General features: G+C 51.9%; 1 protein-coding gene, 3 long non-coding RNA genes and 1 pseudogene across 4 annotated transcripts; 2 read left to right on the top strand and 3 right to left on the bottom strand.

Annotated features, from left to right (window-relative positions):
* Positions 1 to 19,336: 19,336 nt before the first annotated feature.
* On the bottom strand, positions 19,337 to 197,533 carry SNTG2 (syntrophin gamma 2). Its single transcript, XM_086699902.1, has 17 exons — positions 197,370 to 197,533; positions 147,313 to 147,450; positions 139,325 to 139,381; positions 139,179 to 139,236; positions 126,181 to 126,224; positions 126,035 to 126,076; positions 115,990 to 116,077; positions 109,129 to 109,220; positions 84,769 to 84,896; positions 70,630 to 70,759; positions 68,676 to 68,714; positions 63,941 to 64,057; positions 56,164 to 56,235; positions 48,021 to 48,221; positions 38,065 to 38,157; positions 35,868 to 35,978; positions 19,337 to 20,578 (listed from the first exon to the last, which is right to left on the bottom strand). The coding sequence occupies exons 1-17, from the start codon at positions 197,439 to 197,441 to the stop codon at positions 20,444 to 20,446; spliced, it is 1,617 nt and encodes a 538-aa protein (XP_086556028.1). The 5' UTR covers positions 197,442 to 197,533; the 3' UTR covers positions 19,337 to 20,443.
* LOC112864219 (mortality factor 4-like protein 1 pseudogene) lies at positions 30,668 to 34,357 on the bottom strand (annotated as a pseudogene).
* A 26,211-nt stretch (positions 197,534 to 223,744) lies between the features above and the next one.
* On the bottom strand, positions 223,745 to 229,360 carry LOC147582178 (uncharacterized). Its single transcript, XR_015248816.1, has 2 exons — positions 229,034 to 229,360; positions 223,745 to 227,897 (listed from the first exon to the last, which is right to left on the bottom strand). It is a non-coding gene; the product is annotated as an uncharacterized LOC147582178 (long non-coding RNA).
* Positions 229,180 to 231,455, top strand: LOC147582177 (uncharacterized). Its single transcript, XR_015248815.1, has 2 exons — positions 229,180 to 229,277; positions 231,038 to 231,455. It is a non-coding gene; the product is annotated as an uncharacterized LOC147582177 (long non-coding RNA).
* A 1,847-nt stretch (positions 231,456 to 233,302) lies between these two features.
* Positions 233,303 to 243,691, top strand: LOC147582176 (uncharacterized). Its single transcript, XR_015248657.1, has 3 exons — positions 233,303 to 233,664; positions 234,663 to 234,740; positions 243,422 to 243,691. It is a non-coding gene; the product is annotated as an uncharacterized LOC147582176 (long non-coding RNA).
* Positions 243,692 to 245,304: the final 1,613 nt, after the last annotated feature.

Below are 245,304 nucleotides of genomic sequence, written 5' to 3'. Positions count from 1 at the left end.
TCCAGTTCGTGCAGGGCTCTGAACGGGTTTGGGGAAGGGGGGTCGGGGTGGTCCTGAACGGGTCCCTGAAGGGGTTCGCACAGGGGCGTATGAGTAGGCAGGGCCAGTCATTCATGGGCCTTCTCGGGCCGGAACATGCCCTTCTGGCGACCAGGGGGCTCCCCTCACGTGGGACACATATTTCCTGCTTCCAGGGGGCAGAGGGGTTCCGAGTGCCCGGTCTTCACTAGCTTCTAGGTAGAACAGCAATATGCCCGAGTGGGGGGTTTGGGCCGGCCTGCCCTTGGCCCCCATGGACCCTACAGGAATGACAAAGGTTGCCTCCTATCCAGCCTGTGGGTTTATACTTGACAGAAAGTGAAAAATTCAGCCAGAATGAAAACCCACCAGATTTTCCCCTTGTGAAGGACCAGTTCTTGTGGTCAGTGTATTTAGTCCAAAGTGATGACATTGAGCAGGTCCAAAAATAACGGCGTTGGAAGAGGACGCCACCTGCCTTATTTCCTTCCACCCACTCTTACCTGATTGAGGCCCGTCCACAGGTGCTGGGGACGTGAGCGCGAGCCCCTGGGCCTTGTTCTCAGGGGCAGGAAGTACTTAGTGATAAAATCTGGGAGGAGCAGACGGTGCTCATGCCTGGTAACCTTGGGGGTGGGCTCTGGCCTAGGGTCACGCCCTCAGGGGACACGAGGCCCTGGATTCAGCGACTGGCCTACTCTGCAAATGCCCCCCTCCTATCAAAAAGAAATCTAAGTATCTTTCTCTGAAGCTACAAGGACATAGTGAAGGAAGCCGCTGGAAGTGAAGATAAGACATGCACGTAAATCATTACAATGCAAACCAGAAGTGACGAATGCCAGTGAGGCGGGTATAGCCCTGAGCTCTGGAGCCCACATGCCTTCGTACTATGGGTGACTCTGACCTCTGGTGCAAAAGCCATGGGACGCAGGGACACATGGGGCAGGAGACTGCACCCTCTGGGCGTGGGTCCTGTCATTGTCATCATGGGCACCATCGCCTGTGTGGGAGTAGGACCGAGGTCTGCCGGGCTCAGGGGGAAGAGGGTCTGCAAAGCCATCCCTGCCCTCGGGGTCTGTGCTGGACTACTGCCAGGAAGGATGCCCGGCGGGCACAGTTAGTGCTGGAGCCGGGGGTCTGGGGGCAGTGACATGGTGATGCGGATCCTCAGGTCACAGCCAGAGGGAGACGGCAGGACAAAGGTCACTCAGGTTGAGGCCCTGTGGCTGAAAGAATCACCCTGGACCCTGGGGCCGGGGGGTGGCAGGAGGCGACACTGGCTAGGGCTGGGGTGTGACACAGAAGGTGACAAAGGAAAGTTCGGAGGTCTGCACCGCCTGCTTGGTTCGCTGGCTCTACAGTTTGGCTTCTGCCACGCCCAGGAGGCCAGGTCCCCTTGCCACCTCTCGACAGTGGCTCCTTGTGGACTGGATCCACCCCTTGCTCTCCCAGGGTGCACTTTCAGTGGTCTTCGCATGCAGAGAGGACACAACCTGACTATGAAGTCAGAGAGGAACTCTGGTCCCGGACCCACCTCTTTCCAGCTGCGGTGGTCCCCCAAGGTCAGCGCTGAAACTCTGAGATTACGCATTTCTAAACGTAGCCACTGTCTTGTGCCACACACATCACACACCTGCACGCACACACGCACCTGGGTGCACACACACACCTGCACGCTCACACATCCACACATTTGCACACACACGCATGCTCGCACACAAACCCACAAGCACACACCTGTACACACACAGGCACGCACATGCACACCTGCACGCATAGAGGCACGCAGCTAATAGCACACACATACCTGCTTGCTCACACACACGCACACACACAGGTGTGCAGCCAGTAGCACACACACATGCATATTCACAGCTGTATGTGCACACACACGCACAGGCGTGCAGTCAGTACGTTGTGTCTGGGGCAACACACGTGTGATAGCAGGGAGAGCGGTGCAGACGCCCTTCCTCAGCGTCTCCTTGCCCCTGCCGAGCTCCCTGCATCTTGTGTGACATCTCCGACCTTCCTGATCCGGGCATGGCCTGCCACAGCCCATGTCTGCTCCTGTTCCACTGAAGCTGCCCTCGTTGTGCCCAACAGGAAGACGGTCACCGCGATGCGTGAGCACTTCTGGGGTCTGTAACACAGGACATCCTGAGCCTTGCAGAAGACAAGATTGTGGATTTTGTCATCAACGAACTCGTCGTGTCCTAAGAAAACTCACGTACGCGTTACTGACTTGCGCTGGGCGATTATTTGTACTTTGGGTGTCAACAAACTATTCAACAGAGTGGGCTTTGATTGACACTTTAGTGAATGTGTGACCACTAATTTTCAAAGAATCAGGCCACTGAAGACCATCCTCGCACCAGCCCTGCAACCCTTCTGTCTGCCCGTCCTCAGCTCTGCTGGCAGTGAGACGCTCCCCTCCTCCGGGCCCAGGGGAGCCCCCAGACACCAGCCCTGAGGCCACCTTCACCTTGACTCTGGGTTCAAAGCCACCCACCCCCTTTATTGCTGCGAACTGAGTGCCATTCTTGCCTCTTACCTTTAGTTGTGTTGTGTCCTTTGTTCTTTCATTTATAAACTTGTAAGTTAGTCTTTTTTAAAAGAAAGACTGTCCCCGATGGTGGGGGGGGGGGAGAAGGGCACTCGGTGACAGCATCACTGCAGCCTGGTGTGGGGCTGGGTCCTGAGGCTCAGCAAGGACGCTGGGGGAGACGAGGAAGCAGAGCGGCTCTGTGGCTCGGTCAGTAGGATACGGCTTCCAGAGGCCTGTCAGTGGCCCCAGGGGGGCTGGTGAGATGGGCACAGGAGCCTCCGACCGTCTTCCAACTTTGATGTAAACCTACAATCATTTTAGAATAAGCTCATTTATAAAAAGAAAAGAAAATTCTGCATTCAGACTCAGTTAATTTTCCTTATAAAATTTGAGTAATTGGGGTGCCTGGGTGGCGCAGTCGGTTAAGCGTCCGACTTCAGCCAGGTCACGATCTTGCGGTCCGGGAGTTCGAGCCCCGCGTCGGGCTCTGGGCTGATGGCTCAGAGCCTGGAGCCTGTTTCCGATTCTGTGTCTCCCTCTCTCTCTGCCCCTCCCCCGCTCATGCTCTGTCTCTCTCTGTCCCAAAAATAAATAAATGTTGAAAAAAAAAATTTGAGTAATTATTCAAGTTTGTTAAAACCTAAGTTTAGGTCAGCGGGTCACCTGACAATTCGTGCAAGTCTGACAAAACCAGGTGGGGACAGGAGGCTTTCAGCGCGAGACGCTCAGCAGGCACAGTGCCAACGCTCCCCAACCCCTGGAGTGGCCGCCTCCAGCTGCTGGCTCTGAGCCGGGGCCCGGCCTGGTCCCACTTTCCTGTGGGGGCGTCACGGGGCAGCAGCAGCAGCAGCAGAAACTAGGACTTTGGGGCCGGACTGTCGGCGTCTGTGGGCCCAGAGCTGGCTGCGGCCCTGGAAGTGAGGATGTGCACAGGAGGCACAGAGGTTCAGTAAGTAATTTGTTGCTTTAGTGAACAGCTCAGGTGCTATGTGCAGGGCATTTGCGAAGGGCCTGAGATGCTCTGCGGCAGGAACCGGTGCCTGGGTGGCTGCAGCGTTTGGCACGAGGCCTCATCTGGCGTCAGGCTACTGTGGAGTTTGCGCAGATGCCCCACGGAGGGTGAAGAAGGGTCCGCGGTCCGCTGAATCTTCTAGTAGTTTCCAGTTAATGGTCATTCCCCATCAGCTCTCCTGGGGGTATTCACAGCTTCGTCACGTTCAGCAAAAACATCAGAACTTCGCAGACCGGGGCCTGGACTCTCCCCACGTACTAGCACCTGCTTTAAGCTGGGTCCTCAAAGCCCTGTCCTGGGGGCTGGTGTCAGACAAACAATCTTCCCAGAGAGGAGAGACACGGGAAGGTTGCAGAATTATTCCTACTTTTCAGTGAATTTACATTGCTACAGGGATAAGAGAACAACTAGTGGATGTTAAGGGGGCACCATGGTTTTCTGGTTTGTTAAAGGTTCTTAGGAACTCAGTTTCATATCGTGCATCACACACTGAAGAAGCAATAAGGAAAACACTTTGGCATTTGTTAAAGTAAAGCAACACAGAGAGGCCTCCCTGTGAGGTTGGAAAGGCCCAAGATCATTTTTAGTGGTCTTTGGAAGCCCCAGGGCAAGAGTGTTGTCAGTGTTCACGTAGAATATTCTAGGACCCTGAGTAATGAGACGTGGCACCCCCACATTCCCATTGAGTTCAGAGCCCAGTCATTTTGGGGACAGTGAGGGCCTTTGGAATTTGGAAATGCACTTTGTTGACATGAAGTCTTTCTAAGGTACTTTGAAAGTAATGGTGCAAATATGATTTGCCAATGTTGACCTGAGTAGAAATCAGGCCCCAGAATGATCCAGCAGAAACAGGCATCCCAAAGTCTCTGAAGGTTGTGCGAACGTGTTGCCACATTAATAACTGCAACATGCAGCTTCCTGACCTACACTTGTCTTCAGTGACAATGTGTGTGGCACAGCGGATTTGTCCCTGTCACACGTAGTGCATTTATGGAACGGTGGGTGGGGACAATCAAATGCATGCAGTGTCCTTCCAGGTCCCCACCTTCACGAAGATCTCAGAATGATTCTGTCCTGAGAAGAGGTCCCATCCCCTCGACCATGGGCGAGAGGCAGCTCACCAGGTGCCGGGACCCTGGGATCTTGGACGGTCACACCTACCCCTCCCCAGTGTAACAGAAGGCAACTCGGCTTCCTATTCCTGAAAGAAAATGGACGCCTGCCCTTGCCGGAGGTCATTAGGAAGGTGACACACAAAATGACTCGCGGCCTGTTTCAAGCGTTGTTGCTACCCTGTCAAGAGAGGATGGATGGACCACGTCCTGTGCTGGTAACACTGTAGAGCACGGGGCGGGGAGGGCTGTGTGGGGAGAGCACATCGGAGTTTCTGTCACCGTCATTCTTGCAGAGGGATGGGCCCACAGGAAAGGTGATGAATTCAAGCCAGGTCCTGTCTGAGGACAGGAGGGACGTGGTTGGGAGACTATCAGGTGTGGCCTGATCTCTTGTTGGGCTGAGTTCCTCATGTGAAAAACACTTTCCCTGGAGATAGAGAAGAAAGACGCTGGAATTTTAAAGAAATGTTGCGTTGTTGAACACAACGGCTCAGCCAGCTTCAGAGTTAGTAGCTTATATAAAAGGCTCTGGCATCCATACGCAGTAAGATGCACACCTTCCCTCTCCAAGTGTATTTCTCTAATCCGAGCACTGAAGGTCAATAAATGCACTTGAAAGATTTCCAGACGAGGATGTAAATATCAGCAACTAGTGATCTTCAAGCACACGGCTTTTTCTCAGGAAAAGTGATGAGGTGTTTGTTCGTACTGACCTAGAGGGACAGCTCACATGAGGGCAAAACGGTCAATTCAATCAACTTAGGGAAACAACAAAACAGAACAAAAACTGTATATTCAATGTCGTTTTGACCAAATTCCAGTGTGAGAGAATATACAGCCTCTCCAGCTAGTTTTGGTCTGTGTGCATGTGTGTGTATGATGATAGTAAAAAAAAGTCTGCAAAGGTCACAAAAACAGAGGCCTAATTTAGAATACAGTACAGTTGAATTTTTTATATTGACTCCGTTAAATAAATGATGCATTTATTCTTGGATTTACCATTAACCATTGCAAACATCTTTAGGACGAAGTTCTACGCTGGACAGGTGTGAACAGAAGTAAGGTGTTCTCCCTGCATTCACCAGAGGTTTGATCTGGTTAGGGAGACACATGAGAGTATCATTTCTGTGGAGTGTGACACATTCTCTATTAGAATCCTGGACGTGAATCTCAGGAACACAGAAGAGGGTGTCCGACTGCAGCTGTGACAAGGAAAATCTGCTGCGGTAGACAATGCGCGGGTAGGAAGCCATCTGGGGGAGAGAGACTTCTGGCTAAAGGGAACAGCAGGAGGGCTCTGAGAGAAGTTGGTTTTGTCTCTGGTTCTGTCCCTAGTGCCCAGAAAAGCCTGGCATACGTTACCATCAATAAGTGTAAATGAAAGGCGGGGGGGGGGGGGGGGAGGGAGGGATGCGCGATGGGAGGGAGGGTAGAGGCAGGGATGCACGGATGGAGGGAGGACGGACGGGCGGGTGGATGAGTGGAATTAATGAATGTGTGGATGAACGACGGAATGGGAGAGTGACATGTGAAGAACTGATTGGATCTCCTGAGCGGCCAGGAGACTAGTCGTGTAAAACCAATCCTGGAAGGGAAATCAGGACCAGACTGCGAAGGACCTTAAGTTTTCTCATGACGGATTCAGTGAAAGGACTGAGTACGAGCAGGTCTGAAGCGGGGAGGCAGGAAAGTCTGGTTTGGTTTGCCGGGGCGGCAGTAATAAGTCACCTCGGATGGTGGCCTGAACAACAGGATGCATTCCTCTTGGCCCTGGGGCTGCAGGTCTGCAACCTGGGTGCGGGCAGGAAGCCCCTGGCGCGTCTCCTTGGGCCGTCTGCGCGTGGTGGTCCCTCCGTGGGTGTCCATCCGCGACAGCAAGTCCCATAAGGACACCAGCCCCACTGGGAACGTGGCCCATTCTGAAGACCTCACTTTCACTAACTCCCCCCTTAAGGACCTTGTCTCTAGCGCATCTGGAGCTACTGGGGTTGGGACTGTAACGTGTGACTCTCGAGGGGACACGGCTTAGCCCACAACTGGCTGCACCGAGGGGCAGCAAGGTCCTCCCTCGCCCAGGTCCCAGCGGGTGAGTACAGCTAGCTGGCCGTGGAGGACGGGAGGTGGGGACCGTGCATCGCAGTCCCGGCCCCTCCTCCCGCTCCCTCCAGAAGCACACGTGACCCACACTCAGCTTCGAGCAGGAGTTGTGCATGGAATGTGTGGCTTCCCGTGACCCGCAGGCAGGTTAGACTCTCCTGTCCGAGGGAAGGTGGGACCAATTACACGTGCCAGGGGCCAGGCGTCACAGAGGGACAGAATGCAATTAGGGTAAGCCAGATTCTGCTGTGCTGACACCCGGCCCACATTTCCACTGCTCTAACCACGCTCCGTGAGGTCTGTCGGGGGCCCTGCTGCTCACTGTCACCAGGACCAGGCTGCCGGGATGGGCACTCTGTGACTCCTGTCACTTCTGCCTGCGGGTGACATATTCCCACTGCTCAGGGCAGGTCCCCGGACTCTCCCCGCCTCCACCTGGCAGAGAGCAGAGGCCCAGGGACTCTGACCTCCGGCATCCAGAGGAGGGGGCTGGTGGCAGGAAGGTGGAGCACGCCTTGGGTCTTCACGTGGTCTGCGAGGCTGCACCCCCCGGGGTTTGCCCGCGCCCACTCTCTCCCTGAGGGCGTGCCGTCTACAGGGCACACCCGCAGGCAGCAATCCCAGGGTGGCCGAAACACGTCCAGGCCACCGGAGTGTCGGGCAGCTCCCCACTCGGGCTCTGGCGGGCCCCTGGTGGGGACGGACGCTGGCCCTGCAGATGATATGCTTCTCTGTCTCCACGGTGACAGCTGGGTGCCGGTCACAGGACCTCCACCCGGAGTCACCCCTGCCTCCTGATGGGTCCTGTTGTCACTCTGCAAAAGCCAGTGAGATGCACAGAGATGATGTTTGCATGGGACCAATTCGAAACCGCAGCAGTGTGCCACGGACGTGGGAGACAGCCCATCGCAGAGGCGGCGCAGGCAGAGGAGAGCACGGCTCTGCGGAGAGGAGCTGGCCGCACGTCTGTGAATCGGAGGCACGCAAGCAGCTGGCAAGGGGAGGAAACTCCCCCGGCCTTCCCACTTCTGCTTCTGGAGGGAGGAGGCTCGCACAGCCGGTCCACACGGGGCCCGGCCTCTCCTCCTAACTGGCCAGTCAGAGGGGCCAGCGGCCTGGCCACCGCGACGTCCACCCGCACTCGGGGTCACCGGGTGCCCCACCCAATTCTGGCCCCACTCGGGCCCAGGCGGAACCAGGCTTTACGGGACATCTGTTCCGGGTGAGGCCTGGGTCCTCCACACCCAGGGATCCCTTCAGGCGAAAGCACTCAGTGCCCACTTAGTGCAGACAGGACCAAGCACAGACCGGGTGATCGGGTCTGCCCTGCACTCCTCGATTTGCATCAGGAGTATCACGTCGCCTGTGCTCTCGGGCCCTCGCTACTGGCCTGTTCGCACAGGCGGCATCGTCTGTCACACTGCTCCCCATGGGGCTCTCGGGGTTAAGTGTTGGCTTTGGGCTCCCGGCTCCCAACCCTCCAGCCCACACCTGTGGACCCACAATCCCAGATCTGGAATTTATCCCAGTGACAAATACTCAGACGTGTGTGCGCAAGATATCCGTTGCGGAAGGGCTGAGATGACCTGAGTGGTGGTCGGAGTGGAGGGTGGGTTCGGGGGGGCGGGTGGTGCAGCCGTGCCCTCAGGCGGCCGGCTCCCCCAGGCAGGGCGTGGGGTGCCAGCAGGAGGGGGCAGGGGCAGCGGGTAGGGGGACCTCCCTGCAGTCTCAGCTTTGCTGGAGACCCACGGGCCTGGCCTCGGGGGGCTCACTGCCTGGGGGAGGCCACTGCTGACTCACCTGCGCCTTGGCCCCTCTCCAAGGTGCCTGGCCACGCTGCCCTCAGCATTTCAGACAAGGGCCAGAATGACGTGTGCAGACAGCAATGAGACCCCAGTCGTTTCTAGGTGTGCAAGGTGTGAGGGTCGGGGGAAGGGGCAGGAAAAGGAACACTTTTTCAAAGGGCTTTGTTTTTTACCTCTATGGCTTGAAATTTTGCCACGAGATTACGTGTTAGAAAACAATCTATATTTTTGTAAAGGATAAAAGGGATTTTGAAAAGATCTTCTGTAGCCTTAGTCGTTACTGACTGACTTGCCAAGACACGAAGAAGATAATGTGGAATATTTGATTCTTGCTAAAAATCGAGAGTAAATTCACACCTACGATAAAAGCTCGCGTCGGCTCCACAAATGTGCAATTTGCTTTCTCGCTTGCTCTGCTTGGTGATTTCACACATTGTGACAGAGAAGTTCTTTGCCTGAGACACGTGCAGACTTGAATCACAGATATTTCTGGTCGTTACGTAATAGCCCGTTACAGCATCGCGTGTCCTCTGTAACTCAGGAGTCTCCCTGCCGAGTTTTGATCATATTTCAAAAATTAGTTTTCTAGGTGTGAGATGCGTAGGACACAACGCTGAGGGCCCAGGCCATCCTGAATGACTGAAGGGCTGTGTGTCCAGCAGGGAGGGCGCCCCAGTGAGCCCTGTGGTGCAGCCATCTGCTTCCCTGTGGCAAAATGGGGTAACTCGCTCAGGAAGCAATAACAACCCCCCCGTTAAGAGAATTTATAGGACAACATACTGCACAAGATACGGGGGTAGTGGGGTTCCTCTGTGATAAGGTGCCCAGACATGAACGGTACGTATCAACAGACACTGAAGACACATGGCACCTGTGTGGTCACAGGAAGTCCTTATGACATCTTTACAGGGCACGTGCCACCATTTCCTTTTTCAGATGGGAATGCTGAGTCTCAGGAATGCGTTAAGTTCCTGCCACTAGCTGGGACCTAGTCGGTGTTGGGTTTTCAAAGCAGGGCAAGTCTTATTTCAAAGTAGCTTGCATTTGAGGGGCTCCTGGGTGGCTCGCTTGGCAGGCGCCGTCCAGCAGAGGTGACGCACCGGCCTGGCGGTGAGGGTGGCAATGGCTGCGCAGCAGCATGAACTGAAGGCAGACGGTGCCAGCCACAGCCTCAAAGGGGTTAAGACAGTAAAGCTCGTGTTTTGTGTATTTTGTTACAATTACAAACTCCAGGATCGGTGGTCTCTGCTTCCTGATCTCCGTCCTCACTGCGCTTCTGTGCTGCCTCACCACCTAGAGGCCCCCGCCCAGTCAGCCCGCCCCAGGCTGTCCTGGCCTCACCTGAGCTGGGCGTGGGCGGCCTCCCCCACGAGTCAGGTGCAGGCTTCCCGGCTGGAATGTGTGGCCACTGCTTTCTGCCAGTGGCGCCTGTGCTCCACAAGCTTCACGGTTGTGGTAAATCACATGGGAAACTTCTCGGAAGCATCGCCGGGCCTGTATCGGTTTGAAGAATGTCTTTCTTCCTGGGTTGGGGGCAGCCCTTTGGCCAGGGTGACGATATTCCCGTGGCGTGGCTTACAGCAGGCCCCTAAGAGCCACCCAGGCGCCAGCCCCTCCTGAATCCACCCACTCTATCGGATGTGCTGGAAGCTTCCAGAAACTTCCATCATGAGAGCCACTCACAGGCTCACTGATGCCAAGTGCCCCATGCCCCCCTCGGGTTGGCTTACATCCACCTGCCAAGTGGCACACACACACTCTTTTTTCCATGTTGTCACTGTGTTCCAGAACATTCTGTTTCTTCTAAGAAAACCTCTCAGACAGAGGTCATTGACCTTTCTGCTGGCATATTACTGACGCTGAGCGACAAAAGATAACAACTCTGGGGGCTGGTGCAAGGCACTCCTGGTGGGAGGCTCTGGAAATGAGTTTCTGGGCTGCTTCCCACACCTGTCAGGACAGGTGCTGAGAGTGTTTTACAGGGAAGGCCTGGGGTGAGTAAGCATAGATTTCTCCAAATTTGGGCTGCTTCACGAGCATGTCGACACTAAACAGGCCGCCTGTGATGGGGTGCTATGCTCAGTGTATGTGCCAGTCAAACCTCTAATGGTGTGGTTGCCGCGGACTTGCCCCTTGTGGCCTTCCAGCTTCACCTGAGCGCACACGCTCCACACTCACTAAATTATTATGGGACCCTCACGTCTCTGACACTTTTCTTCAAGGTCTTGTCAGGCATTTATCAGGTCCAGTTTGGGAGAAGACCCATTTCTGCATGCGGCTCACTGCCCAGACAGGCCAACCTCCCTCTGGCCTTGGTGTCTGATCTGAAGAGCCGTGCCCAGAGCAAACCTGTGGTCCAGGCTGATGCGGCTTAACCTCCGGGTTTGGGTTCAAGGTCTCGTGGCTGCAGCTGCTCAGGTCTGGCACCTCCAGCCACCACCTGCAGGTGACGTGGGCGTATGCGGGACTCCCATCAGCGGGGAAGCACCAAGCCCTGTGCCCTGGCTCTCGGACTCTGGAACAGACGGGCCCGAGCTGTGGTTTCTCCCACCTCCTAAGCGAGGACACCGGGGTGTAGAGAGGTCATCTGCCCCAGGCTGTGCAGCTCGTTAACCCTGCAACATGGGCTCAAACTCTGCATGGTTTTAAGGCACACACCGTAACCCATGTCCGGAACTCAGACAAGGATGTGATTTTCCAAATCAGAGCCTTTGCTCACCTTGTAGGGTGCCATGATGTCGGCCTCTGTGGGCTGACATGTCTTGCTTGAAGACATTAGTACACTAGTAAAATTTTACTAGTGTAGGTAAAAGGTAGACTTCAGGCTTTTACACAAAATAATCAAATTACCAAAAAAGTTATCTGTCTAGATACATTACGCTTTCTTCCCAGTGTGATCTGTCTCCCAGATGGAACCGTGTACTCTGTGAGGAGGAGTCGGTATGTCCTGGTGCAGCTGGGACCTCTGGCTGTGGGACTGGAGTTCTGGGGTAAATCCTGAAACTTGCATGGAATAAAACTGGAAGAATCAACTATTTTCCTTTGATGCTGTGCTCAGGTGCACAGGCAGGAATCCTTTGTGACCTCTGTGACCGTAAGGATGAACAGATACAGTGTCACGGCCACTGCGTGATGACCAACACGGCCATTTATTCTTGTCTCAGGTGAGACGAGGCACCCTTGAAGAAGTCATGGAACAGATCAGGCTTTCCTCCCTTGGAAAAATTACTTTTGAGTGTTCACAAATAAATGGAAAAACAAACAGATTTTTCCTTGACCTTTCGCGAATTCACATTGGACGTCTCTACAGAATCAATTTGTCAACAAACTATGAGCCCAGGCTGTTGATTCAACTCTCGACTCCCACGACTCTGTTCTTCAAGACATAGCGTCTGAGGTTCAGCGAGCGTGAGGCGGCCCTCACGGTGCCCCTGACGAGACTTCTATGAAGCCTGGTATCTCCACTTTTAAAGTTACTCCCTTAGGCTGACTTAAGAGATCATGGCCCAGACTCTTTATCAGACGTGAGCTTCTTGACCAGAAAGTTGTAATATTAACAGGCATCTTTAGGAGCTCCCGTGGAAATAAAAATAAGATCTGTGGGCTCAGGCGCAGCAGGCGCAGGCAGGTGCGGGCTGCTGGGGGGAGGAAGCCTGGAAGCGGGAAAAGCACCAAAGGGAAGATGTAGCAGACGGGGCTTCCCCTGCCCCCTCACGACTGCAATGGTGGCTAAGGCCGGCAGAGAGCGCCAGCAAGGGTGTCACAGCCGCCAAGGACAGCATCTGGGGTGTTCCCTAAATCCCTCTTTTCTGGCTCAGATTTGTCCCTTGTCCCTTGTCCACGCAGTTGCTGGAGGGCGGGTGCAGGAATCGGTGTGCCCTGGCCAAGCCACAGGTGGATGCCGCACCCAGGACGGGGCTGGGGTCACACCTGCTGAGAGTCCCCCTCACTGAGCCTGTTTAACCTCCTGGCCTTCACTCTGAACAAAATCCAATACCCCTGGTTTATGTCGCTTACCCCAGGCACTTTGGATTTCCAGAGTCAGTGCCAAGTGTCTGTGCTGAGTCATGCCCGGGGCGCTCAGATCTCAGTGTGCTGCCCTCAAAGACGAGGACGATTCCCACTTAAATTCCCCAGAAATCCTCCAGCCACCGAGGCACTGTCTACTCAGCCTCCACCTGTCCAAGGCGTGTAAGGCCCTCAGCTCTTCCAGAAACTTCTGATTCACACAGAGGTGTTCTTCACCCTCCTGGCAAGCAGAGGCTCACAAGCCACCCCCGGGGTGCCCAGAATTTCACGTGTCTGTCTTTCTCTCACATGTACTTCTGCACATTCCCACCTACTTGTCACTCCCGTGCAGGTCACATCTCAGAAGGGGAGTTACTCTCCCTGGGACGCGTGAGGCTCGGGGAGATTTAGGAAGTCCCCTTCCGCGGGAAGAACCAGCCGGCCACTCTGTGCTCTGAGGCCCCCTGCCCTGCTCTCCCCACATGTCCGTGGCTGGACGGCAAGGACTCTGTTATGTGAGTTCTAGCTCTCAGACTCTCAAGCCTAGAAAGTGGTCAAATCTGTGCTGAACAGCCCGATGGATGAACGAGGGGGCTGACGACAACATGACACCCAAGGAAGCCCAGCAGTCCCTGCACTTACCCCCTGACTCCTGGGCTCCTCCCTGGCCTCCCTGCCTGTCTGGGATTTGTAGCCTGAGACTGAGACACCCGAAGCCCCATCCACGCATCTTGCCCCCCCGAAGATCTCCGGTTTCCTGGTGTGCTCCACTGGGAACACCGCACCTGCCGGCTCCCCTGCCCACCCCCACATCCTGCAGGGCAGAGGACGGAACAGCCTCTCCGGGCTACCGGGGCCTTCTGCCTGGAATGGGAGGCGCGAGCATGCTGGGAATAACGAGCGGATACTCATCCTCTCCACAGATGCGGGAGGGTGCCACGTTCCAGGCACCTGTGTGTCCCCGGCCCCTGGGTATGTCTGTACACAGCAAATGCCCAGGGAATGTTTTCTGAATGCTATGGTTGGAAGGCAGAATAAGAACATGTTTGAGACCGCAGCTGATGGTGCCGGGTTACCACGGTCCAGATGAACGAACGCAGCCATGTTCTAATGAAGCCACATTTACAAAAACTGTCCACGGATCCGATGTGGCCCACGGGTTGTGGCTTGCTGACTCTTGCTTTCAAATAACTTTTTTTTACATTTATTTATTTTGAGAGAGGGAGAGACAGAGAAAGAGGGAGAGAGAGAATCCCAAGCAGGCTCTGTGCTGTCAGCTCAGAGCCCGACATGGGGCTCATCACAAACAATGAGATCATGACCTGAGCTGAAATCAGGAGTCGGACACTCAACCGACTGAGACACCGGGTTCCCTGTGCTCTCGAACAACTTAAAGATGCTTATTAATAATAATAATAAAAAAAAATGGAGACAACCACTCAAATTATTTACACCCTGAGTTTGAAATTAGAGGGAATGAGTCAAGAGTGACTGAATTATTCTCTGAATAAAATATACGTAAGTGAACACCAGCAATCACCCTGAAGTGCTCAACTGTGGGTCCGGCTGCACGTTCCGGGCACTTTCACGGTTGAGTCACTTCTTGAACTTTTCCTTTAGGGTGGGATCAAGGCTCTGGGGGCTAAGCTGGCAATAATTTCATCAGTTCTGAGGATGTCGGATCTGAAGCCAATAAGGCAGAGCCGTGGCCCAGGCCCGTGGCCTGACCTTGCATTTTTTAAATGCGTCTAGGCTCACTCTGAGCTCTTATGAAGGCACAGAAAATCCCTAACTCCTAAAGGAAGAAGGTCACGTGACATTCCATAAGGCCGCTGGCGAACCTCTCATCTCTGCCGCGGAGCGTCGGCGAGAGAGGGCTTTGCACAGAAATCCCCAGATTGCCTCAAAGCCGATTTATGAAAAGGCTTTTCACGAACCATGATGGGTGGTGGTCCCCACGTTACCTTCAGGGCTCCCGAAATCTAACCCCTCCCCCCAAACCTATGGGGATACGACTCTACTTCTGCGTAGGAGTCACAATAAACTGTAACCAGAGAGCCCACCTGAGGGCAAACAGGAACTCTGGTTTACCTGGAGGAAACACTGTGCATGTTCTTTGTGTTTTGCATTTACCTTGAATTCCGGTTTCAAAGGAAAAGTTTATTACTGGTGAAAAGTTTTTCTTGGGATAAACACATATTATTGAAGATTCTCATCTCAAGTAAACTTATTGTTAGGTACCAATAAAATATATATCCTTTCTCCCGGCCAAACTCTGTTTTGGACACACAAACTCAGTCAAATTGATGTTTCTCCTACTGCTCCGGACTAAAAACAGTTGTGTCCTCACGAAGTTCACGTGTTGAACCCGCCCCCCAGCGTGGCTGTGCGGGTGATGAGGGCAGGAGGGTGGCGCCTGCGTGATGGGGGAGCGGTGCTCGTGCAGCAGAGACCCCTGCCGGCCCCTGGCCCTGCACCACGTGAGGACACGGCGAGAAGTCGGCATCTGGGAACCAGAGCGGGTTCCCCCGAATCTTCTGGAGCCGTGACCTCGGACACGGAGCCTGCGGGACCGAGGAAGTGGACGTCGTTGTTCCCACGTCACCCAGTCTGTGGCTCCTGAGCGCAGCCCGAACATCTAAAATGCTCACTCCCCGGCAAACTTCCGCCGCCTTACCAAGACTCCGGAAATCAAGTGACGAGGTATCTGCCTTTGAGTTTTTAAACAAACACACAGAAACGAGAATTACCATCTAAGCCAGTTTAGGGAAAGCCTGCTAAGGCGGCGCGATTACAAACTGCCGAGCTATAAAACAAACCAGCTTCCTCAGCAGGACAGAAACATCCCTGAGTCCCAGCACGTGGTACAGACCTGGGTTTACTACAAAGCGTGTTGTATCACGGGGCGATTACCGGTTTGGAACCGCTCTGTCCATGTGCTTCTGAAAAGTGCAGCCGGAACGGGAAGTGCAGTCCCACCAGCACCGACACGTCGGGACCTGCTGTCACCTGTGTCCAGGTGCCTGACTTGGGGCCGGTTCCAGCCGTGCACGCGCGCTCTCCAGCAGAGCGTGCTCTCCAAACGTGTGCGTGCTCGCTCCAGGCGGGCACACTCTCCAGCCAGACGGGCTGGCTTCTCGCTGGCTCCTCCAGGCGTGTGCGCGTGCTCTCCAGCCCTCTGCGCGCGCCCTCCAGCCCTCTGCGCATGCTCTCCAGCCATGTGCGCATGCTCCTCCAGGCGTGTGCGCGCGCGCCTTCCAGCCCTCTGCGCATGCTCTCCAGCCATGTATGCGTTCTCCCGCTGGGCGCGCCCGCTCCTCCAGGCTCGTGAGCCGCACCGGGGCTTCGGGCTCCGCACCGCCCGGCACCGACGGATCATTCCACGGTATATGTTAAATAGTTGAATCCAGGGTCGTGCTTCCACCTCAGACTTCCACGTGTGTCTCATAGAAGCCTCTATGAGCCCGACTTGGATCTCCTTGGATTTACAGGGTGGGCTCTTCCTCAGGACGTAAGTCGGGTAGGTAGTGTCTTCTGAACCGTACACTGTCCTTTTGCCCCCCGGCTGAGGCCTGCTGAGAGCTTTACAGAGTTTTTGCTGTGCATTTCACCATTTCTGCTTGCGACTTAGCCGTGCTCATACCGTGTGGCTGTGCGTCCGTGCCCGGCGGTCAACCCGCGGAGCTTGCTGCGGCCAGGACCTGCCGGACACGCAGAACCTGCGCCCGTGGCAGCCTCCACGTCCTTCCGGGGTTTTGACACACACGGAAAACGCTTTTCCTCGGCGACGCCGTGCTGGCTGCCCCTGACCACGGCCGTGTCTGCGTAACGTGTGTGCAGGTGCACACGCCCACCAGGCGCGCCGTTTCGCGGGTAGGGGCGGGCGGCCAGCGGCGGGCACCTGTGGAAATGCGCCCCCGCCTGGCGGGGTTACGGAGTCCTCCCTCCTCCCTGCAGGCTGGTACTCGGGCTGCGGGGTCAGGCTGCTCCTGTCCGCACGCGGGAGGACACGGCGGCAAATTCTCCACTCGGGACCCAGCCTTGCTTGTTGTGAAGGCAGGACGGGGCCGGGCTCTCCGTCCTGGACCAGGTGTTCCAAACCGCAAGGCCCCGCGGTGACCCCCGCAGGTGCCCCGCAGCATCCGAGAGGCGCCGTGGCGGGATTGTATTCGTGCTACGGGGACGCCCGCGTGTGCACCGCATAAGGGACAGACGTCCAATCATGTTGTGATTACACCCGAAACTAGTGTAACATCGTGTGTCAGCTGCACCCCGCTTAAAAAGTAAATAACAGATGCATAAATAATTAGCCTGTGAAACCATGAGGACATAAGTCTGGTTCCCGAGTTGAATAAATCAGTTTTACTTCCAAAAAAACCCAAAAAAGTCCTGTTGGAATTGGGGAGGGATGGGTTAGGAACTGTCTTTGCCTGTTCTGTTGCTCCAAACTCTGGAAAAAACAAGATGATAATAATTGGTATAATCTCCAGTCTTACCCCTCCCCTATTTTTGTGCCTCTGGACAGAGGACATCAGATGGCCACCAGTCACTGAGTGGGAGGGAAGGGATTTACCCATGGCAGTCACCACAGGCCCCACTAAACGAGAGGTTTTACCGTCAGCTCCCACAAATCGTCCACAGGGACAGAAAAATAAACCAGGACCTTGTTGAGTGTTTAGGGTTCCACGGACACTCCTGTGATATGCTGAGCGTCCTGAAGGCAGAAAACAGTCATGAAAGCTCACCAGCAGGCGGAGAGTGCAAGTATTAGGTCCTGGGGGGGGGGGGGTGCCAGGAAGTTGCTGGTTATGACAAGGCCTCTGCTGGTTGGACCCCCAGGTCCACACACAGACAGAGCTCAACGAATATGGGAAGAGGTTCTCTGGCACTTGCCTGTGTGTAGAGGGATCCAAATGCAGCTGGATCCTTTCCTTACGTGGAAATGTCGTTTGAGGTCATGAAAATACAGACCACGAGGTGAGAAAAATAAAGTTTGTGTGAACCATGTAAAATTGTTCCTGACGCTCAAACCTGCTCACGGTCCTTCCTAGGACACCCGCCTCAGCATCCAGCTCCCTGGTCCCCACCAAGCGCCGCTGGCTCCTGTCACTTCTCAGCTGTGCCCCCACCCCCCCTCCGCCGTCTCCGCCACGTGCAGGTGTCTTTGCTTCTCCTCTGGTGTTAGCGGGTCACTTTTCCTGCCAGCTCAGAGCCCGCCGGGCCTGTGAGAGCAGTCTGGGCACGAGACCCGAACCCCAGTCACAGACCAACGCGGTATGTCCTCTGAGACACCGGTGATGATGTATTTGTCATTTCATTTCCTTGCCTTCAGGATGACGGACATTTCCTCCTCCTCCTCCGCCCAAGACTTAATAAACCTTCAAGATGAATGTTCAGCTAGCAGGGTCACTAACGGGATGCACCTACTCAACAGCGTCCTGCCAGATGCCCACGTGTGGATTGTAAATTAGGTCAGGATCCACGGCATGGATTGAGATACTTTCCAAGAGGATGTGTTTCCACTTTGACTACAATACTTCGTCACCGGGCAAGTTTTCTGCTGTTACTGTTGAAATGGGATAGAAAAACGTACAAAAATGGAACAAAGGGAAAACAGGCCACATTTAGAAGATACCGGTTACTACTCTCCAGGGACAGGCAAAGACAAAGTACGACCTTGGGGTTCCACAGGCCCTGGGCTGAAGCGTGTCTCACCAGCTCCACGGAATCCGTGCCGGGGGGCTCAGCCTGGGGATCCCAGGGCCTCGGCTCACCCAGCCCCACAAATAGCCCGGCCTTCGACCTGGGCTGAGGCCTGTTCCCTCACCTTCATGGTGAGAACGAAGTCAGACCTGTACCAGGTAGGGAGCAAGTTGAAAGGGGTCGTGTGTGTGCGGCCCTCAGCATGGTCTCCAGCACCAATGACTTTGCACACGAGATCAGCGGATGATTCCCACTGTTAATTAGGATGGTTACTGACAATTAGGAATTAGTGATAATTCCTAATTAGAATGCAAAACTGATATTTTAAGGTTAGCTGCACATCCCAAATGAAAATAAAATAATTTCTGACCCAGCACCCTGACAGCCTGGCGTGAGGAGCAGGCCCCGCCTTTGACGAGTCCTGTTTCCAAACCAAAGCCATAATTGTCGTTCCACCCCCACCCCCCACTGGTCCACAGGGGCCTGAGCAGCCTGACCCGTGTGGCCACGTGAGGGCGGGGATGACTCCCGTGGCCACTGGGCAGGTGCACAGAAATGCAAAGGGAAAGACAAGTGGGCACATGGCCACTGCTCATTTCAGAAAAAAAAAAAAGACTTTTGCTGTTTTTTAATTTTTAAAAAGTTGTGCATCTTTTCAAAGAATTGTATATTTATACAAATATAAAAATAAACTTTAGCATCAAATCTTCTTGGGAAAATATTAATCGTTATTATCCAGTAAAGGTACATTTTTTAAATCTCTGGTTTTAATGAAAATAAACAAAAAAAATTCCTCACAATTTCTTCACTCTGGTGAAGAATACCTTCTAGTTTTGAGTGAGCTTAGACTCTTTGGCTCCGGCGAGGAAACGGAGAACCCTTAAATGTGGAGGCCGGCACGCCCCCACGGAGGAGACGCCGCAGAGGGCTGTAACTTGGGTCTTCAGGTGGAAATGTTACTCCTGCTGCCGCGAATGTTGACATTAATGGGAAGCGTGACGTAAAGCAAGGGAACAGACGTCTGCAGAGAAAATTGTTGCCTCGTGCTCTGTGAACACCGTTCTCCGGAGTATTATTTAAAATTCACCTTAAACAGTCTGCTGCTGTTAGTTTTCCACAGAGGCCCTTGTGATGTAAACGGGAATTCTAGATATAATACCTATGATACACATGCTATGTACAGAGATCTTCTAGAAGGGAGATGCATTTCAAACACCTAAATATTAGTATGTGTTTAATATATGATTATAAATATTTGATGTGTATTACAAACCAAAACGGTTCTTCCAAAACACCGACCGACGAGAGGTGGGTGGGCTGCAGGGAACTGACGTAGCCGCTCAGGTCCACACCTGCGGGGCCATGGGGCTGTCAGCACTGCACACCTGCTTTCCTGCAGCTGTTTTCCCAGAACTGTTTTCCGGAACTTTACAGCCCGGTGGTTTATGTGCTTCCTGTCCTCACAACCATGAGAAATGAGGCTGTGACCTGGACTTTGAGAACAGTCTGTCTCCCTAAAAGAAGATTCAAGGGTTCATTAAGTTGCTTCCAATGACAAAAATAGAAAGCAGACCTTCTTAGAAGTGGTAAACAGTACAAAAACCAAGGAAACCATGATAAAGGCTATATTTCACAGGTTAGGAAAGTCGTTTAAATTAGCATTTAAGTGATGCATTATGTAATTACCCAGTTTATAAAAAGGTAGTATTGAAATTAATTTCCTTTCCCGCATACTTCTCACTTCTCACATTACACCCTTACTCAGCCCTCTGACAAAAAGGGAAGACAAAACCCTTCCCTGTCTGAGGACCGTAAAGCAGGGGATTCTCAGGATTTTCTCACATTTTATGAAAATACAATCTAGAGGATAGTGATGTGGGAGGCAGAGGGCGCGGTGCAGAGCCCACCGTGGCCTGACTCAGAGACTGGCCCGCGAGGTGCATCATCTCCCGGGACGCGGACGTGTGTGAACGCAGCTCCACCCAGCAGCGCCCTGGCCTCTCAGATCTAAGAAGCGTGATGCGTCTCTGGAAACTAGTGACATGTTTTATTGGTATCACAACTAGAGGCTCATTATAAAATCACACAGAGTTGTAATATTTGCAGGAAAGAGTCATTTCTTAAGAAAATAATTTAATGCTCAGCGCTCAGCAGAAGCACTTTTCCTCGCGAAGCTCTGGCTGTCCATGAATGCAGGGTCCACCGAGGCCACCTTTGCTGCTAGGAAGGCGTGAACACAGTGCAGGACGGCTGTCAGGTCCGGGAATTCGAGTTCCTGGAAGAAGAATAAGAAGATAAAATGAAACGCTGTGAGTCTTAGAAAAGCACATTACAAAAACACGTAACAGACTCTACGCTTTTTGAGCTCCCAGAAAATCACTCAAGTACAAACACACATGGAATAAGGATGGACTGAGGTCCAAGCAGACACCTGTGGTCTCACGGGACACAAACAGGAAGACACTACTTGTTTTGCAGGGACCCCTGACAGATCGGGCTGACGGCTTCATCTTCTTGCATCTCATACAGGTGATGCCCCTTCTGGGTGCCGCCCGGACCCCGTCTGCATCAGGTTGTGGGCTCCTGACCGGGTAGAGCGACTTCACTCAGGCCCCACTGACGCCTGGCCCGGTTGGTGCTTAGGCGAAGTTGTGACGGGGTCTCAGCATAGCAGGGCTCCTGGTGTTCAGAATTCAGTAGGACTGACCACTGTGCGTTAGCCGTGGTGTGTGTGTGCATGCCTGTGCATGCATATGTTATGTGTGCACACGTGTGTATGCCTGTGCGCGTGCAACCATTCGTGGAAGGAACCGCCAGCAGCGGGTGAGCAGAGCGCGTGGGGCTCCCGGGCACAGGCGGGACCGTGGCTCACCCTCAGGCTGTCACCAGCCCAACAGGAGAAAGAGGAAATGATGCCCAAGGGGCAGGTTTCCTACAGAGACAGAGGTGCCCCATCAGGTAAGAAAATAAAAGTAAAAACACTCCAACTCCTGGGTCCCTCCGTCCCCATGCGGAAGATCCCAGATGCACCTGAAACAAAAAGGAGTCACAGACGGCCTTCCCTGTTCCTGAAAGCCCCACCCAGGTGCCCACGACCCTCCAGTGCGCTCGTCAGCCACGGACCCGCACAAGTGGGCTGCCACGGGGTCATCAGTGTCCTAACATTGCTGATGGTGACATGTGTGTCCTCTCTGGCTGCCCTCCCCACCCCCATTCTACCCGTGGAGAGAAAGCTTTAAATGCATTACTCTTTTTTCTCTCCTACTTTGGCACAATAAAGTTCCAAAATAGTTGAAAACATCAAAATCCCTTTTAAGATGCTTGCTACCCGACTGACAGCTTAACTAAGTCTTGTCTACACCCCCTGTGCTCTACACTGTGGACACGGCTTCAGAAGGAGCCATGTCACTGTCCAGGATGACAGGCTGGCTCGTCTGTTCCACAGACCCACTCCTTTCCGCACCTCTGAAGACAGGATCTCTGAGATGCACGGAGGGCATCTGTAGGAAGGTGAACCCCGCCCAGAGGGGCACCTGCCATGGATGGGCCAATGAGGTCCCTGTGCTCAGAGCCACTGATTCCAGGTACAGGAACCAGAAGGGCCCCTTTTCTCTGTTCCACTTTGGATTAAGTTCCTTCTTTACAGGCAAATGAATCTGTACCTTGACAGCCGCATGACTGATTACTACTTACTTTCACCCTTTCTGAATAATGACCAGCAAGGTGTCTTAGTGGTCGAGGTGCACCCTCCTGCGACAGCGTGCTAACAGTTACGTGTTCCTGAGGAATCACCTCACTCCGCAGCCCTCGCGTCACCACAGGATCTAGAAGCTGCCTGGACCTCATGGCAGACCTCACCCCAAGCCAGCCCACCAGTGGTGCCCACACCTTGGGACTCAGTCATGGTGGTCTTCCTGGAGGAGAGGAACTAACGAGCCTCTCGCTAGAAGGAACACGAGGTTCTTGCAAATCTCACACAAACCTAATGCAATTTCTGCATTTACAAGTCATAATTACTGAGCTTCCTGAAGGGACATTTCAAAAGAAGAGCTGCCACGTCCACGCGATATGCCTCGAGGTCTTGGTTTAACATCTGCAAATTGGAAACTGCTTTTCAAGTTCCCAGAAGACTTGTCTGGAAGTGCATGGTGCCGAAACAAGGAGCCGGGCACCTCCAGCACGAAGGCCCGCTGAGGGCGACATCGATACTTTCTGGCCCCACGTGTCGAAGGCACACACAGAATCTCTGCTCACACCAGTAAATTCCACACAAAACCACAGTCGACGGGGTTGAAATCCAGGAGCCAATTTAAAGCCTCCACTCTAGGTTTTCCAGATACTGAGTAAGCAGGCGCCCCGTGAACCTGCAGCCAGAGACCCAGCTACCTCCGGCTGGTGTCCTATCCACGTGCCACCAGCAAGGCTCTCCGGTGACACTCATCGACCTGAGCAGTCATGTGTGGAGTTCTGACCTCATGCCCGCCAGGCAGTGAAGGCCCAGCCTGCACAGACGCCACGGAAAGCCACCCATGGAGAGCCCCCGACGGAGGAGCCCCTCCCCGCCCAGCCGCCAGGGAGAACCCTCCACAGAGAACCGCCACCCACGGACAGCTCCCCACGGGGAGCCGCCCACACTGGGGGAGAAGTGAAGCGTGACAGTATGCACAGAGCAGCGCCTCCCCAAGCTGTGTGACGGTGACAGGTGCTAAGGAGGCGTGGGTCACTGGGGGGGGGGGGGTCATCGTGCCCCCGAATCCACCAGGTCGTGTCTCTCGGAGTGCCATGCTGTGTGCTTTGTCTCTCAGATCTGCTTGACTTAGGATGGGGCATCGTGGAGGCCCCCTCAGCTGAGCAGATGAAGGAAATGGGGTCTATCCCCAACGGAGCATGTGCAGCCTTAAAAGGAAGGAACTTCTCCCACCTGCTTCAACAGGGATTAAGGACACGAGGTTGAGAGGAACGAGCCGGTCACAGAGAACACACCCTGTGTGATTCCCCTACACGAGGCGCCTGAAGTCACTGACACGGAGGGAGGACTGAGTGCTCGGTGAGGGCGCAGAAGGAAGCCCTCCCTGGCGGCTGCAGCGCCCGCGACACTGTCCCGGCTGTGCGGACCCTCAAGCCTGTCCTTCAGGCACGTTCTGTCCTCCTGCAACGTCGGTCACTCCCACTCACGTCCTGCAGCACCGTCAGGTGCAAATCGTGTGCATCTTACAGACAAGATTGGTGAGGTCCCCAGAGCCAGGCCGCACGTGCCTGGGGATGGACTCGCCTGCACTCAGCCCGTCTGCCGGCCCCCAGCACCTCGCCCACGCCTCTTTCTTTGGTGGCATGTTTGTCCCAATGACCTAGAGTTTTAGAAACTGTCGTTAAATATTTCACGGTGGCTGAAATAATGATTTGGACTACGACTCACATCTTATATAATCATCAACTTTTGAGTGTTTTAATACCTAGAACTTCTCCTTAACGAAGTAAAACTTCTTAGGGAGCCATGTGTGAATTCCAGGTGTGAATCATGAGGTCGCCCGGAGCTGAGACAACTCTTCTTCCTCAGTCCTTGCTCCAGGCCTGCGGCATCGATCGCAAGAGTGACGCGTCCAATCAGTGTACAGATGTCAGAATCACCTGTGTGTCCCCAGTAAACCTCCTCCAGTAGAAATCACATCGCTATCCGTATTTCCATCTCGGTGCACAAATCAGTGGCATTTGTCAGAAAGTGTGTGAGGTGACGGAAGTCCCTTCCAAAGCCCAGTGGCCAGCGTCAGGTGCCCTCTTTCCCTAATAGCCATGGGAGACCCCGTGCAAGGGGACAGTTGAACGTCCACCACCATCTAAGAGGACAGTTTCCACTCGGCCACAGCGATCCACACGCAGGTGGCACTTCCACGGGAGCCTCAGCCTGTCCCTTCCCCACGAAGGCAACACAGAGGCTACGGGGCTAGTGAGCAAAGCCACACGGGAATGGATGCTGGCAGAACACAAGGACGAACATCTGGGATAACAGACGCGCCTTGTAATCGTCCTGAGACGCACACAGGCGGGACTGGAGACCGCACCCACCTTCCAACCCTGCTCGGAATCTCCCCGGGCCGACCGCTCCCGTTCTCTGTTGGGTCCCCCCCTTCCTCGAGGAAAGCGCTCCCCGTGACCTTTGCCGCGTCCTCTGTGACTGCCCTCCTGACACTGCCGCCTCACGCCGGGAAGCCTGATTCTCTGGCTCATATCTGAAGCCACTTTTTCCTCTTCGGCAAACAGCAGAACGATAACTTCCTAAGTTTTATTTATGTGAAAGCTCGGCACTGTTACCTTGCCAGGACGTTGAGAACGTCTGAGTCTCCCAACAGCTCTGAGTGTGTCTGTCCCCCAGGGACACGTACTGGAAGGCCGAGCGTCTGCTCTGGGAAGGCTGTTTGCACGAGTGTGGTCTCGAGCCTGCAGCAAGTCCACAGGGGCTCACACGTGCCAAGGGGGGCTGCCAGGCTGTGAAGGCCACCTCCTTTTCTCTGCTGTTAGAAATGCTTTATTTGGAAATTCCCGTGTTCTGACAAGGACACATACTCTCTTAGGCATAAACAAAGTGAATTTCCCACAGAGCTGGTAAAGGTTTTCCCTGTGAAATTAATATAGAAAACTAAAATAGAAATAAGTGTATCAGATGGGGCGCCCGGGCGGCTCAATGGGTTAAGCGTCTGACTTCGGCTCAGGTCATGATCTCACAGTTTGTGAGTTCGAGCCCCACGTCAGGCTCTGTGCTGACAGCTGGGAGCCTGGAGCCTGCTTTGATTCTGTGTGTCTCTCTCTCTCTGCCCCTCCCCTGCTCCCACTCTGTCTCTCGCTCGCTCAAAAATAAACATTTAAAAAATTAAAAAAGATAAATACAGAAACCAAGAGGCCTCATCCTGGGCAGCCAGTGAGTCTGACCTTTGTCCCTTAATGGACTGGGGACAATTACAGAGGGGGACATGGGCCCGGGCTATGGGCTTGTGTCACTTGCCCACAGCACTTGGCGGGCTGGCCGGTTCTTGGGTCCTATTCTGTCATTCACAGGCTCAGGCCGGTTCTTTCTTTAACTCAGGATGTGCAGGCCCTGTGTTTAGACCACTGACCAGACACACCGGCAACTTGTGCTCACCGCTCCACACGGCCGGGTGTCCACACAGTGACGAACACGGAGGAGGCACCGTGGACGGAGGAGATGGTCTCTGAGGCGGGGCTGCCCGGGTCCTGGCTTTCATTCCACAACCAGTCGTCTGTGATCCTCAGCAAGTGCCCTGCCAGCGACCCCAGCACTGGCACCTGGGCCTCGGTGGGGATGCCCCTGTGCAGGTGCGCAGGTGAATAACGGCGCACGGCACCTGCTGTTATTGTCGACACGTGAAGGTTCGCTAGGGAAGACCCAACGAGACAGCTCGGTGCACAGACGCTACGTGAAGTCTGTTTCTGTTCAGCTACAACAAGCACCCATCCACCCATTAAATTCTTTTTTCACTTTTCGAGAGAGATCATGAGTAGGGGTGAGAGGAAGAGGGAGACGGAGAGAGAGAGAGAATCCCAAGCAGGCTCCGCACTCAGCACAGAGCCCCACATGGGGCTCGAACCCACAGAGTGTGAGATCATGACCTGAGCTGAAATCAATAGACGCTCAACCAACTGAGCCCCCAGGCGCCCTGGCACCTTTTAAAGAAAGCCTGTGCTCCTTCTGGGTGGGCACCGTCCGCAGCCCAGCCCTGTGAGGGCGGCCAGGGCACTAACGTCCACGTGAACAGGCGGTGAGGGCCGGACAGTGTCCTCTGAAGGCTCAGAAGAGGGACGTGTCAGCCCAGGCCTGGGCCAGGCTGAATGACACCTGCACTGTTTGTGTTTCAGGCAGAACCAATGGGTGCAGCTCGTCCTTAAAAACCACATTTGTCCCACTTAAGTTACATTCCTGCTACCTGAGCTGGTGGCCTTCAGCGCACTGGCTTCTGTGTTCCGTGTCCTCACGCCCAGGCCCGGGCGGCCACACCGACCTTTGCCCTCAAGCCCCATCCCTGGCCCCCTGCTCCTGCACACGCTCCCTCTCATTCCTTCCTTTCCTGTTTCCAGAAGGGTCCGCCACCTGCTGGCACAGCTCTGTGCTTGGGGACAGCGGCTATAAAACCCCTTTTTGCACCTTTACAGTTTCTGGTGGAGGTGATGCAGCCTCAGAAGTGAGTGAGCCTCCTATCACGACACAAGCTCATCGACGCCTCGGCACAGACCCCTGGAGCAGGAAGGGGTGAACCCGATCCAGCTGGACGCTGTGTGGCCTTCGGCAGATCCCTGTCTGTGCAGAATTTCCTGACTTGCCCCACCTGCACGCTGGGTCTGTCTTCCACCCACCCCCTGCCCTGCACATGGCAGGCCCTGAGACAAGGGACCAATGGAGAAGGTCCCCACGCAAGGCACGGCATCTGCCCTCTGCAGCAACTTCCCGTCTTCCCAAGGAGCGGGCGGGCCGTCACCGGGAGACAGCGCTGTCCTCTGTTGAGCGGGGACGGGGACAGGAGGATCCTGTTCTTGCAAGCAGTGGTGTGCTGATGTCCACCTTCCTGCGGGCCACAGTGCCCTGGCTCTCTGGGCCGCTTGGCGTGGGGTCCCCGCCACCGTCGTTGGCAGCAGCCGATGGCGGGGTGTCGTGGGAGCTGGGCTCCGGGGGCGCTGGCCTCTGCTCAGTGCCCGCACCACCTGTCACGGCCCAACCCTCTGGGTGTCACCAGCGTGCTCCTGTGCAGGACCCGCTGGTGGGGAAGCAGGACCTGTGAGAAGCCCATCCTCCAGCCTCAGAAACTCAGGGCAGCTCGGGCAGATCAAATTCCTGTCCCCGGGGACTGGCTCCTTTCGTGTGAGATGAACACGGAAAGTCTGAGTTTGAAGGCAAGTTGATCTCTTTCACTTTATTTTTTACACCAAGGTCTTGCAGAGGAAGTGTCTGGAAATCCCAAAGGCAGCCGTGGGTTCCCATAAGGTGATGGGGCAGCCCCGTCAGCGGCTCACGGCACTGGTAATGCCACGGCTGTTAGAAATCCACTCAGACTCTTCGGGAGAGAGGAGCCACCAGGGGTCACTGAGCCCCTTCCGAGAAAGCCCGTGGGCTCCCGTGGTGTCGTCACTGTGGGTTGACGCAGCTCGCTGAGCAGGCGGGGTGCAGCTCTGTATTCGTGGCCTCCTCTTGTTCCCACAGTTTAAAAATCAGAAACCAAAAATAACCTACTCCTTGCAATGTGCAGATTCTCTTACCTCTGGGACGTGAGCAGCCTGTGCTCGAGCAGAAGGCAGGCTTCCCAGAGGCCTCGAGCTGCCGTGAGGACAGCACACAACCAGCTGTGAACCCCGGCACACGCTTGCAGGCTGAGTCAGGAACTGGAGCTGCCCAGGGAACCGCCACGCAGGAGCCTGCCCACGGGAGCCGCCCCACGGGAGCCACTCCACGGGAGCCGTCCCACGGAGCCACTCCACAGGAGCCGCCCCACGAGAGCCTTCCCACGGAAGCCGCCCCACGAGAACCTTCCCACGGGAGCCGTCCCACGGGAGCCGTCCCACGGAAGCCGCCCCACGGGAGCCGTCCCACGAGAACCTTCCCACGGGAGCTGCCACTCTGGAGCCACCATGAAGTGTGGACTTGGAAGCTTAATACTCGGTTGCTGGGCAACAAGAAAATGGACACACTGGATTCATCAAAATTGAAACCTTTTGGCATCAAAGGACATTTTCACGGGAGTACAAGGTGAAGACAACCTACAGACGGGAGAGAACACCCGTAAGTCATGTTTCTGATGTGGGGTCAACACCCAGCATGTGTGGAGACAGAACTCACTCAGCTCAAACAGAGAGAGAAACACGGCTCTCCTAAAAGATGGGAAAGGACTTGAACTGACATCTCCCCAGAGAAGGTGCACAAGTGGCCAACAACCTCAGAAACGATGCTGTACTCCACTAGGCATCAGGGACATTCACATAAAAACCAGAGGAGACCCCGCCTCACACCCACGAGGGGGCTGGGATTTCACAAAACAGAAAATAACAGATGGGCGAGGGTGGGGAGGACACAGAGCTCTCGTGCGCTGGTGGGAAGTCAGCCCGGCGGCCCCCGGGACATGCCCAGAACCGCCGAGCACATGCTTGTGCACCAGCGCTCGCAGCAGCTGGAAGGCGGAACCAGCCATGTGTCTGTGGACAGGGGCTGAACACAACCTGGTGTGTCCACACAACAGGACACTGCTCATCTGTCCCACGTGGATGGACCCTGCACACAGGGCACTAAGGGAAGGAGGCCAGACACGAAGCCACTTCTGCGTGGTGCTCGGGACACATCCACGCAGACAGAAGGTAGACTCGGGGTGGGGGGTGAGGGATGGGGACCCTTCCCTCCCGTGTTTACTGGAAACAGGGCTTCCGTGGGGCATCATGGGAAGTGCTGGGGACAGGCAGAGGGGACGGCTGTGCACATGTTTCATTCTATCGTATAGAAGCTGAGTGACGTGAGCTTCACATTAAGCACCCTGGGCCTCAGTTTCCCCATGTCCACAGCCATGATGACATCCTCCCTCCACAGAGAAAGTGGCAGAGAGAACGCCCACTCTCTCAAGTCTCCTTGAAAAGATCACGTACAAGGAGCGCCTGGCTGCCTCAGTCGGGGGGAGCATGTGACTTTGATCTTGTGGTTGTGAGTTCAAGCCCCACACTGGGTATAGAGATTACTTTGAAAAAAAGGACGTGCACATCAGCAAAGCTTCCAGAAACCGCTAACTGCAGGGAGCATTCGTTAATGGACAGCCAGATGCTTGTGTGGGTGACGACCCACAGATGGAACCAGGCTTCCCAATGCCAGGAACCCAGGTCCAGTGTTGTTACGGCCATTGGAATGGCACCTACAGTTATGTAACCTCTTTAAGGAAAGGGCCGTCACCATGGCACAGCCATAATCAAGAAGAGGGAGTCTAATGGGACAGAAAGTTCTTAGGAAACAGTAACTCTGTGACGCTGGCACCCTCCGCCATGGGCTTGGGAGCACGAGCCATGCAGCACTGTGTGTTACATAGTTGTCCGTCCCTAGTCCCGAATATCTCATTCACCCCAGGTCCTGACACTAACGGAGATCTGTGCTCCAGCAAGAGGCCCGTGGACATGGCTGATGCTGGACCCAGGTCTTCCGAATGGAGTCGACAGGGAGGCTACCGCTTCCCTGGAGGAGGAGCGGACGACCACGGGGTCAGACTGAGGCCAGCGGACGAGAAGCCGGGGTGGCTTCATGGGGGTCAGGCTGGGACCGGTCTTAAGTCTGGAGACAGCGGGACCGTGGCTGGCACACCCTACTCGCCCCATGTGGGGGAGCGAGCGTTTCGCGGATCATGGAGGTGCCCTGGTGGCTGTGGGCCAGCTGGCTGCACTCCACGGGCAGGTTCGCCATAGCCTTTCTTCTGGAAATGGGAGTGCGATGACCTCCCAGCTGGAAGGAAGGCAGGTGAGCTGGAGAGTCCCATGCTCCTCACTGAGCTGCCGCAGCCACAAGCTGGGGCGCCAGGAGCCTTCCAGGAGCAGGCGTCCAACACTGTGCTGGGGGTCCCGTGATGACCCCAGACCTACCGACCTCACGGAGCCCCCCCACAGCTGGGCTCGCAGGGGTGGCGTGCCAGCGGCACATGACTGCTGTCTCTGCCCTGGTGACGTCCTCTCCACAGCATTGGGCCTGAGGGATGGGGCACAGCTCCCTGCACCGCTCAGAGATTCGGTTCAACTGCATCTTCCGTCAGTGTGAACACTAGCTCTGGACACGTGGCCCCCAACGGGCTCAAAACCAAGACAAGGACGTCACCTGGACCCCTGAAGGCTACTTCATTTTTTTTTTTTTTTTTGTTCTTTGAAATTTAAAGAAAAAATTTATTGAAGATCTGAAAAACAATTCCTAAAAGATTGCCTTTTCCAGAAAACTGTAGCTACACAATACATTGTGTCTATCATGTTAACACGTGCATTAGACACAAATACAAAACCATGAAACAGGCCACCGTTCTTCAGCAATCGGAGCAAAGGGACGATGCCTAAGGAACAGCATGGACGGCCTGCAGGATGGGCTCTTTAAGCACCACAAAAAAAGGAGCACAGACAGATGAGCGTGTTCAGGTATATACACTGAATTGAACCTTTGGCACTAGGAGTCAGAGCAGTTTGTCGTACGGCATTAACACGTATTATAAAACTGCATGGTGTCAAAGGGATAGAACCAGCAGCATTCGAAAGCAGCTTTGTTGTCTAGGCAATGAAACACTACAGTATGTCTCTCGCTGTCCATCACTGAATACGTTGGTAGTGACTTTGAAATGAAAAAAAAAGGAAAAAAGGGGCTATAACCCCTTTTATTTTCTCTGTTTAGGATCAAACAGAAAGCAAACACCAATTCTCTTGTACACTAACGTTTGCAAAGGACATCATTTGTATAAGAGGAGGACCGAACAAAAATGTGTTTACAGAAATCTAAACAGAGTGTCAGCGTCTCGCCTCACACAGCCTTCCGATGGTACTCGGGGCGGGGGGTGGGGGCGACTTCATAATCGCTAGCACTAAACAAGGTTGCAGAATTCTTTGCCAGCTACTTTAGGAAATCGTGAAGAGAATTCAGCAACAACGCGAGACTCTTGTCATCCAGAGGCGTATAGGCCAACACAGCTGCAGTTCGTACAAACCACCTCGGTGGATGCGGTGCCCTGCGCACCTGGGACGCGGGCGCGTCCGCGTGGCCTGCGAGCATCTCCGCGTACTGCGGCCTCTCAAATTTGTAGAGCAGCTGAGTCCCCAGCATCACATTGAGGTTCTCCTTTATCCCGCCAGCACCTCGTTCACAGCGGACTCCTTATTATCTGTGTTTCCTCGAGGTTTCTTGTAATTTGCATAATCCTCTGGAATGGAATCCACGTTCTTCTTGGCAGGAAGATAAAAGCTGTTTTTGCCGGGGAATTAAGTCCCAACCGTCCACAAGCCGTGGTTTCAGTTCTTCGGGAATCTTGACTTTCACTTCAACTCTGTTCATGGGTGTTTCCTCATTCTCTACCGAGTGGTAGGATCCACTCGGGCCCTTTTCTTGTGAGGAGGCTGAGGTGTCTCCGTTTCCAGGTGTTTTCTGTTTGTTCTTTTTGGTTTTCACTTCAACGCTTTTCTGCCGCAGGCCGGCCGTCTTCTTCCCCGGGGCAGTGCCTCTCGTCTCCTCTCTGCACACCACTCCTGTTCCCGCTGTTTCTGCCGACTGGAGTCCACGTGTTTGAGTGCTCCGCTTTCTGGAACCCGTTCGTCCCAGTTTTTATTCCAACCATTGTAACGTATAAAGCATGTCGCTTGTCTGTCCTTTATGGCGACCTTCATGCACTTTGCCTCACGGAGAAGAGGCCCGTGAAAGCACAGCACTCGCTCGCCCTCCTGGAATTTGGGCTCCTGTTTTGGCGCCGCTTGTAAGCGGTTCGCCCCCGCCTCCCCCTTCTCCCACCGCCTACTCTCTACCCCACCCAGCTCCGCGTCGGACGCACCATCAGGCACCACCAGCTCCACGTCCCGGGCCCGACCTGCCAGCGCCCGCGGACCTCACGCGCAGCCGAAGGCAACTTCATTTCTGGGATGAGCCACTCAGCAGGCCGATGGGGCAGCAAAGGGGTTGGGGGGGGGGAGATTGGGAGAGAGAGGGGTAGTAGGGAAGGGAGGAGACAGGGACTTAGGGGGAGAGAGGGTGCAGGGGAGACAGGGGGGGACAAAGGAAGAGAGGGGGAGGTTGGGAGAGCGAGGGGGCGTGGGGGGAAGAGACAGAGAGCGGGTGAGCCTGCTGTCGCTTGAGCGTCCCCGTCCCTGAGAACAGGTTGTGGAAGACAAGAGCACAGACGTCCTGGAAGGGGCTGCGGGCACACGTACCTCGGCTTGGCTCAGGTGCCTCCTGCTCACGCCGTCACGTGGAACACCCCGTGGCCCGTTCACGTGCCTCCCTCCCTCCGTTGTCCGCTCTCCACTCCACCGGGTCGGCTGTATGGACGACAAATGCCGTGGCACCAACACTCTTGGCCACGGAGCTCAGCAGCCACGCTTCAGTTTCAGAAACGCAACCTCCTTTACTCGCTCTCAGACGCCTCGAGTACACCTGCGTCCACGTCCGCCCTCGTCTTTCCTTCTGGGGCATGTTTGGCCCACACCCTGAGGCCGGGGAGGAGGTGTCACCACAGGGCTCCTCCCGAGGACGCACCTACCGTCCGTGGAGCCGTGCCCTGCCTTCCGCGGCCAGAGGCCCGGGTCCGTGTGTGTGGACAGGTGGCTCGGGCTCCTGAGTCTTTTACTTTAGGGATAATTCGAGCACCTTCCTCGTTGGAAACTGGTAACAGTTTCTGTGAGTGTCTCTGGAGGCTCCGTCAATACCGGTTTGCTCCTTCTTCGTGAACTTACTAACTGAGAACACGATTAAATGCCGGTTAAAAAGCTCACGTCCAGCTGCTTCTGGCGGCTCAGCCGAGGAGCAGATGTGGAATCACAGAGATGCGCCAAAAATTAAAAAATTATGCGTTAAAAAATTAAAAAAAAAAAGTAGACACAGAACATTATTTCATTAAACTCAACAAAAAGATGTTAGAAACTGACTTTTGGATTTAGCTGTGTCCCTGCGGCCACCAGGGCGAGGTTGGGACGAAGGAACCAGGGTGGGGGGGCACCGTGTCCCCTGTGGCACGCTCCTGACTTGGGCCTAACCCGCAGCCCGTTCGCGGAACGTGGCCTCGGAGCCGACAGGAGACGAGTTCCTTCACCTCGGCTTTTCCGGGAGAAGGAGGCAGGAAGAGGACAGGCATACCTTGCCGTCAGAAAGCGGTGGGATGCCAGCTTTGGAGCCGCGGGAGCATCGTGGAGTCCGGCACCTGCACGCAGGGGTGCAGAGCGCTCGCTGTGCCCGCAACCCTGCACCCCTCCGGTTCTCATGTGTGCTGGCTGGGGGGTCCAGAGACATTTTCAATGACTAATAAGGGAAAACTCATTCCTCAGTTATCACTCCCTTAACTAGAAAATTCGGTTAAGACGAACATAACTTTCTGGGAGGCAATTACCCGTTCCTGACTTGGAAGAAAAGGCACACAGTGCTCACACCCAGTATTTGCAAAAGCAAAAATAAATAAATAAATTCTCCATTCAGAGGTTAGTCCCCAGGGGCCTCGACCCTGAGAACTCTCCTGAGATGCAGATTCCCCGTCCGGTCTTTCCAACCTTTTCTGTGTCTCACGGCCTGTAATACACGTGGAGTGTCGGCTCAAAGGGGGTTTGTCGACAACCGCTGTGCCCCCGTCCTGCTACGGGAGGCCCTCTGCTCCGCTCCGCTCTCTCTCAGTCGTCACCGGCACAGACCGCACACGGCCCTGCCAGGGCCCCAAGCAACGTGCCCCTGGGCTCCCTACGTCACCTGCCCTCGTCTCTGCCCTGCTGCCCCGGAGGGAGGCTCGGGGAGGCCGTCAGCAGCTTCGGGGTCTGCGAAGGGGCAGGTCAGGTGGAGATGTGCTCAGTTGGGTTTGCTGGGACTTTTCTATGTGTCTCCCTCTCATCTCTGAGTGCAGGTGGGTTTTCGGATTCCCAACTGTATTGCTATCATGAAGGCAGCCCTGCAAACCGTCCAAGCTCCCAGCCTTTCAGAGCGTGTGTCCGCCCCTGTGACCCACCACCTCCTAGGTCTCTCTGTCCTCGTGGGAGGAAAATGAAACGCGTCCAGCCTGTACACGTGCCACCAAGATACTGAGATGAACGCCTGCCCCAAAGTCATGTGCCACATCTCACACTGTCTGGTTCAGATTTCCCAGCTCCTCCCGTCATTAACACAGACGACCAAAAGTTCACTAAACATTAACACACGAGAACAGATGCGTTTTGACCTGTTGAGAGCTGGCACCTGCCAAAAGCATACTCTGACATCACGTATGCGGTTGGGTGTTACGAAGGCACGAGCCCACGTCAGCAGGTACTCCAGCAGACGCTGCGAGAACACCCACCGTGTGAAATCCCGCTGCAGACTGGCTTCCCAAGGCATCGCCCACACTCCCACGGGACGCGCTGGGTTAGGAGGTTTGCGGGATTTAAGCAGGAAATGTTGCTCGTTCCTCCCCTGCCCCCCAAAGGCCAAAATATCAACCATCCAGAAGGAGTGGTAACGTGACCCATGGTCAACATATCAGTGCAGATAAAATGTCAGACACAAACGTAAAATTATCTCAAGTCCCCCCGCTCTCGGGATCCCTTCTCTGCTGGTGGCTAGAGTCCCCCGGATTCCGTACGCCTCCATCGCAGCCACCTGCTGTGTCTGTCCTAGATCGGCTGTCCCCTCCACTGCCCTGTCACACACCTCATGACCCACGCGCCTAGACAGCATTTACATTCAGGCTGTGATTTTATCACTCCCTGAAGATAAAAATGTCAACAGATTCTGACAATTTCAGTTGTACTTAAAAAGTAGACACAGATGGGGCGCCTGGGTGGCTCAGTCGGTTAAGCGGCCGATTTCGGCTCAGGTCATGATCTCGCGGTCCGTGAGTTCGAGCCCCGCATCGGGCTCTGTGCTGACAGCTCAGAGCCTGGAGCCTCTTTCAGATTCTGTGTCTCCCTCTCTCTGACCCTCCCCTGTTCATGCTCTGTCTCTCCGTCTCAAAAATAAATAAAACGTTAAAAAAAAATTAAAAAAAAAAAAGTAGACACAGAACATTATTTCATTAAACTCAACAAAAAGATGTTAGAAACTGACTTTTGGATTTAGCTGTGTCCCGTGTGGTGCGTCCTAATTTCATCAGAAAACCAGGCAAACTGTTGGATCTGTTTCCAAACAACATGTGCTCGTGGGTCCCATATTTTTGTTTTTTTCTTCCTTTTTCTATAGCGCATCAGACTGACATTTTGGTTTGTCTCTAGTTCCATTAAAACTGGGTGACAACACGTGTACATTAAACACGGAAAATCCCATCCTTTGTGGACAGTAAGCTGACCGCTCAGCGTGATGAGTCTGGAGGTTGTGTCCAAGCACCTGTTAATTGAGTCTGGTCATCATCTGAATTGTGCGTAATGCTGTTTGTAAAGCTCTTCCTTCCAATTTGGCCGCTCCTATTTGTTTGTTTGTTTATTGTTATTTGAGAGAGAGCACGAGCAGGGGAGAGGGGAGGAGGGAGAGAATGTTAAGCAGCTCTCATGCTCAATGCAGAGCCTGAGTCGGGGCTCAATCCCATGACCCTGGGATCATGACCTGAGCAGAAATCAAGAGTCAGGTGCCCAACCGTCGAAGCCACCCAGGCGCCCCTCAGGTATTTTTAAATATTGATTCCCTACTGACATTTATAAGGAACTTCTAATTTTCAGTAGGATGAATTCACATGGTTCAGGGATCACAACCCCAAGACAGAAGTGTCTCTGAGAGACACACACTACGGGCTGTGGTGATGTCCTGGCCATCTGGGCTTGGAGGCAGTGGCACATGGGACTGACGTGTTCATCCTCTGACCTCTGAGGTTTCACGTGGCACGTGGCCGGGTGGCAGCACAAACAAGGTTCCCTACCTTCACCTCTATTTGTTTGGTGTCTGGATGCTGGAACAGCAGCTTTACGCGAGCGTTTCCGTCATCCGAAGATCCCTTAAGCTGAGAAAATTTAAATCTCCAGAGCACATTCTGAAAAGGAATGAAATTAATCAGTTATTTAGAAACGGGAGCTCATTTATTTAATTCATATTTAGTCATACGTTAAATACTCTATGTATATAGATGCAGACATTTGCTTAATTTTCTTATCGGCCCTGAGCGTGTGATAACTTACCAGAATCCGCCTTCCCATCCTTCAGTCTGTGCACACGGACCACCTCTGTCCGTGCACTGGGCTCCAGGCGTCCACGGCCACCCTCCCCACCCGCCACCCCGACTTTCTCCTTCCTGTACTCCGGTGGCCAGCATCTTATGGTCAATGCTCCGTTCTCTGCCTGTAAGACTTAAAAATCCATTCAGAGGCCACTTGTAGCTACAGAGCATGAGACACGGTCAGGAGCACAGATGGTGAAAACCTTCGATCCCGTGGACATGTTCCCACCTGGGGCTATGTGCAAATCACTCCCCATTCGTTTCTCTGGAACCAACAAGAAGAAGGTGGATGGTCACCTGTTACTACTGTTTGCTAAGGTTCTCCAGACATGAGATGTGCTTTGTAAGTTCTTGTTGTTTAATAGAAGAAAAAGTCTGCAGCTAATAAAGACCCTGTGCCTGGCTCCTCTGACTGATGGACAGACAGACGGATGGCGAGCTCAAGGGCTCCTACCGGGGGGGGGGGGGTCATCCCCCAAGATGACACTCCCACACGCAGCCAGAGAGGGGTACGCGGGGCCTCGATGGGGCAGAGGGAGGACTCGAAACTGCTCTTCAGGTGAGAGCTGCAAAGTCTCGGCTCTGATCTCCTGGAACCCAGGATTTCGCGGAGCATGAGGCCAGAAAGACGAGTTCACAGCGGGGCTGACGGCTCCTCCTTGCTGCAGGCCAGCTGCTAAGTGGCTCACAGCGAGGACACGAGCACGGAGGTCACGCAGACCTGGCTGAAGGCTGAGCAGCGGCACCTGTACCACGGAGCCTGTCCACAGAGCCTGTCCACGGAGGTCTGTCCACGGAGCTCTGTGCACAGAGCCTGTCCACAGAGATCTGTGCACGGAGCCTGTCCACGGAGATCTGTCCACAGAGCTCTGTGCACAGAGCCTGTCCACGGAGGTCTGTGCACGGCCTCGCTGTGGCCTTGACGTTGGATGGAGCACACGGAATCCTTTTTGCATTCAGTGTTCCTGCAAATGGAGACTGCTACTGTTCTAAGCACCAGGACCCCTGTTGTCAAAGCTCCACCCAGTCTCCCGTGCTGCTGCGAGGAGGGCGACAGTGAGGTTCCGGCCGGGAGCCCCCCACTTAGATCACAGCTCCTGCTCTGCACCCCTGACTGTTGTCAGCCATCCTAGGCATCGCGGGCGTTTACAGCATCTGTGACCTCTGCCCACTAGAGGCTGGTGGAAACTCCCCTTCAAGTCATGACAATAAGAGACGCCCCCAGACATTTCCAGACGTCCTTGAGGACAAGCCCACCCCCGTGGGAGCTGCGAGGGGCTCCTGAAGGGGCTGCGGGGATTAATTCGTAGATGAGAGTATTCAAAGGTTTTAGAGCACAGGTCTGGAAACACACCCTTGAGAACATTCTGGAGATGAGGTGTCCCTGGCTCAGGGCCGACCCACTGCAGGCCACAGGCCAGGCACAGACAGTGCTGGTCCGGCTGATGCTCTCCCAGCCCTGCGCTCTGAACGAGCAGCTTGGACATTAAAATATTGTAAATGTTGTGTCACGAAATAATTGGCTAAGGTGACGACTCAGGCCTGTCAGAGGTGCTGGTGGAAACAGCTGCTCAGGACGTGGGTTTACATCCAGGATGAGGGAAACCAGCCACAGCTGTGCATCTGGGGAACCAGCACCCGATAAGCCCACCAGTAACAGGGGCCATACTCGCACCAGAATGTTCCGGTTTTACTCCAGGCGGTAATGTTCCCTCAGTGCGGGGGGGGGGGGGGGGGGGTCTTTCCCTGGAGCAGGACCCAGGAAACCCAGCCCCTGATGGTGCGGGTGCTGTTGCGGGCACCGTGTAGCCAGGGCTCCTGTGAGGGCACAACCCCGACGCCCGTGCCTCTGACCGTAACAGCGCGTCGCCCCGGCCCCCGGCAGCGCCTGCTGACCCCTTACCTTCGTCTTGCTGTCAGAGCAGGTGAATCCCAGCGCGAAATCCACCGTGAAACACAGCATTTCTCCTTGCCAGCTGCACGTGTATGTTTTGGACTAGAAAAGAGCATTAGTTTCAAGAAGACAGTCTTTAGCAATGGAGTTTAACATCAGTCAGCGAGTCGCAAACCCCCACGATCAGAAACGGCTGTTGTAAAAGTGCCAACGATCTGCACAGGCAGTGCTTTCTGCTCCTCGTCTACAGGCAAACATTTCCACGCGCGTAGGGCTCCACGTCACACCTGCCTTCCGCAGCGGGTTCTCAGGAGCGCTGTGCTCCGGGAAGCCCCGACTGCAGCTCAAGCCACGAACCCCCACGGCCATCGGCGCAGCCCATGCCGGCACCCGCCAAGTTACTCTGCCCGGCGGGGAGGTGGCACTGGCCGGACGCTCTCGGCACCCACCGCCCCAGCAGGTGGCAGCAACCTGACCCTCGGTGAGGGACAGGCCCAGCTGGACGGAAAGTGCTCCCGGACACTAGACGTGGGCTCCACACACCCTTCCCGCCAGCCCAAGCGCACCCACCAGCAGCGCGAAGTGGTCACTGGCACATTTCTGGGTTTGAACACACACGGACAACCATCACATATGCGACGCTTACGTAACACAGCAGTAAGCCTGATTGAAATCACATGCTAGTATCAGGATAATGGTCATCAGACCTTTCTAGAAAGTTTGTAAATGTATCAAATGAGTTTAATTGTGAGGTCACCGGTGAATACGTAAGTACAGAGATTATCCAACCAAACGAGTAACACTTTAAGAGTAAAGCTCGATTTGAACATGAATTCAGAGGAGGCCTGAAGATGGTGTGGTCCCACCTGACTGCCCTGATGCTCTGTCTGGCGAGGGGAGTGAAGACGCCTGAAGAGAGGCCAGTCCCCTCCAGGTCACTTGTGGAAATGTTGCGCATTTAGGGAAAATCAACATAAGCTACACAATTAGGTTGACCGTTTCAACCTAAATCTGACCAAAACCATAGCAGGTAAACTGAAATTCCAATAAGCTTCCTGCACACGACGGAAACAATCTGAAACTTAATTGTGCAATTAAACTGGTGCTTCTGGTAACGAACCAGTAACTACCTTTTAATGACCCCATAAATCTATCTCACCTAAGTGCTACTTAACATTCGCTCAGTTTTCTCTCGGGTCCTCTGGGCTTATTTTCTTCAGGAGACATAAATCCTATCTGTCCTACTCCACGTGGTGTCACAAAACTCTCACTGATGTGTTTCATTTTGAATACCGCAAGCTTGAGATTTCTTAAAAATGTATCTGGAAGATTGATTTAAGCATTTAAGGAAATTACGTGGTGCATATTTCAATGTCAAGTGCTTTACAAACATCAATTAATTACACGTCATGGCACCATTCCAGGACACGAAATAGCAATCATGTCGGAAAGAAAATCAATAAGAAGTTAAGTGACTTACTCAAGGTTACTTCTCAGTCTCCTACAAATTCAAAAAATATTAAAAGGGCAGAAAATCTCTCTCAGGTGAGTGCACACGCACACTGGTGAGGACTGGTGAAAACGCCTCTGTAACTTCACACTACCTGTGACACCCAGAAAACCTACGTCACAGCTGCCTGTCCAGCGAGAAGGGACGTTTGGGACTGGCCGGGCCCGGCCACCCCGTGGAGGAAGGCACCTTTCTGGGCCTCAGTTTCCCCAGATGAAAACATCTAAGGAAGTATGTGGCACGTGTGGGACGCCCCACCGGCAGAGTGAATACAAGAACACAGACGTGGTTGCAGGAAACCACAAGCCACACCCAGACACTTGGGAACAACCGAACAGCCCACACGAGACTTCCTGTGCCTCATTTATGTGAAGAGTCCTAAATCCCTCCCTGGACTCGTTTGCTCTTGCTTTGGACAAAACCCTAACGCGACCTGGATTTGTTCCGGGGCCACGGCGCACCGGAAGAGGCAGCCGGCCCGCGGGTCCTACGCGCAGGTCTATGCGGACCAGATGCAGCAGCAACACGGAAGCCACGAAGCTCTGGGGACGGAGGGACCGACGGCCCTAATGCGAGCGGCTCAAGCAGGTGGGCCCTGTGGGCCGGGGACGATGTGCCTCGGGACGCACCCCAGGTGAGGCAGGCGGACGCCTGAGTGTTGTGCCCAGCTGCCATGAAGCTGAGGTCATTTGAATGTTCTGGCGAACTGGGCGGAGAGGACATTTCGGAATTTACGCGCCAAAAAGCAATTACGGATTTGGCTGGAACTAAAGGGACGTGTGAGTATCTAAAAAATGTGCTGGTTAATGACATTCGATAAGTGAAATCATGATTTTGATAAAATCACCTGTAAATTAAATTCGTGTCGCCAAGTGTCAGAGGGTGTTACTAATTGGAAACCACTTCACCCCCTTCCGAACGGGTCGGCCTGGAAGGGGCCCCTCGTGCGGCCAGTGCTGTCGGGCCCCACCTGCTCCCAGCTTGCCCGGGGCTGCGCCCGCTTCTCCGAGGACAGCTCCTACCCGGGCCCTCCCCACCGCGCGGCCCCGACCGCCACACAAACGCCTGCCATCGCGGAGCCGTCCACAGCCACCTTTCCTTCTTTTCCCGGAAAGGCTGGCTCGCCGCGGAGCCTCGAGTGCGAGGGGCTCGCAGACGGGGAGACCCACGTCCCATCCACGTGGCACAGGTGACAGTGTAAACGGGAAACCTAGAAAGCTTTTAGAGGAAGACACGGGACGGAACCGCCCTGACCTAGAACGAAACCTGGAGATCTCAGAAACGACACCAAGGACAAGCCAGGAAAGAAGAAACCTTGAATCGGACCTCATCAGAACGAGAACTCTGCTCTGCGACCCACAGGAAACGTACTCTTCTCTCGTCAGGCGGAGTGCCTCCCATGTTGCTGGGGGTGCCCGACATTCGTGGACAGCCCTGACATCCCACGTATCTAACAGTCCCACGTCGATGCACAGGCGGGTTGTTTGAGGATTTGGACAGCAGCTGCCACCAAGGCTTCTGTGCACAACAAGGCAAGGAGCGGGATGTCTCCGTCTTAGGGTGGCTGTGCGTTTAATGCAGGGACTGGCCAGACTGGTCACGTCACTTTACATCACCGCCAGCCACGTGCCAGACTTCCCATCCCTCCACGTCCTCGCCTACGTGTGGTATCCGTCCTCGGGCGTCTAAGTTTCAGTCCTGCCAACAGGTGTGCAAGTTGCACTCCCCTCCTAACGACTCTGAGCGTATTCTCACGTGATGGTTTCCGGTCTGCACATCTTCTCTCATGGACTGTGTACTCAAATGCTTTGACCAAATTTTGTTGGTTTGGTTGTTTTCCTCATTATTGAGCTTCGAGATCTCTTTATAGGTTATGGCTGCAAAGCCCTTGGTGAGATCTACGCCTTGCGAGTATTTCCTCCCACATTTTGGCATCTTTTCCATGTTTCCTGACTCTTGTCTTTCAAATAATACCGGTTTTTTATTTTGATGAAGTCCAAATTATCATTGTTTTCCTTTTATGTGGATTGTGGTTTTGGTTTTATATCTGAGAAACATTTGCATCACTAAGGGTCAGAAAGATTTTACCTACTATTTTCTTCTAGAAGTTTTATAGTTTTGCATTTATACTTCTGTCTATGACCCATTTTTTTAAAATATGAAATTTGTTGTCAAATTGGTTTCCATATAACACCCAATGCTCATCCCAACAGGTGCCCTCCTCGATGCCCACCCCCACCCTCCCCTCCTTCCCACCCCCCATCAACCCTCAGTTTATTCTCAGTTTTTAAGAGTCTCTTATAGTTTGCCTCCCTCCCTTTTTTTCTCCTTCTCCTCCCCCACTGACCCATCTTTTTAAATGTTCATTTATTTTTGACAGAGAGAGAGAGAGACAGAGCCTGAGCAGGGGAGGGGCAGAGAGCGACACACACACAGAATCCGAAGCAGGGTCCAGGCTCTGAACCGTCAGCACAGAGCCCCACGTGGGGCTCGAACTCACGGACCGCGAGATCATGACCTGAGCCGAAGTCGGACGCTCCACCGAGTGAGCCACCCAGGCGCCCCTGTCTATGACCCATTTTGAGTCTATGTTCATAGATGGTGTGGGGTATGGATCAAAGTCCATTTTTTTGCATAAATGCCCAATTGTTCCAGCAGAACCTGTCCGAGACTCCCATCCTCCCCTGAAGGGCCGTTCCGTGCCAGAGGACATGGTCTATGTCTGTGCAGGTCTACTTCTGGATTCTGGATTCTGCTGGTCTTTGCGGCAACCGCACACGGTCGTGACGGCCCCAGCTTCTCCAGCTTTGGGATCAGGCAGCGATGGCCCCTGGGTTTGCTGTTCCTTTTCCAGTTACCTAAGACATCTTCTGTCCCTCCATTCCCAACATGAAGTTTAGAACCATCTTGTCAGAGTCCACATACGAGGCTGCTGGGACGGCACCTGGAATCTCATCGACGGATCGGCAGCAGGGTCACTAACCTTTTAGCATCTTTGTGACTTCTGGGCCGTGCACGAGTCTAGGTCTCCACTTACATGAGTTTCCTCTAACTTCTCTCTGAGCCACGCTTTGCAGTTTTGTTACAAGTCTTTTATGTGTTTCAGATTTGTCCACATTATTTCATATTTTTGATGCTGTTACAAGTATTTTTTGTTGTCTGCTCCTTATATCAGGAAACGAAATGGATGTTTGTATATTGACCTTGGATCTTGCAACTTTTTCTTGTAGCTGAACTCCCTTCTCTTGCAGATTCCGCCTGAGTTTCTAGTAGGAATGTCATGAAATCTGTGGGTAAAGACAGTTTTACTCTTTCCCTTCCAACCTGGTGTCTCTTATTCGTCTTTCTGGCTGAGGCCCTGGCTACTGCCTTCGGTAAATATCAATACAAGTGATGACAGCGGACAGCTTTGCCTATGCTCAGTCTTCGGGGACACAACCTCTGGCCACTAAGCAGGATGTTACCTGTGGGCACTTCTGTGCCTTTCTAGCAGGTTAAGGAAAGTTTCTTCCATTTCTAGTTTGCTGAGTTTGTTAGATCAGATACGAAGTTGGATTCTGTCAAATATTTTCCTGGGTCTGTTGAAATGATGATAGGATTTTTCTCTTTTAAATTGTCGGGGCGCCTGGGTGGTGCAGTCGGTTAAGTGTCCGACTTCAGCCAGGTCACGATCTCGCGGTCCGTGAGTTCGAGCCCCGCGTCAGGCTCTGGGCTGATGGCTCAGAGCCTGGAGCCTGTTTCCGATTCTGTGTCTCCCTCTCTCTCTGCCCCTCCCCCGTTCATGCTCTGTCTCTCTCTGTCCCAAAAATAAATAAACGTTGAAAAAAAAAATTTAAAAAAAAAATTTAAATTGTTAGCCTGATAGATTAATTTGATTGATTTTAGACATAAAACCAATGGTATTTTCCTAGGATAATTTTTTCTTAACTTGACATATTCGTCCTGTTATAGAAGAAGTTACTGGATTTTATTAGGTAAATCTGTGTTTAGAGTATTTATCTACACTCATAAAGGACGATGGTCCATAGCTGTGTTTACTTTGCACGACCTTGTCCAACACCGGCCATGGGGTGATGCTGGGCTCGTGGGAGCTTTAAAGCATCGCCTCCTACTTCCAATTTTCTGGGTTAGTTTGTATGATTAGTTTTTCCTTTTTTTAATGTTTAGTACAACTCATCGACTCCATTTGGGACTGGAATTTCCTTCGTGGGAAGGGACTTAGCAAAAACTCCACTTTTAAACCACAAATGGTATCATTTGGGTGACTCGTCTCCCCTTGAAGGAGGCTTGGTGGTTTGTGTCTTACAAGGACTGTGTCCATTCTGAGTTGTCAGATTTGTGTTAATTTTTAGAAATTATTTATGTAATGTTCCCTGTGTCTTTAAATATCTGGGTAGTGACATTTTGTCCCTCATTCTTAATGCTTTTCCTTTTCATCAGTCTGGCAAGACTTTCATTAATTTTTTGATCTTATAGAATCAAATTTCAGTTTCACTGATTTTCTGTTTTTTTTGGTTTTCTGTCTAGTTCACTGATTTCTACTCTGACTTATATTTCTTTGCTTACTTTGGGTCAGACTGCCTGTTGTTTGTTTCCAGTTCCTTAGAAGAAGTTCGTTCTCTGGCTTCAGCGGCTGCTCGAGGCCACAGGACGTCGGACCATAGAGTGACCCATGCTGCCCTGAGGTCGTCCGGGCTCCAGCCACGTCTCCCGTCAAGACAGACAGGAGAACAAGTGTGTGTGCACATGCGTGTGAGTGCAAGAATGATGTCTGGAGATTCTTTTCCAGCAAAAAAGGACAAATCATCGGCCGGGTGACGTTCACCTAACAAGCGGCAAAAGTTAACTCCGTTCTTTTTTGTCTGGTAGAGTCGGAAGATGCCTCTGTCTGGCGGGATGAACCACCTGAGGGCCGGTTTAGGAGGCTGCTATACCCCCCCCTCCCCGAGCAGGTTTTCCGTCTACCCAGCAGGGGCGTCTGGAAGCACCCGCATTACAGCGTCTGTGTTCGGTGGGTTTCCCGAGGGCTCTGTGGACTGTGCCAACAACCCCGACTTCCCTCATTAATAAAGGAACTAAATGACATCTTTGGGCACGTGTTCACCTTACGTTTCCTCAAGAGTCATGACCTCAGCTTTACACGGTCTCCGTTTACTGGAGCCGGACAGGCTGCAGGTGCGGAGGCTGGTGGGAGGGGCACCCGCTCTCGAGGGTTCGCAGAGTGCGGATGCCGGCCACACGCCCCATCTGAGCATCGTCCTGGCCCAACAACCAGCACAGTTATCTGTTGTGGAACCAAAATCTGTGAACGGAAAGCACCCCCCGCTGCTCCGGCAGGTGTCCCACGACCAGCAGGGGAGACGGTCTAAGCAGACACGGGGACCTCAAAGCTCAGCCGGTGGGGCCGGCAAGCCCTGGTTTGTCTGTAGGACGGCGAGGGTCTCGGTGCCTCGTCCTGTGAGCTCAGAAGCAGCCCACCCGATGCAGATACTCAGACCGCAGGCTGCTTCGAGGACACAGATTCTGTTTCGTTTTTCTTAAATTCCAACAGGATGTGGCTGGTATAGTTAAAATTTAGGTACACTGATGTGGACAAAACGCACAGCACTTTGCACGTCACCCAGCACCACGCGCACCCGATGCTGAGACAGGAGCAAATGTTGTTTGAAGAGTGGACGGCGGGACCATGGACCATGGCGGGACCACGGCACGGGGACAGGACAGTGGGACAGTCACGGCGGGACCCCGGCCTGCAGGCGACACGGCATGTACAGCCAGAGGACTTCCGTCTGGTGCCTGAGGGCACCTGTGGAGTTCTGTGACACAGGTGTCACTCGAAACGACTTTAGTTAAACGTGTTGAGCTGGAGACGGGCAGGGGTTGTAAACACCTGCTGGCACACCCCCGATTTGGAGGATTTCTCTGTGGGGTGCTGACCCCGCTGAGGTGCCCTGATTCGCTGCTGTGAGGAAACAGGCCACCAGTTCAAGTCCAGAACTTTCTTCCTGACGTCCTTATGGGGAAGCAGGGATGCGGTGACAGCCGGGGGGATGAAGCTCGCAGCCTGCCGCACACGGGAGGAGAACACGTCACAAACGTGTAAACCTTCTCGGGGTTTGGAGGCGGGGCCTCGGGAGGGGCGGAGTCCAAGCCAGGAGCAGGAGAGACGCTGAATCAGGCAGAAATGGACGGGGCTGCGGAGGGGCCACTGAGCCCTTCCAAACGTGAGTCTTCTCATCCGTGAAAGAAAGAACACAGAACACAGGGTCGCGTCTCAGATTTACTTTAAAAGATTAACACAGGGTACAAACCGCACACGGCCTGGCACGGGGGCACGTTAAGATTAGTATAATTCACAGGGGCGCCTGGGTGGCTCAGTTGGGTAAGCGTCTGACTTCCGCTCAGGTCATGATCTTGCGGTTTGTGGGTTCGAGCCCCTTGTCGGGCTCCATGTTGACAGCTCGGAGCCTGGAGCTGCTTCGGATTCTGTGTCTCCCTCTCTCTCTGCTCCTCCCCCGCTCGTGCTCTGTCTCTCTCTCTCAAAAATAAATAAACATTAAAAAAACCTTAAAAACAAATCAGTGTAATTCCCAGAGTGGCTCTCGTGTGCACGCTATAATCGTTAATTTGCAGAGGAAGTGAAGGAGTTTAGGGAAGTATTTTGCCCAAGTTCACGGAGGGAGAAACTGGCCACACAATTACAGAGCACGTCTGCCGTCCTTCCCGCCTCCGAGTCCAGAAAACTGAGAAATCGGGACAGAGTCCCCAGCACTGGACGCCACATCAGGGGGCAGGAATCGCGAAGGATCCTGCTTCGGAAAGTGGGTGTGACGATTCAGACTGGGGAGGTCTTGGGGGAACTTCCTGTCCTGTACACGGAGACCCCACCACAAAAGCCGACCCCTCATGCTCGTCCTCGCCTGCCCACGAAAGACCCTCGCCATCTCAACCCTGGGTTGTGGAGAGGCTCCCCGGAACCCAGCGGCACGCTGCCCTCCCGTCCTGATCCAGACCCGGCGTCCTCCCTTCTACCCGCTGCCCCGCCAGCCCGTCTCTGTCTCTCCCCTCTCCCTACTTGCCCAAATACCGAGGACTCTGCGAGGGGAGCCGCCGCCCCCCTCCGGAGGGACTTGCCGACCACGCAAGCACGGGTGTCCCGTCCCCACTCTGGACCCAGGGGAGAAAGTCTGTTCTTTAAGGAGAGGCACCGTAATCCACCCAGGGCGGTTCGGACCCTCGCTCTGCTCCGACCGGCAGGGGCGAGACCGGCCTGCAGCCTCCGTGGCCACGGGGCGTCAGGGTGCGTCTCCTGGGGTGCCCGTCTGCGACGTCTCCTTCCCCCACACGCTGGGATGTCCCCCTGCCTGCAGCACAGCTGGGGACGCTGGACACCAGCCGCCTGGCACACGCGGCGACGCGGGATGCCGTCTTCTTCCCACTTTCTGGGGCTGCAAGTGTGGTCACGATGAGTGTCCCTCAAGCTCCCATTTCTCCGCTGTCTGTGTTCAGGGCTCAGGGCTGTGAACAGTCGCCGGATGGGCCAACGAGTCCCCGTGACAGGGGAGCCGGTGTTCAGTGCCTCAGGACCCTTGCATCACCTGCCTGCTGGGGTCACGGAGCCGGCGCCTCTGGCACATGGCCGCTGGGCGCAACGGAACCACATCCGGGGGCCGCCCAGCCGGAGAGGGGGGCCGGGGGGAAGCCGTGACGTGTGTTTCTAGGAACATCTGAGTGTGATGTCGCCACGCAGACTGGCAGGTCGCAGTGACGCCCAGTCAGGGACCCCCAGGCCCGAGCAGCCGCTGGAGAGTCAAAGCCACGCGGGGCCTTCCATTGAGAACGCGCGCTCCCAGATGAGGCGTGATCTCCTCTGCACCAGGGCCGACGACACGGGGCTGGAGGTGGCCGCACGGTTGGCGGGAAGTCCCCTCCCTGACATCGCCACGTGGACCTTCTGCCTATGAGGGGTCCCACCGTTAACGACGCTGGGGGTCATGACCCCTGCCTGCTCACGCATTTGACAGACGCACGTTTCTGTACCCTGCCGACAAGGGCAGAACCTCAGTCACGTGAACCACGTCATACTCTCCCTTGGGTCCTGACGGCGGGAGCAAGGCCATCGGGCGCCTCGTCCGTGACAAACGCCCGGGGGACTTGACCGCAAATGAGCCACCTGCGCCGTCTGCTGGGAGCAGCCTATGGGCGGCGTGGCTCATCAGGGGCGTGGACGTGCCCCCCGCCCCCTCCGTGGAAAGCCCGTGGCTCTCTGCAAATGTGAAATGCGCCCCCTCGCACTCTCCCGTGGTGACCCGTCACCTGCCACGGACGCTGACCTGGTGGCTCAGGTCAGAATGCTCAGCTTTCAAAGATTCGTTTTCTTCTGGAATGGCGGCGCACCTGATGGCGAGGTCGCGCCCCACCCGAGTTCTCCCGCGGGAGGGTGGGAGGCACTTACCCTGCTTCTCTGAACTTCCTTGAAAGTGGCCCTCTGGAAAGACCTCTCCCAGGCGGCCAGCTCGCTCCCCAGGTCCACGCTGAAGACGCGACTCTGGCCGTGGCCGACCAGGACGCTGAAGCTGAACGGCCGCTGGGGCGCGAAGCCGGGAGGACCCAGGTGACAGTCTTCGTGGAGCCAGCCATCGTCCGCCAGCCAGAGCTGGAAAACAGAACGCGTCAGGGCGTTAGTGCGGGAGGGGGTGCCGGCCGAGGGCCGAGGCCCCACGGCCACCAGATGGGGACACGGAGCCACTGTGGACCCGGCCACACGGGGAGCCCCGTTCAGGGCAGGGCCGTCCTCCCACGTGGCAGCTGTGGAAATGAGCCCGAAACAGATTTAGGTAAATCCCACCCAAAGCAGCTTCCACTTAAAATAGCGGTAACCACAGCGTCTGCTTCAGCGTCTCACTGGAAGGTCAGGTCACGGGACCCGGGTGCCCCGGTCTGGCATGAACACGGCCCTAACCAGGCCCCTCGCCGCCGGGTCACGGGGCACCACCGGCTCTTCTGTCCTGGGCAAAAGGACCCTTGCTCAGAACCCCCCCAAGGCACCGCAGGACCCCCAGCCGTCCAAGGCGTACTCGTATCATCCCAGGGTCCTGGCCACACAGAACCCATGTCCAGAAACATCCCAAGAGCAAAGGTTAAGGCAGAGGAGCCCTGGATGCCGTGGGCTCTGCACATAGACATCGGGTGTGTGCACTTCCTTCCCGAGTCGGTGGCGGATGCAGCTAAGGAGAGGGTGACTCTGGGCCTCACTGGTCTCGGGTCAGCACAGCCCAGGACTGGACGCTCAGGGGACGCAGTGCTGCACGCAGCAGGCAGCACCCGGCGAGTCTCCCCTCCCTCTGTGTGCTGGCCTGCACACGCACCTCTTCTGCTCTCCACACGCACACACGTACTCGCACACGCCCCTCTTCCCGTCCACACACACACACACATACTTGCATACGCATACTCACACACGCACACACACACGCACACATGTACGTAAGCATGCACCTTCCTCTACTCACAGCGTGCTCCGGCCTGCACCTGCCCCTCATCCCTCTCTCCACACGCACACACATCTGCACACACACGTGCACACATAAGGCACACCCGCATCTGCACCCACATGCGCACCTGCACTGCCCAGGCGCTGATCCTCCACGTGGACTGTGCCTGAACCACCTTGTCCAGTGAAGGGGACGGAGGGCAGACTCCTCGCCAAGGGACCCCGGTGTTCACCGTGGCTCAGGTGTGCAGGTAAAAGAGACTACGGATGTGTGCAGGCGGCTCGTGGGTTCTGGGGGCTCCTGATTCTCCTCCGGCCTCGGGACGTCTCTGCAGGGTTCGCCTGTGCGCCCTCTCCCTGCTGTTGGTCCTCAGCGGTGTTTGCACCTGCACATGGTCAGATTCCTCCTGCCTCACGGGCGGGTGCACATGTGTGTGCGTGCCTGTGTACGTGCGGGTGTGGTGTGTGTTCCTAGCCCTAAACGAACCCTGGGCACAGAGACTGCGCCCTGATTTTGGACCCCCCCCCCCCCCCCCAGATCTTTCACATGAGACTGCCCGTCATAAACCACGAGTACGTCCTAGTCACCGACACGACGTCTCAGAAATCGGGTCTGCAAGTACTGAACTTAACTGTCTAGACCGCCGACCTAAGGAGACGGCTCGGGAAGCGTCTGTGTGGGCGATGCCGCCAGGGGGACGGCCAATCGTGCTCTCCTGTCCCTGGTTACACCGGGAGCTCGTATTTCCGCAGGAGGAAAACAGGACTTTCTGTGCCAAGGGTTAGCTGTCCGCCTCTGAGGCTGTTCTGGGCTTTAACACGCAGGCACAGGCGGGGGTCAGGCGCTTAGTGTGGCAGCACAGAGAAAGCACGAGCCCCCAGTGCCCCCCGTGCCTGTTAGGTCCTCACGCGTTTGCACAAAAGCACGTTGTGATTGAGGCGCTGCTGAGCGGAGAGACGGGGTCTGAGCTAATACGCGGCTGGCGGGGCCAGTCCTGGAGCAGGAGCGGACCCCCTGCCGGCCCCGTAAGCATACAGAACCCCGCACGTCCCCTTTTCTGACAACGAAACAAAAAGAGCACATTTAAAAATTACCTGGAGTTTTCCCACTCCTGTGTATTTACTCTATGTACTTATTTGCACATTTGTAATTATTGTATCAATGCAGAGAACGCGAAAGAGAAATAGTTCTGCTAGGGCTACTCTGTTTGCCGCCTGTGGGTTTTATCCCCTCCAAATGCAGTGTCTGCACATGTACCTCTGCACGTAGTGGGGTTTTTAATAGACTACTTAAATAGACGGTTTTAAGAGACTACTTAAAATACATAATGTTAGGTTTCTAAGTATTGCTCAGTGATATTGTTATAATTCTCCAAATGGCCACTACCTTAAGGAGCAGAATTTAGATTTTCACCTACATGGCGATCTGACTCTTGAATTACTTATTTAGATCAGTTGTGAGGAGCAAGGTCACTTTTCAAGGAGTAACGTGTTTGCCACTCAAACCAGTGAGCGGAGCTCTGCCTTTACAGACAAATACGAGGAAATACAGATCGCTCTGGGAGCAGCCTGGGAAGTCCCAGGGAAGAACACGGAAGGATTTCGGGGATGACATTACTTTCTGAAGCACAGAAAACAACATTAATGTCAGTGACCTTAGTGGTCCGTATGGAGCTCATTTCCACAGACATTTCTTGTGGCTCCCGTGTGAGACGATAACTCAGTCAACAGGGCTCGGAAATGAGCCACCAGGGTGGGAGGTGAGTGGCTCCCCCTCCCCGGCTGCACCCAACTTCTGGGCCTGGGCCTCCCCGCTGCACAGCATCTGCATTAGAACACCTGGTTTTAAGCCCCTCGGAGCTGCAAATCCCGTTAAGGGCCAGCTCCCTCCCCCCTCCCCCTACCCCCCAGGACCTGGACGTGTCTGAGGAACACAAACATCCAGGAACGCTGTGCCCCTGCAGGGTGTCAGGACTACTCCAAGTTGCAGAACTCTGTCCTACCGTTAAGACAGACAGCTCACTTTGACTCTGGGTCACACAGTGGCCCAGGCTCCCTCTCCCGACCCCACCCCAGCCCTCAGAGACCCCCTGCCCTTTGTAGCAAAGCCCTGGAGCCAACCCCCTCCCCCCCCCACCCTGTGCAGGGTCCTCCCTGATGCAGGTGCAAGTTCTCGGCTCAAGGGAGGGGCTTCCAGACATTCACGGAGGACAGGAGCCCCTTCCCTGGGGTCCCAGCTGCCTGGCGGGTCGCTGGAGAGCAGGCTGAAAATTCTTACTGCGGACTCTAGACAGATTCCAGGGACTCCAAGGGTCCCAAGGAGTGGAACAGAATAGGATTTAAGATGACCCCGGGTCGGGAACTTACTAGCCACCCTGTGCTTATGGGCTCTGAGCCCGAAGATAAGGAGGATTTGCTCCCCGTACGAGAGGATTAACTCCGATGTAAACGGGGGGCTTAGCAAGGCCCCGGGCAGGCACCCCACAGAGGTAGATGCTGCTATCTAGATCCTCTGCCAAACGTGAGTTAACTTAAATTTTAACCGAAAAATTTCAGGTTGGGTATTCTTCCGTTGGAGGACACATCCCCCTCCTCTCCCGCCAGACTGCCCAGAGTTGACTGGCGTTTCTGTTTGCCGCTGTCTGCGAGCCGCGTACAACCTACACGTGCAATCAAAGCCCATGGATGCAATTTTCTCATCTATTTCTGATGAGAGTTGAAAGAGAGAATACGTAATTGAAGAATCGGAAAAAGTAGGGGCGCCTGGGTGGCTCAGTCGGTTGAGCATCCAGCTTTGGCTCAGGTCACAATCTCACGGTCTGTGAGTTCGAGCCCCGCGTCGGGCTCTGTGCTGACAGCTCACAGCCTGGAGCTGCTTCGGATTCTGTGTCTCCCTCTCTCTCTACCCCTCCCACACTCGTGTTATGTCTCTCTCTCTCTCTCAAAAATGAATAAACTTAAAAAAAAAAAGAACCGGAAAAAGTAATTTCTTAGAAGAAAGTCAGAGAAACAAACCTACAACAACAGGATTCATTCCTGGATGGAATACTAATGGCCGTACTTGGAAACGGTCGTTCTGACACAAACCATTAACAACTGTTGCTGATGGTGCCAGTTCTTCTGATAGCGTACATTTATTTCAACCTTTGAAAAGCGAATTAAATGCTTATAAATAAGTTTAGATTTATATGTGCACAATGATCATCCACAACTAAAGGTGTGTTCCAAAGGGGGTATCATTTTGTAGAATCGCCATTTAGGACATCCAAATAAGACATTCGACTGACAGAATACGATCTCCTTTTTAAAGAAGTTCAATGCTACAAAGTTATCCTTATTATTATTATTTGCCCCAGATGGGATTAATATATGTGCTGTGGCTGTTCTCCCGACTAATGTAATGGTTTGCTAATCATTTCACAACATGTTTACTGATCAAAAATTTCTCAGTCTTCCGGGAAGAAATGCTGGATAAAAACAGAAACGGCTGCACAGTTATTAACGAAGCACGTCTGTACAAAATGACGGTCTTTGAAACACATCCCGACACCAAAAGAGCACCTCAGACGCGGGAAAGCCGTGTAAAAGCCAGACTGCGACAATGTGGAACTTTTGTAAAATAAAGGGAAAAGCCATAAAATTTTCCTCTACAATTATCTTGTGGAATATCGATGAATGAAAATCTACACGTATAAACTGTCACGAGAATCACTTCAACACAATGGTTCCTTCTACCACTGTGATAATAGTATTATGGGGACGTATTTCCCTCGTAGGTGTTATTATTACATGCAGCTTAAAATTCCAGACCTAAATTTAAAATTATTTTTGAGGACATTTTCCATTTAAGGAGGCATATCAAAATTTAAAACATTAAGTTTTCATTCAAAACTTCTAACTTTTGACTAATGACTCCTGGGGGTCAAATTCTCAGACAAAACACGTGAAAAACGGCATCGAATATATTTTTAATTTCCGCTTTCGTACAGACTTCCTACTTTGCTGTGCGCACTCCTGCGTGAGAAAGACACAGGAGCGTCCCACGCTGGGGCACAGCGCTCTCCCGTACCGGGACTCAGACACGGCTTCCTCCCCTTGCAGAGAGGCTCGGACCTCAAGGCTGTGCCTCTTACCCCTGACCTGGGCCTCATCTGCCACGAAGTCAAAGCTCTCCATCCATCTGGGCTGTTTTGTTGCTGGAAGAAATTAGTCCTTGACAGAAACGTCCCCAGAATGAAGGGAAGCCCCCAGCTGGTAGGACACGTCTCCCAGACTCGTGCCACAGATGATGTGGTCAAGGCTTAGCTGTTGGCCTCTTTAGGGGACGTCTGGAGACAGCTTCCCTCCAAGTGTATGTAACTCACTTCTGATACCTCACTGAAGCCCGAGGGTTGACCAGCCGCCCCCACCTCCAGCAACAAGCATGGTCTGGCCAAGGACAGTCTGCTCCCCACCACGCTGTGGCCAGTACGGTAGTGTGGGCTTCACGTGGTCTCTTCCTACGTGTGTATACCTACATACCATATAGAGGATGTGTATCACACGTCGTATGTGTCATGTATGTTTAGTGACCCGCTTCTCACCAACAGAATATGGTGGAAATGGCTGTCTCTGGTGGAGACGGTGGCCTCTGGCCAACTCAGCAAGGAGCCGAGCCCCCCCCCAGTCCAGCATCTTCCAGCAACCGAATTCCACTGACCTCCACTAGTGGGCCTGCAAGGAGACCTTCCACAGAGTGCGGTTCAGCTGGGGCCATAGACCTTAGGCTGAAATCGGACTCCTCTCGTGACCAGCTGTGGGACGGATGATTCCTGAGACAATGTGTGTTGTTTTACACGCCCAGATCATACTCACAGGTCTCTGACTTCACATTTCAGTGCGTGACTTACTAATGGAGCAAATGAGTTTCAACTACTGTGGAAAGGAGAGTGGAAAGGAAGGAAGAAACGGGCACCTGAGCGGCTCAGGAGGCTGAGCGTCTGACTCCTGATTTTGGCTCAGGTCATGATCTCACAGGTCGTGGGATCGAGCCCTGCGTTGGGCTCTGTGCCGACAGTGCAGAGCCTGCTTGGTATTCTCTCTCTCCCTCTCTCTGCCTCTCCCCTCCTCGCTCTCTCTCTCTCTCTCAAAATAAATAAGTAAACATTAAAAAATAAAAAAAAAAGGAGGTATAATTAACATACAATTATGATCCCTACTGGCATTATTAACAACTAATATTCTCATGGTTTTGTAAAGGTTGTTAATACAACCAGGCCTCTCATCACTAAGGTTCCATCCAATGACGCAGAGGAATTCATTAGTGTTGTAAAATGATACTTACTGACAAGGAGGTGTCAAAGCACAAATGCTGCACACACGACACGAGACTTAGCACCGCAGAATGTTAGCACCACATGTTAGCACCGCAGAAACTTCCAGAATGAACACAGGTGTCTGGGCCACATCTCAAATAAAATGAAACCATTAGCTCTGCTTTAAAGCTCCCTCCGGGTGATTTCCCCATAAGAGAAGGCTGAGAACCACCGGCAGGTGCATCCCTGGCCCTGTGGTGTGGGAGAATCACGGCTCCTGGGATGCAGAGGGCAGGAGGGGACCTCAAAAATGCCCTAAAACGGCCGTGTTCGGTGAGCACTTCCTTATGGCCGGGGCGTTTGGTCATCACACAATTAACACAACCCTGCAGAAGGTCACAAAATATAGACGACAACAGGTTATTATCACCCCATTTTACAGATAAGGAAACTGAGGCATAAAGAAACAAAGTAAAATTTCAGGTGGTAGAGTCAGCCCCGTCTACATCGAGAGCACGTGCTTCACACACAACAGCAGACCCTCTATGGCACATTCACTGGGTGCATTCATTTCCTGCCTGTGGACTGTGGGTCAGCCAGACGTCAGCAGGTCCGGGACAGCTGGCCGAGGGCACCGCCTCCCGTGTCTCCTCCCCTGTGATGGGTGGTGACGGCCCTGGCTTCTCACTGAGCAGGGGCAGGAGGCCAGAGACAAGCCTCCCCCCAAGCCTGGGCACAAGTCACAGCTGGGAGCACCCCTGGGCCCAAAGCAGGCGCCTCCGGGTCACCGGGATGGGGTGGGACTGACCTCTTCCCGCCTGGCGGAGTCCCCTGAGCCGCTCAGTGACCAGGTTTTGCACTTCAGGTTCCACTTCCCAACCTCTGTATCATTCAGTGTGACCTGAGGTCTGCTAAAAGCCCATCCGTGAGACGCCCGTGTCTCCTGGCTGGTGTAGCCTGGTGCAATCCCCACTCAAATCCCCAGTTGTCTTCTTCTCCGACATGTCAACGCGTGACAACTGCAAGCAAGCAGGAGTCGCACAGAGCGCTCCCGGGAAACCCCGACCCCTGACCTCATGAGTCCCAGATGAGGTGTCAGCCCAGGAGAAACGGAAAACTTGTTTCGTGGCAATGGGTTCGCTACTTTGGAACTGGGTGATTCTGAAAGCTTGGGATGGATGTTATTGGTAAAACTTTGCCCTTTCTTAGCCAGTGAATACTTTCCCTCTAATAGACGTGGAATATTTGATCAGTCATTCTGGTCCGCTTGGGCCAGACTTTGAAAGAAAAGCTGGGAAGCTGGGGTTTGTATCTGACCTGTTAAAAACAATGGCAATGACAACAATACACCAAAGATCCTGGAACATATTACTGTAAGAGGCAGTGACTAAAACACTCTCTCCCCAGTATGTGTGCACATACACACTTGTGCACACTCTATCGATCCACCGGTCCACCCACCCATCCACCCACCCACCAATCCACCAATCCATCCAACCATGCATCCTTCCTTCCTTCCATCCATCCACCCACCCACCAACTCATCCATCCATCTATCCATCCATCCATCCATCCATCCATCCATCCATCCGTGCATCCATGCATCCTTCCTTCCTTCCTTCCTATCCATCCATCCATCCATCCATCCATCCATCCATTCATCTGCGTGAACAGCAGGATGGCAAGTTTCAGGATGGGGAAATGTTATGAATACAGAAGATTTTCAGGTTATCTTACTATCTCAATGGACTCTTAAACCCAAAGGCACATCTTACTTCCATGAGTGCATCTCACGTGCAAAGGATACCTACCTTGTGAAGTTTAAATAGTACCTCACAGAGGTTGTAGGTTTTTTCTGCCCGTACCCAGTCTAATGTGCTTACCTGCAAGAAATATAAGATATATACATAAATCATAAACATTCTCTTGTTAAAAAAAAAGGCAACTATGTGAGGTAATGGATGTGCTCATTAGCTCAGCTGTGGGAATCATTTCACACATGCACATACATCAAACCATCATGTTGTTCACTTTAACTATTTACAATTTTATTTGTTAATTATACCTCATAAAGCTGGGAAGAATTTTAAAGTAGACACAAAAACAAGCATGCTTGTTGGGTTACTTTCAGTTGGATAAACTTAAACATTTACAGCAATGGAGTCAACGTGTCTTTACCTTAATTAAATTCTACACCATGAGTAGGGCAGTAGGACACCAAACCTCGCCTGTGGCAGGGGATTTGACAGAGAACTTGTGCTCACAGCACAAGTCGGTAACGTACGGGCTCATCTATTACACTCACTTGGGTACAGGTTTAGAATTCATTCTGGACTCCTCATACATTATGTTATGGACCAATTTTCGGTCCCGTCTGGGGAGCTTACTGAGAGGGTGGCTAGTTTGTGTGTGACAGTGTGCTGCGTGTCCAGTCCTGAGACTTAAGATAACTCACTAGTCTGCTCCATTCCAGAAACGAATACAAATTTGTTGACTTGCCAATTTAATCGAACATGTTTTTGATTGGCCTGATTGCATTTCACAACCATTTTAGCAATAATAATGAAGACATCGTCCAACTTTTGAATGGTGTTCTATGGACTGCAATTCGTGTTCACTTACATGCTGTACATGAAAATAATTCGTGTAGAAAAATCTGAAATACTCAACACTGTAACAAATTTTGACTGTGATTGCTTACCCGGTGGCTACCTTGCAGCCACTAAACACACAAATAAGAATGAAAATACTCAGAGGTTCACCGTGTCTTTGAAATGAAAGTACATGATGTACGTAGTTGGTGACCTTCTTGAAATTGTTCCGCCAAATAAATACTGGGACGTAATCAGGCATTTCGAGCCCATCACCTGAGAATGTTTCACCGAATAGTTAATGATGTGAAATTACACTGGCATGTTGCCACTTCATATTAACTGATCCAGAGGTAAGTAAGTCATTGCTCCTGTGATTAACAAAACAGGAAAATGGTAAAATACAAAGGTGGGAAGGTCAATCACAGTCATAATTGGAAGGTGATTTGGGGGCAAAGTAGAGCATTTAGGCTGCAGCAATGAAGGCAGACACAATTTTTAATTTTTCCAGTTATAACAATGCTGCCTATTTTTGGAGAACCGTGAAAAAGAAAAAAATGACATTATTCAGAATGTCCTTCCTTAGTAGTTCCCTGTTGCTGTAAATAGGCATGGCTACGCACACTCGTTCAGTGCGCGTGTTGGCCGTTGTCAAGCTTTGCTACGTGAACCCTTCTCTGGCTCAGCCAAAGCACAAACACAAAGTACTCCTAAGCTTCCGCTTGATGTAAATTATCTCCAGAATATTCGTGATGCCCATCAGGGCTGCCTCCACCTTCTATTTTATTAGTTACGACTCTAGACGCTATCTGGGCTGCACCAACCCAACACTAAAGCCAACAAGCTCCCAGGCAGGGGCCATCTAGGACGTGGCTGTCCCCAAGAAAACCAAGATGGGTGGCATCTACGTGTATTTGTATAATTAGAAGGGAAATAGAAAGTTCAGCCTTGGAGGTTTGTGGGACAGCAGTGAGTGATGGATGAAATCTCAGAAGTGGACATTCCTAGAGTTGTGAACTAACCCTGAATGCAGGCAGGTGTCACCTTCGAAGCAGGTTCCTGGCCCCGTGAGGGTGATTCAGACTTAGCCAGTGTGGGAAGGGGCTCAGAGATCCTGATTTTACATTTGAGTAAATTTACTACTGAGGCCATGTGAACCAGCAGCCTTGCCATCACCTGGGAACCTCAGGACCCACCACGGACTGGTCAGATCAGAATCTTGTCTCAAAAATACGCCCAGGTGGGGCACCTGGGGGGCTCGGCTGGTTGAGGGTCCAACTTGTGGTTTCAGCTCAGGCCATGATCCCAGGGTTGAGGGACCGAGCCCCACGTCCGGCTCCACGCTGAGCATGGAACGTTCTTGAGATTCTCTCTCTCCCGCTCTCTCTGCCCATCCGCACTGTTGGTGTGGGCTTGTTCTCTCTCTCTCAAAATAAATAAATAAACTTAAAAAAATATGTGCAGGCAATGACCCTGTTGTGATGATGTCTTAAGAAAATAATCCAAGGGTTACAAGCCTAACCCCTTTTAAAAGGAAAGGCAGACAGACAGGCGGTGGGGACTGGAGCAGACGCCTATTCAGTCAGAACTCCTTGCTTTGCGAACCAGATGCTCCACGACGTAACCTGCTGATTTCGGAGGCCCTCAGGTGGACGGACCCAGCTGAAGGATCTTCCCTGCCTCTCAGGAGGGACAAGGCCCTCTGATAGGAAGGGAGGGATGTGGAGTGACACTCGGAGCCGTCACCGTGCCTGCCTGTCTCCGGAGAAATACTTCCCTGGACGGGAATGAGATGTGATCCCCTGATCCTTACGCTCCTTCCTGGCGACTCAGAAATCAAGAAAGGGAAAAATGATCCACGATGAAATCTCAGCGTTTCCAGCCAGCAGGCAACAAAATGGAACTAAGCAGCCTTTGCAACGTGGAAGAAAAGCGTGAAGGTCTGTAACCCCAGGCCACTGATGCTTTTCCCAAGTCCTGAGAGTTGACAGTTTGTTTCCTCCGGCCACATCTGACTTGGAATGTAGCAGAAACTTTAGGCTGTAAATGTAGTATCTTGGTGTCCTTTAATCTTATTGGGGAACACCTACCGGGTAGCCTCAGAGGGGACACAGAATAATTCTGTATCAGACACACAATTATCTAGTGTTTCTTCAATCTACAAACCTTCAAATGAGTTATTTCTTTCCAGGTAAAAATTTTTAAACGATAGAATACATTTGCCTAATTGACATTCTTAAAGTTGCTTCTACTATTCCCTGCATATTCATAAGGAACTGCTACATAATTTATACGTTAATGCTGCACGATGCTGTAAAATTGACTTCATGACTGTTATTAACACATTTTAATGGTTTTTGAAAACACGTTGCTCACGTTTTCTCAGATGCCAATTTGCAAGTCAGAAATAACCTGCTGGCTGGAAGGAGAGCACAGTGATGAGAACAATCCGGCTTTCGTCGGCCCGTGTGAGCACCTAGGAGGGCCTGAGGCCGGGCCAGCCCCCACCCCTGGGCTCTGCCTCCTCCGGGCAGGACCTTGAGCCGGAAACTGCGGACGCCCCCTCTGCGCCTCTCTTCCACTTTCTGCCCTTCTTTTCCCTCCTCTGCTTCAACATCATTCCTTTGGCTCGACCTGATGAAGCCCAGAAGCCGTCCTTGAATACGGGACTTTCTCACGGGACAGCGACAGCGACTGGTGGGGGACATCTGCGAATTTACCTCCCCTGGGCCCTGCTCTCCCAAGAGGGTCCTCGTTTACCGAGTCGGAGAGATCGTCTCTCTCCTGTGCCCCCATCCCCCCTCTGCTCAGTGTCCGTGCGGAACACGGCGGTGCTCACTGCGCTGCCTGGGGGCCGGGGCGGGTAACCGGCCCGGAGGTGTGTGGGGCGTGACCAGTGGTCGTCTCGTGTCTTCTGTCACCAGAGCAAAAGTCACCGTGTACAGATGCTGCAGACGTAACATAGGGTTGTTACAGATTTGGGCAAAGTAGACACTGTGATCGGCTGCAGGATACAAGCCCCGGCCGGACCGAAATACTGCCAACACCGAGGTCAGATTCCCTTGCCATGTTCTGGGTACTGCTTTTACAACGAGACTTGCCGAGTACCGATACCAAAGTCCACCTGTTAACTTTAAATGCTCTGGCGTCTTCAAACACGTCTACGAACACGTAGGTGCGGTCTCTCGGGGCTCACAGTGACCCTGCGGGGGGGAGGGGGGCGGCGGCTGCCGTCTGCTGTCCCTGTCCCCAAAGCGAGCAGACTATCGAATGAAGGGGGAATAACACACCTAGTCCCACAGCCAGTGATTATAATGCACAACTTATTCTACCAAACCACTCTTTCCCTGGGGTTTTTCAGACTAAAACTTCTTCGTTGTCTTATAAAATCTTCCGAGTCCCCGCTTAAAAATATGCTTTTATTATTTGGGATAATGCATGAAAACGGTTTGTTTAAACAAGCATAATACCATTAAGTGATGGGAGAGTTTGATTTTTTTCTATTTAAAAAGTAAACATGTTTCTGCTTGTGCACAAGGACCTTGGAAGTCCCTGCTCCGAAGTAACAAGTGAGAACCTCAACAGACTCTTCACAGATCTGTGAGAGCCACAGGAGAGGACACAGGGTGCACCATGGCCCTGATACAGGTCAGGAGGTGTGGAGTCCACGGCGAGCACCAGGGCGGGCGGGAAAATCTGGCCTGTCATTAGCGAGCTGCTGAGAGTTAAAAACTGCAGGGCAACCCAGTCACAGGGTGGGGGAGACCCCCCAACAGTGTGAGATTTACCTGCAGGAGCTCAACCAGGTTCCCACAGAAAACACCGGGGAAAGTCCCTTCAGAGACGTTTGAAATGTCCCAGAGCCCAGCCCCGCACAGGGGAGCCTGCCCTCGGGGAGGCTGGTCAGCCAGACCGGAATCTGGTGGGGTTTCATCAGAACCTCCCTCCCCAGGGGAAGGGACATCCCAAGTCCAGTCCCCCACCCACCCTGCCCCACAGAAGGGGGTAGATAAACCAGAGAACGTTGGGGAGGCTCAGAGTCCAGGGGCTCAGACTCACGAGGGACTGAGACATCATCACAGGACCTCGTATCGCGGCCGTTTTTACCCGGAACATCGTGTCTGTTAAGAAAGTAACTTCCGTGAGAACTCAGCCTAGCCATTCCCAGGACGTTACTTTGTGGATGCAGACGTTCTAACCTTCATATGCATATGGAGGCAAAGGATCCCGACAGGCAGCCTGATATTGAGGGAGAAAGGTTGGAAAACTGACACCAACCAACTTCAAGACTTACTACAAAGCTACAGCGTTCACCGCAGGTGGTTTAGAGCCACACAGATCAATGGATCAGAGAGAGCTCCTAATCCCATATAGTCACCGACGGTTCACAAGGGAGCAAAGAAAACAGAACAGAGCCTAGACTGTCTTTCATCAAGTGACTGGGGAACAAGGGGACGTCCGTGTGCAAAATAATCAATCTCGACCCAGACCTTACACGCCTGACGAAAAGCTCAGAATCATAGTCAGAATCAAAATGCAAAATATAAGACTCCTAAAACATAACATCGGGGACACCTAGGTGACCTTGGGGGTGATGATGACCTTTTCGATCCAACACCACAGATGGTATCCATGAAGGGAAGAACCAATGAGCTGGACTCCATTAAGGTTAAAAACACTGCTCTGAGAAAGACAAAGAGAGAGGACGAGCCACAGACTGGGAGAAAATATTTGCCAAAGACACATCCAAGAAAGGACTGTTACCCAAAACATACAAAGAACTCTTAAAACTCAACAGTTAGCGAACAACCTGAGTAAAAAAATAGGCCAAAGACCTCAACAGATGCCTCCCCAGAGATGAGACAAAGGCAGCAGATGCCTCACTCGTCTTCCGTGAAACGCCAGTTAAAACCACACGGGGTCCCACTGCACACCCGCGAGAATGGCCACAATCCAGATCCCCGACAACGGCAGGTGCTGGCGAGGACGTGGGGCAGGAACGCCCACTCACGGCAGGTCGCGACGCAGAACGGTGCGGCCCCTCTGGAAGACAGTGTGGAGCCTCCTCACAAAACTAAACACCAGACGGTCCAGCGATCACACTCCTTGGAATTCAGTCAAAGGAGGTGAGAACTTACGTCCACGTGGAAACCCGCACGTGGATGTTTACAGCAGCTTTATTCGTAACTGCTAAGCTCGGAAGTAACCAAGATGCCCTTCAGTAGGTGACGGAAAAATAAACTGTGGTCCATCCAGACAACGGAATCTCATTCTGCACTACAAATACATGAACTACAAGCCACGAAAAGACGAGGAGGAATCTCAGATGTTACTGAGTGAGGGAAGCCAATGCGAAAAGGCCACGCACTAAGATTCCAACCACAGGACAACCTGGATAAGGGGAACCCACGGAGACAGTAAATGATCGGTGGTTTTGGGCCACAGGATGGGCGGGGGTTGGGCACAGAGGATGTTCAGGACAGCGAAACCACTCTGTAGGATGCTGTAATGGTGGACGTGCATCACCGCACCCTTGTCCAAACCCAGAGAATGGATGTTTAGCAACAAATGCTAAAAAACATTAGTACATTTGTTCTGAGTAGAATTCTATGATTTTTTTTTTTTTAATTCAGAAAACCCTTCGGCCTCAGTAAATTCACAGCATTGTTGGTTTAACAAAACACGTGCAGCTACACCCAAGCCGGTGTCCTGGGGGGGGGGGGGGGGTCCTGGGACAGGAAGAGCGTCAGTGGACAGGCTGGTGAGGACAGCAGTGTCTGTCTGGTTTAGTTACCAGGAGGGACCACTGTCCAGTTTCACTTTCAGCAAAGGGACCACAGTCACATTTGGTGCCAACCTTTGGGGAAACTGGGACCCACAACTCTCCATACCACACATGCGACTTTCGGTAAATCTAAAATTATTCCCAATTAAAAAGCTTATTAAAAAAACTATATTGATTAGTGAAAACTTGCATTATTGTCTTGATGCTTGGAGGTAAAATGTGATTCTGCCCTTTCATTATTCTTTATTTTTTTAAAACCACTTTCTTGGGATATGATCGCCATCCAACAAGAACACAAATTTAACGTATGCGGCCCGATGCGTTTGGAGGTGGGGCTCCACCCACGACACTGTCTTCCCACCACGCACCGCCCCCCCCAAGACAAAGACTGGGTGCTGGCGGGAACGTGCAGAAAGGGAGCCGCGTGCACTGTCGGTGAATGTGAGCTGGCAGGGCCACCACTGACAACAGTGCGGAGGGTCCTCAAAGCATCAACCCTGGAGCTACCACGTGATTCGGTATTTGTGCAAAGGAAATGAAATCCGGGCGTCCACACACTCAAATTTCCATCCAGTGCTATTCACAACAGCCGCACACGGACACAATTCAAGGTCCATCGCCCGGTGGGCAGAGAAAGAGTGTGGTGTGTGTGCACAATGGGACACGGCCCAGCCTTAAGAGGAAGGAAACCCGTTATTTACTTTCAACGGCAGAAAGTTCCATCGACACTGCACACAGCGCATCCAAAGTTCTGGACGCCTGAACCTCCCAGGTCCTGTGGTTCCTGGTCCTGATGCCCACAGAAGCTGCTTTGACTGATACCCGAGGCAGGGCACACGTTATGTACCTGGTTCGCTCAGGGAGAAAGGCGTCGTCGGTGCTAATTTGAAAACAAAATTGCAAACTATGGCATTTAGCGTCAGGTTTCTACGAGGGGCCCTGCTGAATCAGGCTGTTTGGTTATTTTCACAAAACTTGGGGGATGTGAAGGAAAGAGGAACTTTTAAAGTTTCATGACCTGTTCTGTTTCGTCTCTGGGTTCTCCGACCACATAACAGACGGGCTCTGTGCCCCCACCTCCGGGCCGGGGAGGGGGTGTGAGCGGGAGGGGCCGTGAGCGGGAGGGGCCGCCCTGGCCTCCCGCGAACACTGGATCCCATCGCTGCTTCTCATCAGCAACCCCTTGCCCGCGGAACGTCAAGGCGTCCTTACCGGAGCGGTGCTGAAAACATACAGCAAAGAGCCTTTCAGGGCCAAGAACTTGGATCTGAAGGTCTCACGGGAGCTGGTGCCTTCGAGTCTCTCCCTGACCCAGCCCATGTGCACAACCTGCAAAAGAAAGCCTGTGTAATTAAAGCAAAGCCTTCGCAGCGGGCACGGTCGCAGGGCTGGAAGCGGCAGAGACGGGCACGCCCAGAACCAGCAGGTGTCCTAACCCTGATCAAGCAGACGGATGTGAAAGGTAGTGTCCCGGGGCAGCCCCGGGGCTCTGCACCTGCCGGGCTCCGTGTGCGCGTCTGGGCACCACCGGACCCCTCGCCTGAGGCCGAGTTGTGCCTTCCACGCATCTTTAAAAACACAGTATTAAATCACATCCTCTCAGGGGCTAGGATTTCGGATTCGTCCATGAGTTTGCACAGAGCTGACGCACGTGGGAAAGGTGACTGTTTCTTTACCGTTCCACTTCCTGACGAGAGTGAAGAGAAGACAACGATATTTGACTCTTACGACTGGCATTTTGTGTGCAAGCTGTAACAAGTCAGAATAGGATCCAAAAAGCTGACGGAAGCAGTGATTTAACCTAAGTGTTCAGTGCATGAACACAAACTAATGTTAAGCTGAAGTCCCTGCGTCTTACCCCAAATTTTGATGTGACACATATTTTGTAGTAATTTCATTTTAATTTCCTCCTTTTGCCATGTTTACAAAAAAAAGTAAGTGTTTAAGCAGCTTCACGTGTAAGTAATACGAAGAGTGAATTACCACAGACATGCCAGGAAACCTTACGAAATAAAACCGTCCTACGAGCCGCTTCAAGGCGGTGCCCTGGGGCTCACTGGGGCGCCCAGCCTGGGCTCAGGTAGGTCCTCTCCGCTTCTGCGGTTTACGTGACAAATTCCTGACAGCTTTCACTCTTACGGCCGGTGAAAGACGTCCTAGGTCAAGATGCCAGATGAAGTTTTACAAAAAGAAATGTTTAAAAACCAGATTGTTAATCTGAAACATCTATAAATTGGATGTGAACTTAATGAAACTCCGTATGTATTTTAATTCCGCCTCGATTAATTAGCAAAGAAATAAGTTACAGCTTAGCTATTATTAGAAACGTTGCCTGCTTTGTGAATGTTTTTTGGGTATATGTAGTTCATAAATAATTTCAAGGGTAGCTAATATTATTTTTTACATTATGAATTTTCTAATGGCTTATTATGTGTTCCAAGAAACGTATAATTTTAGGAACACCTACCTGATTATGTCACTGTAAATTACATTAAGAGGACATAACCATTCATTATAATAAATGAGCACATTTTCATTTATCTCTTCTGATTCCATTTCTATAGGAAAGCCTTTTTTTTCACTTGACCGAGTCAAGATAATTAGGTAAGTGTTCGTGAGACGACGCCGTAGGGTTGGCCCTTTACACAGAAAATGCCCACATTATCTGAGATACTTAGGTTTCTTTTGGGTTTGATGAGCCAGGCATCCACATTTCCCTTTACTTCAGGTTTTCTAGAAAAAATGTAGTTTGGAAATGTACAGAACTGCTTGTTGTTTTAGCAGGGAGCGCATGTTTGGGTTCGCCCGGGACCATTTTAAAGGCACGTGTGTTGTTTTCAGGCTGGCCGGCATCCTGGAAGGACCCGCCTCTGTTTGGATGGCAACATCTACAGCTATCTCACTCGCTGAACGTGGGTCTAAAATCGTCTGTGCTGGGTTTTCTGTGTGATCTGCCAATTCTGTCTCGTAGTTGTTCTTGCAAATTGCAGTAATCCCCAAATACGTTTACTTTTAAAAGTATTTAACCAAATAGTATGTTTTTTCTACATACCAAAACCAGGAATTAACGGTTCAGAATGAAAAAAAGCATGCCTTCTCGTTCCTAAGGGCCCAACATCACAAATCTAAACTCCTATAATACATACAAAATGTTTAGTTTTTGGAGCACAAGTGAGATAATCTGTACCCAAAGCACACTGAGACAAGGCAGGGGTAGCTCTTCAGAAAGTCCACACAGTAAAGCTCGTCTCTAATATTTCCTTCCAAATGAACTAATTTGAGCCCCCGAGGGGAAAAAGAGTTCAGAGGCGCCTGGATGGCAGGCCAAGGTCTCCCAGTTTGTGGGTTCAAGCCCCGCGTCGGGCTCTGTGCTGACAGCTCGGAGCCTGGAGCCGGCTTCAGGGTCTGTCTCCCTCTCTCTGCCCCTCCCCCACTCGTGCGTGCGTGTGTGTGTGTGTGTGTGTGTGCGCGCGCGCGTGCACGTGCTCTCTCTCTCTCTCTCTCTCTCAAAATAAACAAACATTAAAAAAAGTTCAAAGTAATAAAGAAATTTTGAGGTTAGAAAAAGTCTTTAGATTTCCCATTACCGCTTGCTTATCTTATGGGAGAGAAAACTGTGGCTGAGATGTTAATTTGGCCAAAGTATGTCACCAGCGAAGGGATTACTTGGGATTAGAACCCAGGTGTTAGGGACACTGGCATCACACTGTGGTGGCTTAGCGTGTGACAACATCCTGCTAAGACCAAGCAGAGCACGATTACCCCACTGCCTCGAGGTCCCTGAGCCGTAACTACCTAGTGCTCTCAGCATCGGGAGTTTTGCTCCTCGGATGGCTTGAAGTTTCCCTGAACTGGTTCCTGATTTTCTGCTGTGACTCCCGATTTTCAGAGTGAAACACAGCGTGTTCTGAATCCCAGACCCGAGCTCTTCCTCACGTGCCAGGAGACACAGGTACATCCTGAAAGGCCAGTGCGTTCCTCCAAGCGCGGTAAGTTCAAGCCCCGTCAAAGCCACACGCTGCACGTGCCCACGTGTGCACAGCCCTGACCGCAGTGACCTGCCAGCAGGGTCCCGGGGAGGGTCCCCACCGAACGACTGAAAAGCTGAGTTCTGGGTCACCACCCGGACCATCCCTCTCTCCTGTGGTCTCGAGAGAGTCTCTGATTTACCATAAAAACAATTCCACAGACATTTTGCTAATTTTGAGATCCAATTTCAGAACGGTAAATTATTCCAGGAGAGAGCAGAACCGATTGGTCGGTTCCCCCCTCCCCCCCCCCCCCCCCAGCCTGGAGAAGACACGCTTTACGTGTGGACAGCGGAGCTCTGCCCTCAGTGGAAGAGTCCACAAGAGCCTCCACGTTAGAAACACAGCGCAGACTGAGAAAACGGTATTTTCTGTACAGGACTACGAAATGAATCCTGTATGAATTTGAAGGCATCTATGGAACTATCACCCATTAACAGCTCACCGCCCTCCTTCAGCTCCCTAAGGCAAAACAGATGATCGTGTATTCAGAAAAATGTTACAAGAAAAAGAAGTTACATTTAGAGCAGCTTTCCTTAGAGTTTCATTTCTTTCCGTTCTTTCCTTTCTTTCTTTCTTTCTTTCTTTCTTTCTTTCTTTTTCTTTCTTTCTTTCTTTCTTTTTTCCTTTCTCTCCCTTCCTTCCTTCCTTTTCTTTCTCTTTCTTTCTTTCTTTCTTTCTTTCTTTCTTTCTTTCTTTCCTTTCTCTCCCTTCCTTCCTTCCTTTTCTTTCTTTCTTTCTTTCTTTCTTTCTTTCTTTCTTTCTTTCTTTCTTTCTTTCTTTCTTTCTTTCTTTTTCTTTCTTTCCCTCCCTCCCTCCCTCCCTCCCTCCCTTCCTCCCTTCCTTTGATGTTTGTTTACTTTTGAGAGATAGAGTGCGAGCAGGGGAGGGGCAGAGAGAGGGAGACAGAATCCGAAGCAGGCTCCAGGCTCTGAGCTGTCAGCACAGAGCCCGACGCGGGGCTCGAACCCATGAACTGCAAGGTCATGACCTGAGCCGAAGTTGGATGCTCAACCGACTGGGCCACCCAGGTGCCCCTAGAGTTTCTTTTCTAATTACAAAACGTGCACTCGTGGATTGACTTAGACACAGGCCTAACTGTCCCTCTTGTGCAGCAAACACGGACCGGCACAGACGGACGAGTGCCCCCACCCTGCGCCCACGCCTGATCGCGAGCACCATCTAGAGCGTGTGCGGGCGCTACTTAAAGCAAACTGAGCTCACTCTTCTCGGTTTTCTGCACCTCAAACCTGAGAGAGGCAAATCAGAAGACTGATGGGCAGTGAATAAAAAGTCTGCCCTTACAGGACGGCTTCAACTGTGACGTTTCCAGAAAGAGCCAGTGACTTTGTGGCTTCACAGTGCAGGCACCTGGCGCTCAAACTAGTTGAGCGTGATGGGTCATTTGAGGTGCTCGCAGACCGAGCGAGTGAGGGCCCTGAGTCAGGGGGCAGCACCCAGCCCTGCGAAGGAAGGAGGTGTTGACTCCCCACGACGCGGCCCTGCAGGCGAGCCCGGGGCCCCGGGAGTGCTGTTCCCACGCACCTGCCGTAATTCCTGCTGGCCAGAGGCCGCCCCGGGGCAAGGCCCTCCAAGTGAGGACGTTCTCTAGGAAAATTACACCGTGCTCAGATCACGCAGGGAAAACCCTCTCGGCTTAAATACTCACACTGATACAGCTGTTTAATCGCACTTCCTCAGAGCACGTGCCGGCAGCTCGGTTATAACGTGGCACCGGGGACCAGAAGCCCCTCCGAAGCTGTTTCCGCTAAAACTGAGCAGTTTGGTGGAGCTGATACTGGGGGAAGGACCCCTGACTTCGGTCTGCTCGTCCTCCCCAGATTTCCAAATCAAGCTCCAAATCCAGAAGCTACTGTAGAGACTTGTTATAGGATCAACATGAAAAACACAAGCCCTACCTGGTCACAAGGAGAACAGCCCTCATTCACCATTTTCATCTGTGAAGAGAGGGAAGTGAGAAGTCACTATGACAAGAATATTAACGCCATCATTTCTTCGCCTGTCGAACTGGCAACTGAAATTAACTAGCTGCGGGAAGGGTCCTTGGGAACAAGTTTCTTTTACGATGTATTTCTAACCTAAAAACCAGACTACGTACAAATGTACAGCAGCAGTTCCCACAACGAAAAAAAAACAATATTAGCAAAAAACAATAGTAGCAAGAAACTACTAGCAAAAAACAAAACAAGCAAAAAACAAAACTAGCAAAAAACAATACTCGCAAAAAACAGTATTAGCATACTGAAGCTGTTCTTTTTCAAATATCAGCATCTTGTGTGAGTGAAGCTATGGGACCACAGATACTTGAATTTCAATATCTGAAAAAAGTGGGGAAGACACTTTCTGCTCTAACGATCTTAGAGTTTCACATCACACACATTCTCCCCCACACCCCCAGGAATCCCGCAAGGTGGTACTATCTCCAAACTTTACCGGTGAGGAAGTGGAGATCCCGGATAATAGCACACACGCTCGGAATGTGACTTCAGATCCACATTTCCGGCTTCCTCCCCTCTGCTCTGCCTACCGGCTGGGATGTGTAAAACTCACCCAGAACTGAGGGACACTCACGGTCACATGCACGCCTGCAAATACCAATCTACCACCAGCTGTCTGCTTTCTCCTTTCTTTTTATCCGTCCAGATACCTTTGGAATTCAAAATGTCAAGCCTGAAAACTAAGGGCTCATAGAGGCTCCTTATCTGACTGGAGAAAGAAGCCATGAGGTCTGCAGAATGGAAATCGAACACATCGCTCCTTCCCGAGTCTCCCAATGTGCTCGGTCAACCTGTCCAGTAGCTTCAGAACAAGGCAGTGTGTGTGGCCAAAGAGGGGCGGCGGGGGCCGGGGGGGCGCTGTGCACGTGTTGCTGCAGTGTCAGCCCCAGCGCTGGCCCCACTGGCCCTCCACTGCTCGCTCTAGCACAGAAGCTGGCCTCAGGATGCAAACGCAGTCACTGGGCAAGTCAAGGCCACGTCTGACCAGGAGTGAGTCCTTCCGTGAGTGTCCACAGCTCTGGCCACCAGCCCACTGCCAGCACACCGTGGTTCCCGTGGGAACGTACTACTTAGTTGGATTTTAACTCCCAGCCCATTTTGTTTTACTTTTAATTTTTTTTTTTTTTTTAAATTTTTTTTTCAACGTTTTTTATTTTTATTTTTGGGACAGAGAGAGACAGAGCATGAACGGGGGAGGGGCAGAGAGAGAGGGAGACACAGAATCGGAAACAGGCTCCAGGCTCCGAGCCATCAGCCCAGAGCCCGACGCGGGGCTCGAACTCACGGACCGCGAGATCGTGACCTGGCTGAAGTCGGACGCTTAACCGACTGCGCCACCCAGGCGCCCCTACTTTTAATTTTTTAATTTCATATTGACTTTGAACATCAAACAGATCGCTCGAGGAGACAGCACTGTCTCCTGGATACTTTCTCTGAATATTTGGGACCTAATCTTTTTGGTTGGATATGCCTCTTGTTTTCATAAAGTTACAGGGGGAATTCCATCTTTAACCCCATTAAGTTCCCCACATCACATCGATAAAGTATACGTAAATTATGTGCACATGAGTACATCTGTGTCTGTGCGGGACAGGAGTTGAGAGAGGAAGGTCCTCTCAGGGAGGGAAACGGCCCCTGGGCATCCAAACGTCTGACCTGGTCCAGACTCTCCTGCCAGGAGGCATCTGGACAACTTAACACAACCTGGTTACAGTCAGAGATGTGGTATGTTGGAAAAAAGTACATTTCCTTGTTTAATCTCGTAACCCACTATTTTAGAGTTAATCATAAATTAAAAGATCTCTATTTCTGTGGATTAAACACAAAAGCACTAAGTCACGGGACGTGTGCTCACGCTCTCCAGTGTCAGGTCACTGATGGTCGCGGACACTGCCCTCAGCCAGTCGGCGCTCTCCCGGGCCGTGTGAAACTGCAGGACTCCCGTGCGGACGCCGTCCACAGCCAGCACCTGGAACGCGCCGGACCTGCAAGGAGGGGAGAGCCACGCTGTGCACACCAGGCAGACAGTGTCATCCACGGCGCCTCCGGCCCGGCCGAGAGCCACACGCGGAGACACGTGACAGCGCCCTGACATGACCAACCTGCTTTTTTGTAAAAACCAACCTCCAGTTTGTAAGTTCATCAAAATTAAGTTCAGAACTTTGAGATCCATCACTAACAGACCATTTCTGCATCAATAGGAAACACGAGAGTCGTTCGTGGAGGACGCAACTCCTGCTCTTTTAGGAATTTGGGAGTTCTCGTTTTACAGAATCCTTGGTAAAGTTCGTCCAGAGACCATCCGTTGTGGCATCTGAGGCTCAAGACACGATGATGGCGGTGCCATTGCTACTCGACGTGGACAGCCTCTTACGACACACATCGAGTGACGTTGTGAGGGCTGAGCCCCGATCCTGCAGGACCGGAGTCCTTACGGGAAGAGACGCCAGAGCTCCCTCCCCACCCTGGAGGACACAGCAAGAAGACGGCCGTCTAGAAGCCAGGAAGAGGCTGTGATGCGCCCGATGTGGACATCTGGCCTCCGGAATGTGAGGATGTGAATTTGTGTTGTCTACGCGGCCCAGTGAGCGCTTGGCTGTGCAGCTCCACTGGACTACTGAAACTCGTACGAAAGGTAATGTCATCGACACTTCCGTTCACGTCTCCTTAAGAAAACCATGTATATCAGGGCACCTGGGGGGCTCAGTCGGTCGAGCGGCCGACTTCGGCTCAGGTCATGATCTCGCGGTCCGTGGGTTCCAGCCCCGCATCGAGCTCTGTGCCGACAGCTTGGAGCCTGGAGCCTGCTTCCGATTCTGTGTCTCCTCCTCTCTCTGCCCCTCCCATGCTCATGCTCTGTCTCTGTCTCCCAAAAATTAACAAACGTTGAAAAAAATTAAAGAAACAGACATGCGATGACTGTAGCACATCACAGGAGAAAACCAACAAAGGGACAGACGCTATGGAAGAGCCAGTGAATCTAGAGGAGTTAACGATATGAGAACTGAAATGCCGGAGAGGCTACACAGTGGACTTGAACTGGGTGGGTGGGCAGAGTCCCCCCAACCCACAGACCAGGCAGAAGAAAGAAGGAAGAAACCTGCCACAGGCTCTGAGAAGCAAGAGACGCTGGGGTGGGGGCACCAGCAGGAGGGAGACTGAGGGCAGAGGAAACGTCCCCAGGTTTTCTGGGGACGGCCGGTCAGCACACCGGGGACCTGGGGACGGCCGGTCAGCACACCGGGGACCTGGGGACGGCCGGTCAGCACACCCGGGACCTGGGGACGGCCGGTCAGCACACCGGGGACCTGGGGACGGCCGGTCAGCACACCCGGGACCTGGGGACGGCCGGTCAGCACACCCGGGACCTGGGGACGGCCGGTCAGCACACCCGGGACCTGGGGACGGCCGGTCAGCACACCGGGGACCTGGGGACGGCCGGTCAGCACACCCGGGACCTGGGACGGCCCGTCAGCACACCCGCCAAGGCCCAGGGGTGCAATCTGGATGCAGACTCACCCCTCCAGGGACGGACACCTTGGGTCAACGATGCGGGGAATCCCAGCCAAGGGGCACGTAGTAAAACAGCTCATTCCTCACAAGGAGGCCGCCAGCTATCAGCCGACCTGTTGCAGAGGCGGGGGCACAGGGGCACAGGGGCAGGAGGGCAGGGGGGCAGGGGGGCAGGGGGCAGGCACAGCACATCCCCAGTGCTCAAAGCCAGAGTGTCGGCCGAGCACCGTGTTGCCAGCCCACAGCCACCTCTCCACGCGGACGGAATACGGGCGTTCCCGGTGAAGGAAGCAGAGAAGCTGCTCCTGAAACCCCTGGGAAGTGCTGATGAGACTGTTAGGCTGAGAGCAGGCAGTTCCCGCCCGTAAAGTGGATCCACAGGAACACAGACCAGTGCGGTGACGACGGAATCACAAGACAGGATACATCTTTTTTCCTCCTTTCTTTGCTTGTGTTTTTCTTTTTTTAAAGTAGGCTTCATGCCCAACGTGAGGCTCGAACTCACGACTGAGAGGCACGCGCTCCACGGACTGAGCCAGCCAGGCGCCCATTTCCTCCTTATTACAAACAGTGTAGAAGCCGTTGTAGAAAACGCCATGTCTCTGACATACTGCTGGCCCCACAACGGGGAAACGTACATACCACGGGCTCGTATCTGTAACACACGTGATCCGTGGGTCACGTACGTGCTCGTGACAGGGCAGAGGACGTGCAATGCGCTAAGGAGTTGGTAACAAGGGTGAATTAATTAGTTAGCAAATTAGTGTTTACATGTGATGTATGTACAAGATTACTCATGGCTCTGGGGTTCAGCATATGCCCCTTTGCTAATCAGAATCCGGCCCTGCTGTGTCCCTTTAACCCCAGGGACACACGGACCGCACCTGCAGAGCTCTCTCTGCCCCTCCCCGCGTCCAGGACCAGGGGAGCGTCCTCAGTCCGACACAGCCCTCCACGGGTTAGGGTTAGGGCTGGGCTAAGGACCTCCAGCCTCCGACACCTGTCCCCCTTCCCCATGTGACGGGCTTCAAAACGCTGACCATGCGACAGAACACAAGCGTGGGAGAAGAGGCCGTAAGCAAGGTTATTGCAAACCCAGTTTCCCTGCAAAGAGCACCACTCAGAAACTCACCAGCAAAGAAAGCAACACAGATTGAAGATTATACAGACACCGACGTTAATGCTGATGACACATACACAGTAATAACGTTTGATCGGGACGTTCACACTGGCTAATTGTTAGGAAAGCAGTATGAACGACAGATTCCCACTCATTTCTTCCAGACAGACTCTGAGGGTTCACTGTGTCAGCATCTCGAGTGAACTGTGTTCGGGCTGGTGTACAAGGTTCCTCCCAGTGCACAGGAGGTGCCCGACCACGCGGCTCTGGAGTCAGAGCATCTGCTCACTCGGCCTTTTTGGGATTCTGCCCAACGGTCAAGGTCGTCGTCAGAGCTAAAGATCAGGGTACCCACCGCTCGGGGCCCAGCGCACTCTGTGACGGCCCTGCGTCACGTTTTGAGAATCCGCAGAAAAGCTACACTTGAGCTCCCACAGGGGGAGCGAAGCCTCGTCCAAACACCGTTTCAGCAGGAAGTCGAGGCCCGGCGATGCCCAGGCTTCCGGAAAGCCTCTCCTGCCCCTGGACAGGAGCCCCGGAGGAGAAGCGGGCTGCACACACACGGCTTGAGGCCCCCACGCTTTGGAGCTGAGGGACAGGGTGTGTGTTTATTCTGCTCGTGATGGGCATTCACCAAAAAAAAGCGAGAAGAACCTGTGCGTATGTCTCACTGTTTGAAAAGTGCGCTCGCAAACAGCCTTTCGAGACTGTCTCTGTAGCCTGCACATCACTTTTTAGCGGAAGGCAGAGGAAGATTCTCTCCCTACTCTCCCCATCAGGCAGCGGCATTCCTAACTAACCACGTTACACGGGGGCCCGGAGCGCCAGTCTGAACCCAGGCACCGTTCTCCCCAGGGCAGTTATTCTAAGGCACCACTCCTAGGAGAGCCAGGGACGACGAAAGCTGAGCAGGTCCAGAGGAGAAAACCAGCTTCTCCCTTGTGGTGCCGAACAGAGCAAGTTGGCGTCCTCCTGTCACCTCCTGTCACCTTCCCGAGACCAGGCCTGTGTCCGCCCAGCCCCTGGCCCCGCGGCGGTGTGAGTGGCACGGTGCCCCACGCGGGCTGAGCACCTGCACGGGGTCCCCCCTAAAGGAGGAGCAGAGATAGAACAGAACCACAAGGATCCTATGGTCACTCACCACTGTCTCCTTGCTCGACTCTCGTGTCTGCTCGCTGTCTGCCTGTGCCTCCCACCAGACGCTGAGCTCCATGAGCACTCACGCCGGGGTTCGTTTGTTTCCCACCTCCGGCACCTACGGGAGCACCTACAGTGTGATTGAGAACATCTGCCGCCTGAGCACGTGCAGCCCGATGCGTGAGGCGAGGTGCGCCCAACCCCCTGCCCACTGCGTGGGTGCTAGAGGACCGATCTGATGGATCGTGACGGCTTCCACACCCGCGACCCCAGCCCCCAGTCGGGTGGCGGCTTCCACACCCCCAAACAGGTGTGCTGATGGGCTGCGGGGCCGCGCTGTGTGGACCAGACTCGGCAGGTGCTAGCGTGGCCTGGCAGACGCAGGCACGTAATTACTCTAGTTACCATTTCTTCTGGAAAATCCACCAGGAGAGCCAGTGACACGGCACCGGTGACTTGTGCTTCTTGTGCGCATCTGTTCCCTGGGACGTCACCCCCTTTGTAGGAGGACGACACTCCGGGGCGTGAACGGTTCACACTGAGCATTAGCCGGGGCAGTGAGGGGACCGGAAGGTGACCATTTCCTCAGGCCTGGCTTTGCGCCAGCACCGTGCGGCCTGACTCACACTCTTCGTGTAACGCACGTCTCCTCTCAGCGACCTTGCAAAACAGGGTTACCGTTTCGGCTTCCCAGAGTGGCGTCGAGAGACCACGTCACCCGCCCAGCTCACAAGGTTGGAGACTGGATTTCAGCACCGCCTAGCTCCCTCCAGGTCTGTGCTCTGGACAGAGAGCCACGCTTCCTACAGGAACCAAGCTACCGTCCACGGTTAAGTCCACAAACACAAGCAGCTGAGTCTTGGGTTTCTGTCCTGCTTCGCCATTACCCGTGCCTAAGGAAGCCCGCTGCTTCGTCCGGGCCACCCCAAGTCGTCAGGAACAGTGGCCAACGGTCACCGAACCCGCCTGGCACCCACCTCACTGCTGCCACCCACCGTCCACCGAGCCCCGGCCCCCGCACGACCTCTCCTGTGTAAATGTCCCCTGCACCCTCCAGCCACCGCCCCCAAAGACGTGCAATCCGAGCGTCAGCTCGATTCAGAGCACTGACCGCGACACCACCCGGACCACGTGCACGTGGATCTCATCCGCCTTGTTTCCTCCTTCCGCTTCAGAAAGTAAACCCTCATGACTCAAACAGTACACCTGGGTCACAGAGCCTGGCACGAATCGGGCAGTGACAACTACCCAAAATATCCCACAGATCGTGGATAGAAAATCGCGTTTTCTGACTGTGGACAGAGAGGCCACAGGCGGTGGGCACCTCACACCAGGAGCTGAGGAATCTCCCGCCTCTTGTGTCCTAGGCCCTAACACAGGTGGGGGGCAGGGCAGGACCGAGCTGTCACGTGACCAAACCTGTGCGTTCGTTCGATTAAAAACCGGGCAGAGGACCTGAACGGACATCTTGCCGATGACGACATCCAGACGCCAACGGACACACGAGATGCTCGCCATCGCGCATCATCAAGCCACAAGGACACGTCACCTCACACCTGTCAGAGCGGCCAACGTGAACAACTCAGGAAACAACAGGTGTCGGTGAGGACGCGGAGAAAGGGGAGCCCTCGTGCACTGCTGGTGGGGGCGCCCCCGTGCAGCTGCTCTGGGAACGGTGTGGAGGCCCCTCGACAAGTTGCAAGTAGAACCACCCTCCGACCCCGGAGCCACGTGTGTCAGCATTTGTCAAAAGAAGGTGAAATCGCCACTCCCAAGACGTACGCACACCCTCACGTTCACAGCAGCCAAGACGTAGAAACCACCTTGGTGTCCATCCAGCCGTGAACGGATAAAGGAGACGTGGTGCATCGGGGGCGCCCAGGGGGCTCCGTCGGTTAACTGTCTGACCCTTGATCTCAGCGCAGGTCATGATCTCACACTCCGTGGGTTCGAGCCCCACGTCGGGCTCTGCGCTGACAGCGAGGGGCCTGCTTGGGATTCTCTCTCATCCTCTCTCTGCCACTTTCCTGCTTGCACTCTCTCTCTCAAAAAAGATAAGAAACATTTAGGGGCGCCTGGGTGGCTCAGTCGGTTAAGCGTCCGACTTCGACTCGGGTAACATTTAAAAGTTTTTAGAAAGGAAGCTGTGATACACGTATACAGTGGAATATTACTGAGTCGTAAAAAATAACGAGATCTTGCCATTTGCAGCAACACGGATGGACCTTGAGAGTACAACGTTCGGTGAAATAAGTCGGACAGAGAAAGACAAGTGCCAGCTGATCCCTCTCATACGTGGAACCCGAAAAACGAAACAAGTGAAAAACCAAAACCAAATGGAAACAGACTCCTGGATACAGAAGACAATCTGGTGGTCACTGGAGTGAGGGCGGGGGATGGGCAAAGCAGGCGAGGGGGGCGGGGGGGGGTATGGACTTCCAGCTCTCAGCAGTGAGTGACACAGAGGACAGCCACGCCCCAATGACACCACACGGGGGCATGTGGTACCTGGACTTGTGGGGATCACTTGCAACCTACAAAGACAGGAGATCCCTTCGATCCGGCCTGAAACGGAAAGGATACCGCGGGTCCCCTACACTGCAGTGGAAATCATCTTACGGTTTACTGCCAAAAAGGAAGCAGTGAGGCCCCCAAGCAGCTCAGGTCCCGGAAAGGTCAGCTTGCAGCACAGAATGCAGCTGGTGGGTCTGTAGGGCGCCCGCGAGTGTGGGGGCGCCCGGGAGCACAGGGTTTCTCTGCACGCCCGGGGCAGCTCCGCCGAGCACCGTGAGCATCGATGCTGTGCCTGAAACCCTGGCCCCCACGTACTTATCCTCAACGTGACCTCTGTCTCCACAGCAAGTCTAGGCCAGCGTACCAGAGTCACAGGCCGTGACAGCTCCCGGTCCCCCACATACCTGCATTTTCTGAATTTCCCAGAGTCAGTATTTGTAGCTGTGCGTATCCACGGGGGTGTGTGCGCACGCGTGCACAGGTGTGTGTGTCAGAGATGCCCCAACGGCTCCGATCCTCACCCCCGGCACAGGCTCCGCGTCCTTGCTGGCGGCCCCCCGCCCTCCAAGCGCTCACGACCCCTCTCCCCTCCCTAGGAAGCGTCGCCATCCTTCCTAGGTTTTGGACTCAGGACCCTTAAAGTTCCAATCTGATGGTTGTCGAACTGAATATACACACTTGCACACACACAACAGGGTCCCCGGAGCAGCACGTGGCACCGAGTCGTGTCAAGACACGCTTCCCGGGCAAAACTCCATCACGGAGATTTGACGTCTCAGGTCCTCAGGGACGGGGCAGGAAGGGACGGGGGCCGCAGGCAGAGGGGCAGGACCCTCCCTGGGCCCCGAGAGCTCCTGGAGGCCATCTGGAGTCTCAGCCGGCGACTCCTGACACACGGCACACATGGGACGCAGAGGCGCTACTGTGGAAGTGAGTCCCGGGCATGAAGGACGGCCCGGGTCCGGGACAAGGGAACGCCGAGGCTGTTCCCTGAAAGTCACTTGGCAAACCCACACCAAGCGTGCGGGTGATGGGGAGGCTGGCCTGGAGGGACTCCACTGACCTCGAACGTGGCCTCCCTGCCCATCGCGAGGTCTGCAGCAAACGTTCCCCAGACGGGCTCATTTCCGGCGGTCGTGGACTTTCCGCTCTGTCTGGCGTTTGTCAGCGAAGTGTTCGCAGTAACTTCTTGGTCCACATGGTGCTTAAATTGTGTCCCCAAAGAGGCTTTTGTCAACGATTTCCGGCTGACAGCATGTTAGTTGATTTTATGGAAGTCACCAAAATGCATCGAAAAGACTCTCAAGAGGGTGTAAAACATACGGCATCTCACGCTGTCTCCGCTTCTCAGACGGGCCAGGGACGCGTAATGAATCTTACGTTCTTTCAACGAGTGTATGGGTTATTTTCACAATCCTATGTAAGTCTTTCAAGCTAAATAAGTAACAAAGTTTAGAGGCCAAAGAGATACCTCGTGTGTTATAATGACACAACGAATGGTAAAGATAGCTCCCTGACGCTGCTTCCGACCTTGCAACCAGCACTGTGCACGACAGTTCGTAAACCGTAAAACCACTCTGGTTTAGACTCACTGTGACCCCACACAGAGGGTCCCCTTGGTGTCACCACCTGGAGACGAGGAGACGGAGGCCTGTGTAGATCGATCAACGTACCCAAGGTCACAAGGCCAGAAACTGGAAAGGCACACACACACAAACACACGCATATGCACACGCGTGCACACGTACGCACAGAACCCAGTCTCTGCTTCTACAACCTCGGCTCTTACGAGAGCATGCTGCCTGGCGGGGATCACAAGGGCATCTCCCTTGCGTTAGAACCACGCAGACCGCCGTCGTCACCGCTCGGCGCCCCTGCTTCCCACGCCTGCCTGCATCTTGCGCGTGCACTTGTTTGGTACAACCGGATGTGCTGGACGGTCCAGAAGGGCCGTGGCCACCCTGTGTGGCCACCCCGTGCGCTCTCTCCTGGGACGGAGACACTGCTGGAAGGCAGCGAGCATGCTGGGGCAGCCACAGAGCTTGACGACCTGCAGTGGTTCTGTCACCTTCCGTGCAGGAACGCCTGGGCCCCGGGCAGGGGTCCGTGCGCCCTGCGAATGCCCCCTGAGGGCCCCCGTCACCTTCTCACAGACTGGCAGACATGTGGCATCAGAAAGCATTTTGGGACACCTTCGGTCTCGGGGAGAAAATGGCCTCTGGGTAAGAGCAGGGCGGGACTGGCGGAGACAGGAGGTGCCCGTGGTGCCGTGGTCCTGGGAGGCAGGGTCCGTGTGGCGCACCCAGGCTTGCCCGCGAGGCCGAGGCAGGAATGGAAACCCAGATAGACCTGATTCGCTGGGTTTGTCCTCAAAAGTGATTAGAAAGCTGTTCGGATAAGTCAAGAGCAGGGTCCCCTTTTGTTCCCGGGGTCAGGGCCCAACCAGTGAGTGAACGTGGGAGGCCTGCCCGGAGCCACGTGGGAGCCTGTGGACCCCCTGCCGAGGGCGATGCAGATCCTCTGGGCGCCTGGAGAGCATTAGGTCGTCCAGGGCACAGCGCCCCCTCAGTGGCGTGGAGACCCTGTCCCTCCAGTTCCTGTATTTCCCTGTAAGGACGGGACCTTGATAAGTGAGGGCAGAGGCACGGGACTAAACACCCCTGCTCTGCGTGCAGCACTGGGGCGGCGGGGGCGGGGGGGGGTTCTGTTCTGGCTGAGGGACCCGTGCAGTGGGCGGGAAGCAGGCACGTGTGTCTCCAGCCACTTTAAGACCCCTCCTGATTGTTTTCATGTCCAGCTCTGGGTGCCTGTTCACCGCCCCCCCCGCCCACCCGGACGCATCCTGCTTGGAAGGACGACGACGTGCATGTGGGGACCCGCAGGCGGGGTGCTCGTGACCCTCAGAGTTCCGGGAGGTGCCACTTGGGGAAACCACCACTGGATCCGCGAAGACAGACACGGAGCGCTTCCGCGTCGGCACATACCGCGGGGGAGCGGCCCCCCAGGATCAGAGCCACGGAGCAAGTCCCAGCCACTGGCTCTGTTTACGTTGGGTACGGCTCAGGGTTCGAATCTCCAGGAGGGCACGGCCCGCCGTCCCTGGCCGGGGAGGCTGTCCAGCTTCGCGCTACACGTTTGATCAACGGGCAGTGTCTGCTCTACGCCAACCCCAGCCCACGCCAGGAACGGCAACTGGTCAGGTTAGCGGGGGGGTCACGAGGTGGGGGCGACTCTCCGTGGTTTCCACAGGCTTGTGCAGGCCACCCAGACCTGACCAGAGCTGACCACTGACGCAGGGGTCCCTGCTCCCCGAGGGACGGCCGAGACCCCGCCTTCCAGCCATGACGCGAAGCTCACCCCAGGGCCAGCGTGGAGGGGGCAGCACATCCACGCATGGTGAGGCTGCGGTCTGTGCTTTGGAAAAGCGCACAGAGAAAGCATGGCAGGCTTGTGTGGGCGTTAAAGCTGATAATTACGGACCAGGAACACAGGATGAAGAAGCACAGAATTCGCCGCTCGTGCAGGGACCTCACTTCCCTCTTGGGTAGGCGTCGGCTCTGAGGCAGGCTCGTCACCCAGGCCGGGCCAGTGACATACGGAATCATCGGGCAGAAGCCCGGGCCGGCACCGCATCAGGACCCCCGCTCTCCGGCGGCCGGGCTTGCCCGGCCGTCCCAGCAGGTCTGAGGCTCAGAAACACAGTTTGCGGGCACCGGCTCCCAGACCTCCCCATACCTGGACCAGCTCCAAGTCTGTAGGGACGCTTCCAGAATGGCATCGTTCTCTTTCAACAAATATGAGCACCCTAACTTTCTACCCCTAAAATGAAACTTCCAGAACCCTTATGGCCAGAGTGCTGGGATGGAGACCAGAGCCCTGGCTGTGAGCACTGCCAGCCGGCCTGCGGGGCACCGGGCTCCCTGTGGGCCCCATGGAGGAAGTCAGCACAAGGGTTCTTCACGATCCCCCCTGAGCAGAGACACGGACGCCGTCCAATGACGAACCTGACCGTGACGATGCCTCTCCCAGGACACGTCTGGCCCGCTCCTTCCCACTGTCCCCTGCCATCTTCCTAGATAAAAATTACACCAAGTGATGAGCACAGGAGCCCGATGCAGATCAGACCCTCAGTTCCCGACCGTCCTGCTGACCGCCGACTCCATCCACATCCTTTACAAGCCACTCCCCTCACTGAGACGCCACGGCTCCCGGGACGCGGGACGTGGTCTCCCAGCTCTGCTCGGCCACACCAGGCCCACAGGTGCCACGAGGCTGCACCCGCACGATTCCCAACCACAGAAAATCTGCTACAGAGGAGTCCGTTCCTGGCACGAAACCAACCTTGCGATAGAAATCAGAGTATTTAGCGGGATAATCCTGACAGCCCCTGTCGCTTCTCAAAATGTTCCCGTCTGCAAACCATCTGGCTCCCGACGTGCTCTTTCTTCCTCTTTTTTAAAGGTTTATTCACTTATTTTCTGGGGGGAGGGAAGGGCAGAGAGAAGGAGAGAGTCCCTAGCAGGCTCCACACTGTCAGCACAGAGCCCGACCTGGACCTTGAGCCCACAAACTCTGAGATCATGACCTGACTCAAGAGTCGGGCGCTTAACCGACTGACCCCCCGGGTGCCCTGCTCTCGACGGAAGAACACACACTCTGTGCTCTGGCTTCTAACGTAAGGTCGTCTCCCAGAAGAAAAATGGAATCTCTGCAGTGATAAGACACAATTTCACTCTTACTTTCAGAGACTCAACAGAAGTGAGGCAAAAAGGGCCAAAGTTACAGTTTAGCTCCTTCCTCCTCCTCCCTCCCCACCCCTCCTTCCTCGCTTCCAAGTTTCAGAAACAACTCTGTACTATCTTTTTCTTGGTCATTTTTTAATGTTAATTTATCTTTGAGAGAGAGGCACAGCACAATCAGGGAAGGGACAGAGAGAGAGGGAGACACAGAATCCGAAGCAGGCTCCAGGCTCCGAGCTATCAGCACAGAGCCTGACACGGGGCTCGAACTCACAAACCGCGAGATCCTGACCTGAACCGAAGTTGGCCACTTAACCGACTGAGCCACCCAGGCACCCCTACATTTATTCATTTTTGAGAGACAGAGAGAGATAGAGTGTGAACAGGGGAGAGGCAGAGAAAGAGGGAGACACAGACTCCAAAGCAGCTCCAGGCTCTGAACTATCAGCACAGAGCCCGACGCGGGGCTCGAACCCCCGAACCGCAAGATAATGACCTGAGCCGAAGTTGGATGCTTAACCGACTGAGCCACCCAGGTGCCCCGACCATACTGTCTTCGAGGCCAGCATTAAACCAGAGGCATGGAGAGGCTAGTCTGAGCAGGACCACGGAGATCTGTGCCCTGCAAACGAGTCCAGCTGTGCCCAGTGCCTGGGGACAGACTCAGACTACCTGACGCTCTTGGTGACATCTCTCAAATCGTGATTTTCTTCCTTCAGGTCAGGCATTCCTCTTCTGCAGAACTGAGGAATTCTGTAATCTCACAAGCCTTCAGGATACTTGAGAGCTCCTTTAAACCTACAGCGTTAGTTTACGTTACCTGCGCGAGACCTTAGGAGGCAGTGAGGTATTAACATCTTTCCCCACCTACTTGTTTAAACGCACGCCTCCCTGGGTGAAGCCACGGGGCCCTGGAAAGGCAAAGGGAAACCGGCAATATGTCGATTCCAGGACCCTTCCCCACCCAGGACTCTTCCCCATGCGCTGTGCGCCTCCCCAGCGGTCTGGCGGCTTGTCCGAGGAGAGCAAGGCTTCCCAGGGCGTATCCAGGCCATCTCCGGAAGCCTCCTGGGATGACCCTGGACACTCTGCATGCACAGTTCCCTTGGTCCTAAAGGCGTCCTCTCTGCCTTTACTTCCAAACCCCGGCACACGCACCTCGACTCAAACCCGGGTCCTGGAATCCCAAACCGGCGTCCTTTCGAAGGGACCAGGTGAAGCACAACCAAGCATGGACTGAGCCAATCGTGTGTTTAGAGGATGCGCCCCTGAGACGTCTCTGGACACGCACGTGCTGCCCGGGTGACACGGGGCCTTCAACCGACACGATTTTGTCTCCGGAAGAGTTGAGGGCTGTCCGTGGGCTGGCGGCTCTGTGGCCTCTCCCCCGGGACAGGAGACGGGGCGGCACCGAGGCGGCCAACGGGAGCCCTCCCGAACCGCGTGCTGTCCGCAGGCACAACGTGCTCATCCCAGCGGGCGCCTGCCGGAGGCCCGATGGGTTCGGCTCTCCCGTCGCCAGGAGCACCCGCTCGAACACCCCAGGCAGCGGAGCGGCTGGCAGGACCCAGTCAGGCGGTAGCGTTCTGTCACGCACCCCGCGGACGACACAGGGCACAGCCGCGGCCTGCGGGAAACGAGGGCGCTGGCCTTCCGACCAGAGGCTGGTCCGGGCCGCCCCTTCGTCCCGCGAGACAGCAGGTGCCTGAAGACGTCCAGTGGCCCTGGTTTTCCCAGAGCCTCTTATTCAAACAGGGGGATGGGCAGACACACACACACACACACACACACACACACTTTAAGAGGGATCTGTGGCCACGACTGCTGTCAGGCCTCCACATGGCTGTCTCCCGACGGGCCTATCTCGCCTGCCTACCTACCTACTCCTCCCTCTCTCTCCCTCTACCTACCTACCTTCCCACCTTCCTGTCCACCTACCTACCTACCTACCCACATATCCATCCATGTCTTCCCACCTCCCTAACTTCTCAGGTCTACTGACCTTCTCCAAACGGCCACACATGTAAAACTTAGACTCAGAGCTGGCGTGCACGCGATGGTGTCAAAAGTGCCCTCTCACGGACGTGCACATTGACTGTGAGAGGCTACGCAAGTAATGTCACTTGATACCGAACATGAAATGGTAGCCGTTCGTCAAAAGCGTCATCAGACAGACTCCCTCCTTCACCGAGGGACCAGAGAAGAGAACCTTGGACTCCTCTCTCCCCCACCCACACGTGAGCACGCACGAGGGCACACACTCACAGGCAGGTGCGGGCACGCACGTTTTATCAAAGATGGTGCTCAATTTGCAAACGGCAAACTCCTCCCTGGCTGACAGGCCACGGCTCACACAGGTGTCTGCACACCGGTCGTACAACCGAGAGGCAATTCACCAGCATCGTGCCGTCCCTGCCACGGTGGTTAGCCAGGGGACACGCTATGCCTGGGAAGAGAGCAAAACGCTGAGTCCGCAGAAACAGTTATGGAAACACAACCTTCACACATAAATCTTTGAAATGGATGAATTAACCGAGCTCGGAGACAAGGAGCCTTACTGGACATGGATGAACGTGTAACCCCTCATTTTATGAACAGCGACAACGAGGCCCACTGACTTTAAATGACTTCTCTGGAATCGTCTGCAACTTGGACACGAACGCACTCTTACTTCCTGTCTAATTCTACCGACACTTACACACGAACGTACGGTTTTTCCAGTGATCAACGATTCAGAAGAACTAACACGAATCACCTCACCACGGGAGGCCTGTTGCCAACAACAAATCCACTACTGCTCTGATTACGGTTTCTTTCCAGTGCCTACCTTTCCTCTGACTTGTTATTTATTTCGCAAATGCTCGCTCTACCAGAAGACATCACACACGCTTGCCTCACGACACAGACGCTCTGGGGCAGGCGGTGGCTGGGGGGTGTGCCAGCGTCCCGCTTTCCGACGGCGGTCACACACCTGCATTTTCCTGTTCCAGCCTTGCACCTGGAGATTCGGGCCATAGACAGAGGAACGGACAGCGTGTCCAGCCAGCGCTTCTCATACTGTGGCGCGTCAGCTGCGGGCGAGGAAGGTGATGGTGAATCCTGTGCACGATAAGCAAGAAGCAACAGTCACAGAGTCAGTCAGCACCGAATGCAGGGACAGCCACCAGCATCCTGTCCCCTAAAATTCAAAGGAAATACATTTCAACTGTTTAAAAAGCATGTGACAATTTTCTGAAAGATCTGGAAAGAAGTAAGTGCCCTCCCATGTGAATTTAAACTAATTCTCTCTTTTGTCAACAAAACACTGCACAGAAGAGAAAGGTCAAAGGGAAGCTTCAGGGAGAGAGACTGACGTGGGAAGGGGCAAGTCCAGGAGGCCGAGGGGCTGCGGCCACACCCACGTCAAATGTTGCAGTGGAGCGCCTCCGGGTCCGGAGACAGAAGCTACTAGTGCCGATCACACGCACAGAGGCCGGGTCAGGGGCCATGCTGACTGTCTGGTGGGCGCGAGCACAGCCCCTCCTCCGTGGAGCCTGCAGACCACAGGCAGGTGCGTGGGAAACGCGGAACCCACGCAAACGGGCTCGTGACCTGACCCCGCGCTGCCGGGTCCGTAGGCGGCAGGATCGGAAGTGGGCTCCAGGCAAGAGGACCCCCAAGTTCCCGTCTGGGTTCTGAGGGAGGGGCCGGTAGCAGCTTGACCCATCCTCCCGTGGAGCCCGCGGCCCAGCATGGAGACGGCAGCCCCGGGCAGGGGTGAGGGCAACCGGCCAGCACGCAGGCTCCCGAGCGCACAGCAGCCCCCGACTCAGCACCACCGGCTCCAAGGGCAAAGGGCCAATTCCCCGAGTTCCCTGCTGTCCAGGTTCCTGTAAGAAATGACAGCTGTGTGGGGGTACCTGGGGGGCTCAGTCGGTGGAACGTCCGACTTCGGCTCGGGTCACGATCTCGCGGTCTGTGGGTCCGAGCCCCATGTCGGGCTCTGCTGACGGCTCGGAGCCTGGAGCTGCTTCGGATTCTGTGTCTCCCTCTGTCTCTGCCCCTCCCCCGCCCACTCTCTGTCTCTCTCTCTCAAAACCCAATACACGTTAAAGAGAAAAAAGAAAAAGAAGGCAAGCAGAGCTGCTCCACCCTTCTACTTGTAGGAGCAAGGGGCCGCGTTCCCACAGCGGACCCGAGACGCCGCGGGCTGCGCCAGTCAGCGCCTCACAACCCGCACAGGTAAGGCAGGAGTCACGCGCCCACTGCAGGCGACGCAAAGCATGCCCTCCCCCGCTTGCTCTGTGACGCGCTGCCGAAGAGCTAAAGCGGAAAAGGCCGTCGTGAAACACCGCTGTGCGACTAACCGAGTCCCGGGACCTTTCCTGTTCGCTGCCGCAGTGCCCACGAGACGCATTCTGAACGGGTGGGAACCGCGGGAGCTGCGGGGGCGGCTGGAGGCGCAGCGTCGCGGCAGGTGCGTCAGGGGCGGGCGGCGGGCGGCCCCTCTGCGGGGGCCCCCGTGGGGAGGCCCTCACAGACCCTCCCCAGGGCAATCCATTCCCTCCGGTTCCCCGACGTGCCACACGACGGAGACATCTCAGAAACGCCAGGAAAACCAAGTACCTGTGATACAAAACACGGAAACCGTTTGGAAACGAGTGAGAGGAGATGAAGTAACACGCGTCCCGGCGTCTTGCCACGCATGGGCACGGAGAGCCACGCGTGGCACACGGCATGCCAGCGTGCCGGCTCTCCTCAGGCGTGCACGCACACGTGTCCACACGGAAGCACGAAAACACCACCTTCGCGGTGGAGACACGACCACACCCCACACAACTGGGAGATTCAAAACTGTAGAAAGAGGGAAAAAATTCGGTCCAAACCTCATCACACACTTGGTACATTTCCTGAGGACCTTCTTCCTATTCTCTTTCTGAAACTTAGTTAGAGCCGTACTGCCAATAGTCGCGATCGAGGGCACGGAAGAGTGAGAAGAACGTTTATGGGTCACAGTTGACACAGAGCGGGACTCACCCACAGACCTCGCGCTCGGAGGCAGAGCACCTTCTGTCTAATAGGAACCCGGGTCCTTGAGGGTGATTATGCTTTGTTCTATTTATCCCTTGTGTAGGGAGAGCTTCTCTTGCTCTAACTCCCTTGGAACGAAGTCTGTATCTAAATATAATTTAGCAGTTATCAGCACTTGCTCGAGGAGAACACGGTGTTCGCACGTTTTACAGGATTACCTAAGATGCCTGAGGCTTTGTCTGAAGAGCGGCCTACAGGCTGGCCCGAGACCCTGATGGCCTAGCGGGAACAGGGACGGCCGTGAGGGGTAAGGACGATTCTGTAGGAACGAGTGTCAGCAGGGGCGGCCCTGAGCGGCGACCCTAGTTTGCCGAGCGCGCGAGCAGGAGCCGAGAGCGAGGGGGAGCGGACCCCCGTTCTCTGCTGCGCCGACCCCACTCACGGGGGTCTCCATCTCTGCTGTATGCCGAAATACGTCTTTAAGGCATTTTTTTACCTTTATTAATTTATTTTGAGGGGCGGGGGGGGGGGGGGAGAGAATCCCGAGCAGGCTCTGTGCTGTCAGGGCAGAGCTCGATGCGGGGCTCGAACTCATGAACCATGAGATCACGACCTGGGCCGAAATCACGAGTCCAACACTTAACCGACTGAGCCACCCAGGTGCCCCTAAGTCATTTTTTTAAAAGAAAAAAAAATATTAGTCATCGTAATACTTTGAATAAGAGATTTGAAAGCAACTTTTCAGGTATTGCTGTCTTCTTCCTACTTTGGATAATTGTGGGCTTTGCAACTCCTTTTATTTTTACTGAGCAATCTTGAGGCATGAACCACCTACAACGTGTACTCACGTAGGAGCCCAGTTTGATGAGCTTTGACAAACAGATACACCCCACGCCAGAGCCTGAATCACGACACAGGCTAATTCTGCCCCATCCACACCCACACAAACCTTGTCCCCACAAAGTTCCCTGTGGCAGTTTGTAGGCAATTCCTGCCCTCCAGCCACGTCAGTCTGACAGAAGTCAGATCAGCTAGATTAGTTTTGACTCTTAGAACTTCTACAAATAGGACCACACGGGAAGTATATGCACAAGGCTCCATTCAGCAGGAAGTCTGAGATGTATCGGCAGAGGATTCGTTTTCATCAGTGAGTAGTATTCTACTGTTTGCGTATACCTGCATTTCTCATCCACTCACCTGCTAAAGGAGATCTGGGCTCCTTCCCGTTGGAGGATATTATCAGCACATTTGCTGTGTTATCAGTTAAGTCTGCACTTTGGATGTTGTGCCCGCTTGCGCTGCTGGGGCAAACATCACTTGCTCGTGATGTGCTACCCTTTGGGTTTTTTCACAGGTTGTTGACCATTTCTGCACCAGCATTCGTGAGGGTTGTTGTCTGTAACGTTCGTTACTTATAATGCCATCGAAAGGTTCCGGTACCCGTATTATCCTGGCCTCACACAATTAGTGGGATACATTCCATCTTCCTTTACTTCCTGAAAAACTGTGGAGGTCACATGTTATTTCTTTGACAGAATTCACCAATTACAGAATAGTTGAGTTACAGTCCTAAAGAGCCTATCACAGCCCTGCATGTGATCTTGGTGAACGTTCCATATTCACCCTGTAGGCTTGGGGTGTGGTTCCCTGTAAAAGGCAGTTAGGTTCCAGTTGGTTCATAAGGTTGATTATGTCCTTTATGTCCTTACTGATGTTCTGTCTACACGTCATATCAACTTCTGCATAAAGAGTATTAAAATCTCCATAGATGATGAGAGGCTTGTCTAATTCTCATTTCTGCCAGGTTTTGGTATATGTATTTGGAAGCTCTATTACCGGGTGTGTGCCATACTTAAGACTAGAATGTCTTCCTGATGAATTGATTCTTTAATCATAACGAAACACTTCTCTTTGTTTTTTGGACACTCCTTATCTTGAAGACTACTTTGTTAGACGTTAACAAAGCCACCTTTTTTGGTTACTGTTTATAAGATACATATTCTCTACTCTTTTAATCTCTACCCGTCTGCATCTTTACATTTAAACAGTACTTCCTGTGGTAAGCAGACTTGGGTCTAATTCAGTCTGATAATTTCTGTTTCAAATGGAACGTTTAGTTCGTTTACATTTAATATAATTCTCGTGTCACGGCGTTTAGTTATACATTGCTAATTTGTTATTTGTTCCTCTTGGGTTTTCTCCCAGTTCATTGAACATACTCTTTTAGAGGTTAATTTCTTTCATTATTCTTTTTTATCTCCTCATTGGCTATAGGGATCATAATACACACTCTTAATTTATCAGTGTTTACTCTGAGTCAGTACTGCATCACTTCAAACCTTGTAGCTGATACATCCTCCTTCCCATGCCTCCGTTCACCAGTGCCAGGATCTCACAGCAGAGCATCTCAATGTGCTTGGCCCCACCCTTGGTGCTATTTTTGCTGTCTCTTACATCCACATACATCACCACCTCCACTTTACTGTGCTATCATTCTGTCCTCTGAACTATCTAACTTCAAAGGAACTTCAGAGAAGGAAGCACAGACATCTTACACACGCATGCTCCTCCTGTGGTGCTCCTCACTCCCTGTATAAGCACGTCTCCCACTGGCATCCTGTCCTTTCATCTGGAAGACCACCTCTTAGGATTTCCTGTAGTGCAGCCCTCCTGGTGGCATTTTCTTAGCTTAGATTTACTTTAAAAAGTCTGTAAGTGCTGATGCGTAGGGGCACTTGTATCCCAATGTTTATAGCAGCACATTCAACAATAGCCAAATTATGGAAAGCGCCTAAATGTCCATCAACTGATGAATGGATAAAGAAACTGTGGTTTATATACATGATGGAATACTACGTGGCAATGAGAAAGAATGAAATTTGGCCTTTTGTAGCAACGTGGATGGAACTGGAGAGTGTTATGCTAAGTGAAATAAGTCATACAGAGAAGGACAGACTCCATATGTTTTCACTCCTATGTGGATCCTGAGAAACTTAACAGAAGACCATGGGGAAGGGGAAGGAAAAAAAAGAGGTTAGAGAGGGAGGGAGCCAAAACATAAGAGACTCTTATTAAAAACTGAGAACAAACTGAGCGTTGGTGGGGGGTGAGAGGAAGGGAGGGTGGGTGAGGGGCATTGAGGAGGGCACCTGATGGGATGAGCACTGGGTGTTGTATGGAAACCAGTTTGACAATAAATTTCATATTTAAAAAAAATAAAAAATAAAAAAATTTTTTTAAAAGTCTGTATCCCTTCATTTTTAAAGAATATTATCCCATGCATGTAAAATTCTTAATAAACACTCATGTACATCATTGTACCCGGGTAAGTAACGTCTTTTTAAAATCTGGCTGCTGCCTGAATTTCCTCTTTCGGTTTTCGACAGTTTGATTGGAATAGTTTTCTTTGTGTGCGTCGGGCTTATGACCATCCCCATCCTCATTCTGGGACTCGTCCACCTGATGTGTCCCACACATCACTGGGGCTCATTTGTCAGTCTCTCTGTCTCTGTTCTTGAGATGGGCAATTTTCCATTTGCCTCCTGGTCTCTCGAGCAGTCCTACTGCCATCTTCTATCCATGGGAAGACGAACTAGTAGGCATTGGATTCTAATTATTATGCTTCCAGTTCTATGGTTACCATTTGTTCACTTTCTGAAGTTTCAGATTCTTCACTGAGAGTCCCCATTTGTTCAGTCATTACGGCCATATTTTCCTCTAAGGCCTTAAACATATTTGAAAGTGCTGCATTAAGATCTTTGTCTGCTAAATTCCGTATTTTCACATGGGGTCTATTTCTACTGCTTGCGTGTTTTCTTAGCTTCATATCACTCGTTGTTTGTGTCACTAGTAGTTTCTGGCTGCAGACCAGACGTTATCAACGACACAAGGTAGTGACTATGGACTATGTTTTCTTCCAGGGCATTTCTGTTCAGCAGGTAGATCACTTACCGTAATCACCTTAAACGTAGGGAGTTTTAAACTATGTTGGGGTGGGTTTGCAGAAACCAAAGTGTTTACTAAACCCCTGTAACTTGAAGGGATTCAGCCTCCAGTGATGTCCCGTCCACACTTGTTTCCAAGGGTTGGTTTTAGAGACTCCGTTATGGCAGCTTTATGGTTGCCTCTGTGCCTGAGGCGCAGCCCTTCCGAATTCGCAGCTGCACATCTAGTTCAGTTTCTCCGGTTCGGCCGGGATGGAGCCGCAGTGTTACCAGCACGGCTAGACCTCTGGCATCTTTGCTTGTTGTGCCCTCAGCGCCTTGACTGGGGGGCACGGGGTAGTCTTTCCCTGCGCACTGGTATCCGGGCATTCGGCCAAGGACTTGTGCAAAACCTACGCAGACATGCTTCCAGCTCCCAAAGCCACCTCCTTCCGGGGACCCTGCTGCCCCACCCCACGGCTTCTAGCTGATCCAGAAGCCCTGCGTCCTTGTCCTTGTCTCCTTGGTGCGCCAGGACCACATGCTGTGTGTGAGTTGCACTGTCACCTTGTGGTGTCCCCTCCATCACGGCTCACGGTCTTATATGGCCGGCTGCCCAGCACCTGAAAACAAGCACCTTGCTTCTACTATTTAGGGCAGAGGTTAGCACTGCGGGAGATGTGCTGTGCGGGCTTCTTCAAGTGCACTTGGTTCTTCCTGTGCTCACGGATCTTCTTAGAACCCGTGCTGGACGGGAGGTCTGTGCCAACAGCTGCTTTGTCTTGTTTCACACATCCGATGTCTCGTGCAAGGACTTGAAAATGTCACTGTGCATACAAATCATAAAGGGAGTTTGTAAGAGATAAATTCTCAGGCCCCGTTCTTTGAGATTCGTGTCGTACAGGTGCTTAGATATGGCTTTGGAATCTCCGTTACTTTGACACTGCACGCGCTTTGACACGCGTCACGAAACACCACTCGCGTGTATCAGGACCAGGCCACGCAAGATGTTGTAGTACCCAAGCACTGTGTCTGTTTCTAGGGAGAAGTGTGTTTAAAAACGTCCATGTTTGTAGGCTGATTAAGCATCATTCAGTGCATAACCTAAATGTGATTTTTAAAACAGAAATATTGTAATTTTAAAATGATTTCAATCTGGGGTGCCTGGGTGGCTCAGTCAGGTGAGTGTCTGACTTTGGCTCAGGTCATGATCTCACAGCTCATGTGTTCGAGTCCCGCGTCGGGCTCTGTGCTGACAGCTCAGAGGCTGGAGCCTGCTTCAGATTCTGTGTCCCTCTCTCTCTCTGCCCCTCCCCTGCTCACACTCTGTCACTCTCTCCCTCCCTCAAAAATAAACGTTTTAAATAAATAAATAAATAAATAAATAAATAAATAAATAAATAAAATGATTTCAATTAAATAATTAAAATGATTGTCGATATTTTCGTACCAGAGCAGAGTGCTGTATAATTCATGCCTGCTCATGGGCTATCTGATGCAGCTCGGGGCCCCCACCGGGGGCTCACAGGTTAGAGTCCATAGCAAGCAGCTTCTTTCCACGTTTATTTCCATGAAATTAACTAATAAGTCACTAGAATGGACAGCAAGTGTTTGGTGGCTTTATTGAAGTTCTGGATTTTGGATATTCTGACCTAACATGGAGCCGATGACTATGAGGCAGCCGTTCACTGGAGGTTCCTGAGAAGGCGGTATACTAAATTTGTTATGCAGACCACAGACCAAAGACTCCAAATCCAAACCTTTATTTTACGTGGCTCTTTAGAATATGCTTCTACGTGGCAGACTGCAATACCTCGGTGTTATCCTTAGAGAAGCTCTAAGATGGGACTTGGATTTCTTTCTAATTTTGATGAATAAAGTAAAGGTAATTTTTAAACCTAGGAAAGACTCAAATGCTAGCAAGCAGCTGAATACTCACCACTTAGTGTTCAATTAATGGCAAGTGCGCTGCACAGCAGACAAAAATGCCTGTGGGTCACAAGTTCATAATTTCGACCTTGAGACATCCTGCTGGAGGTACGGGCCCGTTTTTAAATCTAATTTCAGACTGCGACACAACACAACTGTACTTTGGTATTGCACATAGCAACAGGAAGCGCCGTGTGGTGCCTCGGGGGAGAGGTGGCCGAAGCTGGACGCCCCGTCGCCATGACTTGGTCTGGGAACCCTGCGGGACCTTCACAACCTAGAGGCAATTTAAGCAGATGGGTTTCTGTGAGAAGTCCCAGTTACCCCTACACTTAAAATCTGTGAAATGGACGTGACATTCACGGCCTCATGTGGTCACTGGGTGAAACCCCTAGGGGTTGCCAAGGGTATCTGAGCCACAACCGGAAAGCCAAGGGCAGGTGGGGTGCACCTGGAGGGGACAGTCCCCTCTCTCGGCCTCCTGCCCTCCCCGTACCTCCCTGAAGAGACAGACTTTGAAAATACTCCTTGCCTTAGTTAAATACTATGACCTTGTGTCATAAAATTAGTGCTTTTAGAAGTGAAATTGATTAGAACAAAATGTACGTAAGACTTTTACAAACACTTCTTTTCTTGAAGAAAACAAGACATATGTCACCTATATACCTCTAAATAATGGAAAAAAAAAAAAAAACCCCAGAAGCCTCACATTCTCCGAACACACTGTTTCCCCTACGAGGAAGACCCCATGGTGGGTATGAAGCCCAGATACCAGCGCGGAATTTTAAATCTGAACTCTTAACAGTTAAGAACCTTGAGACACTACTTTCTCAGCATCAGAGATTCAGCGAGGGGAGGCGAGCCGAGCGGCGGAAAAGCCAGACTGAACTGTCACCTCTGAGTTCCCAGCAGGGCTCTCAGGGAGGTTCTAAAAGGAAAGAATGTTTCCATAATCTCGTAATTAACTCTGCTGTCAGCATGTAATTTAAGGTGAGTACGCGACGTGTCTGATGACGAACTATTTTGACTGCAGCGTCACGGGCCCTTCTCAACACTGTTCACGCCCGATGCTCTCGTCTTTCTTACTTTAAAAACCCGTAATCACGTTGGCACAGGGCGGGCTTGACACTCATCTCAGGGACAGGCTTGGTGACTCTGCTCTGTCTCTAGTGTCATGTTTCCTTCAGCTTTCGTGTGGTGACTTTGCTTCCAGAACTCTTCTCTTTGCGGGCTGGCCTCCGTAGTGTGCTACCTCCCAGGCCACCCGCGTGCACTCGCATGCACACGCGCACCCACATACACCCACACCCACGCACACGCCTCCCCACACATGCACCCCTGCATGCACACCCACGCTTGCACGCCTGCCTGTACACGCCCACACGCACGACACATGCACCCACATACACCCACATGCACGCACCCGCACACCCTCACATGCACGTCCGCACACACCCACACCCACCCGTGCACACCGCACACGGGCTTGGGGGTTGGTTCGGGGCGCAGTGACACTGTCAGCACCACCCCAGGGCACACGGCTGGGCAGCGGCTCAGCATGGGGTGGGGGCGGGGTGGCCCGAGAAGCGACACCAGGATGGCCACCGGGCCAGGATGGACTCCTACATCCCCGTGGGCAGCCGGTGGGGGGGGCGGCATGGCTCCTGGGGAGGGCACGTCCCAGCACTGACCCGAGGGCTCCAGCCTCTGGCCACCCAGCACCCAGCTGCCCCTGCAGGAGACCCCCCCCCCCGACCAGCCGCCTCGCCTCCCGGGGCCGGAGCAGGTCCACCTGGTGCCTGCCTTTGGGCACCAAGTGTGGCCGCGCCCTCCGAATCACAAAAGGAACAAGATGAACACGTATTTACTGTAACACATTTTAAAACAGCAGGAAAAGTATCTTTTGCTCTTTTCACACAGAAGAATCCAGAGCTGAAGCAGGCTGTGGGAAGGGACCTGGGCCCATGCAAGGTCCACTCCATCCAGAACCACCCATTTACTTCGTTACAGAAATTATGGGTCAGCGCCCCTGCGGGCATTTACGGGCATACCTGTCGGGTCAGCGCCCCTACGCGTGCTTACGGCCACATCCGTCGGGTCAGAGCCCGTGCGGGCGTTAATGGCCACATCTGTCTGGTCAGCGCCCCTACGGGCGTTTATGGCCACATCCATCTCTAAAAATCAAGTATTTCCTAATTTTTCATCTGCACGTCATTGAATGTCCTCGGAATGGCACAGACTGTGAACGTCTGTGGAGCGAAGGGAATGTATTTTGTGCAGGATATTCTTCCTTTGGGGTCCTCTGTCCTGCGGTTTGCCCTGAGCTAGTCCAGAACTGCGGCCAGGATGGCATGGACACGGTTGCCACGGCCAGAGAAGCTGTCGCCGAGGTGCCCGTGGTGAGGAGGAAACGCACCTGTTAGAGGCCCGATGGCCTCTGTCATTTACTCGTCCCCCACACTGACATTTTACTAGAAACTGTGGATCCTGCCTTTTCTACACAAGACACACCTTGCTGAGCCATTTTGTGCTTTTGACGTAAGAGCAAATGCAGTGCGTGAGACTGCAAAGCAGAAATACTGAACATAAATCAGTTAACGTAAGAGCGGTAATTCACCATTCCACATTTTCACTACAGAAGATTAGTTTTTAGCTATTGCTTATACAAAACTATAAAATTAAAATAGCCTAACGTTATTAAATGTAATTTTAGTAGAAATCTATCCCAGACACAAGATTTCACAGAAACATCAGGTGCGGGAGGGCCCCAGGAAGCACTGGCCGCAGGGTTAGGGTGAGATATGTCCACGCCCGGTCTGTGGGTCTCTCGTGCCTGCCCAGAGGCCACAAGGACCACCCACGGAGGCCTGGACCCTCTGCCACCTTCACCAGGGAGCAGCCGCTGGCGCCCTCGACCTGACGGCCACCTTGCCCCCTCAGCAGACCCCTCACGTCCTCACTCCAGTGACGCCAGAGGGTCCCATACATCCACAAGATGTGCAGCAGGTGTGTCACAGGGGGGAGGGGACACGGGCTCCAGCTTCCCGTGACAGGTGCCCACTCCTCCCATGGCCACCCGTGACCTCTCTGGTCTCTTACTCTCCTCTCTAGGTCCCTGGGCACCAAAGAATGGGGGGATGCAGACCACAGCCGTGGCTGTTTTGCGTACAGCCGCCCCAGGGCCAGCCCGTGAGATGTCACCAGATACAGGCCGGGGGCTCAGAGACGGTGTGCTGCAGGCAAAGCCAGGTTTCCGGCGGTCAGGTCGCACCATTTCCCGAACCCAAGCTCAGACCCACCCTGGCACCAATCACCACACACGCCCAAGTCCCAGCTTGGGAGGAAGAACTCGTCAGTTAGAATTTCCTAGTAGACGCTTTCAGTGTCTGAATTTAAGTCAGTAAATTTGCCAACAAATCTGTCGTATTTACACACTCAATGAAACTTTGGAAGAGATCCATGTGGCATAACGCTGCATGTTCTTATGTCCGTCCACGGTCTCAGGTCCTGTGTCTGAACACAACTGCCTGCAAAGCCAGAACGTGGCGACGGACAAATCCAGACCAGAACGATGCTTTAATGCAGAGCCAGGAGGCCCGGATCTCCAGCACCTATGCTTCTGAACGTCACCGTCCCCTCTCAGCCGGGCACCCGACGCTGGCTGCCTTACGCCATCCTGGGCTCGTCCGGCCACCAGTTCTGCTCTCTGGCTCAGCTCAGCCTTTCAATTAAGTACTTGCATGCATTGTATAAACGTATACACTTGGCGTGTACGACACGTTATGAACAAAGAGTAACAAATCTTGTGTTACCGTAAGTATGGTGATCACGTACACATGCGTATCTTACACAAATATACCCCCTTAATGAGAAACGCCGTCTAACCCAAACACAGACCTGGCTCCAACCCTGCTACTTATTTTTGCTACTCATTACTCGGATGTAACCCCCTTGACCCTCAGTTTCCTCCTCTATAAACAGAGTCAGCGATGGCAGCTTTGGGGGACCAGAAGGGCGACGTGGACACCACAGCACTGACCCGGAAACACAGGGGCCACGCTCAGTTAGTGCTGAATACAACGAAACGACGAGGCCTGTTTTCCCATAAAATCCGGGTTGACGCCCACTTCAGCCTCTGCTTACCGTGAATTTTCTCAGTAGCTGACTTTCCTTGGATGTGGAACTGTGGCCTCAGCCGAGCTCATCTCTGTAACATTCCTCATGCCAGTTTGGGGGGGGGGGTGCACCCTCATTAGTCCTTTCAAGTTTTTGTTTAACACCCAGAAGCTTGGAAAGGAGACTTCGTTCTTGCACAGCGCGATCAGTGTGTTGGTTAAACAGCCTCGCTCGAATCCCCGCGAAGCACACGCACGGTGCGGTCAGGTTTCCACTGATGTCCCCTCAGAACAGTGAGTCTTCTCTCCGGGGCGAAAGAGAAGGGCCTTGGGCCCTGGGCAGCAGGGGCCTCTCGAAGCATTTTGTTTCCTAATTTTCTTTAAATGGACCCGGGGGCATCTGGGGGGCTCGGTCGGTTCAGCATTGGACTCTTGACTTTGGTTCTGGTCATGATCTCACGGTTCCTGGGATCGAGCCCCACGTCAGGTTCTCTGCTGACAACATGGAACCTCCTTGGGATTCTCTCTCCCTCTCTCTCTGCCGTTCCCCCACTCATGCACACATGCTCTCTCTCTCAATCTCTCTCTCAAAATAGATAAACCGTAAAAAATAACAAATAGACAAGAATTATGACAGTTTCTTAACAGCGTCAGCTTTTACTGACTTCCTGTTTTCATTTCCTCTGGGAACACGGTGTGTCAAGATGACCGGAGCCCGAGGCTGAACACACCGGGCCGGCCACCTGCACCTTCCCCACCCCCCCCCCCCGCCCCCTGCCCCCTGTCCCTCTGCCACGCCCCTGTACATTGAGCGAAACTGCAGCGAACGGAGCAAGGAACTCACTGCGGCTGGTTGGTGAGGCGGCCAAGTAGACGAGGCCACCGAGGCCTCTCCAGAACCAGCCGCGCGTGAGCCTCGGGAAACTGTCTCAGCAAATACACACAGCCCCACACAAGCTGTTTCTGCAGCTTCCGCAGGGTGCATCCTGCTGAAACAGGAGTTCTCCGTGTTGTCTACAAGGAGCGACTCTTACAGGCTAACTAGACACCCAATATTAACTATCATTGACGGGAAAGTCTTCTAACGTCTTTGTCCGCAGCTAGATTTAGACATACGTCTCAGGAACGAACAGCATGGTCTCAGCGTTTCACACGAAAAATGTAAATAATTTTCTATTTGAATTTGATGTATTTTGAGTGGAAATGTTTAGTCTATTATTTTCAAATATTTTGTGTAGGCTATCTACAGTACTTATGGTGCATAAATTTTTTGATGTTACGGCAATACAATTATTAAAAGCAAATGAACTTTTGTGACAACAGATTATTGTCATATTTTTCAAATCAAAATCACTATTATCACAATAAGATTAAAAATCTCTTAAGAAACGTGAATAATGGAGACAAAATAGGACATTACTGTTCTTAGACTCTTCACAGGCAGTTGTAAATCAGGCCCGTTCAGAAGCCAGTGGGGTTACCTAGAGATTTCATGTCTGTGGTGATGACTCTGGTCCTTTGTGGTCTTTGCCACGTTCCACTCATAGAGTCCCCTTAGGACCTCCTGCAGGGCCGGATTAGTGGTCACAAACTCCTTCAGTTTTGTTTGGGAAAGTCTTTATCTTTCCTTCTACTCTGAATGACGGCCTTGCTGAACAAAGAATTCTTGGCTGCATATTTTTCCTGTTCAGCACATTGACTATTTTCTGCCAATCCCTTCCAGCCTGCCAAGGTTCAGTGGACAGGTCTGCTCCTACCCTTATGTGTCTACCCTTATAGGTTAAGTCATGTTTGTCCCTTGCTGATTTCAGAACTGTCCCTTATCTTTGAATTCTGTCAGTTTTACTATGATATGTCATGGTGTTGACCTGTTTTTATTGATTTTAAACAGAGTTCTCTGTGCCTCTTGGACTTGGATGCCTGTTTCTTTCCCGAGATTAAGGATCACTCTGAATATAAATGGACTAAATGCTCCAATCAAAAGACACAGGGTATCAGAATGGATAAAAAAAACCAAGATCCATCTATACACTGTCTATAAGAGACTCACTCTAGACCTGCAGATTGAAAGTGAGGGGATAGAGAACCATCTATCATGCTCCTGGAAGTCAAAAGAAAGCCGGAGTAGCCATACTTCTATCAGACACACTAGATGTAAAACAAAGACTGTAACGAGAGATGAAGAAGGGCATTATATCATAATTAAGGGGTCCATCCAAATGTGGAGGCACCCAAATAGAAATTAAGTTAATCACAAACATAAGCAAACTTTTAGATAATACTGTAATTGTAGGAGACTTTAATACCCCACGTACAACAACGGACAGATCATGTAGGCAGAAAATCAATAAGGAAACCACGGCTCTGAATAAGACATTGGACCAGACGGACCTAACATATATTCAGAACATTTCATCTTGAAGCAGCAGAATACACATTCTTCTCCAGTGCACATGGAGCATTCTCCACAATAGATCACATACTGGGTCACAAAACAACCCACAACAAGTACAAAAAGATCGAGATCATACCATGAATATTTTCAGACCACAACACTATGAAACTTGAAATTAACCACTAGAAAAAACGTGGAGAGCCCCCAAATACATGGAGGTTAAAGAACATCCTACTGAAGAATGAATGGGTTAGCCATGAAATTGAAGAAGAAATTTAAAAATACATGAAAGCAAATCAAAACGAAAACATGACAGTCAGTCCCTTTGGGATGCAGCAAAGGCAGTCCTAAGAGGAAAATACATTGCAATCCAGGCCCATCTCAAGAAACAAGAATGGTCCCAAACACACAACCTAACCTTACACCTAAAGGAGCAGCAAATAAAGCCAAAAGTCAGAAGAAGGGAAATAATAAAGATTAGAGCAGAAATAAATGATATAGAATTTAAAAAAATAGAACAGATCAATGAAACTGAGCGCTGGTTTTTTTGAAAGAATAAACAAAATTGATAAACCCCAAGCCAGACTTCTCTAAAAGCAAACAGGTAAAATCACAAATGAAAGAGATAACAAATACAATTAGAAGACAATGCTTTGAAAAAACTATATGCCAACAAACTGGACGATCCAGACGAAATGGACAAATTCCTGGACACCCACACAAAACTCAAATAGGAAGAAACAGAAAATCTGAACAGATGCATAGCCAGCAAAGAAATTGAACTGCTTATCAAAAATCTCCCAACAAACAAGAGTCGTGGGCCAGAGGGCTTCCTAGGGGAATTCTACCAAACATCTAAACAAGAGTTAATACCTATTGTTCTCAAGGTATTCCAAAAAACAGAAATGGAAGGAAAGCTTCCAAACTCATTGTGTGAGGCCAGCATTACTTTGATTCCAAAACCAGACAAAGACCCCACCTAAAAAGGAGAACTGCAGGTCAATATCCCTGATAAACATGGATGCGAAAATTGTCAACAAGATACTAGCAAATCAAATTCAACAGTACATCTAAAGAATTATTCACCATGGCCAAGTGGGATTCATTCCTGGGCTGCAGCGCTGGTTCAATATTTGCAAGTCAATCAACATGATAGACTACATTAGAAGAAAGTATATGAACCACATGACCCTGTCAATAGATGCAGAAAAAGCATTCGACAAAACACAGCATCCTTTCCTAATAAAACTGTGAAGAAAGTAGGGATAGAAAGAACATACATTAACATCATAAAAGCCATATACGAAATGCCCACAGCTCTTATCATCCTTAATGGGGAAAAACCAAGAGTTTTCCCCCTCATATCAGGAACACAACAGGATGTCCATTCTCCCTACTGTTGTTCAACATAGTGATGGAAGTCCTAGCCTCAGCAATCAGACAACACAAAGAAGTAAAAGGCATCCAAACTGGCAAAGAAGAAGTCACCCTTTCACTCTTCGCAGATGACATATACTCCACATGGAAAACCCAAAAGATTCCACCAAAAAACTGCTAGAGCTGATCCATGAATTCAGCAAGGCTGCAGGATATAAAATCAATGTACAGAAATTGGTTGTATTCCTATACACCAACAATGAAGCAACAGACAGAGATATCGAGGAATTGATCCCATTTACAATTGCACCCAAAACTGTAAGATACTTAGGAATAAACCTAACCAAAGAGGTAAAAGATCTGTATGCTGAAAACTATAGAAAACTTCAGAAAGAAATTGAAGAAGACATAAAGAAATGGAAAAACACTCCATGCTCATGGATTCTAAGAACAAATATTGTTACAACGTCGATACTACCCAAAGCAATCTACATATTCAATTCAATCCCTATCAAAATAACACCAGCATTCTTCACAGAGCTAGAACAAATGATCCTAAAATTTGTATGGAACCAGAAAAGACCCCGAATAGCCAAAGCGATCTTGAAAAAGAAAACCAAAGCAGGAGGCATCACAATCCCAGACCTCAAGCTATACTACAAAGCTGTCATCATCAAGACAGTATGGTACGGGCACCAGAACAGACACTCAGATAAATGGAACAGAATAGAGAACCCAGAAATGGACCCACAAACGTACGGCCAACTAATCTTTGACAAAGCAGGAAAGAATGTCCAATGGAATAAAGGCAGTCTCTTCAGCAAGTGGTGCTGGGAAAACTGGACAGCGACATGCAGACGAACGAACCTGGACCGCTTTCTTACACCATCCACAAAAAGAATGGATGAAAGACCTCCATGTAAGACACGAAGCCATCAAAATCAAGGAGAAAGCCGGCAAAAACCTCACTGACAGAGAAACACAGGGAAACGGCTGTGTAAATTGGGGCTTTCACCGCTGTTATCACAATTCCCAGTAGACAGGTCTATGCGCACAAGGAAACCGCAGTCCTGAACATTCTCACCTCCGCAGGTAATCACTGTTGCACACGGCAGAGCTCATTCGCGTCTCTATGTCCTTGTAAATGACTGTGTTCCTACGGCACTCACACTTCTGAAAATTAACATCGCGTAAGTATCTTCCAGCCATTAAAAGCTCTTGGTAAAATTTATTTTAAAACACTGAAAACTCTCACATGAATGCATCAGCATGTACATAACTATCTCCCTATTCTTGAGACGTTAGATCGAAATGGGTTTTTCTATTTATTTATTTATTTATTTATTTATTTTTCCGAAATGGGTTTTTCTTAAGCACTTACTATGTGCACTATGAACACGGCTTGCCATCAGTCCCGGGCTTGGGACTGCTGTGTGGACGGCGTGACGGTCCACGGAGGCGCTGCCCTTACCGCCAGACAGCACTCCAGAAACACCCCCGCAAGGCGCTCAGCCGGACTGGTCAGGATCGCCTCCGTGGAATCTGCCACCACACCACAGCCTTTGGTAAAACCCCATTTCCAACGCCCTCTGCGGAGCCCCCAGATCAGACTCACTGAGCCCTCACTGGGACTGGTGTGTGTGAGCCTGAATACACAGCTTACCAGTCGTGGCTTCAGTGCCACGCCCTGGGGACACGGGCCCCGAGCCCTGAGCCCCGCTGTGGTTTATAACAGACTTGCTGTTTGTGTGAAACTGTTTATCGACTCACACATCACACGACTGACGCCCTGCAGCCACCTGGGCCGTCCCTTTCACCCCGTGGCTACCGTCAGCCACTCTCCCCGCCATAACCAGCGTCCCGCACTCTGCGGTGCGTGTGGCTTCCACGAGCACAAGCACGGTACGGTCGGGGGGCCACAAAGCTGAGGCACCCACGAGAGCGGTCCACGTGCACGAACACCTACCGCTGACCATCCCCAGCAGGACTTGCCTCGGGGACGCGGCGCGACAGTCACGGTCCCCCACGCAACGTGGCCAGAAGGACGACGGAGGGGATGTGACAGCAAGACCGGCTGAGGACGTCGCCAGGGTTCCTCGCTGGCTCCACGTGACAGGTGGACGTGGCAGTGTCCGGTGCCTCCACTCTTCTCTTCCAGCCACCTCACCCAGTGCCCCCCAGCCGACCTCTGACAACCACCAATCCGTGTACTGTGTCTGCGAGAGTTTCCTTCACTCGTTTTTATTTTTCAGGTTCCGCACGCAAGCGAAATCATACAGTATCTGTCTTTCTTTCTGTGCTTCCTCTCACTTAGCACAATGCCACCGAGGTCCATCCATGTTGTCACAAGCGGCAGGACTTCCTTCTTCCCAAGGCCGTGTAATATGCCACTGCAGACAGAGATGTAGGGCTTCCGTGTTTTCGTGAGCCGTGCACCCGTCAACGACACTCAGGTTGATTCCTATCTTGGCCGCTGTCAATGATGAGCAATGAACGAGGGAATGCAGGTGTCTCTTCGAGACCGTGGTTTCATGTCCTTTGGAAGCATTCCCAGAAGTGGGATTGCTGGTCATCCGGTACTTCTATTTCTCACGTTTTGAGGAACCTCCATGCTGCCCTCCAGCGCGGCTGCACCAGTCAACATTCCCACCGACAGTGCTTGAGGGTTCCCTTTTCTCTGCGTCCTCGCCAACACCTGCTGTTTCTTGTGTTGTTGACTTTAGCCGTTCGGACAGCTGTGAGGTCACATCACAGTCTTGATTTGATTTTCTTTTTTTTTTTTTTTTAATTTTTAAAAGTCTTTATTATTTATTTTTGAGAGAGAGAGGGAGAGAGAAAGAAAGAGAGAATGAGCCAGGGAGGGTACAGACAGAGGGAGACACAGAATCTGAAGCAAGCTCCAGGCTCCGAGCTGTCAGCACGGAGCCCGACGCGGGGCCCGAACCCACGAACCGCAAGATCATGACCTGAGCCGAAGTCGGACGCTCAGCTGACTGAGCCACCCAGGCGCCCCACTGATTTGCATTTTCTTGAGGATGTCTGACGCTGACCATCTTCTCATGTGTGCTAGTCACCTGTATGTCTTCTGCAGAAAAGTATCTATTAAGTTTGTCTACCCAATTATTTTAAGTTTACTTACTTATTTTGAGAGTGAGAGAATCCCCAGCAGGCTCCACGCTGTCAGTGCAGAGCCCGATGTGGGGCTCAAACTCACGAACCGTGAGATTGTCACCTGACATGAGATCAAGAGTTGACGCTTAACCGACTGAGCCCGCCAGGCGCCCCGAGTCCTCTCCACCCAAATCTTCATTGAAGTGTAAGGTTTCTTCTCTTGAGCTGTAGGTGTTCCTTATAAATTTTGAATAATAGCCCCTTACAAGTCAAGTATCTTCTCCATTTATGATGCCTTCATTTGCTGTGCAGAAGCTTTCTGTGTGATACAGCCCACTTGTTTATTTTTGCTTTTGTTGCCTTTGCGTTTGGGGTCAATTTTTAAAAATCAGCACCAAGACCAGAATCAAGGCACTTATACCCTATGATTTCTTCCAGGAGGTTTATGGTTAAGGGTCTTACGTTCAGTCTTTTGTCTACTTTGACTTAATTCTTTTGTGTAAGAAATCAGTTCACTTTCATTTCATCCTTCTGCACGTTGCTGTCCAGCTTTCCCAACACCATTTGCTGAAGAGACTGTCTTTTTCCCCGCTGTATATTCTTGGCTCTTCTGTAATAAAGTAATTGACAATATAATTGTGGATTTATTGCTGGGTTTTCTATTCTGTCCCATCGGTCTATGTGTCTGTTTTTATACCAGGACCATACTGTTTTGATGATCACAGCTTTGTAAAAAAACTTAAGTCAGGGAACATGATGCCTCCAGCTTTGTTCTTTTTCAAGATTTATCTGGTGTTTCTTAGTCTTTCTTGGCCTCATACAAATTTTAGGATCGTTTGTTCTACTTCTGTGAAAACTGCTATTGAATTTTGATAGGGACTGCACTGAATCTGTACATTGCTTTGGATAGTGTGGGCATTTTATTTAAAAGATTTTTTTAATAAATGTGTTATTTATTTTTGAGGGAGAGACAGCACGAGTAGGGAAGGGGAGAGAGAGAGGGACAGAGGATCCAAAGCAGCTCCAGCTCTGTGCTGACAGCAGAGAGCCCAGTGTGGGGCTCGAACCCACGAACCGTGCGATCATGACCGGAGCTAAAGCCAAGAGTCAGATGCTTAACCGACTGAGCCCCCCAGGCACCCCTGATTCCAGTCCTCTTAGAGACTGAAATAATCGACGGCTCCTAAACTGTAAATTCAGTCTAATTAAACGTATTTTATTACTACTCTATTTGTATTCATATTTACCTTCTTACTTTGGCTCCTTCGTTGTCTTCTTTTCCTTTTTTCTTGGTGCATTTTTAATTATCTTTTGCAATTTGCTTTATTTCTCTTTTGGTCTTTAATTTTACTGGTGTTTTACTAATTTATGAAGTATTGTAACAAGAGAGGGACCTCAGCACGCTCACTGTCCAGTCCTACCTGAGCTCCGACTAACCTGCGACAGCAGACAGTGACATCGGTGGTGTTACCACCTCAAGACAAACAACATTGGTCTATACTCACCCGAGAGCCCAACAACACCCAGGGAGCACGCCGGCTCTCGCTCGGGACAAAGGAGACCTTTCTGGACACGAAACCCTCTCGGAGCAGCCCGCTCCGAGGACAAGCATCAACACTAACCGGGTAAGGAGGGGCCAGCGGGTCTGCAGACGAGTGGGAGGTCCAGGGGGACAGAAGGAGGAATGAATTCTGCAATTTTCAGCCTAATAGATGCTGTCAGTGTGAATGAGACCTTCTCTGCTGTTATAAATATTCAGTGAGGATTTCTGGCAGAGAAGCAGCAAAAAGATGAAGTCAGTTCTAAACTATGTGGGGCAGCCCCAGCTTCTGGAGGAGAGCGTGTGGGAGCTAGAAGGAAAAGCCGGGAGCCGACCCCGTCTCGCGGGGGAAGAGAGGTCACGTCGGGAAGGAGTAGGTACCAATTCAGTTCGGAATAAACACACAGAAAGGCTGCGACCTAGACAAGGTAGCACGGGCGTCCCTCCGGCAGTGTGGACCGGAGGACGTGCAGCCTCCCCTCCTCCACAAGGAGAGGCGCGGACGCACCGGGTCGGAGGCACGAGCCGTGAGAGCCGGGGACCAGCCCACGGGTCCCCCCTCCCCGTTACAAGGCTGCTCTGAGCAAAGTCCACTTCCTGCTCGGTCGGGTCGGGTTTGGTCCCGGAGGACGGAAGCCATCCAACCATTCCGAGAACGTCGCCACCGGAAACGGTCCACATCCCGCGAGTCGGAGGATGTTTCCGACCCGCTTCTGTCGATAAAGCAAAGTGCAGGGCAGAGTCTACTTTACCCTCCGATCCACAGGTCCTGTCAGTTCCAGCACCATCGTGAGGCTGTACTGGACACAGTCCCCTGTCGAGCGCAGAGAACGATCTCAGTGCCAAACAGGCTTCAGGAGAGAGAGCCCAGCCGCTAAGGCCGTGGAACCAGCTAGCCGCTGGATTATTGACGCGATTATTATTGTTTCCATCTGGAATACCAAGCAGGTGGCCTTTAAAATTTTTTACAGGATTTTGAGTCTTAATATCTTTTAAAAAATAATGTATTAAAACTATTTTTTGACTCTCTGGGATTCAGATTCTCTGAAATGCGTTGTTCTTGAAGGTGACCTAACCAAATGATTACAGGGCATTCCTACGCTCTGCCTTTCTCTTTCTCCCCTTCGTGATGAGGGTGACGACGAAGGCTGAGGGTACGCGTTCACAGGAGCGGGCTGGTCGCCGGCCCCACGCCGAGCCTGACAGCACGGAGGCCCGAGGCCGTGGGAGGAGGTGCCGGGGGACCTCGGGTGGGGCCTCCCCCTCCCCCCCGCCCCCGTCTGTTCCGTTCCCCAGTGCGCACCACATCTCCGGCAGACTGGGTCACCTTTCCTGAGGGGACTGCTGGGGGTGCGTCCTGCTCTGTGCACACCCTCTCATTCAAGAAGAATCGCATTAACGTGATCCTGGATGATGTTTTCTCAAAAAAAAAACAACACTCAGCACACGATTCAACTAGGATACTGTATAAAGCCGAGACAAATAACAAAATAAAAATCTTAAGAGATCTCCTAGAAGACAGTCCGATGAGAAGCCCAAGGGAAGGCAAGAAGTGACAAGAAGTAAGGCCTGTAAGGGACAGGAGGTGACGCTGGGGCACAAACGCAATCTGGGCTCGGGGGGGGGGGGGGCCGGAGGGGCGGGGAGGTGCCGTGTGTGTAGATGAAGGCTGGTGTCAAAGACCACGGAGAGGGCTGTATCAGTGACCACACCGGAGGCTGCCCAGGAACACAGCCGGACCCGCAGCCACGTGGAGAGAAAACTTCCCCGTGTCCGCAGTAGAGACCAGAGACGCTGGAAGTACATTCAAGTGTAGACAAAATAACCCGTTTTAAAATAACCTGAAATAGATTTTGGTACCAACAGGCCTTAAGTTCTAGTGAGAGTCCTTGAGCAGAGAGGAGATCCATCCTGCAAGGAAGCCGGATGCAGAAGTCGTGGCGAGAACAAGAGGCTGTAAACATTTCGGAATGCAGGCGCCCCCAAAGTTGTGACTTTTCGTGCAGTTAAAAGTGGCTTCTAAACACAAAGCCACAGCAGGTGGTAAATCAGGAAACAACTCGGGCTCAGGGGTCACAAGGTTCTAGCACCTTCCAGCAGGACTTAAACATGCTGTCTTTCTATCGTGTAGGCAAAGTATACATTTGGCAAAATTTCAAGGGCCACCTCCAAATAAATGTAAATGGAGGGCACACATTTGAGACATGCAGAGGAGAATTTTAGAAGGAAGACACGTGAAAAATTTAATCAGAATAATTTAAATATCAAGAAGAAAAGGGGCACAGTAAAGGGGGGGAACCAATAAAAATTCAAAGTCCGCGATCAAAACCAAACTCGAGGACACATCGGTCATCACCACACACTCCAACGGGGGCGCAGCCTGTCAGGCTCGGTGGTAAGAAAGAAGGAAGCACAAAAATGCAAACGAAGTCAAAGGGACAAGGTAACAAAAATGAGTAGGAACCAGCAGTGTGCAGATCTGTGGAGCCAAAGTCGTTCTTTGCTAAGAGCAGTAAAATGAAGAATCCTCTGCCGAATCGATCAAAAAAGAAAAAAATTAACCCTATTGAAAAATATTGAAGATCTGAGATCCTTTCACCAGCAGGAAAAATGACTTCCCCTGTAGTCACACACTTTCACACACTTTCAATAAAAACCCCAAGACTTCTGCAGAATCTGTTCAGAGGCTTTTAAAATTCTCACGAAGAAACAAAGGGAAAGAGAAGACGGAAAAAATAAAGTGAACCAGGAGGTGAGGAGACCTGGGCCCGCGGTGGCAAACGTGTGCCGTAGGTCCACAGCGGTAAGCGTGATTCCGGCCTTGACACCGTTGGAGAGCACACGTAAACCACGGCAGGACACGCGGTCGAGGGCCCAGGTGGCACACAATCCCCGAGGAACCGGTCACGACACGTGCTTGCCCAGGACAATAAATCTGATCCCTACTTTTCACATGTTTTACAGAAATAAGTGTCACATGCCTGGGAGACCTAACACAGAGAGCAAACGAACACTTAGAAGGAAACACAAGCAGATATATTTATGAGCATGGGGTAAGGAAGGTTCTCCTGAACCAGATGCTAAATCCACACAGGAAAGCACGGACGAGGGGCGCTTGGGTCGCTCAGTCGGTTAAGCACCTGACTTCGGCCAGGTCATGATCTCACGGTTCGTGGGTTCCAGCCCCGAGTCGGGCTCTGTGCTGACAGTGTGGAGCCTGCTTGGGATCCTCTCTCTCCCTCTCTCTCTGCCCCTCACCCACTCTCTCTCTCTCTCTCTCTCAAAATAAATAAACATTTTTTTAACGTTAAAATGAAAAACGGTATTTCAAGAACGTTACTGTCTGAATCTGGACTTTTCCCTCAGGCTGTCCCTGCACGTCCCGCAGCTGGTCCTTTTATGAGCGAGAGAGGGTCTGATTTCCAGTAACAGGTTTTCAGACTGCTTACGGGATTCCGATCCCTGTCCGCTAACGCCGGTGGAAAGGAGCCCACATGCTGGAAGGGGGCCGAGGCAGGCCCGCTGCACCGGGTCTGGGTCTCTGCGGGAGGGGTTTCGGGGGCCAGGTGCCCCCTGCTCTGGCTCAGCTGGGGTTTCCGGGGGGGCAGGCATCTGGCGGGAGGAAAATGTCCCGCTGGCACATGGCACACGGGAGCCCGGCAGAAGTGGCGGGGGCAGGGCTGAATCCCACCTTGGAGCCGACTGCACCCGCCTGCTCGCTGGGCCGTGGGGGCCACGGCCACCACGGCCACCACGCCCTACATCGTGGCGCCGAGCCATCCCTTGTGGGACCAGACGCCAACCAACGGTGTCCTCCATCGTGCCCCACGTCCTCCTAGTTGAACCTGCCACCTCGAGTGACGTTTTAATTCTGGGGCGCGTGTGGGGACATACATCCCCGCTCGGTTAAAGTACGAGAAGCCGTGCTTACTGTGCTGCTGGGGGTGCTGTTCAGATGCAGTCCACTGTCAAACAGAGGGGACGAGGCCCCGCTGCTGTGGTCGCCGGCTGGCCCCGGGGACCCTGCAGGCAAGCAGAGACGGTCACTCAGACGGAGCGCGGGCAGCGGTCCCCAGGTAGAGAGCCTCCCTTCTCCCGAGGCACCGGGAAGTCCCCCAGGACACCGGCCATCACGCGGAGCCACCACATCCGCCCTCCGTCCCCTGCTGTCCTGGGGCCACCTCACACCCGTCTGGCCTCAACCAGAAATGGGGCAGAAGGCGGGAAGATGGCCCACCTCACGGGAAAAGGTGCCACCGGGGTCCAGAATCCGCACCCACACGGCTCTGGGGGACTGTCATCCCTGGTCCCTGGGGACGTCCCACACCTGCACTTTCTACCACCAGGATCACATCAGAATCTTCTACACGCTATTCCTGACTTTCTGTTCTAAATTTTCAAGCTGCTTATTTGTTTGACATTTTCTGATTTCCTTGGCATTGCAAACTGCATTAGTGGACAACATAGAGATAAATCAGATAAGTTTGTGGACGGTGGGTCTGAAAACAAAAAGCCCGTGTCTGGGTAGGAAGGAGAGGTCTGGGGCCAGGAGCCATTCTGAGCTACAGTTTCCTCTTCTGAAAGCAGAGACGGGGCTGAGTGACCTCCATCCCTGCCCTTCTGAAAGGAGGTGCCCTGGGCACCCCCAGTAGCCGATTGTTGGGCAGTAAATCGCATTAGGGAGAGACACCAAACTGCAAGGTAAAGTTGAAGCTGACCTACACATTGGTTTTGCTTGAGAAAAACCAAGACATCACATTAAATCTCAGAATTCATAAGGGCGCCTGGGTGGCTCAGTCAGTTAAGTGTCCAACTTCAGCTCAGGTCATGATCTCGCGGTTTGTGAGTTTGGGCCCTGCGTCGGGCTCTGTGCTGACGGCTCGGAGCCTGGAGCCTGCTTCGGATTCTGTGTCTCCCTCTCTCTCTCTGCCCCTCCCCTGGTCACGCTCTCTCTCTCTCTCAAAAATAAATAAACATTAAAGAAAAATTTAAAAAAACAAAACAGATTTCTGACTTCCCTGGAAAAGAGAGACATCTGAGGCTCCCGACAATAAATCGCTGTCCCCTAGCCTCCTCGCCACGCAGGGCCCAAACCTGCCAGCCACCGGCATCAGGGCCCCTGCCCTGCGGGTCAGTCGCGTGAGGTGGCCACGCAGGGACAGAGATGAGCCTGTGTTGGTCGCCCCGTCATCAACATCCTTATGATTTCTTGGGAACTGAACCAAATGCCTCGTAAATGTGGTTTCACTCGCTGCTTCAAAACACGTGCCTCTACTGGGCGTGTTTACTACAAGCGTCATTTCGCAGAGGAAGAAACTGGAGGGATTCTGTCCGTCACCCACTGACCGCAGTCTTCTCGGGACCGAGGGCTCACACCCGGAGCACCTGGTTCCGGTAAAGGGGAACACGCCCCACCTCCAGGCCTCCGGGGCCACACGACCAGAACTTGTGATCAGCTCCACAAAATTCACGCCGACGGTGAATTTTCAAGGGGAAGGAGAAAGCTTTCCTGCTGTTTCCGATGTCTGAGAACAGCTTCGCAGAGAAAGCTAGATTCGTCGACAACCGGATCCCAAATATTTTTGGCCACAATACGAGCATGAGCAGCTCCCGTGTGACTCACAGGTTCAGTCTGTTAATTTTTGTGGTGGAGCCACACGGAGAAGGACACCTGCCCACGTAAGTCCACCGGCCACGAGAACCAGGCATCTAGGCTTTACCCTGAGGAGCCCCCTACAGACCCCTGAGTGGATCCAGGGTCCTGGCGTGTGACCGTCTGGGTGCTGAGGACTGCGTGGCCGATCTGTCACAGACACCGGCCGCCAGCCATCACCGCGTGATGTGGCGTGCCCCCTCCCCCACCCGCTGCAGGAAAGGAGCCGGAACCCCCAAACACTGGAGACGCCTGGTGCTCGGTCGACTTCCTAAGATTAAACTGAAGGTCAGGTGACGTCACATACGCAGTCATTCCGAAGTCACCAGCCCTCTCACTGCGGACGGGCTCGCGGGGCTCTGCAGCCGACTATCGCCACCCCTGCCTGCCGCTGCGGGACTCCTGGGCCACCAGCCCCCACACCCCCACCCCCCGCACCCTTCCCCCATCTCTACAGAATCGATGAGGACCTGGATTCCCCACTGAACACCACGTTCCCGCGTGCGCCGTGCGCAGCCCCAAGGACTCGGGAAATGCGTGCTGTTCTGGGCCCCGAAGACGGTGCTCCAGCGCACCCCTCCTTCCCTGGACCAGCCCCGCGAACCCGCTGCCCTGGGGCCGTCTCCGCCTGGGCGCTCCGCTAGGCGACGGTGACACAACGCTGCCCCTGCTCCCTGCACCTCCAAGCTCCCCGCGCCCCAGGACAGCGCTGCCCCCAGAGGACACGCGACTGCCGGTCCCAGAGGGAGAAATAAAGGACGCGGAGCGAACGGGAACGTGAGTAGGTCACCCTGCCAGTCATCCTACTGACTTCGGATACACGGGTATGTTTTCATCTACAGCATCCCAGAAGGGAAATCCGAACTGTTGTGATACAGTTTTGGTTACCACCAGTAAAGCCCATTATTTACAGGACGATCAGTTGTTGTCAATAATTGCTAATGATAAAAATAAACTTGGTGTCACAATTCAACATTAGAAAATATACAACAGGAGCACCTGGGGGCTCAGTCGGTGGGGCATCTGACCTCGGCTCAGGTCACGATCTCACCATTCGTGGGCTCAAGCCCCGCGTCAGGCTCTGTGCCGACAGCTCGGAGCCTGGAGCCTGGAGCCTGCTTGGGATTCTGTGTCTCCCTCCCTCTCTGCCCCTCCCCCTGCTCGTGCTCTGTCTCTCTCAAAAATAGATACAAAGAAAATTTTAAAAAGAAAATATACAACAAAAAGCTTACAAGAAATATTTATAGAAACTTCTAGCCTACAAAACGAGCTCTCACCTAGGAAATTACACTGGCCTCCCTCATGCAGGGTGGGTGAGGTTTAATGAGGGGGTGGCTGCCGAGAAGGTCCCCCGGGGTCACGCATGGAGAGACCGAAGGACACAGCAATCCCATACAGCTAACACCCCAGAGAAGGAACACATGTCCACACAAAACCCATGTATGAAGGCTCATGTCCGTATTACTCACAGCGGCTCCAAGGTGGGAAACAAACCACCCGCCGCTCCCCCCGCTGATGAAGCAGGGATCACAATGTGGGACCTCACAGAACAGAACAGAACAGGGGGGCTGACACCTGCTACAGCCTCTGCCAGCCTGGAAAACAGGAGCTCAAGTGAGGGACGCAGACGCAGAGGCCACACCGTGTGCGGATTCACCTTCACAGGGAGTGTGGAGCAGGAGAGCCCAGACGCAGGAGGGGGGCCCGTGGGGCCGGCCAGGGGCTGTGGCCTCTCTGGGGTGATGGGAGGGCTCTGGGACTGGACACAGAGGGCTGCGCGGCATGCAGAAAACACTACAAACCACTCAAGTGAACGAGCACTTCAAATGGTGGATCTTGGGGGCACGTGGGGGGCTCAGTCCATTGAGCATCTGACTTCAGCTCAGGTCATGATCTCTTGGTTCCTGAGTTCAAGCCCCACATCGGGCTCAGGGCTACAGCACAGAACCCTCTCCAGATCCTCTGTCCCTCTCTCCCTGCCCCTCTCCTGCTTGCGTTCTCTCGAAAATAAAACGTTAAAAAAATAAAAAAATAAACAGTGGAAGTTGTGTTCTGTGACTTATATCTTAAAAAAACACTAAGAGTCTGAATTTATGCGAAAAAAAAAAAAGAGAGAGACTGCTGACTCCTGTCACCGGCCGTTCATCTTCTCTCCAGCGTGGCGGTCAGGTGTCAAAAGCGGGCGCTGTCCTCACGGGCCTGGTGTCCTTGCACCGCCAGTCGCTGCTGTAGTGCACGGCGGGCTTCCACCGATGACCCGGTGCAGGGGTGAGGGTGGCGCAGGCAAGAGCGAGTTGCCGTCCTGCTGCGGCCTCACCAGAGGAACCTGCCTGAATTTACGGAGGGATTATGGTGTTTTGGAATAGTAAGATTTTAACTTTTGAAGATTATACGAAACCAAATAAAGAATAGACGTTTATTGACTCAAGAGAGGATTCAACATCCTTGCCACGTGGGAAGGCTGGCAGGCAGATCGCATGGGGCTTGTTGCCAGGCCACGGCTGGCTGGCCCCCCACACTGGGCCATGAGCACCCTTACGAGGGTGCTGACGTGCGTGCCGAGCCCATCACGAGGGCCAGCGGGACTCAGCCAGGCTGTGCCAGGACATCGGCAGCAAAGCCGGGCAAGTGACGAGGCTGCTGGCTACGCGCAGCTCTGTCGCATCTCTCAACAAAACGTCTCCAGCGCCCCGGCTGATGGTTAGAGCTCCCCGTTGGTGCCTCGGCCAGGGGGACGTGGCCACCCCAGGCCTGTGGTGGCTCTGGGGACAGGCTCCCTGTTGACTCCCCTGGGCACTCCCGCCCCCCACCCCGGCTTCAAGATGCTGCCGGGGTTGCCTGGATTCTGCTGCTTCCGTAGCGTTATTGAAAGCGGTCTGGAGACCCCGGGCGCCCCCTCTGCCGGGAGGTCACCTCACCTGGAAGAAGGCAGACGGAGCCCTAACACGAATGTCCTCGGTGTCTACGCGCCAGATCCTGCCCGCCACCCCGTTCTTCCTGCTGCAACGTTACAGGATCAGCTCTCTATCCGCACGGGGAGACGCCTACAGGACAGATACGCAGGCCGACCGACAGGGTGGACACACGGTCCGCCTGGTGGCACAGTGCTGCCAATCGACCACCTTCCGCGAACACGATGCCACATACGTGACGCCCAAGTGCACGTCCAACACTTGCTAGCCTTTACGTTCTGCTGGAAAGAACCCCCGTGAAACCCTGGCACCATGTGCTCACAGTCTGAAACGGAAGCCCAGAGTGGCCAGAAGCAACTAAGCTCTGCACAAGAGCCGCTCACTCTGTGTGCGGTTCAGAAGAAACACGACGGACCCTTCTCCAGCCCCCCTGCTGTGGGGGGACATGAAGTCCACAGGCCACCCCAGCCTCTCCATTTCCACCTGCCACCCTAAATCCCCTATCTCACCCGAACCTCACGTCTGTTATGAACTGAACGTGTGTGTCCTCCAAATTCCTCTGCTGAATTTGGAATTCAACCGAGCCCTTGACAGGAAGTTGTTGGGGCACCTGAGGCAGGTGATGGGTGACCTTCCAAAAGGCCCCAGGGTCTCCCTGGCTCCCGCCACACGCGAGGACACAGAGAGGAGAGGCATCTATGAACCAGGTCCTCCCAAGACGTCCCGCCTCCAGAAGCGTCTGCTGTCCCGGCCGCCACTGCGCTTTGTTACTGTGGCCGAGTGGACCAGCCCCCCCCCCCCACAGCCTGTCTTCTCCTCCAAACTGCTGGAGGTGCCCACGGATGCACCCCCTGAGCCCAAAGACCCAGAGCAGCTGGCCGCGGGCAGGAGGTAGTGGCGTTCCCTCTTCGGGCCAGAGGCGCCTGCCTCCCCCACGGACAGCGCCCCCTGGGACCGGCGTCCCCCTCCTTCCCCGCAACGGACAGTCTGTCCCGGGAGTAGCGCCCCGCTGGCTCCTGGGACCTGCACACGGGCTGCCCCGAGCCGCTCCCCTCACAGGTGCACGTGCACGTCTGACCAGACCCCACGGGACACGACGCAGTGCTGTGCGTGGGGCTTACTTTTCCAAAGACTGGTCTGATGGTCACCATTCCCACTTCCTGCTGCTTGGGGCGTGCTCCCTTCCGTCCACAGCCCTGTGGCCTCTCCTCTTGACCCTGGAGCCCTCTGCGAACTGCGAGGAGCTGGGCTCCTAAGAACGTAGACCCCGAGGGATCTTACTGACGGAGGAATATCAATTTTCCCGAGAAAGGCGAATAGTGTGGCCTGGTTACCCCAGTGCGGTCTGACGGGAAAATGGTTTCTGAAACTGATTTGCTCAGGTTCTCAGGGAGAGAAAGTAAGAAGTCGACTGAGTTCAATGACTTTCTGTCAAACGTGGGCCCTCCTGCAAGACGGGTTTCCACCACGGACGCGCCCAGAGGACTGCGCCGGCCCCCCAACCACAGGCTTCTGCGGTTGGGGGGAGAAGAGGGAGAGAAAACGCGGAGAATGTGGCCAGCCCAGGGCGGGCGCTGGTCCTCCACAGGACGACACGGAGGGTGGGACCCACCCCCATCCTCGGGACGCCCGCCCTGCCAGAGCTGGACCTCGAGGGGCCACCAGCAGAGTCGCAGCCCCTGCGGGCACGATGGTACCTAACGCCCCCTCTGGCTGAGAGGACCGCACCCCCACCCCCACTGAACCACTCTGGACCTGTTGTAAAAATGTGGTGGCGGCGGAGTCCGTAAGGGGCATGGTGACAGCTCTGACGAAAACGTCTGTATGGACGGGCGACCCATCGCTTCCAAACTGGGTCACAGCCGTGTACGGGAGACGAACACGGGGCAGGCACGTCACAGTATGCACTTACTACTGTCTTCTCTCTCGCGGGGGATCTCCCAAGTCTACACAGGTACTTCAGGTACAAACTTAGTTCCCATACACGTGCCGGTGCGCACGCAGGAAGCGTGATCAGCGAGTCCACGCGCAGAAGTCAACTGATCCGCACGCAGTAGTCGGACGCCTCTGCTAAGAGGCTGTGGATGTGGAAACGCAGGGTGTCTATCAGTGCCCCTGCTGCCCCCGAACCCGTGCTGGGGACCTGGCGTATGCCTGTCAGTGCCGTGTCCTGTGCAGACACGGCGAGGCGCGGGAGGACAGTGCCCCGACGGTCTGCCGCCCTTACCTAATGGGAGCTTCAGAAATGCCGGCGCCTCCCTGAGATAGTCAACAGTGATGGCCACCTCGTCGCCAGCGTTTCTCAAAAGATGCACCTGTCAACACGACAAAAAATAACTACTTTACCACCAGGAGAGGATCAAACACAGAATTAAAACAAGAGTCCTATGCACCTGGCCTGCTTCCCGAGAATTCCACGCTGGTGATTTCCTGAGACACTGAGGGCCTGTGGGCCCCTGGAGGTCTGAGCTCGGGTCTACATGGAGGCTGTGCACACCAGCAGGGACGAGCTGTCTACATGGGTGCTTGTGCACACCATCAGGGGCGAGCCGTCTACACAGATGCTCATGCATGCTTCCTGCATTCTGTCTACACGGACACTCGTGCACACCGTCAGGGGCGAGCCGTCTACACAGACGCTCGTGCACGCTTCCTATATTCCGTCTACACGGACGCTCGTGCACACCAGCAGGGGCAAGCTGTCTACATGGACACTCGTGCACACCAGCGGGGCAAGCTGTCTACACAGACACTCGTGCACACCATCAGGGGCGAGCCATCTACACGGATGCTCGTGCACACCAGCAGGGGCGAGCTGTCTACACGGACACTCGTGCACACCAGCAGGGGCGAGCTGTCTACACGGACACTCGTGCACACCAGCAGGGGCAAGCTGTCTACACAGACACTCGTGCACACCATCAGGGGCAAGCCATCTACACGGATGCTCGTGCACACCAGCAGGGGCGAGCTGTCTACACGGACACTCGTGCACACCAGCAGGAGCAAGCTGTCTACACGGACACTCGTGCACGCCAGCAGGGGCAAGCCTGCATTCAACCAGACCGGGCTCCCCGCCCACCACACGGGCCGTCTCCCCGAAGGTCGAGTCAGGTGAGGACTCAATGTATTGGCACAAAGACCCAAGCATCAGACGCCGGCAAAACGCACACCGCCACGCAGCTGAGACATGGCTGACCACCAGCCCCGCTCCAGGTCTGAAGCACAATTCTGGAGGGAGGAGCGGGCACCTCTCCCTGTGCCAACGCATCCCCACCACGGGGCTCTGCTTCCACCCACGTCCGGTCAGCTTCCCGTGCTCAGCGCGCTCACTGGTGTTGAGGCAGACGTGACGTGGCTGCTCCGGAGCCTGGGATCACGCGGGCACACGGCTGGGGCACTCCAGGTCAGGCCCAATCAGGGCCGGTGGTCAGCCGTCCAGACGGCGTGGGGACCCTACGGGCTCGCACTCGGCTCTGTCACCCCCAAGTCCAGATCTCTCAGACACCTGCTGTTGTCCCCTGCACGGCCCTGAGAGCCACACAAAAGCCCTTGTCCGCCGTGACAACGACCACCGGGCACCAGCACCTCCACCCCAGTGGACCTGGGATCACGCCTGCCGGTGGCCTGCGTCACCTCGACCCTGACCTCACACCCAGGCCCTGAATTCCCCCTAAATACTCCGGGGCTGCAGACTCACCTCCGCGGCGTCCCTCCCACACCTTCCATGTCCTCCCTCATTCCCCGTGGCCATGCATTGATGGCCTCCCGCCTCACGCGGGCCACACCGACCCTCTAAGGATTAAACCACGTGGTCCTGTGGCTTTGCCTCTGCTCACACTTGGTCAAGGCGGGTGGACACCTAGCCATCCCTTCCATAGCCGCCTCGTCGGACCTGCTCTCCGGACAGGTGCACACGGGACACGTCCACTGCCAGGGACGAGGTCCAAACCCGCCTCCAAACACAGCGTAGGACCAAGCCGCTTGGGAGCTCATGGTAGGGGTCAGAGCCCCCAGACCAGGAGGGGGGCCTGGGAGCACCTAGCACCGGCCTCTGCTCGCGGACAGGCCTCAGCAGGCCCTGATGCGTCTGTGGGAACCTCACCACTACGTTCTCTCCGTCTGACCCGAGAGACCACCACCGGCCACCCGGCCCTAAGCAGCGGCTCCTCCCCGGATGCAGGTGGGGTCGCAGACACTCCACCACATCCAAGGAAGAGCACCGAGGCCCCCGAGACGTCCTGAGCTAGTGTGGCTTTAAACTTCAAAGAGCGAGCGTCCCCTGGACGGAACAGCCCCAGATCTGTGCATGCAGGTGGCCACCTTCAGCAGCCTCTCCAGACTCTTCTTGAAGGAGACGCACACACCCCACCTACGTAAACACCTGCAGCAGTCACAGATCGAATACCACGCACGAGGCTTTCTGGACACGACACGCGTCGAAGCGTTAACGTCTCCTACCTGTTTAGTGGAGGCTGATTAACCCCAAAGAACCTGCTGAACCTTTTCGTGAGTCTGCCCTTGTGTGTGGTTCACGAGGCCCCTCAAGAGACACCACTTGGGACAAGTTGATTTTGTCTGCAGGACAGTGAGGCGTGCGGCAAGCAGCCTGAAGGAATTCGGCACTTTTAGTGGCACACGGGGCCCCCTCCCCGCCTCTGCCCACCGCGATGCTCTGGACGCCCACGTGGGGGCCACAAAGGCTCCGCTTCATTGTGCGTCTTCCCCAATTTGGTACAAGGTTTGTGTGCGTGTTCAGAAATGTCTGCGAACAGGGGCGTCTGGGGGGCTCAGTCGGTTAACTCCGGTTCAGATCGTGATCTTACAGTTCGTGAGTTCGAGCCCCACATCCGGCTCACTGCTGTCAGCCTGTCAGCCCCAAGCCTGCTTCAAGTTCTCTGTTCCCCCCCTCTCTGCCCCTCCCCTGCTTGCGCTCGTCCAACAATAAAAAAACTGTCTGGGACACTCGTCATTAATGCCTCCACACTCACCAAAGGGCTCCAAGACCATCTCTCCCCTCAAGACATCACCGGAAGACTGACAGGTGCAGGGGCAGACACCTGACTGCAGCCTCGAGGTCGGACGGCTCCTTGCCACCCAGAGCGACACACAACTGCCTTGTGCATCTAATCAGTCTCCTCTCCTCCTGCGTCACTGACCCTGGGGCACATCGGTCCCACCCCCAAAGGGCAGCTGGGGGCTGCAGACTCCAGCTTCTGATTCCCACCTGTGCCCTCAGCTTCCTGCAGCCACGTCAGGGACCTTTCCTTTCAAGGAAGGATTCAACTTCCGCGTGAATTTTCCCAAGCTTTTTTATTTTTTAATATTTTAACTTTTTATTTTTTGAGGGCAAGAACCTGTGAGCAGCAGAAGGGCAGAGAGAGAGAGAAAGAATATCCCAAACAGGCTCCGGGCTCCGTGGTGTCGTACAGAGCCTGACTCGCGGTTCTGACCCACAAACCATGAGATCATGACCTGAGCCTAAGTCAAGATTCGGATGCTCAACCGACTGGTCCCCCCAGGCACCCCGAATTTTCCCGAGCGTTTAACAAAAGCCACTCAAGCCATTCAAACCCCCGGGGTCTCAGCGCGTTGGTGGGGAGCTTCCACAACAGAAGTTTATCTGCCGGGGTCAGAGGCCAGAGCCTAAGGTCGGGGGCCAGCGGGGCTGGACACCCGTGAGGCTCCTCCCCAGCCACGGACGGTGTGAACGGTGGGCGGCGCGAGCTCGAGCGTCTCTCCTGGCAGGGACACTGATCCCACCCCGGGACCTGCCCATGACCTGACTGAACCCCCATCACCTCCACGGGCCCAGCTGCTAAGGGCACCCAGGGGCCAGAGGCACCGCATGGGAACGTGGGCACACACCCTCCCTCCGTCCACACCAGAGGCTGGAAAGTGGCGCAGGGCAGGTGAGCTGAGACATCAGCGCGAATTACCCGCCGCGTCTCGCACACTCGCCTCCATGCACGAGGCCCATGGCGCAGAGAAAACCAGTCCCTGTGTGCGCGCGGGGCTGGGGCGCGCATGCTCAGAGGCTCCAGCCCAGCCTGGCCCTCCCCGGGCCTCCTCTGCTCCCTGAGGTCGGGTCGCCCGGCCGGCCGCACTCACAGGGTCCTATGCCTGACCTTGCCGAGCTCCCGGGGTGTCTGCACCCCATGTGTCCTCCACGGTACCTGCCGCTCTGGGTGGCCCCCATGTGACGCCTCACACCCTCTTCGCGCAGCTCTGATTCCCGGACCCGTCACTGCACCCCTTGACCCCTCACCCTCTGGCATCACGGCCACCGCTGACCATCGGTCCCGTGGCGCAGGCGGCACCGCGTGGCCGGAGGGACACAAGTGGCCGATCAGCCTCGTGCCATCCTCGTGGCCTCATTCTAGGGGGGCTTTGAGCGCGTGAGGCTGCGTCCTCATCCCCGCTGAGGGGACCTTCCTCCTCGTCTCCTCTCGGCTGAACCCCGAGGTCACCTCCTCTCCCTGAGGTCAGTCAGCTGCAGGTCACCACCCCCCCCCGCTCTGGGCGTGCATCAGCCCAGGGATTCCCCCACCCCGGAGGCTGCACCTGCACCTGGTGAGCGGCCCTGGAGCAGGAACAGCCCACGGCGCCTCCCCCCTCCCCCCCTTAGCACCTCCTCCCGCTGCCCTTGGCAGAAAACGCTGGCAAACACTGTCGGCCCCCAGGCAGGCTACCCTCGCTGACTCCCCTGAGGCGTCCTCTGCCCGCCAAGCTCTACGGCCGTCCTCCTCTGTGCCTCCAGGGACGTCTCAGATGCCCGGCCCAGGCGATGACGTCACACTGTCCACTCGCCTCCAGGATCCCACGCCATCCCCCCCACGCCCCCGCCGGGATTTCTTTCCTGAATTCCGAATGTGGGAGACTTAAGGGGCTGCCCCTGGGCCCTCCCTCCGCATGTGTAACTGTCACTCTGAGCCATGAGATAACTATTCGTGTGTATTCCATAATTATATTCCTAATATTTTCCTTACAACTCAAAGTAACAGACTCTGCTAATGTATCATTCAAACAGAGATAATCCATTTTTTATTAATTTTTTTTTAATGTTTATTTTTGAGAGACAGAGCACGGGCGGGGGAGGGGCAGAGAGAGCGCGGGACACAGAATCCGAAGCAGGCTCCAGCTCCGAGCTGTCAGCACAGAGCCCCACGCGGGGCTCGAACTCATGGAGTGTGAGATCGTGACCTGAGTTGAAGTCGGACGCTCAACCGAGTGAGCCACCGAGGCACCCCTCCTTTATATATATTTTTGACGATAATCGTATAGCAATATGTCACAGTTTGTTAATAGCTTTATGTGTCCACTTGGGTAGGCTACGGTACCCAGCTACCTAGGTGTTGCTGTAAAGGTATTTCATGGATGTGACTGATGTCTGCAGTCAGGGACTTTGAGTAGAGCTGGTCACCCTCCATACTGCAGGTGGGCCTCATCTAATTAGTTGAAAGCTCTAAGATAAAATTTGAGGATTATCTGAGGAAGAAAACATTTCTATTAGCGGAAGCCACAAATTCTGCCTGAGAGCTTCAAGCCTCAAGCTCTGACCTCCAGAGTTCCCTCCTTCTCTGTCTCTCCCCGTCTCTGTCTGTGTGTCGGTCCGTCTCTCCCTCTCTCTCTCCGCCCCCCCCCCCCCACACACACAGAAATCCAGTATCTCCCTCGATGGCTCTGTTTCTCTACTAGAACCCCAAAACATCACCCATCATTAAAACAATCCTTGAAATAATAGTCAGTGGTACATAATTTGGCAAGAACAAAGTGTGGCTTGAGGTAATCGATTACGGGCCTGATTGGTTTGTAAGATCAGGGAGGTTTGAGAAAAACCTTTCCTTCCTTCTGAGTTAGAACATGATAGATCACGTTCTGAGATGACAGCAGAAAGTATCTGTCATCCTCTGTCACTCTGGAAGACGCCAGCCTCCGACAGGACACGTGGGGATTCCCTCCACCACTTTCACACCCCAGAAAACCAGCCACGCTGGCAAACACACGGAACCCCAGTTGCAAGCCCCACTGCCGTCCAGGTGCGCTCTGCTCCGTGGCAAGTGACGCCCTCCGCCGGCACAGCGACCTTCCCTCGTCTGTTGGCAGAAACAGCCTGCTTTCGGAGGGCGGCACTGGGGCCATGCCAGCGACCTGTCAGTCTCTGCTCCACAGGACCCGGGGCCTCTCAGGGGGCATCATGGTTTGCTACATGGGGACACCATGCTTATCCAACTTGGGGGAAACGAGGCAGCACCCTGGAGGACCTGGTGATGTGAGGGAGAGAGAAACGACCCCACAAACACGTGCAAGCCTGGGACCCCCGTGGGCTTTGCTGGTGGCCTGGGGCAGGTCAGACACTCCGGCCAAAGGACAAACTGCTGCAGGTTGCACCCCTACGGCGAGGAAGCCAACCAAACCCCCAGAGGTCTCTGTGGATCCTGATGGGACATCAGCCCCATCTGTGCCTTCCAGACGGCCGATCGTGACAAGGCTCAGCACCGCAGTCACACGGCCGCCACGTAAGGGCTCAGCAACCCAGACAGCACGGCCCAAGACCCGAAGGGGCCGGGGGGTCCGTGCAGACAGGCCCTGTAGGAGGCTCCTGGGGGAGGCCCACAGGACAATCACACGCACACCCTTGGCTGTGGGACTAAAGCCACGTCAGGAAAACCGTATCTGCTAATACATACACTCTCGTCTTGAAAAGGCTCCTTGGGAGAGCAGGCTGGTGCCCGGGCTCTGGCAGGGTCTCGGTGATCGACCTCGGGCCAACGAGCCACAACACACAGTAACTGTCCACCAAGGCTTGCCCGTCACCTGCCCCACTACCCCTGGGGACCGGGCTGGACCGGGTCTTGGTGGAAGAGGTGAGCCCGTGAACAGGACTCTCGACTACCACGGCTCCTTTCACAGCCACGTGACACCTCGCTCATAAACCACAACCACGACGCCATCACAAGTTTTATTTCCCACTCCTTGATTTTGAACTCTACTGATTAAGAGGTCTGGACGTTCGGGAGGAATCATGCTGACCCTAAGGCATCTAGTGAAATCTCTGTGTGGTGCTGGCTGATTCCAGTGTGCCGTGGGGTTGAGAACCACCTCCCCCCGCAACTTTCCAACTCCGGAGTGAGAGAGGATTGTCATTAAGTTATCTCTACCTGTCTGTCAACCTACCCATCACTCATCTCTCTCACCTACCTATCTGCTTCTATCATGGAATCTTCCACCAATCACCTACCATCTATCATCTATCTATCTATCTATCTATCTATCTATCTATCTATCACCTGTTATTTATCTACAATCTATCATCTATCTAATCTAATCGCGTCCGTCCATCCATCCACCCATCCATGCACCCATCCATCCGTCTGTCTGTCTGTCTGTCATCCATCCATGCATTTTAGCCTGTCTCTCCATCCAGCTGTAACGCTCCTTCCCACAAGACGGGAAGGCTGCTGGAATCTTCTGTCAGTTCACGGCAACAGAGCTTCAGGGCAGGTCCTCATGGGAGCAGGACAGAGCGCACTGTAACCCCCGACCCCTGAAGAGAATATGTGGGGGGTCGCGTGAGGAGGCAGAGGGCGACGCCCCTGGGACGGGGTGACAGGCATCTCAAGGGCTCAGTGTCTCTCCCAGGAGCTGAGAGCAGACGCAGGATCGGGTGGCTCGCTGCCAGCAGGGGTGCAGCTTTCGCTCCCCCGTCAGACCACACTCAACCTTGAAGGTGGAGGCCTCGTTCCGCATGATCCGATGCCATAGTATCAGGTGTAAGAGACGTCCCATGCATATTTGTCATGGGTGACCTGGGGGAAGTGAGCGTCCGCTCTCAGGGAAACCCTTCTGTCCTGGCTCACCCCTGGGGCAGACTGTGGTGGCACAGCCGGGACAAGGGACCCGCCACCCCGTTTTCTTTGTTTTGTCCTCAACATGTAGTTGACTTTATTTCTGTGGGTTACATTCAAACCCACCTGAACTTAGAAACTGTCCCGAGGCCTCCGTGAGAACAAAAGTCCTACCGATGACTGAAATATGCACAAAAAGGACTAATTTCAACTTAAATAGGAGGCTCTGGAAATAAGTTAGCGAATTTTTACTGATTACGGCAATTTTCATCCGTGTGTTTGCAGCACCTGAGAACTCAGTCTGCTACGTGAGACCACAAGTAACATCCTATCACAAATCGGAGAGGTCTTCTACGGTTTCTGACCCCGTTGCGGAAAAATGAAACCCATCACGCAGTCCAGACAGCACAGACCCTGCTCCAGCCCTTGACTGCCGTGAGCTCTGCCTGCACACCCACCACGGCTCCCGCTCCTCACTGACCCGCGTGGCCGGGGACCCGCTGCGTGAGCAGTCACCTCCTCTCCAGGCACCTCCTAGCTCCGAAGGCAGGTGTCAGGCTCTGACTTTCCGTTTTCTCGGGTGACGGGTCTCAGAACACGCCCAATGCACACAGGTGCCCAAGGACACTTAATCCCTGCCACGGCAGTTCTGATGACAGACGCTGACGTGGAAAAAATACACAGTGTATTAAAAAGAGGGAAAGTTGCAGGTTTATTCCCACAGATGCATTACATGGAAATAAACAGACTTCTGTCCCCATCATGTATCAGAACTCTTCCAAAGCTTGGGCAGAATGCGGGTGATTACGATTCATTTTGTGGATCCTTTGTGTTGAGCAAACCCGACATTTGTCCTTTTAGAATTAACTGAAGCTAGAATTCACTCTTAAAGGCAAGCGTGTGAGACTATGATTTCTGAGGTCTTCACAAATTTAATATTTTTATGAACTTTATGAACCTGAACAATGGAATCTGTCTCATTAGCAGTGTTGCAATCATGTGTTTTCTGTCACCTAAGAAGGTAGACGTGGGGGTCCTGGGAGTGCTCAGGCAGTTGAGCGTCTGACTCCTGATTTTTGCTCAGGTCATGATCTCAGGGTTGGTGGGTTCAAGTCCCACATTGGGCTCTGTGCTGATGGTGTGGAGCCTGCTTGGGATTCTCCTGCCCTCTCCCTCAGTCCCTCTCCCTGACATACTCTCTCTAAAATAAAAAAGGAGGTAGACGTATAATTTGATAGTGAGATTTTAAAAGTATATTTGTGTCAAATATTAGAATATCTCTGTTTACAAGGTATGCACCTCGTTTACTCAAGAATTGGTTTCTTGGATGAATGCTGGGCCGAGGAGGGGTCACTGTGGTGCACAAGGCCCCCCCGAGTCATGGGCTTCTTCACCCTAACAAAACAAACCTTTGCAGAGAACGTCCCTTGAGACCAAGAAACACGTTTATCCCCAGTGTGAGCACCTTCCCCACTCCTGGCACAGGTCCAGGGCCCCAAGCGAGGAGGGGGGATGGCGAACAACTCTTCACGGGCTGAGGTTACTGGGGACTCTGTGCCAGTGTCGTGGAAGTTCAGGGGGACCGCATCAGCAGACTTTCTGCCCTACGTGAGCCAGGAGGTAGCTTCATGGAAAGATAAACACTGACGGATGGACGCACGCCGACCCTTCCCAGGGACAGTAATACATTATGCTTGGTTCCCTGTAACGTGCAGAGTAAAGTCCCTGTGGGGGGCGCCGACACCTCTGGGGGAGGCGTTCCTTCCCGCCTCGCCCCCCAGTGACCACCCCTGCTCTGCACTTGACCGCACCACCCACCCATCCCCCACCTTCTCGGTTTCAAGAGCCAGCTTAAACACCTCCCCACCTTGGTGCCGTCCTGGCCGCACATAGGGCACGTGAGCACATAGGGCTTCTCCATGCCCAACTTCACGTGGATGTTCATTTCACCCCTGCTGGCATCCTGCACCTGACCTGACCTGGACAAAGTCCTCTCCCACAGAAGGAAGGCTGGGGCACGTGCGTGTTGACAAGCCTTTGTCCCAGACGGTCACCAGGTGCGTGCGTCACGGGACATCCTGCCCGGTCTGCCCACGTTACACACCAGCGTGCTCCAGCAAGCCAGCGGTCCTCACTGCCCCGGGGGCTGGGTCCACACTCCCCGAACTCAGTCCCCCAGTTGGAATAGGAGCAGTTCCTTCCACCCTGCTCAGCCCGTGAGGACCCATCACACAGCGTACGGGACGCGCCTCGCTGCCACGCTGGGCTTTTCACGCAGGTCCTCTGGGAGCACCCTCACTAAGTTTTCTAAGCTTTCCTTCCAATTCCGGAGCTCTGTGTCTAGGAACGCACTCAGTGAAATACAACTTAGAGAAAAAAATCGTTACGATAGAAGAATACAAATAAGAAACGAGGCACACTCACCACTTCCTCATGGGTCGCGTGTTCTACATTAATGCCGTTAACCTGAGTAGACAACAAATTGAGAGCTGAAAATTGTGAGGATGATCACTGATTACTGTCGCTTTAAAATAAACAACAGGGCGGAGGCTCAAGTTTAAAATACTGACCTGTAGGACGGCGTCTCCGACGAACAACATCCCTGTCTGGTCGGCTGCAGGGTTGCAAAAGTGGCAACAGTATTAAGAAAAATTGAGGTCATCACTCTTTTTAGGGCCCCGTTTAAGCTCAGTGTCCACAGCAACTGCAATGGCTTATGTGTGTGCCCATGCGTGTGCGTGTGTGCATGCACATGTGGGTGAACACAGGTACATGTGTGCACACGTGTGGGCTGTGAGTGAGCACGTGTGTGGGATGTGTGTGCACACGTGTGGGGTGAATACACACGTGGGAATGTGTGCAGGGGGCATATACGTGTGTGGTGTGTGCGACATGCAGGGGTGTGCAGTGTGAGTGTGCGTGGGTGTGCGCGGGCCTGTGGTGTGCAGTATGTGTGTGAGCGTGGGTGCCTGTGCAGGTGTGCAGGTGTGTGTGGGTGCACGTGCGAGGGCCCGTGCAGGTGTGGGAAGTGCCAGCACAAGGGGGTAGGCAGGTCCCGCCCATCAAGCTGAGGACGTTAAGGGAGTTCCTCCCCAGACACACAAGAGCCCTTTAATATGGAAAGAAGTTCATCACGTTCGCGGAAAGTCGGCTTCCCGGTTTTCATCAGTCGGCACAGGCCATGAAGCAGGAAACCCAGAAACTCTTTAGCATTTCCACTCTTTCTTGGGGACAAATTTACACAGACGGTTTTAATTAAAGAGACCGTGCGGAGACTGGAGGCTCGCGGTGCCATCCGCATTACCACTCCGGTCCCCAGACGCAGAGACGGCTTCCAGGAAGACTGACGCACCTGCCCCAAATAGAAGGTGCTGCGGTTTCCTGCCTTCATGCGGATTGGTTTTAATTTTTAAGTCTTTGGTTAAATACTGGAAGCCAGAGAGTACGCTATTCTTTAAACATCGCAATTCTCTTCACGCTCCCTGTATGTATTTAAGGTGAGTTGTTAACATTACTTCTGGTCATTGTAATGATATTAAACTTTGTTGAAAATGAAATACAGCCCACATCACTAAACGTAATGGTACTGATCTCGGCTAGCTAACAGGGTTCTCGCTTCCACGGCAGCTTTGCCCACAAAAGCTGCGTGACCCACTGGTGTGACCAAGGTCCCTGTCTCCGTCTCCCGGTCTCTCTCCCGCTCTCCTTCTTCCTTCCCGCACCCCCTCCAGCTCTGAGCTGGGGGCAGAGAACAGGACAATGCTGGCTTCAGGGGCTCAAAGTCTAGCAGGTGAAAACCCACACAGGGCAACAGAAGGATTACTGACTACTGGCTATACAGATTCTTTGTAAAATGTGCACAGTAGAGTCCCCACCTAAACACAGCCCTGACCCAGCACGAGAGGTGTGCGTGGCATTTGAAAAACCCCAGGTGCAGGACACTTAACTTTGTGGGTGCAGTGGGGCCTCAGAAAACCTAGAACACAGACGCCAGAGTTCCCCTTGCAGCCGAACGGTAAAAGGGAGAGCATGCGAGCGAGGGGTCCCTCCAGGCTCGGTCGGGTGGAACGGGGTGAGGCAAGCCGGACCGAGGAGGGGGCTGCGGGGGCCAGCGGCCACGGTGTGTGAGGCCCTGAACACCATGTTACGGGCGGGACAGAATTTCGGGATGCCGCATCCTTCGGCGCAGGGCTAAGCCTCTCGACACCTCCCTCCGTGATTCGCACATACTTGTCCTCCACTGAATTTCAGTGAATGATACTTTCATCCCATGTCGCTCTGGAAAAATGGCATCTATATGAAAGGTGAACTCAGGTAGTAAGGAATTCAACCTTATCTGAATTTTTCTTTTTTGGTTCCAGACATTCAGATGTGAAGTCTTAAAAGTTTGAACAGCGAGGTCTTTATTTGCGAAATTATACAAATCTATTTAATAGATGTTAACATACATTTACATATGGAGATATAATCGTTTCACGTGCATGTATGATCTCTGTCTTTGCTGTGTCTGTGCCTAAAACCCACGGAGTCCCAGCCCCACCTGGCCCATCTGAACTCCTGGTTCTCAGCCCTCAGAACAGATGCCTGAACCCTCCACCTCCTTGCTCCCACCACCCCCTTTCCATTCCTGGGACCAGCCCCTCTCCAGCTGTGGGACCAGCCGTACAACTGAGCCAGCCCCTTGACTCTACTGGGGCCAGGCTGTCTCTCACGATCAGAACGACTTCCTCCCCGTGCACCTGTCACTGTACTCTCACATGAAGCCTTCTACCGCCTCTCAGCTCTCTCTGTTCACACGGACCAACAAAGGGCCTCTGGTGGCGGCTCAGTCTGTGGTCAGGCCTCCCCGAAGATGCTGTCTGGCTCCTGCTCCCTCAACACGGTGTGTGTCCCCATCCCTGCTCGGGCACCGACCGTCTGTTCCCAAGCCCACATCGCCACCAAGTCACTGCTCCTTTGTGGAGAGAAACTATGGCCTTTGATGCTGACTTCTGCTCGATTACCTGCTGTTAAAACTTAACTATGCTTGTCTTCACTTTTATGAGAAAGAAAAAGGACAATAATAAGAGTTATTTGTTAAAATTGAACAACCAATAACAACAACAAAAAAAAAAACAACAACCAATAACAGTGTCAGCAGTTGTTAAAAGTAACCTTGATACCTTGGATTGCTGTATAACCCACGCTGATGTCTCAGAAATACCGCCCCCAACTCTCTCTCTCTCTCTCTCTCTCTCTCTCTCTCTCACACACACACACACACACACACACACACACACAGGCTCTGCAGAATCCCCAAGTGACTGTAGAATCACAGGGAAGACTGATCACCTTCAGTAATTTGGATCTGATTTTCTGAAAATAAACCCCTGTCCAGAACACCCCCCATTCCTGGCAATTCTGCAGGAAGCGCAGGGTGCAACAGGGTCCCACAAGGTGCGACAGGGCCCTCAGGGTGCGACAGGGTCCCTTAGGGTGCGACAGCGTCCCACAGGGTGTGACAAGGCCCCGCAGGGTGAGACAGGGCCCCGCAGGGTGCGACAGGGTCCCACAGGGTGCGACAGGGCCCTCAGGGTGCGACAGGGTCCCTTAGGGTGCGACAGCGTCCCACAGGGTGTGACAAGGCCCCGCAGGGTGAGACAGGGCCCCGCAGGGTGCGACAGGGTCCCACAGGGTGCGACAGGGCCCTCAGGGTGCGACAGGGTCCCTTAGGGTGCGACAGCGTCCCACAGGGTGTGACAAGGCCCCGCAGGGTGAGACAGGGCCCTCAGGGTGTGACAGGGTCCCACGGGGTGCAACAGGGCCCCCAGAGTTTGACAGGGTCCCTTAGGGTGCGACAAGGCCCCCGCAGGGTGCGACAAGGTCCCGCAGGGTATGACAAGGCCCCCGCAGGGTGTGACAAGGCCCCCGCAGGGTGTGACAGGATCCCACAGAGCTTCAGCATTTCTCACCCAGAGGATGAGTCCACTTCTATTATCTGTTTCAGGTTCTGTTTATTTCGACAGCTTTAAAATCATGCCGTTCATTGGTTTGTTTCCAGTAAACAAGAGGAGGCACGGAAACGCTCTTCATCCGACTCTCTCCACCCCTAACTCGGTCCAGGATTGGCCCCGGGGCCTCCTCCCCCATAGGGCCAGCTCTCTGGACACGGGAAGTAGACTGGGGTTTGGTGAAAGAACCGGGGGGAGGCGAGTGTGGCGAGAAATTCTGCTCCCACTCTGCACTCAGCCGCCCCAAGTGGGAGGGGCGTCTCAGGCTGTGTGCGCACAACTCCAGTCGGGTGCAGCCTAACCCATCTCAGAGTGGGGTCTACCGAGATCCATGGACCCCCAGAAGGGGTCAGGGGCTGACCTGCTATCGCCGTGGGCACGTGGGCCTGCGTGTCTGGACCTCGTTCTACACGCTGAAGGCGGGCTCCCCCACGGAACCGACAGGAAGGTGGGGGCCCCGCGGGCACCTCTGCTGGTTCAGGGGCAGTGAGACGGGAGCCCAGCACACGGGCCCCGGGTCTGAGCGGTGTCACTGCAAGGCTGCGGCAGCCTGAATCAGTCACATCTACAAGAATGGAGCTCAGACTCTTCCCTCTGCTTCCTGAGGCGGCTGGCGCTCGGCTCCCCGGGCACCTGTCGCACATTCCCTGGGCGTGCAAGGCGGCAGGGGTCTCGAAGGGCTCAACATCGGCTACAGATTCAGGAGATAGTGTCGACCGGAAGCAGGGAAGGGGGAGAGGGAAGTTTTAACATGCAATCAGCTAAACTGATGAAATATCGCGGATGTGCAAATAAATCAATCGCAAATCTATACGGTGATGACATACTCATGGCAGTGAGACGCCAGATGCAAGTGAAAATTCTAGAGAAGGCTGGAAATCAGGGGCCCTGGGGACCCACAGCTGCACCCACGCAGCCCAGACACCCTGAGGTCTAAGGACCCCAAGGCCGCAGCTTCAGAAGCTCGGCCCCTGCAGGCTGGAGAGCTGGGCAGGCAGCGGGCCCCGCCTCACCTCTGCTTCCCCTCAGAGAAATCCCCACACGTGGCTGCAGAAATGCTGTCCTGTGTCACGTGCGAACACCTGCACGAATAGCACGGCGTGTCTGCTCCCAGTCTGACACTCAGCGGGGCCTTATGAGAACCCACATTTCGCCCAGGACACTTACTCGCTTTTAACAACGGAAGTTTCGCGTGAAAGACCCTGGCTCTCATCCCTTTCGCCCTTCCTGACGCACAAGCTCCTCTCTTTCCCTCCCTCTTGTTGAAATTTTCTGGGTAGTTTTGAGAGGGCCCACGTGTCTCCCGAACACGGGCCTCAAACCAGCCACCGGCCGGGACTGCCCACGCGCCCACCGAAACGTTGCCGTGATACCCGGACTTGCTCCACGGCCGGGAACGGACCGGGTCTCCGAGCGCGTCCGGCAGCGGCGGCGGAAGAACTAGACGTGGGACAGCCCAGGTTTGCGACGGGGCCGCCCCCGCCCCCGGGCGCGGCCTCAGCGGACAGGCCCGGGAGCGCCTCCTCCCGCGGGGCGTTGGCGAGCGGCGGCGGCGGGGGCGGGGGCTGCACCGCAGCAGCGGGAGGAGCCCGTCGGGGTGACAGCTCCCAGCCGTCCAGCGCCTCCCTGTGCTCACTGTCTGCACGCGGCACGAAGCTCCGCGCTTCATTTCCGCCACATCGAGAGGCTCCTTGTGAACGTCGTTCTTCTCCCCCTTAATCCGGCACAGTACGAACCGGGGAGCCACGCTGCTTTCGCTTTTCCAAAAGCGTCAATGTTCTCAGGGTCTCTGTGTGACTCCACACACGCACAACCACGGTGGCGCTGGCGCGTCTGCGACAGAGCGTCTGAGACGCCGGTAGGCGAGGGGGTGGGGTCTGCACCCCAAGAAGGGTGGGAGAAGCCCGGTGAGGCAGAGCTGCGGTGGGAACGAGGCTGAGGCACGATGCGCGGGGTCAGTGGGTGACCAAGGCCAGCAACATGCAAAGGGCTGAATTTCTGCCCGGCGTTTACGGTTTTGTGACCGGATGGGGTCACTGGATACTCCTGGGCAAGGACACAGAAGCACCACACAGAGAATTAAGCTTCAAGTTCAAAGGATGAGGCCACACTCACCACACCTGCATGCTCAGCGTGAACACCCCACCCACGCAGAACTCCTTGCTGGCTCTGTGACATCTCCCTCCGAGTCCTGCCGCCTACGGCTGGTTCAGGTTTTTTATTTTTATTTATTTATTTTTTTTTTCAAGAGACAGAGCATGAGTGGGGGAGGGGCAGACACAGAGAGAGACACAGAACCCAAAGCAGGCTCCAGGCTCCAAGCTGTCAGCACAGAGCCCGACGCGGGGCTCGAACTCACAGACTGTGAGATCATGACCTGAGCCGAAGTCGGAAGCTCAACCGACTGAGCCACCCAGGCGCCCCACTGGTTCAGGTTTTTAAGTGGAATTCTGGGTGATGACATCACTCAGCCACCCTGAGGGGCCCGCACTTCCGCATCCTGGGCAGGGGTGAGCAGGTATGGGCAGGTGTGGACAGGTGGGCCTGGGGAGGTGCACTCAACACCGCCAGGGAGTAGACACGCAGGAGCGCACCCGAGACTGATCTCAGGCAGAACTGCGTCCCCGCACAACAGGCTAGCTCAGCTCAGAGCACACAACACGACACAACACAACTCCACGTGACACACCTCCTCTATGCTGCGAGAGGAAAACCAAACATGCCCCCTCCCCCCCCCAGTTCTGAGCAATTTCTGTGGGGCGTCTATTACCTACCAGGTGTGGGCGCAAACTAGGAAGATACCCTGGCCTGCTAAATACCTCTCTCCTCACTGGCGGGATCAACGGGGCAGCTTGAGCTGCACGAGACTGCGATGCCCTCTCTGCAGCCCTGGACTCGAGAAACCAGGGTCGGGCCCGTCAGCACCCCACGCGGCAGAGGCCGCTGGTCAGCCTGCGGCTCCCACGGGATGTGCTGCTCTCCTCAAGGAAAGAGTGAACGCCCCTCACCGCACCCACCGACAGAGGGTCTGTGGTGCCCCTGGTGGACTCTGGGGTAACCCAGGGACCCGGCTGGTCCAGCTTCCCCGCCTGTCCTGTGAAATCTTAGCACACCTGCTGCGGAGGCCCGACTTCCGGTGCCGGGCCAGAACTCCGCGTTGATCACTTCACAGCAAGGAGAGCAAAGCCCAACCAGGACGAATGACCTCCTCAGGTTACGCTTCGAGTCTCCGGGGCCGGCTCTCCTCAAAGGTCATCCTACGCCCACCACCCACGGAGCCCCAGAGTCGTGCAGTTTGCTCACATCCTTCAGACGGGGCCGAGCACAGCTGACCCTGAGTGTTAACTGGCAACCGCGAATCGGCTCTAAGCCACACCTTCCGAGGTAGTTAGTTACCTTCAGCTTATGAAGCTTGATCTCTTGTTGGTTACGTCCGCGTTCTGTGTATGCGCACGCGCACGTATCCGTAACTCTACACAGAACAGGCTCACACATATGCAGACACGTGTACGCACACAAACAGTGCAACTTCCATGTATGTACTCAAGTACTGATCTAGTTTTCCTCCAGGCTGAGGTCCTGTGCTCCACACCTCCATGTCTCGGGGTCTGGAAAGGAACCAGCACCCAGGATGCATTTAGGAAATACAGAAAGTTGTAAGGAAAGGGCATACACGGATCTGCAGAAGGGCGGCACCGGACCCTAGTGTCCTGGGTCTAGGGTTCTTCACTATTTCCACTGACCCCTGTATTCCTTTGTGTGATCATTAAATAATAAGTAAATAAAAGGCCACAAGTGTATGGGCGCTTTCTGTTTAAGTTTGAGACGTTTCTTCACAAGGTAAATGCAGCATCAGTTTCAGACACTGAAATCACAAGAGACTTAAGGACACGTACTCACTAGTTAGTCATCACTAACCAGAAGTTTAACTGCTATGAAATGCTGGCGTTTTGTCACTTAAGGAAGGAAAACTCTACTACATTATTTCTAAGATTTTTTTTCCAGTTGGTAACCACTTATGGCTTGTTAATTATTAACAAATGGAGTCATAAGTCACAGTTGTAGTTAAAACCACGTATTTTAGGAAATTTGTGTGTGAAACATAATACAGTAAATTAGGGAACATTTCCGTGCGAATCCGGAGCCTCTAGAAGGAAGTGTTTTCTAGCTCACCTGTAAGAGGCCCGACAGCTGCCGTACCGGCTCTCCTTGTCTCCACTTCCTTGAACATCCCTGCCCCCAGACCTCATCTGCCAGCGGGAAAGGGCTCCTCGGCAGCTACGGATTCCACTCTTGGCGCAGACGCAAGCACACAGGCTGGAAGCCAGCTACGAGCTTCATCGGCAGAAGAACACAAGAAAAGCAGCACGAGAAAGTGGCATGTAGCTGGAAAGGGTCCAAGGAAAAGAGCCCAATGGTGTGGCCCAAAAGGACTCATCAAGGTTTGAAAGAGCAGAGCTAATGTACATACGAGGCCCTTTGTGTCCAGGGAAAGGAAGCTGCTGAAGGCACCGTTGCTGACAAAACGCAAGCGCCCCCCCCCCCCATACTTGCCCAGCCCCGAGTCACCTCCCCCACGACAGGTGCACGTGCTCACACTGCTTCGGAGAGCCCGGTGTTTCCTTCTGGTGAGAGGAGGCCCTGCGCTCCCCTGAACTCGGGCTGAAGAGAGCTGACCAAAAGACATGCCGCAAGCTCATTCCCTCGGCCTTTCCGAGGGTGACTTGGGTGCAGTCCCAGTTAGTGGGTGGGGACGATGCCGGAAAGCATTCTTCTTGCAGGAAAAGACGACCCTTCCTGGAGGTGGCCTTCGCCAACTCTCTTCTGCCCCACCCGGAAAGAGGGTTACTGCCTTGAAAGGCAGCCATTCTGTAAACGTGGAACAGGTAATGAGGCGAAGCCCAAGTTGGTAGGGACGGCCCTGTGGAAGGATGGGGAGATGCCGGGGCCTGGACCGCCGGCTTCTTGTTGAGTCAGAAAAGCAGACCCTATCCCTTCAGGCCACTGGACATTTAGGGTATTTCACAACCAAAGACATCCCTACCTGGATGTGAATCCACGGATTTTCAGGGCAATTTCTCACGACAACCTCAGAGACTCACCACGGGGGCCACACCCTGGCTTTTCTGTTTGCCAGCCGTGTGTCTCTGGACAATCTTTTTAGTGTACTTGTGCCTCAGCGTTCTCCCTGCACCACAAGGGTGGTCACGAAAGTCCCTCTCTGACAGGGTGCTGAATGCCCAGACACAGAAAGCATTAAGTAAAATTCATATTTTTCTTTGCACTACGATCCGCTCCTGCCGTTATTTATCTGTGTCCCTGTGGGTGACCTGGCTTCCCCAGCATGAGGCACACTCCAGGAGGGCACGAAGTAGGTGTGTCTTCACTGCCCCCTGCAGCGAGGGGGAGCTCAGTGTAGCAGCAGGTCCCCGAGAGTGAGCGAGAGCCTGTGATCCTACAGGCCAAGTGAGCTGCCCCTGTTCACGAGGTCTGAAGTTACCAAACAGAAATTTCTAATAATAACTTGAAGGGCTTCAGGAATTGAAGGAATGTTAAATGTCCAAGGAAAGATATTTTTAAGACTTTACTTACTAGGTATACAGTATTAATAAATATCCCCAAGCAAAATAAACACTTGTACCTTTTCCTCGTGATGTGAGCAGACATCATGGACTCACCGGGCCTCTGAGCTCAGAGCCTCAGCCTGACTGGAGGCCGCAGGGCACCGCGGTCTGCTGGGGTCCCTCCCAGGAGGCCTGGGCACCGAGGTGTGCGGGGAGAGCCTCTGGGTGCGTCCTGAGCCCCAGAGGGACTTCATGCGCTCGCAGGAGGTGGGAAAGCTCTTCCTGAACAAATAAAGGAGCCAGAGGGTAACCCGGCCCCTCGGCCTCCGGACCGCTCTCAGGCCCCCTCCTTTCACACCCCAGGTGCTCAGGCAGCCGCTCCTCCCCATGGAGGTTAAGTTCTTAGAAAATCACCCTAATTCAAATGCTTCTTTTGTTCTAATTCCCCGACCCGTTCCGAGCACCCTTAAGCATGCACCTGCCACGGGGCGTGGATCCCCACCCCCACCCACATTTCCAGCATCTGCTGATCCCCGTGTCTGCTGTGTCATGTTACCAAATGCCGTCAGATGCTGCTGAAGCTAAAGATACAGAGACTCCAGCAGGAGTTCCCGTGGTGTCTCTGTAAAATCATGCCTGGACTCCCCTTCAAAGCACCTGAGAGGCTGGCGGCTGCCCCCACGTTCACCAAGACGTCCGAGAGCGCGGTCCCTCCTGCTCACTTCCTGCAGCAGCCGGGTGGTGGGTCTTTAACGTGAACAGACGTTATAATGCTGCGTTTGGAAAAGTCCGCAAACCACCTTCTCGCTGGTAAATACAACCCAAGCTCCTTCCTTGGACTTCACACCCTGAAAAACCGGCCACCTGCCCCTTCCGGCGTGTCTCTGCCTCTTCCAGCAAAACGACGCCTGTGTCTCCACCTCTTCCGGCGTGACGACCACTGTCTCCGCCTCTTCCGGCGTGACGACCACTGTGTCTCCGCCTCTTCCGGCCTGACGACCACTGTGTCTCCGCCTCTTCCGGCCTGACGACCACCATGTCTCCTCCTCTCCACGTGCACCACGCTCCAGCCGAGGCGACCCGGGCTACGCTCTTCGGTTTCTCGCCAATATCTGCTGAACATCACCCGCGGGAGGACTTTCTCAGACCACGTCGCACAAAACCCTCCCTCACGTCCGTCATCACACGGCCTAGTTTCCTACACAGCGGAACCTATGGCCGCGGCCTGAACATACCTTATTCATGTTGTTGCCTGACGATTTTGATGTGATGGCGGGCTCATCACTGCCGAATGCCCAGAACAGAGACTCTTCCGAAGACATGATTTGTTGAACGTGGCTACACAAATGCACAGATGAACGACAGCCTGAGCTGACGTTCCCCTTTGACCTTACAGTTTATAGCCACCTCGCTCCTGAACGTGAAGCCAGGTGCACATCACGTTCCCAGTGGGACTGAGGCTGCAGACGATCCCTCAACATCTAGGCCTTCCTTGTGGGCAAGTGACACCTGCCACATCGGGGAGGTACCCAGGCCATGTGGGGGTGCGGCCGTCTCACCAGGGCCAGTCAGTGTCCCCCTTCCCACCACTCACCTGGAGTCTCCCGTCTCCAGGAGCCAATCCTGACTTGACTGCTGGACTGGGAACCAGTTCACGGGTGTGCTGGCTGCCATGTGCGTCTCCAGGTCGCCTGGACCTGGGGCTCCAGCACACGGGGCCCCACACTTTCACCCGACACCAGAGGCACACGGCAGCTGGGCACAGATTTCCAGCAGCCAAGGGAGTCCCTGCCCGTAAAACAATAGTCCTGTGCCATACTCTGAGGTGAGTGGCGTTACACCGAGCCTGGGTCTCTAAAAGCTCACAGTCGGTTGAGCATTTATGCAGACTTTACTAAGAGCTCAGGGTGTGGGATATGCACTCGGTGAAAAAGGAAGCAACAGGTCTGGAACGCAGGCCGACAGCAGTAGGGTGGGGGCGACCGTCTTCGTGTCTGAGAAGAGGCCTGAGCTACTGAGGCCGACTGAGGCAGGACCGCACTGATGGAGTGCAGGGACAGGTGACCCAATGGATGGGGACAGGGCCCTGGCTATCAGCTCACCGGCCACCGATGCCAGGATGGAGGCAGCCTGAGAAGACAGGAAGCTTCTTTGACCCCTGCAGGGACTCTGCTCAGGAGGCACCCGCACATTCTGGCTGCAGGACCAGTAGGAAGTGGGGGAATCTACTGGCCCAGCTGCCTCGGGGGCCCCGGCTCAGAGATGGGAGGTACTGGGGTGACTGGCCACCTTTCTCAAAACTGCAGCCTCGATTCACGGTGGCGCTCTCTGCACATGGCCTTCACCTGTTTGTCCCTCCACAGAGAATGGAGGTTTTCCCTCTAACTTAAGCATAAAAGCTTTTTCTGATTTTTATCTGCTGGTTAATCCTACTTCCTCTCCTCTGACACACTCATATCCACAAATGAAAACCTACACTAGTAGAAAAGACGGGGTGTTTGCAACATCACAGAAACACATCGAGCTGTCCTCCTTCCATCACCAATCAGCCCACCCTGTGTGCCACATGGCACAGAAGGAACCAGACAGATGGCCCAGTCCAGGTAGGGACAGTCCCTTGCACAGACGCACTAGGTTCTGGAAGCATCTGGGCTCTACGGTATCACCAGAAGTACAACAGGAACGCTCCAGTCTGGAGGGACGACGGTTTTGAAATCTTTGAAAACGTCAACAAGAGTGACCCACATGATGCAGAGACCAGTGCAGCTCTCCTGCTACCTACAGATTTCATCAAAACCACACTTCCTACAGAACCAAAATCCTCGTGTTAGGAAGGCGTATGCAGGAGAGCCACGCACTGGCCACAATTCACAGGCTGGTCTCCTCAAATGCCCTGAGTCTCAGCCTCGGTCCTGATGAAACACTACCCACCTGTTGTAACCTTGCTCAACAAGGGGAGAAATGTAACACTGTTGTTGAGCCGATGACTCAATGCCCTTTGGGTGGAAATGGTCTTTTTGCAGATGCAAATGTGTGGTTAAAATCTCTCTTCTCTGCATGAATGAGTCAAGGTTGTTGTGGGGAATTCACATTCCGTGTAGACATGGACTCCAGCCACAGGTCCACGCCACAGCCCCTGCGCACACGCACCTGCGGAGCACGCGGTGGTGGGGTCCCAGGCCGAGGCCGCCTCTCCCACAACCACTCGGCCGCCACGTGCTCTGACACGGGGCTGGGGCTGCAGTCGGGGAGAAGGAGGGGACACGTCTCCACTGTTCAAGAGCCCCGTACTCACCCCTGCTCTGTTTTCACCGCCTCGGACCCCTTCCCCCACACGGGTCGCTGCCTCCCCTCCTCCTCCAGCGGGGGACAAACAGCCCCTGAGCCTCAGGGGGACCGGCACCCACAGGCAGAGTGGAGGCGGCCGCACGGAGGGCCTGCTGGGACACCGGAATGGTCCCTGCCATCTAACTACGTGACTGTACTACAACCATCTCCCACCGTTCAGCACTGGACGGTGAGGCCGCAAACCGCACATCCACTCCCACTCCCGCTCCCGGTGACCTGAGTCAGCGGCAGCTGCGGGGCGACCATCCCCCCCCAAGCCTGACACCATCCAACCGCGTCCCCGACGGCCATCCCGGCCTCCCCACCAAGCCGCTCCCAGAGGGCGGGACGCGATTTTTGTCACAGACCTCCATGAGCATCATGACTGCCGACGCCAGGACCATGTGTCCTCGGGCATCACACTGCTGAGAAGACCCTGTGGTCTGGCCCTGAACGTGTCTCCAGAGGCTGCCCTGATGGCCACAGGGGAATCAGTATCTCTCTTAAGGGCTCGCGGCCTCAGAGGACATGAAAAAGGCAGAGCCGTGTCAGGGGTAACGTAGGGGCAACAACAAAACAAAACGGCCGCTAAACAACCCAGCACACAAACAGGTGCTTATTTTTATCGTTTCCAATAACACGTTATCTCACAAACTGCCGTGGGCATACATGTCCTGGCCGCGTTACCTGCGTGGCCTCTGAATATCTTTGATATGACGACAGGGACCCTGTGCTCGGCGCCTCCCTGGAAGATAGGCAGAGAGAAGGTTCCGTCACGATCAGCACAGACACATGCTCAGAAAGAAGGTCGCAAGGAAGGAATGCGTTCCTACCTTTACGCTCAGGCCCAAGCCTCCAACGGGCTGTCTGCGCAGCGTAACGGTTCTGTGCTTTAAAAAATTTTAGAAAACAAAGCAAGTTTAGGTTGAAATGCATGATCAGAGAGTAAATGCAAAATGCAGACATACGTTCATTTAAATTTAAGTAACTCTTTAAAATACACCTGCAGAGTGACACACGTTCACTTTCTGTCTGTAGTGTTACCTTGAGGAGCAGAGACCTGGATTAAAAACAGACACACAAGATCCAGGCCCTATTACGGCCGTTATTTAAACCCAAGGTGAATTCCTGCAAGCTGGCTGATCTTCCGGATCTTTCTCAAGGATCACAGGCCCCAGGAAATGGCCGTGCTCTCCCGATCTCAACCTATCTTCGAATCCATTCTTCCCACCAGTCCCCAGACTGGCTCCCTCCCCTGCTGCCTCTCCACCTGGCACAACCGCCTTCAGGCCCAGGCCCGTTCTCAGGTAGTCAGAGCTGACCCCTGAATGATCGATCACCATCTCCCAGTCCTTGGCTCACGGGGCCCAACCACGCGTGAAGGCGCCAGGGGTGTCAACGAGCTGGAAGTGCAGCGGTGCCCGGAACCAGCAAGGCCTCCAAACCGCATACACATTCAATCCCCAGCTCCTGTTCTGCTTGGTCTAAACTGACCAATCGTTTAACCAACTGCACCAGATCTGAGGGTGGAAGACAGGGGCCTGGGGTGGGAGGAAGGGGAGGGCCAGGCGCATCTGTGGCTCAGAAAGATCCCGTGGGAACAACAGCAACGACCCACGTTCTCTGTTCTGGAAGCAGAAGCATAGATGCTTTCACACCAAACGCAGAGCACCGTGAGCAGGGACAGGCCATCAGGAGTGTGCTCGCAGAGCGCCATGATCAGGGACAGGCCGTCAGGGGGCCGTGGAGAGCCATGAGCAGGGACAGGCCATCAGGAGTGTGCTCGCGGAGCGCCATGATCAGGGACAGGCTGTCAGGGGGCCGTGGAGAGCCGTGAGCAGGGACAGGCCATCAGGAGTGTGCTCGCGGAGTGCCATGATCAGGGACAAGCCGCCAGGGGGCCGTGGAGAGCCGTGAGCAGGGACAGGCCATCAGGAGTGTGCACGCAGAGCACCGTGAGCAGGGACAGGCCATCAGGAGTGTGCTCACAGAGCGCCGTGAGCAGGGACAGGCTGTCAGGGGGGTGTGGAGAGCCGTGTGCAGGAACAGGCCATCAGGCGTGTACTCGCGGAGCACCGTGAGCAGGGACAGACCATCAGGCGTGTGCTCACGGAGCACCGTGAGCAGGAACAGGCCATCAGGGGGGCCATGTGGGCTCCTGCCCAAGCCCAGGGCATGCCAGCCGCCAGCAATGGGCCACAGGGACTGCAGGGCCGAGGGGGAAGCCAGTGTTTACAACGTCTCTTGCACAACGTGTAAAATCCAAGAATGACTCCATTCTCAGGAGTGAATTCATCATAAGAAACCAGAGCCAACGTACCTCCTTTAGCGCACGCGTGGGAATCCGTTACCCATGTGGATATTAACGGCAACACTGTGTTCTGAGTGTCCTGTGGCTGCAGCATCTTCAGCTGGTGGCCGTTTGTATTATCACACGCAGAGAGAGAGCCGCGGGTCGGGGACGCTGGCTTCAAGGTAATGGATCGCACTGTCTCTGTGTCCCGCACTGCCCGCGAGGGGGTGACGGTAAAGAGCAGGCCCAGCTCACGCCCGTTGACAGACTCGCAGGGGCTCCTTCCGGGCCTTTCCAAGTACTTAGCTGAACGCTGGGAGTACGTCTCATCCCTGCCAAGGGCAGACACACTCGGGACGTAAATCCCACGGTGCATGGGGGTCTTCCGTGTGCAAAGTCTGGAGTCAGCCAGTGACTCAGTGGGAAAGGCGGAGGGGACAGTTACCGGCTGCCTCATCATTCAGCCTGAGTCCCTGCCGCATGTGTGGTGACACCCAACATGCCTCTGAGGGGAATATTCTAACCAAAGCCCAGAAAATAGGGTCATGTGATTCCACACCAGCCAGCAATCTCCACCGCACGGAATTTGTCAAACATTCAATCGTGTTTTCCAACTTTCGCCATTAATGCGAGCATTTGAACCTCACAGAGAGCAAGCGGATATATTTTAGAGAAAATATGTTTGGAAAAGTGCCAAGGGTGTTTCTGTTGAGACAGACTTTGCCAAATGACACTGTAAATCAGTCATTTTATTCACATATCGATCTCAGGAGGAAACTTCGAATAAAACTTCAGAAAATGATCACCTGAGGCAAAACGGGTTAATGCACACCAAAAATCTGGACTAATAGTCCCAACAGGTGAAAGCAGAAAAAATTTATGCAATGAGCCTCTTTACCGTTTGTTCAGGAGAACTTGAAGAGACTGTTATCTGTTATTAATCCAGAACACTATTTATTCAAGTATTTGCTCTACACAATCTGCTAAAATTTCCTTTTGGAGCAAATGCGCCCTGGTCACTTAACCCTCTGAGAAATTGAGTTTCTGTGTCTGGAAAGCGAGGATGATACTGTGTGTCCCACACAGAAAGTTGCTGTGGGCTGAACTGTTCCCCTCAAGTCCCTACGTGGAAGTCCCATCCCTGTGTGACTACATTTGGAGGTAGAGTGAGGTTGGAGGGGTCACGGGCTGGGCCCCAGACCACGGGACTGCTGTCCCCACAGGAGCAGGAAGAGGGGGGACCCCAGAGCCCTCTCTGCATGTGCTCAGAGGAAAGCCTGTGGAGGGCGTGGTGGGAAGAGGGCACCTGACCATCTGCATGGTTCTGCGTGGGCAGCCTGGGCCTGCGAAGACAGCCAGTGGAGAGAATTACGGGAAACCAGCAAGTGTCACAGAAACATCAGGATGTCAAGTCTCGTCATGAAAAACCTCTTCTTTCTGCTCTTCTAAACTCCCTCGCTGGAGCTTGTAAGAATCTCGCATTCAAAGCCGGGAGAAGGTTCAGCCAACCTGTGTTCTCACAATTGAAGATCATGTAACTACCTAGGTTCTAACACGAATGTAGCATTGTCGTATTTAACAATTTTGTTTTTCAAAACAAGATTTGTAAAAGTTAGTGGATAGTTAAAACGAATAGAAAACACAACTTGTACAGCTTTTAGCTGAAAACGTCCACACAGCAACCCAGCTAAGGCCCCTCCTGTGTCCTGATGCTTCACGAACTCACAGCCAGGCCACAGACACAAGTTTCGAAAGCCCTTCTCTCAGCAGATGTGTAGACGGAAACTAGTGCTCTCAAAAGGCACTTTCTAATTCAACCAAAGCAGTCCTCTCTGACGAGCTCGCTCAGTGCACAACCGTGGGGCCAGTACCTCATCCATCGAGCCACGTTCTCCCCTTAACCATGTTTCTCTTCAGGGTTGGGGTGTGCTCACTTCCCAGAGCAATGAATTATGAATTCATTCAGATGTGAAGAGACTTGGGAGGACCAAGTTTGGAATCTAAGGTAACTCTTCAATGAACTCTTCCAACCGAAGCCAGCTGCACTTTTCACAAACATAAGAGATAAGGACCTTCAAAAATATTCTGCTTTATCATTAATTCCAAACTATGTTTTGACATTTACCTACTGCAGATTTATGGACCCAGAGAATTGAAAGCAAAAGGGAACCACAGAAAGGATATAAATGTAGGTGGATAAAAGCAGTAATAATGCATTTATTTTATCACAAACGAGCAATGATAGAATTGTGGGCATTGAGTATAGAATTTATCAGACATAGCCAGGACTTTGGCAGGCGTCATGGTAACAAATTCATCCATCTTGGGGAGTTTAATACAAGTTTAATTCTTTATTCCAAACTAAAATATCAGTTTGTTGATATTCCTCATAGCACTTGTTATGTGAGAAATAAACTTAATTTTTGAAAATGACTTTAACAAGTTCACTACCCACCCCCTCACCCCCAGCTCCCCCCACTCCTGTGACGTCTTTCGGTCTCATAGCCTGGGTTTTGTGTCTGATACGTTGTTTAGCTGGTGCACGGAGATTCCAATGCCGGGTGTGTTTTCATCTTTATCTCAAGACAGCCCCTCTACTCAGGTCTGCTGGGTCACTTTTCGTGCCTTGTCCTTGTCCCACCTCCGTAGCCTCCTGTGCCGGAGGCATGCTACAAACTTGGTCGTTGCCGAGCCTGAGGTCCCTGAAGGTCAACGTCTGTTTTATTTCTGCCATCTGTTGCTTACAGTGGTTTCAAGTTCACTCATGAAGGACATGACTTTATGGTGGTTTCAAGTTCACTCATGAAGGACGTGACTTTCCAGCACTCCTGCTCCAAGCAGGGGAGAAAGTCAGCTGTCCTCTGACCTCTGGGCCCCGGGACTGCCTCCTGAGGTCTCATGCAGATGCAGCCAGGTCGTGGCAGGTGGGCCAACGCCAGCCCCAGGGGCCGGGAGCCTCCCCTCACACCAGCTTGGCAGCACCCCCCAGAACCGGGGATCCGTGTGTCCGAGAGCGTCCCCGGGTCACACCCTCACAGAGGAGCAGCTGAGACACTGCCCCGACCCCGTGACTAACTCCAGGAGCTTAGCTCTGTCGCTCTGAATCTTAGCGTCCCAAATAGTAACACGAGGACACAGAATCCACTGAAGTACGTGCCAGCCACAAATTCGCCGGGACTCAAGGTAGCGAATACGATATAAATTTATTAAAATGTTCTCTTCATGCAGACCTTCCCAACCACGTTAATTTAAGCCACAAGCATAAACTTACAATTAGAGAAATGCAACGTGTCACGTGTACAGGGATGACTGTAAAATAAAACGATGTACACAAAACCCTGAAACACGAGAAAAAGCTAGGTCTCTCACGCTACAAGCACTCCCTCTCTTTAGGAGATAACGGGAAAATCCCAGGATTTGAAATAGGCAAAACGCCATGTTGATCTCAACGGGAAGAAATATGAATGGAATAAGAATTTTCTGGTTTTAAACTCCGGTGATGAACCGGCAGATTTAAAAAATCCTCTGGTTTTATGGAAGAGTCAATGCAGTCCAGTCCTCCATCTTTTGTGATAAAAATAACACCCATCGTGAACTGACATTGCGGCGATTGCTTCGGCAGGGCCACGTCCACCCATTGCCGTGTCTCGGACGCGCGCAATCCAGAAAGTGCGGCCGGAGGCGGGGACCCCACGCGGAGTCCGCCTGCGGGGTCGGGGGAGCCGGTTCCCGCCACCACGCGGCTGGATCACCAAGCACACGGCACGCACACTTCGCCCCAAGGTCAGAGCGCAAAAGGCGGCAACGGTCACCAGCACCATTTCCTGGGAAGAAAACGGACGTCGAGGAGAGAACTCCACGGGCCTGCTGCACGTGCGGCTGCAGAACGACCCTGACGTCAGGTGCTCAGGGCGGTCCCGGCCCCCGGGGCGGAGTCACACACGACAGCAATGACGTTTAATGGTAGTTTTAAGTCTTGTGGTCCTGCTGATAAGCTAGCTTCTGCTGGAATTTAGTATCTATACTGTGTGCCCGGTAAATAGGTGTCGCACCGAATCTGACACGTAAGTGTCACGTCCTGGCCACGGAGGCTCGGGGTTCGGCGACGTGTAAAACCCCGACTTGTTTCTTCTGTTGACCCACCGTGGACCTACTAGACCTTCCACTCCTGCCCTTCGGAATAAGCTTCAAGGGAATAATCGTCCTCGGCCAGGTGCGGCCTCCTTGGAAACGTCCAGTTCCACAGGCACGGTGAGAGCTCCCCAGAGGTGTTCTGGATCCCATTCCAAAATCAGCTGTGACCTTTGTTAAAAATAGTCTTCTCGCTCTCCAGACACATGACATATTCTCAGGCAAGATAGCTGTTATTTTTATAACCAACTGAAGAATGCAGTGCTTCAGCCCTCCCGCAAACTAATGGGGCTGCACCCATTCTGCTCTGTGGCTGGGATACAGGAGTCTGACCTCAGGTTGCTGACTGTTTCCCCCGGAACCGCCCCCCAAACCATCCAGCACAGGGACACGTGTTTCTTCACCAGAACATCCACGATTTTGTAGGAGGAGAAGCAGGGAACCCGCAGAGAACACCGGAAGTGGGGCCGGCAGACACAGTGGTCACAGACCCAAGCCCCGTGTGCCCCCCACCCACTCTCCAGAGCGGGCGAGTTAAGGTCAGTCCTGTGGCCGTTCACAGCCCTCAGTGAATCACTGGAAATTATAAACATAAACTGACAGGTCCGAACACACACTCATTTATCCTAGGAAGGAACTGATCACTTTCATCAAGGACTTAACCTTAGGCCAAGAATCTGACATTATGAATAAAGAATGTAATTTATTTTTCCTGGACAACTGAGCACAGAAACACTGAATGTTTTTATTATAAGTTGTCAGGGATTCTCTACAGATTATAAAGTCACTCTGAAGAAGGATAATTTTCTAAACAGTTCCAAACTCTTTGCTAACCCTCTGCTCCCCAGTCCCATGCCACCAAGTACTCAGAACAGGTAGGGGACAGAAGGGGACAGTAGGTTGAATGAGGGGTTAGTGCCTGGGCTGCAGGAAGGTGGACCCCAACCTCCAACCCGACCCTCAATTCAAGGGAGGAACAGTGGAAGGAACTGTCCTCCACCCCCATCACAGTCGCCTCACCTGTCCTGGATGGCAGGGAGCATCCAGAACAGGGGCAGTGACCTGAGAAAGGTGGGGCACAGAGGGACACTTCCAGTGGAAGCCACAAGCACTTCCGTTCTCAGGGCCACGTGTGTGTAAGACTCACACAGGAGCCCAGCATCGCTTCCATGTGGGGACATGTCAGGCTCTCCCAGGGAAGACATCACACTGGCAGCATCTGCATCTCCTGGGAAACGCCGATTCGAGAGAAGTGGCCAGTTTACTTCATTTCCGATCAAAGGTCATGAGGACCCAGGCAATTGTGAACGTAAGAGCCCGCGCTCTCCCAACAGCCCTCCCCGGACTGGGGAAAAGGAATGACCTGGGGTATTATCAAATGCACAGAAAAAACTTATTTTCAGCTACATGATTCCTTGAGTCTCTCTCTGTTTTTGTAGCTCCTGGGTGGGTGCATTCAAAGGACAGAGCAGTGAGATGTAGATTGTATATGCATAGATTTATATATTTCCAATTATGAGCCCACCAGAAGGAAAACAGGAAATTGGCTACAGTTTTAATACAGCACACTTAATACAGTATACTGTATATTAAATATATCGTGTGCAGTATACTACATATTAAATATATCATGTGAAGCATACTATATATTAAATATATCATGTACGGTATACTGTATGTTAAACATATTGCATACAGTATGCTATATATTAAAATATCATTTATAGCATACTGTGTATTAAATATACCATATACAGTACACTGTGTATTAAATGTATCACGCACAGTATAGCGCATATTAAAATACGTCATGTACAGTATACTGTATATTAAATATACCACATAGGGTAGCCCTGTTTGAGTTAAACTGAAACAAAAGCAGCCAAAATTATTCTTCCTCATCTTTATTCGACATTTTATTGCCTCTAATCAGTAAGTTTCTTGCCTTAAGAAAAGCTCATTTGTAAAAGACTTAAGCCAAAAATGGCAGGAGCGCCTGTTTATGTCCCCAAACGCCAGGGACAGACCTGACACCAGGCACCAGAAAATGGCCGCTGCACATGGTTCTAGACAGAGACCTCCCGGCTGAGGTTTCCGCCAGCAGACGACCTCTCACACTATGTCCTTCCATTTCCAATGAGGTTGTGTCACGTTCCATCCCGTGGTGCGTGGGGCCATTTTCACATAAAGGTCCTTAAGGGAAACCCATCAGCAAAGAAATGGCGGAAGTCAGGGAGACAGTAAAGGGTTCCACCTGGAACCTGACGTCTGGGGACAGTTAATGGGGGAGGGGCTCTTCCTCAGCAAACAGCCCGAAGGAAATAGGAAAGCGGCCTCACCCAGTTAGGCCTTCCCAGCGCGTCCACACGACGCCCGGCGGCGGCGCAGGGCACTTACATGTGCGCCGTGGCTGCTCCCGCGGACACAGACCACGTCCTGTTTCTGAATCGTGAGGACCTCTCTCGTCAGCTTCAGGCGGACGTCACAGGGGCTTCCAGACCCTTCGTGGTGCAGCAGGGCGAGGCCGGTTCTGGTCTGAGGGGGCAAAGCGGAAACAGGCCAAGGGTGTGAGCACAGGGACGTGGGCGTCACAACAGGACCACGGCCCCTCGCCCACCAGCCCATGGGGCACGCCTGCACTGACCACACAGGGCAACACATCTGCCTCCCATCTGACCAGGGCTCCAGTGACTGGCCTAACACACGGGAAGTCTAAGTTTTGAATAACCGTTGCTGAACAGTTTTTACAGGATTTAAGTAAATATGTTTTTAAAAGAAAATTGGCCAGGATTTTCTTCAAAATATTGAAGTGTTATTAGTATTTTATTTAAAGCAATTTTTTCTGCCTTTAGAAAGGCTTTTCTACTTTAACCAAAGCTATTTAAGTGAAAACCATAACTTTAGAAAGATTCAGATAATACTTGGATGAAGATTTGTTGTTGTAGGAAATGCTGAAAATAATCATTAAATGGACACCGACTTCATCGGAAGCACCAGGCAGGGCCCGTGCACCAGGCTCCTCCAGGGTGGCCTCTGCTTCCGTGGGAGCCTGGGGACGAGGAGGGGCTTCCTTCTGACACCAGACAAAGCAGTCAGAAAACGGAAGCAGCGGTCAGGAGGGAATTTAAGTAAAGAAGATGGCCTGCCAGGCCTTGTCCGCAGAGAAGGGGTAAGTCGGAAAGACGTCTCTGGATAAATGAGAAGGGCCTCCTGGTGCATGAAAATCGCCGTCGACCGGGTGCCCCCAGCCGGGCCCCGGCGGTCGGGTCTCAGGTGCGGAGCAGGCTGGCATTTCCGTCCTGTCGAGCGGCAGGGGCTGCGTGCAGGGCGCTACCCGCACAGCCCTAGGCGGTCACCCCGCACGCCAGGAAGGAGGGCGGGGGAGGCAGGAGGATGACTGGCGAGGTGGCAGGCGCTGCACCCTCAGGCCAGGGCCACGTGGATGGGCCCGCGAGAGGGAGGCCCAGCGAGGTGTGAAGGATGACGCCGTGGTGCCGGGGCAGCTCAAGGCCACTAAACGTGGCTGCTCGGGAATGACCGGGCGCCCACAGAGCACCAGTGCCCGCACCGGTCTCCCCTGAGACCACGCCTGAATCTGTGTGGGGTGCGGTCTGAGCCTCAGGGTTCTAGAAGCTTGCCAGATGCTTCTATTAACGGGAGAGTCAGGGGAGGAAGGGCTCAGAGCAAGGGGGACGGCGTCCGGAACGCTCCCTGGAAACGCAGACCCTTGGCCGATAGGCCCTCCCACTCAAACAGAACCTGCGGTCCCCCCACTGCAGGTGACGCCGGCGCGGAGGAAGCCGCGTCCTGCCGGGCTAGACTGCGCGACAGTACGGCCCACCCGTACTCCCGGCACAGCCGCGCTCACCCAGGACCACGCCGACGCACTCGCGCAAGGAGGCCGTCCACACAAACAGCTGCGCATTGACGCCGAATCCACAGACGGCCCGTTCAAAACTCTGCTTGATTTAGAAAGTACACAGATAGGGGCCGTAAGGGCGTCTGCAAACCCGTCGGGCGTCTGGACGCGCTCGGCCTACACGCACCCCGTCTGCCAGCTGCCGGGGCCGGAGCGGACGTGGCTCCGTCACACGTGGCCACCGGGGCCGAGCGCTGCACGGAGGTGTCTGCACAGGGCTGGCCCCCACACCCACGCTCCGGAACCCGGGAACCCAGCCATGGTTCTCTTCCTCTCCTGGCCTCAGCAGGTGGCTGAGAAGCAGGCACCAGAGTCGCCAAGCCTTTGCGGGTGAGCAGGACAACCCCGACCATCACCAGTCCCACCGGACAGGGATAGCGCCCACTGACCCGCTCTCCCTTCGACCTCCTGGCTCCCCGCCTGGAGGGCGGGCGGGCACACGGGCTCCTCAGAACCCTTCACTAGAGACGTGCCCGCAGCCAGGAGCGTCCCCTGGCCAGCTGTGGGTGCCACGTGGCATCAGGACCGTCTGCTCTCACTCTGCGGCCGGAGCAGCAGGGGCTGGAGGACCGTGTGTAACTTAAACACGTCCCTGTAGAAAGACACCTGTGTGACCTGCTGTCGGTCATGTGACTTTGGGTGCGTTATTGCACTTCTACGCAAGACTAGGTCTTCGTGGCCGCTGCGTGTGTTAATAATGACGACAACTTTATTCACTCTGACGGAGAATGACACTGTCCACTCTCAGACCAACACGGGAGCGCAGAGATGACATGCACACGAGATGGCTCAAACACGGCAAAGGGCCACCTGATTTAGCAGGACCCGCTCTGAACTCTCTTGCCGGAACGTTCTTGCTGGACCTAACTTATTGTTCCTTCACTTACTCTTGGGAAGGTGCTGCCCGAGAGTGACCACGTCTGTGAAACCGTCAGGGGCCTGTGGACGTCAGACGAAGCCGCTTCCCATGTGCCTGGGCCACTCCTGTGTTAACTCCGCTAATTACAACAGCCCCGTCCTCCCTTCCGTGGAGGCAAGATGCCCACTCTCAGCAGTACTGAGCTCAAACCTCTCGAAGTGCAGGGGATTCCCCCACACTATAAATTCCACAGCTTGTTCTCCTGGTATGAAGGTTCTAAAAATGCTGCTAAAATCTCTCACCCAACCACTGTTCCTTCTTCTTTCACATTTCCCAGAAGTGTGTTCTTTTATGGGACTTCACTTCGTACATTTAAGCCAAAAACGTCAGGGGGGAGAGCCATCACCGAAGCTCACAGGGTCACCGTGTGTCAGAGGCTGGGCAGTGCGATCTCACACAGGGCAACTTCTCTGGTTCCCTCCTAAGCGGCAGATGTGACGTCCACCTAAGGGAGCCCTGATCTGTCTGCATCGCTCCTGCGACAGTGTGACTGGATGTGAGCGTACATGGCGGCCCCTCCCTCCTTCCCCCAGACATGTGGACGGAGAGCTGGGAAGGCGTCAGCGCCTTCCTGGAGGTCCCCTCCCCTCCACCTGCCACAGGCCCTTGGCTTCTCCTCTGCTCTCCTGCTGGCTTGTCGACGTTCTCCCACTCTCCACCCACAGTCGCCCAAGGGCCTCTATGCGGACACCCTGCCTGTCCCCTCACACCCACCTGGCCAATGCCTAACCCCCAATTCCTCCCTTGTCCACAGCCCTCTGAGAGGCGTCCTACCCAACGGCCTGACCGCGGGGCCGATGGCCTGCCTCCCGCTACCTGGTGGGCCAGATGCTGGAGGAACGCAGACCTCCCAGCAAAGCATCCTGACGCAGAGGGATCGATAAACCACTTTCTGGCCTTGGTGATGGACCTTACTTTTCTTCATCATGACCAGTGCCTGCTGATTTAGGGCAGGATTTCAGTGAGAACACAGGTCAGTCTCACCGACGAGCCAGGCGAGTTGCAGGAAGCAGACAGGAAGACAGGGCAATGGCTTCCCACTTGCACGGGAGACACTCAGGCTATTTTAACGTCCTTCTCGCACATCTTGGTGTGCGTGTGTGCTCAGCTTGCAATAAAGTCACGCAGTCTTCACGCAGGGATGGGCCTTTACGGTATCGCTTTTTCATTAACATTTATAAACCCTACGCACTTTTGGTAAACTGGCCAAGTATGACTCAAACAAGTCTTTCTTCAGGTTAATTATAAAACGTGCGTGCTTCTGTTCTGTTTAAGTACGTCTGTTACTAGGAACACCTCATGAGGGGAAGGCATCGGCAAGGGCACTGACGTCACTATGTATCATTATGTATTCTCCAAACCGAGGGTTATGTATCATTATGTATTCTCCAAACCGACGGTGAAGCCCCACAGGGGGAGGGTTAGTAGATTGTCTGTTGTGTTCCACTCGCTGCCCTCAGAACCACCAGCAGCACATACAGACAAGAAGCTTCCCGTTCAAGGTAAAAAAGAAATGGGACCAGCTGCAGATCAGAGGCAGGACACAGTATTTCAGGACCCTGTGAAATGCAGCAAAACGAGGAAAGATTCTGACCACCGATGCAGAACTCCTCACACTTGCGGGAAGACACGTTTCTCCAAATGCGCATGCACATTCCTAAAGGGTAATAGTTTAATGATGCTCTATTTAGAACGACAGACCTGAGGATCGTAGGCCAAAAACAATGCAGATTCAGTACCGTCAAGATACGCTGCTGTTGCTGTGGGGTTTCGGAGAGAAAGCAGATGGCCATAACCTGGACGACAGGAGAGAGCCAGCCAGCGCGGCTCAGAAGGGGATGCGTGTTGAGGAGGAAAGCGACATGAGGGTACTTAGAATAAAGTCCATGACGAAATGTGTTAAAGTCAAGTGAAGCAGTGAGGGAGTCCACCGAATCCCACAGACGTGTGCAGGCAGGCAGGGGACGAAAACCGCACGAGAGCTCACCAGCACGTAACTGATGTCTGCGGAGCGGAGAATGGACCGAAGGAGCGGGAGCGACAGTCCTCCTAGTCACAGAGAAGTGTCCGGAAAACTCAAATCCACCCACCAGGAGGACACAGCTGGACCTGTGGGGACTCACTTGTCTTGGTCAACAATCAACCCCAAAGCACAGAAGGAAGCCATACAATTAGGGTTTTTGTCTTCTTATAGTTTAGGGGAACTGGTCTGCTGAAGAACCTTCACCTTGGCTAAAAACCCTGAAATGCTGAGTAGCTTCTTGTCTGTGCTGTAATGGGTATGTTTTATTTTCTCCATTAGGCTTTTCATGCTCAAACTGTGTCATTTTTGACAAGAAATAGGTTTAAATTACAGGTTTCACGCCACTGCACACCCCCAGGCTGGCTGTCATCAGAACGTGGATAGGACCGGTGTTGGTGAGGCTCGGCACATGAGGACCCCTACGCGCCCTCAGAAGAGCCTGGTGCTTCCTCCCAGTGATTAAACACGGAGTGCCCACACCAGCCGCCAAATCCACTCCCACGTACAGACCCAGAGAGTCAAACACGTATCCGCACAAAAACGTGTCCCCAAGTGTCCACAGCAGTGTCCCTCAGAACAGGCAAAAACAACCCAAATGCCCACCAGGTGACGTGTGGCTACATACACGTGTCCTATCCCGAAGGTGGAATCACATTAACGACAGAAATGGAGTTCCGGCACACGGAGCGCCGTGGCCGAACCCTGACTGCTTCGCGCGAGAGAGCAATCAGCCACGGATAACACCACGACCCCGTGTCCACAGAAGGCCCAGGGAAGATCCACAGAGCACAGACTAGCGGATGCAGGGGTGGGGGCCGGGGGCGTGTGCAAGGACCAGTCGGGACACGGCGTTTCCTTCCGGGGGATAAAAATGTCTGGCACACCTCCGCAAGAAGTGAACCACCGACCTGTATGCTTTGAGTGCAGGCCTTGCGGTCTGTGAACATCTCAACGAGCACTTGTACACAAAATGTATTTCAGGTTTTCTGAGTAAGATGGCAAATTTGATCTCAGCTCCGACCCACTGAGTTGACAGATAAGTTATTGGTGACATAACCCTACCAATGATTAAGAGAATGCACGGGGCGCCTGGGGACTCAGCTGGTTAAGCTCCCGACTCTTGATTTCGGCTCAGGTCATGGTCTCACGGGTCATGGGATGGAGTCTCGAGCTGGGCTCTGGGCTGACGGCTCAGAGCCTCTTTGGGGTTCTCTCTCTCCCTCTCTCTCTGCTCCTCGCCCATGCTCGCTCTCTCGCTCTTGCTCCCTCTCGCTCTCAAAACCAAAAACAGAAACCAAAAAACCTGAAGAAGAGAGAACGGAGGCGCTCGCACACCATAAACCACGTGAAACAGCTTCTACACGACAACGCCGAAAAATCACGTGGGTTCTGTGCAGCCATCGTCATGCTGTCTGGGAATGAAGGGGAGACCCTTAAAGGCAGCAGCTGTATATACAGGTATTTTTGCACATTCTGTATTTACACGAAGTGTGGGCCGAGGCAGACACGACCAGAAGCCACGTGCCACGAGTCAGGGATGAGACGATGTGTGGCAGGCGCCCTGCGGTAACGCGCCAGGGTCCCACGTGTGGACAGGGTGCCGCCGGGCGGCTCCGGCTCAGGACGCCCTAGGTCGTGGCCCCAGGCATGTGGGCTCCCTGCCTCGAGGAGCAGCGTGCAGGGGTGTGCAGAACCCAAGGGCGAATGGCAGCATGACCAGGGTGGCGAGAGAAAGCTGTGCCCACCCGGCCACCAGCCGCTCCGACCTGGCTGGTTCTCGCTCGCCCGTGCCCACGGACCGGGAACGGCAGGCTTACCTGGCAGGCAGGCGGGCGACACCAGACAGCCGCACCCACACAGGGGTGTCTGGGACTCACAACAGCCTTTCCTGTACTGGTTCGCTGGTCTGCAGCGCGTCAAAGCGAACCACCGTCCGTGTTTGCCTACCGCTGACAAGTGGGAAACTCAGTGGGAAGAGCAGGGGTGAGTCAGTATGTGTTTTAAGAATATACAGTTGCTGGGGCACCTGGGTGGCGCAGTCGGTTAAGCGTCCGACTTCAGCCAGGTCACGATCTCGCGGTCCGTGAGTTCGAGCCCCGCGTCAGGCTCTGGGCTGATGGCTCAGAGCCTGGAGCCTGTTTCCGATTCTGTGTCTCCCTCTCTCTCTGCCCCTCCCCCGTTCATGCTCTGTCTCTCTCTGTCCCAAAAGTAAATAAAAACGTTGAAAAAAGAAAAAAAAAAAAAAAAAGAATATACAGTTGCTAACAATATAGGGATCAGCTGGAAAAATCAGAGGAAAGTTACGCCAAATAAAATTACTGCAGGAAACAAGAGACAGTTTATTAAATTTTCAGTTCGATGTCTGCAGTGCCACTTGAGGAGACAATAGCGTCTATAAGCCAAAGTAGAGAAGACTGAATGAAATAACCCGATGGAGAAACGATGCCAAGTTAGAGCCACAGCGGGCAGCGGCCTGCATCTGCACCGTAGGTGACAATTTTCGGTAAAAATTAAATTGTCAAAACTCAAGCAGACTTGGAGACAATGAACAGACTCACAATTTTGTCAACACCATCTTTATAAATGACCCAAAGCTCAGATGATTGTAAGCACATCCTTTTAAACTTTCAAAGAAAGAAATCCTATGCTATGTGAAGTATTCCCAAGTATAGGAAAGAGGGAATTACTCCCACCACATCCGACAGAAAAATTAAAAAACCTGACAAAGAAAAAGAACAAAAATAAATGAAGAACATAGTCTCACTTTGGAATAAAAATGGACCGTCTTCGGCACTCTGATAATAGAATTCAAGAACAGAACAAAAGAATAATATTGCAACTACACAGAAATAGTTACATGTCCACAAAATAATATCCTAATGATCGTAAGTAACAAATCACCTAAGTAAACCAGAAGGAAACATCTTATGATCTTGTTAATAGATATCAGAAAGTTATTATAAAACACTTCAATTATCATCACTACCATCTAACGTTCTGAAAAAACAGAGCTAAATTAGTAAGGCAGTAAATAGAAATATGGTGTTTAATATTCTCCTGGAAAAGGAGAAGAAAAAATTATCATTATTGTCAGACAATGCAATTGTTTATCTTGCAAAAAAACAGATCTCCCACACACAGAAGGGAAATAGTTGTTTCAAGTTTAAAAGCTCTTCACATGAAATCTGCAGACAATAAAATAAAGGCAAGAAATAAACTGAAGACACACAAAAATATACAAAAAAAGTTGAAAAGGACACTGATGTATAAACTAGGGAAATCTGAACTCCTCAAAGGGGATCAATCCGATTTAAACCAATTTATGAAAAAAAAAAACCCCAGATTTTCCAGCAACAATAAAAACATGACAACAAAACACTGATAAAAGGAACAATAAATCAAGAAGATACAACAACCAAGACCACACACATACGCGGCAAATATTTAAGATAAAAAAAAAAAACCAATAACCAAATATTGCAGATAAACAAAATTAAAGTGGCAGCTGGAGATTTGGGCACACCTGTCTGCCCATCTGCCGTTAGAATAAAAGGAACATAGGCAAAGGTACAGAAGATGGGAAACATGATTATGAATCTGAAAGAAACAGCCATGAATTTAAAAAGTTCTTGTTTTAGGGGCACGTGGGTGGCTCAGTCAGTTGAGCATCCAACTTCGGCTCAGGTCACGATCTCACGGTTTGTGAGTTCGAGCCCCGTGAGTTCAAGCCCCGAGTTCGTGCTGACAGCTCAGAGCCTGGAGCCTGCTTTGGATTCTGTGTCTCCCTCTCTCTCTGCCCCATCCCCACTCATACTCTGTCTCTCTCTGTCTTAAAAATAAATAAAGCATTAAAATAATAGTAATAATAATAGTAATAATAATAATAATAATAATAATAAATAATAATAATAATAACACAAAGTTCTCGTTTTAGGAGCTCCTGGCCGGCTCAGTCAGTGGAGCGTGTGACTCGATCTTGGGGCCATGAGTTCGAGTCCCACACTGGGTGTAGAGTTTACTTTAAAAAATAAAACAAAACCAAACAAAACTCACTTCAGAGTCCCCCATGGAGCACAGCCCCAAAGCAACCACAGAGCATCACGGTCAGTCAGAATGTAGTCTCTGATCATAACACCAATTTAACAGACAGACATCAGAACACAACACCAACTGACAGAGAAAAGAACACAGCAGGTTATGAACTGAATGAAAATCAAGATATTACTTCAAAACTTCCGTGAATTTGCTTAATATACCCAACAGATAGGTGAAAACAATAAAACCAGAAGTTTAGGTGAGGATATGAAGAAACTAGAGACACTCTTGTACATGCAGGGCGCCCAGACTGAAGCGCACCCCTGCCACGGGCTCCTGAGTTACGCAGTAAAGACGCATGGACGAATCCCACCCCAGCCACCCTGCCCTGGAGCACATGACCAGAGACGCTCCTTGCAAGTCCACAGATAAAGTAGAACAGGACTTAGTCCCAAAGAAACGTTTCTGGAACGGCCAACTAAGAACATCTGAAAATCCACACCTCCAAAGAGGCCGGACGATATTGGCAAATATCACCCGGTACAACCATTCACAATGAACAAAATTAACCAAAGGTCAAGGGGAGAAGGAAGGTCAAGGGCAGAAGAGGGTCAAGGATAAAAGTCAAGGGCAGAAGGGGGTCGACGATAAAAGGTCAAGAGCAGAGGGAGAGTCAAGGGAAGGGGGAGGTCAGGGAAGAAGGGGGTCAAGGATAAAAGGTCAAGGGCAGAAGGAGGGTCAAGAGAAGGAGGTCAAGGGAAGGAGAGGTCAGGGCAGAAGGGGGTCAAGGATAAAAAGGTCAAGGCAGAGAAGGCTGCTGCATTCCCCGGGTGAGTAAGGATGGGGAGATGTGGGTGGAATCCAGACGTCCCCAAAGGCAGAGTCGGCAGGCCGTCCTGACGGCTGGGTGTTGGTGGAGGGGGGGCGCTCAGGGGCCAGGACTCCAGGGGGAGGAAGTGAGAGGACACACGAAGGGCCAACAACGGCCATTCTCTCAGAAACACAGAGTTTCTCTCACTCATTTTCCTGGAAGTTTCATTTATTTGTACTTTTGGATGTTGGCAAACGCCCATCTACGATTTGCTAAACCTGCTTCCAGAGGGGACGTCTGTGTGCTGTGACCCCGTGACCCCTAGTGACTTGTCCGCGCATCACACAGCCGGTGCGGAACCAACACCGAGGACACCGAGGGCACCTAAAATCGGGAGGAGGAGGAGGACTAGTTTCCTGCCCTGCATTTTATTCGGAATCCAGGTTTAGTGCTTGGAGAGTAACACCACCAGAGAGTCTGATTAATAACCCTGAAATTCCATAAAACAACGCTAGAGCGGTTTCCAATTAAAAGCCGTGTGTCCGCATCTGGTGCTGAACACTGCAAAGGACTTTCAAAAATGAACTGTCCAGTAATGACTGATAGCTGTTTGCTTTTCCAGACATTGATTAACAATTCATATTCAAATGATGTATTGCTTTTGGGCTGGTTTTAAAGGATGTATCCTAAATTCTGTAAATATGCAGCAAAAGGAAGTCAAGTGACACATCTATTTGTCGTGCTGACTTGGAAGCAGAACTTCTGGGTTTGTGACCTAGTCCAGCAAATTGATGCTCTCGTGGGACCCAAACGTTCAAATCTCTCCAACGGAGTCAGTCTGTCGCAGGGTCTCACGTGAATGAACGATGCTGCCCATGGTGTCACAGGCAGACCCGTCCTCGGAGCTCCGGGAAAACCCCACGGCACGCGGCCCTCCCAGGGCGCCCGCCCAGCGCAGCCCTGCCCACACCTGATCTGCGGCCCACCTCGTGGTCAGCTCTCAGTCTCCAGGCACCACAAGTCCCCATGGTTACTCGGAGCCGGGACGACCACTGTCCTGCCCGGACCCCGTCCCAGTACCAGTAGGTCCCTCCTGCCCCGAAGTGAAAACCCGAGTCGACCCCCTGTGATCTCCTCCCAGTTTATTAAACAGACTCCACGAGATTCCTGTCAATGATGCGACAGACGTGTAGTCTGACACTGGGTGAGATGAGGGGGGGTGTTTTATAGTCTGAGTCTTTATACTAATTATTTAATCCATTTGGAATGCATGTAGCGGGTCATAAATGTTTTTTCAAAATAACTAACAGATTACATCAATGCCGTCTACTTCACACTCCCACAGCCTTGCTGTCAGCGCTGGACTCTGTTCGGACCGGCTGCACCGCGTGGATCCGCGTCATTGGTCTTGCGCCCACGCCATGCCGTTCCGACGACCACGGTGCTGACAGTACACTGACACTTGGAGGGAGGGTCAGCGTCTTTTCCCTGTTTTGGTTTTCCCTTCACTCCCACCTACTCGTTTTTGCAGCTAAACTTCAGAATCCATTTATTTTATTTAAAAATACTCTAGGCGTTTTGATTGGTGCCATACTGAAACCACGAATTCATTTGTAGAGAAAATACAAATTTACTCTCCCATATCACTTCCTGGTGTAACCTTATTCAGTCAAGTCACGTATTTATTTATTTATTTATTTTTAATGTTTGTTTATTTTTGACAGAGAGGGACAGAGCCTGAGCGGGGGAGGGGCAGAGAGAGAGGGAGACACAGAATTTGAAACAGGCTCCAGGCTCTGAGCTGTCAGCACAGGGCCCGACGCGGGGCTCGAACCCACAGACCATGAGATCATGACCTGAGCCGAAGTCGGACACTTAACCTACTGAGCCACCCAGGCACCCCAGTCACATATTTATTTAATAAAGAATCTTTCAGTTTGCTTCACACTGATTGTCACTTCACTTGGAATTTTCCAAATAGATATTCTCTTCGACTCTACTTTCTAAGTAAATCTGGGATCATTAAACTGGCCCACAGATCAGATGTGGCCTGGCCCACGCACACCCACGCCTTCGCTTCCCTGACAAGGGCAGACGCGGTCGCCAAGACAGAGCCCACACAGGGGCCTCTACTGAAATAGGTTTTGCGGGTGTGACATGTATACTGCTTTGCCCACATCTCCAGCTATTCTAGTAAGTTCCCTCATACGTACCAGCCTAGACTTTCGAGTGCGTTTTCTCCCCTGTGGTCACAGGGCAAGAGGCTACGGAGCCCAGCGCAGCCACACTTCTGCACACAGATGTGAGCGACGACTAGCTCTCCTTGCAAACTGCTAAGGGCCGAACGCACTCGTCTGACAACACGGTCTACCTAAAGCTGACGGAATACCCACAGGGTGGCGGTCCTGGCAGATGGGGTCGTCACTGGGGCCACAGCCAGTCAACCTGTTCTTCCAGACTGACCCTCTGCTCCAAGGGGGTCAGGAGGGCAGAGAAGTGAGGCAAGCCAGTGCAGGAACATTCAGACTTCTGCTGTCGACACTCAACACGGCAATCTACCACCTACCTCACGAATTAGGTTACGTCCTCATCTTTTAATAAGATGCTGCATTTGACAGAAAGATTAAAGCCTTTTTATCTCTGCCATTCAAAACAAAGACTCAACACCATCTATTTGCACATTCTGAGCACAGAGAATTGTTTTAAAAACAGGTTTCCCGGGGCGCCTGGGTGGCTCAGTCGGTTGAGTGTCCGACTTCGGCTCAGGTCACGATCTCGCGGTCTGTTGAGTTCGAGCCCCGCGTCGGGCTCTGGGCTGATGGCTCAGAGCCTGGAGCCTGCTTCCGATTCTGTGTCTCCCTCTCTCTCTGCCCCTCCCCCGTTCATGCTTTGTCTCTGTCTCAAAAATAAATAAACGTTAAAAAAAAAAAAAAAAACAAAAAAAACAGGTTTCCCAACACCCAGACTCCAATACAGCGTGCCTGAATGGTTCAACCCAATTTTATGGACAGTAATCTCCCGCTGCGTCGAAGGAGAAAAACACCCAGGACCTTATCCATCCACTCCCACCAGGGGTTACTTTCCACACGAGGAAAGTCACCATCCAGGCCAGGCTCTGAGGCTGTAACTCACTCCCCTCCAATTCCACCAGGATAAATCCTGTGGATCCAGCCCAATTCCCAGCTGAACAAAGTCCAGGGGCCACCACTAAACAAAACCTACTTGAGTTGTTACAGAGAGCAGCCTCAAGATGAAGTCAAAAAGGATTCACTTCAACCCATAACCAGAGGGTACGGAATCCTCTTTCTTCAGTGCCCTCCCAGGTGCTCATGAGCTTGAACCTGCCGATGACTCACCTGTGGCCCCACGCGCTCCTGACCGCCGGCTGCATCCGGGATCCCAGATCTGGCCCCTCCGCTCCTCCTCCTTCTCCGGTCTCTTCTCTTCCTGAAGTAAATCTTAACTCGTCATGTTCCTTCCCTCAAGGTCTACAGACGTATCTCCACCGTCAAGACGGCGCTCTCACCTCTAACCCCAGAGACCCAGCCAGCCGAAGAGGTCCTCCCAGGTGGAGCTGCGCCATTCTCTTCCTTGGACGGTGGCGTGCGGAAGCCTTACGTGGTCCTCGCACACCGGGAATATGGCCTGTCACACAGGCACGCATCACGTGTTTACAAACATGCTCGAGTGTGTCGCGTGCACAGGCCCATGACGGCTTCCCAGGCCGAGGACAGCCTGTTCCTCTGAAGCCTTCCCTCCAGAGCCCACAGCCTGCGGGCACACACGCTTCTGCCCTTCAGGCAGGTCGCCGGTAGCTTAGTTCGACCCCCACTTCTGGAAGAACGAGCCATCATGATTAAATCAGACCATCGCGGAGGTAAGTCCCCATCATCCCTGTCTGAGGGCTTGGTGACGTGTGTATTTCCCCGAGTCAGTGGGTACCTGGGATTCATCGGACACCAGAACTGCTGCTGGAAAAACACCACCAACTACCTACTTGGTCCGGCTCCACAGTGTTTCTCTGACCTCCCCACCGAACTGACTTGTTGCTCTGGCACTCATTCCGTTCACGTGAAACATCAGAACCGAGAAAGAAAATCAAATGTGTGTTCCTCACTTTAAGTAAAGCAATAACATTTCCCGAATTAAAGTCATCACAATTCCTGATTTGAAAGGCAGATAATGTAAGTTAACACGACATCATGAAAAACAGCCGTCTTTCTTTTAAAGACAATGTTATATTTAAGAGCCTTTTCTGTATTTAGAAGCAAGCACTTGACAGTGAGTTTCTATACAGTTTTCTTAATATCTTTGGGTAAATTTATATGAAACAATTCAGCTAATCTTCAAGCCTACATTCATCCCACCTCTCCTGGCACTGAACTTGAGAAATGCAGGTCAATTTCTCCCTTAACTCTCCATGAAGTTTTCAAATAGCTCAGTATCCCCATTTCGGTGTCTATCACGGGTATGTCATCCTGTTCATTCACTTTTCAAAATAAAACCCAATACCCCAGTGTATTAACTACAACACTCAGCCTTGGACTTTCCCTTCATATAAAATCATGTTTCTTACTAGAGAACTCTTTAACAAAAAAATATGGACGTCAATTAGATGTAAGACAAGAAATGAACACAGGTTTTATTCTGCAAAGGATGATTCAAGACCTCAGTGCAAATGCAGCATCCATGCCAAAATCATTCCACTGTGGTTCCCAATTCCCTAGGCTAAAACCATCATTATATAAATGCAGAAGAAAGGCACATGGATGTGCCCGAACTCCCCATGTTCTAGAAATGACTGTCCCAACCACTCCCAACACCCTGAAAGGTTGTTTTGTGTGATATAAATAAAACTCCTATGCAGACAATACACAATGAAAAAAATCCTATGGTCAGAAATCAAAGGAATTTACTAGTTAAGTATGACTATGTGTCAGCAAATCATAATTTTGAATTACAGAAATGGTCTTTGTTTAATTTATTATCATTTAGTATTAAAGCCAGTGATTTAGTAGAATTTGGAAGAGAAGCTTTTGGATACTTTCAAGTTGGACAAATTGCTACCTAAAGCAAATCAAAGTTCTAACGGAAAGTTCTGCAATCACTTCACTCCATTTGAGTATCCTTAATGGTTATAATGTTATGTTAATAAACAGTTGTTTAATCAATCTTCTGGAGGTAATACTATAATGAAATATCCTATTTCTTAATTGTACACTAAATATAATAATCAATTCTGAAATATGTACGTTGATTTGGTGGCCTACAGCAGACTTTTCACATGTGAGAGAACACAGTCAAAGAACAAAATGACAGCTTCCTTGGGGACGTCATTTTAGAGACGCCCTGGAAAGCAGACTGACTCCCACCACCTCTGTGGTCCACGCTCCCACACACCGGCCTCGCATAGTAGTTGATCCCTGGTATCTAAGTGAGCTGAAGTGAATTGGCCATCAGACTCCTCAGTTGGTACTTTGCATAAAGACATTCATAATCAGAGCCCTATTTGGTCAACACACAGTTAAATAAGAATATCACAGCAATACTACTATAAAGGAAAAATAATTTGCACAATTAAGTTGGAGAAATAATTTCAGGTTCCCACTGGAAAACTGTAGCTTTTTAAAATTAAACTGCTAGACATATTTCAAAACACCTTGGAGACCACAGGAAAGCAGGTAAAATCACCACAGCTCGTGTCTGAGGTGTGAGGAGGAGACAGATAACACCAAACTCGTATTTGCATGGAAATGTGAAAATACACATTTTTAAACAGAAGCACAGGCCCTCAGTCCTCATCAGTGACCTCAGGCACAAATAAACTCGTGACAACACCCCAATGTTTGCATCTGAAGGAAACTAGAGTCTAAACAGCTGCCCGGCTAAGTGCAAAACAGCCCTACCCCAGGGGCAGAAATGTGAGCCACTTACTTAAGTCATGCATCTACCGCGTGGCCTGTAAGTCCTCCTCTGGATTCCAACTGCAAGGTACCCTCACAGACATGCGAGGGGATATTAGTTGCAACACTGTATTTGCAAAAGCCCTAGAAGCATAGAGTATCTCTGAACGGGGACTGGATGAACATGCAAGGTGGGACATTCACATGGCAGCCCCAAGAATAGTGAGGGAGACGCCAACTAGTAACATCTTAAGACAGAGTCAATTTCAAGATACAGGGGACGTTGTGTACAGTATGATAATCCCGCATCAGAAGAACATATTACGAGAGAGAAGCACAGAAGAGAAAAAATATACGTTTAGCTTTCTCCCCCCAGATAAAAGTCTAAATATAAATGAGAAAGTAACCGAAGTGACCACAGGAGGCAGGAAGCGTCAGGACCCAGGTAGATAATAGGGGCGAAGCAAGGATTCTGTGAGTTCTTTTTATCTGCGTTTAATGGCACACATTGTAAGTTTTTACATATTCAAAAACTGAATTAAGTCAAAAGAAAAAGATGAAAGCCCCAAAATTAGAAACTAATGTAAATATTCAAGCTAATTGTATGTTAAATTGATAACATGCCCACAAACAGAAAATAACCATTTCAAAAGGACTGTGCACATGGCACGGGTGTGTTCCTTCCTCACTGACGACGTCCTAGACGACGTCCTAAAAAGGAGTAATAAATAAACCTTCAGTCAATCATTCTGGTGCTGAGAGTTTGATATTACCACTTGGAGAGTGTTCAATGTACACACAGGACTAGTAAACAAGCAAGGATGATAAGATTAGTAGGAGCCGAGATTTTCATTGAAGAAGTAAGAAAAGAAAAATCAAATCTAGGTGAAAATCTTATACTGTGAAATTTGAAAGTCTCGACAATTTAAAAATACTTTTTCTTGCTCTGTCCAGCAAACAGTCCTGGAAGCTTTGGTTTCTAAATATTCAATTAAACTCAACAAAAAGAGCGGCCCCCACTGCTTGCGAGGCAGGAGACCACATTACTGGGTTAAGCAGCGGTTACAGGGTGACTACAGGGTGATCATTTAACGTCAGAACTGGACGCGAAGATGGGACAGACACCAAGGAGACAGGCAGGCGGCCCGCTCCGGGCACATGGCGTCTCACACCCAAGGCCGGGGTGACTATAACCGATGGCTCACGCTGGGTAAATACGCGGCCTGGGAATATAATGCCGCTCGGCCAAGTAAGGAGAAAGACTCTGAAAGGCAGCAGGCAAAGCCGTCCTGACGGGGCCTCGGCTCCAGCGCGGAAGGCCCAGGGCGCTGGACACTGGGAGGCACTGACCTTGTGTTTCTGAGAGCACCGTGGCACGTCTCAGCGGACGAGGGAAGGCTGTCTTCACACAAGGCCACTAAGAAATGCATCAGCGAGTCGCCACTTGGCCAGACTTCTAGGTTGACGGACTCAGAAGGGTCACCACCGAGTGCTAACGCCATCGGGCTAAAAAGCTGCTGCTAAACAGTATATTTACAGTGCCAGCCGCTTACCATTAGTAAAAGAGAGAGAGAGATCTGAGTTACTCCCTCGACCAAGTGAGAAACTCAGATCATGATAACAGATAGACTGACGTGAGGGACAGGCTGACATGTCTGGGGCTGAAATCCTGACCTGCAATGCACATGCACATAGACGAGGAGAGTGTAAAACATCAGTCACGGGGCGCGGGGGCGGCTCAGTCAGTTGAGTGTCCGACTGCTGATTTCAGCCCAGGTCATGATCCCAAGGTCGTGGGACCCAGCCCCGTGTCGGGCTCTGTGCTAGGTGTGGAGCCTGCTGAGGTCTCTCTCTCCCCCCCCCCCCCTCTCCTGCTGCCCTCCTCCCCTTCTTGCGCTCTCTCTAAAAAAATAAGCAAAAACAAACAAAAAAGCCCAAAAAACATTGTTATGGAATCTGGGTGATGGGTATATAAGATAATCTACTGGGGTAGTTTTCCAAATCTTCCATGTTTTAGAAGATATTCACTAACACAACTTTGGAGAAAAGTAATCACTACACAAACTCAGCACACTCAGACCCCACGTGGACGGAGGGGGGATGAACTTTGTGGAGAGCACTCTTCTCATAAAGATGAGCCACGCTGGCAGCTCGCCCCCCGAGACGTGACCTGAGGTTCTGCTACCGTCTGCTGGCTTCAGTTCCTCTCAGTCACCATCTGGCGACGAGGCTCCAGGGGCAGAGGAGAGGCACAGACGCCAGAGCCGGGGACAGCCAGCCCCAAAGCTCAGATCTCTACCGGTTGCTGACTGTGCCTCAGACGCTGGCCCTGCCATCGCCGATCAGGGCCCCGTGAGACAGCGGGGCGTCACCCTGCGGCCCCCTCACCACACGTCTCCCCCTGGCTCCCCACCCTCCCACTCTCTGCATCTCACGGCCACCTTCCTAATTCAAAGCAGCCCCTCTCACCTGAATTGCTCTGGGAAGATTTAATCCACCTCTCGGGCTCCAGTGCTGGAGTAGCTAAAACACTGTCTGTCACATGACCAAACCAGGTACTTGAAAAATGCACTTAACAGACATTACAACAACCAATAGGGGCGCCTGGGTGGCTCAGTCGGCTGGGCGTCCGACTTCAGCTCAGGTCGTGATCTCGCAGTTTGTGAGTTCGAGCCCCGCGTCGGGCTCTGTGCTGACAGCTCGGAGCCTGGAGCTGCTTCTGATTCTGTGTCTCCCCCTCCCCCTGCCCCTCCCCTGCTAATGCTCTGTATCTCTCTCTCTCTAATAAATAAACGTTAAAAAATTTTTTAAAAAACAATCATCCCACGTTGCATAAACAGTTCCCCTGCACTGAGCAGAGTCTCAATTTCTTAGCAGCCCCTACAAAAGCTGCATCTCTGGCCGCCGGTCACAGGTCACCTCGTGGCGGCTGTACAAACCCACACACTCAACCACCACCAGTTCCTCCACGTGCTGCCGAGCTCGTGCACACACGGTTCCGTCTCCTTGAGAAAGCCTTCCCTCCTCACCTTTCCGATTCTGTCTCAGCTCTCGTGTCCCCACCTGCAGGGAGCCTTCGCTGACCTCCTAGGCACTCTGGGACACCGTACCCTCCTGTGAGAGTGTAGATCACCGAGTGAACTTGGATCGCATCTCTGTTCCCAGAGACCAACTCACGTACTTCATTCGCCCCCCGTGGGGGTTAATTCTGTGCGTCATCTTGACTGGGCCACGGCGCCCAGATATTCGGTCAAACGTTATTTGGGATGTTTCCGTGAAAGCATTTTTGAATGAGAACGACATTTAAATCAGCGGACTGTGAGAAAAGCAGACTGCTCTCCGTGATGTGGGTGGGCCTCACCTCGTCAGCTGAAGGAAGGCCTGCTAGAACAAAAAAGTGGATGCTCTCTGAAACGAGAGAATTCCCCTGCCAGACGGTCTTCAAACTGAAACATCAGTTCTTTCTGCCTTTAGACTTGAACCACATCACTGAGCCTCCTGGTCCTCAGGCCTTCTGACTCGGAGACCACGGGCTCCCCTGCAGCACGGCTGTGAGCAGACACCCCGTTAACAGAGGTAAAGCTGGGGCAGCCTGGACCACCTGCCGCCAAGCCAGGGGTCCCTCCCCTCCACTCCCTTCTCCAGGCCGCTATGCAAGCTCCAGAGTGTGGCGGGCGCCTCACCCCAGCCCTCCCGGCCTGTCAGTCCCCCGGGGACCATGCCTCCGACACCTTCTATAACTTGACAACCCGTGCCTCTTCCCACAACACCCCCTTCGGTTCACAAGTGGGGTACGCTTCTTAACAGCTCTGGACTGCCTCCTCCCCACTCACCCCTGCACGCCACCATCACGGTAAAAGCAGCAGGAGGGTTTTAAACTCTCCAGCCGAACCGCTCCTCACGGCGGTTGTGGAGACTTACAAAGTCGCATGTGAGTTTCTCACAATCCACTAAGGAGGCGTCACTTGGGATTGACATGTTTTTTATTCTTCAACCTCGTAGCTGTTAAGTCATTCATCCTGAACGATAACTTCCATTTCCCTGATCACTGGTGAGCCGCCCGAGCCTCATTTATGTTTACTGCCCTTAGAGATTTCCATGTGTTGGATTTCCTGTTTATACTACGGGGGCGTTTCGATATTTCTTCGTTAATTTTTAATTATTTACACAATATGGAAATCAATCCTCGGTATAAAAATGGAAAACGTGCTTTTGCAGCCTATGCTCTGTCAGTTAATCTGAGTTATGCTGTCTTTGGGGCGGGGGGGTTGGGGGGACAAAACCACGTCCACATACATGTACATGTCTTCACTGTAATGCAGGCAACTTTTCAATCTGACTCGTTACAGTCTGTTTTGTGATCTGCTCTAAAAGTCTGTTCTACTGACCCTTTATGTAATGCTTCTAAGTTTTGTCCTGAACATTTTTTGAAAGTTTGTGTGCAGGCCAGATGTCATGTCTCCAAGTGTGCACGGCCGAGGCCCACGGAGGCCATGTGCTGTTCCGAGTGTTTCCCCTCTGCCCCCCATCCCCCCATCACCACCACAGCCCGGCCAGCACCTGTACCTGCAAACAGATCTCCCAAAGCCTGGGGGAGCCCTTCCCTCCCAGCAGCTCCAGAGTGGGCCCTCTGTTCCCGGTGCCCATGCTGCCCCACACCCTGCTCCCAGTGCCCACGCCCCCCCATTCCCGGTGCCCGCAACCGCCCCCCCATTCCCGGTGTCCACAACAACCCCCCGTTCCGGGTGCCCGCAATGCCCCCATTCCCGGTGCCCACAACACCCCCCCATTCCTGGTGCCCACAATGCACCCCCGCCACCCCCCCCCCCGCTCTTGGTGCCCACAACAGCCCCCCCGTTCCAAGTGCCCACAACCCCCCCACCCCCATTCCTGGTGCCTGCAATGCCCCCTGCCCCCCCATTCCAAGTGCCCACAACCCCCCCATCCCCGTTCTCGGTGCCCACACTGCCCCCCCACCCCCGTTCCCAGTGCCCATGTCCCCCCATTCCCAGTGCCCACAACACCCCCCCCCCCGTTCCAAGTGCCCACAACCCCCCACCCCCGTTCCCGGTGCCCACACTGCCCCCCACCCCCGTTCCCGGTGCCCACACTGCACCCCTACCCCCGTTCCCGGTGCCAGCAATGCCCCACCCCATCCCCAGTGCCCACGCCGTGCCCCCCTCACCCTGTTCCCAGTCCCCATGCCCCCCATTCCCGGTGCCCACAACCGCCCCCCCCGTTCCCAGTCCCCACGCCCCCCCCCATTCCCGGTGCCTACAATACCTCCCCGTTCCTGGTGCCCGCAATGCACCCCCGCCCCCCCCCCCCCGTTCCTGGTGCCCACAACCCCCCCACCCCCGTTCTTGGTGCCCACACTGCCCCCCCCATTCCCAGTGCCCACGCCCCCCCATTCCCGGTGCCCACAACATCCACCCCGTTCCTGGTGCCTGTAATGCACCCCCGCCCCCCCGCCCCCCCCCGGTTCCCGGTGCCCGCAACCACCCCTGCCCCGTTCCCAGTGCCCACGCTGCACCCCCCCCACCCCGTTCCGGGTGCTCACGCTGCCCCACCCTCCCTACCCCCACCCCCACCCCCGGGCCCTGCAGCCAGCCGACTCCTCTTCCATCTCCTCCACAGGCGCCCCGATTCCAGAGCACAAGCGGGATCCTGTCCCGGCTCGCCCTGCCCCGCACGCCTCTCACCTCTTCCCGGGCACCAGGCCTCGGGGCCACACACAGCCCCCCCTGCCGCGGCTCACCCGCTTTCTCCACCGCCTGTCCCAGCGCCCTGCCGTCCCTCATGCGTCCCTGCCTCTCCTCCCTGAGCCTCCGTTCACGTTCACGTCCCTCTCCGGAGAGCAGGGGAGGGAGAACAGGCAGAGCACAGAGGGTTTTCAGGGCAGTGAGACGACTCCGTGTGATACAACAGCGAGCACATTTCCTCACCCGTCTGCCCAAACTCAGAGTTGGCATCACCACAAGTGGACCCTCAGGTGAACTACAGACTGTGGGCCATGATGCCGCACCCACGGGCATCAGTTACACCAAACGTCCCCTCTGCTGGGGGTGCTGATAACCAGGGAGGCCGTGCGTGTGTGAGGGGCGGAGGGCATATGGGACATCTGTGCCTTCCCCTCAACTTTGCTGAGTCCTAAACTTCCGTAAAAAACAAAAAAAAAGTCTTACTAATCAAAAAATAACTAACACTCAACTATACTAAAAATTAAGAAGACTCTATTTGCAAAATACATTACTTATGTACAGAAAATCTTAAGGAATCCGCCCAAAGATCAGTTGAACCGATAACTGAGTTTAGAAAGGTGGCAGGATACAAGATCAACACATAGGCAGCTGTATCTCTACACTTGCAGTAAATAATCTAAAAATGAAAATAAGAAAACTCCATTTCTAAGGGCAAAAAAGGAATGAAGTATCTGGGAACAACTTTACGAAAACAGATGGAAACTCGGAAGCTGTGTATCCTCGCGGAAGGAAGCTGAGGCGCTAACTCAATGGGAAGACCCCGCGTTCGCGGGTCAGAAGACTCCAGAAGACTCTGAACGACGATGCCAGTGATCCACTCCCCGATCCACAGACTCAGTGCAATCTCGGTCAAGAGGCCAGGTGGCTTCCTTGCAAAAATCGACAACCTGATCCTACAAGTATATGGAAATTCAAGGGATCCAACACGGTCAAAACAGTCCTGACAAAGAACAAAACTGGAGAACTCACATTTCCCAGTTTCAAAACTTACAAGGTACAGGAATCGAGACAGTGTGGTGCTAGCAAGGAGGGTGAGGATATATATAAAAGTCTGCAAGGGCAGACACATAGATCAATGGAATCAAACCGAGAATCCAGAAATAAACCCTCACTTATATGATCAATTAATTTTCAGCAACACTGACAGGGCAAGTCAATGGGGGAAAGAATACACTTTTTGACCAACGCTGGGACACCTGGATGTTCACATTTTAAAAAATGAATTTTGGGGCGCCTGGGTGACTCAGTCGTTTAAGCATCTGACTTCAGCTCAGGTCATGATCTCACCGTTCTTGAGTGCAAGTCCTGTGCTGGGCTCTGTGCTTGACAACTCGGAGCCTGGAGCCTGCTTTGGATTCCGTGTCTCCCTCTCTCTCTGCCCCTCCCCTGCTTGCATTCTGTCTCTCTCTCAAAAATAAAAACATTAAAAATAAAAATAAATAAAAATTAAAAAATGAATTTGTATTCCTTCCTCACACCATACACAAAAGTTAACTCAAAATGGATCCTTTCCTAAAAACAAACTGAAATTATGGAAGTCCTGGAAGAAAACAGGAGTAAATCTAAAGGAACTTGGTAAGGCACTATTTTGTCAGATAAAACACCAAAAGATATATGACAAAAGAAAAAGCAGACCAAAATAAAAACTCTGTGATACCACGAAGAAAATAAAAAGACAACTCACAGAATGGCAGAAAATAGTTGCAAATCGTATATCTGTTTTTATAAGGGATTTGTATGCAAAATACTTTTTAAAAACCCTATAGGTGAATAAAAGCAAAGAATCCAATTAAAATATGGGTGAACAATTTGAATACACAACTGTCCTAAGAAGACACACAAATGGCCATTAAATACATGGGAAGATATTTAACACCTTTAAGAACTGAGGAAATGCACATCAAAACCACTTAGATACTCCGTCCCATCCACTGCTGTGACCGTAACTCTCCAGCAGGAACACCAGCGAGTTTCCGCAAGGATGCCCAGAGGCTGGCGCGCTCTCGTGCTGCTGGTGGGGGCAGAAAAAGGCACAACCTGCACGACACACTCGCCGTCACTCAGAGATACCGTCCTGACATCTGGGGTTTCTAAAGCAGTGAACCCGAGCTGGAAATCTGTGGCGAACAGCCAAGCCGTCCGTCCCACTGGCCAAAGCAGAGTCTCCACGACACCCAATGTCTCCATGACACTCCGCTCCGAGGCACAGACCGCCAACGGGACTGAGCCTGCAGGTCCCACCCCAAACCTACACACGCGTGTTCACCACAGCACTGTTCAGGTAGCCCCGGAGCCACCCGATCGTCCGTAAACAGATGTGATACACAGAACGTATTTTGCAGCAACAAAAAATACAGTCTGAAACTTGCTAGAACGTTGGCGAACCCTGAAGTCATGACAAGGGAAAGACGCGAGTCACCAAGACCACTGTGAGACCCTCTTACTGTAAAGTGTCTGCAACGGGCAGATCCATACGGAAAGCAGACGGGCACCCTGGCGGGAGGGACAACGGGGACGGAGTGCTCGGCGGGTACGAAGTTCTTTCGCTGGGTGTGAAACGTCCTTGAAGTGGATTGTGGCGATGACAGCACAGCTCGAGGACACGACAGACCGCTAAACTGCTCACTATGGGTGAAGAGGGAGGTGTGTGAATTACGTATCTGCTGTAAAGAAAATACAGAGCAGCAGGAACCAAGACCTGGCCCGGCTGCGCCCAGGGAGCCACACTGAGCGCCTGGCCGCGTCTCCAAGCCCCGACACGTGAAACACGGTGTGCCTGCTAGAGAATTCTTTCCCGGCAACTGGGAAGCCGTCCCAAAGCGTCGATCGCTGCCCCCTAGGTGAATTGTAACAGAAGGGGAATTCCGATCAGTTAATGACCATCATCACTTTGCGGATTTACTTACTTTGCCCTGCAGGAATCCCTCAGTCTTCATTCTCCTTCACTTGTGAATTTCCTAAGGTCAACAGTGTATTTCTGGGGATGCCAGAAATAAATTCTGTACCAAGAAAGTTTCGAAGGGCGCCTGGGTGGCTCAGTCAGTTGAACCTCTGACTTCCGACTTCAGCTCAGGTCGTGATCTCACAGCTCACGAGTTCAAGCCCTGTTGTCAAGCCCGCTGCGGCCAGCACAGAGCCTGCCCGGGAGTCTCCGACGCCCCGTCTCTCTCCTCCTCCCCCACTATCTCTCTCAAAAAGGAATAAACGTTTAAAAAAAAGAGAGAAAGTTTTGTAATTGTACTTTGATTACTGTGTCTCTTCCATTTCTTCTTTGGAATTTCTGTAATTTGCTCTGTCTTCCATACCTTTTATCTTCTTTATCATATTTTTGTCTTTCTTTGCTCTGTATTCTTAGAAATCCTAATTTTCTCAATATCACGAATTCAATTTCTACATCTGTTTTCTGCTTATTTCTGCTAAAGCGTTTTTCCATTTTTTTTGTTCTATAAAACAGTCAAATGTTTGCTTTTCAGTGCGGCACATGGTGCTGGTAATTTATACAAAAATATGTCGTATTCTACAGGAAGTCCTAACGAACATTCTTTCCTTCATCTGTGCGGTGCGCCTCACAACACAGACGCTCAGCCCCTGAGGAAAGATACTCCCGTTTCGGTTCCCGCCTTGACCAGCAGGTGACCTCTCCGTGGTCTCTCTCAGCGCCCAGTTCATCCCCTTCCCGGATTTAAGCTCCAGGGCAACGTGACGGGTACAGTCTTCCAGGAAGCTTCTCATCATTTATTTATTAATGCTTACAGTGAACTGTGGGGGATTCATCCTACCACTGCTGCCACATCTCATATCCGCTCCTGGAAGAGCAGCTGTGTCCTCTCTGCTGAAGGCGTGCACGTCCTACGAGTGGCCCTGGGGCCCCACCCAGTGGAGTTGGCTGGTTTTGAATTACATACGGCGGATGCTTTTTCTCAGCTACCCAAATACCTCCTACGGTCAGTTCACGTTACTACTGGGCATTATTTTGGGGCAAAAAATTGCCACACGTCTCAACACGTGATTATGAAGTCAAAAGCTTTAAGAGGAGTATGGAAAATAAAATAAACGTAAAGAACTCCAGTGAGTTACTGAATATAAGCATCCTAATACAAGAAGGCACTTACTTTTGGGAAGCAAAATTACAGTGTGCATTGTTAATTTTGGAATTGGGGCGCGTGGGTGGCTCAGTCGGTTGAGCATCCAACTTTGGCTCAGGTCATGATCTCACAGCCTGTGAGTTCGAGCCCCGCGTCAGGCTCTGTGCTGACAGCTGGGAGCCTGGAGCCTGCTTCAGACTCTGTGCCTCCCTCTGCCCCAGCCCATTTGCATTCTATCTCTGTCTCAAAAATAAATAAACATTAAAAAAAATTAATTTTGGAATTAAAGTCATGGTTTTGTTCTTTCAAATACTATAGAACTTATATCTTCCCCTCCATACCCACTGCCCTCAGAACTTCAATTCACATACTGACTGTATTTAATAGTCACACGACTTAGAAAATTAAACCATTTGCTTGAGGGATTGGCATTCATCCTTGAAATTCATTAGATATTAATACTTGCAACAGACTTTCAGGAGACTCAGCTATAATCCCTAAAGTTACAGAACAATAAAGTTGCCATCTGGTTTTCTCTGTCTTCAGTATTAAATTATCTGATTACCAGCAGAAACATGCAGATTAATAACAAGTTTTCTATATACTTTTGAACAACATAGGGCTGGGGCACTGATCTCCGCACAGTCAAAAATCCACACATAACTTTTGACTCCCCCAAAACTTAACTACTATCAACCTACTGTTGACCAAAGCCATATCAACAACATAAACAGTAGATTAACACATATTTTATATATGTATTATACATTGTGCTCTTACAATAAAGTAAGCTAGAGAAAAAAATGTTACTAGAACAATCACAGGAAAGACAAAATACATTACAGCACTGTGCTGTATTTATTGAAAACACAATTCACGTATGTATGAGGGGACCGGTGCAGTTCAAACCCGTGTTGTTCAGGGATCGACTGTAGGGTGGTGAGAGACACAGGTGATTTCTAGGCTTTCTGTAAAGCTACAACAATCAGCAGGCATAAGAAGAGGTGTGTGTGTGTGTGTGTGTGTGTGTGTGTGTACGTATGAGAGTCCAGAAATACATCCACAGAGATGTAGCTGATAGATTTTTAATTAAAAGGGCCAAAGAAAAGGGGTGCCTGGGTGGCTCAGTCAGTTAAGTGTCTGACTCTTGGTTTTGGCTCAGGTCATGATCTTGTAGTTCGTGGGATCAAGTCCTACATTGGGCTCTGTGCTGACAGCATGGAGCCTGCTTGGGATGCTCTCCTTCTCTCTCAAAATAAATAAATTTTAAAAAAGGCTAACAAGGTTTAATAAGGAAAGAGTAGTCTTTTTTACAAAATGCCACTTGAACAGTGAGAGCGCCATCTATGAATAAATGAACCCCAGTCTGTACTTCACTACTTACACAGAAAGTACTCACGATGGATCCCAGACTTACGTGTAAGAATAAAAATCTATAAAACTTCAAGAACGAAGCAGAAAGTTATGGCAGCAGGTTTAGCACAAGAAAGAGGAGCGAGATCAGTAAAAGCAAACAAAAAAACTAAAGTGAAAGGAAGCAAACTGGGTAACCAGAGTTCACTGAAATTAAAAATGTGTGCTTTATGAAATGCACAGTTAAAGAAAGAAAAAGACAAAACAGTCTGGAAAAAAATTGTGCAAAATATGTGTGTTAGGTCTGATAACGGGGTTGCCTCCAGAGGAGACAGTTTCAATTTAATTTAAAGCTATTAATGAGAGCAAAACTATTACATTTTAAGCACATTCTGTAAAATTAGCCCCTGACACAGGCATCCTAAAAATGCTAGGAGTTTATTGGTTTTTCTAACATGTTTTATCTTTCCAGAATGTGGGGGACATTCTCCTTAACACGATCTGTGCTTTAATGAGAACAGGACTACATTTTGTCTTCTGCACTAAAGGAACAAGTCCTCTATGTAAGGAAGGAGACAGCGTCCCGCACGCTGACAGAGCAATTCTTGCACAGAACCCCGGAGACTGCACGGTGGGCCTTTGGAAAAGAGGTCAGCGAGCCGGTGCATCCCTGCAGGGCGCCTCCTTCCTGCCTCGCCCGGAGCCTTCCAGATCCCTCTCTGCATTTCATCTCGTGTCCTACCTTTTCGCTAAGCATGGCCATCTGAGTCACAGCATTTGCTAAACGCAGCTTCTCCAGAGAGAGCACGATTTCATTAAGTTTACGCTGCGTCTCGTTGAGCGTAGGTCACCTTACGTGAAGGAGCGTCTTTACCAACGTTCAACATGAGAACAGAAAGGGTGCAGTTGCTTCCCGCTCCGCCCGAAATGGCCCCGGCAGAGGCGGGGGAGGGGACGCCCAGAAGCGCCCACGAGCCCCTGTACCGGCTGCCGTCCCCCCCACCCCCCCGGCCCTGTCCCCTCTCCTCCACCCAAAGCCAGAGGAAAAGGGACATCTGGTAAATACAGCCTGTCTCACCTCAGTCTCTCCACACGCACACACAGGGGGATGGCGTGTATGTTTTATTGTTACTCGCAGGGAATACATGTGACCCGGTGATGCACACACACCCAGAAATAATAAGAACAAACAAAAGGACTTCTCCTCTTCTCCCTTCTGAGCTTTGATTTCCAGAAAAAGAACAAACACATTGGCTCTCTGAACACAACAACGTCCTCTGCTTCCTTCCTTATCTATGACACTGACGATGCTCGCCTACCTTAGCACTGACAACTCCTGCGAGAGGATTCGGACGGGTAATTCCGACGATTCATGATAGGGCAGCAACGCTTAGGACGATTCAAGGACCGCCTGGGTGCTCCCGGCAGCCCTGCACACATGGGGTCACCCCATCTACGGGGAGCACATGGGGGGGGTCACCCAATTTGCAGGGAGCACACAGGGGGTCACCCAATTTGCAGGGAGCACACAGGGGGTCACCCCACCTACAGGGAGCACACAGGGGGTCACCCAATTTGCGGGGAGCACACAGGGGTCACCCCACCTTCGGGGAGCACACGAGGGTCACCCCACCTGTGGTGAGCACACGGGGGTCACCCCACCTGCGGGGAGCACACGGGGGGTCACCCAATTTGTGGGGAGCACACAGGGGTCACCCCACCTACAGGGAGCACACGGGGGGATCACCCAATTTGCAGGGAGCACACAGGGGTCACCCCACCTGTGGGGAGCACACAGGGGGTCACCCAATTTGCAGGGAGCACACAGGGCGTCACCCCACCTACAAGGAGCACACAGGGGGTCACCAATTTGCAGGGAGTACACAGGGGTCACCCCACCTGCGGGGAGCACACAGGGGGCCACCCCACCTGCGGGGAGCAAGTGTTCCCACAAAGTCAGCCAGAGAAAAAGCCGAATTTGTGACCACAGTTCCAAGAGACCAATTTATCACAAGTCAGTTTCTCTCTCAAAATAAAATTATTCTATAGAAATCCTCTGACATTAAAAACCAACGTGTCCTTGGTTGGTACATTTGAATCCTTTCGGCTGTCTCTTCGTGGACCAGCGCTGTGCCAGGGCGGGGTGGGGTGGGGGGAGCCTCCCAACACAGGTGCATGATGTTATCATCACCAGTACTGGCCCCAAATTCAAGCCAGGAAGCTGGGTTTTCCACTTCTTAGAAAAGAAAAGGCCAACTGGGAGAGAAGGAAAGCGGGATTTGTCACCCAACAAACCGTTCTATTCTGGAGAAAGGAAATATCTTAATTACAGAAGTTGTTCTGGCATAAAAGGCATTCTAACCAGTTTCTACATTTGCCAAACAGAAAAAAATACCACCTAGTCTTTACGTTTAATGGAAGCAGGCACATATGTCTTGGTAGATTTTTCTGGAACCCTATGCACATTAACTGAGGAAAAGGCAGTTACTCGAGGGGAGCCCGACTCATTTTCGTCAGGGGATACATTTTCCCCTTCAGAAACCAGATTGTGTCTAAGAATGAATGTGATTTATATACATTTGGTTTTCTGGCAACTCTCGAAGATTGGATTTTGTATCTTCACAAATTGAGGTGACTGCTTTCCAAAAAAAAAAATGAAAAGTTTCCCGGGAAGAAAAATGACATATAACGTGCTCCTGCCCAGAAATCTGTGCCGGCAAACTGTGCAGCCCGTGCTGTCTCTTTTCTAGTGTGACTGAAGAAAACTCCTTACGAGGAGCAGGTAGATTCACATCAACCCTTGTTACATTCTGATAACAAAACCTCCGCTCTGCCATAATACAATCAGCACCGGAGTGCGGACGTCAGGTGCAGCTGTAAGAGCTACAAACTGGACGTTCCTCTGCGGTCAAGCAAGTAGTGTCTCTGGGTGACGTCACCATAACCTCAACTTTGGCAATGGGGTCTGTCTGCTGCCCCCTCCTTGCCTTGCTCAGAATACATTTACATGTTCAGCACTGTCTCTTGTCCCAGGGATAAGGCAATGCCGTCCCACACTGCACACTACTGCTGGACGCCCACAAGGAAGAGACAGTTCCAAGAGGATGACATGTGTGTGTATGCACAAGTGTGTGTACATGTATGTGTGTATGTGGACACCTGCACGTGTGTGCAGGCACAAGTGTGTATGTGTGTACACGTACAAGTATGTGTGTGCAGGTGTGTATGTGCACAGGAATGGGTGTCGGTGCATGTGTGTATGTGTACGCATGGGTGTACATGCACAAATGTATATGTGCACGTAGACAAGTGCACGTGTGTATATGTGCATGTGGATATATGCACAAGAGTATATGGGTATGCATGTGTGTACGTGGACAAGCATAGCGTTTGATGCGTGTACATAAGCACACAAGTGTACATGTGAGTGTGCCTGTGTGTATGTGCACAAGTGTATATGTACACCCATGTGCAAACGTGCACAAGTGTGTGCAGGTGCGCTCATGTAGGCGTTCAAGTGCACATGTATATGCATGTGTGAATGTATACACGTGTGCGGGTGTGTGCAGATGTGTATATGTGCACGTGTGCATATCTGTGTGTATGTGCAGGCATATATGTGCACATGCGTATATGTGTGCAGGTGTGTGTATGTGCAGATATATATGTGCATATGTGCAGATATATGTGTATATGTGTGCACAGGTGTGTGTGCACGTGTGTATGCCTGTGTACCTGCATGTGTGTGCATGTGTGTTCCTTTCAAGGAAAACTAAGAGTATTTTCCTTTGGTGATGTCAAATATTAAAACAAGGTTTACTACACCATTTATTTTTTATTCATTAAAATGTAAATAACACTAGATCTGTGTATTTAATTACACTTTTATTGAGTAGCTCATGGAGCTAAAATATTTCAGGTAAACATCTAGAATATACAAGCTTTGTAGAAACCACTGTATTCTTGACAAAATAGATGATAAACTGACATTCCACTTTCTGACATTTGCTTTAAATATAAAACAGGATGGGAATGTCGATATTATTATCCAGAATTCTTTTCTCTCTTCTGGCAGCGACCCCGTGACTCAGGATTACCACATATCCTAATGGTACTAAATCTACTGGAAACAAAAATTTTTCCATGAATTATTAATCACGGGATGTTTCTAGGTCTACTATGAAAATCACCTCTCACTTGTTCACCTATAAAGAAGAATCACAAGGCTGAGCTGCAACTTGAAAACTTGATCTGACGCATTTAACACAGGAACACTTGGTCAGCCTGGTGTGTGTGCATGGTTAAGAATTAACTATTGATCTGATGATTCTGGATTTGAGACAGGTTTTATTTCAAACATACCAGTCAGCAGAAGCCACAGATGCTCAACAGAAAGCATAAAATTATAAAATAACCTAACCTGTGAAAATTTATTCCGTTAGAAATGTTGAATGGTGAGGGCGCCTGGGTGGCGCAGTCGGTTAAGCATCCGACTTCAGCCAGGTCACGATCTCGCGGTCCGTGAGTTCGAGCCCCGCGTCAGGCTCTGGGCTGATGGCTCAGAGCCTGGAGCCTGTTTCCGATTCTGTGTCTCCCTCTCTCTCTGCCCCTCCCCTGTTCATGCTCTGTCTCTCTCTGTCCCAAAAAAATAAGTAAATGTTGAAAAAAAAAAAAAAAAAGAAATGTTGAATGGTGATTAATAGCCACTTCGTAACAAAAAAGTGGCATGATTCTCTCTCATGTTATTTATCTAATACAACTGAAATCAAATTACCTTGTCTTTCTGTAAATTTCAGCACTAACTTTGTTCAAAGAAGAAACTCTGCACAGTAAACATCGCGTTAAGAGTGGAAAATCGCCTCGTCGCCTGTTGAAAGAAACCCACACGTCTGCCTTACTGGTGGGAATGATCTGTTCCTGGTCCTGCAGCTTTGAGAAAGGCAGGTATCTTCAAAAAGGAGAACAGAAAAAGACGACAGACAACGCGAGGTTTCCCTAAAACCATTTTCTGAAGAAGGTAATTTCTTAGCAGCAAAGGTGCTGGGTGTGTTTAAAGACACCCTCCGGTTTCCCAAAAGGCATCTTGGCAGATCATGGAGATGTGACACTTAACCCACGATCCCAAAGAGGCAACGGTCACAAAGAGGCTAACGGAATCCAGGCGCTCCGCGAGACGGGGCGGGTGGGTTCCTGTCCGTCCTTCCGGGCCAGGCAGATGCACGGCAGCCCTGCTTCCCCAGGGGCCACCGGCATCCGCACTGAGCCACCGGGAGTTTGCACCTGCTCCGCTAGATTCTCTCACGGAAGCCGTCCCTGTGCCAGCACAGGACAGCGGACTGCCGAATAGTCGGATGTCACAAGCTGTAATGAAACCCCTGGCAGCCTGAAATGAGCCGCGACGGTATTTACACCAGGGCGGTCCCCTCACGCGCAAAGTCAGGCCTCTTCTCCCCCCGGCCTCCCGCAGAGAGACCGTGTGCGGCCGACCGTCCAGTTTATGGTAACATTTTAACTCCATTTCAGTTCTTCCCGTGAAACTGAGTTAAGGAGAGAGGGGCCCCTGCCTTACTCATTTTTAAGTCCTCCATGCCTAGTCCTGAGCCTGCAACACACCAAGAGCTCAGTTTTCAAAAATGAGTACAGAACGCTGAAGGATCAAACCACGTCATCAAGCGTCTCCTTATAAATGATTTTGTAGACGAGGAAAGTCCACCCTGAACGAGATAAGGGGCCGACCCGCGCCTGCACGGCTCACTGGTGAGAGCGAGCCGGAAAGACCTAGGGTTCTCACCCAGCCCCACAGTAACAGCACTGTGACACCTCGTGCGTTCAGAATTTCGGGCTAATTTCACTGGTATGTGTTACTGGCACTGCACAATAAGAATATCTAAGGTTCAAAGCTGTTTTCCAAGGACCTTCAGCTCCGGCCCGCAGACTGCGCGTGCGGTTCTGCCTATGTCTGGAAGGAGGCTTGCTGGCTCATTCTGTGCAGCTGGGAGGACGCAGACTTCCCACCAGCAACAAGGGGAGGAGGAGGAATCGAATAAAACCTCAAAAAGCGATGGAAAGTAAAACTAGAATCCCACCACTCTTTCCAGAAAAAGGGGGCAGGGAAATAAGAGGTTTCGTACTAAAGACACCTTTATCACAGGAACCCCTGAGGATGGTCTAGAGGAAGAGTGAGCCCAGGAGGAGGTGCAGATAGAGAAGCAGGGAAGGTGTGGGGAGGGCTGGGGGAGGGAGAGAGGGTGTGGGGGAGGAGCGAGGGGAGGGATGGGTGAGGGGCAAGGGGAGCCACGACTGACCCCAGGACGCCTCACTTCTCACTTGGAAGTTAAATTCTCCAGATGGCGTTGAAATCCCACCTATACAGCTTGAGGTTCACGCCCCAGCAGGTGCCAGGCAGGTCCTGTCTGAGGGCAGATGGGGCCGCAAATCCACCTGGAGATGTCTCTCTTGTTCCTGTGGCCCCGATGAACTTCCGTAGATACAGACTCGGGGGACGACAAGGATGTCCCTGCACCCCCTCCTTCACCCCGCTGTCAAGGATGCGGCACCAGGATCGGAACAACCCACCGCAAACCCGCCTGAAGGATCGTAACTTGCGGGTGCACTTCTGACGCATGGGCACGATGGGACTGCGCCCGAGAACCGCGGGGAAATCGGCATTTGGTCCCTATGGGAGTATGACCCGTGGACAAGTGACTGCTACCAAGAGCTCCCAGGGGAGGGGCGTGGACCGGCCGGTACCGGTCCCCACACGGACAAACCGCGTCACCCTTACAACCCCCTCTCACGGGAGTAACCGTGCAAAGCCACATCTGATACGACACACGTGGCTGAGATTTGACCACCGAGCCGTAGTCTTTAATAAACTGAAAACTACTACTTTCTGACGAAGAATTTTAAAAAGCAAGATAAACGTCGTAGGTAAGAGGAGTTCAGGACCGGGAATCCTGGCCAGTGCAGACAAGGCACAAGGAGACAGGGGACGTTAGCCTGTCCGCCAGCAGGCCACAGGGAGGCAGGGAACGTTAGCCTGTCCACCAGCAGGCCACAGGGACCCTTGTCAGGGCTGCGCACACTGACTATGCTGGGGAAGGGCTGGGGATGGGCTCCGGTGGGGCCCAGTGGCCCTGCTCCTGTGGTCCAGGGCTGTCCCGTGTCTCCCGGGTGCTCTGTGCCTCCTTGAACCCCACGCCGGCTCAGCAGGAACAGCGTGAAACTCGTAGGGCCCCACGGGCCACACCGCCCACCCACCGAGCCACGCTCCTGGTGCGCCCGGCACATCCCAGTACCCACCTCTGGGACACAAGACAGGCTGTCAGACTCCTCCTGCCCCCCCCCCCCAATCCCACCTACGAAAACGGAAATTACAAAGCTAAGAGCATTTGATTCCACCCTGATGAAAACGAATCTGTGGGCTGCAATGGAATCTGATCAAGTGAAGATCAGGAAATAAATCCGATGCCTGAAGCACTCAATTTGCAAGGACGTGGGCTGGTCCTCACCTGAGTCAAAGGAGGAAGAGTAAAGAGACCTGTGCACCCTGCGCTTACAAGGTGGGTGACTCCTGCGGCCCAGGCGACCCTCACTTTTCTGGGGTTTGTGTCCTGCCCGGGTGGGAAGCTCCTCAGCTCACCTGCTCTTCCCTAGCTCCTAACTTTGTCCCCTTGGTTCTGCTCCGGGTTCTGTTAACCCAGCAGACTGTGTTCGATGTTTTCACGTCAAGCCAGTTTTAAATTCCAATATTATCCAACTTAGAAATTAATTTTTAAAAGTATAATTAAATCAGGGGTGCCTGGATGGCTGTCAGTTAACTGTCCGACTTCGGATCAGGTCAGGATCTCGTGGGATGTGGGTTCGAGCCCCGCATTGGGCTCTGTGCTGACAGCTCGGAGCCTGGAGCCTGCTTCGGATTCTGTGTCTCCTTTCTCTGCCCCCCTCCCCCATTCATGCCCTGTCTCTCTCTCTCTCTCTCTGTCAAAAACAAATAAAGATTAAATTTTTTAATATAATTACATCTGATCCATTAAGCTTTGTACGTCCCACTTTGCCCCATTTCGTTTCAGATGCCAGAATGAAGGTATTGCCTATACAAAGAGGTGACCTTACACGTGTGTTGTTTCTCTGTTATCGTTTGTTATTAGCACTTCAGAGCTGGACTCCAATTTCTTAAATCTTAGAGAAACACAACGGTTTTAGGTGAATATTATTCCGATATCCTAAACGTCAATTAAGGATGTTTGACATTGTCACCATATTAACATCAGAATATAAAATACGTATCTATTACTTGTATTATATCCAGAGAGTTAAAATAGGAAAAGAATTTTTTAAATAACTCTCTGGATTTTAAATGAACAAATTTCTTTTTAAAATGCCATTTATTTATTTTTCTTAATGTTTATTTATTTTGGGGGGGGGAGGTAGAGAGCATGAGAACAGGGGAGGGGCAGAGAGAGAGAGGGAGACACAGAATCTGAAGCAGGCTCCAGGCTCCAGCTGTCAGCACAGAGCCCAACATGGGGCTCGAACTCATGGACCTCAAGATCATGACCTGAGTTGAAGTCCGATGCTCAACAGACTGAGCCACCCAGGCGCCCCTAAAATGCCATTTATTTTGATTTCAACAGATTTTAGCTGTAAACCCTGGTTTCCATTGCATTTCAAATCCTAACAATCAATGTAGATAATGGTGACTTTGGAGATTTTTCTAGAAAAACTGTTAAGATGTTCACAAAACTTCAGTTGTTCAACCTCACTGAAATGTCGTATCTTTGCTGAATTAATAAATATGCCACGTTCATCTCCAAATCCTGTATTCCATATTTACCAGTCACCACTATGACAGAATACAGGATAAAAGTTAAAATACTTGATTGACAAATAGATATTTACAAGGAAAATGAAGGAACCTCTCTAAGAAATGAAAGATTATATTTTTCCAAATTTGTTAAACCACATATTTTATCATTTTAAACTGAAAATTGAAAATGTTTAAATATTTAATACTGAAAATAGGTCCTTAGAATATAGTTCCAAGCAAACTCAAAAGGGAAAATATTCTTTAAAAGCTTTAGTCCTCGAGAATTAATTGAAAATCATTTTTTAAAGATATGGGTATCTTCCCCAATTTTAAACTCAACTTACACATTTAATTTTTTTTTAAGCAAAGCCCAGCTTCAGGTGCAAACTTTGGAAACTGAATACTTGGTTGCATCCTCTCGGCATCGCGAGCATGCGTGTGTGCGCAGGCACCCAGATACTGCTGCCTTCTGTCTGACCTGTGAACTAGTCTCAGTTTGTAGTGGAGCCTCAGGTTTATTTTTAAGTTTCTTCATTTATTTTGAGAGAGAGAGCGAGCACAAGAGCGAGCGCATGTGAGGGGGGAGGGGCAGAGAGAGAGAATCCCAAGCAGGCTCCGCGCTGTCAGCACAGAGCCCAACTCGGGCTTGATCTCACCAACTGTGAGGTCACACCCTGAGCCAATCAAGAGTCGGACGCTTAACTGATGAAGCCACCCTGGTGCCCCAAGACCCAAGTTTAAAACAGGTGATTTAAAGGTAACAAATACTTGGAGACTAAAGAACATCCCACTAAAGAATGAATGGGCTAACCAAGCAGTTAAAGAGGAAATTAAAAAGTATATGGAAGCCAATGAAAATGATAACAGCACAACCCAAAACCTCTGAGACGCAGCAAAGGCGGTCATAAGAGGAAAGTATATAGCAATCCAGGCCTTCCTAAAGAAGGAAGAAAGATCTCAGGTACACAACTTAACCTTATGCCTTAAGGAGCTGGGAAAAGAACAGCAAATAAAACCCCAAACCAGCAGAAGACAGGAAATAACAAAGACAAGAACAGATATTATTGCTATCGAAACCAAAAAACAGTAGAACAGATCAATGAAACCAGAAGCTGGTTCTTTGAAAGAATTAACAAAATTGATAAACCACTAGCCAGTCTGATCAAAAAGAAAAAGGAAAGGACCCAAATAAATAAAATCAAGAATGAAAGAAGAGAGATCACAACCAACACAGCAAAAATAAAAACAATAATAAGAGAATATTATGAGCAATTATATGCCAATAAAATGGGCAGTATGGAAGAAATGGACAAATTCCTAGAAACATACACACTACCAAACCTGAAACAGGAAGAAATAGAAAATTTGAACAGACCCATAACCAGTAAGGAAATCAAATTAGTAATCAAAAATCTGCCAAAAAACAAGAGTCCAGGGCCAAATGGCTTTCCAGGGGAATTCTACCAAACATTTAAGGAAGAGTTAACACCTATTCTCTTGAAGCTGTTCCAAAAAATAGAAATGGAAGGAAAACTTCCAAACTCTTTCTATGAAGCCAGCATTACCTTGATTCCAAAACCAGATAGAGACCCCACTAAAAAGGAGAACTACAGACCAACTTCCCTGATGAACATGGATGCAAAAATCCTCAACAAGATATTAGCCAACTAGATCCAACAATACATTAAAAAAATTATTCACCATGACCAAGTGGGATTTATATGTGGGATGCAGGGCTGGTTCAATATCTGCAAAACAATTAACGTGATTCATCACATCAATAAAAGAAAGGACAAGAACCATATGATCCTCTCAATAGATGCAGAGAAAGCATTTGACAAAATACAGCATCCTTTCTTGATAAAAAACCCTCAAGAAAGTAGGGATAGATGGAGCATACCTCGAGATCATAAAAGCCATATATGAACGACCCAACGCTAACATCATCCTCAATGGGGAAAAACTGACAGCTTTCCCCCTAAGGTCACGAACAACACAGGGATGTCCACTCTCACCACTGTTATTCAACCTAGTATTGGAAGCCTTAGCCTCTGCAATCAGACAACACAAAGAAACAAAAGGCATCCAAATCGGCCAGGAGGAGGTCAAACTTTCACTCTTCTCAGATGACATGGTACTCTATATGGAAAACCCAAAAGATTCCACCAAAAAACTGCTAGAATTGATTCATGAATTCAGCAAAGTCGCAGGATATAAAATCAACACACAGAAATCAGGTGCATTCCTATACACCAACAATGAAGCGACAGAGAAATCAAGGAATTGATCCCATTTACAGTTGTGCCAAAAAACATAAAATACCTAGGAATAAAACTAACCAAAGAGGTGAAAAATCCATACACTGAAAACCACAGAAAGCTTATGAAAGAAATTGAAGAAGACACAGAAAAATGGAAAAAGATTCCATGCTCCTGGATAGGAAGAACAAATATTGTTAAAATGCCGATACTACCCAACGCAATCTACATATTCCATGCAATCCCTATCAAAATAACACCAGCATTCTTCACAGAGCTAGAACAAATAATCCTAAAATTTGTATGGAACCAGAAAAGACCCCAAATAGCCAAAGCGATCTTGAAAAAGAAAACCAAAGCAGAAGGCATCACAATCCCAGACCTCAAGCTATACTACAAAGCTGTCATCATCAAGACAGTGTGGTACTGGCACCAGAACAGACACTCAGATCAATGGAACAGAATAGAGAACCCAGAAATGGACCCACAAACGTATGGCCAACTCATCTTTGACAAAGCAGGAAAGAATGTCCCATGGAATAAAGACAGTCTTTTCAGCAAGTGGTGCTGGGAAAACTGGACAGCGACATGCAGAAGAATGAACCTGGACCGCTTTCTTACACCATCCACAAAAATAAACTCAAAATGGATGAAAGACCTCCATGTAAGACAAGAAGCCATCAAAATCCTCAAGGAGAAAGCAGGCAAAAACCTCTTTGATCTTGGCCGCAGCAACTTCTTATTCAAATCGTCTCCAAAGGCAAGAAAAACAAAGCAAAAATGAACTACTGGGACCTCATCAAAATAAAAAGCTTCTGCACAGCGAAGGAAACAATCAGCAAAACTAAAAGGCAACCGACAGAATGGGAGAAGATATTTGCCAATGACATATCAGATAAAGGGTTAGTATCCAAAATGCATAAAGAACTTATCAAACTCAACACCCAAAAAACAAAGAATCCAGTGAAGAAATGGGCAAAAGACATGGATAGACACTTCTCCAAGGAAGACATCCAGATGGCCAACCGACACATGAAAAAATGCTCACTATCACTCATCATCAGGGAAATACAAATCAAAACCACAATGAGATACCACCTTACACCTGTCAGAATGGCTAACGTTAACAACTCAGGCAACAACAAATGTTGGCGAGGATGCGGAGACAGAGGATGTCTTTTGCAGTGTTGGTGGGAACGCAGGCTAGTGCAGCCACTCAAAAAACTAAAAATAGGGGTGCCTGGGTGGCTCAGTTGGTTGAGCACCGGCTTCAGCTCAGGTCACGATCTCACGGTCCATGAGTTCGAGCCCCGCGTCGGGCTCTGTGCGGACAGCTCAAAGCCTGGAGCCTGTTTCGGATTCTGTGTCTCCCTCTCTCTCTGACCCTCCCCCATTCATGCTCTGTCTCCCTCTGTCTCAAAAATAAATAAACGTTAAAAAAAAATTTTAAAAAAAACAACTAAAAATAGAACTACCCTACGACCCAGCAATTGCACTACTAGGCATTTATCCATGGGATACAAGTGTGCTGTTTTGAAGGGGCACATGCACCCCCCCCCATGTTTATAGCAGCACTATCAACAATAGCCAAAGTATGGAAAGAGCCCAAATGTCCACTGATGGATGAACAGATAAAGAAGATGTGGTCTATAGATACAATAGAGTATTACTCGGCAGTCAAAAAGAATGGAATCTTGCCATCTGCAACTACGTGGATGGACCTGGAGGGTATTATGCTAAGTGAAATTAGTCAGAGAGAGACAAAAATCATATGACCTCACTCATACGAGGACTTTAAGACACAGAACAGATGAACACAAGGGAAGGGAAACAAAAATAATATAAAAACAGGGAGGGGGACAAAACAGAAGAGACTCATAAATAAGGAAACAAACTGAGGGTTGCTGGAGGGATTGTGGGAGGGGGGATGGGCTAAATGGGAGAGGGGCACTAAACAATCTACTCCTGAAATCATTGTTGCACGATATGCTAACTAATTTGGATGTAAATTTTTAAAAATTAAAAATAAAATAAAAAATAAAAATAAAATAAAATAAAATAAAATAAAATAAAATAAAATAAAATAAAATAAAATAAATCGGGTGATTTAAGGAGATATCCACATATCCCCTCCCAATTTCTGATGTTCCGATTCCTGTTGTTTTGTTTTCCTTTCACATGACATGACCAAAGGTCCATTTCTGCAGGGTGCACACAGGAGGGAGGCCGCTGCTGTGGGCACCCAGAGTGTGGGTCCACAACAGATGCCCAGGGCTGCAGCCAGCAGCTGGGTGGTGTGGACACGACCTCCCCAGGGTTGGGGGCCCTGGAGGAGCTCCCCCAGAGCATCAGCAAATGTAACAACTACGGACCTACTTCTGAAGCTGCAGGTCTGTGCTCAGATTCCCTTGCAAACTGTATTCTTTTTTTTTTTTTTTTTTTTTTTTTTACTTATTTTTGAAACAGAGAGAGACAGAACATGAGCAGGGGAGGGGCAGAGAGAGAGAGAGAGGGAGACACAGAATCTGAAGCAGGCTCCAGGCTCCGAGCTGTCAGCACAGAGCCTGACACGGGGCTTGAACTCACAAACCACGAGATCATAACCTGAGCCGAAGCTGGAAGCCCAACCAACTGAGCCACCCAGGCGCCCCACAAACTATTCTTTACTGAAGGTGTGTCAGTGTCCCAGCTTGCTGTAACAAAATTGTCACAAACTTGGTGGTGCAAAACAAGAAGGCCATCTTCCCAGTCTTTGAGGGCCTCAGTACAAAATGAAATCAGAGGCTCGCCTCTCTCCCAGCTCCCAGGCTCGAGGCCGCATCCGGGTCTCTGTCTCCCCATTCACCTCCCCTCTGCTCCGTGCATCTGTCCCCCTGCCCCCCACCCCGAACACAGGTACTCACACTTAAGTGTCCGCTCAAATAATTCAGGACAAGCGTCTCCTTTCAAGACCCCTCTCTGAATCCCACCTTTGGCCATATGACTTTCCAGGGATTCTTAGGGCATAGGTGTATCTTCTTGGGAACCACCACCCAATCCACTACAGAAGACACATTGGGCGATTGGAAAATCACAGGCAAAACCCTAAATATGCTGAGTAACGTCCTAAACAAACCTTCTGACCGAGAAAAGCCCATTACGATTAGTCCTAACACACAAACTCCTGGGGCAGCATTCCAGTGGAAACAGCGACTGTCGGGAGTGTGTAGTTACAGAGCCATCTGGCACTGCGTTGTTTTTTCTAGCGAGGAAAGAAGGATCGTGTTGTGCCTCTGACGGTAGATGATGCTGTGTGTAAATTCCACGTTACAACATATTACACAGTTATGTGGTCTCATTAAGACAAAACCTGCAAACCACACAAGATCAAAGTTTGGGCCCTATGTTCTCAGGATAGTGACACAGTAAAAATTAGGAATACAAATCGCCTAAGACATCATAGTCGTACTATGATAATGACTCACCTTTAATGAAGCCTGCCTAATAATAATAGTAAAAACGTGTGAAGTTGTTACTAGTACCCCCATTACACACTTCCCAACACAGTCGTTTACGAACGGGGCCATCGTAGAACCTTGTAATGTGGGCGCTGTGATTCTCCCCACCTTACTGGTGAGCCACAGAGAAGTTCAGTAACCCACCCCAGTCACACAGAAATCGGCCCCTGAGCTTTGTGCTCTCAGTCCTTCTGGTATGCTAGCCTAGAACGCAGAAACAGCCAGAATAGTGGACCAGGAGAGGTGCCCAAAGGACAAGCATACAAAGAATAGGTTGCAAACTAAAACAACTTGAGCTAGACTAGGTTAACACAAAACAAACTGTGGCCCCAGGGTCAAGGACTCTGACGTGCAAGCCTATGAATGATGCACAGCTCACACTCCACAGAGAGCAGAGATTGCACATTAAGGGAAAAGTTCTTACTTAAGTTCAGACCACTTGGACCTTGGGTCTCACTCTGCCCACTAGAAAGAAGCAGGCGTTTGCTGAGACACCAGAGCCCCTCACGGGCCTCCACTCACAGCTCTGCCTTTTCCACCTCGATGTGGAGGGATTCTGCTTAACCCCTGAGAACCTACTGCCCCAGCGGGTAACGCCTCTGCTCCGTGACCCGAAAACACTGGGTCTGGGGAGGAAGCCTGCTCTGTGTGTGAAAACCTTCAGACCCTGGGTCTGGACTTTTCCCTCCACGCCGGCTGGGGAGTAAAACAGAAATGTGGGCTCTAAGAGACTCCCCCTAAAGAGCTCTGAAACCTGGGGTATGTGGGAAGAATGCATGTGAATGTGTGTGTATGTGCATGGGGGGTGTGCATTGCATGTGCAAGGTGTATGTGTCTGGTGTCTGTACGTGTGTGTGTGCGGTGTTTGCTGTGTGTGTGCACATGTGTGCATTTTCTGTGGTGTGTGACATCTGTGTGCACGTGTGTGTGTGATGCATATGCATGTGTGATGTGTGCACATGTGACGCGTGCAGTATGTGTGGTACGTGTGCACAAGTATGTGATGTGTGCACGCACATCTGTGGTGTGTGTACTCTGTGCATGTGTGATGCATATGCACACTGTGGTGTGCACACGTGTGTCACATGTGTGTGCACCTACACACGGCACCCGCACTCCTGCCCCTCCCCCAGAGTCCCCACAGGCACCACGTCCGGCGCGCCTGCCCCGAATCCGAGCCACTCCCGGCTGCACCTGTGCTGACCGTCCCCGCAGCTCCCACGTACCGTCCCCCCATCCGTGCATCCGTCTCAAGTGTCTGGGCCACAGCTCTGGGACTGTCCTGCACGCGTAACGACCACACCGGGTAACACAGGGGTTCCTCTGTGCTGGCACATGCCTCTTCCCCTTACGATGCCCACGAAGACTGGCCACCACGTGTCACATGTTCACTCCGCAAACCCTGACCTCCACCTCTCCAGAAGGCCCCTGAGCACACTGCCCCCCACGGCCCAGGGAGGAGCCCCAGGAGGATGCGGGGGACTCCCTTCCGCTGTGGTGCTGGCTCGACCCAGCACCTCTGCCTGGACCTCTCTGTTTCTGCCTCCGATTCCAGCACAGACACTGTCCTGTAAGTGATGTGTGTGTGTGTGCACGGGTGTAACATTTACACCCACAGAGCCCTTCTCCAGAGGACACGCAATTCTCCTGCCGCCACGTGCCCATTCCCCAGGAAATCCTTGAGCCTGGGAGGACCCACGTGGTGCCAGCTTCCCGGGCCACCCTCCGTCTGCTCCCTCCTCTGCAGGAAGCCTGGCGTCTCTGGCATTTCTCGTGACACACGGGGAGAAGTGGGTATTTCTCTACCTTGCTACGCAAACCATGAAACTTTTAGGAGTAAGACCAGACTTGGATTTCTTTCATCAAGATAACATGGGCCCGTGATGATGCATCGACACCGCACGCCTTTCTAGAAGGACTGCTTCTAACTCATCGGGTTCTGAATGTCCTGGGGTTTACGGCACGAGAGGTAATTTTATATTTCTCAGTCCGTGACACTTAGGGAAAATGGGTGATGGGCACTGAGGAGGGCACTTGTTGGGATGAGCACCGGGTGTCGTGTGTAAGCGATGAACCACGCTTACACTCTCAAAGCCAAGAGCACACTGCATACAGTATGTTGGCCAACTTGACAATAAGTTATCAAAAATAAACAAATAAACATTTGAAAAGATAATTACAATGAGCCATTTGGTAAAGTACACCTATCTGAAGAGAAATCATTAAGGGTAATATTCAGCAGGATAGAAACGAGAAACAGAATAAACTATATTTTACCATTAAGAGTTCTACTCATTTGTTGGGGCGCCTGGGTGGCGCAGTCGGTTAAGCGTCCGACTTCAGCCAGGTCACGATCTCGCGGTCCGTGAGTTCGAGCCCCGCGTCGGGCTCTGGGCTGATGGCTCAGAGCCTGGAGCCTGTTTCCGATTCTGTGTCGCCCTCTCTCTCTGCCCCTCCCCCGTTCATGCTCTGTCTCTCTCTGTCCCAAAAATAAATAAACATTGAAAAAAAAAAAAATTTTTAAAAAGAGTTCTACTCATTTGTCAAAGCGATGTTAGAATGTTGCTAACACAAAAATAAAAGGTGCGATTTTACTCAAACCCAAAACAGCTAATGATAAATGTAAAATAAATTCTCAGCATAAAGGCCAGAATCAGAACTTCTCCCTCCCACTCACAGAATCACACCCGGACGCAGGTATGTACATGATCAGGAGGGCGTGTGCTTGTCAGCGGCTATGCTCCGCGTATACGAGCAGCCAAGTCTTCTGGCTCTTTCTAAGAGAAAGGGAAATACTCGCATTCGCTCCTAAACAGCATCACTGGCCAAGCTGCAGACATGCCTTTCTAAAGGCAATCATGACTTAGGTTGGTTCAAATCGTAACCTGGCCGTTGTAACAAGGCCCACGCGGCCTAGGAGCACCGACCGTGTGGATGGGAACGAGGCCCACAAGGCCTGGGAGCATCGAACGCCTGGACGGAGCCGGGGCTTCGGCCGCAGGAGAGGAGGGAGCGGCCATCAGGGAGGAGCAGGGCTGCCGCAGCCACTGGGAATTAGCAGAGCTAACGGGAGGCTGGGACTGAGGTGAGGGTTGGGATGCAGCATGAGCAAAGGGTCTGAGGCAGCCAGAAGGAACATGGGTGCCTCCAAAGCTTCAGAGGGCAGGGTCTGGACACTGCCATGTGCTCTGTGGGTGGTGCTATATGACTCTCTGACACAAAAACACAGAAAGGCAACCGGGTTTCAGGACTGAGATTATGAGACTGGTTTGGGGGATGGTAACTGAAGAGCCAGGCCACAGACACAGAGGTCTGAGCTGAGTGGCTGAGGACACAGCCTGGGGGTGCCAGTGGTGTCCAGTGTCCGGGTGGTGGGTACCCTAAGCAGGGGGAGGTTACCCCGGAAGGCTAACGGAGGGCTGGTCACCCAAAGACCCCAAGGAGGAAGGGGTGAAGCAGAGGCTGTGATGTGGGACAGGGGTGTGTCCGGAGGGAGCTGGAAGCCACTGCTGCTTCCCACAGGCTGAGGTCTGGGGACCCACAGGGCCCTCGTGTCTCAGGGACGGAGGCTGAGCACAGAGGCAGCTGTGGGCAGCGCTCAGACTGAGGGAAAGACGGCACAGGGCTCAGGCCCCCTTCATCTCGTAGTTCTGTTTTAGAAAGGGAAGCCGGCTTCCCCATTAGAGAACGTTCCAGAGCCCTTGCGTTCAGTTTCCGGAAGCTCGTCCTCCAAGGTTTGCTGTGAACACTGCTAACCATAAAGTACTTATTTTCCGTGGAAGGGGTTATAATTTTTGATAGGAATAACTGAGAGTTATGTCACACTTTATAAATACAGATTATTTTTCTAAATGCTAACTCAAAGAATAAAAACATTCTCATATGGAATTTGGGTGCATTTCTGTGGTTACATTTTTACCAACAATAATTCATAAAACAGACAATAAAATATCTGCCTGTCAGGAACATTCATTTTAGATGGGATTTAATTCTAACTGCAGTGTGTCATTTAAACCATTTTTGATTAAAACATAAATAATCACAGTTAATTCCTCATTAGTTAACTCCTCAATGCAATTACTAACCCGCTGGGTACCCGAGGGATGTCTGTCCTCCCGAGCTGGAGTCTAACAAAGATGCGTGAAAAATAAAGAGTGGATGTTAATGAGCATGACGGTATTTACGATGCTGAACTTGCACATTTTGTGTGACTGTTTCCATAATAGTGCAATTCAGTGCTGTAACAAAACGGTATCTGTCCAAATTTCAAAAGAGTTCAAAATAACTATCAAACCTAAGGAGAGTCAATGTCAAATGTCAACGGTATGGTCCGATTTATTCGTTCCCAACAACTAACAGGCGCGGCACCAGGCTCGTTAGAACCCAGCCCCGTCAGCCCGGCATTCCTTTAAGTGGAGACAGGTTTATTTCCCTAAATCTTCATTCTTTGCTTAATTAAGCATAGCTAATTAATAACATTTACAGGCTCTAAAACAGCAGACACTTTAGAAAACACAACTATTTTACCCAATAACTTTAGTTGAAAAATCACAAAATCATAACTGTTCGGCATCAAAGCAGATGTGGGATCAGCACGGTCCGGAAGGGCGGGCTTCAGGGGCGAGGGGTCAGGCCTCACGGCTCTGGGTCCCCAAGAGCAGGGAGGTTTAGTCTTTGACACAGAAGTAGGAGAGGTCGAGCCGCTTCAGTGTGGGCACGGACTGGGGGGACAAGTGACATCTACTGTTCACTGGAAAGAATCTGAAGCCTTTCATCCAAAACCACCGCCTGGACGACAGGACGAGGTGACCAGCCTGAGGGTAACCACAAGTACCGGCCCCTTTAAAATGCAAATACGTTTCTTCTGGACCTTCTCAGGCATTTTTCACCCTTCCTTATCTCAGTAAAATACCTGTCGGTTCTATTTAAATAGCAGGTGCTGCCTTAGAGATTCAAAACCACCCTGGGCACCCAAACAGCACATTCTTCGGGTGAGACACCAGAGGGACGAACACCACCGGCTGTACGGCTGTACTCACTGGGGGGGGGGGGGGGGGGAGGGCCTGCCCCCTGCCAACAGGACACAGACAGCCATGGAGGGCTCCTCCCCTTCCGGAACTGTCCTTTCTGGGCCTGAGGTCACCAGGTGCTGCCCCCAGGGACAGGTAAGCTCTAGGGTCTGGGCGAAACGCCCACCCAAGTTAATTCCTCCTCAGCCAAGAGCACAGACTCTCCTCCCTCCTTCCCGTCAGAAAGGAGCCAGGAGCCCAGGAGCCCGAGTAAGTGAGTCCTTCCCTGATGGAATACAGTCAGCCTCTCCCAACGCAGGTCTCAGGGGCATCCTGGGAAGCGGAGCTACTTAAAGTTGGGAGTTTTAAAATCCAGGTCTCTGTTCAGGTGTCAGACGGACCTGCTGCTGTAAAAGGTTGTCGTCCCGCGTCGTATGTTTGGGAAACAAGGCGATTTCAACCTCTGGGGTTTTCGATAAATAAGCATGTTTCTAACTCGGATCTTGTTAAAATGTTCACTGGCAATTACATCTCCTGATAAAATCTGATTCCTCATTTTAAATTACGTGAATCTCGCTTATGATGTCACAGACCTCACCAGAAATTCCACAGTTGAAACCAAAGATGAGTCAGCAAGGAGAAGAAACACGTAACAAAAGCATAAAACGAAGGGACCGCCTTGCCGGGGGTGGGGGTGGGGGGTCGCACGCGTACATGACCTCCCACAGTAATTCTCATCTCTAATTACCAACCGCACGTTTAAGCGACCTGTTCTCACCTTTCCAGGGGCAAGCTCATCGCACACAACAGCAGGCGCGCTGCTGGCCCACGCGGCTTCGTGCTTCCAGCCCCTTGGACTGGACAGTGTTGCTATTAGGGCACCCAGAATGTGCTCTCGGCACCAACCGCCAGCAGCAGCCTTGGACCCTAGAAGCAGAGCACACTCTTCCACTGCACTGCTGCTTCTCGAGCAATGCACTTCAGCAGGGGTGGGGGGTGGGGGAGCCGGGGTCCAGCAATGCACTTTAGCAGGGGTGGGGGGTGGGAGAGCAGGGGTCCAGCAATGCACTTCAGCAGCGGTGGGGGGTGGGGGAGCCGGGTCCAGCAATGCACTTCAGCAGCGGTGGGGGGTGGGGGAGCCGGGGTCCAGCAATGCACTTCAGCAGCGGTGGGGGGTGGGGGAGCCGGGGTCCAGCAATGCATTTAGCAGGGGTGGGGGGTGGGGGAGCCGGGGTCCAGCAATGCATTTAGCAGGGGTGGGGGGTGGGGGAGCCGGGGTCCAGCAATGCATTTAGCAGGGGTGGGGGAGCCGGGGTCCAGCAATGCATTTAGCAGGGGTGGGGGGTGGGGGAGCCCGGGTCCAGCAATGCACTTTAGCAGGGGTGGGGAGGTGGGGAGCCAGGGGCCCTCGCACCTGTACTGGCAGAACCCAGAGGGAGCAGACCATGGAACAGCTATGGAAAAGGGACTGCAAAGGAAGAGACATTCACGTTTGGCCAGGTTCCCACGATTCAAGCAACCAGTCCTTGCAAAGATTGTGCTGCATTTGTGACTTCCGAAAAAATATCTGCCACTAGAAATATAATGCGCTTAAAACAAGTTTCTTTTCTGTCATCAATCTTTCTCATCAGAAGCACGGAGTTCCTTCCTTAACAGAAAGGATGGAATAGCTATGCAAATTCAATGACATTACGTAAAGTTACTGACACAAAAATTCGTAATTCTGCGTGGCTGTCTGGACCCCAATCATCCCAGTAAAAATTAATGACCATCCAACACGTATAGTGCCGTTTCCCATACCTAAGCCATGATTACACGCTCTGGATGCTCATGTTTTTAAAGATAACATGTAAACGGGATACTTAGATGGGTTTAAACAGAGAGGAATCTGAAGCTTCTCCTACACTGCAGCCCAGTGGAGCACTGAGAACAGCTTGCTGTTTATGTACCCAAAGTTATGATTCTCGCCCTTACCACGCTGTCCATCACGATTCTAATATTTGGCCTCCAATCCTAACAAGAGCTTACTTGCAAGTATAATTCACATAGGTTGTATCATATAATCAAGGCTCTTCTTACAAAGAAAGCACTAATCACATCTAATGCAAACTGGTGAATAGACTCCATCTCGACTAGCACAGCCCAAATTTAGCACCTTAGAGGAATCAACACTTGGCACAGTGGAGACTACTCATCGGGCGACTTGCAGTTGATACAGTTTTTAAAAGCCAAAGTCACTGCCAATAATTCATCAACTGAGTCAATGATGATAAATCCACTCGATTCTTCCACTACAAGAGCAATGGTTATAAACAGGACTTGTTGGAAAAATACCTCAAGGAAAACGTACAATTCTAACCATGGGGGGAATCGCTTTAAAATTCGAAGCAGCACTAAAACGAAAGCTTCTGGCTCGAGCGTCTGTATTTCCTTAAGCAGTTTACTGCCACTTACTACAAGCACATCTTGTCGGGTTTAATCGCCACCCGCAGTGGCTGGAGAGCGGTTCATGTCACAAAGTACTTGAAAAATACACACAGAACTTTACCTGGGATGGAGTTTTAAGATTTTGTAAACAATATCCCAGAAATGCATAACGTGATGGAAAAGGCATCTATTCACAGATTGAGAAAAAACAATCATAGTTACTACTCCTGCCCTAGTTCAGAAGCATCAGGACCCGTGACCATCTCTGAAAACACTTGTCAGGTACCCCTAAAAGTACAGCCAGTGTATCCTGGGTTCTCACCGGCGTCCACGGGGTGAGGGGACGTGGGGGCGAGCCCCACAGGGGTGCTGCTGTGACACCTGCATGAACCACTTCAGTGTCTCCAGAGAGCCTCCTGAGGCTCCTGATAATCCGCTGCTTTCCTAAACTGTTTCCAGGAAGCTCGGTTATGCTGTGGGTGGCAACTTGAAGGCCTCCAAGAACTTTCCGTTTTTGTTTGTGCCAACATTTCTGTTTTCTGTCAATAGTTCAGCTATTCAAACATACGAAGCTGGAAGGGGGTTTGTTTGAACCAAGGACTGGAATAGAGGGTCCCAACAGCGTCCATGTTCCAAATCCGAATACGGCGCACGGGGCTGTGGGTGTCCCCGGCACCGGAGAGACAAAGGGGTACGGGGCGGGGGCAAACTGGGACCGACCCCCACCCGGCCGCAACCGGGACGCGGGCCCCCGGGCCCCAAACCCCGGGACCCGGAGTCGCTCGCACGAAGGAACCAGCCAACCCCAAACGCCCGATTCTGGAAAATCCCCGTTCCCATGGCCCAGGGCGCCCCCGCGCTTCCTGCCAGCCCTTCGGGACGTCAGACACCAAATCCAGTTTCCAGCCGGGGTATTGGGGTGCGGACAGAGAGAGGCGGCCAGGAGGTGAGCGCCCACTGTGGCCGAGGTCCCCGAGCCCGCCCACCGGCACCGGCTGCTCCAGATGACAGAGAAGGAAGGGGGAGGGTGTGGGAGGGGGCGCGGGGGGCGGAGGGAGACTCGCGGAGGGGAGGGGTAAGACAAGGAGTGCGGGAAGGGGTGCGCGGAGAGGACTGGGCGCTGAAAGGCTAGGTGGGTGCGGGGAGGGGAAGGGGCGCGGGAGGGGAAGGGGCGCGGGGAGGGGAAGGGGCGCGGGGGGCGGAAGGGGACTCGCGGAGCGGAAAGGCTAAGAGAAGGGGTGCGGGAAGGGGAGCCGAGGGTAAGGGGGCGGGAAGGGGAAAGGACGTGGGGAGAGGAGGGGAAGGGGTGAGCAGAGAGGACAGGACACTGGAAGGCGAGGCGGGAAGGGGATGGCGAGGCGGGGAGGGGAAGGGGCGCGGGAAGGAGTGCGCGGAGAGGACTGGGCACTGGAAGGCGAGGCGGGGAGGGGAAGGGGCGCGGGGAGGGGAAGGGGCGCGGGAAGGGGTGCGCGGAGAGGACGGGGCACTGGAAGGCGAGGCGGGGAGGGGAAGGGGTGCACGGAGAGGACGGGGCGCGGGTAGGCGAAGGGGCGCGGGAAGCCGAGGTGGACGCCGGCGGGCGAGGGGCACCGAGTGGGGGACGGGGAGCGGGGTAGCGGAGGGGCGCCGAGGGGCCGCACTCACCCGCGCGGGCTCCAGCAGGTGGTCGGGGCGGCCGCTGGGGGCGGCGGGGGGCGGCGGGCCGTGCGCGCTCATGGCCGCCCAGCGCCGGGGTCCCGCGCCAGCGTCCGAGGGTCCCGCGGGCGGCTGGTCCGCGCCCCTCCCGGGCTCGGCGGCAGGGGGAGGGGCGTTCCTCGCTCCGCCCACGTGGGCCCGCCCCCGGGGGGAGGGGCGCGCTGCGTTCCGGGTGGGCGGGGTTGGCGCACGGGCGGGGCAGGGGCACGTGGCGCTCCCGCTGGGGTGGAGGGGCAGGGGTCCGAGGCGGAGCGGGCGTACGGGCCCCGGGCCGGGTCGGGCCGGGGGAGCGCATCCGGCTGGGGTCGGGAAGGGGCACTAGGGCCGCACGGGGGGCGGGAAGGGTGGGAGAGCTTGGATGCTCCGCTCCCTCGGGCGCGAGGCGAGCGCCCCCACCCCGGGCTGGGCGCCCCTTCGCGTCCTTCTCCAGGGTGTCTGATTGGGGGGCTCCCCTCCGCGCTCCCCGCCCTCACTCGGTACAGCCCCGCTGCATTTCGGGTCCCTGGGGACCCACCACCCCACCCCACCCCCGTGCCGTCGCCGGTCTCCCCGCAGGTGACGTGGGACCCCGGGGACCGTCCCGCGAAGGAAAGCGCGCGGAAGCCTCGGCTCTTCCCCAAGCACTCGTCCAGCCCGAACCCGGGGGTCACCGCTCCGTGGCGCCCCGGCCTCCCCGCCCTGGGCCCAGTCGGGAGTCCGGTCCCAGCCCCCAGCCCGGGGCTCCGCGGAAATGGTTCTCGGCCGGTAACACTGGCGGTGTAGGCCCAAACACTCCTCGTTTAAATGCAAATGTGGATTTGAGACACATTTGGGGAAGAAACGCAAAAACACAAGGCCCCGAACCTGTAAAGAAGCAACCAAGTGTCTTCCTCCCTTTCTGAGCCCCACGTGCCGGCCGCTCGCGGGCCCTGCTGGGCGGAGCCTGCATACGAGGGGCTCTTCCTGCCCGGGATCCCCCTTCCTCTCGCTGCCCAGGCCTGGAAGAGCCCCAAGCTAAGTTCCTAGACCGCCTGACGGAGGAGGGCGGGGAGGGGGGGGGGGTATATACTGAACAAACATCAGATTCCAACCTGAGTTTTTTTTTCCAGCTTTACTGAGATGTACTTGACGTAACCCTGTGTACGTTTAAGGTGTATGTGGTGTTGATCTGATGCACTTCTATACTGCAGTGTGATCACCACCCTACCATTAGCTAAACCCTCCAGGTCACAAAATTGCCACTTCTTTCTGGTGGTGAGAACACTTAAATCTCTACTCTCTCACCAACGTTCAAGTGTGGAGTACAGTATTAACACCTGTAGTCACCATGCTGTTCATTAGACTCCCTACAACTCACTGCTCTCTGACCAGCGTGTCCCCATTTCCCACCCCCACCCCAGACCCCTCTTTGCTTCTTTTTAGATTCCACGGTGTGAGATTAGACAGTATTTCTCTTTCTATGTCTCACTTCACTGCACATAATTCCTCAAGGTCCATCCATGTTGCTGGAATTGGCGAGATTTCCTTCTTTCTCATGGCTGAATGATATTTCATCATATATATATGTATATATGCATATATACATATATATATATACATACAAACATACATGTTCATATACACCTATGCACAAATATGTGTCTACAGCATATATATCGTAGGTATGACATACGTACACGCACACACCCACATCTTCTCTATCCATATATACAACCACCGATGGACACAGGATCTCTCGGTATTCTGGCTGTTGTGAGTAACATTGCAGTACACGTGTGAGTGCAGAGATCTCTTCCATGCCCTGTCTTCACCTCCTTTGGTAGAGGGGTTGCCGGATCCTATGGTAATTCTATTTCTAATCTTGCCAGGAACCGAGGCACTGGTTTTCATAGCGGCCGCACCAGTTTACAACCTGTTTTGACTGCTGAGCAGGTCTGGGCTTCTAACCCAGATGCACAAAAAGAGCGAGACTTTCCAGAATTCTCTCTCCTTTGTATCCCATCTATCCTGTACAGAATATTGGAGCTTCTAACACTTCTGACACTCAGTGGCTTACTAGATAGAACATAAGCTCTTGAAACACAGAAATCTGGTCTTCTTTCTATCCCTGGCACGGTAGGCCCCAAGGAAAATAAGTGTCTTGGATGGACTGGCAAGGAATATTGTAGTACTTTTGTCCACAGCAAAATCTAGAATAAGGACGAGGAAGTATGAGAGAGCATTATTTGAAGTTGCATGTAAGAAAGCGTTTGCAAAGAGTGCAGAGTTTTCCCGGCTGCCGCCTTTGGAGCTCTGTCCCCCTTTTCCATCAGGGGCAGATCCTCAGTTGCATTTACAATTTACACAGTCCCCCGGTGTCTAACCAAGCTCTCAGTGTCTCTTCCACTGCACATCAGCTCGGTGGCCCCAAACACACAGGCCCCTGTCAGCCCCGCCTCGCCTCACACGGCCTGTGCCAACCTTGTCCTGGTCCTTGGCCTCTGCGTGTGGCCCCTATTCCTCCAGCAGCTCCGAGGACCGGGGGCAAAGCCACACAGGACACCACAGCTCCACCTCTGCTGTGGTTTCTTTTCTCGTGGCCTCAGTCTTTTCAAGTCCTGGTCATTTTGGTAGCATGGAGCTGAGGTTTCTATGTCCCCAGAGCTGTGGGAAGGCAGTTTCTATGTCCCCAGAGCCCTTGGACCGCAGCAGGCACTGAGCCTCCGTGAGCTCTGACACAGGAACCTCAGAAGCCCCCCTTCTCTCCCACGTCTCCAGCCAGCCCGACCCGGTCCTGCCGCTTCTTCTCCTCAGTCACAACTTACTCGTATTTGATTCAGCTTTTATACTTGCTCGATTTCGGAGGGATGATCAAATACAGGTTTCCCCAGCGTAGCTGCAAGCCGCAGACTCTTGTGTGGGTTTAAAACCATATTTGCTACAGAAGAGATATGTTTGTATACGACACAATTTCTTGGTGTTGTTTAAACTGTGAAAATTTTCTGGAGAGTAAAGAAAGTTTATTAGTTATTTAAGAAAAGAACATCATTTGTGATCGAGTAAGCCTTTCAAAACCGATACGTATATGAATCATGTCTGAAACTCACACACTGTTGTGGAAATGTGTTGATATTTATATGCTAAGGAGTTGAAGTGAATACTCTCTTTGAGGCTCTTTCGGGAAGACGGTAGTGTTACATTATAAAGAAAGGTGTGAGATCATCCGTGCTCACAGCTACTCAGAGAAAGGAAAAAGGAAAGGAGAGAAAGCAAAGGCTTCCACAGCAGGGGACCTGGATTATCATATGGAAATTTCTCCCAGGGCCTCTGGGGGCATCTGGGGGGTGGCCTCACCTCTCAGAGGACTTAGTCCCTGTGATAGCACCCTTGTCCACGGGCCCAAGTGAATGCCTAAAACTGTGTGAATCTTTGTATCTTTTGCCGCTTGTAGTTTGCGGTATTTTTTCAGTCACCGGGCTCAGCCGCTGTTGGCCGAGGGCTGCTCAGCGCTCAGCTGCTTCCGCAGATGCTGGGGTACGACTGACATAAGAGCGGTGGGTCCTCACGGGCGTCCAGCGGATCGCTGACGCAAGAGTACCTCCCTCCCCAGGGGCACTGCTGACGTTTTCTTACCCAGGTCATACAAATGTCCACAAGCGAGTTTCTTCACATACTCGTGTTAAGTATTTTTGAGAATGAATAAATGAGCGCACGACGCATTAAGTCACCATATCCTTACCTGAGTAAGATATTTGGAGAAGATATTAAAGAATATCTAGTAGGCACTGGAATATTCAAATATGCACTTCAATTTTTAGAATGGTCTCCAAATAGAAATAAAGCGTGAATATATTTAGGCTTGACTCATAACCAAGTACTCAACCCTTATTTTCAGTTATGTAAGTGTGCAGAGGCTCTGAGGAGAGAATCAGTTACTGAACACAGAGATACTGAGATTTTCACAGGCTTAAGGAAGATGAATGTAAGTATTTGAACAACTTTATATGGTTCTCAACTTTGGCCGTGATAAAGATAATTATAAGGTTATCTTCTCAATGCTTTCATTCTCTTAATAAGTACTTTAGAAATGTATAAAGTATATGAATTTTGAGAAGTCGGAACTTACGATTTATTCACTTGTTCCTACAGAACATTACTTGTGGTCCATAGATCGTTCTTTATAAGAAAGTGCTCTCATCAAACACCTAGCCGTAACCAAGGCATATGGGGTTCCTTTGCTTCGTGACCTGATGAAGTGGTCATTTATCTCATTCATTCATTATTTATTCCACACTAGGGACAGAACTTGTGTGATACACTGTGTTCCATGGAGGACAGGACGGGAAGGGCGGGTCCTGCCTCAGTCAGATGCACAGCACAGGGGAGCAGCAGACAGGGGAATCGGGAGGGCTTGGCATTAATCAGGGAACCATGTCAAGGATCAGTACCCTGCCCACCGCCCCCAGCCCCCAGCCCCACCAGGGTCCTCACCTGGGCCACTGCCCCACCCACCACGTGATGTGGTACCTGCCCCCGCACAGCAGCCCTCCCTTCCAGACCCTGGTCCTTCCCTCCAGCTCACTGACCTGTCAGTCCCAGGTATCTCACTCCACACGTCCAGTCAAGGACTGGAACCTGTCCTCGCCGCCATCCACTGACCCCCCCCCTCAACAACTGTCCACTTCTCCCCTGTTCTGCTTGAGATCCAACACTACCAGCCCCTTATAGCCCATTCTTACCCTCCCCCCCCCCCCTTCAGCCCTGCCCCGTCTTACCTGCCTGGAGAAACCACAACCCGCATTCTTTACCTGTCCCCACACACCTGAGCCTGCAGGAAACCACAAAGCTGTGCACAATGCTCTCCACCCTCCCCAGGCCCTGGATCCCCAGCCTTCCCTCCCCCTCCCTGCCCCCCCTCCAGTCCCTCCCCTCACCGCTCCCTTCCTCCCTATCCCTCTCCTTCCCCTCTCCTGCCTCCCCTCTCTGCTCTCTCTTTACCTTTCCCTACCCCTCCCTTGCTCCTTCTCTCTCCTTCCTCCTCCCCTGCACTCTCCTCCCCTTTCTCTCCCTACCTTCCCCTCTGCTCCCATTCCCTCTGCTGCTGCCATCTTGCTTCCTGACCCCACAGACAGAAACCAGAAAAGAGCTGGAGCCCCCCCCCACTCGCCCATCACCCTGCAATCACATCTACCCCCTTTCTGCTTTTCTGCAGACTCTCTGCTTCCACTTTCTCCAGAGGACTTCCCGATGTCCACTCAGAGGGGAGAGAAGCCCCAGTTGCACTATGGAAGCTGTCGCTTTGCCTTTTCTAGCAATTATGTATTCTGTCTCCTTCTCTTGGTGCTCTGCTAGAATATTCTCACCCATTTGGAATGTGTCCTGCACTGAGAAGAGTAAACTGTTCCCTCTCCTGGTCCTTGGAGACTGGTACCCCTCGCTCAGCCCTCCTGCCCTCTGGCTTCTGCAGGGGCGACCACAGCCTTCCCTCCACCTCACTCCCAGTGCTCTGCCAAGGCCTTGCCCCGCCCACCCTCAGCCCTGTCCAGGCTCCGGTGATGACGCCCCTATTCCCACACAGTCAGGTCACCGTGTATCAGGTGCACCTTCAGTGATTATCAACGTGAGTACTTGATTTATGAAAGAGGAGGAGGTCTTTTGTAATTACCTGGAGGCCCCGTTGCAAGTGGAGACTTGGAAAATTAAAACGTTGATCACCTTCCCTGGAAGATGTAAGAAACCACCCAATGGTCATTCAGGAGTAATCCAGGCAAAGCTAAAAATATATTTTCAGTTCTGTGGACCCTAAGCCAGATCCGAATGGGATCTCCTTGTTCCTCTTTGAAGAGAAAAGCAGGGTCTTTGAGTCTTTGGAAAGCAGAGTCAAGAAAGGGAGACGTACAGAAGACAGTTTTGGAAGGCAGTGGTTCCCCATGTGAGGCGCTGAAGAGGTTAATCTGTAAGCTTTTTGACTCAGCCATGCTGTACCTAAGAATTTATCACAGTTCGTGATTAAAACACTCGTGGGCACACATCTATTAAGCTTCATTAATAAAAGAAGGTACCACCTTTGTGCATAAAGAGAGGTGAAATAGATGCAGCCCGTGCATACCGCTTATGCGGCTGTTACTCTGAGGTCGGTCTCCGCTCATGTGCATTAGACGGGTCTGCAGTATGTTAAGAGAACAAAATGTTAAGTCACAAAATGTGAACATTGCATAATGCACTTTATGAAAAGCAGAAATTAAGACGATTTATGTAAAAATGTATGTGTCTAGGGGTGCCTGCGTGGCTCAGTCGGTTGAGTGTCCAACTTCAGCTCAGGTCATGATCTCACAGTCCATGAGTTCGAGCCCCGCGTCGGGCTCTGTGCTGACAGCTCGGAGCCTGGAGGAGCCTGCTTCCGATTCTGTGTCACCCTCTCTCTGCCCCTCCCATGCTCATGCTCTGTCTCTCTCTGTCTCTCAAAATGAATAAATGTTTAAAAACAAAATTTTAAGAGCGATTTTGGAGGTGCCCGGGTGGCTCAGTCAGTTGAGCGTCCAACTTCGGCTCAGGTCATGATCTCACGGTTCATGGATTCGAACCCCAGGTCAGGCTCTGTGCTAACAGCTCAGAGCCTGGAGCCTGCTTCAGATTCTGTGTCTCTCCCTCTCTCTGCCCCTTCCCAGCTCATGCTCTCTCTCAAAAAACAAATAAAAAAATTAAAATTTTCAAAATAAATATTTAAAAATTAAAAGAAAAAAGACTTCGTGTTAGCGTAAACTGAAGGCATTCACACGCAGGTACACGCAGGCACATGCCCACAAGCACACATCTTTGCCTTCCCATCAGGACTTCAAACTCAGGGAACACAAGTGCTCTGTCCTGGGTGGTCCTGGTACTGGGGGGCCCTCACTCCTGAGCTCTCCAGGGATGCTGAACTAGTCAGCTGGCACTGAGACCAGCCAGGCCATTGACAATCACTGAGCCATGGGAACCAACTTCTTTTCCAGGGTCCGCCAGGAGCCGGAAGCTCTGTGCTGCACCCTGAGACAGACTGGCCCTCCTATTGGCCCAAAGGACAGGTCCTCCCAAAGGACTGTTAGCCCAAAGGACCCATCTTCCCGAAGGTCTATTAGCCCAGGGACAGTCCTCTGGAGGCTCTACCCAGCTGAGACTGGGTGGGTAAGCTGAAACTTCTTGGATGAGCCACGAGTCAGTGGCAGCAAATGTCTCTGGAGGACCTGGTCTCACTCCTGGTGAAGTTATAACACTGATCACTGATCATCGACCACGTTGGCATCCATTGGGGTTGTCTACATTACAGCCACTTTCTTCTTTGTAAATAATATATTGTGGGAAGATACTTTTAGGTGTGTAAAATTGTTACTTATCCAATTTAAACTCCATAATTTTAAGTTTCATGAAGACTGATGATAACATTTAAATGAATAATTTTGTGTAAATCTCTGCCTTAATTTTGAACTTTACATCAATATTTCTGAAAATAAATCTGGGTAAGAGCACTTTCAAGACTCTATGTAAAAATGAGGGGCGCCTGGGTGCCTCAGTCGGTTGAGTGTCCAACTTCAGCTCAGGTCATGGTCTCACGGTTTGTGAGTTCGAGTCCCGCGTCGGGCTCTGTGCTGACAGCTGGGAGCCTGGAGCGGCTTCAGATTCTGCGTCTCCCTCTCTCTCTGCCCCTCCCCCACTCACACTCTGTCTCTCTCAAAAATAAACATTAAAAAAAATTTAAGACTCTATGTGAAAATTAAATCGCATTTCAGAAAGGTTTTCATGATGTTTTCATGTTGTCTGAGTTGTAGTCAAGAGAATCAAGAGACATGCTGTCCCTTCGTGTGCATTTGCTGCAACTGTGTTTGCCCATATCACGGCCTCTCTGCGCCCCACTGCGCGCCCCCAGCTCCCCACTCCCGTCCAACACATGCTCCCTGATTCTGGGTAAGCTCCACTTGTGTGCTTCCGGCTCAGCCGTAAGTACCGCCGATTTGAGGGCTTAAACAAGAGAATATCCTCTCCCCGTTCTGGGGCCGGAAGTCTGAGATCCAGGAGCTGGCCGGGCCGGGCCCTTACATGGGAGGGAGACTGTCCCCCACCTCTGGCAGGTGGCGGGCCGTCCTTGCTGCCTCGGCCTGGAGAAGCACCCCCAGACTTCTGCCTAATTCCAGATGGTGCTGTCCTGCTCGGTCTGCAAATTTCCCCTTTTTCTAAAGACAAGGATTGTATTGGATTAGGGCCCGTCCTAATGGCCTCAGGTTAACTTAACTAATTACATTTGCAACAACCCTCTGTCCAGATAAGGTCACATCTTGAGGGTTTGGGGCTAGAAGGTCACCATTCGGATTGTGAGGGACACAGCTGCGCCTGTGACGTGTGACCGGCTCTTGCCAGCTGGACGGCACGATCGTGGAGGGAGCGAGGTTGGGAGGGGACGGCCCACATCTGGAGGTGGTTACACAGCAGGAGAAAGGGACACGCTTTCTTCAGAGCCCTTTCTGCTCTGACTTCTGCCCGTTTAGCGACACCTCCAGGGAAAGTGCCGAAATGAACATAAACGTAGGAGGAGAGCATTTTCTTGGGAAATTCATGGCAGCTTGCTTCACCCTCGGCTGGGCTCTGTGTCCCTCGGGGTCAAGGCCCCAAACATGGAAAAAGCACTGTGGCTGCAGGTGTTGGGGAAGTGAGGGGGTGGAGGGGGGCCTGGTGCCCCTGGGGCTCTGCAGGGAGGCTGGCAGGCCTTAGGGCAGCAGGCCGAAAGAAAGACTCCCTCAGGGTCAGGAGCCTCTGAAGAAATGAAAGGCCCATGCTTGGTTGGTTTCATGAGGAAAGGCCGTGGGGTGGCCTTGCACAGTAGTGGGTCCAGGCTGGGGCCCCAGACGTGGCACGGTCTCAGGGATGCGAACTCGGCTGTCTCTCCCTGCTTCCTGTGCACGTCCCCAGTGGGGGGCCAGCCCCCATCGCTGGCGTCCACCTCAACACCCTCCTGGCCTACAGACCAGATCAGTGTGATAAGGACAAGGGTTATGTCTTCCCTGCACCATCCAGATAGGACAGGAGAAAACTGCCTTGAACTTCCTTTATTTTTGTTTCTTTTAATTGATTTATTTATTTTGAGAGAGACAGAGACAGAGCACGAGCTGGGGAGGGGCAGAGAGAGAGAGAGAGAGAGAGAGAGAATCTGAAGCAGGCTCCAGGCTCCGAGCTGTCAGCACAGAGACTGGGCTCGTGAGATCATGACCTGAGATTGGTTGCTTAACCGGCTGAGCCCTCAGGCGCCCCACTCCTTTTTTTTTCATATGGGAATATGGAAAATGTAGCGGGAATGGCTTTCTTCCGTAGCAGCTTCATGGAAGGAGCTAATTCTCCGTGATATAATTCACAGTCCCTCCGCTGAGCCACTGCTGGCAAGGTCATGTCCCTGCATGACAGGAGGGACTGGGCAGGGGTGTCCTTCCTTGAACAGAGATCGCAAATGTAAGAAATGAAGAAGTGACCCCTGGAGACACGGTCTACACTAGAAATAAAAACTAGAAGCTGTCTACTAGAAATTTTCCTTGAGAATGAGCCCAGCATCAAATCTCTTTCAAGGTGTTTGCAGCTTAACTTTTTTTTTTCTTTAATGTTTATTTATTTTTGAGACAATGCAAGAGACAGAGTGCAAGCAGCGGGAGGAGCAGACAGAGGGAGACACAGAATCCGAAGCGGGCTCCAGGCTCTGAGCTGTCAGCACAGAGCCTGACATGGGGCTCAAACTCACCAACAGTGAGACCGTGACTTGAGCTGAGGTCAGATGCTTAATTGACTGAGCCGCGCAGGCACCCCTGTAGGTTACCTTGTAAAGAAAGCAGAAAACATCCGAACTCTGGGAAGCAAGCATTGATTGAAAGGTACCTGATGTTACTGGTTTCTTTCAGGGGTATCTGTTAATTTCCTGCCTCAGGCCGTCAGAACACTGAGTGGCTTAAAACAATGAACCTTTATTGCCTCACAGCTCAGACCAGAAGGGTCTGACCAGAAACTCGCAGTGTTGGGGGGGCTCCCCCAGGGCCACGGGGGTACAGCCTTGCCGCTCGTGAGCTGACCAGCTGTGGTCTCCTGGGCTGTGGACACATCACCCCTGTCTTGTCTCTGTCCTCACGGCCTGCGTATGAGGACCCAGGAGTGTTGGATTCGGGCTCTCATTACCCTGGGATGACCTCATCTCTGCGTGTTTTATTTTCACCGACCCGATTTCCAAATAAGGTCACCTGCATAGGCACTAGGGGTCAGGACTTCAGCGCGTCTCTTATGTTGAACACAACCCGTCACATGCCTCATGGTGGTGATTTCCACAGCCCAAGTTAACACCGTATTAAGCATATTTGTGGTGAGGAATGCGTCCCGGAGAACCTCATCCTGCGGCTTGTAGACACCAGCACACGTTGGCAGAACACTGGTCCCACGCTGGTCCCCGCTTTTAACCTGTTCTTCCGTGACTCATTGATCAGCAGCGAGCAGAGTCCTGGCCACCACCCATGTGACAGAATACTCTGGAAGCCGCGGACAGCTGTAGGTACAGAAATGGCAAGATCAGCAAATGATGGTAACGAGCATGTACAATTCTCATAAATTTGAGAATTTTTTAAAGGAGCACATGCCACAGACTTCGACTGATGCCTTCACGAGGTAATAAGCAGGAAGATGAGGCTGGTTCATCGGGAGTTAGAACAAGGTACTTACGTCGGCTCACATAAAGAATGCTGGCTTAGCGTTGCAAACACAACCTCCAACAGAGTGATGTCGCACAGACCGGAGGGGCTGTGACCTCCGAGGACTCCTGTGCCTGCAGAGGTGACTGACTGGTCACTGGACAAATACACCTCCTTTGCTATGGGACGGGGGTCTCCGCACCCTCATTTTTCTGTAAGTTGATGTGTGTCCATATAGGGTTCTAAGACATCTGAGAACACTAATATGTGGAAAGTCAGGGAACGGGCCCATCCCTGAAACACCAACCAGGTAACCCTGGGAGTCTGCCCGGCGACACCCAGCGTGACACTGGAGACAGACAGTAACCCTCTGACCTCCTGGTCGGCGTCCAGTGCTCCTCTTGCCATGCTGGGTACCCTCCCCAGACTGTGCGCGACCCCAGGGACCCTGGTTTCCTTGTGTTTGGCTGTGGTTTGTTTACACTGGTCCACAAGAAACGTGAACGAGCCAGGATAAGTCCGCGAGCTCGTTCATCACCACCAGTAAGTCGCTACCCAGTGTTTGCGCCAGAGGCTAAACTTCTTTGGTTTGTGCAGGATGTAGGATTGTGTTTTCAACACCCTCCAGGATTTCAGAGACTGTTTTGCTGTTTTTCTTTGTCTTTTATTCTAAGGGTAGGAAACCAAATTCAAGAAAACCATCTCTCTCAGTTTTGCCTGCTTCCTAGAAATGTAGGTGCGTCTCTCCCCAAGGTTGTTCAACTTGACAGAGTTCCTGATTTGCCTGGGAGACACATTCCTTACGCTCTTAGAGCCAGGACCCCAAACCACGGGATCACATAAGGTCAGCTCCTAGAAAGGCTTGGTAGGCACTGGTTCCACTGACAAAGGACATCCTTGCTTCTTGATGACGGACTTTCCAAACTTGGTCAAATGAGATTTAGTCTCCAAAACAATACTCCATTATGACGTGATTTGCACAACTGATTGGGGCAAAGAAAAAAAAGGGCATCATTTATTTTTGACCCCGTGAAAGTGATTACTTTGCCATTGAAAGTAAAACTATTCAGTAAAAATATTTGCTCTTGAATATTTTATTTCCATGGTAAGCGCTTGGTTACTAAGTTAGACAGTAACCCTCTGTTCTGGGGAGGAACAAAGGAACAGAGAGAGAGCTTCAGGGTTTCCATACAAACCTGTCTGGAAATACAGAGGAAAGCTACACAGACCTTGTTCGACGACAAAACACATGGCTGTAATCAGTGAGACATAATTAATTCTCACTGTGCTGGCTCTCGGGTCACCTGTTTCTATGGAGCCACTTGTTACCAAACCAAAGGCAGTTCTGGGAACAGGGTACTGCCCGGCAGTTGTCTGATCGGCCCTCCAGCCCGTCCTTGAGGGTCCGTGGCGGGTCAGAGCTCAGCGTCAGCCTCTCCCTTGGAGTACACAAGGCTGCCTTCTTAACAGAAACCTAATTTCTAGCTTTTGGGGAGAGCAGAGCAAACGCAAACCCAGCTGTTGATGATGATGGGACACGTAGTTAATATATTGCGGTGACTCCCACACTGGGACAGAAGAAAGTCACACCCTCTTTTCCCATGAAACACACAGTCGTTTCATTAGGTCTGGACGCTCGGTTCCCCTCTGAGGTGAGGACACCCTGCACGTGGCAAGGACACTGCAAATGGCCAGCGTCTTCCCCAACAGCTCATCTCTGAGACCTGCCTGCATCCACTTACCGGACAGAAGTCACCCGGTGGTCGGGCTTCTGCGGACGGACGCCTCTCCCCACAGGCTCACACCTGTGGTCCGCGAGCAGCGTGTGCGGTATCCCAGGGAAACAGGGTGGCCTTGTGGTCATCTCTTTGTAAGGTGAGGCTCATCTCAGAGGCACTTCCTTGGCCATGGGGGACATCGCAGAGGAAGTCTGAGCATAAAAGTCACCCTGAACATTTCTTCTGGTGTGTGTGTGTGGGGAGGGTGAGATTGGGTTTGTAATGTTGAAAATCAAAAAAATAATAAGAAATATGATGAAGATACGATCCTCGGTGTCTTTGGACAGTGAATGGCCTGTTAATCGGTGACAATACAGACTCAAACAGAGCACAGAAGCCATGACATTTTGAAAAACATTTGCTCCCTCACAAGTGAGAAACCATTTCCAAATTTTTTAATAACGAAAGAAATGAGAGAGTGAACACACGGAACAGAGCGTTATTGTGGCAAGAACCAGAATATCTGCCATCGGTGGATTACACGGAAGGCAAGCCGCCACCTGTTACTACTTGCTATTAAAACACGCTGAAAATTCTAAGGCTAGATTGTCATTCTTACAGAGGTAAAGTCAGTTTTGCATTAAGGTAGCAGTTGGCTGTAATGGATTCCCAAGATCCGTTTTAAAACTCTGATGAATGAATCCATCAAAACGGAGCCAAACTTGCCAAGATATTAACACATTGTGCTACTTCCTTAGAGATTCATTATTTGCAGACATAGAACCCAAAGCAAATAAAATGTCCGTTCACAAGCTCTCTTCATTCACATACAGGATTAACCAGCAGCCTTAAGGAAAATGATTCTTTTTTCCCTTCATTAAATGCACATTTCATGCGTATACCCATCACCATTGCTGTTGGGATGGGCTCAACCACCCATAAGCATGGAAACTTCTAACCAGGTAAGTTAATTTCTACTTCCCAGAGGAAAGCAAGAGATAGGAACTGAGAACCTCACCTTGCAGAAGCATTTTGCAGATGAGCAAAGCTACGTAATCTGACTCTTTTTGGGGAAGCACATTTTAAAATTCCTACATAATGTGTAAAAGTGGATGCATTCATTAACATGACCCAAAGATATAGCCACTTTAAAAACAGGAGAAAGCTAAGTTCTATTATTCCAAGGTCTTAGTTTAAAAATCTTAGCAACTATTTGTAAGGTCGCACACGATACGTTAACTACTGTCGCGGTGAAGAGGTTCCTCGGTCAGAACCACAACTACATTTAGTTGAAGGTATAATTATACGTACTTTACAATCTTAAAGATGATACAAACACGTCATTAGGAAGTTGAAATTAACTAGACTTGCCATGACAAAACAGAGACCTTATGAAACTTAAATGAAAAACTGTATCAGACATTGAGTTTGTAAATCAGAATTATCCAACTAGATTGTTTTGTCAAAGGATTATCTGTGGTTTCTTTGAATTTGCTTTCTTATGGGGAACAAAAATGTTTTTGTGCTAGCAGTTTCTCTAGAAAAGTTGTTCTTTCTTTTTTTTCATAAAATTCTAGTGTACTTCCAATGTTAGGTGGCAGTTCTCTTCAGTTTTCTTGGAATTCAAGAAATATTAGTTTTATATAAACACCTATTAGACTACAAACCAGCCAGAGAAGAGTTCCTTGGTTACAAGGGCCCCATAATCTAATTTATTAGTACACTCTGGGGCAGGAATATATTTACTGTTCCACAGTGACAGGTAAGGCGTTTTTCCAACTACTGTGCGCACAGACTCACAGAGAACTTATAGCTTTAGTTGCTCAAGTGCAGACCAAAGTCACACAGAACCATGACAAACAGGTCCTCATGCCACAGGGCTGCTCCTTCCGAGCGGAGATGACACATAGTCACGTGCAGTCAGACACAGGAAAAGATGAACTGACCCGGTTCTCTGTCCTCTCTGCTGGACAGGTGCCGTCGTGAGTCAAGTCCCCACTCTCTGCCGAGGACTTGGCCACACTGGACGGCGGCACACCTGGCTGAAAGCCGGGAACGGGGCTGTGATGGTCAGCTTCAGGGTCCGCTCGGCTGTCCAGGCGCACCCGGAGTGTCACTGTGCATGTCTCTTGTAGGTGTGGTCGGCAGCCTCGGAGTACATCGGCGTTCCCTCCATGGTGTGGGGGGCCTCGCCCGATTAGCGGAGGACTCCAGAGCAAAACCAGGTTTCTCAAAGAAGAAATTCTGCCTCATGAGTGAGGTGCTGGCCTACCCTGCAGATTCCAGCCTTGCAGCCCTTGGTCCGTCTCCCTCTGTCTCAGCGTGTGGAGGGACGACCGGGGATGCTATCACATTGTGAGTAGACACATACCCCATTGACTCGAGGTCTCCAGGGAACCTGGGCTAACATGGATCCCCTTGGGCCCGCGCAGAAGCTGTGATGTCTGTGCTCTCGACGGCTGTAATAGTTTCAGCTTTGTGTTTCCCTCATCTGTATAGTTACGAAGGTTACACTAAATGACAAGACGTGAATGTAAGGTGAGCAGATATTAATACACAAAAAACTAGGTGATATGGAGAAATCCCTAAACGGTGCGTCTTTCTAAGTGGGGTAGGTATGGAGCACGGATGTTCTGGGACTGCTAAGCCTGCCAAGTCTTGTAAGTGAATGCTTCCCGCGAAGAGCATTCTAAACCCAAAGAAGTTTACCACTGAATCTTGCAAAAATTCAACCAGAAGATAGAAAAGGAGGGAACACTCCCCCACCCATTTTTTATCGGAAGACGGACCCCAGCCAGAAGCCGGAGGCAGCGGCAGCAGATTCTGACAGGGTGGTGCAGAGCTCCGGTTTCCCGAGACGGACCAGGACGCTCGCGTCAGATCGGCTCTTATGCAGGAGCACCTCCGGCGAGGACTGGAGGACAGACACATCCTAGCTGTGCCTGCTGCCAGCTCTGCACAGCCCTGCCTTCGGGAAGAGGCCAGTGTCCCTTCCAGCCGGTCAGCCTTCTGGGGCGGAAGGGCTCTCCGGGGAGGTCTCTGCGGCTGGAGGAAACCCAGAGGTGACATTTTATTCAGCCCTGTGTTGCCAAAGGCCGGTATGGAGCGGATGGCCATGGATTAGGCCGCGGGGCACCGGCACCCGTGCTGTGGACGAGGGCGGGTCGGGCCCTCCAGCCTCTTTCGTGCAGGAGAGCTGCTTCGGGCCCCCACGCAGACCTGTGCACAGGTCCACAGCCACACGTCCACGGGAGACCAAAGGTGGGAACGGCCGACGTGTCCATACAATCACCTGTACGACGAAATATTGTCAGACACAAAAGGAGTGAGGCCCTCATACTTGCTACAATGTGGATGGACCTTGAAACCAGCCAGAAAAGGACAAAAATGGTGGGATTTCACTTATTGGAGGTGTCTACAACAGGCAAACCCACCAGGGGCTCGTGTGTGAAGATACTGGCATCCTTGCAGGGGACGGAATTGTTGTAGGGTCACACTGTGGTTATTGTTCCATAGCTGTGGATGTTCCAGAAACCCCGCTCAACCATACACTGTAAATGGGCGAGTTTTATGGCAGGTGAATTATCTCGGCAAAGCCGGTAAACATATCAGCAACCATAATCAGTGATACATATCAAACACGGAGTATTATAACCAAGCGAAGTTTATTTCAGGAACAAAGAGTTGGTTTAACATTAAAAAACTAGTCAATTAAATTTGCCACATTAACAAATTAAAAGAAATAATCAAATGATCACCTTATTCGATTGAAAAAAGCCTTGGATATAGCGAATGTCCATTCACGATAAAAATTCTCAGCAAACCAAGAATAGAAAGGTTCTACCTTAACTATAGGAAGGGATCCACCCAAACCTGCCTTACTGCAAACATTGACTTAATAGCAAAGGCGGGACGTGTTCTCTTTGAGTGTGGGGTGTGGTGTGAACACGTGTGCATGCATGTGCGTGACATGCGTGCACATATGGGCACGTGTGCATTGCGTGCACAGGTGAGGGTATGTGTGCACGTGTGTGCACTTATGTGTACATATGAGCACGTGTGCATTGTGTGCACATGTGAGGGGTGTGTGCGCATGTGTGTAGGTATGCGTACACACATACAAGTGTGTGCAGGTATGTGCATGTGTGCGTGCATGTATGTGCGTGTTCCAGATGCTTCACATTTAGTCCATCTCACCACAGATGAAGAAACGCGGGTGGAGAGTCAGGATAGGGGTTCCAGGCGCTGGGACCCTCTGAACCAGATGCTCCCCACCCACCTGTGCCCTGCAGCCACGTGCTGCCACAGCTGCTCCGTGGACTTCCAGAGGGCCATAACCGTGGGTCCCGCTGGGATGCGCAGGTGCCCGCCCCCACCCCTACCTCTGAAGGACCCGCAGTCTTCAGGGAGGCAGCCGTGTAGGTGCTAGATCAGGGCTCAGCAGGGACCTGCGTGGGGCCTGAAGGATGTCGCCTGCCACGTGGGTCCTGCTTCCCCACAAGTAACATGAGGGCGGTTTTCTTTGCCTCCTAAGGCCATTTTGACAATCAGTGAGATAACGTGAAAACTGCTTCATTCTCCCTGGGCTCAGAGCGAGTGCCCCATAAACATCAGCTGGGGTGTTGAATAGAGTCGTAGTCAGGTGCCGTGCATGGGGAGATGGGCGGGTACTCAGTTCAGTACCTCGAGGGAGCACAAGGAAGAGAAGTATTAAATTTGGTGGATGTAGTTCCCAAATACTAAATTTATGATCTTGTATCTTAAAGGGTGTCCAAAAATGTTAAACAGGACAACTTAATTGTCTTAAATTGTACAATCTATCAGGGAGAGAGATTAAAAATAATTTAGACACTAACGATGAAAATACAGTTTATTAATCTTTCCGCCTTTTATTTATTTATTTAAAAAATTTTTTTAACATTTATTTTTGAGAGAGAGAGAGAGAGATAGACATGGGCAGGGGAGGGGCAGACAGAGAGGGAGACACAGAATCTGAAGCAGGCTCCAGGCTTCGAGCTGTCAGCACAGAACCCGACGCGGGGCTCGAACCCATAAACCGCGAGATCATGACCCGAGCTGAAGTCGGACTCTCGACCGACTGAGCCCCCCACGCGCCCCTTTCTTTCCCTCTTTTAATTTAAAATTATTTTATTCCCAGAAAATACTTTTATGTGGTCATGGAATTTCAACATCCTCAGTTTAGGGGGTTAAGGACTAGTTGGATGTGCATTCACTATCAAAAATATTTTATTCCTATTTTGCAAACATTTATGAAAAAAGAATTTTGTAAGAAATTCCATTTCAAACCTAACGTGTTCTCAGTAATCGATTGGCAGACACCGTGGCTTTCAGCCACAGTCCTGCCCCTAAGCCCTCTCATCCTGGGCCCACCAGTGCATCGTGAAGACGCGTGGGCTCACGCTCACTCCCTGGCTCACCAGCCCGCGTGACGCATCCCACCCCCCAGGCGTGGGCTGCAGGTGCGTCTGGAGCAGGAGCCGCCATCTTTCCTTGGGAAAAGGTACGACGATAAATCTGCAGATCGTAACCTGAAGTCTGAAGACAACATGCGCACAGGGCGGGCAGCGTGTGCAGACGGGGCGAAGGGCAGGGGCGCGCCCTCCGTGCACACGTGCCTGTAAATTCCGGGGTCTGCCCCCCGCAGACCGACGTCTCCCTCTCTCCTGCTCTAGAACACTCTGTCCTCGCTTGGCTACTCTCCAAGAATCGTCTTAGTCTGGAGTAGTATTCCTGTGAACCCAGAATCGTCACTTTTGATCCTCAAACCTGGTTTCGTGATACTCATACCCTTTTACATGCGCACTAGGTACACGTTTATTAAAATTCATATCTCTTGAAAAAACTTTGATAAGGTAAATGTCCAATGTCACATTCTTAAGCCTCACTCTAGAGAATCTGATGGATTTGTTACTTTTTATTCCCCTGATTTTTGTGCCTCTTCTCGCCATGCATTTTATGATGAAATTCTGATTTATTCACACAGAAATTCTTTGCCAATGAGATGGCCAGAAACTGGTGCTCTCTTGCTGGGCAAGGGTCCTGGGAAGGAGGTCTAATTTCTTTTTGCCTGTTTTATCATTGGGTAGAAAAATCTTAACCATTTCTTGGTAGAGTTTGGTCTGGTTTCCGTCCGTGTGGCTCCCAGTCTCAGAGGCAGGGGCAGGGAGACAAGCCCCACTGACCCGGGAACGGGGCTCGATGCTTTGGACAGAGGAAGCCGGAGTTTAGGAGCAAACGAAAGCGGTCCTCTGACTTTGCAAGCGTCACCCTGTTTTGAGGATTGTCCTGACTTACTTGATCTCATGAAGCCCCTGTTGGTTATAGGTGGACCCCAGGAGTCCCTGGAGCACCCGCAGCCTGCTGGTGACGACGCGTCAGCCTCTCTCCTGCCGTGGACACCGTGTCGTCCTGCCACATCCTCAAGAGGAGCATGGGGGACCGTCGTGAACAAACATCCAGGTGACGCCTGGCGTTAGGGCTCCATGCCCAGTTAGCTATCCCTTCACGGTGCCACAGACACCCATCTGCCGGTCACCAGAGCAGAAGCTAACCTTGGGAATAGGGGACCCGCAGGGCACAAGTGGGGGCGCTAGACCTGGTCTACTCTGCAGTGTCAACGACCTTCTTGATTAGAACACAGGTGGGCAGAATTTTCCATCGCTGGGACAGGTTTTCCAGTCTGATGGTTGGTTACAGTTTTCCAGATGATTGACTTTGGAGTCGAATATCCAGAACCGCCACAATATTCAGACTTTTTGGTAACAGTTGACCTTCCCAATTTGGGAATCGATTTCATTTATTTATCATTTATTTATTTATTTAGGAAAGGATTACTGAATGTTGATTTAGTTTATTTCATTTAGTAGCAATAGAAAAAGCTGAAATCCTATGCTTATTTAACTATTGTTCCTCAGATTAGCATTTTAGATGTGAGAAATAGGTTTTTTTTGTCATTTGTAGGAAGTTTACATTATGTGTCCTTTGCTAACCATGGGCCAAGTTAAGGAAATGTCTCCATTTTACACTTAATATCTTCAAGTGTACTTCAGTGAGGCTAATTAATTCTACAGAGTAGGAAGTTTTCTTAACACTTTGTTCATTTGCTTTATGTTCTAATGTTATTTTTTACTGATGTGAACATAAGCATTTTGACCTTTCTCGTTTAACAAGAATGGTCTTTATGTTTTAATTGTAATATTTCAACATCAGATATTTCATTTCAACAGAATATTTTCTGAGTGGTATCAGTTGTTACAATGAGTTTCTTAAACTTCCCTTTTTATGGAAATAAGTAAACTGTTTCAAAGAGATTGGTTTGTTAATATTTTGCTGTTGTAGAACATAGAGTCAATTACGACATTACCAACGCCGAAAAGAGCCTTGCAAATTTTAGTCAACTGACGTGGAATTTACCTGGCTTTATTGAAATGTCAACCTAACTTCATGGAAACAGAAGTTATAATTCTACTACAAATGCTTTATATGACTTTATTTGAAAATTATCAACACTTACACAGAGGGCTCAGTGTGAATTTTTCACTTTAATGCAAATGTCAAAAAAAATACAAACATCAAATCTGTACTTTTGGAAAACATCAAACTTATGAATACACACACAAAAAACCATTTTGTATATATTATCTCATTACATATTTCCAGTAGCTTTCAGACATAGGCAGAAAGGCAAACAGAAAACAGAGAAAGTATGGTAACAACATGAGGCCTCAGGGGTGGGAGATCAGAGCAATTCACCAGCAAACACTGAGTTATAAATCTCTCATGTTTATTGAGATCTCAGGTTTAACTCAGATAGGGCCACCGATTCCCTATCTTCCTATCCAGTGCTTTCCTGGGAGCAGGTCGCGGGGAAGGTGCCAGAGGGACAGGGCACCTGGATGTGGTGGCTGAGGGTTAATCCGCTGTTGTCCTGGGCAGTGGGGTAGGACCGCCACATGTGACAGGTGCGTGTCAGGTGGGAGAGATCAAGATGTCATCAGACATCCTCTCGGGTAGAGCCGCACCTGTTATAACTCATCACAGAACTCTCCCTCAGGTCCCCGGGGCATGTGCAGAAAGCCAAGGATGCAGTTTCGGAGATCTGAGTGACAGCTTTTGGCTGTGCTGTGATAGCTCATTTATGCGTTGCTTTCCGCAGGAAACGAGGCCTTTGGGATCTTGTACCCCATAAATTCAACTCTCTGGACTTCTTAATTAGCACAGAAAAAAATCACGGTATTTGTTAAATAAGTAAACAGATGGGGTTTCTTTCTCTGTAGTACTATTATAAGGGAAGTTGTTACATCTTATTTGTGAGAATTGAAATGAACGTCATACAATGTTTTTAAAAGTGCAGAACTAACAAAGAATTGTACTATTCCATCACCTACTTTTAAGTGATCACTGTGTGCTGGGAACTGTTTTAGGTGGTGTGGCTCCAGTGGAAGCAAGATTGATTTCACTTGCAGGATGTAGCCACAGTGCTGTTTTATTAGGATGATTTATCTTTACCAGATGGAGTTGAGGGCAGCGTCACAGAAGTGAGCAATGGATTATTTGCAGTGTTTTAGTGCCTTGAAGAAGATTCTCTGCCCTTGCAAACTCACACTAGGGTATCTTTTCAAAACATTTGGATGCTCAGTAGGTGTTTGGAATACACTTCCTCCGACATAAGCCCTTAATACGGGAAGGCTTACTAGGGCTGCATATGGAGCTAAACACAGGAGAAGTGATGATGAAGGCAGTTTGGTAGAAAGGTTCCTCGGGACACAGTTAATCTCCCGGCTCTTTGCTCTTTCCAGCTTTGCTTAGAGGTCACCAGCAAGTTAGCACTCCTGGAAACGTCACCTGTCCTCTGTTGTCACCAACCCTGGGTGCCACGTGGAGCGCTCTGAAAGCTGCCGGCCCCTGCCTCCACTAAGCAGAATTAATCACGGTTCAGGGGGGTCTTAATCAGTCACTTTCAGAAGACTGCTTTGAATTCACTTCTAACTTATTCTAGTCATTATAAAAAATCCTTCCATTATGGGCAATGATAAACTCACCCCTTACTTTGAGTTTATAAATAAGTCAAGGTATTGGAAAAAAAAAAAAAAGAAAATCTAGATATTCAGAACTATAGAAAAATGTTAACCAAAATTCCATTACGGTGCTCTAACCATTGGTGCAAATCTTCTCACATATTACCCCTCCTGCATCTGTGAAGATACCTTACCTTAAATGTAATATATATTTTATCTTGCCAGTGTGCTATTGGGCATTGAAGCATGCTGTCTGTCACGCTTTCCCATCTCAAATATATTTAAATATTGGTCTGTGTAATTATAAGGTTAAATCCCTTGCTACACAACATTTCCATTTTGGGATGTGTCATGAGATTTTACCTCGTTTTATGGTGTTGAACACTGTGATGGCTAATTTTATGTATCGACTTGATGGGGACCCCCATCACAATGCACACTGTGATGAGGTGCCCAGATATTTGGTCAAGCATTATCCTGGATATTTTTGAGCAGGTTTTTGGATGAGATTAACATTTACATCAGTTAACTGAGTGAAGCAGACCGTCCTCCCCAGTGTGGGTGGGCCTCATCCAACCACTTGAAGGTCTGAGTAGAACAAAAAGGCTGAAGCTCCCCCAGGTAAGAGGGAACTCGTTGTGCCTGAGTCATGCTGAGATGTGGGATTTTTCCTTCCTTCACGCCCAAAACGTTGGTTCTTCCTGGGGCTCCAGCCTGTAGAATTTGGGGCTTGTCAGTCTCTCAATCCCATGGTCACATTCCTTAGAGTAGAGCTTATGGATTGTATTTCTCATATCATATCATATCATGTCAATGTTATTGTGTTATAATGCTATATCATATTTTATTATAATATTATCCAGATATCTAAATCAGTATGTTTCTCTGGAGAACCCAAATACAGCTACTTTTGATGTTCCTGCCCCCTTAGCGATTTTAAAGAGTATTATACAAAGACCCCCCCACTCCCGAGACACCCCTTTGAACATTTACTTCTGCCCAGAAAATAGTTGTAGGTGAAATTCAGTTCATACTTTCGATTCCTTGTTTGGGGCATTGTATCCAGAAAGAGATTTTTTATCTGCCTTCTTTTTAGTGGATCCCACCTCCTCTGAATCTATTTATCCTTTTGTACCTGGTTTGAATGTTACTCATACACACACGACCTATTCTACACAGAACCTGGAGGAAAAACGTCTGTGTTTTCATTATCAGTAGCGTGAATACTCACGGAGAGCGCACAGTAGGTGCCCTGCGAGTATCTGCTGGGTGGATGCCTGGAGCAAACTCCGACGTTCCAGGAAGGTGACTTTGCTTACTCAAGTCCGGAGAAATCAGAAAGTGACTTATTTTTGGAGAGCTGTCTCTAGAGGTCTGACTACATTTTCAAGTGGATTTGCTTAAGTCACTTTGGACAAGTTCGCCCTCGACAGAACTGCAGTTTCTTTGCCACCACGTCTTACGAAACTTGCGAGCCAAAAATACAGCTCCCAAGGGGGTTATACACCAACTATCAAATGTAGGCACCAGGAGGAACTTTCAATAAGTCTTTTCTGGTGTGACTTCTCCATTGTGTGTAATAGAGCTAAAATAGATCAGTTTTACTTATCGTGAAGAATTTCTTTCGTTTCCGTCGTTATGTTGTTTTCCCCCCAGAAAATAGCTGCTCTGACACTCGGAGTGCATCGGTTCCTCAGACCTGTGCCGTCTGTATCAGCACCTCCCCGTGGAGGCTGCCTTCCTCTCTGGGGCTTCCAGACCGAAGCCCCCGGGGGCTGTACAGCCCAGGGATTTTCAGAACAACCAGCCTGGCAGCCGGAACTGTGTGGACACCTCCAGGACGGAACACGCCGTGATAGGAGACCCTCGTGACAATTTCCTTCCCACGTGGCTCCAGGGAGATTCTCCCGAAGGGTCCTGAGGTCTTGGAGAAAAGTCACCTAACATGGGACATTTTGCTGCTGTTTCTTCTTGTTCCCACGTGTTCCCTTCATGAGGTCACTTCTGAGTTTTAGTTTTCTTAGCCCCCAGTACTTTGCTAGCTTCAAGAAAGTTTCTACCGATAATCCCTTTGCTTATCAACCTCAGGGTTTACGCCTGAGTCTTGCTGCAGACCCAAGAGCCACAAAGTTGTTGTGGGAAGGTAACGAGGTTGTCACGGGCAGACGGGCAGAGGAAACAGGACATTTTTGGAGGCGGGAGGGTAGGGAAAGGTTGTCCCAGAGTTTCTGCATTCTCTGGGCAGATGTGGTGCAGGCACAGGACGTGGTCAACAATTCCGGTTTCCCCGCGAAGGGCTCGGGCCAGGGCTGGGGACGCAGGGGAAGATCAGGGCGAGGTTGGAGACAAAACAGATGATGACGCGTTGAGGCACCATTGTCCAGTCACATTGCATGCGGTTGGCTCTGTGTACTTGCACGCACACCACATGCACATGCTCTCACACATGCCTGCACACATGTGCACACACACATGTGTACACACACATACAGGACCACTCTCGCAAGTCTCACACATACCTGCACACACACAGTCACACACCCCCCTGCACATTCACACATACATACACACATACATACACACACACTCACATGTGCATATTACACTCACATGGAGGACCACACTCACAGTCTCACACATATGTGAGTCACAGATGTGCAAACACACAATTCACACAAATGCCTACACACTCACATATGCACACTCACATGAACACACCCACTCAGTCTCATACACGCTTGCACACACCATCACATGTGCACACACTCATATACACCCATTCACACATAGCCTCACACTTAACCTGCGCACACACCTTCACACACATGCCTACACACATGCACACTCACACATACACACACTCACATGCACACATACACATGCACACCCTCATGTGACTACTTAGTCTCACACACGCCTGCACACACCATCACATGTGCACACACTCATGTGCATACACACATGTGCAACACTCTCACACACTTACACATGTGCACATGCATGCACACATATTCACATTCTCTCCTGATGTGAGTTGTAGACACAGCAATAAACAATAAGGACACAATTCTTGCTCATTGTTAGTGTATTCAGCACAGGAAGGGACAGAGAAAAGTAAGGACACGTTTCACAACCATTAGAGGCTGTGGGAAGAACTTGTCACTCGGGCTTTGAGGACTGGGGGGAAGTTTCCAGAAGGAAAATCTCAAGAACTTGAAATTCAATCTTGAGTTGGCTGTCGAGGGCAAAGGCGTCCAGTGAACCAGCAACAGAAGTTCGGCAGGGGGCGCCTGAGTGGCTCAGTTGGTTGGGCATCCGACTTCGGCTCAGGTCCTGATCTCACGGTTTGGGGTTTGAGGCCTGCATCAGACTCTGTTCTGACAGCTCAGAGCCTGGAGCCTGTTTCAGATTCTGTGTCTCCCTCTCTCTGCCCCTCCCCTGTTCACGCTTGTCTCTGTCCCAAAAATAAATAAACATTAAAAAAATTAAAAAAAAAAAAAAGAAGTTCAGCAAGTGGAGAGCCTATGGGTCGGGACAAGGGAAGGTTGGCAGGGGGAGAGCCTCAGGTGACAAAGGAAAGGGAAAGTGAATGTCATCACAAAGTACCGGGATAATATGTCTTTTTTCCTTCAGCTTTGGCTTCACACACAGGTGTTGTGTATGTTAACACAGTCTGACGATATGGACAACACAACACAAAGAACAAAGCTTCTGACTTTCTGTCTTCTCTTCCTCTTCCTCATAACTGACGTGGGGACACCAGGTCACGTTCACTACACTGAGTTTGCACACCCAGCATAGCCCATGAAGTCTGGGGTGTACCAATAGTTTCTGTAAAATGCCAAATACTAATATTGTGGGCTTTATGGGCCATATATGAAGTATCTGTCACATTATCCTTTTCGATTGAATTAAAAATGTTTACCACCTTTGAAAGAGTAAGGAGGTGCGTCCAGGAAACTATAAAGTGCCCGTGATGGTCCTGCCTCCCGTGTTGATGTCCTTGGAGGAACCCCATGCCCCATCGTGGGTAGGACTTGTGGCTTGCTTCCAACCTGGAGGATATGGCAGAGGTGACAAGCCATCGATCTCTCCAAGACTACTCCATGTTACAGGACATCTCCGCAGGGTCTCTCGCTCTTGCCTTGGCCATGAAGAAATACCCACGATATGACCTGCCTGTGGATGTCTCGGTGGGGAACTGCAGGCAGCCCCGTGTTCAGGACGCAGACGGCCGGAGACCTAGGGCCCGTGGTTCCCAGCAGCAAAACTGGATTCCACCTACACCTGCGTCACTTGGAGATGGTCCCCCCGGTGAGCCCGCGGATGAGGACGCAGCCCGGCCGACCCCCTGGGAGAAGCCTGTGAGATCCCGAGCGCCTAATCCCGGACTCCAGCAGAAACTGTGACCATAAATGTGGGTTTCTGTGTGTGGGGTCAGTGGTGAGGCGTCAGAAAGTGATGAGGATGAATCATTCTCAACTTGAAGGCCATGCAGACACGGCCACGGCTGGAACTGGCCGGGAGCTGTTGTTTGCAGACAACACGGTGCCAAGTCAGGACCTGACACCAAGTATCGTAAATATCATACAATGTACATTCGCTAGTGTACATAAAGCACAGTGTGAACGGTTACTATAAAATCATACAAGCGTCTCAAGTAAGCTTACGATAAACAAGAGACAGAGATATAAAGGGAACTAAAAAACATGGAAAGTTTGGAAGAAAACCTTTAGAACATCTCATAAAGACGGAGATGGAGAAGGCCTCCTCCAGAGAGGAGTTTCCGGGCCAGGTACAAAACGCGTCCCGCTTTAGGAAGCCGGCGCCCGAAGTTGCTGTTTCCTTAACGTGACCGTGTGCACGTCCTCTGCCATGGTCCTCTGTCTAAACCGACAAAAGACAAATATGGTAGCAAGTCCTTTAAAGTAGATACATTATTTAATTAATCTGAAAAGGAGAAAATCTGTTTGAAAATCTTCGCAGCGACAAGCGTTGCAAGTTTTGCAGCGGCTCTGATTCCCACACTGAAACACTGGCGGTGTGTTACCCTCATTGTTGGCTTTCGTGCCACACACATCCTGAGACCCCACATAGACAGTGCACATCGGTGGGTTTCAGTGCTTGCCGAAGAGTCTTCTCTGCTGGCGATTAAAGTCAGTTGTGTAAGAGAAACCGGACGAAAGGCATGCGTTGTGGGGCGTTGCTAGGGCTCCCGCAGGGCACCGTGCCTGTGCATGGACAAGGTGCCGGGGCTGTGTGGCCCCAGGGAACATCCCATGGAAGCCACAGAACTTTGCATGGAAGCTTTGGGGACCCGGAGCACGGGAGGGCAGTGCCGGAGGGGCCGAGGCAGGGCTGCAGAATCCAAAGGGACGGCGGGATGTTGGGATCTGCAGGAGATGTGCAGAGTGGGGGCCGTGGCTGTGTCTCCATGTTGTGAATGGCCGGGGACCAGGCGCCGTCCTTCCTCATCAGAGGGATCATGGACCCCTCGGTCCCTGAGAAGTCCCGACATGGGTCACTCGGTGGAGCCCTTGTGGGGAGGGAGTGACATGGGTCACTGGGCGGCTGACACTGTGTCTGTAGGGGTGCATCTGACTCACATGTGGCTGTGGGTATTCTGGTCCTGGCTTCTCAGGGGACCTCTGAACACACGAGCAACTTTCATTTCTTTTTCTTCCTTTCTCTTAAGGAAAGCAGCACTTCACCGCGTAGACCTTGTCTGTCTTATCCTCGGTCGGCACTGCCTGCTCTCTGTCCCCAAGGGCCTGTGGGCCGTGAGGCAGGGCACAGGGGTGTCATCGTCCAATGAGCGCTGGCTGGCACATGCCAGGTCATAATGATGGGTCTGTGATGCTGCAGGAGAGTGCAGGCGGGTACAAGAAATCTTTGTCTGGGTGATGGTGTTGAAGACACAGCCTTACCAAGTGGCAAACTTGAGATGAAGGGAAGTCTGGGCGCTCCTGGGCCTTTGGGGGACAGGTGACATAAGCGGTGAGTCCGCACGTGGTCGGCCCATGCAAATCTCCACCTGCAGGCACGTTTTCATCTACTGAGATGCAAACCAAGGTGCTTTGGTCAGTCTCTCTGCCAGTAGCTTAATGAAGACACGGCGTCATCCTTGAAAACGACCTAAAGGACATCAACGTGTGCAGGACAGGAAACTAGTTTTCTCCTGCTTCTTTATAATGTAGTAGGAACGGAAACACATTCTCGGGTCTGCAAGTAGAATTGGAGGGAATGAGGCAGCCAGTCCGTGATTGAGCCAGTCCTCATTCATGGCTGCTTGATATTTCCAACGGTTTCTGGTGACCGAGACTCGGGATCACAGTCTGAGAAGACAATCACAGGAGGTCTGGAGACAGCCCCCAAGCCAGCAGCAGCATCAGAGGGGCGGTCCTAGCGCCGGCCCCCCCAGCGTCCCAGGCGATGCTTATGGTCTTCCCTGGGGCGACCAGTCCCCTGGGAGCCAGGACGTACCCCACAGTCTGCTGAAGAACTTTCAGACTTCGGTTGTTAAAGCACCTGCTAGAGGCCACGGTTACTCCGGTGTTTCAAGAGTAACCCCTTCTAAGGATCAGAAATCCAAAACAGGTTTTCTGAGTGCACAGACTCCGTTCGTTGCACTGAAAGATTCTGACACATTGTGAAAGCCACCTTTCCTCCTAAAGTATAAAAATCATGGTGTGTTTCCTGCAGCCCTTCACACCAAGACGCTACGTGGGGGGAAATTACCGGAGTTAAATCAGGCTCTCTGGACCACGGACCTCCTCCTCCCACAGGTTAGATTAATATGCATGGGTGTGCAGACGTACATCCACTCCGAACTTGTAGGTGACGCCAGATACTAGCTTTGTGGGTCCATTCGTTTTACTGAACGAGATTTGAGGATCTTGATTAAGATTCACTTAAATCAACTGACTAGAAGCAGAAGTCACCGGCATGCTTACGACTTAAGAGCTTATCAGGCAAATCTTTTAACGGAAGCAATCTACTAAGCAGAACCCACACACAGATGGATGCTTACACACTCGAGAACACCGGACATTTTCACGTGGTAGGCACTGACCATCCTCCAAGAAAAGGCTCTAAAGAAACATTTGGAACATCAGAGACAAAGGGATGATGCAGTTGTGTTTGCTTTCTCAAAGAAAATAGCGCTGGACTTGCTCGCCCTGGCCGTAGAGGCTACAGAAGAAATACATCTTCAGACATAACACAACTGAAACACATCAAGACTTACTAAACATGATCTAAAAAGATTATTTGAGCCAAATATTTATAAATTTGCCACTTCCAAGCATTTATACCTCTGGGTCCTGATGAAACTTATGGAGGACCATTGCCTGGCTCCTGGTCCAACTGTTTTGTCTCCGTTTTTACAGGCAGCTAGCTCTCAAAGCTCTGAATGTTGTCCCAAAGTACAAAGTTACTAAAATACATACAAGGTTATTGAATCAAATAATCACTGAATCTCTTTTACAAGAAGCCCTAAAAGTTGTAGGATTTCTTCCCTAACTTCTCTTCCAGCTGTTGGTTCAGCCAGGAATGTGAGCCTCCAGGTGTGTGGGACCCAACAGCCTCCTGCTCCTGGCGGAGACGGTTTTACTTGCCCCATGACACCACTTGTAACCGCCATCTGTAAGCCCATCCCGCCTTGGGGAGCGGCCAGTCATCGACGAAAACCTAGTTCATCTGATCGCTTCACGTTATTTCGAGACACACAGCATTTCCACCTCCCATGATAAAGTATTCATAACAAGGATGTGAAATATCAAAGATGCCATAATTTCTGGCTGATGCCTGAGATGGCTGCCCAATGCTCTGTGCTGAGTGCTCTTCAGAGTGTTTTTATCTGTGTCTCTATTTAGCTATTTTGCTGAAAGCTTCACTGATCAGTGTTGGGTGCCAGGATCTCCCGACTTTTCCATTTCCACATGTGAGTCGATGGAGGGGACCTGGTACTATCCATTTCTGGCCACAGTGTCACTTATTGTATTGATCCCAATTAAAATCCCATAAATCCTTTGGCTGAAATATGATCTAACCCACTCTTCCTCACTCTGTACATGTGTGTTTCTAATGCAAATGCAGGTTTGACATTTCTGTTATTTCATTTCATCCGTTTTGCCCCCTTGATCTCATCTCTGCGGTGGTCATGAGCCAGGACTATCACTTGACATAGACTAGGCTTCCTGGCTTTGTGTTTCCCGAAAATTGGATAAACGTACTGTTCATGTCCTAACATAAAACTGTTCACAAAAGTGAGTGAACAGGATTAGCAAGGCTCTCCAAGGAAAACCCTAATTCTGCACCGGGGTTTCCGGGGACAGCTGTCCGGGCTGCACCGGGGTCTCTGGGGACAGTCGTCCAAGCTGCATGAGGATCTCCGGGGACAGCTGTCCAAGCACATGAAAATCGGCCAAACTACATTACCATTTGGCCCAGATGGAAAAAAAGTAGACCTGTCAGGAGGGAGATGTATCAAAAAGGTACATCAATTCTTGGAGGTCTGTGATTTGGAGCGCTTTAACTACACCCATCTCTGGCTGTGAAAAACCAGGCGGGTTATACAGGGAAACACATGGCCCAGCAACACACAAGTGCATGTGTCACAACAGTAAACCCGGTGAGGTTTATGCTAACTCGGTCCAAGTCAAGAGTCTTCAAATAATATGAAAATGTCACGTGGAAGCACAGGAATTGAGACCAGCTGCATGTGTAACATCTGGGAGAACTACCTGGGGACCAGCTGAACGTCACACAGAGTGACCAATGACCCTGGAGGCAAACAGGAGGACTGGGGTGTCCCTAGGAAAATGTGCCAGGCACAGGTGCACTGAAAAAAACTGTTCTTGTATCTTATATGCAGAAAGCTTGTAGGGTTCCCTATTTTTACCTTCATTTAGTTGAATGCTTCATTCCACAAATAAACTGAGTCCTGAGGCACTTCATTTCCAGAACCAAGGATCCACATCGTTCTCTGAGGCTCTTTCACTGAGTCCGAAGGTTGGAGTCCCTACTGCCAGCGTCTGGGACCAGTTACCAGGGGAAGTGATGTCCACAGGTGATCTGTTGGAAAAGTGAGACACGGTAACTCTTGAACGCGGGGTTTATGTTAGGATGAGACTTCCCTCAACAACTATAATAACTATATAACTCAATGACTATATAATAATTATAATTATAATAACTACAAATACTCATTTACCGGAGTGTGATAAATACTGTAAACATTACAGAAAATAAAAGAAAATAAAGGATGCGTTAAAGCTTGGGGTTTGAGCCTGGGGTTGGGAGAGGTCTCGAAGTGAAGCCAGGACCAGACCCACAGAGAGGAGGGGGAGGGCCGGTGGCACCCGGGAGCCAGAGCCAGTGCCCTGCTCCTCTGGGGCCGAGGGACCGAGGGACCGAGGGGAAAGCGTGTGCAGTCAGACAACTTAGAATCTAGACGTTATTTTTCTTGACAGAAGGGAGGAACAGCTAAAGATTTGGGCTCTGTGCCTTGGATAGGAAGAGGACTGGAATCCCCTGGGTGGGGGATGGTGAGGCCACAGGGAGGACACCTCGTTTGTGGCCAAGCCACACCCACACGGATGTTAAAGATCACAGATATACCTGAACGTGACCAATAACCTAACCTGCAGGAGGTATTTCTGAGAGGCCCAGGCGTTTTCCACTTCTGAAAGTAGGGGGAAGTGCCGAGTGCATCCTCATCAAAACCCAGCCATCCTGGATTCGCAGAGGCACGTGTTCTAGGTGGCATGCGCGGGTGGCTCAGGCGAGTCTCCCTGCAGGAGGTGGCCCTTCTGCCCCGGCAGACCCGGGGCCCGGCCATCCGCTCCGAGCTGGGGGGAAACGTGCAGCGAGGGCAGCGTCTGGAGCCAGGCTCCGGTGGGCCCTGCCCTCGGCTCCCTGAGGCCTCTCTGTCCCGGCCGGGCCGGCCCTGGCCCCAGGCGCGCGGAGCTGGACCCGGTCCCTCCTGGGGCGGTTGCCGGCTCGTCTCCGCAATGACGGCGGGTCCCTGCTCCTCCGCCTGCCTCCGGCCCCCCCCCCCCCCCCCCCCCCCGGCATCCTCCCCAGAGGCCGGGCGGCCTCACGCCACCACCCCCCTTACGTCCTCCGCGGCCCCGACCCGGACGCAGCTTCCGTGAGGCCAGGCCTCTCCCGGCCCCTCTGCCGCGGGCGTGTGACGGGCACGCACTGACCGTTCTTGGGGACGTTCCGTGAAACGACCTCCTGCTCTTTCTGAAAGCCCACATGGGTCCCATCCGAGGCCTCCTTCCGTCAAATCTCAACACACGGCCGGCCCTTGTGACGTGCCCAGCGTCTCCCGGATTCTTGTGTGGAAGTCCTAACACCCGTTCCCCAGGCGTCGGGTCTGCAAGAGCTAATTAAGATCGTGGCGTCAGGAGGTGGGCCCTGCGTGACCTCGCATTTGCTCCATTCCGGGTAATTTGCAAAAGGGACGCTTCTCTGCCACGTGACTGTGGGGTCGGGACCGCTCTCACTGTGGGCTGCGGGTGTGCTCAGCCGGGACCGAGGAGGAGGGGGAGGAGGAGGGGGAGGGGGAGGAGGAGGAGAAGGGGGAGGAGGGAGAGGAGGAGGAGGAGGGGGAGGGGGAGGGGGAGGGGGAGGCGGGCCGAGGGAGGATGTGCTCAGCGGAAGCAGCTCCTGGAGGCCCCGCCCTGCCGCGTGCCCGCCCAGGCCTGGCTCCAGCCTCTCCGAAAGCACAAGCGGGAGTCCTGCTCCCAGTTCGCTGGCCCCGCGAACCCCGAGCAGCCTCAGTCCCGGTCCGAGAAGTGTCGCCGAGAGGTAGCGAAGAAGCGGGTTCCATGCCCTCGTGGACGTTTCGTCCGGGGGGTGCCCGAAGGCGACATGAATCTTGTGCTGGAAAAACAGCCAACGCCTCTCCGGGTGTGGACCGGCCTGGTTGCCGAGGCGCAGGGCTGACGGCTTCGTTTGCGCTCGGCTGACCGTCTCGGCGGGATCAATGCCCCAGCACAGGCCCTGCTCGCGGTGTTGCGGGAGCACGTTATCCTTCTGAGTCCTCGTGGGGCTTTCTTCAAGGGCACTTATACAGGGAGCACCTTAACTTCGGCCAGCACAGGAGGAGGACGCACTGATCCCATACACCGACTTCTGGCCCCAAACACTGCACACTTGTCTGTGGGTCGCCCGTGAAACCGAGGCTGCGTGTCTGAGCTGGACTCTGTAGCCGTCCAGGGCTGCGGAGGTGAAGTCATAGGGGGCGAAAATGAGGCTTCGAGGCAGAGGAACAGTTGTGCCTCTGCTGCTCCCTGTCCCCGGCGCCACCCACAGGGCAGACACGCCACCTGGACCGGATGTGGCACGGCCCAGAAGGGGGCCTGGGGTCTGACACTGGAGTCCGGACTTGGAAAACAGAGAGCCCAGGGCCGACCGCGTTGGGCGTGCAAGGATGTGGTTGTGTCCTCAGATTCCTCTGCGTGGATCTCCTGGCGAAGTGACGTCAGCTTTGAAAATCAGGGGTGCAGGGGGAGGAGGCAGGAGGGAGGGAAAAGGAAGAGGGGAAGGAGGAGGTGTAGGAGGAGCAAAGTTAGGAGCGAGGGAGCCCGAACCTGAGGGGACGTGGGGGCTGCAAGGGTGTGGGGAGGAGGGGGGTGGGAGGGAGGAAGACCCTGCCGCTCCCCTAGTCCCAGAGCTTGCCCAGCAGGAGTAAGACTGGCAACGGGATTCCAAGTGGGGAGGCCTGGGCTTAAATCCCAGTTACTATGCCCGTCAGTTGTGAGGCGACAAAAGACACAGAACTGGTTGAACTTCCTGCCAGGTGCCTGTAATAGTGTCTCAGTGTCCACGTCTGTCTGCATCCATCCAGCCATCTAATCATCCCTCGGTCATCTGTTATCTATCATCTATCTGTCATGTCTCATCTGTCAATCATCTATCATCTGTCATGTCTCATCTGTCTATCCTCTATTGATCATCTGTCTGTCATCTCTCAATCATCCGTCAGGGACTTCGGGTTGTATCTGTAGGAGTCACAATTTCTCCATGGTCAGTAAAAATGTCAGGGAAACATACATGACTCCACTTTGCAGGGCTGAGCAGAACCACCGCCTTTATGATATATCTTGTCCTGTAATACTTTGCGTGTGAACATTTTGTTTCCCCATAAGGACTGTGACTCTTGAGGTACGAATCGGGCTTTCTTTGCCTCATTTCTCTGACAGGCACCAGCGTGCATATGTGGCTTTTGGTTGAAGGGTCTTTTAAAATATATCTGAAGTTCATTTGCAGGAAACGTATCTGCAAGCACCAAGCCCCAGAAGATCCCTCACCCCCACAAAGACTAGTTTTGAATGTCAGAAGATATTTTCCTTCACGGATAACAAAACCATTGCCATGTATTTTCACTTTGCCTAAGTAACCTAAACACCCTCATCCCCAATGCCAAGAAGGACACTTACCAGTTGCTGTTTCGATAAAAGCGGGACAAGTAGATAACTACATATATGACGAGGACCTCGTGCTGCACTGCGCGACAAGAATGCAGGCTCCGCCTCCTGTCACGGTCCGTGATGACTCAGCTCTCTCCACACTTCCAGTTAATGACCCGCGAATAAAATGGCTGCAATCTTGCCTGAGAAATATGTTGCCAGCTGATTCATGTTTTTAAACCTACAAAGATAAATGTCATGCTGTACTAACGGAAAGAGAGATTACTCATATTTATGAGATTTTTTTTTCCAGGAAAAAAGCTTTTCAAAATGCTTTCAAGAACCATATTGAATTCACTATATTTTTTCGTAAGTAGAAATCATGGCCCAAAGTAGACATCCACTGATTGCATCGCATATTTTCCATGAAATACTGCTAGTTTCACAGGACAAAAGAAGGTCCAGAGCCTGTTTTGAAATATGCATCCTCCATAGTCAGAGATAAATTGAAAGGTTAATCATACTGGTTTTTCATGAAGAATTGTTACAATAATGTTCTGGGTGGTTTCAGGGAAAATAATTCCACGATTGTTGAAATCTATGCACTTCAGCATTATATGAGTATTTCTTAGAACAAGTTAAAACAAACTAAGCTCTAAGAGAAAAACTGAGGAATTTTATGCCCAAACTCCTGAAATCCATACTCACATGGCATACTTCAGTGACAGTGAGGACTTCTTTTTTTTTTTTTTTTTTTTAACGTTTTATTTATTTTTGAGACAGAGAGAGACAGAGCATGAACGGGGGAGGGGCAGAGAAAGAGGGAGACACAGAATCGGAAGCAGGCTCCAGGCTCTGAGCCATCAGCCCAGAGCCCGATGCGGGGCTCGAACTCATGGACCGCGAGATCATGACTTGAGCTGAAGTCGGCCGCTTAACCGACAGAGCCACCCAGGCGCCCCTTTGTGAGGACTTCTAATGTTTTGTGAAAATACTAACAGAATAAATGTTCACCGTATTTTCATTATAAGTTGTAAAAGACATTTTTACCAAATCATTATATTCCTTACAAAATTAAAAAAAAAACCCTCTCATCTTTAGGTTTAACAGAAAGCCACTTGGCAGTGTTTACTGAGTAATCCTTTATTTCTTTCACATTTTCCCTTGTGCAAAGATGCCGTAGAATCCTGTTATGGGACAACTTGGAAGGTGTTTTCAGATGACCGAATATTTCATGTTTCTCCAGAGGAGGTAGAACAGTGTTATTACCCCCCGTCCAGACAACACTTTGAAAGGCTTACTACCCTGCAAACAAGGACGACACAAGAGGACATCACCCAGCGGGGGTTTTCAGGAACACGGGACAGGCCATCGACACAGAGCAAGCCAGCGAGCTAATGGAGAAGGGGTGCAAGCAGATTAGAATTTCATCAAGAAATACAATCCTTGCAATTAGTGAGCGCTTGCCCTGTGCTAGAGCTCCGTGCACGGCAGCTCGTGTGTTAGGTACCTGAGTGTGAATATACCCAAACCGTGCTGCACGCACGAGGGGTGAGGGGGCGGCAGAAAGCTTGTGGTCAGCCGGGTGGGTGGTGCTACAGCGTCGGGAAGATGACGTCAGTGGCCAGTGGGTGGGTGGCGCCGTGGCCTCAGGAGGTGACTCAGCGGTCAGCGGGTGGGTGGTGCCGTGGCCTCAGGAAGGTGACCTCAGCGGTCAGCGGGTAGGCAGCGCTACAGGGTCGGGAAGGTGACTTCAGCTGTCAGCGGGTGGGCAGCGCCGTGGCCTCGGGAAGGTAACGTCATTGGTCAGCGGGTGGGTGGCGCCCTGGCCCCGGGAAGGGGACGTCAGCGGTCAGCGGGGAGGCGGTGCTACAGCGTCGGGAAGGTGACGTCAGCGGTCAGCCGGATGGGTGGGCGGTGCTACAGCACCGGGGAGGGGACGTCAGTGGTCAGCGGGTAGACGGCACTGCAGCGTCGGGAAGGTGACGTCTGCGGTCAGCGGGTGGGCGGTGCCACGGCATCAGGAAGTGACGTCAGCTGCTGTAAGGGCAAGCCCGCCCCGCGTGGTGGCCTCCGGCCGCAGAAGCCGCGTCACCGTCTGTGCGTCGCATGGCTGGCCTGCTGGGTGGCCTGGCTACTCCGTGTACGGGGAGAGGTGACATGGATTTGCTGACTCGGTGGCCTCACCGCCGCCCACCAGAAGCGCACCAGGGTCCCTTTCTCCCTCTCCCCACAAAGGGAAACCTGGTCTGCTCTTGTCTAAGGCAGATGCCCTCAGCCCAGCTGCGGCACCCCGCCCATCCCGGGGTCATGCGCCACCACGTGCCACCCGGTCAGCGGCCCGGGATGAGGCCCCCTGCTCGCCGGCCTCTGACTCCAAAAGCAAGTTTCTGCCCCTTGGCAGGCAGAGGAAGGGCTGGGTAAGTGATAAAAACTCCCAGAACACAGAACAGGCACAGAGGTCCTGCGGGGCGGGGGCGGGGAGGCGCTGCCGGCACCGCGGACACGCACATTCACACTGGGCCCCGACTGGGCCACGGAGACCTAAGCAGCGAGGAAGGACCCCCAACGCTTACCCTGCCCAGAGCCTCAGCAGATGACCATCGGACGCCGTCCGACGTCCTGGCAAAAAAGCGTTTTTTGGGGGGGGGGGGTTGGGGGGGGCGAGCCAGGCAAGTTCCACACTAAGTCTCGACAGCAGACCCAGAGCTCCTCTTCTGTTTTCACGTGAAACTCACCGGGAAGAAGAGTTCTGCCTCCGCTTGGCCACACTGGGTGCGAGAGGGCAGAGCCGCAGTGATTTCTGCGGTGAAACCCCTCCCTTCTGCAGCCTCGCGGCCCCCGGGCTCCCGTCCTCGTGCAGGGTAGACACGCGTCGGTCACACACTGACTACGCCATCCGCGTCCATGAATGACAAGACTTCATTCTTGAGCCCGTGGTAGCGTCTGAGGGGGACGTCACTTTACCAAAACTCAACTTTGATGATTACTGTCTTACTTTTTCCTAAAGTTTTCTTAATCCAACATCCTACCCCGAGGGTTTGCTCCCACAGCCACCGCAGGGGCCCAGAGTGACATCATTCCTTCTCTCTGTCTGGGGCCCGCCCTCTGCTGCCTGACTTCTGGCACCCGAGGACACCGATTTAAAATATTCCGTCTCATTTTCTGGATGTTTATGTCCCAAGATGAAGCTTGGCCCAGTCCCTCCATGTAGCTGGTAGCAGAGGTCTGTGTCTGCTACTTTTCAAATGAGAAAAAAAGCCCTGATGTTTTAGTTTCTTTTCGTAAAGACGTTTTTAGACAAATCTTTTAAATAGAATGAATAAACCAACGAACAATCTGGTCTTTCCATTTATAAAAATACATACATTATAGATCCTAAGATTTTCATTTGTCACCTGTTTTACTCTAAACACAGATGGTTCTTGGAGATCAAGCCACATGCCTGCCCGAATGGAATGCCCCATCCTGGCGTGTTCATCAGGGATGAAATGTAGTAAGTTTTTCTCTATTTTTTTTCAGGAAGGGGAGGGAGAAACAATAATGCAGGTGATTTCTTTTTTTTTAAATTTTTTTTTTTTTTTGTCAATGTTTATTTATTTTTGGTACAGAGAGAGACAGAGCATGAACGGGGGAGGGGCAGAGAGAGAGGGAGACCCAGAATCGGAAACAGGCTCCAGGCTCTGAGCCGTCAGCCCAGAGCCCGACGCAGGGCTCGAACTCACGGACCGGGAGATCGTGACCTGGCTGAAGTCGGACGCTTAACCGACTGCGCCACCCAGGCGCCCCGCAGGTGATTTCTTATCTAAGTTTTAAGGAAACCTACAGCACAGCCTTGGCCTCAATAAAATCTGTGTGCACACGTGTACATGTATGTACACACGTGTATGCACAGGTGTGAGTGTACATACGTGTGCTTTGTGGGCACCTGTGTGCACGTGTGTGCACATGTGTGTGCGTGGGGTGTTGGGTGGGTTTTCATCTGTTTGCTGCGTTTTTCTCCACTATCAAAGTTTGTCGTTGAAACGTGTTACGGTCTGAATCCCCAAAACGTATGTTGAAATCCTAGTGCCCTGGGTGCCGGTGGTTGGAGGTGGGGCCATGGGATCAGGTCAGGAGGCTCCACCCTCCCGGGGGCCTTCTCACCACCCCTCCCATGCAGACATGGTGAGGACTCTGGGGAAGGATCCTCACCCAGCAGGGGCGTTCCAACCTGGGCCCCCCAGCCTCCAGCACTGAGACGTGAACGTCTAGTCTGTATCTGACCGGGGGTGTGGTAGTTTGTCTTGCACCTGAGTGGGCTAAGACAAAACACAGTGTGTGGTTGCAGCCTTAAAACTCCAGATATTTCTACTAGGAGGATTGAAGTTTCTAAAAACGGCACGTGTATAACAGGGGCAGCTCCCTGTTGTGTTTTTCTCTCATCACATAAATTTCTCAGGCTGCCTTCCAGAACTCCCTGCAGCCAGTGGGTAACTCGTGTCATACAGCGTTGGGTGTGTACAGGATGTCAGGGTTCCTCCGAGCCTTCGGTGTATATTGTCCTCACTGGATTCAGTGCAGCAACAGACTGCCCATCTGCTGTTTGTAATGACTTCTTTCACTGGCTCATGACCTTAAAGGTCAAGAAGAGAAGACGACACAGTTATTGATGTGTGTGTAATATATAGTTTATGCTCTAAATGAGGTGTGTAGGCTACATATGTGAATAGAGGTATGGGAAAATAAATGTTCTATTTTGACTTGGATTTTCTTAAGAAAGAAAATTCAGTATTAAAAATATTTTTACAGTGGATCCTAGAAATATTTGTTGCATAAGTAACAAATTTGTATCTAAATATGGTTTCATTGGAAAAACAATGTGAAATATTTTTGGCTTACATTTTCGCTTAAGGTTTTAATAAGAACACGTACTATCATTATCACTTCAAAAGTTTTATGTGAAGATTCTGAAGATGACAGGTGGATTTCAGAGGAAGGTATTTTTAGACAAGTGAACAAAGTTCAGCTGAAAATGTAATGCAGAAACAGAATTATTAGAGTCATTCTGCAGTTAATTCAAGTGTGTTTTAGAAGCACTTTGTCACATTAAACACAGCCTTTAGAGTCGTGTTTGAGTCTGTTGGAAGTTGTTCCTTTAGGTGTTCCAAGCGCCAATGTCACGGGCACCTTGAACGATGCGCTCTGTGCACTGGAGTCACTCCTACTGCTCTGTCACGAAAGCCAGCACTGCACGCCTGCTTTAAGAAGCACACCGTTGCTTTCCCTGTTTCGCCTCTCACTGGAATTCTTGGGTCACCTCGCCCCAAACCTCCAGCCTCGGCTGACGAGTAGATGTTTTCCTGCTCATCCTGTCCAGCGTGTGGGACCCCAGGTTCCCAGTCCCGCGGTGGGCACTGAGGTTACGGGGTTAAGACATTATGGCCCATGATCTCCAGGTGTGTGCTCACGTGCCACGATGGGACAGGTGTGTGAGGAGCTGAGTCCTGAGCACATCTGCCTGGGAGGGGGTGTGGTGAACACTCATGGGGGTGCTTCTTGGGCTCACTCATGGCTGGTCCTTCTCTCCTTGTGGCTGCGGGAAGGACAGCACCTCAGTCTGTCCGGGGAGTGACAGACTAGAATTTCTGAATATTTACCTTGGCCAAACGGTAAGTTTTACATGGGTGGGAAAGTGCTTATTGTTCCCAACTGCTGTGTACCTGGCACCAGTCCCCGCGCCCACAGTGGGCACTGAAGGTGTTGTGGCGTTTGCTTTACTGATGGGCATTTGTGTGGATTCCAGTGTTTCTCCATCACAAACAGTATGGCGTCCTGCCTCAGTAGTGTCTGTGTGTGACGATCTCTGCGGGGATCGCACACGTGGGTTCGTGGAGTCAGCGCCTCTGCAAGGTTCTTCCCACACGTTGACCAAACCACGTTGACCCATTTGTGCATCTGCCTCAGCGTACAAAAGCGCCCATTTGTGGGGCGCCTGGGTGGCGCAGTCGGTTAAGCGTCCGACTTCAACCAGGTCACGATCTCACGGTCCGTGAGTTTGAGCCCCGCGTCAGGCTCTGGGCTGACGGCTCAGAGCCTGGAGCCTGTTTCCGATTCTGTGTCTCCCTCTCTCTCTGCCCCTCCCCCGTTCATGCTCTGTCTCTCTCTGTCCCAAAAATAAATAAACGTTGAAAAAAAAAATTAAAAAAAAAAAAGTGCCCATTTGTGCACATCTTTACACCTGTTCATGTGGGCAAATCCTAGGCCCGTGAAATAACATCACATGGTTCTTTTGAGTTCTGTTTTATGCAAAATGTTAGCGAGGCTGACTGCCTTTCCAGAGGATTAACTGTGAGTTTCCTTATTACAAATTACCGTGTTCTGTGCGTTGTCCATGTTTGGATTAGTCAACTCTTTCTTGTTGCTATTATTATGAGCTGAACTTTGTCCCCGTGAAGATCACATGTAGAAGTGGGCCCCCCAGTACCTCAGAATGGAGACAGGGTCTTCAAAGAGGCAAGTGAGTTAAATCAGGCTGTTTGGGGGCCCAGTCAACATGACTGGGGTCACTATAAGGAAAGGAGACCAGGACACAGACAGACATGTCTCCATGTGAATGAAGACAGTCGTCCACAAGCCAAAGAAGGAGGCCTCAGAAGGCACCAGTCCTACCTGGATCTTGGAGTTTCAGCCTCCAAACTGTGAGAAAATAAATTCTGTTTTTTATGCCCCTGGTCTGTGGTGCTTTGTTGTAAGACCCCTGCCCGGCGGACGAACATGCTGTGCAGTGGGGTTTCAGCACAAGCTGGTGATACTTTGATGTATGTTGTAAGTATTCTCTCTTAATGTCTACTTTGGTGGTATCTTCTTTTTTATGGAATTTATTTTTAAATAGCTCATTTTTTAAGGTATTTATTTTGAGAGAGGGGGGAGGGACAGAGAGAGAGAGAGAGAATCCCAAGCAGGCTCTGTGCTGTCAGCACAGAGCCCAACATGTGGCTTGAATCCACGACTGTGAGATCATGACCTGAGCTGAAATCAAGAGTCCGACGCTTAACTGACTGAGCCGCCAGGCCCCCCCTAAATAGCTCATTTTATCCCCTTGTTCTGTGTGACAACTCTGTCATACATCCATACACTATTGTTACATCTGTCTAGGTCATCTGTGTCCTTTTGCTGACCACCTGTGCCTTTTCTTATCCATGACATATTGTGTAAGTTGATAGGCCACTTATAATTCCTGCTGTTTGTTGGGAATCTTCCGTCTGACTCTTGGTCTCCCGAAGCTTTGGCCTCCAGCCTCCATACCTCCATACAGATATTAAATTCAGTTGAAGTATTCTTTCAGCATCTTGTTGGAATTTTGATGGAAAACGCATCATATCATTAGATTAATTTAGGGACCATTGATATATGGACTGTGTTATGTCTTCTCATCTATACCCATTGTGTACATCCCCATATATTCAGGGTTTTTGTCTTTGAGAACTTTAAACTCTTTCTCTCTAAAGTTTTTGTACATCTTATATTAATATCATCATTTGATAACTATTTTATTCTAGTATAAGTGGAATCTTTTTTCCATGAATATTCTTTTATTATTATTATTATTATTTTTTTAATGTTTGTTTATTTCTGAGACAGAGACAGAGCATGAGTGGGGGAGGGGCAGAGAGAGAGGGGGGACACAGAATCTGAAGCAGGCTCCGGGCTCCTAGCTGTCAGCACAGAGCCCGATGTAGGGCTCGAACTCACAGACTGCGAGATCATGACCTGAGCCGAAGTCGGACGCTCAACCGACTGAGCCACCCAGGCGCCCCTCCATGAATATTCTAATTGTTACTGTTGAAAATAAATACAATGGCTTTTTTAAAAGTTTATCTAGTTTGAAAGAGACAGAGACCGTATAAGTGGGGGAGGGGCAGAGGGAGAGGGAGGGAGAGAAAATCCCAAGCAGGCTCCTCCCTCTCAGCACAGAGCCCTACACGGGGCTCAAACTCATGACCATGAGATTATCACCTGAGCTGAAATCAAGAGTCTGATGCTTCCACGACTGAGCCACCCAGGCACCCCCTTCCTAACGAATGGGTAAGTATCCAGTACATACTCTCTAACGAATGTTTATGTATACAGTAAGTACTCACTGATGACTGCTTAGGTATCCAGTGGGTAGTCACTGCAGGCGCACCATCGCACAGCACACCTCTAGAACTTCCGAATCTTGCAGAACTGAAGGTTCACGCCCTCCGAACCACATCTCCCCCGCCCTCCCCACTTCCTGGCGCCCACCATTCCGCTCCCTGCTTCTGCGGGTCTGAGGACTCCAGGGACCCATGTAAGTGTAATCACGCAAGATGTGTCCTCCTCGGCCCATTTCACCAGCATGACACCCTCCAGCTTCATCCGTGCTGTTGCCCATGGCAGGGTTCCTTCACTGTACAAGAGAAGTTACACCCGTGTGCGCACACACCATGTGCTCTTTATCCGTCCCCCCTTGGTGGACATTCTGTGGCTTCCGTGGTTTCAGTTCTTGTGGACAGGCATTGTCCAGGCATGGCCTTTTTAGGCTAAAGTAGCCTTGTATTGTCTTACGAATAGCTGCTCATATGCTATTTGTTATAAACCTCCTTTCATTTTAAAATCTTTCTTTAAAAACTGGTTATAATGATGATAATCAAAAGTGATATCATTTGAAGGGTTTTAGTCTAACGGTACTTTCAGTCTTCAATATTGATTTTGCTTTCGGCTGTATGCCTCCTGCTCATCACTTGTTTTTACCCATTTTACTTCTGCAATTCCACTGTCGTCTCTTCAAGCCAGCTTTCTCTGTTGCTGTGTAATCCATGGTGTTGTCATTTTGTATTTTACCTGACCTCCGAAACATTGCCTTGTATTTAATGTTGTTGAGAATGCAGAAAGCACTGTTGGCTGGAATTCATTACTATCTCTACAGTACAAATCTGGGCATTTGGAAAATGATAAGTTGTAGCTCCCTGAAAGTCAAGCCATGTGAGTTTTTTCAAATTTAAATCCTGATAATGGTGTTTCATTCTGTGTGGTTGGGAGTTGGATAAATGCTCTATGAATTTACTCGCAGCCACAAACAATTCTTCCCTGACCTTCCTTCCTGTGTCACATTCTTCTTTTTTTTAATATGAAATTTATTGTCAAATTGGTTTCCATACAACACCCAGTGCTCATCCCAACAGGTGCCCTCTTCGGTACCCACGTTCTTTGTGCTAACTTCACGGTGACTAAGAACATGCTGATGGAGCAGTTAAATTACTTTTGTTTTCATTTATTCCCTGTAATTGTGGCTAACATTTTTGAGTGATCGCTTTGTGCTAGACAAGACTCTGAGCGTTTTGTACCTTGATGAGGAGATGTGAGAGCAAACCCAGAAAGACCAGGTGCTTTGCCCAAACCAACTCAGTAACTTCAAGAGGTGGCATTGAACCCAGGCAATTAGAGCAAAGCCCACAAGTCAGCCAATACATCTTAAGATTCCTTTGCTTATAAGATGTGGCTAGAAAATTAAAAATAAAGAGAACGCGAGGATAACTAATCATGGCAAAAATGGAAATAAAAACCAGTGATAATAACATTATCACTTAGAAGTATTTTTGGAAGTTCTGCTTTGATTTGGTAGAGAAGTGGAATGTCGATATTCAATGTTTAATGAGAACTCACTATTCAGCCCACACGGATGTACAACCGTCTCATTAATCTGCAGGCCTGTATGGCGTTAGAATTCTTTCAAATGAAAATGAAGTATTAACTGAGAATGAAAAGAAATCAGTGTCTTTCTCTGAAAGCAGGGACTGCTCAAACCTTTAAAAAATACGGTTTTGTATGTTTTCTGATACAAACTGCCATTTTCAGGAACTCGGTGCCGATGCAACATTTGACCAAACAATCTCACAAATGACTATTCAGAGCTCACCGTGCGCTAAGCCTTTTATGTGGACTTTACATCTGTTTTCAATGAAAAAGTCAAGGCTAAGAAAGTTCAAATCTAAATGCCAAGGTCACGCAGCCAGTGGATGATGATTCTCAAACCCAGCCTGAATCTCATGCTCACATCCTTGCACACCGCACAGCTTTTCACGGATTGTAAGTTCCAGAATTCGCTCCCGCTCTACTTTCTAGAGCTGTCTGTGATGTGGCTGCTTTGGTGACCTGAGATGATTCCTATGGGTTCCTGAGGCTGACCACAGACCCTGAATTGGGGCTCCCGGGCCCATCCAGCGTCTCCTGAAGGGACGGTGATGCTTATGTGCTACCAGCATTGAGGGGGTGGAGGTGCTCACACGCCCTGGGCATCGATGGAACGGCACTTCCCGAGAGCGAGGCAGGAAGGACCAAGTGTCAGCCACTCCTCACTGTGGTGGGAAGCACACTGGCCGCAGAGTCGGAGAAGGGCCGGATCCAAAGCAGCCGCTGCCAGCAAAGCGGGCTCAGTGTGAGAGCCCCTGCCGTGCGTGTACCCGGAGCACGGTTGCACCCGCTGTGCTGAGTGTGCCGTGTGGGGACCCACCTGGGCTGAGCCTCCGGGTCGTGGGAACAGGAGTTTCTGTGTGTAACAGCTAGGGGTCAGCCGGGGCTGCAAGCTAGCCTCAAGGGAGGTGTCATATGTTTTCAGTAAAAGGTGTGTGTGTGTAATAAACTCTTGGAAGCTGAGAACCACCTTATGCTCTCGTATCCAGTACTTTGCCTTGTTGTTTTGTTGATTGTTTCCTTCTCTGTGTGGAAGATTTTTCTTTGGATGACATCCCAATAGTTTAATTTTGCTTTTGTTTCCCTTGCCTCAGGGGCCAGATCCAAAACACCCTATGATGTCACTCATAGGTGGAATTTAAGAAACAAAAGCAAATGAACAACATGATGGTTACCAGTGGGGAGGGGTTTGGGAGGTGGGGGGAATAAGGATGATGAGCCCCGAGTCACGTGTAGAACTGTTGGGTCAGCGTATTGTGCATCCAAAACCAATTCGACATTGCATGTTAGCTATGCTTGGATTAAAAATTTTTTTAAATGGTTGTTCATGTTTTGAGAGAGAGAGAGAGAGACAAAGCATGAGCAGGGGAGGGGCAGAGAGAGAGGGAGACACAGAATCCAATGCAGGCTCCAGGGTCTGAACTGTCAGCACAGAGCCAGATGCGGGGCTCAAACCCATGAACTGTGAGGTCATGACCTGAACCGAAGTCAGATGCTTAACCAACCGAGCCCCCAGGTGCCTATACTGGAATTTTTAAAAACTTGAAGAAAAAAGAGTCACATCATGAAAGCAGAACAGTTCTCGTCTGAAACATTCAGCATGAAGGCAGCTTCTAAAATCAAAGGAAAACTTCAGCTGTGGGTTTCCCGTAGGACCAGGCAGCGTGGTCCCATATCTTCCACTTTCTAATTAGCTGCAGAACACCCAAGTTCACCCATAGAAATAGTCTCCTAAAGTAGAGATATTTTTCTAATAAGTTGAGACACAAGATGTTAAAGCCACATTAAAATCTATAATTAATAAAGGTACCGTGAGCTGAATTTCAATAAAGGCATTGACTCCACTTCTGAGTTATAAATTAGGAGGTCAAAAGCTTTTCATGAATTAAACTCCAAGAGAGGAAAGTGACATTGGGAGTACATATTTCAGAATCGTTTATGTCGCCTAAACATTGACCATTTCTATTTGCTACAGAAAAATTAGTGTGTCAGGTATGATTACTGAGGAAGCAGAAGCCAATGTCATTTCCTCCCGGCCAGCGGGGGCCGAGCGTCCCGCAAGCCGGGGGTCTGTTTCAGTCACGAAGTCTCTAATATACATCTCCTCAAACATTGCTTGTCCTTTAAACAGTGGGGTTGTTCTTTGAACTGAAATAATTAGCATATAAAGGGCAAGTCTTCTGTTTAAAGGAACTTAACGCATTTCAGATGACATCCCCTAGAAATGACCTTGGTTCCACGATGCCTTCAAATCAGGGTGTCTCTGCCAGGATGCGCTTTGCTCTTGAGATAAAGGCAAGGCGTTGCTCAGATGTGGAGGAAACCTTCGCGGCGATCCCGGCCTAAAGACTCACGAGTGTGTTTTTAATCAAGATCACAAGGAACGCTGTTACTGTTTTATTGTACTGATCTGCAGAACTCTAATAATCACCTAAATTAATTTTGTTAAACTTTTGATTCTCAGTTTTCCATTTATTTCAGTGTTTCAGAATGCTCTTTTGCCTTTCCGCACAAGGGGAGAGCACAGCCTTGACGGCCGTCGGGGCCTGTGGCTCTCCTCATCAGCATCAGTCCGTGTCGGCCCAGGCCCCGCGCACCTGCCCGTGACCTTGGGCACCTGGCTTCCTGCCCCCAGCCTTCATCATCAAGCAGATGTAAAATTCATGTCCACAAAGATGATGATGTTTTTGAGGTTTAAATGAGTGAATGATTGCTACAAATAAAGAGAACTAATAAAAATAATAACAGGCAGATTCTAATCCTTTCCTGTGCCTTTGTCGTCAGGTCTTGGAGCCCAGGATATCAGGCAAGCTATGTTCATCTTCTGTGAACTCCACAGATTGGCCCCTGCACACAAGCTTGGCTTTCCAGATGCGGGAGGATGAGGGTCGTGGGCCCGTGATGCTGGGGGGACAGAGTGCCGGGATACGGGACGATGAGGGTTGTGGGCCCTTGATGCTGGGGGGGACCGGGCGCTGGGATGTGGTGGTGTTTGTTCTCTGCACTTCCCGTGTCTTGTCGGGTCGTTTGCTGTCTTACTTCAGAGATTCATTTTGCCCCATTCTCTCCTCCTGCTCCAACCGCACGCGTGTCCCTGGGTGTCTGGGCCTCTGTCCTCTTCATTCTTTTGCATCTGGAAAGTTCCTATTGACCTCCCGTCGGGCTCCCCGATTCTTTCCTGGGATGTGTCAAGTCAGCTCCTGAGGGCACCGAAGGTACTTCTTTTGTGTCACCGTGTTTTGAGCCCTGGTGTCCCTCCCTCTCCCCCCTGCCCCCGTGTGTATACACATGGCACTCATCTGCCTGATGACGACCCCTTGGCATTGCAGTCTGTCCCTTTTCCCCACTAGAGACCCTCACGCGTGCGTCACACTTGCACCCCGTGCCTCGTACGGTCACTCCGACTGTGTCCTCCGGCTCTGGTTCTCATGATCGCTGTGTGTCTTCGGAGTGTGGCTTCTCCTGCCCTTCGGCTCGCCTGATTCGTTCTTGTTGGACGTCACACGCGTGGAGCAGGGCCGTGGGCTCAGGGCGCTGTGCTGTGTGGCTGGAGCTCTGTCATCTCAGCCCCGGGGCCTGTGCTTTGCTCCCCACACTCTGCGTCCTGCCACCTCCGACTGACCCTCTGTCCCCGCGCTGAGGGGCTGGTCTGTAACCTTCTGACTGACCCTGCCTTCCCGTGGGCTGCGTGTTGGGGGGTGTTTCTGTGCCCCTCCAGGAGACCCCAGCCCCCATTCCCCCGCCATCCACAGCGTCCCCCTTCTATTCCTGTCCCCCGTGGACATTTTACCCCTTGTACTTCTCCCCAGGGAGGGAGAGGTTTCTGTGTCTCCTCGGGTAAGCTCTGTCCCCTGGGATGCTGCAGACACGGTCTGGGGGCCCGCTCCATGTCCTGTCCCCCTGTCCCAACCCTTTTGGAGCCACAAGGCCACGAGAGCTTGGCCCGGTGCGGTGGCCCATCCGCCTCACTGGTACTGTTCCTACCCCTCGTGGTTTCTCCGGCCGGTGAGTAGCCCTCAGCTGCTGTCCCCCTCTGATCTCAGGGTGTGCTTGCCCCATGGCCCTGGTTCTCTGATGGTTGACACTTGTCCCCCAGAACCGGGATGTGGGGGCCGCACTGATGGACTAGATGTGCAGAGTCCCCATTTTCACGGGGCCTGACAGCGGAGAACTAAGAAGGAAGAAAAGTCAGCGAGTGGCTCACGATGAGTTAAGGCTGTGATGGGACGTGCTACCCGTGGGAAACGGTGGAAATTGCAGATCCCCAGGCAGCGTCTGCTGTAGGCAGGTTCTGGGGGAGGCTAAGCTGAGCCGTGAGGGACAGACAGACCTGGTGCAGCGAGGGGGCTGCAGGGGCAGAGAGG

Source organism: Puma concolor, chromosome A3 (genome assembly GCF_028749965.1).
Source record: "Puma concolor isolate L17-30 chromosome A3, mPumCon1.1.hap2, whole genome shotgun sequence".
Lineage (NCBI taxonomy): Eukaryota > Metazoa > Chordata > Mammalia > Carnivora > Felidae > Puma > Puma concolor.
This window is presented reverse-complemented; position numbering and strand designations above follow the sequence as displayed.

Coding starts and splice junctions, on each gene's coding strand:
- SNTG2 (XM_086699902.1), bottom strand. CDS start 197,441: ATGAGCGCGCACGGCCCGCCGCCCCCCGCCGCCCCCAGCGGCCGCCCC. Junction 139,237..139,324: donor GCTTGGGCCTGAGCGTAAAG/GTAGGAACGCAT, acceptor CCTATCTTCCAG/GGAGGCGCCGAGCACAGGGT. Junction 20,579..35,867: donor CCAAACAAATAGAGGTGAAG/GTAGGGAACCTT, acceptor TTCTTCTTCCAG/GAACTCGAATTCCCGGACCT.